This window comes from Opisthocomus hoazin, chromosome 6 (assembly GCF_030867145.1).
Source record: "Opisthocomus hoazin isolate bOpiHoa1 chromosome 6, bOpiHoa1.hap1, whole genome shotgun sequence".
NCBI classification, from domain to species: domain Eukaryota; kingdom Metazoa; phylum Chordata; class Aves; order Opisthocomiformes; family Opisthocomidae; genus Opisthocomus; species Opisthocomus hoazin.
The window spans coordinates 2,521,917-2,747,277 of NC_134419.1; the positions used below are offsets into that span (position 1 = coordinate 2,521,917).

At 47.4% G+C, this 225,361-nt stretch overlaps 5 protein-coding genes across 11 annotated transcripts; 1 reads left to right on the plus strand and 4 right to left on the minus strand.

Moving 5' to 3' along the window:
* Positions 1-16,042: 16,042 nt before the first annotated feature.
* On the minus strand, positions 16,043-22,096 carry LEPROT (leptin receptor overlapping transcript). 2 transcript variants are annotated; one of them, XM_075424287.1, is made up of 5 exons: positions 22,009-22,096; positions 21,698-21,773; positions 20,551-20,737; positions 19,295-19,429; positions 16,043-16,159 (listed from the first exon to the last, which is right to left on the minus strand). In XM_075424287.1, the coding sequence occupies exons 1-4, from the start codon at positions 22,022-22,024 to the stop codon at positions 19,313-19,315; spliced, it is 396 nt and encodes a 131-aa protein (XP_075280402.1). In that variant the 5' UTR covers positions 22,025-22,096; the 3' UTR covers positions 16,043-16,159; positions 19,295-19,312. The 2 variants fall into 2 exon arrangements, with proteins under 2 accessions (XP_075280402.1, XP_075280401.1); XM_075424286.1 differs by having other exon boundaries at positions 16,043-19,429.
* Positions 22,097-23,764: 1,668 nt separating this feature from the next.
* Positions 23,765-77,002, minus strand: DNAJC6 (DnaJ heat shock protein family (Hsp40) member C6). 3 transcript variants are annotated; one of them, XM_075424291.1, is made up of 20 exons: positions 76,780-77,002; positions 63,469-63,598; positions 48,696-48,846; positions 47,760-47,809; positions 47,505-47,653; positions 43,370-43,492; positions 41,093-41,226; positions 40,148-40,342; positions 39,627-39,744; positions 37,924-38,003; positions 37,555-37,748; positions 37,380-37,460; positions 36,077-36,523; positions 33,553-33,705; positions 32,143-32,211; positions 31,255-31,389; positions 29,484-29,744; positions 28,974-29,119; positions 26,849-27,025; positions 23,765-25,980 (listed from the first exon to the last, which is right to left on the minus strand). In XM_075424291.1, exons 2-20 carry the CDS (start codon positions 63,479-63,481, stop codon positions 25,879-25,881), a joined length of 2,778 nt encoding a protein of 925 aa, XP_075280406.1. In that variant the 5' UTR covers positions 63,482-63,598; positions 76,780-77,002; the 3' UTR covers positions 23,765-25,878. The 3 variants fall into 3 exon arrangements, with proteins under 3 accessions (XP_075280406.1, XP_075280404.1, XP_075280403.1); XM_075424289.1 differs by lacking the exon at positions 63,469-63,598; XM_075424288.1 differs by lacking the exon at positions 76,780-77,002 and having other exon boundaries at positions 63,469-63,658.
* A 3,238-nt stretch (positions 77,003-80,240) lies between these two features.
* Positions 80,241-97,817, minus strand: AK4 (adenylate kinase 4). Of its 2 annotated transcripts, none has more exons than XM_075424295.1 (5): positions 97,557-97,817; positions 88,311-88,430; positions 85,259-85,431; positions 84,820-84,938; positions 80,241-82,908 (listed from the first exon to the last, which is right to left on the minus strand). In XM_075424295.1, exons 1-5 carry the CDS (start codon positions 97,687-97,689, stop codon positions 82,794-82,796), a joined length of 660 nt encoding a protein of 219 aa, XP_075280410.1. In that variant the 5' UTR covers positions 97,690-97,817; the 3' UTR covers positions 80,241-82,793. The 2 variants fall into 2 exon arrangements, with proteins under 2 accessions (XP_075280410.1, XP_009930404.2); XM_009932102.2 differs by lacking the exon at positions 97,557-97,817 and adding an exon at positions 96,543-96,806.
* A 16,503-nt stretch (positions 97,818-114,320) lies between these two features.
* Positions 114,321-179,007, plus strand: JAK1 (Janus kinase 1). Of its 3 annotated transcripts, none has more exons than XM_075424297.1 (25): positions 114,321-114,432; positions 147,525-147,604; positions 148,427-148,625; positions 150,890-151,013; positions 156,001-156,154; positions 158,091-158,254; positions 158,807-159,149; positions 160,638-160,811; positions 161,593-161,750; positions 162,475-162,597; positions 164,113-164,303; positions 166,301-166,407; positions 167,600-167,746; positions 168,786-168,873; positions 169,431-169,558; positions 170,057-170,192; positions 170,629-170,780; positions 171,917-172,067; positions 173,035-173,129; positions 173,314-173,506; positions 174,119-174,243; positions 175,540-175,712; positions 176,136-176,253; positions 176,567-176,677; positions 177,319-179,007. In XM_075424297.1, the coding sequence occupies exons 2-25, from the start codon at positions 147,599-147,601 to the stop codon at positions 177,418-177,420; spliced, it is 3,462 nt and encodes a 1,153-aa protein (XP_075280412.1). In that variant the 5' UTR covers positions 114,321-114,432; positions 147,525-147,598; the 3' UTR covers positions 177,421-179,007. The 3 variants fall into 3 exon arrangements, with proteins under 3 accessions (XP_075280412.1, XP_075280414.1, XP_075280415.1); XM_075424299.1 differs by having other exon boundaries at positions 114,322-114,432; positions 162,475-162,598; positions 164,117-164,303; XM_075424300.1 differs by lacking the exons at positions 114,321-114,432; positions 147,525-147,604; positions 148,427-148,625 and adding an exon at positions 150,094-150,211.
* On the minus strand, positions 178,962-216,851 carry RAVER2 (ribonucleoprotein, PTB binding 2). Its single transcript, XM_075424301.1, has 12 exons — positions 216,675-216,851; positions 205,652-205,718; positions 200,544-201,013; positions 196,816-197,007; positions 195,803-195,929; positions 194,771-194,853; positions 191,266-191,370; positions 190,964-191,075; positions 189,570-189,829; positions 187,461-187,572; positions 186,986-187,131; positions 178,962-181,102 (listed from the first exon to the last, which is right to left on the minus strand). Exons 1-12 carry the CDS (start codon positions 216,849-216,851, stop codon positions 180,956-180,958), a joined length of 1,998 nt encoding a protein of 665 aa, XP_075280416.1. The 3' UTR covers positions 178,962-180,955.
* Between the last annotated feature and the right edge of the window lie 8,510 nt (positions 216,852-225,361).

The window sequence follows — 225,361 nt, forward strand, 5'->3', positions numbered from 1 at the left end:
TGTTGCTAAACCTCTGATGGAAACACACAGAAGCAAAGGGAAGAAATCACTGCCAGGCTACTTATTAAGTGTTGTCCTCAGGATATTTATGCTCAGCTGCATATCCTAGATGCTCAGAAATGTGTACATGCAAATACTCCATTCCTAATATATAGAGAAAAAACTGGAGACACACCTGAATATGTGTAGATTGTGATATAAACTACTATTGCCATCTGAAATGGAAGTTTTTGAGGCAAGAAGATAGTTGCAGAGGATGAAGTAATTCAGTGAGTCAGAGATTACACAAAGCTGATAAGTCTCTGAGGATAACAGAGACTGAAAATTATTCATGAGAGAAGTGTAAAAAGTTTGATTCATATGCGACAAATTGCTCACTTTCGCATCATGCTTTTTTCCACACATTAATAATTCAAGTCGATAGACACATCAGGTTCATAGATTTTTATGTTTCCTTGTGCTTTTAAGCTTGTGTCACTTCTGTTAACTATCTTGGAGTTTACCAAAGTCTGTCTGAAGCATCTATACAAACAATGCTAAAAATACTTACAAACAGCAGGCATTCTTGCCAGAAAAACACGTCATCTTCCGGATGCCTCAGTGCCAAACTTGTTCATAAATTGGCAAGTAGAGCACAAATTCATATGGGGAGGTTATCAAGACAACAGAACCAGGCTCTTCAACGTGGTGCACAGTCAGAAGACAAGAGACAACAGGCATAAATTGAATGAGAGGGTTCAAAAATGACAGAAATAAAAACTCTTTCCCTGTGAGGACAGTCAAGCAGTGGAACAGGAAGAGCAGTCTCCATCCTTGGAGGTTTCCAAGACCAGGATGGATAAAAGCCACCTGGCCTCATCTCACAGCTAGCTCTGCCGGAGCGGAAGGTTGTTTTAGAGGGTTCCTGAGGTCCCTTCTAACCTTAAATACCCAGTGATTCCATCATCCTCTGGGAGTTGTATCTCATCATCAAGAGAAATTAATGATAACTTAGTCAATATATGCTTCTAAAAAAATCACCGGGAACAAGATGAAAAACATCTTAAATTTTTAAGATGTTAAGTTCTCCCTGATGAATGCATCCCTGCACGTGTACTCAGGCAGAGATGCATTTGATGTTCTATGTTACGAGGAAAGGTTTTTCCTAAGGCAGCCAAGCTGACAAGGTTGAAGTTGAGTTTGCAGCCATGATCGCTCACTGGCAGGACAGCCTGAGCACAGCCCTAAAGGCTGGCTCTGGCCATGCTAACTGGTCTTGTGAGCGCTGGAGAGCAGGTCACTGCCCTCTGCAAGCTGAGTCTACTGCCTCAAGAGCAGCCCCAGGAGAACAGGTCTGTGGTGGCCCTGGAGCCACGCTGGAAATTTGCATGGTGTCCTGCTGGTCATATGGACTTGTCGGCCAAGGCCTCCACTACTTGCGCCACATTTGTGCAGATTTGTTTAGTCTGATCATGAGTGACTCACTGGAACTGGTCTCAGCCCATCAGATATTCATTATTAATACAGGCAATTCTTCGCTTCTCATCTTGCCTGTTAATCTCCTCAGGGCAAGTGATTTCCCTTGGAAACACTCAACACCCATCACAGCGAGTCCTCATCTCAGCTAATCAGCACTATCAAAGTAGTTTTAACTAACAGCTTGAGAAAGATGACCATTGACAGCAAGCGAGACGTCGGCTGTGTCTGCGTCATAACCCCAGATGCACTGTTGCACAGTAACATTGATTTTTCTGCGGGCTAGGTCAGATTACAGATACTACGCGCAGTCTTTCTCCTTGCCACAGCCAGGATCTAACCAGACAGCACAGTGCACGGTACCTTGCTCTGTGCCTGCGGGGAGAGGCATCTCAGTCTCCCTCCATCTTGTTGCAAGCTGCGTAAGAGCCTTTCCCTCTCTGTCCCGGCCAGATGAGTCGCATCCAGATTCTCCAGTTTTCTGTTTGCTACTGCTCTCTCTCCCCAGGTGACAGTTTTATAACATATTTGAGCCCCCTTCCCTAGCTTCAAGCTAGTTCTTTCATTTACAAACAGGCTTCGCACCCATTTGCTCCTCCCTCTTGGCTCTCAATCCTTCCAGTTCTTTGTTAGGACTTTTCCTTCAGCCTTCCCGGGGGGCTCAGGTCTTGTTGGCAGCCATTCTAAAAGCTTCTCTAGGAGGCTTGTTCCCTTCACATCTCCTCCCCAGATCCCATCCTTCCCAGCAGACAGGAACCCTGCAGGACATACCCCACATGCTTAAAGCCTGAAGGGCACCGAAACCCCTCTGACTACTTCGAGCTGGCAGACACAAGGGTATATCCCAACTTGTTTGCAAGAACCTGCTAAACTTGTGATGTTCCCAAATGCTTCTGAGCATGATCTCTTAGAAAACAAGCTCTGTCAAATACAGCACAAGGTTTGTGGGTTTCCTCCTGGCAATCAACCATCAACGCATCAATGGTCTAGTCACAGAGGCCTCACTGTCCAACAGAAAATGTGGAACACCAACAGGTTAAACAGAACCAGCTTTTAGGCAAATGACTAACGTGCGGTTATGCTAGCAAGCACAGAGAAGTTTTCAAAATGGAAAAGATGAGCACAACAAGCATATAGCCTTGATATTCATAAGACACAATTCTTCATTTATGCAAATCTGTAATTGCTTTCTAATCAAAGCATATGATGCAAACTTGCGAGAGCCAAGCTGACATGTCAGGGGACAGCCAGCTCTGACGGCAGCCCCAGTGGTGGCCAGCATGGGGTCAGGAGGGGCACAGAGCCACACCAGCCCCTTGCACGGAGCGGGACGAAGGAGGAGAGGAAAACACACTTGGCTTCTCAAAGGAGGCTTCTCTCCTGTTCAGGTGAATCAGTGGAATAGGAGGGAGGAATATAGAATATTTCATAACCTATTCTTCATTCTTTTTATAGTTAGCTAGCTCTAGCTGTCAGGAATAAGCTTTCAGGGGAGGCAGAAGGGAAAGCTCTACAGAAAATTCACTAGAAGGAGTCTTCATCCCCTTTTAAGTCTTCACATGACAGCGTGAGAGGTCCCAGGTAATCAGTGCTGCCACCATTAGTGAAGCCTATTTCCTGAGTGCCAAAATGCAATTTGGCAAGAAGGAAATACTGAGTGCATTCAGGGGCGAAATTGCAGCAAAAATATAAGTTTGGCAAAAAAAGTGTTCCTTAACCAGCAGGCTCTGCAGTTTAACTTACATTTTGACACGTTATATGGGTTTGATATGCCTATTTACTGGGCTTTTAAATAAAAACACTAGTTACTATAGTAACATTTACATCATAGGTTGTACTTATGCTGCCTCTGAGAGACAGAAAACCACTCTGCTATGTTAACCTTTGTACTTCGCTTCTCAGTATTTTAGACGACAAACCTGTTTTCTAATAAATTGTCTGTTTCTCTAATTATTTTACTTCTCATACTATAAATTAAAATACATTTGATCTAATTTGCTTTTAAATGACTAAGCCCCGTGCGTGGGAACACGAAACCTGGTTCCAGTGAGATGAAGGAGAATGTATACAGAAAGAAAACTGCAGTATGGGGAAATAAGACAAATCTTGCTTTTCTAATCCTTCTGTAATTTAGTTTCCTCTTGTAGGAATCATGGTAAAATGACAGACCATAATTTCTTTGGAGAAATTGTCTTCTCCTTTGTAGCTTTTATTTTAGCCTGTTAGAACAGCAAAGCACCATGCCCTCTTCTCAGCTCTGCCTCTGCTGTGCTTTCCGCTATCTTTCCAGTCTCTTATCCATTGATTCGTTATCATTTTTAAGTGCTTCTGTATATCTGATGTATTTGCACCTCTGCATACCTATCGGTTTGCTTTATGGAAGTTACAGTGAGTAATGACAAGACACAGAGCACAGACAGCCCTGCTGAGCCAGCGTTGTTCCTGGGGATCCCCTTCACTGGCAGAACACTCCTCAGCTTCCAGCGTCCTGTAGTGCTGGAAGACCTATTCGGCTCTCCGTGAGGTCTACTGCTGCAAGCTGGCATGCTTAAACTCTCTTCTAGCTCTACAGAAGCAATATGTTTAGATAGCAAAGTGTGACCCTCTTTGGCAGATGAGGAAATGAAACGAGGACATACAATGCTAAAGGACAAGTGCCTATAGCTGCACATTTCCATAGTTAGTATCATCACGGGCAAGAATAAAGACTGACAGTACAAAAGCACGATCAAGTTACCATAAAAGCAACTATTGAAGGCTTCCCCTCATGTGTCCCTACAGTTGGGAAAACAGAAACAAGCCCTCCATGTGTTCTTACGCATTGATTTCCCTCCCTGAACTCTTCATCTTGCACCATTTAATATGTTTCCAACTCACAGTAGCAGAATGAGATGCTCCATGATTTCCCCCCTCTGCAAAGATGTGCTTAAACACTTACTAGGGAAATGTGTTTTGGGGAGGGCAGTGGATCAAATAAAGGGAATAAAAAAACCCCTGCAGCTGGACAGAATAAAGGATCATTGGTGCTTTAGCCAGCGTTCTTGATTCCAGTAAAAACACTTCCAGATCACACATTCACAGAATCACAGAATGGTCGGGGTTGGAAGGGACCTCTGTGGGTCACCCAGTCCAACCCCCTGCCAAAGCACCCAGAGCAGGCTGCACCGGACCTTGTCCAGGGGGGTCTTGAACATCTCCAGAGAAGGAGACTCCACAGCCTCCCTGGGCAGCCTGGGCCAGGGCTCCGTCACCCTCAGAGGGAAGAAGTTCTTCCTCGGGTTCAGCTGGAACTTCCCATGCTCCAGTTTGTGCCCATTGCCCCTTGTCCTGTCGCTGGGCACCACTGGAAAGAGTCTGGCCCCAAAAAAATTCACCTAACAGGAACTAGCAGCTAGAAAATACAGAGAGAGGAGGATAACGGAAAGAGTGAAGGTAACTTACGCAGAGCTATCGGACACCTCTCCAACAGGCTGACTTGCTTTTTCCTGCCATTTTTCTTCCTGATGTATATACGCTTACTGCAGACTGTAGTGAAAATGTGCATGAATGGGCCTGTAGCACAGCCAGAACACTGCTGGTCACGTCAAGTTACTCTGTGCTCGTGCTACAACCATGGAAAAAACATGACTTGCTTTTGGTTCAGAACAGGAGCACTGTTTAGCCTATTCTCCCCATAATCCCTGCCAGGATGAGAGCGCTACTCAACCACAGTTCAGTGAAAAGAAAGTAAACACCACTCCTTTTTCCCTAAGGCAGCAGTGGTGGAAATCCATCTCCAGAAGCGCTTCATAAAACCTGGCACCAGTCTGAGTTTCTGAAGTGTGTCATCTAGCACAGCGGATATGAATTCACAGAAAATTACTGGCAAGAGAGATAAACAGTGGAGAAAGTGAAAAGGTATTTTGAAAAACTTCATGAAAAAAATCTAGGCCTTTTAGCAACTTTGACATTTCTAAACCTGGCAGAAGTTTAGCACATTGCCCAGTGTGACATTCGTGCACTCCGTACTACAGAGCAAAAAATACCAGACGGAACAGTGGTCTCATCCAAACTGAGGCCGCTTTTGTGGTTTGGGCTATGGAAACAGGATTTTACTTCAAATGTTTATGTATCAGCGATGAGTTTCATCCAACGGAAAACAAAAACCCCATCTCCTTCACGCCCACAATAAATGAAAATGCCACTGTTTTCTCATGAAAGCAGGGGAAGTTAGAGAACGGGTACAAGGATCCTCACCCACCTCATCCCACCATGCCAAAAGGGGAACACAAATCCTAAATAAGAGAGAACGTCACACATGTCAGATAATTTCCATGGCTCTTTTCAGATGCATTTTGTCTACAAAAGGAAAGGATCGTATGTCCATCCACTATAGCTTAAGAGGCCTTTCTACAGGGAGACAAAAAAGGCGGCCCAGACAAGCAGCAAAACCACCCATGTTCTTTGACAAATGTAATTGGAACCGAGATTCAGGATATGCCACTATCTGAAGAGTACCAGACCTTCAGAAACTGAAACCACCTTCACATCAACGCATGTGAAGACTGAAAGGATCTGACCATCATTGCGTTTTCACATTCTCTTTGTCGTCAGAAGCTCTTTATTAATATTTCCTGCACTTCAAGAGTAGCCAGTGCTTTCATAAACTCCTTATCCGACCTAACCAGACCAACTCCTGATCTATCAAGACATGTTGCTGTCATTCGTCTCACACAACTCCAGCCAGTCCTACCACTCATCTCCTGTCCTTTAAGTGCCTGCAAGGCCACAGGGCCTCTGCCCACGAGGTCAGCCTAATTTTGCCTCTTCTTCCATTCCCTGCACGTTACCTTCTCCCAGGCTGTACCGTGCATAGATCTTCTCCAGCCTGCTAGCTGTGAGCCCCAACTGCTTAGTCAAAGACTGCCTCAAAAGGTATTTTCTCCAAAATCAATTTCTCCCTCTCACATAACACCAGAGTATGAAGGAAGAACACGTCTGTCCAAATTGATATTTAGACAGAAGTATTTCAAAACAAAGAGAGAGGAAGAGATTAAGCAGAATTTTGAGTGTTCGGATGGACTGTTGCAGCGTGGAATCTTTGAAACTAAAATCCTCCAGGTGGAATCCATCCGGTTTACGTGACTTGTGCAATATTGAGTCAACATAAAGTAAAGGCAGTAATTAAACTGTAAACTGCCTGGGGACTCTGTGAATATACCCACATGACTAGAATGCACAATAGCAGGAAAGGATTTCGTTGCTATGCGTTTGGAATAGGTGCATTGCTTCTGAGTGTCAGGGTCAAAAGTAGATGGAGACCATCGCACCATATAAGCTGCCGGCGTACACTGCGTGCATTCCTGACGTATCAGCAACACCTACTTCTGATCATAATCGCCTCTAGAATATGGTTAAAATCCTAGGAATAGCCGCAGAGCATTTTATGATGCCAAGATGAATACGCTGTATTTTCAGGGCAGCCAGAACTCGCCTTCAACGCACCAGCCAGCACGATGTGCTCCGCAGCCCGACATACCATGGTCCTGTTGTTGCATACGACTTTGCACAGGAATTCAGCTCGCTGAAGATACCAGCTATCTTAACAGCACCTTCCCATGGTTGCTGCTCCAGTTTAGCAACAATTGCTATTTTGAGTGGTTTGTCAAGTAACTACTAATTCATTTCACGCGGTTTTTTGGCAGCAGCCCTTTGCTGAGATAGCTCAGCCTTAGAGTCTTCTTCAGTGTATCACGTTTGTACCTGTTTCATAATTGAGTGTCTACTGAGAACATGCTTTTTCTCCTAACTTCTAGAAAATTGTGTAATTTGCCCCAAAGTAGCTGCAACAATGAAAAAAATCTAAAAATCAGATGATTTCACCTAAATATTGAGTGAAATCCTAGCATACTGCACCCAGTTTTCAGCTCCTAGTTTTTCAATGTTGCTCCAAACCACATCTTTTGGCACTAATTTTAGGGGGAATCTGGCATCTACCCTTGAGGACCTGGGCCTCAGTCTCTACAATCTGGCAGTCTTTCATCCATATTAAGATGCACTGTGATCTATTAGAAATCACATCTCACATGCATCTCACTAACAGAGGTTCTGGGTCGCTGAGACATTATGTGCAGCAGTGACGACATTTCTGTTTCAGTAACTTTTCAGAGCCAAATCTGACAATTTCAAAACACCAGGGAATATTCTGACAAAAGGGGCCAACAGTTTTGGAAGGAAATCAGGAAAATGGAGTGGGGAAAAAAAAAAAAAGTGGGGAACATGTGGACCCCTTTCTACGCTGAGATGTTGACATGCTGCATGACTTGTTTTCTAGGCAAATAATAATGGGTGAGAGGAATGCACAGCATGGGAAAACAGCATGAGGACAAAAAACCAACAAGGGTATTGACAGAGTGTGTGGTGGGAAGATGGGGAAAAATAGGCTAGGAAGGGCCAGATACGGGAAGAAGCAAGAACAAGCAGCAGATGGATCCCGCCGGGGTGGAAATGATGTGTACAGATAGCCCTGGCAGAGACGAGGTGTGACCGAAGGGAAGACCATGGGATTCTGATATGGGGGAAAGGGTCAGCAGGAAGACAGGGCCCCAGCAAAAGCAGGGGGTGAAGCCCTTGTGAAGGGGCTCATGCTGCCGGCAGGAACCCTCAACCCAGCAGGAAGGGTGCTACGCCCTCGTACTTAGGGGCTGGTGAGAGCCCTGCTGACTGTGACACTGGATTTTGAGGTTTCTGCAGCACAAACCGGAGCAGCAAGGCACGGGCCCCAAGCCAACAAGCACTGACTGGGACAGCTGTTTCCTATTGTGACCACCCCAGTTCCCAGTGCCCTGTGGACGAGGCTCTGAGCGCGCTGACGCATGAAGGGAGGTGATCTGCATGGCGTGTTTCACTCCCCCATGAACTCCACGTGGGAGACGTTCCCTCAGACAGTATTGCCTCCCATTGCCAAGCGCTCTCGCTTCTGCACGAGGAGGTACAGGCTAAGCCACTGCTGATGCTGGAGAAGACGTGAAGAATGAGCAGGGGTCAGTCCTTTCATGCTGGTTTCTCCTGGCACGGACGTACGCAAACACCAGTGAACCCTGAAATCTGGATCACAAGGCGAGCAGACGTGAATCTCAGTCGTTCCACACGCAGACAACCGTGCTGTGCTGCATGCAGCCCAGAGCTGTGTACACAAGACCAGATCAGAGCAGGAGAGAAGATTCAGGTGCAGAAGATACTCCAGTCTGTCACTTGGATCCCACGCCTTGCATCCTGTTGGAAAGGTCACAGTCCTCCGTTTTGCTTCTTTAGAGGTACTCTGCATCTCCAAAGAGCAAGATTCTCCCTTATTGATTAGCTATTTTAGCCAAAAGGTCCCCACTTGAAGTGTGCCAAACACAGATCTAATTTGATTATTCAGCTCAGAGAGGTTTTCCCTTCAGAAGGGTCACATTTCACGCAGCATTATTCCGCCACGCGCCTGACCGCGGGACAGCTGAATGGCTGCTAACACTGGGGCACCCACAGACAACCCCAGCTAAGTGCCGGTTGCCTTTCCCTCCACCTTGCCGCTTTCCATTTCCACCGCTGACGTTTCTTTGTACGTGGGTTAGAGAGAGAGAAAATTGACTATTGAATATGATTAATAAAACTAACTTCAGAAGGTTTCATTTTGGGTAGGAAGCTTTGATGTTTAAATGGGAACAAAACAGCTAAATCCTGGTCCCACACTCAGTCTCCAGATGAAAATACAGCAAGAAAGAATGGCCTATTACTGCAATTTAAAAGTTTTCAGAAGGCCAGGGAAATGCTATCAAGTTAACGCGATTACTAAAAGCGCTACAGGAAAACACGTATTGACTGATCCTCATAATGAGTTTACCCACAGACTCCCTCGTTACCTGCACATTAGAGAAGAGATTTAGTGCTGAGAATACAATTAGCTTCAGCAACTTCTAATCCCTTACACCATAACTAAGAAGAGTTGTGCACAATAAAAGCAGGCACTTAAATGTTAGACAAACAGAGGGAAGAACGATGGTTTTACCCTTTGATTTACTTAGACAAAGCCTCTTATAAAGAGTCAGAAAGTTCAGGATCTGTTTGTAAATGATCCACAAAAATTGACTTTATGTTTATTTCTGTCTATTGGTGTAATTATTCTTGTCACTAAAAAAAGAGTATGCATAGATATCAGTGCTGTCGTTAACTATGACTTCCATAGCTTGTCAGAAGCGTTCACTGCATAAACAGAAAATGAAGCTAAAATGAAGTTAATTGGGCCATTTTTCTTACCAAATCAAAATGGTAGGGATTTTAAAAATACCTCACAGTCCACAACGTTTGAGAAACCATTTTTAAACAAATTTCTCACAGTGAAACGCAGTAAATCACAAACACTGCCAGAGCGTATACTTTCAAGAATTATAAAGCAGACATTAGGTTTTTATATTTAATAAAAATTCAGGCCTCGCCTGACACCCGGTGATTTCAGCAGGAGGTGATTCAACCTTCGAGAGCAGGATTTGCTTATTAATTCGTGCTGAAATCCTCTCACTCATTAATGATCAATCTACTACCATCGTTTAGTCCAATTCAACCTCCAGACAACTCACTGACTCGCAAGAGAAAAGTTCTTCCATGGTTGGTTTTTTTTTCCTGGTCTTTCAGGTGACTTTCTACAGGAAAATATATATATATTTTTAATGTACACACTATTAATTTTCAGTCAGATATTTTGTTCCCTGTTCAAATCAGAGTTCTGTCCTAGTGAGAGAGTGGACTCTTTCCTCACCCTGCAGTCATTATGCGTAATATTCTATGTTTGAGAAAGTAATTATACCTACAAAAGCCTGCATGGGAGTGTATCAATGCATATATATGAATATAGATATGTACTTATGCATTTAATAGGAATTGTCCCAGAGAGCTACCACTTTTCCGCATTGCCGTGATATGTCCCAGCTGTGTCTGTACAAACACACCTTTACATGCTGCTAGAAAAGCACGAGTCCTGACCCACTGTAGGACTTTGAGTTTGCCCCAGAATATCTGATAACCACTACTCGAACCCCAGAGGTGCAAATGTTGTTGGAAATACGTATGTAAAGCCGTTCCTGCCAGGATCTCGCACGCAATTCACTGAGACCACCAGGAGGCTGTCTGCTGATTTTCAGGGGATTTTGGGGTAAGCTTTTCAGTGAAGCTAAAGGGTGAACAAATAAAATTTTTCTCTACACAGGGGCAAATCAGGGATATTATCCAGATGTTTCTGCTGTGCCAGTTGTACTGGAGTAGGGTTAATGAAATGCAGCCCGGTATAGCGATTACTGGCCTTATCTAGTAATGCTGGATTTACATCATATATTACATCCAGGACAAGGGGCAATGGGCACAAACTGAGGCACAGGAAGTTCCGTCTGAACATGAGGAAGAACTTCTTCCCTCTGACGGTGACGGAGCCCTGGCCCAGGCTGCCCAGGGAGGTTGTGGAGTCTCCTTCTCTGGAGATATTCCAGACCCGCCTGGACAAGGTCCTGTGCAGCCTGCTGTAGGTGACCCTGCTTCGGCAGGAGGGTTGGACTAGATGACCCACAGAGGTCCCTTCCAACCCCTACTATTCTGTGATTCTGTGATTAATACATGATGCTCAAAAAGCACATTCTTTAAAAGCATATGCTAATTTATCTGAAAATAAGGACTCGATCTCAAGGCCACCCTACATCTGTCCTGCTTAGTCTTACCACATCTAAAAAGAAGCTCTGGATAACCCTCATTACATCTCAAGGGACCTTCTGGGGAATGAACTTTGTCCTTCTACCCAAGCCCTCTGGGTCATCAATACCTTCGACAGAAAAGTGACTACCACAGGAGTCAGCATTCAGCACCTCAACACAAACTGTTGTGCAGCTCTCAAATTCCAGGCCAAGCATCCACCTTGGTTTTAAAAGTTAGCCAGTGTTGTGGTTACAAAATGCAAATTCAAATCTTTCCTTAAATGACGATGTGCTAAAAAAAGATAATTGCTTTTTTTATATATACACGTGTTGCTATAGCAAGTTATACAACAAATCCTAGCTTTAATAGCAAAGACACTAAAGGTAAGTGAGGGAAAATGGGGCAAGGACAATCAAGACAATGACACTCAGAGGAACTATAATTGCCCAAGCTGTTGCTCTCCAGTTAAAGAAACTGTCATCTCAAAATGGTTTCTTGATGCATCTGAGAAAGCGAGTCCTTCAGAAGAGCATCGAGTATTTTTAGCCGTTCTCTGTCAAACACAAGTTTTGAGCAATTAGAAGTTGGAAGTCAGAGCCATCAATTCAGATCCAGAACCAATTAGTGTTTTATGACACAGTTCTTTCTAAACTGCCACTGACCTGCCCCTCTTTCCTTCTTGTTAATGCTGTCCACAAATCGGTGTGTGTGAAGTTGTTCTGAACGTGACTTGCTTTCGGCTCAGCTTCTCATGAGTCCCATCAGGGCAGGGAAGCAAGAACTGGTTGCAGTTACTGACTGTAGGAGTTTAAAATTCACTCTGTTATTCCAGAGAACCTGGAACTGCCAGCACCTGGGGGAGGGTTGCTTTGGGCTGGTTTTGCTTGGTTGGCTTTTAAGGGAAGGGTAGCTAAAGGCACATGTGGAGCAGGGAGGGGAACCCCAAGGCCTTAGCATGGGCTAGGGTTAGGTAAGGGATCCGAGGGCCTTCCGAGCAACCCTAGGAGTTGGGATGAGGGCTGGAGTCTGGGTATAGCTGCAGCTCCACACCAATTTGGACCCGGGACCTTCTGTGCAGGGCTGGGCCCTGGGGGAAAAGGACTGACGAAAGATGAAGAACAGACTAATGATGGGGTACAACCACTGTAAAAGAGGAGAGGAACAGAGAGACACCTGCATCAATCTTTACCTGTCTAAAGGGATCTGAATAATCTGAATCCTAACTGAGGATATTGGCTGAATCCTAATTAACTTTGCACATTGCTCACTTATGAGACTACCAGAAAGACTGCACATTTTGAAATTGTTTCTACTGAGTATCTGTCTAGCTATTAAAAGATGCTTGTAAACTAATATATTTTAATTACACAGAAAAACATTTGTTAAGAATGCAATCTTCTTTGAAGAAATTAATAGAAGAGATAGCAAGCTCTGGACTGCCTAAGGTATATTATTTTGTATTATCTGACTCAAAAGGTAACATTTACTTTATGGGTGCATATGAGAAATATTCTGCATTTCTTAATACTTTAAAATTAAACTAAGAGCAGAGTTCTCTTTCAAGACGCATTATATGGGAAATTGTTTTATCATCACAGAGTTGTTTAAAACATCCTAACATCTCATTGCAATTCATCTATTCAGTTATAAAAAACCAGAACACCCAACAAAGATTAGCCATGCAGGGTGACACTGAGCCACACTGCTAGAAACATGGACAAGCTGTTAAATCCTCTCCCGGAGTGAAGTGTCCTCTGTTGAAGTACAGACACACGGATCTTTGCAGCCAACATCAGCCCCGAATCCTGCGTAATGCAGCCAGAAGAAACAGCCCCTTGGACAAGACAGGCAGGCTGTGCATCGGCGGGACTCATGGGCACGCTCACAGATTGCCCTCAGACACAAAGGGTTTCAGCATCTGGCAGGATTAGGCCTCTTTCACCCCTCCTTCCCCACCCCACTGACCCCAACAGCAAATTCCCACCAGCTTCAGAAGTGGAGAACTTCATCAGTTGCCAGTAAGTTACAACTATTGCAGCTTTTGTGTCTGTGATGTGTAAAGGCTTTTTCTTTTTAGGATGGAAGACTGGTAACAAAGGCTCCTATTATATTGTGAAATACCAGTCTTAGGCAGGAATTAAATGAATAACAAAATCACAAGCCCAGATCAAAGTTACCACAACGGGCAAGCAAAACATGTAAAGGTCACAATCAATCCTCTGATTCCAAGCACATGCTTTGTAAAGCATGATAAATACCGGTTAACTTCTCCCCAAATCTTCAAGCAACCAAAACCATCCAAGCAGCATCTGTCATTTATTCACACTGACCAAGAAAATAAAAGAACCTTAGCCAGTATAGCAGCAAATGAAGCTCAAGGCAGATGATAAAACCAAAATTCACAGACATCGATAGCCTCAGCTGACCTCCTGAACCCACCAGGAGACATCAACATCCCTTTTTGCCTCAAGCTCTGTTTGAGCCTCAGCACTCGATTCTCCACTTAAGTGTTTCGAATGAACTATATACAACGCAAGCTTGAAAATCATTTTGGGGGGGTTTGTGTGTGTGTGTGTGTGCTTTGTTTTTTTAAAATCCACAAAAGTGAGCAGTTAATTTCATACGCATTCCCCAGGAAAACATGCAATTAAAAATACAACACAAGACAGGCAACTTCCGCCCCTGAAGGCCAGTTCAGCTGTCAGCAAACAGCCAACAAAGAAAATATCAGGGTTTCAGATCTCAACACCTGGGAGGATCGCTGTAACTACATACTTCAACCTCTTCATTCTAATAGACACCAATGTTACAAGCACGTTTCACAGGAAGAAGTCTTCCCCACATGTAAAGACTCCAAATCAAGACTACATTACATGCAATATTCCATAATTATTTTCATTATACATAAATGACTTTGTTTTCAAAGTGAGAGTAAACCCATGGCTTTGTTTAATAATCTTCCCCTTATCATCTAAGGATTTCCTGGGGGGAAATCGTATGTTTTCATAATCCTTGTGCTCTCCCCAGCAGTATCTGCCTCATAGATGGCCATAAGGACCTCCAAGTGTTGGGGGCCAGCAGGAAGAAAGCCATCTGCACAGGCAGCCTAGGGATGATCACCCTCAGGAGGAAGCAGGGAACAATCAACCAGCCCATTTAAAATGAGCCATCAGAAAGAAGTAGTGTCCAGAAGATTTGTTAAAATCTTAAACTAGTCTATGGCAAGTAGTAGTTCCAAAAAAAACCACCAAACCACAACAAAGTGAAGCACCTCCAGCTGAAGTGGTAGTCACGGGGTATAAACAACTGTAACCAATTTTTGAAAATAATGCAGAGATACAGCTGAAATAAACCTCAACACAAAGAACAAAAGCAAAACAATAAAATGAGATAAATATATGAACAGGCCATTGGAGAAAATGTTTCTAAGAGTGTCCAGCTGATCTTTAAAATATAAATCACAACTCACCAGTCAATGCTGCCTTAAATATTCCATCAAGAGACACCTCCCTGTTAAGCCCTCTAGTACATACTGGTCATGTATTTGCAGGGGCCACTTAAACAAATCAATTAGTCATTAGTACCTGGTGTGCATCCAGCTTAATGAAATAGTCTTTTCATCCGTTATCAGAGATCAGAAACAATCCCTGCAGAGTAAATGATGCAGTATCCCAGAAGTCATGCTGCGTTAACAACAGAGATCAGCGTTATAGAGATAATTTTAGAGCTTTACATAATTTTCAGTTTCAATAAAAATCTACATGTGGCTTACTAGGACAAGTTTGTTTGGTTAACTCCCGGGAATTAATGAGCTTACATTCATTTTATGGGGATTAAAGTCTGTTTAAAGTTTTTAGAAAGTTACCCAAGGTCTTACCTAGTTAGGAAGGTCACCAGCTTTCTTAAAGGACCAATGAGACAACAAAACCAGTGCAAGACTGTGACCCATACCCCCCACTCCTGACCCTGATGCGTATTTTATTTTTTTTTTCCCTCCAGCTAAGCATATGTTGATAGGGAACAGCCCTGTTAACTACAAAAACAAGCATCTACAAGAACAAGGGTGGGAGGGATAGCAAATAAAAGTTATACCATACAGCTAATACTAGCAAATCCAGAACCGGGGTAAATGCGGGAGCTGAGGAACCAAGCCTAGAGCCTGAAGTTACTCTATACGCAAAGCATGAGTTGGGCTAGGCAGCACGGAACAGCAATCCCAAACATTCATTTTGCAAAACGGGGCAAAGCCAGCAGCTAACTGATTCAAAGTGCAAACATCCTTACCTTCTCCGAAGCTTAGTTGCTCAAACCATTGCTGTAAACAGAAGGGATCAGCTATTCAGAACACGGACGCTACAGCCGCCTTCTCCTGATGGTGGGTGCTTCCACAAATTGATTAAAATAACTGAGCAGCTTCATTTTCACAAGCATGGGTGGGATCAAAGTCACACACTTAATATAGTCATCAACTTAACTACAGGAGTATTGACCCAGGAAAGAAAGCGAGCTTTGATGCCCCCTGCATGCCCACCCATCAGTGCTGACAGAGCAGAGGAGTCTTACTCTTGCCTCTTTTGAAGCCAGGAAAGTGGAAGAGGTCAAGTCTGACCTTACACACCATCTTTTTTTGAACGCCTTTAAAAAGATTTACCATGTACATAAGAGGTAAGTGATGATAATTTACCTGCGTACTTGAACGCAGCCTCTCCAATGTGTGCTAATGCATGTCCTAATAGTAATTCCACCTACTGCAATCAGATCACGGCTTCCAAAATTTGTTCATTATACCATTTACACCATTACGAAAGCACCACTGGATATGTTTTCTCTGATCTTTCCTCTCACACAAGAGTGTTGTCACCTCTTGAAATTTAAGACAGACAAATACTTAAGCATCAGATATGTTTATTAGACAATTCAAAAAGTCAGTTTTATTAAACAATTCAAAAAGAAAAGTAGAATATGTCTAAATTTCCATGTTTTAATACTTCATCATCTCAAGAACCTGGCAACCACAGAAAATAAAAATAGTGTTTACAAAAGTTACAAAAGCCGCACTGCATTCCGAATTACAGAAAACATGGTTAGTTGACAAGGAAGCTTTATAAAAATGCAGTAACAGATTTTCAGCTGATTATGAAACACAGTGCTATTGCCACGTATATGCACTCACAAAATCAGCACAGTATTGAAGTTAAGGCACTTTGGATACACAGTATTCACTTCCACATAGGAAAACAATTTCAGAGAAACCACAGTAAATTGCTACTGGTAGATAGTGACAGTATGCCCAGTACTGGCCATCAAAGCACCAGGTTTGTGTGAATGAGCGAAGCTCTTGATAAAAAAAAGCATTGGCTTTTTTTTTTTTTTTTTTTTTACTCTGACAATTTGATATCGAAGACTCATTCAAGCAAATTTACTTTTAAACAGGTCAAGGAAGATTTCCACGATTTAAACACTGTTAAACATAATTTTTAAAGTTAAACATTTTAAAATAAAAGTCCACGGTGAAAACTGCATGAAGTTCACATTAAGGATTAGTGTACGTAGCCGCTTCAAAAGCGGACAAAAAGAGCACTGACTTTCTCCATTCCACATTCACCTGCCACTTCACGAGGTACCCACCAACCACAGTAATGCCAAAGGAAACACAGTACAACAGAACGATGTCCAAGCAGCAGCCTCTCTTCAGGACTGCACTTTCTGGTCCTCCCTTTCATTCTAGATTGTCATGCGTTTACTGCCTTTATCCCTGTCTGCCCCCAGCACACTATTTGCCAGTAGATCTAGAACAGATGCTACAAATACTGATTCTCAAAGTTAAAGAAAAATTAGTCTCAGATGTTTTTCATGCCACTGTTTTGAAAGCAAAATTTCATCAGTAACTGAGTAGGTTTGTAGACTTCTATTGCAGCCTTCGGTACATAACTTCTAAGAAGTAAAATACTCAAAAACATAACCCTGCAAGGACATCAGTACTTTAACAGGAGTTAAATAGAACTGTTAGCAATGACTTTAGGCATCTATGGGATCAGGCACTTAAAATGTGTCTTATTGTTGCTCTTTTACTTCACTGATTTGAACAAAAAATGCCATGGTATAGGAAAAAAAGCTTCTTCAAAAATCAAAGCAGGACTTATACACGGAATGTATGATTACTCTAACCAACCTGGCTCATAATTAGAACAGATAACAACCACAGCAGTGCTTTACAAATCAGTAGGGTGCAACAGATTTCACCTAAAGTCAGGAAGAAGACGCTGTTAGAGAACTTGTTTATGCACAGCATCTTTACAAGTATATTTCTGCTGTGTCTTTGATGAAGCATTAACATCCAGAAGAAAGCTGTCGTTTAATGTTAATTCTTCTTTTACAAGAATGAGATCCTAGACACACTACAGTATAAAATACAGCTACTCAGCGTTCCTCAGCACTGAACTGCTCACCTTATACACATCTGACATTTAGATTTAAAACATGTAAATGACCTTCCAGAAACCTGATATTCCTTTCCTATTTAAGTGATACTACATTACTTGGACCACAGAGTGATTTCTGTACCCTTCTAGGGCACTGAGCATGAACAAAAGACCCAGTATCAGAGCGCTCATGTAACGTTCATTGATTTTTAAACCCTTGCTCTGCACAGCAATCCACAGGACACCCTTTCGCAGTACATGAGTCTTGAGAGAGTCTGGGGAGCAGCATAAGTAGTTCCATGCAACTTAGGGGGCAAAAAGCACCATGCTGGTGACACTGACACACCTTGTAGGGTGGATTCTACTACCTCCTTATAGAATATCCCTCATAGCTACACTGAGTGATGGCAGCCAGCTATGAACTAGCTCACACAATTATAAATACTCATTTGCATTCTGCTAGTCTAAAGAACTTGCAAGAGTAAAAGATGCCCTACGCAGGAATTCTGCTTACTTCACAGAGCAGAAACCTTTTTGTGGCCATTTTTCTACGAAACAAGAAACCGTCTATTCCTTTATCCCTTTGCAGAGTACTGAAATGTCTTCTAGAGTTAGGGCTGTATCAGTATGCACTTTTAGAAAACTACACGCCTCCACAATTTGCAGGATTCGGCAAGTCAAAACAGCAATAAAGTTTACTTCTGCAAGTGCGATTACATGAATGTTTACTAGGATAATGCCATTTAAAAATATAGTGTTTTAATATAACAATCTCTTCTTACAGACAAAAAAATAGTAGTTGAATAAGTATGTTTTAAAAGCAACGAGAACTGAGTAGATACCAAGTCCTACCCAGCAGAACACCCACTTCTTTGCAATTTAGGCATTTCACACACAAGAATATAGAGTTGCAGACTACATTGTGATTTTAAGTGTCCTGAGTGTAGTTCCTTCTTTTGTGAACCTTCGTAAGAGAAGTAATGTCAGCATGAAGCATTAAAGAGACATTAAAGCATATTATTCCCCAAATATATCCACAGTTGTTAAGCTGAATAGGGACAAAGCCTGAGTATTTGGGGGCAGGGGGAGGGAAATTATTTTTTAAATGAACACGGTAAGTGGAAGGAAGGATTTCTAACCACGGTTATTTTCTTCTTCTTTCATTAGGTGGTAAAAGAGTTGGCATAACCTATGTTTGTTTTCATGTTATCAAGAAAAAACATTAAAATTACAGTTACTCAAATGAAAAGCAAGTACTCGTTCATCCCTAGACCAAGCAGAAAGATTGATCAAGTTGAACAATACCAAGTAGGATAATCTCTATATTGGCCTATTTTATTAGCCTACATGGTTAAAAAAAAAAACAACAGGCATGCTGACCAGTATCACAGGTGTTAATGATACTACCGTGACTAAAACAAAAGTTAATGGATACATAGTGAAAAAAATAGTAAACCAGCTTACATTTTGTAAACTTATTTGGGGACAAATTCACAACAGTGATTTCAGCTTTTACTGAATGCAGTAAGACAGCTCTCACAAGGGCCTTCTCCCTTTGGCTGAATGCATTTTTAAAAAGCATGTTATGATCTGATAATGTAAAACCACATGCATATGCACGTACATACACCTCAGCGTGCAGACACACACATATTATAATATGTACACATACGCACACACAGAGTATACATATGGCGACACACGCTGTAAAATATTACCAGCATCAGAGCGACGTCCTACCACTGTTCCCAGCTAAAGTCATCTCCTCTACCAAACACAAGAAAAAAGCCTAAAATAGTAAGGAAAATGACTGCATTCCCAGCCAGCACCAGACCACAGGCTCCCCATTTGATCTGAAATACAAGGAAATGAAACAATCAAAGCAGTTCTTACAAGATAGGTTCAGGCCAGTTATTTGTACAACACTTCAACAGACAGGCTAATAATGCTATGTTCTAGAACAAAATAATTACCTTACCGTACAACTCACTACAACATACCTAAGTCACAGAAAAACTCTGGTTAAACTAGTGCTCTCCTTTAATTGCTATGCAACAAAATAAAAGATTGCCTTTCAAATAAATGCCAGTAACAAGCATGGATAACAGTACGTGGTCTTAAAGGCAAACAGCTTTCTTTAATGACCTGCCCAACTACGTTTACTCAAATAAGCACATTTTCTCTCAAAAGACATCGCTACGAATGAAAGTTCCCCCTCGTGGTCACTTCTGGTTCTGCCTACTGCCAGGTCCACAACTTGAAAACAAAAATGCATCGTCAGGGAAACTGTGCAGTACAAATAAATTAAAACTAAGCACACAAGTTTTAAGCGAAACTGAAAGACGGAATGGGAAAACCAACGCAACACAGAAAAACACCATTGGGTAGTTTGGGAGACAGGACAAAAGAGTTCTTGGCTTTGCAAAGAAATGTGACAAAATCTCACCACTGAAGAGCAGTTCAGAAAGCAAAGAGAAAAGAAGCTAGCAGAATTTCCTCAGACTTTGAGGGAACAAAGCATGAGCTTGGGAAATGCTTTGAAAACCAGAAGAGCAGCTCTGGAAGTTTGGCCTTTTATCTTTTAACTGATAACACACTCCAGTCACCAAGTTTTCAGCATCCTAAATGGAGAAAGCAGACATCCTGAGATAAAAATAAGGAAGGTGGCGCAAGAAGCGGTGCAAAAGTTGATGAAACAGAGAGGCACAAGATCTAGGAAGAGATAATATCTTGTATTGGACCAAAACAAATCTGGAAAAAAAAAAAGAGCTAAAAACTTTTCAGTCATGCAAGTCCTTTGTTTAGGTCAAAAAGCAGCACTGACCAGCAAAATTCCAGCAGAGTGATTATTTTCAGAATGTAGAAACACCACAATAATGAACTTAAAGACGGGATTTACAAGCAGCAACAGCACACTTCAAGGTTATCCTCAGTAACCGGTAACTTACAACAAAAATCAGCAAGCAGAACTTACCGCTTCAACTCGTGCAAGGATTATAGGAAATCCAAAGGCAGAAACAACAATTCCAGTCGTGAAGAAATACGCCAATTCCCTGCAGGCACTGCTGGCTGCATCGCTGTCATCACTTACTCTTTTTGCAATGAAGTGGGGAATGGGGCAGATGAAGTAAAATATTAAGACAAACAGAGGCCAGTACACACTGGGGAGGGGGAAAAAGGAAATGCATAATCAGTTTAGGCGGACGCTTCAATAAAAAGCATCTTCGGTTTAGAAAAAGTCATTGCAACAGCTGTAATCCTACTTGCTGGTTTGCAAAGTGGATTAGGTGATTTAACCACAAGCTGCCACCCAAAGGGGCGAGCCCACCTCGCTTTCCCCGCGTGCTGGCACAAGCGCTCATACGGCCTCGCGTAGGGCAGGACCCACTCTCCCACGACGACCCAGTGTTAATTTATTTTACACTCGCACCGCCTTGCCGATTCAGCTCACACCACCGCCTCACAGCAACAAGTCACCACACAGGGAACAGGAAACTGAATCCCAGCATGGTCGGGGTTGGCAGGGACCTCTGTGGGTCACCCAGCCCAACCCCCTGCCTAAGCAGGGTCACCCAGAGCCGGTTGCACAGCACCGCGTCCAGGCGGGTCTGGAATATCTCCAGAGAAGGAGACTCCACAACCTCGCTGGGCAGCCAAGCAGGATGGGAACCCAGCGCCTTCCCAAATTAGAGGGATCCCGGAGCATAAACAAGCCGAACGCGAAGGCACACCCTTGCACGCTCATCTCTGTGAGCGCTCTCATCGGCTTCATCTGGATTTTTAAGTGTAACAGCCAGCCCAGCTGGAGCCTTGCAGCAGGAGGGTTGTTTAAAACAAGAGGGAAGCAAGGGAAAGGATTGTGCGAGGTTAAAACTGACTGCTTAGCAAGATGGCACCGCTTTTCCTGAGCGTAGGGCTGGTTTCAGTCATTTTTTTTTAAGGGATATTTAAAAACCGCCTGAGGAGGCAGCATTTAATTACAACAAACCCCCGTGGGTTAAGAGCCAGAAAGCAGGCGACTGCTGGAAGATAACCAGAGCCAGACAGCTCAATTAAGTGCGATCAACGCCTCAATTAACAGATATGGAGAAGGGGAAGCTGTGGAAGCGAAGCCCGCTCACCCGTAATACTCCAGGGCGCAGCCCAGCATGAGGAACGTCAGCCCGATGGCTCCGCTGAAGGACAGCGCGACGAGAGCTGCAACGGCACAAGGCAAGGCCCTGAGGCGGGAGCCGCCTCACCCGTTACCGCTTACCCCTCCCCGCGACGCCCGCCCCGCTGAGGTAACGCCTAGGAAAGGGAAGCGCAACCCGGTCGCTCTGCTCTCTCAGAGGGGGGGGAAGACCCCGACCCGCGGGCGGACGGGCTGCTCGGAGCTGCCACGGCAGCTCCGAGCCGCCGATCCGCCCGCGGGCCGGGAAGCCCTCGGTACCTTTGATGCCCGCCATGTTGGCGGCCCTGAACGACGTCGAGCTGAGGCAGCGGCCAGCCACTTCCGCCTACCGCCCTCTAGCCCCGCCCCCTCCTGCATCACGTGAGCGGCCGCCGTGCGAGGCGATTCGCGGGCTGCCCCGCCCTCGCCGGGGGAAGGGGGCGGTGCGCGCTCGTCGCCATGGTTACGGGGCGGCGTTGCGCTGCTTCCAGGCAGGCCTTGGGGCGGGCCTTTAGTGTATACACACACACACATATATATGTAAATTAATCTAAATAGGTGTATATATGCATGCACAGGCACTATTTAAATACATAAACACATATAAACATAAACACCTATAAACATAAAAAGGCCCCCGCCCATCAGTCTCTGCCATTTTCCAGGCTGCTCCTGAAACCCTCTGTTTTCAGCCCAAAAAATGGACCCGGGTGACTGCTCGTTTCATACGGTGCCTTCTCAGGAGCTGGATCCCCCTCCCCACCTCGTCAGGGCCCTGCGCTTCTGCTGATCCCCACCAAGACAGGCCCATCTTCGGGGGTTTTCTTTTTAGAGCAGTATTTATCAAGCCTTAGATTTTTGAGATCCCGTTTTTGAGCCAAGAACAGCCTTTTTGAGGGAGATTTCGCACAGCCCTGAGGATACACCTCCCCAGGGAGATTTTCTTCAGATATCTCCCAGTTCTGCCTATCAGCTCTTCTCCTTTCCTATCTTCTCCAATACAGATTTCCCCCCCCCCAATGTCATTATAAATTTTAATTAATTTGCAGCCAAGAAATCTGCCCAATTAAAACAGAATCAGCTAAATGCCTCAAGTAAAAGTTATGTTAGGTGCTGCGCTTGCTGCCTTGCTTGGCTGTGGGTCTCCGAAGCGTAGTAATCCAAGGATAGCAAGTGCTGAGTTGTTTCCAAAATGTCTTAATTTGGGAAAACCGCCTGGAATGCCACCCTGTGAATTAACACTCAGTGCTAGCGACCACTTTGATGAGGCAACATTGGTCATGGCCGAGGCACATCACCCATACCATGGGAGCAGACGTAGGATTTCAGCATTGTGGTCTGGTCACAGTTTGTGAGCAGCAATTAAATTCAGCATTTCTGGGCTTATTTTGAGACAGAGAATGATGCAGAGACCCTTTCACTGTACCCTCCTCCCCCCCCCAGAAGAGCCTTCAGCTGTCATCAACAAGCAAAAAAGCCCTAGGAGTTTCTAATACCAGCTTATTAGCTGCTGCTAACATAAAGAGGGTTGGACCTACAATAAATATAGTAATACACACCTGACTTCATGTGTCTAAAAAGAAATCAAAACATAGAAGCAAGTTAAGTGACCATCTTGTGTTTCAGCTGGGCTAAAAAGCTTTTCTCTTAAGCAAGAAGGCTGCATTGTTTCCCATTGCAAATTTTCTCTAAATTAACTGTTCTTAAAATCTGCTTGCAGCAATGGGAACGGGCTTCTTCATGTAGCTTGTTTGCTCTTGAGGAAATAAAAGCTCTAGAAAAAAAAATATTGTCTCTAGAACACATAATTTATGGCTACCTTGATGTGTACCACACAGGTCCACCCAGCTCTGTGCCGGAGCAGCAGAGGCATTGGTAAGATGCTGTAGACAAAAGAATTTTCCATTCGCCATACATGGATTCATTGCTGCTTATCCAGCATTTAACAGATCTGAACTGCATTTAAAAACAAGAAAGTAGAGGGTTTTTCTACCCCCCCAAGCACAAAACATACTTGAATATGTTAATTTGAGCTTTTTAATGTATATACAAATCTTTTAGACCAGTCACAATTTCATTGAGTATATACTGTATTTACAAAAATTACAATAATTTAGTCAAACAGTAAACCTGAACATTGATAAGCTCTGTCACTACCAGATATGACAAGAAATCTTTTTATTAGTTAACTATTTTGATATACATATGTCCTAATACTTTCATGCATCCATAAAAACATTAGGGATGAACGTAACCAAAGCTGAAGTAGGGTAGGGTTTCTTTTGGTAGATAAAGATTAATGATGGATTTGTGTTTTGTGAACATATGAGTATCCAGATTTATGTGCCATGACAAACTCAATACAAAGCTAACGTAGTTTTCATCATTAAAAAAGTACATTATAGTAATGAGATCCTTTTTATTATATAGGCATAGGTCACAATATCTACAAATGTGAATGAGAAACAATAAACCAATAAATCACAGGAACATGATTCACATTCCAGTTATCTCTTTAAATAAGACAAGCACATACTGGATCAAAACATTAATAAATAACATCCAGTTTGTTACTATTCTCTTAAGGTCTTTTATATAAAAGGAGACCTATGTGTTGGTTTCACATTTTCAATTAATGGTGGTAAATAATGGCCCAATACAACAAAAGGATGACTTTTATACAGAAAGCAATGTACTTTGACACGCTGGCTTTGCAGTAAAGGTTTTGCCACTTGAAAATGTAGGTGCAACAAGTGGATTGTCTTCAAAAACCACCAGCTTTAAAGACTCGCATCAGATGGCAACCTGTTCCTTAAGCAGTAAATACAAAGGATTTCCTGCCCATCTTCTGAATATACCTACCCTTTCAAAGCTCAAATACAGATACAACACCTTGGGAAATAAACTGCTAGCTTTAGTTATTCTACAAAAGAATGCCAGAATTTGGGGTGAAGAGTGTAACTTGCTGTTTAACCAAGAAAGATGCTTCAGCTTAGGATCAGAGATATTTCCTTGTGATATTATTGCTTTGGTCCAATATAAATTTCTAAAGATAATCAATTTGCACTGTATTTACCCCAAAAATCAGACCCGGTCCACAGATGTCTACATGACAGCTTGCACACCATGATCTGAAAAGTGAAGTCGCAACAGGTTGCGTTCTGCCAAGAGCCTTTTCCAAGTGCTCTGGAGCTGATAAAGGCATAGAGGTGATACACGGGGGCTGGAAAAAGTCTTCTGAATCCTCAGGAGGGGAAGCGTTGCCTACAGACCGGGAAATTTCTAAAACTGTTAGTTGTAGTTTGTTGAGGCTGCTTTTGTCTGATGGTTTCAAGCTATTGGTGAGAACCTCATGGGAAATGCAGTACGTGCCCATTCCTCACTTTTACAACTGTGGATTCACCCTTCCCCCCCAACTCCCTGTTCCCCCAGAACTGCTGTTTAAACATCAATTACTTGCTGTTTTCTTTAAAAGATTCTTGCTCCATAACGCTGAGGAGTTTCTTCGGCACATTTCACGGCTGGACTGGGAGGTGAAGGACAGTATTAACGCCTAAAGCAGCAGTCAGCTGCCACACTGATTCAGCTTTGTCTCTAGTCAGGCACACTACACTAGATTAGCAATTAAGCAGCAAATGGTGGCTGTTAGAAGTGTGCCTAAACCACATCTGCGCACTTAAATTTTGAGAAAGTCTCATCCAAATCTAGGAAGAAAGTATACTGAAGTTTGGGCTTCACCACCAGTTATTGAACTCAGCTGAAGTGTTGCCGTATCACATATCACAAAAAAAGTAGGAAATTCACCAGCAACACGGTGTTGGAGACAACAATTCCACCTTCACCCAGAATGTATTCTCTCGCCCCACTTGAATGAAAGAAAAAAAATAAAAAATAAAAAAATAGAAAAGTTGCAAGAAACTGTAACCCCATGGCTCTCATAGGGCAAGCCAGGTGGCTAGAGTTCCTCCGAGCTCAGGATTATCGATACAAGTCTAAGGAAACCTTTCTCTTGTTCTTCATGGTAAGTATTAGGCTCTTAGTTTTCTGAAACTTCCGAATTTCCAGCCAGAGTTTGGTTGATCTGTGACTTTTGTGACAAGAGACTATATAAGCACTAGCACAGGTCTGCAGTGGAGACTGAGAAAATACCTAATACAAGGGTTTTTGTCCTTGGTTTTCAAATTCTGACCAGGCATCATTTAGCTCCATAAATATCATCTTTGCGTATTGTTCATATGGCTGGCCAGTAGCCTGGAATAAAAACAGAAAGAGGCATATCACATCTACCACAGACTGCAGAAGTCCTACATCTGAGCAGCTGGATTCTCAAGCAGTTATTCACTTTCCACAACTGGTTTTCACCCATTCTTTGACAAGAGTAACCTGCTGTTGAGGGCTGTTTACAGCAGAATTTCTTAGCTCTTCTGCTTCTCAGAGCGGATAACCCCCCAAGCGTGAGAAAGCACCGCACTCCCAAGAGCAAAAAATTTAACACAGGCTTTGCAAGAGGCATTTTACCAGCGCTGAAGGGAAAGAGCTGCCACCTGACAGCTCCTTGATAAAAGCAGTATTCCTGCAAGCCTCTGGGCAACCCGCATCTCCAAGCCTTGCCCACTGCCCTGAAACTCTTAGGGCCTCAGTTTCCTCGGAAGTGGGAGCCTCGTCGTCACCATAGGGTTTCCCCAAACAGCATCGTTGCTCTCTGGTTGGCAAGGGTAAGCAGCAAGACCACAAGCTGGATAATCAGATAGCCTGATTCTTCCACTCTAGAAGTTTGATTTTAAGACCTCTCTCCTTTGATATGCCTTTATCACATTCTCATCTCCTTTAGCAGGCACAATATTCTGGACTGCTGTTCACCACCAGGATGGATTAGAGTCAAAGAGAGGGTGACAAAAGCTGAAGAGCCGAATCTCTGCTGCTTGGAGCAGCACGTACCAAGCACGGTCTTGGGGCTGGGAGTGGTTAGAGTTCTCACCTTTCAGAAACCGGCAAAAATCTTGAACTACTGCTTCCTACAAAGCTGTTTGCACTAATGAATCAAGAAATCACTTTTGACACTTTATAATTAAGAGAACAGTGACAATTTCTGAACAATGTCAAACTAGGAAAACCTTACCTTGTCAGGATGAACGACAAGCACAGCCCGCCGGTAGACCTTCTTCACTTGCTCTGGAGTGACAAGATCTGCCATACTAACAGGTTTCCACTTGGTCTCCCCTGCCCATAAGACTGTATGCATTGTGGACAGCAGGGCTCTTATATTTCTCTCCTTCCCTTCAATCCATTCCAGCACCTGGAAAGAAGAATGAGAGTCTCAGTTTATGCCTTACATTACATATTCCGTTAGGAAAAAGTTTCTTCATTTGAATAGCACTGACTCCAAGGATCACCTTAGATTTCTTTCCAAACTTTAGAAAGCCTTCAGAAGATATTTGTCAGTCTCTACTTTTTCATTAATTTTTAGATCCCTGCTTGGAAGTTAAGACAGACCTTGAACAACATCCCTGCTAAAAATACTGAGTTGGTAATTATTATGAACAGTCATTAGATGGAAGAGCCAAAAGATAAAGCAAATGTTTAACTGTGTGGCTCTTCAGCAAGCTGAGTTGCACACCTGAAGTAAGCTTGACTAGAACTCTGCTGTGGATGTATATCTTCAGTGCATGTTGAGAGTTAAGTCTTGTAAAGACTCATGTTGAGGGCTGGCTTCAATATAGCTCATTTGAAGCCCTAAGCCTCAATTCTTTCCACATGCCTATTTGCTACCTGCAATCCAGCAGCCAAATCAAGCAATAGGTAGTCCACTTTCCCAGATGATGTAGTCCCCCTTAGTGGTTGCCATCTTAGCCTGCAGCTGGGGAAGGGGAGGAGGAAAAGGAAGTAAACGTGAAAGCCAAAGCGTAAGTAGTTTTAACAGTTCCAGGCTGAAGTGACTCAACAAAATAAAATGCAGAGCAAAGGGAATTGAATTGGGAAGGGAGAATCAGCTGGGTGCTTCAGAGATTTGGCAGCTTGCTGGGGGGAAAATGTCACACATATTAAGTAGTGCCATCTGAATCGCGGAGGTTGTGTAGCTTATGGACTGAGAAAACTGCTGCCCACTTGATGGCCCGACAGCTGTCCAGCTTGGTTATGAGTGACTGACGTTGGTGTTCAGCATGGCTGCTGGCACACACTTTCCAAAGGTTAAAACACTTCGACAAGGTTAAAAAAAATTTTAGTTTTTAAAAAATTCCCTCATTCTGTTTTCTAGAAGTTTGCTTAGCTTTTGCTTCAGCTTCTCCTCTCAGTTCTGAATCCTTCTGTAATTATAGTCTATGGTTTCATATTTCAAATGTAGAGCAGGACAGACTCAATTTCCTTCCCCTCCCAACAGATCTGTAGTTTGGCAATTTACTGAGGAGAATTCTAGAGCAGGCAAAATTAATGAGACAGTGGATTATTTCAATGAGCTGTGCCTGCTAATCAGGGCTGGAGTGATGTGGAAGACCAGCAGCCCTGGCAGTAATGCTGAGCAAGCCACTGTCTACCGCAGCCTGGTTTAGGACAGAAATGTAACCTTGGAGCTTTAAATCTCTTCCAAAGGATGTTCACATCTCCAGGGAAGGCAGGAGAATTTATTACATGAACAAACAGCGAGTAGATCTCACTTTCTGCCCTGAGGCAACCTCACCCTAGGGATAACATCCCTCATTTCACCAACACCTGGCTTTGGCAGAAGGACTGGCAGAAATGGTCACGGCTCCTTTGTCTGGTTTATTTGTAGGAAGCTATTTCAGAGTAGACTCCTTACAAACTTACCACTTTTTCTCAGTAGTATCTCTCATTCTGATGAGATGGGGAATATCTGGAAGAATCTTCACCAACACCCACAGTTTATGGCTTTGCCTTTGTGATCGCACAAGCTCACTGCTGTCTGGCACGCGAACGGGGAGCACAGCAGTTTACGGCGCTATCACGTTTAGACCCCTGCTTTATGGAAAGCAAGCATGGGAGACAGCACGCGGTCTTTGGGATCCAGCAATGCTGGAGAGGCTGCACATTAAATTGAGGGCTAGAACGGGAGGGGAGCTGCTGGCCCTACACGATCTGCCCGATTTGCCGAGCTGCCTCTCACACGGGATGGCTGGTGGCTTGCTGCCCGCTCCGCCTTTGAGGGGCAAGGTTTCAAGCAGCCTCCAGCATGATGAGAACCAGAGACACATTGAATGATTGTAAAAGTAAACAAGAATATCACTTACTTTTAATTTTTCAGGGTCCATCTCCTTAGCCATTTCTTCTTTTCTCATCTCAGCTATTGTTTTGGGGCCCTTCTTGTCCTTGTGAGCATTAAAACCTTGACCAGATAATAGATCTTCGAAATCTGCAGACATTTTTGGTTTTGAATCTTGAAAAGCAAAATGAAGTTGTTACCACAAGGCAGGTTTATTTCGCACTGCTTTTCTACCCAAGCCACCCCCCCACTTATCACGATAACCTCCCAGTGCTAATGAGCGTGCGCGTTCTCACAAGACAGGTATAGGCTAATGTTGCTTTTGAATTATTATTATTGAAGCCCATTTGGAAGACAGGATTTCCTAAATGTTAGCATGCTTTAGAGTCTAGGACAGGACAACTGGTGTTGAACTTCACATATCATCAGGTGATCAGCATGACTGGCTTGCTTAGAGCCTAACTTGTTAAGGTGTTTGAGCATTCAAGCAACATTAGAAGGAGTCAACCTTTTGGATGCTGAACTCTGAAAAGCTTACCAACATTAGCTGGTCCTTTCCCACGCTCGTTTTGTGCTCCAGGCATCGCTGAGAAGCTGACGTTGTAGTTGGGCTTGTTCTGGGGAGAGGCGTGCGGCATGCTTGGCTGGGCTTTGGGCTGCGCCTGCTGCCAGCCGTAGCCAGCTCCTTGCTGCCAGCCGCTGCCGCCCATGGGCTGGGGAGAGGGTTTCTGCGGCGAGGGGGGGAACCCTCCGCCCATGCCCGTCGGCGTGGTCGGTTTGCTGGCAAACGAAGGGCCACCTGCAGCATACAGGGAAAGGAACGACGGTGGGCATTAGCAACAGGATACCACCTCGCCTTCCAAAAAGGGAACCTAAACAAAATCCCCCAGGCAGCTGGCTTCTGTTTTCAGCTCTGCCACGAACTTATTTTTGCAACATCAAGCAAAGCCCTTCAACTTCTCAGTCACTTCTCCGTCAGCTGCTTAAAAGGCAAAATCTGCCTTTGAAGATCGCCCAGGAATTGGAGCAGCAGCTCGTTGGGGAAAGGCAGGGAAAGCTACGGGCAGCTACCTGGGAACCAGAGCTACTGTGTGTTATGGCGGCCACACCAAGTTCACCTATCCTGAACTAGTACCTCCTCATGCTGTGCTGATATAACACTACCCAGAGCCGTGTGTTTCAGCACCTTCTTACTTCAGGAGATGCTCCTCTGGCTTAGTCTGTGGTGGGAGGTACGCAGTGTTAACGTTTTGTTGTTTGAGACTGACATCCACACTCAACTTGGAGCTCTGAAACATGTCATGGAAACTGGGGCAAGTGCTTTTGACTGTTACAAACAACAAGAACGTGGTTCAATACCCTGTGGATGCAAAGTCATGTGTTTTTAAACTCCATAGCTTTGCTACAGAATACATGTTTTAAAAGCACCTCAACAGCTCCAGAATGGGTCTTGGCATAGTTTTTATTTTGCTCCTGCAGAGCAGCTAGTGATCCAGCAGAGGGAACTGGGAAACCTAATTCCAGAACCATGCTGGTACTGACGCAAAGCAGAAAACAAACACCAGATAAAACCACAATGGCTTGCAAAGAGCTGAGGGCAGTGACAAAGGGAAGAAAAATCTATTTACCAGAGTCAGAGACGACATGCTGGGCTTTAAGCAAAACTTAAACAATTTGTCCAAACTGCCTTTTTAACACTTGGGTTGAGGGTTTGCCGATTGTTAGGAGAGGTAAAACAAGGAGAAAATGCTTGTCTAAGCAGTCAAGCAAACAGCCCTTTGTAGCCAGGTGCAAATGAAAAGGGGTTCAGCCTCCACATTTAGAGAGTACTGCAAATTAGAGGCAGATTAGTAAGGTTCCACAGGTTTCCTCATAAAGGACAAAAGTGAGTCAGGTCTAGAAGAAAGTAATTCCCCAAAGGACCCCAGAAGCTTTGAAGAGGCAAAGGCTGCTCCCAGGCCCTGCTCCAAGGTCTGTAGCAACAGTTCTCCAGTCGGAGTTAAACACAGAGCATCCTTAGCCAGGGACTGTTCAGCTTTATGAGATAGAGGTTACCCTTTGCAATCCATAGAGCCTACCCAGGTCCCCACAAGTCGTTAGCAGTTTTTCTGATGAAGGATCAGTAAAAGGAAAGATCTGCGAGAGCTTAAGGAGAGTCAGACAAAAGGGAAAGCTTGAAAGCAGCACCGGCATGCAGGTAGGCTGAGAGGACCCACAGAGCTCTGTCACATACCAGGCTGTTCATACTATTTCTCTAAAACAGAGCTGATATTAAAACATAATTTAAAAAAAAATTAAGGGACACAAACCTGCTAAACTTGCTCCAAGAGTCCCCAGATCAGCAAATGGATCCAGTGTTTGGGGTTTAGACTGATGAGTGGGAGTGCTATGGAGGGATCCTGTAGGACTGGTGGCAGCTGACTTGCTTCCCACACCAAGGCCACCTTAAAGGGGAGCAAGAAAAAAAAGAAGAAAAATGAAAAAAGGGAAAAAGAAAAAACTCACTCAGTTTTTATCCCTATTTTACATGAGTGCAACTCTTACCCAGTACATGACGTTAGAAGACTGCTGTTAAAATAAAGTGTACTATTGTCAGGTTCCTGACAGTCTCAACTCAGCGTTGGCCCAGACTAGCTGCACACCCACTCACAATTAGGCTCAGCAACAAAAACGTTCCCTAGACTGTCTGAGCTGACAGAGTAATTATGACAAATGGGTGTATTTTAAGAACTAGAAGCCTTCAGGAGGCAACTTTTGGTAGGACATACATACTCCTCCAAGATTAGAAAGAATCATGTTTAGTGGCATCCCAGGAACGCATAGCACTTCCCAGGTCCTTCTCTTGGCTCTACATGGGAGTGAAACACAGCTATATATTTCCTCACTGAGCGTCTGTCCCAGTGCAGGCCCCAGTTTCTTGTGGAAGGAAATCCGGGTTTTTTAACAGAAAGAGCTTGGTAGTTTTTAGCCAGACCCTCACTTGGATGACTGGGACGCGGGGACAACAGGCAACGTAGCTGCTGCCATTGAGATGAGACTAAATAAAATCCTGATAGAAGTTTCATTGCGTTAGTCAAAGTGCTAAGGAGCAGAAAGAGTTCTCTGCAGTCACTGGCAGCATCTTCCATCTGCCTCTGCTCTCTCAGGGCTCCTCGAGTTTTTTTTTGTTAAGTGTCCTGAATTTTTGTGGTACATACCTGGTTTGTTGGGCCACTCCCAACCACCGGAAACATCTGGTTGTATGGAAACCGTTGGTGTGCTAGAAGCTAAGCAAAACAATTACATGTAAATATCTCAAACTAGTAGAGCAAAACCAACATAGTCCAATATCTAGGAAGAGCAGGGGGCAAGCAGCAGGAGAGACAGTATTATGTCCACCTACCGTTTGCTGATTCGAAGTGAACTTCTTCCCCATTATGGGTATTACAAGTGTAGCATTTGTTTCTGATCTTACACTGTGCAGGGGTAAGTGGGGAAGGATGCAGATTTACAGCATTCATTTCATGGTGGCTTTGGTCAGAGGCTTTTTATACTTATTTATAAAAGCCTTACCACCAGAGTAACACATGGGGCTTAGTGTTTCTGAATACATCTCAACCCAAGGAAATGTTCTACATGCAAAGGGCAAGGATGGAGAAAACAAACACAGCAAAGCAGCCCACACAGATGTAAACTCCACAGAACACACGCAGTCCTTCTTTTAACCCTGTATCAAATAAAGCCTGTACATCTATGCAGCTCAGCCTGCCAGCAGTTCATTATCTGTAGACGCTAGCACAGTAATTTAATACCTCATCATGCTGGGATACCATTTAAATTCCTCTCATTAGCGCAGCCAGCTCCAAGTGTGACCCAACGGTCTTATTCACAGAGTTAATATCCAACACCCAAGTTTGGCAGCACAAGGATGCGAGCAGTGCCAGCAGCACACTAGTTCCCTCCTTAGTCATTTTGGCTTTCCAGCAAGACTGTTGCACCCAAGGGACACGCGTTAGATGATCAGACACAAATGAATTCGTATCTGAATGCACTTTGGAGAAGGTTACAACATTAAATTTTGGTGCAGGGGGAGAAGGGGACGACTAAAGGACATTTCAAACAAAGTAAGAGAAGATAAAAGTCCAATAAGGAAAAAAAAAATTCCTTCTCTTCAAATAAGAGTCAAATTCAACTGTAAGTTTGGCCAGGATTACTATCAGATCTAAAGAAAGCAGAAGCTTGCAACTAAAAATCACCAGAGGACCTGTGTTTTCTCTAGCAGGCTTAATACACCATGCTCTATTTAGCTCAATTAATGGTAGTTTGGTTCAAACCAGACCTCATAACCACAGGAATATGCAGGCAAATGTTCTTCATGGTCTTTTTTTTTCATGCATACAAATAGCTTATTAATTAAGACTTGAGCAAAACAAGTCTCATCCTACCACACTTCAAATTATGAATATGTTTTAAGTCTAGAGACAAAAAGCTCCTTCCTGTTTAGTGGGGCTTCTGTGGTTGAGAGCCTTTTTATGGTAAGCATCAGTTTGTACTTAATAACTTCACTGCTATTTAAAAGGAACATTTTGTGTTTACTTAAATACACTAGAAGAGCCTCACTTTCTTACCCATGTGAAAGGGATCGCTGTGCACAGTTGGTGAAGGACTTCTTGTTGCTTGAAGGAAAGGATCACCAGGGACAGCTGATGAACCAAGAAAGGAACCCAGGAGGTCTGGACCAGTTTGCTTAGGGCTACTTCCAAATGGATCAAAGGCAGTGGCTGTAAAAACATATTTGAGAAAACTAAATCATTAACTTTTACAAAGAATGTGCTGCAGGGAAAAGACACCGGTGTGTGGAGAAGAAAACCTAATACCTGGAGGCACCAAAAAGGAAACAGCATGTGACTGTGGGAGAGTGACTGGAAAATACCAGTTGCCTAGCCAAATTCCAGGGGACCTAGAGAGCCACAGGACTTGGTCACTGCAACACATTTGTTGGTCCCGTCTGTCTTTTCCAAAGAGAGGGGCTGAACTTCGGAGCAGTGGAAGGGAGTATTTAGATACTTAGACACTTTGGATGAAGTTTCAGCTTGCATGTACTGCCAACACATGAATGGATGGTGAGGGACAGCTTGGAGTTAGTGCCCTGGTGCGACTCCTGCTTCCTCTCAAGAGCTGAATGCAGTCCAGGATTATTTTAGGCTGTCAAAGGTCGTACAAGTCAAGGGTAAAAGGACCATCTTTTAGAAATAGCTTTAGAAAATAATTGGTACCTTTCCTGCATAGCATCACTTGTTACAAAAATCCAGCTCATTCTCAAACTCCATTTTTGATCCGTTTAGCTTACTATCTTCCACATAAAAAGCCAAACCCATAAAACACAACACACCAACTACTCCCCCATGAAGTCACTCAAATTCTTATTAGCCAACAAGTTTAAGGTAGAGAGCATCTCGAACAGAAATGCAATGTATACTACTGTAAGAAAGATACAATCCTGAGAAGCTAAACATTGTGTTAGTTATGCTACTCACTACTTATACTACTCATTGTTTAGGATACTTAATAAATTACTAGTCTTCACTTATCTCCCAAGCACTTATTCTTGCTTTCCTGGCTTGGGACAACTTCGCTGTGCAATACCTTTCCCTTTCAAGCACCAGCCTGACCTCTGCAAAGCAGCATCACACAACTCCTGATGTTACACTGCTCGACAACACCACCCAGAAATCTTTTCCTGATGCTGTTGCTGCACCTCTGCCTTGCGAGGTTTGTGTCCGCACAACCTTCCCACCCCTGGGTGAAAGCCCTCAGACTGAGCAGACAACGGCCACAGCAAAATGAACCTTCTCCATACACAAGCGGTCCAGTTTCTTCCACTGAAACTTGTGCTCTTCTCCTCTCTCCTGTGTCCAGTCCTCAGCCTCTTCTTCCCTCCCTTCAAAAGTCTCAGTACGAGGAGATTTTAACTGCTCCAGTCCCTTTCGCTTTGAAATACCCCATAAGCAAACCTTGTCTTTGAGCATATTAATAAGACAAACCTCCCCAAACCTGCAGGTTTTTTTTATTCTAGCTGAGAAAGCAGGACTCAAGAAGAGTCTCCAGAAACTGGCTGCATGGCCATCTTGTGGTGGGTGCTGTCAGCCCCAGCATCGCCCAAGCCTGCGCCTCCTTAACAAAATGAAAAAAAAAAAAAAAGCCATTTCTGTACAAGCAAGTTAGCAGGCATTGCAAATACTTTAAGTTATTAGTTGCTGAGAAAAAGCGAAGTAAGCATGCTGTGCTCTTTGAATCAGGTACACGGTGACAATGTCAGCTCTTCAACTGGAACATAAAGGATTAGTCCAAACCGAACACGGGGAGGCTGCGCAGCTCAGCGCGACGCACAGGACCTGCCGTCAGATCCCACCACTTGCTCGCATTTTGCCTTTGGCAGAGCTGACCATCAGTTCTAGAGGCCCTCAATGAGTCTGATCAGCTTGGGATTGGGCTCTTCACCTGTTCACTGACAAACAGTTTTCACTTGCCCTCCTCCATGCACATCACCCTCCAAAAGATCCCTCTTTCTAATATCTATTCAATCACTCCTGCCACCCTGATCTCAATCTGTCCTTGAAGAAACAAAAGATCTTCTTGTGTTGCCTATCTAGCCTGCAGAAAGACCAGAAACAGCAGAACTGGGTAGCCATCTTTCATAGCCCAGGCTCAGTATCATAGCTCCAAACCCCCTAAAGCTAAAAGAGAAGTTCAATTCAAACTGCTACGGGTCTACTGAAAGCCTAAGATGATTTTTTTTTTTTTTAATTAATAACATATTCTCCTCATATGCATTATTGGACACGTAGTATGAGCAAAACTGATGAGCTCCAGTGGCTGTCAGCACATGGAGCCAGCCAAACACTTGGGTGAGCTCCAGTGGAGACTTTAGGGAACAAAACTGGAAAATCTGGTTTGTGTTCTTGACTGTGAAGATGCACCAACTCCTGTCTCAGAGCAGAGGAGCTGGCTGGCCTCTCGGGATCCCTTGCAGCTCTTAGTTTTCGTGAAATGAGTGTGCCCAAGAGGAATCCAACATCCCAGATCAGATCACCCAGGTGGGATTCTCAAAGCACGTGCCTCAAGTGACGCGCCAGGCACAGCCACTATTACCTTCTCCTACCCTTGGGGACAGGGATGGGGATGCCGAAGCTGCAGAACGCCGAGGAGTTGACTGCACAGATCCAGGTCCCCCCACATGGAAGACCTCCTCAGCAGCGGGCTGTCCACTTTGACTCTGGGAACCTGGCCCACCAACCCCAAACAAATCATTCAGCAAGTCTGAGTTAGAGGGGGCAGCAGTGGGCTGCGAGGGAAAACTCTTGCTCATAGGGCTACCATCCAGGCCCAGCAGGTCCACGTCTTCAGGCGGAGGTGGTGCTGGTGGCTCTTGCTGCTTTTTGCTGTGTTTTGGTGTCCCGTGAGGCTTGTCACCGCTGGCATTACTGTGCTGACTGGAAAGGGACAAGAGTTCGTCATCTGACTGTTCGCTTTCCTCATGCACCAACGCTGCTCGATCCTCTGAGGTGGGGTGAGAGCTACTTTTGTCAGATTTCTGATCTAAACGATGATTAAAAATAAAATTAGACAGCTGTTAGTTTTGTCATCACAAAGGTCCCATAAAAATCATTTTACATGCAGAACAAAATGCTGCTGAGAATATCACAGCAGCGTTTTACTAGATTTTATAATAAGAGTCCTTTGCAAAGATGAACTTCGCTGGTCTTAATTGCAAGGAGCCAGGTTCATTGATCATGAAACAGAGACAGATGTTGGCTGACTCTCCTCAGCCCTGAAGACCCAGCAAGTGTAACGCCCACAGGCACAAACTAAATGAGCTTCTGGGTCAGGACCAAGCATCCAGGATGATCTCCAGCCGTGCCTCAAAATCCAGGCGAAACAAGGCTCATTGGAAAGGAGCATGGACATAAACCACACTCCTCGCTGTGCCCACAAGGATTTCTGAGGCTGGGCTCCTTCCTAGCACGGTGCTGATGCCCAAGGAGGAACACAGCGTTCGGCAGCGCCGTGAGATTCTCAAGATGTTCAGCACCGTTAAATAGTGTCTCAGACAAACACTCTCAGTGCTACGTTCCCAGAGTACTTTATAGAAAGTGCAACATTGGGAAAAAGCAGCTTAAATCTGGTTTTAGCATCGAGGGCAAAGCTTTACAGCAGAATGATGTCAATAATAGTCATATACGGCACAAGCAGGCGATGTTTGAAGAGGATGTGGTAGGAAATTAATTGCCCACTGAGTTGCAACATAAGAGTGTGACCAGCAGTACACCGTGATCTAATGGGAAAGACGTGTTACAATCAGATCCCTCAGCCCAACTCTGTGCTCCAGGGAGGGGGAAAGAAGTCGTTTCTCTTGTTCTAAGCAGATTTTACTTTGAAGACCAAGTCTGCATACCTTGCCAGCTGAGAGATGAGAAGAATGCACTCTGTCCAACGTTCCGTATGTTATCCTGGGGTGAGTCAGTGGGGCCTCTACCTGCAGCCCGGAGCACCCAATAAATAGATAAAACCAAGTGAAACAAAGTTCAACATGCAGGTAAATGAAGTGAGCAAACCTGTGCCGCTCTTACCTGCCAAAGCCAGAGTGTCCTGATGCTCCTGATGAGAGGAGAAGAGAATGGTTGGATTGATGTCTTTCGTCGTGAAGTTCTCCCAAGGGGGAGTTAACTCAGTTTGTCTATCAGTAGACTGTATTTCTATCTCCAGTATAACGTGAAAGAGCTGAGGATATTTGTCTGGAGAGTCACAGGCATCCAGTTCAGGCCTAAATGGGGACAAGAGTTGTACAGTTGGAAAGGATATTCCTGCAAAGCTATATAAAGCCTTCCAACATATGCATGCGCACAGACTGTTCACATCTCATCTGTGAATATTCTCCTTCAGCCTTCATAAGGCTTTTGTGCTTCAGGTTTGATCAACGTTCAGCTTAAAATACTCACTTGGTGAATTTTAGGGTGGTTGTTCCCAGGGCTATGAATCCAGTATGAAATTGAATTTGGAATATTTGTGTGTTGGTCATCTGAAAAAAAAAACCCACAGAGCACCAGACTGAGCAAGTGCTTAAATTAATGAAATTAAAATATTTAAATATTAAAATATCTATGATTTATTTATAGCACATGCACACAGTCTACCTTACTACCACTTACTATATAGACTAATAACTGCTATATAAGCTAATTCATTCTGCTTGTTCTACAGAAAGCAGAGCTATTCCTTCTCAAACCCCAATATTTCCATCTGCCTTAAACCCTGCTGCTGCTGCCTCCACAGCGTTCGGGAACAGGTCTTCGTGCCCTGCTTGCCTTCATTTCTGGGATCTACTTGACATTTTAGCTCTTCAGTGAAACAGGTATCTCTTTCCGCAGAATGTACTGGAGAAACATGTTTGTACCCCAGGAAAAGAGAAGACCACTTCACTTGCAGCAGAGGCTTCAGTAAAGTGTCATCTATACAGCAAACAGCACCAATAACAAATGAAGCTGACAAAAACATTCACCGATCACTCTGCAACTTGAATATTAAATTTTCAAGCATTTCATCGGGAAAATTTTCAAGATCTCCGATTAAACTATCAGGGAACAGAGTGACTGCTTGGGAATGCAGCCAGCACACGTCCAGCTGGTTGTGGGAGCCCAGGAGCTGTGCTGCCCACCCAGCCATGCAGCACCCCTCTGCAAGGACCAAACGAGGTGGCACGCAGAGCGGCTGGGACAAAACTTGGTTCTTCCCTCACTTTTTGTGCTTTAAGTCACTACAATTTAAACAGGCTGTTTCACTGAGGGGCCAATTAACCCTCATCACTACAAAGGTTAATGGAGCAACTTAGTGTATGACAACCACAGATTCAGTTTTTGCAGATCCAAGTTTTCTAGGCTCAGCAGACCTCATTTCCAAATTCCTCTTCCGCAATTACAGGAGCCAGAGAACAGCATTTTGCTGTCAAAGCCCAGAGGAGCATGGACCAACACATATTTTCACTTTCGGCACTGCTACTGTGTTATGGGAAGGAGACATCGGGGCGTGCTCACTCCAGCACCCCTCTGTTCTCTCTCCCCAGTTTCCACTGTCTCCCATTTCTTTGATCTGCTACTATCAACAGGCTTTTTGGCTGTGAAAAGGGTGGCTGTCCAACCAGCCTGTGGCTTAAATGGTCTTTCCCATCCCCATGACTGACCAATCCACACAAATTGCCTTTTTGCTCTAATGACCAAAAAAGGTGAAGGCTCCTCTAGAGCAAGCAAAACCGACACTATGCAGGAGTGATGGCTCAGCAAGTCATTCTAATCTGAACAGAAGAAAGTCTTCTTCCATCGTCTTAAAGTGCATAGGTAGAGGCTCTGGCGATGGTTGGCCCTGAGCTGGTTTCTGATGGGGGGGTTTCTTCTACATCACCTGGAAGGATCCTACACCCCATCAGTAGACACCATCTCCATAAAGAGATACCAGAGGCATCACAGACTTCTCCAAATGCAGTTCTGTGTTTCCACTTCGCACTGCTCAGATTTGTGTTATATCTACAGTCAAATAATGAAACTTTCTATATCGCACGTGCCCTGTGCCTTCTTAGACCCCATATTTAGCCATCTCTTAGTTAGCTACATTGCCTCTACCATGCAAGAGAAGTTAAACACACTCCTACTTTTGCTTGAAGACGTCCCCCAATGGTTGATCTCATGTGGTAGACGGAAACAACAACATCTCCGTGGACAGTGGCTCCCAGTGGGATTAGGACTTTCCCTTCTTGCACACGGTATTCTCTTTGAGGGGAAGAGAAGGAAATCCACAGTTAAGCTCCCTTCCACAATGCCATTACCACCCACCAACAACGTCAACATAAGAGCTATCATCTCCTTCAGGCCAAGCAAATACAAGGTGCATTCAGCGCTCTGCTCAATGTTAGATTTAGTTGAAACACAAACATTTCACAGGAGAAACCAACACAGCCCTGAACTATCTGTGAAGTTATCCCACCGCACAACAACTTCAGACTCACTCCAGCAGTTTATTTCAATGCTAGGCACCAACTGTCAAATAAGTGCACTCCATCAGTGATCAGGCAGTCTGGCAATGACTGCAGCGCAGAGATCACACACGTTACAGCAAAACAAAAGCCTCCTCACGTTTAGCTGCTGGGGATGGTAGGAGATCACAGCAACTCACTTCATTCTTTCGTACTCCTGGGATGTGGTGAGGATTCTGGTTTCTCCGCTGAGGATGTCGCAGAAGGGTCGGCAGCCGTTTCGTTGCTTGTTGAAACAGGGGACTGGACTGAGGGTGACCGACTTGATAGTAAGTGGCTTGCAGTGAGGAATGACAGGCTTGTCTGCTATTAGATCACAAATGTAGCCTATGTATCTGCAGACAGAGACAGCCATTACCAAAATCTCCCTCCCAGGTGACCAATTTTCATTCTGTACTTGAAGCCTACCTTGAAATCCAGTGAAAGTGCGCTTCTATCACACTTCCAGGATGGGAGTTTCCATGTACTCCAGCATCCCTGCTACTGGCACAAAAATCTACACTTCCATTTCTGTTTAATTACAAGAACGAGAGCTCAAGAGGAAGGCAGTCAGCCTTTAGCTCTGAGCTGAAGATCATTTCTCCTCATCTTTTAGAGGAGAAGGTGCTGAGCAATGTTTTTTTCTGGTTTGCCAGTAGGAGTTTGCCTTCTATTTTACATGCACATAGCACCTGAATTACTTTGTTAGTCATGTACTGAAGAACCATTATTATTACATAGATAACACTGTATCTTGGGTTTGCTCTGACAGGCAGTTTTTCCTCTGCTTAATGGAAATGGTAAAAGAGACATTGTTAAAGTATAAAATCCCACAAGGATGAAGCTGACCTAGGGAGAGGAATTCATCCAGGCCCTATTAACTACAGGTTCGTCAGCTTTCCTGAACTAGAGAGCAAAGCTATTGGGATATTTGATTTTGTTCCTCCATTATGGCTGTACCAATGTGGGTAAAATGGCAGTGGCCATAAACATCAGTTAAGACCTGTCACAGCTAAGTGCCATGGTTAATGCATGAGTGCTGCTTGGGCAGTTTATAGTGTGAGTAATAGAGCTCGCTTGCACAGCGCTTAGCCGGTATACTCTACCTCCTGTGAGATGGCCAGAGGACAATCCCAGGTCTCTTTGTGTTCAGCAGCTGCATAGCAGGGCCTGGGTTAGAGAAGAGGTGACAGAAACAGAACATCGCGCTGACCAGAACGGCTGAGGCTGCACGGCCATCCTGTAAAGAAAGAAGCAGGAGGAGAAATATGGCTAAGTATCAGAGACATCCTTTAAATTTCAGCAGAAAGCTCCCCACTCTTCCTTAAACCACATGAAATAATTTCTCCAGAAAGACTAGGATTGAGACCGCAAGATGATGAAGAATTTCCAGTGCTGTGTCATTTGTTTAATACCTAGGACTTCGTTGAGCAGTGCTGGCCTGGATCAAAGCTAAGATAATATCCAGTAAGCAGCCAAAGCTTGGTTTAAACTTGTTTTGAAAGCTTAGAAGTACATATTATCTACAAATGTTGGTGTTTCATGGCTGCTCCCAAGCTGTAATATTATAATTATTTCAAACATAGGCCTGGAACTGACCACAGGATCAGAGTACACCTGCCCCACAGCTACAGGTAGTCCTCTAATAGAAATTTAACCTAGAAGAGAAATTTAACCCAGAAGAGTTCACAAACAAAAAAATGCAGCCCAAGGCTCCCTCACCCAAACATCTCCACACCCTCAACCTACAGATTGCTCCTGAACAAGTGTATGTTTTCTGTAGGGTGATTTTGGAGGAAAGTACGTTTGCTGCGTCAGATTGATAGACCAAAAATACCAAGAGAGCAGGAGAGAATCAAAGCATCCCCAGTGCCCTAGGTCCCTGCTGTACCCAGGAACATGAGGTGATGAGCCGTATGGACCATACCCCAGCTCTGGTCAACCAAACAAAAAGAAAAACCCCTTTCACCAGCTACCAAAGTCCAGATCTGATGCCTGCTTAGTTTTGGATGCATGTTCACAGCACAGTGATGGGTACGAGAACCTGCTCAGTGTTACCAGGGTGCCATGCCACCCGGCTCATCTCCCGCTTGTCGGAGGGGACGGGAGATCCTAGAGGTCAGGACTCATTTACAAGGAAGAAGTGGGAAACCTACTGCCCCGTCAGCCAGGCAGTCACCCTCAAAGTCTGAAACACAAGCTAACAGTTATACAGGCTTTCTGCAATTACTTATTTCAGGCACCTTTTAGGTGCTCCAGCCATTCTGTAGGATTTGCCATACCAGAGCTGACCCAGACCCCAGTAACCTCGATTGCACGCTCAGGCTCAGCAGGTTAACAGGCCATTTGCTTTTTTAAGGTTTATCCCCTGCCAACTGCTTCTGAAAAGATCTCAGATAACTTAAGTGGGCTTCTGCAGACTTCTTAGAAAGCGTTGAAAAGGACTCACTGTCCTTTACAGCATTATCCTGATATTCATTGCTCAAAATTTGATTCTTGAGCTAGATTTTCAGGACTGGAGGCATCAAGTGCATCTTTGTCTGTGTTTGAATGGAATTTATATCCCGTAGGCGCTGGCTGTGCTACGCAAGGCAGAAATGCCAGACTTGTATGTAATGTCTATGCAGTTTAGGATCAGTCATTTCTTCGTTCCTCCCAGTTTATGCTGGTCAGGGCTGACAGCCTCCCAGATTTAGTTTAGGCTCCAGCAGCAAATCAGAACTCTCCTTTTGGGCATTACTGTCAATAGTAAAGGTTGTATGGGGTGGATGACAATTTAGTCATACAGAATCACACTGCATCCCATCTGCACGTTGCCCAGTACTGAATAACCCTTAGCAGGGATTTAGCAACCATGCCAGATGTGTTTCACAGAGAAGCAGAAGGCAACTGGACTTCTTCAGCCCAGCCTGACAAGTAGCGACCACAAGAGACTTTTACAATCTCAGTTTCATAGTTCAACTGCTTTCCCAACTACGGGTTCTCTCCCCAACGTCCATCAGTAACCTTCAGTCTTGAGGCTGTGTTTTGCCCTGCAACTTCTTATGACAAGATGTAAAGCCATAACAGGCTGACAACTCTTACAGTTGGTTCTCGGGTGAAGTTCAAATGCTTTTGCTACTCATCACCTCTAGTAGTTCACTGCTAGAACAATTGTGACCTCTCTTGATTTGCATTCCTGTTTTTATTCAGTCTTAGGTCTTCCAGCTTAGCAATGTAGCCGCACACGGAAGATGACGTCCCTTTCTATGGTGTCCATTTTATTACATTCCTTTTTCTTTTATAAAATGTCACTCTCCTTGCGCACAGACTCTAGACATGCAACGTACAATATGACTTATGACTCTAGGCCTAAAAATCTGGTTACTTTCTGGTGTACTTACCATGCAGTGGATGACACACACGTTTTTGGGGTTCTGCTGTAGCCAGTTGTGCATGTTCTTACAGACGGCGTAGAGGTTGTGCAGACTGGGCGCTTGTCGTACCGGCCAGCTACATTCGGATACCTGCAGGAATCGCACGATGAACAAAAGCCAGCTTCATAAGAGCATTAAGCAAGGTGTGCTTTTACAAATGCTTTCTGCCAAGAAACATACTTCTCTCTCACAACCTCTTAATGTGCTTGAAACCTACTCCATCTCTTCTCATGCATAATTCTGCTCTGCGGCTTGCATGAATTATGAGGAGACAAACAAAAAAGAATTCTCAAGTATATAACATAATATTGATGTATTGTCACTGACTATACATTTTTTTTAAAGTTACATTCCAAGTCAGATTATCTTGAGTGGCCTTTCGTAACAGTCCATTCTTGCAGCAGAGCATTGATTTCTGCTATGTCAAGAGCCTTTGCACAACCTGTCCCTAAAAACCACAGCTCTGATTTTCAAAGGACACTGAGCATCTGTTGCTCTCAGTCATTTTGTGCCGTAGGATTTTCAAGCCCTATTTGACAGATATTAGACTGATGAAAGGAAAATTCCTGTTAAAAAAAATAACCCTATCTGAGTAAGTATAGTTAAGAAGTGGGCCAGAAAAATTAATGACTTCTTGGAGCTGGAAAACCACAAATCCTAAAGTATGTCAGTTACTATTCAGCAACGTACTAGTTCTGAGTCATAACACTTATCTCAGGAGGAGTCTTTGCAGTCTCAAACAGCATATCAAATAGCCATCTACAGACACCTCCGTTTCATCTGGGTTTAATTGAAATACCTGTTTTAAAAGGCATTTCTGGCTATAAGAAATTCAAAGGAGAAATGTCATGAGGCTTGTCCTCAGAAAAAGAATTGGTTCTCTCTCTCGGCTGACGTTTGGAACCTGCTTAATGAGAACCAGGGGCAGGAAGGAGATGGTTTGCCCAGACGTTCTTAAATAGCCATATGATTTCCATACCTGAACAGGTCATCTCTCAGAGGAAGGAAGCACTCCAGGTTTCATAAAACCTGTATTTAAGGCTCTCTCTAACATACACCTGCACAACATCTTATAGCAGAAACGGGAATCCCGACTCAAACCAGAGAGCTGCCCAGCTGTGTTTTGTCTCAAACAGCTCCGGTGACAGAGGACATGGGGACAGAGCAAGCCAGCAGCACTGACTAACCCAGCACATCTGTCCCACTGCCTTGCTGAGCTGGGTCTGGTTAACATCTGGGAGATTTTTGCCTAATCTAATATTTAATTAGATATTTGTCTAATAGCTTTTTAGACTCATGGAAGTTTTTGGTCTCCACGATGTCCTGAAATTCAGCTGTGCCCTTGGTGAGCACGTGCAGGTTTGCATTGCAGAAGCTATCCAACAAGTCAATCTATGCTCAAGCTTTGGAAGGCAGCGAACGACCATTTTCTATTTACCCTGTTATCCTCATCCCTCGTCTTCTCCTGTCTCGAGAGCTGTAGTCTCTCTCATTGCTCCTGTTATATACACTTGATTTTCCTTTGCCTCTACCTTCGCTGTGCATTTTCAGGCAGGGCTGAGAGGGCACAGGACACTGGAAGGTTCACTACGTCGTAACCCCCAGTGCAGGAACAGCCAGCGTCAGCTTTCTGTTCCGCAGACCTGGCATGGTACACATTGCTGCAGTAATGGGATCACTGTAAAATCTCAATTATGGCATGGTCATAAACATTTATTCAATTCTTTAATAGAGCCTGAGTACTGATGCCATAAATGACACATTACCAATTATTTTATACTATCACGCCAATTATTTTAATATTTTATATCAAGCAAAGTCTTCTCCGCCCAACCTCAAATAGTTTTGCACCAGGCTTATGGAGGCACAAGATCCACTTGCAACTGGACCACTAAAACACAATTCAGACTCCAAGTGGCTGTTAAAATTAATATGACCAGTGACCCTTTCCCTGACAAGAACAGATCTTGTGACAATACACTGTCAAGCATCTGGAAAAGCCATTATCAGCTATCAAGTAAATAACATACGTTTCCCAGCAGTCCATAATTATATATTTACTTTGCCTATAATTACACATCAGCCTGCTGGTTCACAATTAGGAAATTAAATACACACTATGCAGCATTTCATTTATTTCAAACATAACCTCACCACCACCACTCATGAAAGACAACCTCATAGAAGAGTAACAGGAATTTTTCCAGAGCGTTGGAAATAAGCAGCCAGCGCTTGTTTTACTTTAGCAATAGGGCGGCAACAGCCAAGAACGTGACCCATCGGGGACTTTGAAGTTGGGTTTTGTTTGACGTTATACTTGAGTTACATGTTTTCAAACTGCTCCCACTTCCTTGAGCAGCCGTGAGCTCTCCTCTCCTGCTGGCACAGCGAGGCAGGGAGGGGAACAGAGCACAGCCAGGTTTGAGGGGCAGGTTTTAGTGTTCGTAGGGCCCTTTTCTCCCCAACCAACTGGGCACTTGGGGCTTCGTGCCCCGCACAGCCACACCAGGGCAAGACAACAGCCCAGCAGGACTAACTGTCACCTTCCTCCTGTGCCACCATGCAGCAAAGTGACCTACTTTGATCTCAGGGGAAAAAAAAAAGTTTTAAAGAAGATAGGAATTCAAAAGCCTTTCACTTCAAAGAAGATGTGTGTGTGTCTACTTCAGCTCATCGGGCATCCTCTTCCAATGCAGAAAATACTCTTAACGTGATTTCACCTCCTCGATAGGCCATTAGTACTTTTTCCAATATGTATGAAGTTCAACCTCATATTATAATTATTTCATGTTTCATCTGATCTCTCCTGTTCTGCACATTTCATTTTCCTGAACAGTACTTGGAGTCTGTATTTCCTAGCCCATAACCTGAAAGTACACTATTTTAATAAAAGGTGCACCATTTTCTTCCTCTGTGTGTCAAGGCAATAGTTTACAAAGCACCTAGTCATGCCTCAAGAGCAACACACACTCATCTGTGAAGCCGCTGGATAAGGTAGGAGATAAAGTACCAGGGATGGAGGAGTTATGGCCAGGTCAAGCAATATACCAACAGATGTTTAATGCTGGGCCTTCAAAAGTAGATCTGTCTTTCTCCTCCCACCAACAGCAACAGCGATGCACCACAACCAAGAGAGACTGAAGATTCAGAGCCCTGGATATCTTTTAATTAGTCTTTCCCGTTCATTTACTCATCTTTGAAGTCATGGCCGGTTACTGATTGCCACAGAGATTTGCTTCACGTGTGAGTGAGTGATTTCTGGTGATCAGAGCCACTGCTGAAGACAGATTCAGCTCTACCTCAAATTAAAATGAAATGAGGCATATGCAGCAGGAGAGTCGCTTACCCTGACTGAGGGTTAAGCCTGGCAACTGCTGTCGCCCTTTTCACCGAAAGCAATGAAAAATAAGAAATTTTAAAAAGAAAAAAGTCATCACTCCCTTGTGGGAGAGGGAAAGACAAGAAGTTTTCTCAAAGATTAGATCTAATCTTGCATTTCAACAGCAGTATTTCATAAACGTTTCCTCTAGAAGCCACTCCTGAAGCAGAGCCTTGCAAAGCTGCTGTATGCTGTTCTGGTTTCAGAGAAGGAAACCAGGGCAGGGAGTGGAGGTGGGTTTTTAAAGCCATACGCTAGTGGCAGAGCCAAAATGCCTCTTAGATCCAGTTTCCAGTCCTGTGCTAAGTCCCTGCTAAGGGCTCCGGCTTGATTAAAGCAAAACTAAAGGACTGTACAACACGAAAATAATCTACATTTTATTGGTAATTTCTTTCAAAGTGCTTTTATTTTACTTCTTATTTCTCTGCAGCAGCTTCCAACAGCTCTGTAGGAGCCAAACGCAGCACAGGCTCAACTTCTTGCAATGCCACTTGCTCTCACAGGTTCCCAACACAAGCGTTAATGCCCTGAACTGCCCAGCTCTCTAACCCCTGGTGCCAGGCATCAGCTAAAACCCAGAAACGACCACAGCAGCTTAGAAACACCTATAATTCCTTTTCCATTTACATTCTGCCACGATCAGGATAGACAGGAATGACCTGGTGCCCCTTTCCCCAAGAAGTTTCCCCCCCAGCTCTTGTTAACCTCTCAGAAGACGCTCACCCGGTTGTGAAACTTGGCACTGCGATAATACTTGGGTGACAAGTTGAAGACCGTGTAGTGGTCAGGATGCTTGGAATCCAAAAAAGTCCGTACATCTTCAATGTGGTTCCTGAATCCCAGTTCAACGCCTTCAGCCGGAAAAGACATCACTAGAAATGTAAGAAGAAGCCAGGCTTAGCGTGGACCAGAATGTGCTTCTGGATTTCTGAACCCTGGGACACAACAAGTTTCGTTTATCTGATAAGCAGTACTTACCTATGATTCTGGAGGTAATGTATGAAATATCTAGCTCCCCCTTGGTGTAACTAAAAGAAGACAAAGTAGAAGACAGACATTATGCACACGCTTACAGAGGACAGCACATTAGAGAAACCAGAAGAGCATTTTCCCCACAAAGATCCGCTTATGACACAATGAAAGAGCGACCTTAAAACTGATTCGTTGTCGTTATGCCTTAAGCAAATAGCTGCCTGCAGACAGAGACCCAGCCTTCCAATCTACATACACAATTAACTGGATGCAGAAGCTTGCAAAAAAGGTCCCTTTTCCCTTTTGTCATTAATTTTCAGTGCCAGTTTTCAGGAGAAATCTCCGGAAGTTTGCCATTTTGCAGATCCCTTAAAAGCCTCTGAGGTATTACACACATTAAGTTTCTTTAATTTGTCATAGCCTCCTGTCCCTCAGAGGCAGGTAGAGTGCCAAGCACAGGGGACAACCCCAGCAGAGGTAACCAAAGCAAAGTCACCTCAGCTCTTTCTTCAACTCCAAAGGTGGCTTTAGTGAATGGAACGGTTATGTCAGCTAGCACAGTCTCCTTGCACAGCAAAGAGAAGGCATGGGCCAATTTTCACTGACAAAAATATTCAAGTGGTGGCTGAGCAGAAGGACCCCACCGGGGCCGGTGAAGGAACCGGAGACCAAGGGCTCTGTTTTCCCTGGGCGATCCCTTTTCCACATTCCAAGATGTTGATGCTCACTTACTACGAAGCTTAGATTTTTTTTACTTTGGTTTTCTGGCTTCCTTGAAGCCAAATACCAATTATGAGACAGAATCAAAAGAAGTCACTTGTGATTTTCACCTCCTTCCTTTGTTAACTAACACAGCACAACTTCCAGCTAAGACGGCAGCTCAGAGTGGCACTTCACCTCTAGTGGTTTTACCTGCATTAGGCAGCTTCAGCTGTACTGTACCTGGCAACAGACTGCATGACCTTTGAAGACGTATCTTTCAGGGTATCCTTCAGGTTATCCTTCAAATTGCTGAAGAGTCTCCCTGCTCCTCCTTTCACCATATCTAGCAAGCCTCCCCCATAGCTGGACTCCATGTCTGGTGATGAGGCACCTTCAAGTACAACAAAACCAAAGCCAATATCACTTATTTGGAGGAAATCCACGGAGCCAACAAACCCACTGCTCTGTTTGGACCAAACATATTCACATGTGCTGCTGCGTGTCAAGCATAGGGCGAAAGTAGTTTTGAAGTCATGATTTCCCAGAGATGAGAGAGCACGTTCTTGCCGGCTGGGCTCAGAAAGCGTCATTGACTCCCGCCATCGTACGTAGGTTGACTGTTCAGTATCAGTACAGTGTAGATAATCACCGTACAAGCTCCCTCACCTCTCACCCCAACCCAAAGCAAGACCAGCCCTTCAGCCTGCAGCTAATTTGCTGGTCATAGTCAAGACCAAATCAACCACCACCTCCCCAGGGATCAGAAAAAGGCACTATTATATACGACAGCTCTTCGGCCTAACTGTCACAGCCATCTAGCCAGTTTGACTGCAGCTAGGTGACCGAAGATTGGCTCTTGACTATCCATTTCTACAGATATAGGAGAAGTCAGAGTGATTAAGCCACTGAAGAGTCCAGTTCGATTTGCTTGAGTGGAAGAAGATAAAAGTTTGGGTTTCGGCGAGAAAAGAAGAAAGTTCAGGAATTAAACTTCCCAGCTGAGAACGAGAACCTTTTTGGATATTTGTACGTTCACAGCCTTAGTACAGGACTTGGCAAATTGCTAAGGCAGAGCAGGGCTGACCTCCTCGGTAAGCTTTTCCTCCACAGCCTGAAAAAGCAAAGCTGCAAAGCCAGTAGGGACTAAGAGCAAGAGCCATTTAAAGTGATATTTTTATGGACAGCAATACAGCCTTACACCAAGTATTTGCATTCAGCAATGAGAATAGAATAGCTATTCCACTGTCTTAACCAAGACCCGACTTGTTGCAGCCTTCCTTATTACATTCATTCTCACACAAGTATAATAAATTGAGTGAATGTGGGTTTGTGCTGTTGCAGAATTGAGTTGTTAGACACAAACCTAGAAAAATGATATTTTAACTGCTTATTAGCTACAGATTAAGGTCTTGACTACTTAAATTGCTTTCTGTTCGCTAGGCCCAAAGTATTTTGATCTTAGCAAACTACTTTTCTGTAATTATATGTTTGTTACCTCGTTATGTCAGGTTAGTCAGAAGACCTAGATCTTCTAGCACAGCAAATTAAGCAGCAAGCAACCTGTGTAAATGCATGTCACACTCTTTGGCAGTCTCTTCATCGAGATGGCATCCACTAAGAGTTGCCTTTCCCAGAGCACCCCGACCATCTGAGAACATTTGTCCTGCTGCAGAGCCACGCGACGCTGCTTTGTAAAACGAACGTGCTGGTCAGTATTAATTACTCCAGCACCCAGAAATGGGGAAGATTTACCATGGTTAAGGCAGGCTGGAGGCATTGCCAGTGCTCATTACATATTTTACAAAGAGATCTTACAGCTATCACTTCCCTGGTTCTATGGCACGTCCATGAGTGGTGTCAGACACACGCTACCAAAATATTGCTCACATAATCAGCATTACCAGAAGAAATATTCTGCAGGCATTCAGACTATTAAGAAACATTAAAAAAACTACATCTAAAAAATCTGCTACTGATTTACTCTGTAGATTACCAGACCCATTTAAATGGCATTCACTCTTTCAAACACGGAGTGAGCTATCAATAAATATAATATATACCTTTAAATGGGAGACTCCGTTGGTAAAATGATGCTATTTATTCCCCTATGTACAGAGGGTGCTTAATGCACTCTGATGTGGTTACGATCCACAGGCACATGATCCATGTGCTAGACCAGTAAATTTAGAGGCCATCTCTTCTCATCTGCACTCTGCCAGCTTCAGAAGAGAGGATGCCTTCTCAAGGCATGGGAATATTTCTTTTGCCAAACCACTTGCAAGTATCTACTTCAAGTATAATTTAAAAAGAAAAAAGAAAAAAAAAATCAAAGTAGCTCATTGGCCTCCAAGTATGGAATCTGTTTGATCTCTCTTCAAAAACTTTGCTTTCATATGACTATGCTAGGGATGGAAGGAGGAGGTCATGTTCAAAAGGTACTTGCAGTTCAGCAGGTCAACTTTCAAAAGAAAGGCAGGCAGAAAGGTGGTACCTTGGAACAGGGGAACGGTCACAAAGGGATCAGAGGACCAACAGTACTGGACAAATTTGTATGGTTGGAAACGCTGTAGAAGAGCAACAGAAAGGCTTGGAGTGTATGGAAAGCCTAGAATCTTTAGAAATCAGCCTTAAGAAACAAAAAAAAAAAGAGGAGGAGAAAGAGAAAATGAGAATTTCACTATATTTGTAAAAAAATCAGCAGCAATTAATTCCAAATTTACTACGTACACTAAAACAGAAACAGAAAGGATGGCTAATGAGGAAATGCAAGCTGGTGCTACTTAAGAAAGAGCACAAAACTAGTATTTAAGATTTAGCATGAGACAAGCATTACTTAGCTATTGTGAAGCTACTGAGGAAGCTTACAACGTAGCAGCACTTGGTACTACACCAGCTGCAGTAATTTGCTGGAGTATCTTTTAGTCACTGGGCGAAAGCAGCATCCTCAGTGCTGACAGTGTCTCTCGGTTACTAGGAATGATACAGGCTTCACAAACTCTTCACAGAAGAACAAAATGAATACATTCAAAGGCTCCTCTGCTAGGCAGCACCTCCTACAAAGCATAAAGGTGTATAAAGGAGCAGAAAGGGTTAATGCATGAGCACACAGACCTGACAATATACACAGAAACCCACAAGAACAGCCAAAAAAACATTTGATTAAAAAAAAAAACAAACATAGCCTCCCTCTGCATTTGTTACCGAATAAAACATTTCTGTGCTAAGTCCCTCTTGTACATGGAGAACTTCAGAGCTACTGGAGACCTTTCCAAAGGACGGCTGTGGTTCCCTGGGCCACGTGCAACAGCTGCTGGAATGGGGCACCGGGATGGGGGGGACTGAGCCCCATGTCCCACGTGTTTCCAGGTGGAAATTAGCCACCTGGCTGGGCATCACCTACCACTGCCATTGCACATCCCTAAGCCATGCTCGGAGACAGCCATCTTCAGACATTCCCTCTCACTGAGCATAGAAGACCCTAGAAAAGAGCTGTTGAGTTTTCCCTCAAGCACTCCAGCCGGTCTGCAGTGGACCATGACCTATACTGTGGTAGAAGGAGGACTAAGGACACTCGCTGAGTCTGACTCTGCCTGGACAAGGTCCTGTGCAGCCTGCTGTAGGTGACCCTGGTTCAGCAGGAGGGTTGGACTAGATGACCCACAGAGGTCCCTTCCAACCCCTACTATTCTGTGATTCTGTGAAGGGATGAGCCCAGCATTGCTCCCTCTCAGATCCCGGCAGGAAGGAGGTTCAGATTTCACTGTACAGAGAAGGCGATCACCAGTAGCTTGGTTAGGATATTGAGTTAGCAGCGAAACAGCATTTCCCACTCAGAAAGATCTTCCTACCAGAGTTGGGTGGTAAACCCAGAAGACAGAAACAGTTCTCTCTCTTAGCGCAAAGGCAAAAGGCACATTTTGTATTAAAATGAAGTGCCCGAGGAACATTACAGCCCCTTCCTCCCTCCATCCCATGAGGAACTGCATCCCACCCGCGCATTTACTTACACTGCAGCCAAAGCCAAAATGAACACTCGCAGACCCCACGCAAGCCCCAGAAGCATCTTCTGGTATGGCAGAAACGGGAGCTCGCAAGCCTGTCTGCATAGAAATGGTTTGCTGCAAGTGAGGAACGCAGGAGCCTGTCATGTGGCTCGGATCCCAGCTTTCGGCATGTCGTGACATAGCAATGTAACGTTGACCACGGGTTGGAGCTTCTGTCTTGAAGTCTCATTATGGAGAATTAGTCTCTGTGTATACGAGATGCCCATTGTTCCTTACGTGGCCAGAACTCTTTATTAACCCAGTTACTGGATATTCCCTGGAAGGCTCAGTGAGCTTCAGAGACACGCTTCTGACCTGTATTTGTAGCACAGGTTTCAGAGGGATCACTTGCTAACGGCAGCCTTTTCATTTCCTAATAAAGGAACTTTTAATGTAGTGGTTTTGCTGCTGTGCATGCGCTGCAGAGCGTGCCCGAGATGCATGGGATGGCTCTTCTTGAATAGCTCTGTTCGGTGACGGCAACGAGGATCTCCTCACTGAAGTGCTTGAAGTCAATGGGGTGGCGTGGAAAAGAGACAACTTCATCCATTCGGTTGACAAGGTGAAGTCTGTGTTTGTTCTGGCTGAAGATACTTGCTCTGAGCTAACGCCTGCTCTGAGACAAGACTGTTCTGCCTGCAGAATAAACCTCCAACAATCACCAAATACAGCAAAAGCCTCCTGCACCTCTTTACAAAACTAAAATATACAGTAACGTTCCTATCCTATGATCATCAGCCAAAGAATGGGATTTCTCTGGACAGATTACAACTGAAGGAGCCTCTGCTGACAGTACCAGCCTTGTGCTGTACAGGATGGGAGCTGGAGAGCATCAAAATCTTAATTAAAGCACTTCAGCTCTCTTCTTGCTCTCTAACTAATTTTACAGAGTATCAGGAGAAGGATGTGCAGCGCAAAAGAACTTCTCTGAAGGCAGAGAGACTCTCGAGACATCGCAGCAAACACTGCATCCCTATAGACACATCCCACCGCAGCAGTGCACAGCTTGGAGGAGAGCACTGGGATGACCAGGGAAGCTCCAAAGGATGCACTCCTGTACAGGAATGGCTGAGCATGGCTGCTCCGTCTGCTGTCCCACCATGACCTGCTCACCAAGAGCACTGGCATTACACCAGAGCGATGTGAAGTGCTTTAGCAGGACAGCTTTGGGGTGCTAGGAGCTTGCAGGGAAACTGGTACTCATCGACTGGTAGTCTCTACAACTACCTGACAGAAGGTGGGTGTTGGTCTCTTCTCCCAGGTAACTAGCGATAGGACCAAAGTAAACTGCCTCAAGTTGCATCAGGGGAGGTTCAGACTGGATATCAAGAAAAATTTCTTCACTGAAAGAGTGGTCAGGCATTGGACCAGGCTGCCCAGGGCAGTGGGGGAGTCCCCATCCCTGGAGGGGTTCAAAAAAACATGTGGATGTTGCACTTGGGGACATGGTTTAGCAGGCATGGTGGGGTTGGGTGGATGGTTGGACTTGATGATCTTAGAGGTCTTTTCCAACCTTAATGATTCTGTCAGAAGAGACCCGCTATCATCTCTCTTCCTTTAGTAGAGCAAACCAAAGCGTATACATTAGCCAAATTAGGACACTCATCTTCTGCATATGGACAGAGAAAGAAGCCGTGCTGTATCCAGGAGGGAAACACCTCCCTCCTCCCGTACCCCAACGAAGGGCCGCTCGCCTCACTTCCTCTTGCTGCAGTCCCACAAGCAGAGTTTGTGCCTAGCACCAAAAGCAAAGACTCCTAAACCAATCCAGCTTTAAGGCTGGATTTTGGGGCCAGAAATGGGTGAATGAAGCAGGTGTGACCCTGCGTGATGGGGGATGATTTGGCACTGGGCACCATCAGCTGCAGCTGGAGGTTTTGCGGGGAACCAGAGGGGAGGGTTCCGCTCCACCACCAGCCGTTGGAGATGCTCACTGGTTGGAACGAGCGAGAAATGCCCTTTTGGAAGCTTTCCCTGCAAGATTTGCACATCATGGGCCTTGTCTGCCCAGAGGGTCCCTGAGCACCAGCCCCCCCCAGGCAACCCACAAACCCTACAAACCACAGCGCATGAATTCCAGCTCTCCAGAGAATCGAGGGGGAAACGAGCTGACATTTAAAAGGCATTTAAGACTGTGTCAGTCTGAATATTTATGCTGATGAAGCAATACTTCGCTTGAGAGCGGGGAGGTGAAAGCAAGACGTCTAGGTATTGAAGATCGGGCAGTGAAGCACTGCGTTTCATAGGTTACTTAGCAAGAGTAAGCAGACCCTTTTTGCCTGTAAAGGGCAGACAAAAAGCAGCCACGAAACCGTAGGAAAGGAAGCGGGTTTACCTCAGTCTGCCCAGACTATATGTAATAGAATATCTTCAATGTCAAACTATTTTATTTCTTTTTTTGCTGAGAGAGCTACTGCCTGTGCTCTCTTTACAGACGAAGCAAGGAAAGAGCTAAACCTTTCTCGTTCCTCAGCACAGTTCTTCTTTAGAACAGCACTAAAGCCTTTATCTCCCACCCTCCCCAAAAGAGAGGGTAGTTTGGGAGTATTAAATACTCCTCTGTATTCTCTTTCTATGGTACTGCAAGAGCCTGACACCACGAGCAGAAAAAACTTGCTGGCTGCTGCACACATGTCCCAAATACCACATTTCTGGAAGTTTTCAGCTGCTCGCCACAGCCTTCTCCCTCCCCACAAAGTATTTCTGGTGTTTGCTTGTCTTTTCCCCCCAGACTATTACCAGGGCACAGCATGAAAGGGAGGCAAGGGACGGGGCAAAGGCTGCCCTGTGCCTTGGCAGAAAGGGCCCTTTTAAAGGTCCCCGAACTGAAAGAAGTCGAGCCGCTGTTGTTGTGGCTTCAGCAACAAAGCCCAAATTGTTTTTACGGAACACTCAGCAAAAAACGATACTATTTGTGCCGCTGCCTCCCCCCAGCAGCCCCGCCAGCTCACGTTCCTCCCACACGCAGCTCTCCCAGCAAAGCCTGTGTGATGCAGGACACGATTTCAGCATGAAGGGGTACAAAGCCAGGCTGCCCTGGTCCCACCATCGTATTTACGGGCTTCACCTCGGCGTCACACCAGAGCCCACGCAGCGTGCGGAGGGGAGGAGGAGCAGCCCCGGTGCAGATACCCCTGCTACAACATTACTAGAGCATCCTCTAGGTACAGATCGTCCATAGGTACGTCATGTATGGCAGGGTATGTGTGTGCAAAGAGCAGACAGCCAGACAAACCGACCCGGAGCAAAGCCCCCGCATCCCTGGGTACCCTCAGCATCCCCAGCTCCTGCCATTCCCCACACCGACTCCATCTTCCACGCTCAGCGCTTCATCTTTCAGGGGACTGCAAATCGATTTGCAGACATTACTGGAAGAATTTAAACTCCTGTTTCTAGGGGGAGGGTGGCAGGTATTTCTAAAGGAAAATCTCCGGGCAGGTGGCTCCTTTGCACCCAGCCATAATCGATAGCGTTTGGATACAAGTCCTTCGTTTGTCAACTACATTTTAAGAGCGCAATCTCAGCACCCTGAAGCCCAATCCTCCCTCAGCATTCCCTCCAGCACATAGCTCTCTCCTGGACATCTGAGCTTTATCACATTTAATCAAAGACTCTAAAACATCTATGCTCTTACATGCACTTACAGCCTTTCTTAGATCAGACATAGTCTGAGGGTCATAATTACATCAACTTTTTAATAGGCACTGAAAGGTGGTTTGCAAAGGTGCTGGGGAGAAATCCACAGCAGCAGAGGCAGATAAAACAGCAATAAAGGGGCATTCGCAGGAAAGGAGAGCACTTCTACCCACAGAAATCACTTACAAAGTTCCTCAGACTCACACGGACCCTGAAGACTGATTTTTTTTTTTTTTTTTTTTTTTTGCTACCAGTCTCATCTGTCCCCTCCTCCACCACTGCCCTAGATTCCTGGCAGAGTTAGATTCCCTACAAGGCTGAGCGCAGATATCTTAAAGCATTATTCTGTACAAATAAACAGCAGAGCACGTGCAGAGTAGAACTGCAGGAGAGCAGGAGAAGAACGGGCTCCTACCATTTGATAACGCCATCACCGAGACCCCCAAACCCAGGTTTCACCTGTCCTGACGCTTTAAAACTCAGAGAGGAGGCTTGCAAGTGGAAGGCTGCTTCAGCAAGCGTAATCCCCAAGAAAAGAGGCTAAAGCCCACGGGGATGACTTCAGCATGGCCAAAGGGAAATTTAAGATCAGGCTATAAAGATGTTTGGACTCTCTATGGGCGCAGCGAAGCAGGAGATGCGCTACGAGCCAAGGAGCCTAACGCAAGACAAGGGCTCCTCAGATCACGTGAGATGACAAACCAGTATTATCCTTCACCCCCAAAACCTGTCCCGTTGGGCTGTTTTGCAGTGAGCTTATCACCGATGAGGCTGCTCAAGACAAAACCCAGCGGTTCGTGAGCAGGAGGGGAAAGCTGGATTCAGCGGAGGCGAGTTGGGGGCTGCCTACCCAGAAAGGAAACCCAACCACAGGGAGCTCCCTCAGAGCCCAGCCAGCTCCCAAACACTGCAGGAAAACCAGAATATTTCTTTCCTAAGCAGGCAATTAGCATAAAACACATAGGCAGTAATCCAAATTTCAACTGCATAAGCAATACCAGGCAAGGCTGGGCTACAGGAGGTAAGCGCAGAGTTTCCAGCTTTCGGGAGGCAAGGACAGGCAGCGTGGGCAGCTGCCGAAGCCACGGCTCCCCAGTCAGTAGCTGCCCCTGCCATCCCAAGGACCAGTTCAGTGCACAGTGGGTTCAGCACAGACCCAGCCTGTGGTGCAGACATCCCGAGCATTAAGACGTCTTCAATAATTTATTCAAGTGAGCAAGTAACTGGAGGGTTTTTTGTTGTTGTTTGGGGGTTTTTGTTTGTTTCTTTGGGGTTTTTTACTGCAGCTTTCCAGCAATTATCTGGCACTGCGCCTACCCAGACCTTTCGCCTGGAAGAGACAGAAACCGCCTCAAGACCTAAAGTTGCAGTACTACCTGCCCAAGAACTTCTTGGCAGCTGTAGCTCTACCAGAGCAGTGACCCCATGTTGTTCCACCCTTCTGACTCCGCAAAGCTATGAGCATCCTTTTCAGATGAAGTTAGGTGGGGAAAATAAAGCCATTATAAGCTTACAAGGGGCTTATACTACAGACCTTGGGAGGAAGGAGAGCAGACAGGAGGAACTGAGAAGCTCCTAAAGCAGGTCCTTTGTCCTCAGTTTTCTGTGGGTGGGCTGGGACAGGGTTCCTGACCTCCCCTGGGAAGCACTCAGAGCCACTGGCAGCACGTAACCCACAGTAGGGTAGAGAATCTCAAGAACTTCTTTTTGTGCTTTTCTCTGATAAAAAGCTAGAGCTAACATTGTATGAGCCCAAGGCTTTTTGTTTGAAGGTTCGTTTGAGACTGCCTAAATGTAAACTTCATGGAAATTTCAAGAATTAAGATATTTCTGCTTTTGCTTGAGAAATAGTAACTAAAGAACGTTGCATGCAGCATCAACTCAGCTATATGGAGGATTTCCACAAAGAGGGGTTTTTGCATCCTTTTTGAGAAAAGTAGTCACGTTGAAGGGGGGGAAAATAATCACCCCCCACTACTCTGCCAAATTTGTTTAATTTGTTCTGTATTTTCCCTTATGAAGCTCGTACCACGGTGAACGAAATGCCTGTGAGGCTGGAATACCAAACTACTAGCACAAACCATGAAATTGGTCTTAAAAGTTGATTGACATTCTCTCTGCTTCTCCTCCCTGTCAGAACAATGAAAAAAAGAAAAGCACTACTGCCAACACCAAAGCATTCAAGTGTCCAAAAAAACACCAACCAAACAAAAGAGTTATTAAACCAAACCTCCCCGTTTGAAAACCCAGCTAGGAGAGAAGACAAGACAACATTGTCAGCGACGCTCTTTGTCCCTGTGCCAGTGACATGGAGACGTCTCTCTTCTGACTCAGTGAAAAGGAATCACCAGAGTACAAGAGATTATGTTCGCAAGCGTAAAGCAGTTCAAGGAATCTCAACTTCAACACTTGCAATCTATTTAAGACGTTTTTCTTTCGCAGTTTCTCTGCCTGAGGAAGCACGCAGCACAAGCAACTCTATCCCTGAGTGTTTAAAAGCTATTTTTTAGATTAGCTAGTTTATAAACACCACAGAAGAGCACAGAAAGAGGTTTTTTTTCCCTTTCATTACATGCATCCTTGCTGTTATTTTTATAACTTATTTCCTAGCACCTCTTCTTCTTTCAATGCTCAGCCAGCTGCTAAGAAAGCGTTATTGAATGCCACAGCAAAAACCTAAATAAATTGCTTCTTCATTGCCTGCTTCTCATCTTGTGAGCACCTTCAGCAACTTAAGAGTAGAATCATAGAATGGTAAGGGTTGGAAGGGACCTTAAAGATCATCTGGTTCCAACCCCCCTGCCATGAGCAGGGACATCTTCCCCCAGCCCAGGGTGCTCAGAGCTCCATCCAACCTGGCCTTGAGCACTGCCAGGGAGGGGGCAGCCACAGCTTCTCTGGGCAGCCTGTGCCAGTGTTTCACCACCCTCACGGTGGAGAATTTCTTCCTCATATCTCATCTAGCTCTGCCCTCTGTTAGTTTGGAGTCATTCCCCCTTGTCCTATCACCACACACCATTGTGAAAAGCCCCTCTCCATCCTTCCTGTAGCCCCTTCAGGTACTGGCAGCTGCTCTAAGGTCACCAAAGTAAAGAGGCAAAAGAAGAACTACAAAGATGCTCCTCTTGGAATTTGTTTTTTGAACTCGCAATGTTCTGTGTCCTGCCAGCTCCAGCTCAAGTCTCCCCTTACCTCCATCCTCAAACTTCCAACCCAAGCCCAGCACACTTTCTACAGGAACTGGCAGTTGGCAGCAATGTATGGGTCCCGTTAGAGTTATGCACTATGATCATGTTATTATACGCATCCAGTGTATTCCATAGGAGCTGTTCAAATCCTTGCATCAGGAGCTGAACATGCTGCAGTTAAGGGCATGTCCTAAAGTTGCACGGAGCTTTAATGCCCACTCGAGGCATTGCAGAACTTTATGCTTAAGCCTGTATGAACAGACCACGCTGAGATTTAAATCTGAAATTTAAACCACACACTGACCAATATTTCTTTCTGACTGGTTTAAGTCCGGCGAACTTTAAAGCAGCTGAAGGCATGGTCACCACAGCAGCATCATCAGACACCAGTAGTAACTGATATGGCAGCCCTACCTGAAATAAAGCTTCTGCTCTTGGCTCCTCTGAGCCAAACCCAAGCCTAACAGGGAGACACTCAACATCGCTGTGGGCAGGAGCTTCCATTTATGCTGCCTGCGAGCACACAGGTACCCCAAGCTATACTCTGAGCAACTTGGATTGTCGCTACTTCAGTTAAACAGCTCGTGTTCATGCTCCTCTGTGTGGCACGGGTGATGGTGGCAGAAAACTTGTTAACAATCTGAACCAAGAAGCATTTACCAGTCCCAGAGACTTTGAGAATCTTATTTTCCCAGGTTCAGCCACTGGACACAGCCTGGTCAGACCCTCCATCCCAGTGCTCCCACCCCCAGCGTGCCAGCATAGAGGCATGGTCAGGTCAAAGAGCCCATCTGCACCAGCTGTGATCAGATCCTGCCTTCCAACAGCAACAACCCACCATGGTCCTCTTGGTTCCTGGCTTTTTTTCCTTTTTTATTTTGACACTAAGCAATACTAATCCAAAAAAATATTAAGCCAATAATCATAAGCACTCGGAAGTTATGGCAAAGCTGTAACCGCCGATTATTTTCATTCCAAGAAGCTGTTTATGAGATCGCAAGCCCACCTTACAAGACGATACTTAAATACTTTGAAATAGTTTCAAAAAAGTTAATAGAAAAACCCAACAAGGGCCCACTTTCTCAACTCGTGAGTCAGTACCATTGCAGCGATAGCACATACAGCCATGCTAGCTAAACCGACGGCAATTTGCCCCAGAATTGCCAGCGCTTTGCCTTCAGCTCAAACCCTCACCTAACTTCTCCCATGGCTTAACATTAATCTGGATGCACATCTTCCAGAGAGCAAAGGCCATTTTCCTGCACTCACAGTGCGCTGCCCAGGTGCAGACAAAACATAATACACGGGAGAGCAGAGGAAGGTTTGGTTCTCCAGCTATTTCACTTCCTCAGAGGTGCTATTTAACTGCGCCCGGAGAGGTCTGGCTGGGGCGCAGCGATAGCCCTGCCAGACAGGCTGACCAGCCTGCTGCAGCCAGTGTCCCCAACTGCCGGGTGACACCGAGCTCTACCTCGGGACTGTATCACTTCTCAACTGCAAACAGCCATTTTGATAACTCAGGCAGCAGCTGCTCCACCACACGTGAAACCATTGTTTAAAACCAGGGGGGAAAAAAAAAAAAACAAACTGAAACACAAGGGAGGTCAGGCACGTGGGAAGCACCTAATGAGCTCCGATTTGGCCAGGGCACCTCAAGGATTTCACCTTCAGGGTCTGCCACCTAATTACACAGGAGAGAGGCTCCCCCATCGCACTAAAACCCAGAAGCGTACCTCCCTTGCACCCTAACATGTCACCAGTTTATCTCCCCCTTCTCCTTCCCGAGGAATCTGAGTCTCTTTCCCAGCTGAAATGTGCTCTACCACTGCCCACTTTGGGAATTTAGACTTTGGCATCATTAGTGGCAGGAGCCTCAAGCATTTATAATATGAATATATTCTCTATTTAAAACAACAGAACACAGAAGGTGAGTGGTGGTTTTTTCCCTGCTCCTATGAAGCCAAAACCCCCACCGCCTTATTCTCCTGCTTTTCTCTCACACTGCTCCCTAATTCCCTCCCATCCATCTTCACACTGCGTTAAGGATAAATCACGTCCCACAATTCATGAGCAGCTTCAATTACCAAATCATTAGAAATCACAAGCTCACCTGAGGGGCGGATGCAGTTCTTTAAGCTTTTATAATTTCATACGTGGCAAAGAAAAATGTCTTTGCAATGAGGGAATAAAAATTAGGCATTTATCAGCATAAACTGTTCAAATGAACAGGGCAGATACAAGTACAGACTTCAGGTTTAGAAAAGAGCATCGCACCCAATAGAGCTTTTTTGAATTGCACGTGAAGATTTAGAAACACCCACCAAAAAGCCCTTATTAAACAGAGAACGTATTAGAAAAAAATAAATCCTATAAACTCAATTCAGGGGCCATATTAAGGCCTGAGGTTTGTTGCTGCTTAAGTGTCAGGTGTGTCACTTGTAGTGCTTGTAAAATTTAGGCAGCAAGAGTATCAAAATGAAGTACAGCCAGCAAACTCTGGTTAACACAGATCTCTCAACCCTTAACTCCAACCCCTCGGTCAAGCCCATGTGTTTCAGGGGAGAACATCCTAGAAACTGATAGAGGCCATTAATCCAATTAATGCTCTGCGATGTCTTCCTAATTAGTAGCTGAATTGTGGAAATGGCTGAATATTGCACAAAACCCGTAAATAAAGGTATTGTCTAGCTACCCATGAATGCATTTTTTATTTGCTCCACAGAGTGTGCAGAAACCAAACAGAACAATTGCAACACTCAAATAATACACTGAGCTGACGCTAGACAAAAGCCATGGCTTGACACGAGCTGCAGCGCGCTCCCACACCTGGCTGGAGGCGAACGCCACCTTCCACAGCGCTAACGCCCTTGGTTCTGAAAGTTCTAGGAAACTCATTCGGATAATTGCTTTAATGATAGATATTAAACTGACCGTGATATCTGACCACCTCAGCAGATGCCGATGTAGGAATCTGAATAACTGTAGCACAGCAGCTTACTGTGAGTAAGAATCTACAGACACAATACTATGGTTACAAGCAACTGTAGCAGAGATATCGTAGCAGCAAATTCAAATACATTTCTAAAGCCCAAGAGTAAAAAAAAGTTAAGAAACAAAGCCAACCCCCGAAAGAACTCTTGAAAGCAAATTCAGCTGGCAAGAGAGAAGAGGAAAATGTGACTCTTACCACATCAGAGAAAATGTGAAGAAAATTCAAGGCAAGACTCTCCCTGCCAGAGTCCAGACATAGGTCATTAGGGGTTTTTCTCCCTACCCAAGTCCAGACATAAGTCATTAGGGGTTTTGTCTTTCCCCCCTTGAGAAGAATTTACCACATTAAAAGAAAGGTAATGTATTTTAAGTACTCGCTGTCTTGGGTCCACCCCTTTCTTTCATGGAACAGCACACTGTCACTGCAAGATCCGCCCGTTACAACGGGCGGACATTGGATTTTGTCCCCCACAACTATACAGGGTATTTCACTGTACGAGTTGGATCTTTAGAAGTTCTCTGCAAAGGCTGTAGATGTTCATTGAGATGGGCACAGCTAACAAACCAGAACCAGTTCGTTTCAAGAGATCGCTTGAAAGCCATCAGCTGAGTACTCTTGATTACTGGTGATCCGGGCAAATTTGAACCTGTGATTCAGAGGTGAAGAGCTCTCTATCCTATTACCGGTCATAAAGACCATCTGGTCCCCCACTCCATGATTGGAAAAAAAAAAAATTAATCCAAGTCTGAGGAGTGCTTTGGGGGGGGGGGGGGGGGGGGGGGGAGGGGCAGGGGAAGTAACAATGATTCTGTGAAATAAGTCAGCTGGGGAAAGACCCCAAAACACTCCATCCATTTTAGCTTCGAAACAACCTTTTCCTCTCCGGGGCTGAAAACAGCAGCCGACCGTGGGGATGTTTCAGCGGCTGCCCCAGCCCGGGCTGGATTCCCTTCACCCCTCCGCCCGCGCTTGGACAAAGGGCCGCTATTGTCCCCGGCTGGAGAGGCTCCCCGTCCCCACGCAGCGACACCAACCCCCCCCATCACTCAGCAGACCCTCCCCGGCAGAGATACCCCCCTCCACATCATATACCCCCCCCAGCAGCCCCACGCGTGCCGCGTGGACCCCCGCGGAGGCGGCGCGCCCGCCCCTACCTGAGCTGTCCATGGTGCTGAAGCCCTCGGCCCGCTGCTGCTGCTGCCGCGCCGGGCTCCGGCCGCTCGCCCCCGCCGCCGCCCCGCCGGCCCCGGGCTTGCCCCCGCCGTCAGCGCCGCTGTCCACCAGCTGTAACGATTCATAGCCGTCACCACCCGGCTTTTTCCGGTAGCTCCCCAGCAGGCTCATGGGCGCGGAACCTCCTCGGAAACCGCGGGGAGGGAGGGAGGGAGGGGGAAGCCGAGAGCTCCGGCCGCCCCGAGGGGAGGGGAAGGGCGGGACGGGACGGGGCCAGCGCCTCGCCCCCCCCCCCCCGGTTTCCCTCCCCCTTTCCCTCCCTCCCCGTTGCCGGTGCCGCCCCCTCCCGCCCCTCCGGGGCCCGGAAGCAATCGCAGAGGCCGCAGCTTCAGCGGCCGGCCCGGCTGGGTGCGGGGTCCCCGGTTGAAGCATCTTCCCGTTAATTAGGTGACGGGGGGCTGGAAATGCGGCCGCAGGCAGAACAAGGCACACACCCCCCCACCCCCACCCCCCGAACGTCAGCTGCTGCAAGCGATTAGTTAGCAAAAAATTGCTGGATCTACCCCATTTTCACCTCCGGGGCTGTTATTCACGCATTTCGGCAAGCGCATCCCTCTCCCAAAAGAACCTCTCCAGCTGGGAGGGTCGGGGTGCGCAGCTGGCGCAAAGAGGTTCTCAAAACAGCCATCCGGCATCAAGGTCTTTTTCTCTCATGCCGGCAAACAGCGCGGTGTGTTCCTTGGGAACGGGCCAAGGTCACCGAGTTAGGGGCTGGCAGAGCCAACTCTGCAGTCTAGAGGAGGAGGGAGGGTTCTGCACCGAGCCTCCGGAAACCGAAAGAGCATCCCTGGTTCGGCGTAACACGGCATCTGTAACCGGAGGGCTCCCGAGCCGCAGCGTCCCCAGCCTGGGCGACCGCCAGCCGAAAAGCGGTGGCACCCAGCTGAAGAAGCCCTACCGCCTCTCGCTAAGCCGTTTCTGCTGTTGGGTCTCGCCAATCTATTTTTAGCTGTTCGCACATAAACAGACTTCAGACCAACACGAAGCGTGTCCTTGGACAACTGATGGGCAGTACCTCGCTCGACACATTGCGCAGCCACAGCTAGTAGATCATAATTTCATTGTACGTGGAGCAGAGGAATGAGGGATGCTCCAGAGGAAATGACCGCTATTAAACCCTTCTAAACAGATTTCTTTTTAAAATAAGGAAAAACAAAGGCAGAAAGATGCCATAGCTTCCAGGCACACGCATGCCTTATATCTCTTACAAAAGGGATGGAAAGTACCCTGCTTAGAAAAATAGTGTGGGTTTGCTTCTACAGCAATAACATCAGCGAGCACTTCCGCAGCGATAACCAGAACTTGAAATATTACCGACACAGGGCTTAAACTTCCCTGCTTAACACTGCAGGGCAGCAGGCATCTGGCACGGCCGTACCTTCTCCTGTGCCACGGTTTATAAACTCCTGCGATTTTATATGACAGGGCAGACAAGGTACATCTGTGACCCAGAATTTTCTCAGAAAAAGCCAAGCAGATTTACAAGCAGCAAACTAAAATGAACTAACCTGATGTAAACAGTTCACAGTTAGCAGCGGTAACAGCTTGAACTCAAGTTCAGAATCGTGTATTTTCTACCCCCTCGTTACCGGGCTCTTCATACATTGGTCCATACGGAGCAACGCGCAGATTGCGATGCTCACCACAGGAATGGGTCCCCCTCCCTCTCAGCCCCAGTATGCAGCAACTTAAAGAGAAAATAGAAGATAAAAGCGTGGGTATTTTTACTAGGGATCACGTCTGTTAGTCTCTCAGCCAGTCTGGGATACAATTCCTGTGCTCTAGGATAAAAATGGGAAATCTGGGGGGGGGGGTGTCAACATGGATTTTCATTTATTTTGCTTGCTCAGCTAACGGCCTGAACACAAAAAAAACCCAGGCTCTTGGGTGAAGGGGGCACATTAAGGCCGTGTAACTTTTCCATGAGTACTCAAGCATGCTCGCACTGGAGGCAAGCGCTGTTAGAGGGAAGGAGCTGGGGAACCTGGCACAACACAACACAACACCAACCTGTGCCCCATCTTTAACTGTCACCTGCCTGCCCTGCTGCCTTTATCCACCAACTCAAGAAGCTCAGCTTAGATAACTCTGTATCCTAAACCCAGAAGTCATCTCTCACCGGTGAGTAGCAAGGGCCTGTCCACGTTAGGCAGCAGAAGGAAAGCCCTACTGAAAAAGTTCTCTTGAGAGACGGGCACGAGCAAAAGCAGAGGTTCTCTCTGGCAGGAATTATAGCTCACCCTCCTCCAAGTACCGGCGCAGGTCCGGAAACTGTACTTCCCCAGCCACAGTCTCACTGCTGCTGCCCAGTGGAGCCTCACAGCATGCCTTGGGCTCAACATTTCGTAGAATCATGGAACCGCTTAGGTTGAAAAGACCTTTAAGATCATCCAGTCCAACCATAAATGTAACACCGGCAAGTCCACCACTAGACCATGTCCTTAAGTGCCACATCTACATCTATTGAAAAGTAAATACCTCCAGGGACAGCGACCCAACCACTTCCCTGGGCAGCCTGTTCAAATGCTTGACAGCCCTCTCGGTGAAGAAATTTTTCCCCAACATCCAAACTAAACCTCCCCTAGCGCAACTTGAGGCCATTTCTTCTTGTCCTACCACTTGTTACCTGGGAAAAGAGACTGAACCCCCTCGCTGCAACCTCCTTTCAGGTAGGTGTAGGGTTCCTATCCAGTGTTGATGCTGCTGTTGTGTCTGCAGCAGACAGACTACCGTCGTACTTGTAAAGAAAAAAAAAATTGCTCTTCTTTGCTGAAAGCATTATTAATTAATTTCTTTCTAAATTTGTCCCAGAGTTTGGGGAGTGATAGCTTGCTTTCCCTCCACGGAGTCCCAAAGGGGAATCGCCACCATAGCCCGAAGCTCCAGCCTGGAGAAAGAGGGTTCTGCAAAGCATCAGGGCAGGCAGGGAGCAGGGACGGCGCAGCCTCCCGGGGGGATTTCAGGGCAGGGGAAGGAGGAGGAAAGAGACTTCAAAATCCCATCCTTGCTTGTAATTACCATTGCTACAAACACAAAGGGATGGGATTAGGGAAGCATGCTGTGTGGGATTCCGCTGAAGCTGCACTTCTCCATGCATTTTCCAGCCTCATGGGAAGTTCAGCTGAAAAGAACATATTAAGCAATATTTGCCTTGCCCCCGATTCTCCCTTTAAGTTGGGCTAATGAAGGGCCACATGATTTCTCTCTTTTGGAGGTCTGCAGTGTAAAGAATGCTATATACAAAACCCAAAATCAAATAACATGTTAAATTGCACATGACTTTCAGAAATTAAAGAAGAAGGATCTAGGGAAACAGCTACTTGGAAACATTCCTCAACATCCTTGCAGATTTATTGAGCAGTGGCTAAGGATACCACAGAACAATATAGATGTTTGTATTCTGTTTGAATGTCGAGGCTGGCAGGTGCCATTAAGGCTCTGGGAGGTGTTAATGACATGCTAACGAGGACTTTATGTTGCTCCAGACTCCAGAGATACAAACTCTTTCCCCATTACTGACCTTGGAAAAGTCGATTGATTTGCCAACCTCGAACTCTCTGTCTGCTTTTCTCTGTCTGGGTTGCAGCCTCTCCTGGGTAAAGTCTCTTTTCGTAGCTGTAATCAAGCACCGACTGTACTGAGGTGCAATTTCATTTTTTCCACCTCCCCTCCAGCTAGATGAACAGTTAAGGTGAAATATTATACTCCCAATTCTTCCTGAACACATTCAAATCAGGCAGTGTTGTGCAAATTACAAATATAGCTTGAAAATTAATTTAATATCTGGAGCAACACCTTTAGAACACTGTGAACAATGAACTCTCCCTGCACGAAGTGTTCCTACAAGAAATCCGAACTCAGGTGTGCGTACGTAGGTAAGTAGATGGGAAGTACCAGCTATGCTGTACGATATGGCCGGCTACCGCTGCCTGGAGAAGATGCATGGGTTATGAAGAAAAATAACACTTGCTCAGTCAGCTTTGATATTCCTCCAGCAGATTTCATATTTCCATTTTCATACTGCTGCACAGGGCAGCTCCTTCTGTCTGCAGACCAAGCTACAATAATTTCTTTCCTCTTGCTGTCTCCTCATGCTTGCATGCACCTTGCTCCTCACAATAGGAGACTGGACCATCAAAACTTCCTCTAGAGAATTAACATTTTTGCCTTTTCCCTCTTCCAAGCACTCAGATCCTAATCAAATAACCTTAATTCACAGACTCCTGAATTTAACCTATCTTCAACATTTCTCTAACAAGTACTTTAGAAAATGGGCTTTCAAAACCACAAACCAGCACAAGCTCTTTAACTCTGCTTACGTTCCTTGAAATCTTGGAGGGAGCACCCATGGCATTCAGCCACGGTTACCCTGTAGAGAACCCTAGAGCAACCCAGTATCCTACCACACCACTCACTGCCTCGCTAACAAGGATTTGAGCTGCACTATGAGCCATCCTGCCAGCAGAAAGAGGCTTGAACATCTACTAAATTGAAGCAGTTTGATAAACCTTTGATGGTCTGCATAAGTAACAACGACCACCTTTTTGTGTTGGTTTTAGTGCCCAGACCTACAGCACAGCCTTTGCTGTACATGTTAGGTAGCAAAGTAGCATGTGACATTTTGGCACTTCATCTAGTCAGTCCTCAGAAATTTGGTGTAGCACAGACATCTTTCCTGCCCTGAAAACTCATTGGGTGTAGAACTGACAGCTGTGCCTATCTCAGTATCACATTTACCCCCAGAAGCCCCATGTCCCAGCAAAAACACAGGCCAAACCTGATCACCAACCCTTGCCGAGCTGAGCCATGGGGTCACAACCCTGCTACCAGCAGCTCAGCCCCACCAGACAGGGAAGAACATCTTCCACAGGGGTCAGCTTTGACCCTAGTGCCTACAGCACCCTTCCAACAGAAAAGCAAGAACATCACCACATTTTTCCTCCTCGACACACGCCATCACAATCTTACTCTGGCAAGTATGCATTCCCTCTGCTCTTAGGGGAAAGGTCTGTCCTACTACCCACCTCTCCAAGGAACACTGACACCAGCACCTCCATCCCCAGGATGCTCCAGGCCCTCACAGCTGCCAGAACTCTAACTAAGAGCCACTTATTTAACCCTGGTTAAGCAAACCTGATTGAATTGATTACGGCCAGCAAATTCCTGGTCTGGGCTAGGACCACCCCAGTTACCGTCAGCGCAGATGAACTGTAAGAAATAACACCACTGCGTTGCGGGTCATTACTTCCACAGATAAAGAATATCTTCCTTCTTCTATTTTATTTTTGGCCTGGTGTGTTCAAACATAATCCAAATGTCTTAAAAAGTTAAGCCATATAGCATCATTTGGGTTAGCTTCAAGAAAGTGTTACCTCCTGATTGCATCTGCTGCTCTCCATTCAACTCACCTGGTTCTTGTCACCTTAGGGTACTGTGTTTCCCTCCTGAGGAAGGCTTAGTGCAGTGAGGAACAAATGCAAAGCCATGGTGAGAGCCACCTCAGAACTGAGTCGTAGGCTTTTTGTTGGTTTGGGGTTTTTTTTTTTAAAAAAAAGGCACCAATTCAGAAATCACAGCAGCTACGTGAGGTCACCGGGAGACTATGTGATATCACCCTTTTTGCTTTACTTCTTGTCCTAAGAAAACCAGAACCAAAATACCTCCTCCTGTCTTCTCCTCCTGTCTTCCCATCAAAATAGCAATTGTCAAATCAGTCTCAACCTTTACAAGAGGCAATGAATAAACTTTTACATATACAACCAAAGCATTTCTCTTAAAACTCATCTCTGAGGCCAGCTTAGAAAAAACAGTGTCTTCAGGTTTAGCAGCCTCACCCGGTTGAAGATCTCCCTGCTTACCGTAGGGGGGGTTTGGCTAGATGGCCTCTAAAGGTCCCTTCCAACCCACACCATTCTGTGACGATTCTGTGATTCTAAACAATCTGCAGTGCTGTGTCCAGTTCTGGGCTCCCCACTTCAAGAAAGATGAGGAGCTACTGGAGAGAGTCCAGCGGAGGGCTACGAGGATGAGGAGGGGACTGGAGCATCTCTCCTATAAGAAGAGGCTGAGGGAACTGGGCTTGTTCAGCCTGGAGAAGAGAAGGCTGAGAGGGGACCTTAGAAATGCCTCTAAATATCTGCAGGGTGGGGGTCAGGAGGACGGGGCCAGACTCTTTCCAGTGGTGCCCAGCAACAGGACAAGGGGCAACGGGCACAAACTGGAGCATGGGAAGTTCCAGCTGAACATGAGGAAGAACTTCTTCCCTCTGAGGGTGACGGAGCCCTGGCCCAGGCTGCCCAGGAAGGCTGTGGAGTCTCCTTCTCTGGAGATATTCCAGACCCGCCTGGACGCGGTGCTGTGCAGCCTGCTCTGGGTGACCCTGCTTGGGCAGGGGGTTGGACTGGGTGACCCACAGAGGTCCCTTCCAACCCCTGACATTCTGTGATTCTGTGAATAATTTTCTCTAAAAATAGCCAGACCCTCAGCCTGAGCCCACCTTGACCTTCGGTGGAGTCCTACCCCAAGTATTAGCCAGACCCTCCCTCCCTCTAGCAGGAGCCTTCCCATCACTCTTGTGTTTTATCTACAGGCACCAGCCTCCCCTCTTGCAGGCTCTGAATGCACTGAGGTGATCGGGAAGGATGTGTGAGGGTTTCTTTCCAGACAGTTCATTGTCGTAGCAGTGGTGATAGCGGACAAAATAAAACTCCAGGAGCCAACCTGTCGTGATTCCTCCTCCCGTAGAAGCAGCTCCTCACATTTTCCTGTTCAGGTGAGACGTGGGTCAAGCACAAATGCCTTCAGGACGTGTGTGAGCTGTACAGCAAGGGTCACACTTCTCGCCCTCCCATCTAGAGGCTCCATTCCTCACTTGGGCAGCGCCATGGGCTGGCCAGGAGCATCGATTCCCGCGCACTGCTCTGGCAGCGGGCACGTGAGAGCAAAACGGGTACAGGCCCTCGGTACAGAGCCAGAAATATGAATTCAAACCAGTATCCGGACTTATGCTGAGGATAAATCAGTGGTGTTTGGCCTGGGGCCAAGGGTGGCCATGTGGTTCCTCTCTCTGTACGTGGGAATGGCCGTGCCAGCGTTCGGTGGAGAAATCAGGAGCGGTTACGCGGGGCGGTGTAGCATAGATTACTGGTGTGGGATGCAGCACGCCACAGGCAAGTAGGGCTGGTTTGGGGGGGGATCCAGGTGGAGGGGTTGGGGTCAAATGACCTAATCCTTTGTTAACCCCCCTCCCCGATATTCAGGGACTTCCAAACTGGCTGTTCCTGCCTTGTTCATCTCTAACGAAAAGCAAACGTGGTCCTGAAAAAGTTCGCATTGTTTCTAAGTGTTAGACTCAGTGAAAGCTTTGCTTTCCTTCACCAGAGGAAGCCTCGAGCTCTGCTGTAGTGAAACTTCACTGCAGTACTCAGTGCCTCGTGGACAGCTGGAACTTCAGCAGCTGAAGCTCCAGTGAATGTGTTCTTCAGTGGGTGGACACTGAAAAACATATTCACGAGCATTTGTCAAGCAACAACTGTAATTTCATTTTAGAGGTTTCATGGTCCTTATGCAAGCATCTGTAGAAGGAAACCCTTGTTGGCGGGGTCACTGATGGCAGAGAAAGCATCGCAACCACTCCCACAAAAGTGTTCCTTCTAGTGATAGTACCAAAACTTGAGTATAATTATCCTGAGAGCATCTGTGGAGTTTGAGTGGGGCTGTTTGACCGTGCGCTGTCAGGAACCTCGGCACGGCTGCGCTGGCCTTGCCCACCTGCCAAATCGATTGGGGCACACCGGTGAGCCTGCACGCCCGCTCATCACTATTTTGTTTTCCGATGACTCAGGATGTGCCTAGTGTTTGATGCTCTTATTATCTTCTCTCCCGTCCTTTCCTCTCCGTGACAGCACACACCATGAAGTGTGTTGCTGTGTCTGCATATTTTTTACTTCTTGCCTTTTAGTCTTGTTGAAGTGCTGTCAGGGATGATACACAGCTTACTCACTTCAGCCCAAGACTTTGTTTCGGAGTATTCAAGGCTTTGACTGGCTCCTCAGCAACACTGAGCCGTCGAGCTGCTTGCCAAAGGCTGCTGTAGATGCTAAAAATGTACATGCTTCACAAAGGGAGTGGAGAAATACAGGCTTGTTCAGCCTGGAGAAGAGAAGGCTGAGAGGGGACCTGATTGCAGCCTTTCAGTAGTTAAAGGGAGCCTATAGGAAAGATGGGGACAATCTTTTTAGCAGAGACAACAGTGACAGGACGAGGGGTAATGGTTTTAAACTAAAACAGGGTAGGTTTAGGCTGGATATAAGGAAGAAATTCTTTACAATGAGGGTGGTGAAACACTGGAACGGGTTGTCCAGAGAGGTAGTGGAGGCCCCATCTCTGGAAACATTCAAGACCAGGTTGGACAGGGCTCTGAGCAACCTGATCTAGTTAGTGGTGTCCCTGCTCGCTGCGGGGGGGTTGGACTAGATGACCTCTAGAGGTCCCTTCCGACCCAAAACTTTCTATGATTCTATGATTCTATGAAATGTGTGGGAAAAAACCCAGTCTATAAGGGGCCGTTAGGCAGGAGCGTATCACTGTTTGCTGAGGAAGTCCCCAGCCTGCAAACTGTTGGAAAATTGGAGGCTGTACAGCCGCTCATACAATTCCTCAGGCCAAAATCAGATATTCAGGTAAAAATCAGATATTTTGCTGCCTAACTACTGTTCATTCATCATTTCCCATTCACTGTGAGGTGAGTGCCTAAATACCAGGAAAAATCTGGGCATAGCCCTCCTAAAGCCTGTCTGCAAGCCTGCAAAATAAATATGTATATGTGTAATCCCTGTTAGAATGTAAGGCACGAGTTCAGAATCCCACAGACATTTCCATTAACAGCAAGCAAAGTTCTACATTCATTAACCAAGGCAGAGGTGGACAACCCATCATTGGTACCTTGGAAGAATCTCAGCTGTATTTTAAACCTGGCTGCTCGCAACTTGCAACGAGTTGCAAAGACGAATTACTCAGCGCTTGCACTTGTAATGCATAGCTGCAGCTTGCGTTAGCACTTGCATTTAGAACAAGATAATGCCCAGATCTTTGCTTTTTCAAACACATAGCAGAAGCCCGAAGGGTAATTTTGAGTTTCTTTTCAGCAGGTTATTGTTTGCATTGGAAAATGGCTGGTGGTAAAAACAAGGGTCAAAAATACCCAAGCAAGTGAGTCATCACGGGGTGGCTTCAGCTGCCGCTGCTGCGCTCAGAGTCGGACTCCAGCAGCAAACAATATCATGAAAATAGTCAGGTCGTTGCTCTCAGGTAGCTCTGACCAAGGACCCCTCAATGCAACGAGTCTTTCCATGAAAACAGAAGGGAAATCACAGCTGGCGCTGCCAGCCCGTGCCGATGGCAGTTGCCCCCCTCGCCCATTCCCATCGCTACTCCATTTTAGGATGTATGGTCGGGAGAATGGGCCAGGGGACAAATACCCTCACTATGAGCTTCAGAGTGGTGGTATCCCTTGGATAGATATGTGAGGTCCAGCTGATGAAGGGTAGGAAGGTACGGGTGAGTCTGAGCACGGAAGGTTTGCCAGAAACCCAACGTATCCCCATTAAAGTGGTTCTACCTTCTTACAGATTTTGGTAGCGTATTTTTTATGTCATACTAATAGGAAAAATGGTATTATTACAGCTTTGTTGTTCTGGCTGCTGTCTAAAACATTAAAAAATGTTATCTGTCTCGGCTCACAGTATCTACCCACTTGGGGATCCTGCATATCGCACCCAACTGACGCCATTTGGGTTCAGAGATTGATGTCTGCTCATCATTTCCAAAGTGATGTTCAAGCAGATTCTACAAGGCTGCATGTGCTCTCACCCAGGGTGCTGTTGTCAGTCCGCAGGGCACTCTGCAGTTTTGGAAGAGTAGCTTGGACGCGATTCCAGGGGAGAGACACCCAATTGCATTGGCGTGGGAATAGCTTGCAGCGGGTCATCATGACTTCAGATGCAGGCTATAAATTCAGTGGTGCAGGAGCCAGAAGCCTGGTCCTCAGCGACATTACAGCCCCTTCAAGGAAGGTGGGGAGCAGGACTGGGTCTGAATGCCCTCAGCCTACTCCTGGTGACCCGTTTACACCACGCAAGGTAACAAACCCCGCTTTGCTATTCCTACAGCGCCGATGGAATCAGCCTCTTGTGGATCCCACAGCTTGGTCGCTTGTCTGGGAATGCGTTGCTGGGATGCCTTCAAGACACATCCCAGGCAACAGAAAAGCTCCTGGAACACCCGGGTGAAGAGTGCTTGACTCAGCAGAAAGGACTCAGAGCAATCTTCCTCTCCCGGCGATGCCTCCTGCGCTGCTGTGAGAGCTCAGTGAGGGCTGCTCGGCGCGGGGGGATGCTCTCCCTGCGGCTGCAAACCTCCCCGAGCGAGGGGAGGTGATGGAGCTGGGGGAAACTCACGGCTCCACCCCGATCCAGCTCGGGTTTTCAGTTCCATTTAGGGCAGGAAAGAATTTATCAGCACATACGTTAACTCAGAAAGTAATATTGCAGGGGCTCGTCTGTACCACGTGGCTTTGAAATAATTACGCCGTGTGGCTCCCAGGCTGGGAGTTTTGCGTGGATGTGTTTCAGCTTAAATACCTTAAAAAAAAAAATCTGTTGGGGTGGAAAATGAATGCCAGGAGTAAATGTGTGCAGAGGCAGAGAGCCTGCCTGCATCCTTCCCTGCGGTGCCTCGACAAGTGCCCCCGCGCCGGGGCAGAGACCCGAGCCCAGACCTCGTACCGAGGAGAAACCACGGCTTGCTGCAAAGCAAATTGCTCTTTCTGTAAAGCTTTCCACGAAAACTATTACTTGCAAAAGGAATTCAAGTGCTTGGGTCATTGTTTATTCCCTTCAAAACATGGTCTGGGGAAGGGAATAAACTTCACAAGTTTCCTGCACGGCAAAAACCCCATTTCAGAGGATTTGGAGAAAATCCTGGCCCTCGCCTCAGTCTCCCTGCATGATTTTGTTCTGCACACCCATTTTCTCCATCCCTCTGCTTCCCAGCTGTGATGCAGGGATGTAAACGGTACCTTTTACCTTCCGTATTATTCCTGATTACTGAAAACATGAACTTATTCAGAAGAAAGATTTCTATATATTGTTTACAGTGCCTATCAAAGCGGGGCCTCATACACTACTGTCATGTAAACTACTGTAGAGGTCATAAAATATTATTTATAATTTAGTATAAATAATACAAAGTAATATTTGCAGAGAGGTTCCCACGGCTGCTTTACCAACCCCCGAAAAAGCACCTGTAATCGAATTTTTGTGGCGGATGGGAATTACAGTATGTGGGTCCGGTACGTCACAGCTGGGATCCCCAGACCATGTTCCCTACAGCCGGAGTTTTCTTCTCCAGACCCGAGCGCTGCGGGACGCCACGCACCCACTAAAGACCAGACCCCGCGTGCAGCTCCGCAGCGGTCTCGGACACCTCCGCGTCTCCGGAGCATCCTGGGAGAGGAGCAGCCCCCCGCTTGGGTCCGGCTGTTCGTTATCGATGCTCGGGTTATATCCTTGGCTGCATCCCTCCCGCCCCGGTGATGCTAATTCCCTTTGCAAGGCGAATTTCAGGCACCCAAGCAGGTAAAACTCAACGCCGTGGTGTCGGCGCCGAGCCCCGATAGCCCAATTTCGATCCCAAATCCCAGACGGCGAATCTGGGTGCCCAACTCTCCACCACTACGGTCCAGCCATTCCCTTTCCCACGCAGCCTGCCACCATATTTTCGCAGCGAGGCGAGCTGGATTTTAGCAAATCCTGCCCCTCCCAAAAAAAAAAATCCAGCTTTGAGGACGGGCAGCAAGCGGCACGGTGGGTGCAGCGGGAGGCCCCGGGATTAATCCGCGAGGCGGATTAGTCGGGTCAGCAATTAAACGTTGGCGCTTACGCTGCCGGCGGCGCGCGCAGGGCAAAACCCGGCGCTCAAGGACGAAGCGCGGTTCCTCCTTAAAGGCTGCGGCCGCTCCGAAATGCTGCATCTATCGGCTGGGAGCCTTTCTGGGACCATAAACAAGGCGGCTGTGTCACGGCCGGCTAAATATAGCGCAGCCCGGGTTGCCTCCATGCTGCCTGTGCCATCTGAATTACTCGGCGCGCTGATTTTATTTTATTTTTCCTTTTTTTTTTTTTTTTTTTCTCAGGGAAGGCTATGACTAAGAGAAATCCACAGTTGAAGGGATATCAGCAGATGGAGGCCCTAGTCCAAATGCAGAAGGAGAATAAAGTCTCGAGTTTGCAGACCTGGGGGCCTGTCCAAAATATTCCTCGCCCTCCTCCTCCTCCTCCTCCTCTTCCCTCTCCTCCTCCGCTTCTCCTTGGCAGTATCCAAAATAAGACTGTGGTAGCGACAGCCAGAAAAACATTAAATATTTCCTGGTTTACAGTCACGGCGATGCTGGGGGGGGGTGAACACCTACCTGAAATGGCCCCCTCGTCCCTGCTGTCCCCTCCCGGAGCTCCCCGGCTTGGGGCTGCCTCTGCCAGACCGAAGCAAAGGCAGCGACGTGTGCATTTAGCTATATATTTTTTCCCCTTTGCTGGCCCGAGGTAGGGTTTTTAAAGGGAACGCAGTGTTCATCTCAGCATAATAAAAACAGGGAGGGGGGGGGGTTGAAGGTCGGCTTCGCAGTGGGTGCGCTGCAGAAGGCTGGATGTCAGCATCTCACAGCAGCGTTTCCGCGGTCGCAGATGCACCCGACCACCCTCCCCGCGGGAAGCACGGCGATGCTCAGATCCCAGCCCCAAACACGACCCAAAGCCTGAAAATCGCTTCACTTCCCTGCACAGAAGGTAACGCGGCTGCCGCAGCCCTAAAATACGCCGGCCGCCCGCGTCGGGGTGCGAGGCGAAGCGCTCGCGCTCCGCGTGGAGGTACCCAGGCAGCCGGCGCGGGAGGCGGCTCGAGGTTGTCCAACGCCGGCTGCCCAGGTTACGCATCGCCGAATTCCAGCGCCTTATCTCGCCCTGGGAGAGCGGGATGTGCTGCCCTGCCAGGAGCAGCAGCTTCCAGCCCTCCAACCGCTTACGTAACGAGGCTTTACAGCAGGATTTTTAGCTTTATCCCGAGCCGCAGGATCCCAGCCGTGCCTTCCCACTGATTACTCAGCATGAATTTGCCATAAAAAACATCCCCGATTTGATCACGCACCATCTCCCGTTGCCCCCCTGAGCTTCCCTTACCTCGCTTTTCAGAGCCGAGCATCCTCCTCTCCCGGCTCCCGCGGCAGCTCGGCGGGGAGCCCGGCAGCGCTCCCGCACGCCGGCGTTCCGCTCGTCATTCCCCGGGGTCACGGGGCGATGGCCATGGGCTGGGGCCCTGACGCCTGGGAACCGCGCGCCGGGCGCCCGACGCGTTATATTTGGGATTACGGAGACTGGGGGAAGGATGAGGACGGAGGCAGAGGGATCACATCTTCTAAGATGTGGCATGGAGTGGGATCTGGAGCCTGCAGGTCTGATCCGTCAAGTGCAAACCGAAGCAATCTTTTTTATTTATTTTTTTTTTTAACCCCCTGCTTTTTTGCTTTTTGGAGAAGGTTAAATCCTTCGGGCTGACTCGGGGGAATGCGGCGTGCTGAAGCTTTGCAGGGCTGGGAACGGGGCTGCTCGCTGGCCGAGGCACAGCTGGGGCACTCCCCGGCTGCCCTGGCAGGCTGGTGCTAGCTGATGCCATAAACACGCTGTTAACTGCCCCCAAACCTCTCATCGAATCATTAAGGTTGGAGAAGACCTCTGAGATCATCAAGTCCAATTGTCAACCCAACACCCCCATGCCTGCTCAACCATGTCCCCAAGTGCCACATCCGCACGTTTTCTGAACCCTTCCAGGGATGGGGACTCCCGCACTGCCCTGGGCAGCCTGGTCCAGTGCCCGACCACTCTTCCAGTGCAGAAACTTTTCCCGATATCCAATCTGGCACAACTCGAGGCCATTATAACGATTATCACAGCACAATTACAGATGCGATGAGGTTACAAGCTACCAGTGCCGTTTCTTCCCAGCAGGCTTCGGGAATTCCAGTTTTCTCCCTCGGGGATCCCCCATCCCTGCTGTATCGGAGCATCCCAGCAGCTTTCCTCTCTCTCGGCACAGGGCCCCGGGGAAGCAGAGTGGTGTAATGGCTGAGGGGGAGATGACAGAGGATCTCAAGGTGCTGGTCCCCAGGGCGGGTACGCAAGAGGACAAGTTAAAATAACTGGGCTGTAAATATGCAGCGTGGGGAGCAGAAAACACATAAAATCACGGAATCACAGAATGGTCAGGGTTGGCAGGGACCTCTGTGGGTCACCCAGCCCAACCCCCTGCCCAAGCAGGGTCACCCAGAGCCGGCTGCACAGCACCGCGTCCAGGCGGGTCTGGAATATCTCCAGAGAAGGAGACTCCACAGCCTCCCTGGGCAGCCTGGGCCAGGGCTCCGTCACCCTCAGAGGGAAGAATTTCTTCCTCGTGTTCCGCTGGAACTTCCCATGCTCCAGTTTGTGCCCGTTGCCCCTTGTCCTGTCGCTGGGCACCACTGGAAGGAGTCTGGCCCCGTCCTCCTGACACCCACCCTGCAGATATTTAGAGGCATTTCTAAGGTCCCCTCTCAGCCTTCTCTTCTCCAGGCTGAACAAGCCCAGCTCCCTCAGCCTCTCCTCATAGGAGAGATGCTCCAGTCCCCTCATCATCCTCGCAGCCCTCCGCTGGACTCTCTCCAGTAGCTCCTCATCTTTCTTGAACTGGGGAGCCCAGAACTGGACACAGCACTGCAGATGGGGCCTCCCCAGGGCAGAGCAGAGGGGGAGGAGAACCTCCCTCGCCCTGCTGCCCACACTCCTCCTCATGCACCCCAGGATCCCATTGGCCTTCTTGGCACCCAGGGCACGCTGCTGGCTCATGGTCACCCTGTCGTCCCCCAGCACTCCCAGTCCCTCTCCACAGAGCTGCTCTCCAGCAGGTCCGCCCCAGCCTGTACTGGTGCCTGGGGTTGTTCCTCCCCAGGTGCAGGACCCTGCCCTTGCTCTGTTGAACCTCATCAGGTTCCTCTCTGCCCAACCTTCCATAAAGAATAATACACTACAAACCTTACACGAAGGGGTTGATATTGCACAATACGTACAAATAGAAGAGAAAGGTGGGAATGTTGATGGTTTCTGTGTTGTTCTGCAACTCAAAGAAATCCTGAGCAGCCCCGTGCTGCGTTGCGGGGGCCGGGGCGGTTTGCTCCCAGCCGTGCCGGGTGTGGGTGCGTGTCCCCAGCAGCTGGGGTGAAGCCCCCGATTCGGGGGGTGCTGTGGCTGTAGGGACGGGGTCACCCACCCCTCTGCCAGCCCAGCTCTGCCAGCCGCCCTCAGGGAAAGCCAGGGCTCCGGTCTCCGCTCGCTTTGGGCACTACTCCCATATTCCTCTGCTTTTCGACCTCCGAACTTTTGTTTTTAGAGCGAGTTCAATTTCTAGCTTACGTAGCTCTTTTTCCTGCTGATATTTACCCGCCCTCGCACCCGCAGCCGGAGTTGCGTGGAGGCGACGCATCCCTCCTCCGCCTCCGGATTGCCACGACCCCGAGCCCCGGCATCGCCCGCATCCCTCCCGCCGGGCTCGGCTCCTTCGCCCACGGCCGCCAAGGCCGACCCTCGGCCGTGCCTCTGCTTTCTCACCTCCCGGGCAGCGGTTTCGCTGCTTATCACCCTTATTTTTGTTTCTCCTAATCGTGTCTGAGTCTCTGCTTACTCCAAACAGGGGACCGAGGCCCTCGAGCTCCTATTCGGGAATTAAGGAAAAAGCAAAAATCGACTGGATCTGCCAGCAGCGGTGATGGGTGGAGGCACTTCAGCTTAGGGGTTTTAATTCCCTCTACCAAAATACACGTGACGGATTACACGGGGCACAGGCAACAGCCAGAGCCTTGCTACACCCAGCGCTCTCCCTTGCTCTTACTGAGGGAAGTTAAATCGGGAAATAAAAACCACTTTATACGCAACAAGGATAGGAGGGCGGGAGCGACCGGCTTCATCCGCGCTGTCAGAAATGGCTTTTTAACCCAAATTTTGGATTATATCAAATAAAGGATTTGGCTGTGAGACAGAATCAGAGAATCCCAGGATGGCAGGGGTTGGCAGGGACCTCTGTGGGTCACCCAGCCCAACCCCCTGCCCAAGCAGGGTCACCCAGAGCAGGCTGCACAGGACCTTGTCCAGGCGGGTCTTGAATATCTCCAGAGAAGGAGACTCCACAGCCCCTCTGGGCAGCCTGGGCCAGGGCTACGTCACCCTCAGAGGGAAGAAGTTCTTCCTCGGGTTCAGCTGGAACTTCCCATGCTTCAGTTTGTGCCCGTTGCCCCTTGTCCTGTCGCTGGGCACCACTGGAAAGAGTCTGGCCCCGTTCTCCTGACACCCAAATAAAGGAGTTGGCTGTGAAACAGGACCCAAACAGCAGTATTGTGCCCAAGCCCAAAACCTGGGGGACCCCCTTTGCTGAGTGATTGTCTCCTCTCTTCAAGTGGGGATGCTCTGACTCCTCTTCTTCCCCCCTCCTCCTCCTCGGCTCCTACGAAGAAACTCCAGGTCAAAAATGACCGGCTACCGGGGCAAGCGCTTGCGCAGAGCGCGGCTTTCAGCGGAGACCGGGTATAACTCACACACAGACGCTGCCAACCCGGGGATAAGCAGGAGAAAAATTTTATTTACACCTTTCGAGCACTAAGAACAGCTGCAGCGATTCACCAGGAAGAAACTCCGGGAAGAAAACTCGGCGCGACGCGCCGGGGGTGGCCCGTGCGGGGTGATCCCCCCCCTCCCTCCACACAGTATCTTGGGTCGGTACAAAATTGCCGCCGCTTTAGAAAATTGCGAGATTCACAGTAAAGTACCCAAGGGGAGCGCGGCGGGGCGGAAAGGCGAGGGACTCGCATCGCTCCGGGACCTCAGCCCTGCCGGTATTTGGTCTGCGAAAACGCACCGTGTGACAACTCTTGTAGAAAAATCTCGACCGAAGGCTCGACGCACGCACGGCCGTGGGATTCCTACACCTGCTACGGGGCCGAAAGCCTTTACAACAAGCGCGCGGGCGGCTCTCCTGGGGCCATCTGCAAGCCCTGTCCTGCCACCGGGCGCTGCACGGGACGAGCCTCTCCACGGGAGGTATTTTGCAGCAGGGAAGGATGAAGACGCAAGAGCTAGGCGAGGAAAAGCAGGGCACAGCCGCTCGCTGTGGCCTGGCTGCTTTGATAGCCTGAAATAAACCACCCCCCCATCATCTCCTCCCGTCCTGCCCAATCCTGGTAGAAAGAAAACAGCAGATACGTTTTGGCCATTTCTAGATTTGCGTTTAAAAAATGGCCCAGACCTTCATCCGAGGGTCGTGAGAAAATCTAAAATCGCTCTTAGCCAGGGTTTCATTGCAGGGTGGAAGAGCTGCATCCTCCCAGCCTGGGAGCTCCGGGGAGGGGACTGGAAAGGCCCCCAGGGACAGCAGGGAAACATGGTGGTCCCTCCGCTCCCGCTCAGGTAATTCCCATCCGGAGCGGGGTGCGGAGCCCACCGCTGCGTTTCACCCCCGGCAGGCAGGCAATGAGCAGGCAGAGATCCCGCTCGGCAGATACCCGACGGCTTCTGGCTCCGTGATCAGGACAGGACCGGGGCAAAGCTGGCCGGAGACGGGCATCTCAGGGGCTCAGCACGAGCACGCAGGTGGCTCAGCGGGGACCAAAGACTCCCCGGGGATGTGGTGAAGTCTCGCACGCGGAGCCCCTGCATCCCTAAAAAAGCCAGTCAGTTCCCCTTCCCCTGCCGCAGGGCCGCTCTCCAAGCAAAAATAAAAACAGTGATAATTCAGCAACAGAAACGTGCCCAGGCTGCTCTAATTAATCAAACGGGTGTCGGGGAGCGACAGCTTTTCCGCCTCCCCGCTGAGCCACCCATGGCAGACTGCGGCACGCTCTGCGAACGCGGGCGGCTTCGCGCAGAGCTCCCGAAAGCCGATGCGAAAATTCAGCACTTTTCTCTGTTGTTGCTTAAACCTTTAAAAATACACATCTTGCTTTTTTTCTTAAATATATATTTCTATAAAATAAGGCAACTCGAGGAGACGAAAAGAACATCCCCATTGCTTAGGTCCTGCATCCCGCCACCGAGGAGGGTTACAGCACTTCCAGTTGAGAACAGCCGCTCCACCCGGCCGCGAGCAGAGGAGCGACACGCTCCGACGCTGCTGTAAAGCTCGGGGAAATGCCGGGGCACGGCCCTCGGCAGCCCCCGCACGCGTCCCGGGGAAGGGAAGGCTCCGGGGTTTGCGGGGAGGGAGCCGCTTCTGCCGGGGATGCTCAGGGGACCTCGGGGGCGAAGGCAGCCCAGGAGATGGAATGATTTGATTTCTCCCCAGATCTGCAGCACGCCTGAAAACAAATCTTGGGGAGGAACCCTTACAACAGGACCATAACTCAGAGCATTAAAAGCTACAAAGAAGGTAAGCACAAAGGAGGGCGACTCATCCCCAGCACAGACCCTGCTCGCCGTCGCAGCAGCTCATGGAAACCAGGCAGCTTTTTGAAACAGGGGTTTCACTTCTCTCTACGGAAGAAGCACAAGCGCGTGTTTCAGCTCCAGCGTTTTCCCTCTTTTGTGTGCATTCACGCTGGAAAGGCGACCTTCACATTTCTCAGCTTCGTAGTGTAAATGTTTTCCATGTGCTCACCAATTCCCACCGGGCTGAGCCTTAGCTTTTTAGAGCCTTCTTTCTCTGAGAAACAAATCTAATAGAAAAACATTTCAATTCGGAAAAAATACAACGTGGAAGAGTCATCTGCTCTGCGGTAAATGGTGCTGGGGAGCAACAGGACGGCACACGGTCGGCGGCTGAAAAAGGGCCTGGGGTTTGTGGCGGGGTGGCAGGGACATCACGGCAAGCGGCGTGAACCTGGTACGATCCTTACCCAGGTCTGCATCACCAGTCTGTGGGGGCACTTGGACCACAGGCAGGAATGCTCGAGAGCCTCAGAAGAGAAAAAAAACCCCTTATTCTAGCAGACTTGACCTTATAAGCAAAGATCTTTTCGCCCCCATACTGGCTATAACCGTGTGTCCACTGCTGTCACCCAGTACACCCGGGGAAGGGACTTTAGATACCGCACGATCGCCTAATCCGAGCACGCTCCCAGCACCGCGCAGAGAAACCAAATCCGTGGTGGCGTGAACTCTTGGTCCTTGGCCCGAGCTGTTTAGTTCTCCTCATCCACAAGAACGGGCGGGATCTTGCTGGAAAGCAGGGTGTAGACGTAGGGCCAGATCTTGTTGGTCTCTGTCCCCGAGAAGGAGTGAAGGATGCCCCGGCTCCTGGAAGAGAGACGGGAGGAGAACTCAGCACCAGGGGTGTCTGCGGTCCCGAGGACAGGGGTATTTGCCGTCAGGTTGGCCACTGGCAGGGGACAGCGATGGCTTTTTGGGTGACAGGAGAGATGCCCTAGTGAGGCCCCATCTGCAGTACTGTGTCCACTTCTGAGCTCCCCAGTTCAAGAAAGATGAGGAGCTACTGGAGAGAGTCCAGCGGAGGGCTACAAAGATGAGGAGGTGACTGGAGCATCTCTCCTACGAGGAGAGGCTGAGGGAGCTGGCCTTGTTCAGCCTGGAGAAGAGAAGGCTGAGAGGGGAACTAATAAATACTTACAAATATCTCAAGGGTGCGTGTCAGGAGAACAGGGACAAACTCTTTCCAATGGTGCCCAGTGACAGGACAAGGGGCAGTGGGCACAAACTGGAGCATGGGAAGTTCCAGCTGAACATGAGGAAGAACTTCTTCCCTCTGAGGGTGACGGAGCCCTGGCCCAGGATGCCCAGGGAGGCTGTGGAGTCTCCTTCTCTGGAGATATTCCAGACCCGCCTGGACGCGGTGCTGTGCAGCCTGCTCTGGGTGACCCTGCTTGGGCAGGGGGTTGGGCTGGGTGACCCACAGAGGGCCCTGCCAACCCTGAACATTCTGTGCTTCTGTGAAAGGGGACGAGCGGTGGCTGCACCCATCCGCAGTGTTCCCTGGGAGCAGCCCAGCTGCACTCACAGATGGATGAGCCAAGCCCAGACAGCCACGAATAATCACATTACCCGGAGAGCAGCTCACCCCCGTCCCCCGAGCGACTACTCGCTCTCTGAAGCACTTTACAGATGTAAACCAGCGGGATTTATTCACGTGCTTAAGCGAGTGGGAAATTCAGGGCCCCAGCTGTGTTCCCTCCCCTGCAAGGGAGCTTTTGGATCGCTTCTGCTTTTAAATACACTGCCGGGTGCTGGCTCCCCTTCAACAGCGGATTGCTGTGGCAATCCATCCATTCCCAGCTCGGCCAGGGGACGACAGCTTGCACAGGCTGGGCAGGGTCCGAGGCCATCTCGGAGCTTCTCCATCTCTGGTGCAGCACGGATGGGCAGCACCTCTGCAGAGCAAGCAGGCTTCCCACCCTGCGCCGCGGAGCCGGAGGGGGGTAGAAGGGATTCGTGAGTGCCTTCTGCCGCAGCCAAAATAATCCTTCCCATCGGCAGGGCCGGCAAAGCCCTTTGTGGAGCCCAACAAGACTCTGGAGAGAGTCCAGCGGAGGGCTACGAGGATGAGGAGGGGACTGGAGCATCTCTCCTGTGAGGAGAGGCTGAGGGAGCTGGGCTTGTTCAGCTTGGAGAAGAGAAGGCTGTGAGGGGACCTTAGAAATGTTTATAAATATCTGCAGGTGGGTGTCAGGAGGATGGGGCCAAACTCTTTCCAGTGGTGCCCAGCGACAGGACAAGGGGCAATGGGCACAAACTGAAGCCTGGGAAGTTCCAGCTGAACCCGAGGAAGAACTTCTTCCCTCTGAGGGTGACGGAGCCCTGGCCCAGGCTGCCCAGGGAGGTTATGGATTCTCCTTCTTTGGAGATATTCCAGACCCGCCTGGACGTGGTGCTGTGCAGCCTGCTCTGGGTGACCCTGCTTGGGCAGGGCGTTGGGCTGGGTGACCCCCAGAGGTCCCTGACAACCCTGAATATTCTGTGACTCTGTGAAACAAGAGCTGTGAATTTCTTTACGTCAGCCTCCTCCCTCCGAACAGGGCCAGGGCTTGGCTGCAGTGAAAAGCTGGGCTTTGTGCCGCTGAGCGCAGCGATCTGCTCCCCAAACGCTGGTGGGGGCCGTGCCGGGCTCCTCGGGGCACAGGACCAGCAAGTGGAAACAGCACTCGCGGTTGTTTTTCCGGGCGCGCCGTGATTTATCCCCGTGGTCCGACTCACTTGTACAACTCCATTACTGGCTTTGCAGCGTCTTTGTATTTCCTGAGCCTGGCAGCGACGGCCTCGGGCTTGTCGTCCTCGCGCTGGACCAGCGGCTCGCCCGTCAGGTCATCGACGCCCTGCGGGAAGGCGAACGCCGTCAAGGGGATGCAGCTCCCGGCCCCACCACCCGCTGCCAACTGCCTCGGCCTGCTCCGCATCGATCGAGCGTCCTCAGATGGAATTTAATAAATAAATCCCATTTTCCTAATTAACATTCAGCACAACTCCTTCGGGCTGGCTCCCGAGGGAAAGCCCTCCGGCGCTTCGTGCCTACTGCCTGGGATTCCTTCCCCAGCGCTTTTTTACGATCTCGGCTCACGCGGAGAAAGGCTTCTCTGATCTTTGCCTTCCGTGAACCGCTCCCAGCCGGCACGAACGCGACGCTCCGGGCTCTGACCTGGACTTGGGGGGGGTTGAAGTCCATGTTGTACACCCTGCCGCTGGCTGGGTGGACCCAGCGGGCGCTCAGGCGATCCTTCAGCGTCTCGAAGGGTATGTTCAAGCTGATCACCAGGTCCAGCTCGCAGATCCTGTCCAGCGCCTCGGCTTGTCCCAGTGTTCGAGGGAAACCTGTGCAGGCACCGCAATGAAAAGAGGCTGTCGTGAGAGGCAGGAAAGCAGCATGCCCTGGTCACCAAGAAGGCCAATGGGATCCTGGGGTGCATCAAGAGGAGTGTGGGCAGCAGGGCGAGGGAGGTTCTCCTCCCCCTCTGCTCTGCCCTGGGGAGGCCCCATCTGCAGTGCTGTGTCCAGTGCTGGGCTCCCCAGTTCAAGAAAGATGAGGAGCTACTGGAGAGAGTCCAGCGGAGGGCTACAAGGATGAGGAGGGGACTGGAGCATCTCTCCTGCGAGGAGAGGCTGAGGGAGCTGGGCTTGTTCAGCCTGGAGAAGAGAAGGCTGAGAGGGGACCTTAGAAATGCCTCTAAATATCTGCAGGGTGGGGGTCAGGAGGATGGGGCCAGACTCTTTCCAGTGGTGCCCAGCGACAGGACAAGGGGCAACGGGCACAAACTGGAGCATGGGAAGTTCCAGCTGAAGATGAGGAAGAACTTCTTCCCTCTGAGGGTGACGGAGCCCTGGCCCAGGCTGCCCAGGGAGGCTGTGGAGTCTCCTTCTCTGGAGATATTCCAGCCCCGCCTGGACGCGGTGCTGTGCAGCCTGCTCTGGGTGACCCTGCTTGGGCAGGGGGTTGGGCTGGGTGACCCACAGAGGTCCCTTCCAACCCCTGCCATGCTGGGATTCTGTGATGGAGTCGAAACCACCCGACCCGCAGCCCCGGAGCTGCAAAACCGCGGCGGCTCCTCGCTAGAGCACAGGCGGTGTGAAAGGCAGGCATCCACCATATGGCTACCATAAATATAGCTCCTGCAGCACCGACTCCCGAAATACAGCACAGGGCTCGCCACGGGCTCATGTCCTCCTGCGAAGCCGTGCCTGGTGCTGGGCTGGCACCCCTGCGCAGGGGCCAGAGGCAGGCAAGAGGGCACAGGCAACAACCGAACGGGGATAAATGCTGGAATTACAAAGCAAAACCTGGAGGAAACAAGACGCTGCGCGCAGGCAGGTGACACGCTGCTGGTTTACATGGAGGGCATCAAGGATATTGTGATAAAATGGTTTGCATGGCCATCACCCCGCGCCCCGAAACCCACGTCCCCCGAAGGTACCGGCCGGTACCTTTTGTCTGGAACGGGCAGCGAGTGGGTGGGAGCGTCACTCCAGCTGCCGGGCCGCAAGAAGGGGGGACTCCGAACAGGTCCCCTCTCTGGTTTTCTCTGCTGACAACACCCTTTTTTCATTTGTTTAACCCTTTTTAACATCTGTAAAATCCTCTGAGATTTTTTTAACGTCCATAAAACCCTCTGAGACTTTTTAAACTTTTTTTAACATCCATGAAACCCTCTGAGACCTCCCAGGCTTTTCCGAAGCGGAGTGTTATTAGCCGAGAGCTTGTCAGGACATCGGCATAGGGAATGAATTGGCTGTTCTGAGAAAAAATACATTTAGTCCGTCCTACCAAGCAAAGTCGGTCTGTTATTTACGTTACCAAACAGACCACTCGAACTACGCTCCTTGTCACCGTGCTGCCGGAGCGGGGCCCCCGCCGCAGCCACCGCTCGCACCCCCAGGCAGACGAATTCCCCCCAAATCAGGAGGAGGAAGGCGACAGCGTCCCCTTCAGCGGGACCCGCGGGTGCAAAGCTGTGACGGAACGGGAGCCGGTCCCCGGGCCGGGCTGCTGGGGGTCGTACCGCGATAAATCAACAGCCCGAGCTGCAAGAACCCAGATCTGAGCGTGCTGATGCAAACCCCCATCAACGTGTTGAAACGGCAGAGTTTTAACACAACGAAATACTTAATTGTTTACGCAGCGCTTGTTGCTGTAGCATTTGTTAATCGCCACCTTCCCTGGTTTATTAAGTGGCATTATAGTCAGAATAATGACATTTTAATAGCGGGGATTCACAGACAGCTTCGAGGCAGCCTGAACCTCCAGGGCTCGAGGTCTCAGACGCCACCGGACCCCCTTGGTGCCTGCCGGGGTTAGAATCACAGAATCACAGAATCACAGAATAGTAGGGGTTGGAAGGGACCTCTGTGGGTCATCTAGTCCAACCCTCCTGCCGAAGCAGGGTCACCTACAGCAGGCTGCACAGGACCTTGTCCAGGCGGGGCTTGAATATCTCCAGAGAAGGAGACTCCACAACCTCCCTGGGCAGCCTGGGCCAGTGCTCCGTCACCCTCAGAGGGAAGAAGTTCTTCCTCATGTTCAGACGGAACTTCCTGTGCCCCAGTTTGTGCCCGTTGCCCCTTGTCCTGTCACTGGGCACCACTGAAAAGAGCTTGGCCCCATCCTCCTGACCCCGACCTTGCAGATATTTGTAAGCATTTATAAGGTCCCCTCACAGCCTTCTCTTCTCCAGGCTGAACAAGCCCAGCTCCCTCAGCCTCTCCTCGCAGGGGAGATGTTCCAGTCCCCTCATCATCCTCGTAGCCCTCCGCTGGACTCTCTCCAGTAGCTCTTCATCTTTCTTGAACTGGGGAGCTCGGCCAGACCCCAAGCCCCAGCACAAGCCACCCCTCCTCTGGGGCTGCCCCAGGGCCAAGTGGCCACCAGCCCTCTGGTCCACGGCACTAGATCACAGACTTGTTTTAGTTATAAACTATTCTGTATTTTCTCTATCCAGAGCCTGAGAGCTCTCCAAAAGCCTGAGTCTATCCTAAGTTGACTGGCTCAGTCTAGAAGCAGTTTCTAGAGCTGCCACCGGCACTTGCCGGCTCCCGGGCCACCGTCAGCGACGCACCACGGCTGATGGCACGCGGCTTCCCCGCCAACGGCTGCAGCAGCTCTGGCGAACCCACTGCTGCTCGTCTCATGAGCAGCAAAATAATGTTTTGAAGGGGGCTGGGATTTTCCCACCCAGAGGGCACGCCGGCAGCGCACTCACCGTCGAGCAGCCAGTGCTGCTCTCGCCGCTTCTCCAGCTCCGTCATCATCACGCGCGTGATGACGTGGTCCGGCACCAGAAGGCCTCGCTCAAGGTACTGCTTTGCCAAGACGCCAACTTCTGTTCAAGAGAAGGGGGGGGAAAAAAATAAAGGCATGACATTTCCGCTTCAAAATTATCACTCCCCCTCAAATTCTGCCTGCCCTCCCAAATGGCTCATCCAGGAGCCTTTCGGCAGTGTCCCTCCGCTCGTAGCTGCTGCTCCCGAGAGCGGGGGGCCACGGGTCCTTTCGGTGCTGTAGAAATGGAAACGCCTGAAATTCCCGAGGGCAGGAACGCAGCCAGCAGCGGCCAGGACCCTGCCAGCCAGCTGACAGCGTGCTCTGCACGGAGCTCCTTCGGTCTCGGAGACGGCACCAGTGTGGCTACAGGTGACACTGGCACGGGTATTAAATGTCACGAAGACACTGGACCAGCTGCAAGGGAGGCAGCCAACCTCTGTGCACCTCCAACGGCGGGACGGTCACCCCATCCCGGACCGCAGATCTGGGCAACATCCCGCTGCCCGGCTCACTGCTTGAATCATAGAATCACAGAATCATTAAGGTTGGAAAAGACCTCCAAGATGACCAAGTCCAACCATCACCCCAACACCACCAAGCCTGATAACCATGTCCCCAAGTGCCACATCTACACATTTTTTGAACCCCTCCAGGGATGGGGACTCCACCACTGCCCTGGGCAGCCTGGTCCAGTGCCTGACCACTCTTTCAGTGAAGAATTTTTTCCTAATAACCAATCTAAACCTCCCCTGACGCATCTTGAGGCCATTGCCTCTCGTCCTGTCGCTGGTTACCTGGGAGCAGAGATCAGCACCTGCCTCACTACACCCTCCTGTCAGGGAGCTGTGGAGAGTGATGAGGTCTCCCCTCAGCCTCCCCTTCTCCAGACTGAGCAGCCCCAGCTCCCTCAGCCGCTCCTCATCAGACTTGTTCTCCAGACCCTAGAGCACTGCTTCAAAGCAATGTCAGGATGCTGACAGCACGTATTCCTACACGCTGAGAGCCACAGCCACAGATTCTGGTGCCTCAGAGGAGGTTTTCAATCAAGCCATGAGGACAAATGCTGCAATTGAGCAATGCCTGCAGATCTGGCAGCGTTTGGCTCACAGGCACAAAGCTTCCATGTACAACCATCATCAGAAGAAGGCTGGCGTCATCATTTATTAACCACCTGAAGAGGTGCAAATTCACCGTTTCACTTGTGAAATGCAGCAGTACACGGGCATCACCAGCGAGCTCATGTGAAACCCAAACCTCAAAGCATGTGATAAATTGCAGAAGACAGCTTCCCATCCAAAGGGCCTGAAGACTTCAGAGTCTCAACTTAAGATATGCTCAGATAAGAAAATTATTTCCAAGATCAAACCCTTGGGAACACAACTGCGGTGTAACCTCACTGGGCTCCCGCCAGCTCTCCCCCACATCCCTCAGCTGGAGCCAACAGCGCTGGAGGAGAAGCCAGCGGTGGTTTCTGCGCAGGTAACTCCGGTCTGGATCCACCCTCGACGCAGCTCGGCGTCACCCGGGCAGCTGGTGTGACAAGGGCTCACTCTGCTTGCGTCTTCGTTGCCGCTGGGGTACAGCAGATGTTACTTCAAGGAGAGACGCAATAAATTCAGTTGCTTATTAATTGCTCAAATTACAGTTTGCCTGCAATGTTCTTTCAGCCACTCAGAGACATGAAGAAACCGTTTGGAAAATGCAAATACTCTTTGCCGTTGAGTCTGATGAGCCCCGAGCCTGCCACCAGAAGAGGTCTGGCCGGTTCCTCTTGGACCAGGACCCGCTCGACACCTCTTCTGCTCTCTTCCCACAGCAGCTGAAATAGCGTTTGTCAACAAAAAAACCCACTTTTGCAATCAATTTTTGCAAGATTTCCACGGAGGACAGCCCATTTCAGCCCTTCCCAAGTATGGGACCTCTCTAAAAAGAGACACAGGGTCCCACATCTGGAGGCAGGCTCTGGTCTTCCGGAGCGCAGCAAGGTGTCCAAGCGGGCAGGAACATGGAGCTGGGACGGGGCTTGACCCCTGAGCTGTAGGAGGGGTTTTCTGCAAGACATATGGTTCCTGGAGAGATGTGATCTGATCTAATGGGGGGAACCTGACTCAGCCTGCACAGATCCCCCCGGGAGCGCGGGGCCGGGGCCGCAAACCTCGCAGGCTCCCGAAACGATCCGCAGAGGATGCCGGGGCAGGAAAGCGCTGGTCGGGGCTGCCAGCCGAGCCACGCTCCCTGGTTGGAAACCTGCCTCTGAAACAGGGCAGCAGCAGGCGCTGAGTCAGCGTGGGGACAGGGGACGGGGACCGCGTCCCCCTCCCTCCGCTCCATCCAGGCGTTTCAGCTCGCCCCGCTGAGCCGCTCTTTGCCCGGAGCCACGGCGCAGTAAGCAGAAAACACCTTTTGGCAACAGAGAAATTTGTTGCCGCTGCCCACAGGTCGCCGGCGCTGCTGGCAGCTCTCCTGCTTGGGGAGGCAAAGGACGCAGGGATGGAAATAATACACGATGTCTTATGCAACCAGCACGGAGACCTGCTAGGGCACAGATATTATTGCATCCGCCTACATTTTTCTGAATATTTATTCACATGGTCTGCACATTGCCACGGGCTTGCAGGGAATGTGCTCGCTGGCAGGGCAGAGCCGCTCCCAGGGCAGAGCCCAGTGGCCACAGAGCCTGGAGCTGCAGCAGAAGGTCCCACAGAATCACAGAATAGTAGGGGTTGAAAGGGACCTCTGTGGGTCATCTAGTCCAACCCTCCTGCTGAAGCAGGGTCACCTAGAGCAGGCTGCACAGGACCTTGTCCAGTCGGGTCTTGAATATCTCCAGAGAAGGAGACTCCACAACCTCCCTGGGCAGCCTGTTCCAGTGCAGTCCCGTTGATGCCCCAAGGAGGGCTGGCCATCCAAGGGACCGGCTGCGGCTCGGCGGGGCCACTGGAGCTGGGCCTGGTGCTGCAAAACCAAACACACACCCAGGCGCAGCTGTGAGGTCTGGAAACACAGCAGAGGCCCACGGCTCTGCATCACGGAGGCTGGAGTCTTCCCACGCCCCCGACATGGGTGGATGGATCTCCACTGCTCTGCGATGGATGACTCCTGATGCTGGGGATGCTGCTCCTCCATGCGTGCCAGGGGGATACACCAGCACGGGGGGGATACACCAGCACGGGGGGTCAGGCACTGGCACGGGGAGGAATGCACTACCATGGGGGTCCACGCACCAGCACGGGGTGCTGCCTGCTTCCAGACAGCTCCTGGAGCCCCTCCAGCCTCTCCCTCCCGGCTCAGCCTCCTGCAGAGCACACACGGCATCGCCACGCATGGCATCGCCACCGCTCCTCTCGCCGAGGAGGAATGGGCACATATTTTGCGTGAAGGACCTGCAGAGCTGCCCAGTTCCAGGACCCCCCAACACCCGGGATGTGCCAGAGCGCATCATCCTTGCGGCACAGCCCTGATCCCGCACGCTTTCTTCAAGGCAGCCTTTACATCCAATTTTTACCCCTTCCCAAGCCTCACCAGCCATCAGTCCAACCTGCTCCACGCAAGCCCCCCCAGCTGCAAGCCAAAGAGGAGCTGGGTTTGTGCAGCCCTTCCCGAGCAGGGTGGAAGACGCCGATCCCTGCCCAGCAGCTCCCAGCAGCTCCCAGTCCCCTCGTGTGAGGAGCTGGGACTCTCCCCTATTCCCCTGCACAGTACCCAAGTCCCCATTGCTATGGCCGGGTGCGGAGAGGGGTTGCAAGCATTGCTCTGCAGTTACTCCAGGTAGCAAGGGGCTCCTTAGCTGCTACTGAGCTGCCTGAGCTGGTCCGGCCGGTGCTCCTGGCAGTGCCAAGCCAGGTGCAAAACAGCCTCTTGACTCACAGGCTTAATCCCATTAATCTAATGACCGTGAGTTTAATCCACCCTTTAACACACTGGATTTCAGGCTCTCTGTGGCTTCCCTGATCTGCAGCGTCCCTCCTTATCAAAGCAGCCCTGAGGGACATCATCTCCTGTCCCAAGGCTTCGAGCAGCAAAACAGCCACCGAGGACAAGGCAGAGGCTGTTCCCAAACACGGCGCTTGGCAGCCTCCAGACCCTCCCCGCGTGATAACCCCAGGCCTTCTGCCCCGCGGCGCAACCTTCTATGTGATTTTTCTATTTAGGCTGCAGCAACACAATCTGGAGTTGGCAGAGAGAAGCCCTGGGTGGTCAACAGGGCACCGACCGCAGCCAAGCTGCAACAACCCCGGCCGGCCGGGGCCAGACGTCACCCGGGTTTTGGGACCCCGAGACGTCTTTCCCGACGCGGACGCCGCATCCAGGGCCCTTCGCTCCCACCCCGTGCCCACCGGCAGGATGTCACTTTGGGGAGCTGGAGCGTGGCGTGGCCTCAAATTCGGGCCATGAGCCGCTTGTTGGACGGAGAGCGGGGTCCGTCTGCGGGGCGGCAGCCAGCGCCGGGGGAAATCACCACGGCTGCTCCCACGTGTAAAGACACAGCACTGACCCCACGGAGACCCAGAGGGCTGGCAGGCTGCACCTCCAGGGCTCACCTTCGACTGGCAAGACCATCACCCGTGGGAAAGGTGGAGAGAAGGACTGTGGGGCTCGGCCGTGCACACCCCCTTGGCTTTATTTTTTATTTTTCCTCATTTTGGTCGACGCTAACAAGTGAAATTTGTCACGACGAGGGGACAGGAGCCACTTCTGCCTCCAACGAAGCACATTAAAGGGAGCGGTGGGACAGACGACCCACATGTCTCTTGGGGGATGCAGACCCTCAGCCAAAGCCACTCGGAAAAGAAATTAAGTGGTACTGCTAATTAACTGCTGAGTCCTGCGAAGACCCCGGGATGATGGGGCATGACCACCTGGGTACCGGGGCAAGCAATGGCCAAGGAAAGCGCCCGCCGCGAAGACCCCCGGGATGCTGCCAACACCAGAGACGACCACCTGGGTACCGGGGCAAGCACTGGCCGAGGAAAGCGCCCACCGCCCACCAGCACCCCTGCCTAGCACCAAAACCAGTTCCTAAGTAGTCCCAGATCCCAAAAAGGCCCTTTCCTACAGCAGAACAGCCACTCGCTAAGCAAAACACTAAATAACAGCCACACGTGCGGTAGCGGATGTACTCGTAGGGTCGCTGTCACAAAACTTCAAGTAATTCAGCCACTTCACTCGGCTGCAAAGCCAAGCCCTGGGTCCCCGAGGCTGCTGACACCGACGGCGAGCTGGGCACGGTCTCCACGCCGGGCAGCTCGGGCTTTCTCCAGCAGCTGGAGCCTGAACCCTACATCCACGGCTACTTCACGCCTTGCAAGGGCAAGCAGGAAAATCCGCCGTGCATCGACGCCTGCCTGCCGTCCTCGGACCGAGATTAGTCTATAAACACCGGACCGACGGGTCCCTTCGGGACGACGATGCTGTAACGCGTGCCGGGTCCCCTAAAACGCAAAGCCAGCGGCGCAGACGATCGACTCCGGAGGAGAGTCTGCTTCCACCCAGCCTCCCCCGGAGCTGCCTCACCGCAGCGCCGTCGTGTAACAGCTCGTCCAAAGCAAACAGCGAAAGAAAAATAGCAAATAGCTGCAGCTTACCGAGAGCTGTACCGAGAGGCTGAGCCAAAGGTGGGACGCGAACGTCACGCCAGCTGCGCCGAACCAAGGCTCCTTTACTTCTGAGTAATCTTTCCCACATTTCTCAGTGTTGTTTCCTTTGGGAAACTGAATTTGCCCGACGCGCTTTGGGAAACACCTCCGGCTAACTCAGTCCACAGCCCCTTCTTCCTTCCCCAGCGACCCCAGAGCAGCTCTACAGCAGGAGTATGAGCGGAAACGCAAAATCCAGGAAAGCCACTCGCTCAGACCTTGGTCGTGCACGTTCCCAGGTTGGCTGCGCCTCTGCTTGCTTCTCGCCCAGGTCTTTTGTCCCTCCGCCAAAGCAGTCATCGGGATCTTCCTCATTTTGAGCCTCCCTCCAAAGGAAATATTATTATCCTTTTTATTTATGAAAGGAAATCTGGGTATTTTTAAATGAGCGGCTGGGGCAGGGCTGTGTGCAACGCCCCTGCCAGAGAGCGCAGCAGCTCTCCAAAACTTTCCCCTCTCTTCCTTTTTTCCCCTCTCTTTGCGACCCTTCTGAAAAGGGAAATCACTTCTGGGTTCTCTCAGCTTGTTTTGTACCAACGCCGTTTTACCGTTCCTCTGCCTGGTGAGTCAGCTTCCCCTCTGGGTTGGTCTTTCACACATCAGCAGAGGAGAGAAGGAGCTGCTGGAAAAAGAAATACGCTGGGATTGCCTAATGGCAGCTGCAGAGGAACCTGATGCAAGTCGGGGTGCAGCACGGCCGCTCCCGAGCCCGGCCGGGGCTGGGGAGCATCTCAGCACCCAACAGCACTGCCCGGGGCGCGAACACGGCCAAGACCGGCAGTTCCCTCTCCTGAGGGCTTCAGGCCTGGATGTCAAACCCCGTGGGGTTCCCAGGCCATCCCTCCCACCGTGGGTGTCCCACCGGCACCGCGTTTCAGCCATCCGCCGCCCACCATCGGCAGTTTTTACCCTGTTCCTGTACAGCTACCTGAGACAGGATTAAATTATTAATAACACGCGACCGGCATCCCCAGACACCGCCGTTAACCTTCAGGGCACGAGCAGGCGGGTTGTTCACACCGGCTTCTCCAGAGCTGAACCCACTCGGTGCAGACATGAAGCCATACCATGCTCACACCGGTTTCTCCAGAGCTGAACCCACCACCCACTTGGCACAGGGATGAAGCTATTCCGTGGTCACACTGGTTTCTCCGGAGCTGAACTCACCCGGCACAGGGATGAAGCTATTCCATGGTCACACCAGCTTCTCTTGAGCCATACCCACCACCCACCTGGTGCAGGGATAAGGCTATTCTATGGCCAAACTGGCTTCTCCAGAGCCATACCCACAACCCACCCGGTGCAGGGATGAAGCTATTCCATGGTCACACTGGCTTCTCCAGAGCCATACCCACCACCCACCCAGCACAGGGATGAAGATACTCCATGGTCACACTGGCTTCTCCAGAGCCAAACCCACCCAGTACAGGGATGACACTGTTCTGTGGTCACAACAGCCTCTCCAGAGCCATACGCACAACCCACCCAATGCACATATGAAGCTATTCCATGGTCACACCGGTTTCTCCGGAGCTGAACCTACCTGGCACAGGGATAAGGCTATTCCATGGTCACACCGGCTTCTCCAGAGGCGAACCCACCACCCACCCAGCACAGGCATGAAGCTATTCCATGGTCATACCGGTTTCTCCAGAGCTGAACCCACCACCGACCCAGCACAGGCATGAAGCTATTCCACGGTCATACCAGACTCTCCGGAGCAAAACCCACCACTGACCCAGCACAGCGATGAAGCTATTCCATGGTCACACCAGCTTCTCTGGAGCTGTACCCACCACCGACCCAGCACAGCGATGAAGCTATTCCATGGTCACACCGGCTTCGCTGGAGCTGAACCCACCACCCACCCAGTGCATGTATGAAGCTATTCCATGGTCACACTGGTTTCTCCGAGCCAAACCCACCCGGTGTAGGGATGAAGCTGTTCCCTGGTCACACTGGCCTCTCCGAAGCCGAACCCACCACCCACCCAGCACAGGGATGAAACTACTCCATGGTCACACTGGCTTCTCCAGAGCCAAACCCACCCAGCGCACGGATGAAGCTATTCCATGGTCACACCAGTTTCTCCGGAGCTGAACCCACCACCCACCCAGCGCAGGGATGAAGCTGTTCCACGATCACACCGGTTTCTCCGGAGCTGAACCGACCTGGCGCAGGGATGAAGCTATTCCATGGTCACACCGGTTTCTCCGGAGCCGAACCCACCCGGTGTAGGGATGAAGCTATTCCACGGTCACACCGAAGCCACCCGGTGTAGAGATGAAGCTATTCCACGGTCACACCGGCCTCTCCAAAGCCGAACCCACCACCCACCCAGCGCAGGGACGAAGCCATTCCATACCCAGGGCTCCCCACGGTATCAGACCCCGCTCTTACCGGGCAACTCCGTGAGCTCAGGCTGGAGGGCGAAGGCGATCAACGAGTCGCGCCAACCCCACGCAAAGAAAACGACCCGTGGCGTATCCACGGGGTGGGGGGTCCGTATCCCATCCCCATCCCATCCCACTCACCGCCACCCCCGCCGAGGCTCTCCCGCAGGAATTGGCCGCTGGAGAGGTGCTGGAGCCCGAAGCTGCGGGCGATCCTCTCGCAAACCGTCCCCTTCCCGGAGCCGGGGGGACCCAGCACCACCGCCCGCAACACCTTGGAAGCCATCACCGCCTGCCGGAGCCCCGGGCCGGCTCCGTGCGGGGCAGGACAACACGTCAACCCGCCGCTCCCCCCGCATCCAGCCCCCGTACACATCACCATGAGGGGGGGGGGGGAGGAGGGAGCGCACGGCGCGCCACGCCACGCGCGCTCGCCCCGCCCCCGGAAGCGGGCGGTCACGTGGCCGCGCGGCGCTGCCATAAACACACCAAGATGGCGGCCCTCACGCCGCCGAGCTCCGTGCTGCGTCATGTCGGCCCCGCCGGGCACCGCGGGCCGCGTCGCTCCGGCTTCGGCGGGCGAACGGCCCGGTCCCGCGTCGCCCGCTTTTGCGGGCGACGCGGGACCGGGCCGTTCGCCCGCCGAAGCCGGAGCGCTCCCCCGTTGCGCACTATTATTTTCCGGGCGGCGGTGTTTACGCGGGCGGGGCCTGCCGCCGCTGAGGGGGTGCGGCCGCCCGCCCGGCCCCGCCGAGGCCTCCGAGTCTTCCTCCAGGGCTCCGGACGGACGGAGAACGGCGAGTGGGGCGGGGGGGGGGGGCGGGGGGGGGCGGCGGCCTGGGTCGGGGAGGGATCCGTGAGGGCGGGTTGGCGGCGGCGGCTTCCCTCATCCCAGTCCCCCCTCATCCCGGTCCCCTCATCATCCCGGGTTCCTCCCCCCCCCCCCCCGTCATCCCGGGTTCGTCGTGTCCCCCCCATCCCGGGTCCCCTCCCCCCCCCCCTCCATCCCGGGTCCCCCCCCCCCCATCCCGGGTCCCCTCCCCCTCCCCCCTCCATCCCGGGTCCCCCCCCCCCCCCCATCCCGGGTCCGCCCCCTTCATCCCATCCCCTTCATCCCATCCCACGGTTGCGTTGCCAAGGCTGCTGCTTCCCCACCTCCCCAGTACCGAAGCCATCTTGAAGGAAAATTGGGAGTTTTCTCCTTCTCGGCAGCCTTCCTCTTCTTCCTCAGCCTCCATCCCTGGCGCTGTCCCTTCTTGCAGCCTTCTTCACCCTCTTTCCCCATCATGGAAGCTCGTCAGCCCGTTACATCCTCCTAACGTGCCGTTTGTTTGCTTTCCTCCTCAGGCTCCCACTGATTTTTTTCATCCGTCCGCGGCGCGCTGATCGAGATGGAAATCCAGGTTTGGTGCCTGTGCCCCTCGCGAGCCTCGGCGGGGGCAGGGTGAGAGCGGCTTGCGCTCGAAAATCCTTGACCTGTGCGGAGGGAGCGGGGAGTTGCTGTGGGTTGTCGGTAATTCCGCTGCTGCCACGCCAAAGGAATCCTAGTTCATGCGAAACAGGTGAAAAATACGTAGAATCGCCAGCCCCAAAGGGGCAGGGGGTGGAACCGGAGCCTGAAAAACACCCAGGCCAACGTTGCGAGGCTTTCAAAAGCGAGAACTGGTAGCAAACGCTGGAAACTTAGAGGTTTTTGTAAAAGCGTATGGAAATGTGCAATGCCTGAGCTATAACAAGAACGAAAATGCGTGCTAGACTCCAAAACTAATGTGGGTTTAGCTGAAAACCAGCGTTTTTCAGGTGATAGCGGGGAACCTACGTAGGCTTTTCGCATCAAGCCTGTGTATCTGTAGTCTGATCGAAGCAAGGCACAAATCAGCGTGTGTGTGTGTTAGCTGCGAGGAAACGAACCGTGTTTGTGTCGGGGCAAGAGCTGGATCCTCTCTAGAGAAAGCAGCATCGGCCCTCAGAAGGTGAAGCTCGAGCGGCCGTTGTGCCAGCGGGTGCTGGGCAGGGGTTGTTCACCTTTGCAGTCACGCGTCTTCTCCCTTTAAGTAGCGTCATAGTCGCTGCTGGGGCGCGGAATAAAATCTTGGAAGGGAGGTCAAGGCGTGCTTGAACTATAAAATAGCGACTCCTCTCTCGTCGCTTGTGAAATGTGGGATTTCCCCATCCTACGTTTCTGCTGAAATCAGTGGAATTTTTCTACTGGAGTAGTAGCGGTGGTGTAAAAACGCCTCGAAGTGAGAGCAAATGGTTCATTAGTTATGCAGCCTCTCCTTTTCAGAAGTCAGCGTTGTTTGTACAAAACTCATTAATTTTTGTTACCAAGTTTTTTAATTGTTTTTTTTCTAGCAACAGCGGATTACTTAACGATTAACCTACAAATGGTGGTAAATCAGTGAGTTTTAGGATATAGGTTGAAGTCGTCTGCGTTGTCTGACGTCAGTATTGCATAATCTGTTGACTGTCCCCTTTTTATGTAATGTATGTTTGTAGTTTGTTTCAAAATGTACAAATATTTTTTTCCACTGCGTGCTTCTCCTCAGATATTCCATCTTTGTCTCTCCATTGCCCTCTTGAGTTAAAAACTTGTAAGGCACCATTTTGACAGCCGGAGCCAGCGGACCGTTACGTATTTGTCTTGTAAAAGCAGTCTCCGTCGCATCCCAGGATGTGGTCTTTTCCAGGTAAGTTTAGTTTTGCACTGCTTTTGGAGTTTCTGCTTCCTCCTGGTAGAAACATGAGAGCAGCTTGGACTGGTGGACTCCATCAACATCATCAATTAACTTTTTAGAAAAACTTAGTAACATATTAACTTCTAGTATGTAAAACCATTGCGTTTCTTAAACTCATTTCAGAATTTGATTCCCTTAACCAAAGGGGAGGGTGCTGTAGGAATAGTTCTATGATCTTCTCAGCAATGCCTGTTTTTAGGGAAGCAAAAAAGGCAGGGGTTGTGTAAAATATAGGTAAGCTTTTAATTTAACGAGTTTGCAGTGGAATTGTTTCTTTCACAATTTTGTATTTGGATCCCGTGACCTAAAAACGCCGGCTGCATACCTGAAGCACCTCAAGCCTTGAGGCCCCTCCTGTGGTTCCTCCAGCTGCTGTCCCCTGTGAGCACAGCTGGCTGCCCGGCGTTGGGCGCTGCCCCCGTCGACGCCGTCAGCAGGCACGGGAACGGGCGTCTGCGATGCCGGCTCTGGAATCACATGTGACAAACTCCGCCGGGGTCCAGCTGAATGAGTTTGTGGTGCTGTAAAATTCCACAGCTCCGCTGGCGAAAGCCTGGCGGGCTCGGCGCGGTGTGCAGCGTGGTCGCGGCGCTGCCCTCGTACTCGTGCTGTTGGTGATCCCGCTCCTCGGGTGTCGCAAGCGGTGTAGCTCCATGAACTTGCCTGGCTCTCTGCCACCGCGCCCACTGTCTGGTTCATGGCGTTCAGCGCTTAAGAAGCGTAAACCAAATGCTTCTCCCTAGCTCTGGTGAATGTAAGGGGGGAGAGAGGGGTGCCCCCAGTCTCTGGAGTGATACTGGTCGAGCGGTCACCCTTTCTGCATGAAATCCAGCATGGCTGGATTTGGCCAGAAGAAGCTGCTACTTAAAAACACTTTGAGCTGCATTACAGAAGCCACCGTGGTCATTAAGATGGCACTGATTATCTGGATCATTTCTGGAAACCTCAGCTGCAAAACGGCTTCTGGTAGATGCTCCTGAGCCTTTCCCCTGGCAGCTGGGTATCTCTTGGCGTGATGCGGGGTGCTGGAGGAGACGGAGGCCGGGCCCGCTGGGCTCGGCAGCGTGGCGGAGGGGCCGCAATGACTGACAGGCTGCCCTGGCTCAGTTATCACAGTGCTGATGCTGTCTCTTGTAAAGGTACAGTACTGTGATAACTGAAGGATGGCAGCCATCTGAGCTTCACGGGGACCCTCGCTGCGCCCCGGGGACAGGCGGGCTGATGCGTGTGCAGCGCAGCGTCTGCTGAAGTGGAGTGTCCTCGTTTAAATGTACCCCTTTGCAAGAAAACGTTATTTGAATAAAATATACTTTTTGAGAGTTTGCCTGTTAAATGACTGTTTTGCCTTGGAAGATCTTCCAGAAATGCCGTGCTTTGGAAATCTTCAGGAATGGTCCAGAAAGGATCTGGTACAGAATGTTCGGGGTTGGAAGGGACCTCTGTGGGTCATCTAGTCCAACCCTCCTGCCGAAGCAGGGTCACAGAAGAGCAGAGGAGTGGGTCACTGAGTAATGCTGGGTACCAGAACAAACAGGAATGACTGTAGCAATGCTGAAAACAAAGCCCTTTTTGGGTACTTTTAATACTTCTTCTTACAGATGCCACAGGCTTGGCTAACTATTCTCCGGACTCGTTCTCTGTACATCTCAGTACACGGGAATTGGTGGTGGGACACCGGTTGCGCCACAGTCCGGCCAGCACGGTAGGGTGATGCAGTGGGTTGTTAGTGGTGCGGCTGGCACAGCCCCTGGCAGGGTTTGCTTGGGGCTCCTCCACCCCGCTGCGTGGGAGACGGCGAATTTCCCGGGTAGTTTCTGTACCAGCTTCATCAAAATACCTAGAAAGGCGGAGGTTTTTCAGGGAGCCCGCTCTCGGCTGGAGCCGCTGCCTGATTTTTGTGCCATGTGAATGAAGTCGTGCTGGGGGCTGGGGGTTTCTCTGTCCCTGCTTGGGGGGCTCCGGAGGGTGCAGGGGTGCGGGGCTGGGCTGCAGTGCTGGGAGGCAACGGCAGAGGGGCCCCGCGGGCCGGGCTGTGCTGGGGAGCGTGAAATCCGAGGGATTTTTTGCATAAAATGAGCAGAGACACACGCAGGCACGTTATTTCGGTGCCTGTTCCCCAGATTCCCCCCCCTTGGAAGAACTGCACGGCCCTCAGGCTGTGGAGGCTGATGCAGCAGTTTCCAGAGGTCATGATTTATTCTTGATGCCGATGTTAAGCGTTGGTCATTAACCCAGCGGTGTTTAGAAAACTCTTCCTTCTGGTCTGGGTGATTCATGACTGTCCAGGGCTTTGCCCCGTGCTTCCCTGCACGGCCCCAGCGGCTGCTCGCTGCTCCGGGGAGAGGACGGGGATTAACTCAACCAGCAGTCTGCTCCAAGATGGCAATTAGATGGTTTGCTATTTCTCTAATCTTCTTTACTGGAAGGCGTTTGTGCCAGAGCGTGCTGCTGGCTGTGTCTGTGGGCCCAGACGAGGTCAGTGCTGTACAGCCGTGATGGAACATTTTGCCAGTGTGCGTCATTTAAACGGGGGAAATTATTACTGGTGTTATGATAGCAGCTTGAGTCTGTCTCTGGAGGAGGACTCTATTGTCTAGAAACTCAGCAAATGATAAAAAAGATACCCTGCTACCAAGAGTTTAAGTTCTAGATAGATTAAAATCTGAGCAGAGTCAACTCTCGGCTTCCTTTCCACCTCCTTCCGAAGCCGGCAGGGACCCCTTGACCTGGGTAGGAATACGGTCATCCCGAAAAGGAGAGGTGGCCATCTCCCGCGGTGCAGCGGCTGTAGCCGGCCCCGGCTGCACGACAGCAAAACGCCTGCGCTCCTCTTTCACGTGCCGTGCCACGCTCCCACTCCAGCTACAGGATGAACTGGAGAAGAGGGGCTGTGGGATCCCGGGGGAGGGCGCGTTCGTAGGCATGGGGTGGCCGGGGCTGGGTTTTTTCTTTTTTTGGCTATTTCGCCTGTCGTCTCAGGAGCCAGCGGGTGCTCGGGGAACGTGCGTCCCCTTTCCTGGGAGAAAGGCGGGTGGCTGGAGCTGGGAGTAGCGTGGTGTTCAGCCAGGTTCTCCGGTGCTGCCCCGAGGACAGCTCTGGGTGTTCACTGATGACCACAGTCGGGGCGCTGACTCATGCTGGAAACCAAAAAGTTCTTGTCCTTCCCACGGGAAGCAAGATAACTGCTCAGAGGCAGACCCAAGGTTTGCTGTGGACCAGGTCCAAGGAATAGGGTTCCTCACCTACCGAGCCTTGGGTCAGATTTGAGGGTTAATGACTAACCCGGCTCGTTTCGTGGGACGTGCAGCAAAGCCGCTCGCTGCGTTCTGCAGCACACGTTGAGTGCTGGTGAAAGACAGTGAAGAGCCTGCTCGCATGCCATGTGCCTCTGGCTTCGGATTGTGACTCTCGTTTCCTGTTATAACAAGCGCAGCTTCGAGCTCTGGCATGGGACAGGAACTGAAACGCTGTCTCTGCCTGAAAACAACACCTCTCCGATCAGATTTGCTGGGAGCCTTTATCTCCCTCTCTCGCTCAGCGGACGTAGAGTCCACCTCTTTTTCCTGTAGCTTCCTACTGATACCGTAACGGGACAGACTTTTTATAAATACCGGTGGGTTTGCTACGTCTAAATATTGCTACACACCAACAATGCCACTATCAAGTCTTTTTTGGCAGTGGAGCACTTCCTCCCACGAACCGTGTTGAAGCAAGATGTAAACAACGTGCATGCAGCGATACATCACATCACTCTCTGCTCAGAAAAGGAGGTGTCTGAGGACCATCCGCTTTCTGATAAAACCGTCTGTAATTTATGGGTTTGATCCCAAGGCAAGGCAGTTTACTTGTGACACGTCTCGGCTGTCATTCCAGATGGATTTGTGCTAACCCGGTGGCTCTCAGGCTCTTTCTTCAGGAAAGTCCCTTTTCCCATCTGGAGGTCGTCGCCTTCCCACCCACGTTTCGCATGAGAAGAACAGCAGTTCTGCTCCTGCGACGTCTCCTTGAGGCTGCAGACAGCAACGGCTGTTCCCTTCCTGGCTCTCATCCACAAGTCATCCTTTTAAGGGTCGAAGTTTCTGCTCCGAGCAAGCCGGCCAGCTGCTATCGGCTTCTGACAACAGCGGGATGAAAGACTGTCATTGTCTGCTAGCGCTCAGCCTTGACACCAGGTGAAGATGTTGCCTTTCCCCAGAATGCTTTTTTTGAAAAATGTGACTTCTGTTACTGTTCGGTGTGAGGCATCGGTACCAAAGAGCCTTGGTTTACTTGTACTAAAGTAAAAAGGATCCTTCCTAACAGAGCTGCAAGCAGGCAGTCGTCATTTCAAAGTCCAGCAGTGCCCCGTATGAATCAGACTGCATTTTAATTACTGTTCCTTCAAATCGTCTCCGGCTAGCGCAGAGCACTTGAACTCTACTCCAGGCCTTCTTGATTAAACATCTTTACAAATCAAGTAGATTAATTGTCCCGATATGTTCAAATATTAGATGTAGCAGAGTGTAACTTGGGTTTAGGTCAGGTTAAGCAGTTTCTGAATGTGAGCCTGGAGGTGTTGGACAAAGTGGAACGAAACAACCAAGTTGCTGAAGACTCTGGTGAAGTCTGTTTCTGTGGTCAGATACATCACCAGCTCAGCCCTGCGACGTTACTTTTCTTCAGGTGCAGAGGCATCTTCTTGGCATGCCAGCTCCAAAACCTGCTCAGTTAGAGCACCCCGCCTGCAAAATTTCATGAGCTTAATGAGAATTCAGCATTATTCATTCACTAGAAATACGCTCAGCTCAACTGTGGCAGCAATTTCCCTCTCTTTGTGTAAAATCTGATGGATGTGTTGGTGCTGCATTCCTGCTCTCGCTGTGCTCAGTGGAGTGCTGTGATTGCGTTCTCGCTCCTGTTTCCAGGTGAGGGGCTCCTTTGTCCTTTTCCACTCGGTGCAAACGCTGTGCAGTAACGTGGCAGTTACACGTGCCTGTTAATGGGAGAAGTAGTCCCTAGGAGTACTGGGTGAACAGAGAATGACATAATCGTTTCTCTTTTCTGCATAAAATATTTCTGCCTGTGTCTCATGTTTTGGAGGTAGCTACTTGCTGAGTTGTTGGATAATGTGTAAACCCCGCGTTTTCTGTCAGTAGCTTGATTCACTAAGGGAAACTGTGACTTTGATTGATGTCTGATTGGGGACAAAAATACTCATCAGGAACTGAGTGTTTCAGTGTGGGACGGTATCAAAGTTACTACTATCATTTCTGTATTCAGGCAGATGATAAAGTCAAGATTGTGCAACTTGGTATGTTAATTTGCTCTTCATAACATTTCACAGGAGCAGGAGAGGGGCATGGATCTATCTGTGGATTAATATACTCTTGCACCAGATCACACGTGTCTGTTGGGCTAATGTTACAAGCTTTCTGGGACCAAACACTGCTGGAGCCAGAGGAGAGACCGCTGTTCACTCCAAAGAGCTGTGGCTCAGACCCGTACTGCAGATCACAGGTGAAGTTCTGGTCCTAATCTCAATTTCCCCACCGACTTCAAGAGGACAAGAGCTGTGCTTAGCCTGGGTTTTCTGATACACAGGGATGCTCGTCTGACACTGGAAAAAGCCTCCTTCAACTGCAGCAGGAAACAGGAAAAACAAGAGTGTGAGGACTGGAGCATCTCTCCTGCGAGGAAAGGCTGAGGGAGCTGGGCTTGTTCAGCCTGGAGAAGAGAAGGCTGAGAGGGGACCTTAGAAATGCCTCTAAATATCTGCAGGGTGGGGGTCAGGAGGATGGGGCCAGACTCTTTCCAGTGGTGCCCAGCGACAGGACAAGGGGCAACGGGCACAAACTGGAGCATGGGAAGTTCCAGCTGAACCCGAGGAAGAACTTCCTCCCTCTGAGGGTGACAGAGCCCTGGCCCAGGCTGCCCAGAGGGGCTGTGGAGTCTCCTTCTCTGGAGATACTCAAGACCTGCCTGGACGCGGTGCTGTGCAGCCTGCTCTGGGTGACCCTGCTTGGGCAGGGGGTTGGGCTGGGTGACCCACAGAGGGCCCTTCCAACCCCGAACATTCTGTGATTCTGTGAGGGAAACAGCTCTTTGGCTGGTTCCCTGGATCCTCTGAAATCAGGCACTGCAGCCTCAACCATAGCTCAAGACGTGTCAGTCCCCAGTGCTGTGCACGCACCGGTCTCCTTAAATTCAGGCAAACTCATTAAGGTTTGGTGCTGGGGCGCTGCTGGTCGGTGCTGCCTGGGGAGCACAGCAGCTACGGCGTGGCAGCTTGTGGGGTTGGAGGGGTGGAGAGGGCAGGTGGTTGTCAGTGCTCCCGCTGCCACAGTCTGCTGCCTCCTCCCCACAGTGAATGGGAGAGCTTGCTGTCGGCTGCCCTCCATTTCAATTAACTCCAGAAGCAGGCAAGGTACACTGAATAATTCAGGAGAGATGTGTTTAAACATTTGCACGTGTTTCATATTCCTCCTGCCTAAAAATAAGTCTGTGAGAGAGCAAATGATTCCTGTTTGAGGTGTTGGTGGATGGACAACAGAGCCGTGGACCCCATCCCGACACCGTTGTGTTGCTCCACCCGAGAAGACACCATCCGTGGGTCCCATCCTTGCCGCTTGCCTCGGGCTGGCAGTGGTCAAAAGTTGAAGGAAAGGAGTCGAGGGCTGCGAGCACAAGAGCAGCACCAGCACCGGCAGTTTTGGTCGGGCAGTAGCCAAGAGCTCGTAGCCAAGGGCCCTGGACAAAGGGCTGGTGAGGAGTAGGCAAGGTCAGTAACAGGTCTGAACATCAGCAGTTTTAGTTGTTACTCTCAAGTTCCAGGGGTAACTGTTTTTCGGAACTGGGAGTCTCACCTCTTGTGGTTATTGAGGAGAGAGAGCATGACTTTAACAAAAACACACAAGCAAAAATGTGAACACACAGATGCCCTTTAGGATCAGCATTTTGGAGCGCCAGAGCAGAAGTGATTCTTCCAGAGGGAAGTCGAGGAGGAGGACTCGGTACCTTTCCCGTGGAAGCACACTGGAAAAGGCCGTGCCGGTTCAGGTGGGCACAGATCAGCAGAGACGACGTGAGAGGCTCCATGACGATGTTTCTGATGTGTGCCTAGGATTACCTGCTGATTTGGTGTATTTCATAGACAGGTGATTTCCTTCAGTGTGTTGGCTTCACGTTCCCAGAGTGATAAAAAGTCACGTGTGTGTAAAACTTCCACCCGGTGCAGAACAGCAACATCTCAAGGCAGCATGTGATGCCACCCCTCCAGCACCCAAAGCCTTGCTGCATTCTGATTTGAAATGCAGTGCTCCAGGGGACTCTGGAAATTAAAATTTCCAGAGGCTTATTGCTAATGAAGCCTAATTAATTTTGGACGTAAATGTGATATGCTGCTGCAGTTGCATTTGCATCCCCATTAAAGGAAGACTCCTTTTAACCAGAGTTCACGGTGGGTGTTTTATCTGAAAATTATTAGAGGAACACAGTATCTATTTAGTTCCTTCTTAGGTTAAGGATTTTTCAGTTTTTCACCCCTTTAACTCAGCCAAGTTAAAGAAAATGCACCACAGCCTTTTAAAGCAATTGCATGAAATACAGCATGTTTCACTTGAGGGGAAATGTGGAAAAACAGAGTTGCGTAAAATGGGAGAAAAATCCTACACTGCTTTTCACCTCCATAGGCTTCATGGAGTGAAAGGGCAACATCAGCTGTTTTCACCAGATTTTGTGTGGTGACCTGAATGCTCTCGGGACATTGGAACCCCATAGCCAACGACATCCAAATGCACCGTGACAAGCGTCCTCTCACTGCAAACCATGCCATTGAAACGCAACCCAGGGTGACCGGGACCAGCCTGAACCTCACCTTCCTCTGTCTCTGAGATCGCTGGCGTCCTTTTTTCTCTTTCCCTACACCTTCACAGCAGCCACGCGGTCCTGCCAAACCCACGGTGTACAGGGGTCAGCAGCACAGCAGGATAAAGGCGAAGCCTGGGGCGCTGAGCTCCTGATGCTGATATTGCTCATCTTTAATGGACTTTAAAAGTCCCCATTTCTCCAGATTTGGAGTTTTTTTGCCATCCTGCTAGTATTGCTGAACCCTCTGTGCCACTACGAGCAACACCCTTCCTGGAAACATGACCTTAGCGATCTCTCTATGACAGAGGGAGGGAGAATATGGCAAACACCACATAAAAAGGCTGCTTTATAACACAGACCAAGGAAATGTAGTTTCCAAAAGTGTTCATGAGAAAAACAGCAGCAACAGAATGTGCCTTGGAAGTTGTCCAAGCGGGGCTGTGTATCCCAGCTGCTTGCAATTTGTTAAAGATTTTAGAAATGCTGCGTGCCCCGGGTTATGCGTGTTCTGAGAGAGACAGGGGCACCCGGCCTCAGAGGCTGGACACTGACCTGAGGAATGCCCCCAGCCGTGTAAACAAGCTCCGTGATCTGCGGGCCACGAGCAACGTGAATCAGTGTTCCGTATCGTTATGGAAAGGCGAACGGTTTGGTGACAAACGTGGCATTCCCAATCCTAAACCATTTAATTATTGCTCTGGTTGCAGTCACTGCTCTGCTTCGTCCTTCCCCATCAGCACACCCACCTCCAGGTCCAGTTAGCGCTAGACTTGCCCTTGTAAAAGCCAACTGTTGCCCATACAGCTTTTTCTGGGTTTTTTATATATATATATATATATGTATATACATATACACATATAGATACACGGAGCTTGTAGATAGGCAAATACATCTAGCTCTAGTGGTGTGGCTGGCAGGCAGCCAGGCAGCAAGTGGGTACCTCTGCGCCGTGCCAGCACCAAACTCATCCTTCTGGAGAGAGCCACGCTGGAAAGCAGATGAGCTGAAGAAAATGCACTTGACGTTCTGGGCAATATTGATTTGTCTTTGCCTATTTTGTCAGTCTGCTTGAAGCACAATAAAAATGCTCACCGAATGAGTCTGACCTCAGCGGAGGGGGAATCAGAAGTGGGATTTGGAGCCGGCCACCACCATCACCACCACCACCACGATCACCACCACCACCACGATCACCACCACCACCGCACTGCTCCATTACGTCTCAGAGCAGCGATGGCTGAGACAAGAAAGCAGATTCAAGCTGCGCTGGTTGCAGTGTGCCCCGGCTACAGGCACTGGTGTAACTCCAACCTTTGCAGCTGCTCTGCAGCTCTTTACACAAACCCAGCTTCTGCTTCACAACAAGCGAACATATGGTATGTTTTTCAGCAGAGAAATCTGGAAAAAAAAATGCAAATAATACTGATGGCTCAGTTTGTTAAGCAGGCAACGAAGAACCAGAAAGCTGGCGATGGGAAAAACCAGACGATGAAGGCAAGCAGCAACACGAACACGCCTGACGCAGGACTGAGATGCGGTGGCAGCATCTCCGCGTTCCCAGGCTTGGAGCAAAGCGGGCGAACTCCAGCCCCCCGGGCAGGGAAGTCGGGAAATGGAGCTACGTGTTACATCTCCTACACGCCGCTCTGCCAGCTCGCTTCAGCCCAGCGCAGGAAATCCCCCCGCAGCTTGGCTTTCAGCAGCCGCTGCCACGGCACCCTCAGAACAAGGGCTGCTTTGGAGTGACAAAATTCAGTCCCTTTTTTGCAAAGTAAATTCAGACTAACGACGTGAAGTACCTCTCCTTCCCTAAACTGAGATTATTGGAAACCTCACTTGGCTGAAAAAAAAGGGGTCGAACACCATAGTTAGAAGCAGTTAATTATGAAGAAGCAATTCACGCATTCCAGATGTCTCAAAATAAATCCTCTCAGTTGCTTTTCCAAGCAGAGACGAGCCCTCTGAAAACAGTGTCACAAACACGTTTTCACGCATGTTCTGTGAGCACAGGAAGTCGAAGATAAATTCAGCAACAGATCAGATGAAAGAACTTGTGCACTTGCGTATCTATTTATACAGCTCCCGTGGCAAGTCCCACCCCAGCGCTGCCGTATCCGGGGGCCTCGCAGTCTCTAAGATGCCGCGTGGTGATGGGGTGCAGTGCTGGCCACTTCGGCCGTGGGGAGACCCGAGGGTGCAGGGTCGCAACGCCCAGCTGATGGGCACCCGACGCGTGGTTTGGAGCATCTAAGGGTGCTGCTGCGTGATGCCCTTCGCCTGGCCCGGCCATGCTGCTTGATAGCCTGCTGCTCCTGCTCCTCCCGGCCCAGCGGCCCGGCTGCTCCCCGTGCTCTGGTCGCAGGGTGGACCAAACCCGGCATGGGTCCAGCTGAGAACGGCTTCTGCTCTCTGTGTTAGAAAAAACAGCTCTGAATGGCAGAACTCAGAGGGTTGTCATCAGCGGCGCTGAGTCTAGTTGGAGGCTGGTGACAAGTGGTGTCCCTCAGGGGTCAGTACTGGGCCCAGTCTTGTTTAACTTCTTCATCAACGACCTGGATGAAGAGTTAGAATGTACCCTCAGCAAGTTTGCTGATGACACCAAACTGGGAGGTGTGGTAGATACACCAGAAGGCTGTGCTGCCATTCAGCGTGACCTGGATAGGCTGGAAAGCTGGGCAGAGAGGAACCTGATGAGGTTCAACAAGGGCAAGTGCAGGGTCCTGCACCTGGGGAGGAACAACCTCATGCACCAGTACAGGCTTGGGGTGGACCTGCTGGAGAGCAGCTCTGCGGAGAGGGACCTGGGTGTCCTGGTGGACGACAGGTTAACCATGAGCCAGCAGTGTGCCCTGGCTGCCAAGAAAGCCAATGGGATCCTGGGGTGCATCAAGAAGAGTGTGGCCAGCAGGACGAGGGAGGTTCTCCTTCCCCTCTACACTGCCCTGGTGAGGCCTCATCTGGAGTACTGTGTCCAGTTCTGGGCTCCCCAGTTCAAGAAGGATGAAGAGCTACTGGAGAGAGTCCAGCGGAGGGCTACAAGGATGGTGAGGGGACTGGAGCATCTTCACTACGAGGAGAGGTTGAGGGAACTGGGCTTGTTCAGCCTGAAGAAGAGAAGGCTGCGAGGGGACCTTAGAAATGCCTACAAATATCTGAAGGGTTGGGTGTCAGGAGGATGGGGCCAAGCTCTTTTCAGTGGTGCCCAGTGACAGGACAAGGGGCAATGGGCACAAACTGAGGCACAGGAAGTTCTGTCTGAACATGAGGAGGAACTTCTTCCCTCTGAGGGTGACGGAGCCCTGGCCCAGGCTGCCCAGGGAGGTTGTGGAGTCTCCTTCTCTGGAGATATTCAAGACCCGCCTGGACAAGATCCTGTGCAGCCTGCTGTAGGTGACCCTGCTTCGGCAGGGGGGTTGGACTAGATGACCCACAGAGGTCCCTTCCAACCCCTACTATTCTGTGATTCTGTGATTCTGTGATTCTGTGATTCTGTGAGTGAAAAGATGAGTTTTGTCAATCTTGAGGAAAAACGCTTGACTCGCTCTCCTTTGTAACCGGCACTTTTTTTCCTGAGATAAAATGTTTTTCTTCTGGGGGAAAAATAAATAATTTAAAAGATAAATTCTAATTTGAGCAGCGCTGAACATAGCCTGACACTCTGGTGAAGCATACAAAAGCACAGAGAATTTTTCTCAGAATATTTTCTAATACTATGACAGCTTCAGGAACTGCTGACGTTGAAAGTCAGCGGCCCCTTTTACTCATTGCACGGCGCCTCTGACTTTGTTACCTCTTCCTGATTTTTGCCAGCACGCATGAGAAGAACTAGGCTCCAGAAGCACTGCCAGGAACAAATCAATGACAAACTGAAACCACTTAGATAGTGTTAAATCATATTTATGTAAAGGTCCTGTCAGTCCCAAGCTGGTGGCATCAGCGATTTAAAGCACTCTGCTGTATGCAGGGCCCCTCACTGTACCTTGAAATGCCATGAAAATAAAGCTTTCTAAACATTTATACTGTTTAAAGTAGCGTGAAAGTGTCACCGTTTCAGAGGCAAAGGTGAAGTTTGGCTTCTGGAAGCTTAAAAATCAAACTTCAGAGCAGGTAAGTGAGGGATAATTTGCGCATCCATCCCTATCCCTTATTTCGAGAAGGCTGCAAGAGAGAATTTGGTTGAATTTAGTCTGATTTTTAATTCACCAATATCAAGACAGTAAACTCTAGCCATCTGCATTTTGCCTTTTTTTTTTGGTGGATGATATCGGTGCATCCTAGAAGTTGCAAACGAAAGAAGTACGTAAGATACAAAATAATTCTTCTGACCTGTCACTGCACCCCAGTACAGTACTTAGAGTGGAAAGAAACACTTCTTTTGTATCACAGGGCTCTTCTGCAGCTCTTCGCAAGCCCAGTCTCTTAATAAGCCAGAGAATGTATTTGGCTACAAATACAGGGGATTCATTCCATAGAGAAAACTACTTTAAAGGTTTTAATACAAAATTACATCCTTTCCATAGGATGGTATGTTGTGGTAAAGGCAGATCGTTTGGGGGATAGGTTGGAAATCCTCCACTGTTATTAACATAGTTCTTGGAGTAATTTTTAGAAGCACATTGACTTCATCCCAGTTACGTATCGCAGAACAACTGGTAGAAAGCAGCAGACACCAGTGTCCCGGAGCTGAGGAGAAAAAGCTCACGTTGCAGGCAGGGCTAGGAGACTGAACACGCGATTTCTGTAAGTGCCATACGAGCTCAGCCCCATGCTTTAAAGCGAGGTGTGTGAGCATGTCAGAGTTTAATTCTCACTGAAGGACGTGGCCTTTGGGAGCCGGGGTCATTCCTAGACATGGGTTTGGGCTCTGGGCACCGATTTAGATGGAGGCAGAGGCGAAGCTGGTCTCCCCTGAGCTGCTGCAGCCACGAGCAGCCCCAGGCTAAGCCCCTTATGCAATCCTTCCGTCACAGCCACCTCCTCGGCTCTGCTTTGATTTGCTCTGAGCTTTGGGGTTTAAGGACGTTCGCAGCACCAGTTGCTGTGCTGGGAAGCGAGCCCTGCCTGTAAAGCATAAATAATAAAGATTTGGTACGTTACTGGGCATGAAAGCCCACCAAGAAAAAATGGTTTTATCACTATAAAGGCAAAGCCATGGTAAGGGCTAGCAAGAATGGGAGCTCGGCAATGGAAGCACAGCCTCGGCAAGCAGATCACGGGGGACAGGGAACACAAAAGCAAGAAAAGGTCAGGCTCGAGAGCCGTGGCACGGCCACGTGCGTCTGTAGGGTTTGAGCTCTCTGCTTCGGACCTCAGGCTCTTTTCTAACCCGAGTGAAGATTGCCAGAGCACTGGAAATGGGGTGAGACCTCAGTGCTTTCCCGCACGCTCACAGGGCGCAGTTAATCCAGACCCAACGATGCCACGTGGCTGGGGAAAAAGGTTAACAGGGTGCAAAAACGCCCGAAATACGCTCCGCTGGTTCCCTGGCTGCTATGGAAACAGGTGGGGAAGGGCCGGCTCGTTTCCTCTTGGGCAAGGGGGAAAAAAAAAATCAATGACTGTCTATCTTTCATTTGTAAACTACAAGCGCCCGGAGATGAACACACGTGTGCTCAAATGCTGTCAGCCTCCCGTTTGGGTTGTTTCACAGAATCACAGAATCACAGCATGGCAGGGGTTGGAAGGGACCTCTGTGGATCATCTAGTCCAGCCCCCTGCCGAAGCAGAGTCACCCAGAGCAGGCTGCACAGGACCTCGTCCAGGAGGGTCTTGAATATCTCCAGAAAAAGGAAGATCCACCAGCGAGACCTGGACAGGCTGGAGAGTTGGCCCAGAGGAACCTGATGAAGTCCAACCAGGGCAAGTGCAGGGTCCTGCGCCTGGGGAGGACCAACCCCACGCACCAGTACAGGCTGGGGCTGATCTGCTGGAGAGCAGCTCTGCGGAGAGGGACCTGGGTGTCCTGGTGGACAACAGGCTGACCATGAGCCAGCAGCGTGCCCTGGCTGCCAAGAAGGCCAATGGCATCCTGGGGTGCATCAAGAGGAGTGTGGGCAGCAGGTCGAGGGAGGTTCTCCTCCCCCTCTGCTCTGCCCTGGTGAGGCCCCATCTGCAGTGCTGTGTCCAGTGCTGGGCTCCCCAGTTCAAGAAAGATGAGGAGCTGCTGGAGAGAGTCCAGTGGAGGGCTACGAGGATGAGGAGGGGCCTGGAGCATCTCTCCTACGAGGAGAGGCTGAGGGAGCTGGGCTTGTTCAGCCTGGAGAAGAGAAGGCTGAGAGGGGACCTTAGAAATGCTTATGAATATCTTAAGGGTGGTTTCCTAGAGAATAGGTTCAAAACCGGGCCTGGCTAAGGCGCGAAGGAGGTGAGGCGGGAGCTGTGCCGGCAGGGAGCTGGCAGCCGCTGTGTAACGGCACCGGGGCTCGCGCGCCCGCGTGCTGCCGTGCGTGAGAAGCCCTCGACAGAAAGATGTTATCGCTGTGCTCCGATTAGCCTGAATTACGTGAAATTACCATTGCGTCGAAAGGGGGCACGTTTACTAGGGCTTTTTTTAAAAATTTTTACTTTTAATGAGCAATTCGGCTGCGAGGACAAATCCCCCAGCAGGCAGCAGCAGATTGTCTCTTCTCTCAGCAGAAAATGCCAAATACGTGTGCGTGTGTGGGACGGGATGGGGGGGGGGAGATCGTTTTATTGAAGTGAATCATTTTCTTACTGGTATTACTTCCACTTGTGCCGTTTCCTGTGACTTTTTGACAAAAGTCTGAAACCGCAACGAAGAAACCGGTTTCTTTTCTGCGCGGACGGGAGAAGCGCGCGCGTCTCCTCGTTTCGCTGTCAACACCGAGCTGTCGACGCCGCCTCATGCGCCTCTGCCTGAGGCCGGAGAGAGGGTTTTAGGAGGTTTTCTTTCAAGCCGATCCTCAGCCCGCACCAGGCCGGGACGAGAGCTATGGGCTCTGGGGTGGCGAAGGCAACCCCGCGGCTCCAGCGGTGCCACAAGATGTCGGCTGAGGCGTTTTTAGGCGCCCGCTGTCCGAGCTGAGGGTGCGGACCCCAGCGCTGGCAGCCCGCTGAAGGCTTCCCCTCACACACGCCAGGAGAAAGATCCATTTTAGCCGCCCCCCCGCTCCCTGCTTTCTCCCTGACCGGGCTCCGGGCACCCTAAGGGCCCGACCCGCCCCTTCCCCTCAGCGCCTCCCGCCGCCATCACGCCCTCAGCCCCTGAAGCGGCCGCGGCGAGGCGCCACCCCCGGGCGGGCCCGGCCCCGCGCATGCGCAGTGCGCGGCCGCCGCCGCCGTACCGGGACCGCCGCCCTGCCGCCACCGAGCGCCCCGCGGGCTTCGCTCTCGCACGCACCGGGCTGGGTCGGGCCGAGCCCCGCCGGGCCGCGGCTGAGCGGCACGGCCCACCCCCCCCCCCGCACCCCCACCCAGCGACGGAAGCGGTGAGTGGGGCCGGAGCGGGGGTCCCATGCTCTCCTCCCCGCCCCGGTCGGGGCCCGGGGCTGAGGGGAGCCGGGGAAGGCGGTGCGGGTGGCGGGCGCTTCCCCCTGAGGGAGGCTCCCGAGATGGCCGGCGGCCCGGGGCTTCCTCCGGCGGCGGCAGCGTCGGCCGCTTCCCGGGCTGAGTGCGGCGGCCAGGCCCGGGGCGTTGCGGTGTCGCCGGGTTTGGGGCCGGGGCAGGGCGGGCAGCGCCGGGCCGGGGTTTTCGGGGCCGCGTTGCAGCCGGCGGCGGGCGCTGAGGCGGGGGAGGCCGCGCTCTGGTGACAGGAGAAAGCGGAATGGAAGAACTCCGGTTCTGCCCGCCGGTGGGAACGGGCGAAGTTAGAAACTACCGGGGCTCGGCCCCCGCCGTGAGGCCTCGGCGGGCTCTGCGGGTGGGGTCGCTTGGGGGTCCTGCTGCCTTGGCGCTTGTCTGTGGATAAAGGGCTTGGAAAAATTAATTGGGTCCGGCTGTTGGTCCAGCGTCTCTTCCTCCGTTGGGGACGGTTTTTGGCCGCCCTTCAGCCCCACGCTGTCGGTGCTCCTTCCCCTGGGGCCGGTGGCGGGTGTCGTGCGGGCAGCTCACCCCTGGGTCGGGTACCGATCACCCCAGCCGACGACGGAGCAGGTAACCCGGCTGCTGGCGAGCTGTGCCTGCTGACCGCCTTCTCCAGGCACCTAGAAATATGATTCTGCTGTGCATCTGTGTGTGTGGAAACCATCGCTGTGTCGCTTGGATAATCGTGTGGAGTTGGGGTTTTCAAAATCCATACAGAAAGCTCATCCGTGAGGAGAACTGGGACATGGAAGCCTGAAGCGCGTCAACGCTGCTGCTAACCGCGTAGGTTGATGGCAGAAGGACGACATGGCAGGCGCTCGGCGTGGCGGGAGAGGCTGGACCCGGCTCTGTTTAAACAACCATGGGGTCTGTGCTGCGAAGGCGGGTGGGGTGGTGCTGGGGAAGCGAGCGGCTACCGGGGTGGCCGCGCTGCCGGGTTAGAGATGGGGTATACAGGGTGTGTGTTCAGGCACAGAGACCCGGAGCGTGGATAGGTGCAGTGCAAGAAAGTGGTGGTTTTGGTTTTTTTTTTTTTGTTGGTAGTTGTTCTTTTGGGGGGAGATGGAAATAATTCAAAGCTGCGTTGGTGTTTAAACTTAATTCCGGCTAGCCCAATTTAACTCTCGCTCATAGAAGATTCTCTGCAATTTCCTTCTTGATCGGAGTGTAGTACGTTGGTGCCGTTTTATTCACGGCTGCTGAAGCTCAGTGTTGGGTTCAGTTTTGGCCATATATGGGGAGCGGTAGGCATTTCCTCCTGGCACTTGTTTTTAAAATGCGCAGGAAGTTGCACCTTGATCGGAGTTTGGGCTAGGTGACACGGACACAGGTGCTTTGAAATCCAGAGCCAGTGAAGGACATGCTGCTCGCGTCCGAGCAAACACCAGATCGCATCACGCTCTTGCTGTGGTGGTAAAAGTCAGTGAGCGCAGGTGGATTTTTACAGGCATTTTTGTCGGTACGTTTTTAGTGATTCATTATTTCTTAAATATCTTTCTTGTCTCAGTATCTGCCAGCTGTCTGCCCCAAAGCCCAGCGGAACAGGGCATAGACTATGCTCGTACAGAGCAAAACTGCAAACATTTGACCTTTGGGAAAGGTTAGGTGAAAAATTTGTAAAAATCCGGGACGAGTGGATTTAGATTTGCACAAGAATATAAGCACAGAACTGGAACAATTTTAAGTCTGTGAACTCCTGGAAGTCTCTGCACTACAAAAATATTTCAGAATTAAGCTCAGCTTGGCCTTTTTTGAGATGTAGATTCTGTAAATCTTGGACTGTTTGGGAATATACTGTTTCCATGTGTCCAAACTGACTTTACCTGTTTAATGAGTTTATTCAAAAAACAAACGGGAAGGAAGATCTGGAGAGAATGTCTAGTCCAAAAGCTTTGGAAAGCAAACCTGTATCAACTGCAAAGCAGAAAGCTGAGGTGTACCTGAGCAGTCTCTGGACAGACTCAGTGGGTACAATCAACATACCTTTTCAACTAATTTTTTTTGTAGTCAGAGTCTGCAATTTAAACTTTAGTTCTTTTACCTTACCTCTTGGGGGGTGGAAGTAATCCAGGGTTTTTGGTTGGAAGAATAAATGACACTAATTCAGTAAGTTGAGACGAACACTGCTGTCGTAGTTCAGTCTTGCAAATAAAAGACTGAATTCACAGAAACCAGCTTCCCTTTTTTGTGTAGAGGGGAAAAATCTTTCCGTTTTCGTAGCATCCTGACAGTGATGCCCACTGTTGCGGGCAGGAAGATGTCACCTCGTTCCTACCACGTACCTCCCCATCCTCCCTCGATTTGGAGGTGAAATGCCTTTTTCCCCTGCAGAACTGGCCTCGTGTTTCTTGGCACCTCGCTGCTGCCCGACTCGGTATGAGGAAGAGAGGTTCAAAATACAGCACAAACCCAAATGGAGAACCCTTGAATCTGTATGCGGTCGGGGCATGAATTGCACAAGAGCGAGCTGCTCTGTGTTTACGTAAAGAGGAAGGTGTTTGAATTGTTTTGAGAGGTTACGGCTTTTACAGATAAAACCAAACCCTAAAGACTGGCTTGTGTTTAGAGGTGAAAAGCATGGTTGTGAGAACCCATGAACCAGAAAGCATGCGGAGAAGCCGCGTTACGGAGAGGAGATTGAGTTGGGTCTTGGTTGCTGACTCGTCTCATGTCCAACAGTGGTTAAAAATGACAAAATGTTTTCTCCTGGTCGATAAACTGGCAATATTCCAGTTGTTCTTTTGTAGGCTGTCCAACAGTTTGCAATTTCTTAAAGATCGGGCATTCTTGCTGTAAATGCACTCAGAGTTGCTGTAGATCTCCAAAGCACTTAAAATGCAATTAGATTTCAGGTACTGGTAATGTCAAGCACTTGCCAAATTGATAGAAAATGGCTTTTACAGCTCAGCACATGGTTCAGTTAATACTCAGAGCCTGCTTTTTGCAAAGAAAGCTTTTTCGTGGGCTAATACTGCTCTCTTTTGCTGGTAGGGTGAGACAGATGTGCTTGAACCTTGTCAAGAAGGAAAGGGGATTCTCAAAAGAACAGCAGTTTGGGGTGTTTGGCAGCTAAATTGTTACTTCCATCTGTTGCTACAGTTTCTATACAATACATGAAGTGACACATTAGGGGGATTTGTCCTGCTCGCTGGCATGATGTCCTTAGCAGTGCTGTAGGTACCCTGTCCGGTACTTGTTTTCCCCATTCATCTGATCCTTCCAAAAAACTGAAACAATGCTAAAAAGTACTAGGTTACTGGAAAAAGAAGTTGGTGATGGTTCTCGTGGGCAAACTGGTTGCAATTTCTCTTGGTTCAAATTGGGGGGGGACGACACGGGATGGGACACACAAGTAAGGAAGTGTGATTTAGTGGTTTTAATTTCCTGGCCCGTTGAGAACAGGTGGATTTTTAAGGAACAGGTCCTGACATTTTCTTCATGCTGAAGTGCTTATAAAACTTCAGACAGTTTTTCTGGCTAGAATAATTCTCTTTTTCCCCTGAACTGGTTATATAAATGTAGAATAAGTTGCATAACTGACAGAAAAACTGGAAAAGCAGCTTCTACTTGGAAAAGTACAGTCTGTACCTCTCATATTGCATATCATTACCTTTTACCATCCCCTGACACTGTATGAGTTGTTTGATAAGTGACATGGATGCAGTTCTCTGCATGTTATCTGATTATGATTATATTTAAAACAGCTGGCACATAAAAATGATCTGTTAGATTCCCACCCCACCCCACCCCGCAGGGTGTGAAACATAAAATAGGAAACAAAGAATTGGAAGTCGATGGAAAAGTGGAGTATGTCTACATCATCCCGAACTAAGGAGTGAGGTAGTGGTGAAAGCCTGGGAAAAGTGAAATTGGGGTTTTGTTTGAGGAGGAACCTACCTGCAGAGTTAAGATTCTGAGCGAGTACAGTTACAGCTGCCAAAGAATAGGAAAATTGTTTGTGTTAGAGTAAGTGGCTTGGTGTTGCTATTGATTCTGCTTTGTCAGCAGTTCTGATAGTAAACAAACTGTCTTCCAGAAATACCAAGTCAGTGCTCTGCTGCAGCTATGGAGCTCCCAAAGTGGCAGCGAGAGCTTGCTAGTAAGGAACAAGGTTTTACAAGGCGACTGGCTTTAACAGACTCACCCGTTATAAAAGCACGTATCTGGTAGCTTTGCTTTATGGAGCGTTTTGAACTTCTACTCCTTTGAAGCTGGTCTGCTACATAAAGGAGGGTCTGCCGATAAACTGAATAAATGCAGTATTTAATGCTATATTCTCGTGACTTTTGAAGCATGCTCTTCTGGAAATGCTGCATTCCCTCCCCAGTCTCCAAAGGCTTAATTCCCTTTGAACACAAAATCGAAGTGACGACTGTTATTTGTACTTCCAGGAGAAAACTCCTAAAGGACAATTTACACACTCCTTGAACTGTGATATGGAAGCTCCCTTGTTTGCAGAGTGGAGATGAGAGAGGCCCTGGCTGTGGAGGCACCTGGATGTGAATATTGTGCAAGTTTTTAGCAGCTTTGGACAGCAGGTGCCCCTTCAAACTGTTTTTGAAGCGTTTTGTTCCCTGTCATTTCCAGCTGTACGAAGACTGAGCGGAGTCTGGGCTGCACCTCAGGTGGCCCAGCTGGAATTTAGCAGGGTATTGAAATGTATATTAGTGGTACTCTTAATAATTGCCCTTCAATCTGGCTCATATTCTGTCAAAATAACTTTGTTGGTCTTCCACTTCAAATCTTTTTAACTACTTAATTTTACTGGCTGGAAGTTGAGATTGAGGTAATACTGACTCATGCTGCTTTGAGCAGGTAAAAATTCCTGTTCCACCTAGGAGGTTGTACCTAGACCTGCTGCGAGCGCTGCGGTGCCTAAGGTTGTGCTGGAGACAGCAGTTCTGGGGAAAAAAAAAGAATCCTTAGCCTGTCATGTCAGGAGGAAGGACAGATCTAAGCCTTCTGCTTTTGTAGCTGGAGGAAAATGAAGCCAACTGTGCTAGATCTGTGACTTGCACCGGGGAGTGAGGGAGGAGAGGGAACACTTGCAAGAGATTTGTTTGTATGTGGACTCAGTTTTTCAGGAAATTAATTTGGCAGAAGGAACTTTTATACTTGTTCTGAGACACTAGCAGCACAAAGAGATACATTAAACATAACAAACTGTAAAAGCCTTGGCACTTGTACAGTCTAAATAGCTTCCTGTTGCTTGCCACTCATAAATACCTGTCTCTGCACTCCTGGGTTTTACCAGAGTATAATAACAAATTCAAAGCATTTTTTTTGTGGCTTTTTAAATGTTTGTTTTTGATAAAGCTGTATGAGTTTATCGGGCATTAGATGTTTAGGGGAAATGAAAAAAGTAGTCTAGTGGATTGGCTTTTTTGTCCCTAGGATGTCAAGCTCTGGCGTCTTAACTCAAGCTGGTGGCCTCCTGCATAGAAAGAAAGTGTGGCCACTCTCAGTGCTGAGGTTTTTGGTCAAGAACAACTATAAGCTGGCATTTGCAGTTATCTGTATATGGTTTTCTTGTACACTCAGTGTCTTTCGTGTTTACTGAAGATGCACAAGAAATAACCTTTCACTTCCTGAGCACTTCTGTATTTCACTTTTCCTCAAAGTATGGCAAAACAGAAGCTAATAATTTTGAAATTGCCAGAGCCCATCTATTTAGAGAGTTTAAAAGTTCAAAAGGTAACAGACAGTTAAATTGTCGAGCCTGACCTTTATGTTTCAGCCTCGGTTGTCACCGTTTACCGCTCCGTAACCTGTGCTGGAGCACTCTGCTCTGCAGGAGTTACCCTCTCCTCTGAAAACGGAAGGTTACAAGTTCACTCTTTACCTTTTTGCTTTTTTCCTGCTGTTGACTTGTGTTGCATTTGTATTAAACTATTTTTTTCCTTATTTGAATCTTCTACCCTCTCGTTCTTAAGCTGAAGGAAGAGAAAGGTGCGTTTGACTTCGTTATTGAAGTAGCAGATGCAATTCCAGAACTTAGCACTTGCTGCCTTCCGCTGTTTCTAATAGTGAAGTCCATTGGAGTGGTCTACAGGCTGTAATGGACACCGTGTTCCTCTGAAATGGTGTTCTAACCTCGTGAGTTTTCCAACTGTTTTTCTATTAGAAACATCGATGCCTGGCTCAGGCAGAGGATGGCTGAAATAGGTTTTATTTGACTGTTATGTATTGATTTTTAGAAAGTCTCTTAACTCTGTCCTCTAAAGACAGGGAATAGTCAAGGGTTCATCCAGATTCTAGAAAGTGCTTGTATGGTCAGAGAAAAGGAACCTGTCTGATCCCCATTTTTTTGTAGGTCATAACTGTTCATTGCCAAGAAAACTTCTACTTGTGTTTGTGCTGCTGCATCCCTGCCCTCAGGAAGGGAACGTGGAAGTTGTGATTGCTGATGGTACAGAACAAGCCCCCATAACCCGGTGAACGTGTTGTATCTGGATGTAAGTCACTAGTGCGAGCACTGCCAGCCAGGATTCGCAGGTGGAAGCCTTTGTCTTACTGCCAGCATCACCTAGAAAAAATTAGCTTGTGTTGTTTTATACCAGCACTTATTTTAGTAGTAATTCACAGAATCACAGAATGTTCGGGGTTGGCAGAGACCTCTGTGGGTCACCCAGTCCAACCCCCTGCTGAAGCAGGGTCACCCAGAGCAGGCTGCACAGCACCACATCCAGGAGGGGCTTGAATATCTCCAGAGAAGGAGACTCCACAGCCCCTCTGGGCAGCCTGGGCCAGTGCTTTGTCACCGTCAGAGTGAAGAAGTTCTTCCTCGGGTTCAGCTGGAACTTCCTGTGCTCCAGTTTGTGCCCATTGCTCCTTGTCCTGTCGCTGGGCACCACTGGAAAGAGTCTGGCTCCGTCCTCCTGACCCCCACCCTGCAGATATTTGTAGGCATTTCTAAGGTCCCCTCGCAGCCTTCTCTTCTCCAGGCTGAACAAGCCCAGCTCCCTCAGCCTTTCCTCGTAGGAGAGATGCTCCAGTCCCCTCCTCATCCTCATAGCCCTCCACTGGACTCTCTCCAGTAGCTCCTCATCTTTCTTGAAATGGGGAGCCCAGCACTGGACACAGCACTGCAGATGAGGCCTCCCCAGGGCAGAGCAGAGGGGGAGGAGAACCTCCCTCGCCCTGCTGCCCACACTCCTCCTCATGCACCCCAGGATCCCATTGGCCTTGTTGGCAGCCAGGGCACGCTGCTGGCTCATGGTCAACCTGTCGTCCACCAGGACACCCAGGTCCCTCTCCGCAGAGCTGCCCTCTAGCAGGTCCGCCCCAAGCCTGCACTAGTTCATGGTCATGAACACCTTTTTGTATGTGTGGAATAGGTTAATACAGGAGAGCATGGGTTTGATTTTGCTGTCCAAGCCACAGGTGGTAAGTGAAAGGACATATAGGCATAGCTGACTTAGAGCTTCATTTTTACAAAAGAACAGCTATCTTCTGTCAAGTTAAAAAAAAAAAAAGTCCTGCGGGTTTTACAGTCCTTTCAGCTTCCTGTACATGTGACTTACAACACGGCCAAGTTATGTCTGTATAAGCGAGATACATCGGCAAACAGAGGGCTCACTTTGCTTAAAAAAGGCACCTTTTAAATCCTGAGTACTCTGTATATGCCAGCACAGTCTTGAACAGCTAAAACATAAGATGCAGGTCGTGTTAGCTTGGCTGCCTGCAGATTAACTCTGCCCTTTAACTCTGCCCTTTGTTGGCGCTGACTGAAAGTTTACCTTGCAATGAAGGTATGTGGTATCTCCAGGTTTAATCACGCTCTGTTCTTACAAGTTTGCTGTCAAATTTAGGGAGGAGGTGAGCGGTGCTGCTGGGGTACCGGCCGTAGCAGATATCGGCAGCGCTGACTGCGGGCACTCCTGTTGTGGCATGTCACCCCTTCGGCTGAGCAGCCGGCGTGCGCTGATGGGTACCTGTTCCAGCTCGGAAGGCTTCTTCATCAGCTCCCTCCCCTGCTTTCCGCAGGGATGTGCAAACATGGACACTGTGCTGTGAAAGTCCTGCCTAAGAAACACCACTGTGCTTCTAAGTGGGAGCAGTTGAATTTCTTCATATAGCCCAACGTATACAGAATAGTTTTCCCTGGGGCTGACTTGCACCACAGCATATACCTATTGACGTGCTTTGTGCGTCATGAAGCATGCAGAGGAGCAGTTGTATAGAACCACCCTCTCGCTGTGTCTGCTTGGAGAATTAATTTTACGTGACGAGGGCAGGACCTGCCAACCTGTAAATCTATGGCAGGACTCAGCCTCCACAGGGAGAGAAACCTGCATCGTGCGTTACCTTCACCTCTGCTGTGCTGGCACAGCCTCGCTGCGTGCCTTGAGCTTGTTTCACGCTTTCTCTGATAAACAAATTCCTTGGGACTTTTTCAATGCATTGTATCTTTGTTACTTAACTGCTTGATAAAGTTTAATTAACAGTTACTGTAAACCACTGTGCTTGTTTGTGTACATATACACTGCTAACTCCCATTTGGCTTCAGAGTTCCGCACAAGCTCAGTTTCGTACAGACAAACTGGTGCGTATCAGCGAAGCTGAGTAATTACATAATGAACTTGATTTGTCCCAAGCTTTGTGGCAAGTTCAGCCTTGAAAACACAGCTGAGATGCAAACCGCTGTCTCTTCCTGATAATTTTGCTGAAGCTGGCAAAGACTTTTGTTAGAACTGCAACTTTTTTGCGCTGCTGGAAATAAGGTTTACCACACATTTCAGCTCACGTTTTTAAAGCAGTTTAATCAGTACCAGTTCTGCATTCAAGGCCGAGAAGGCGGCTTGCGCACAGGCACGCTGCCACTTGAGATGTGCCCTCCGCCGGGTGTTTGCTGCTCCCTTGCCAGCTGAACAGTGTGCACTTCCTTTTTTTTGCCAGCCAAGACTGGTAACCAGTAAAACCCGAACATCTTCACCAGGCTCTGCTGCCTGTACGAAGCATGTACGTCTGCTCACAGCCAAAGTCATTTTAGAAATGTTTTAGGGTACGTCCTGATGACTTAACTGTACTTTAAAAGGAAATCCTCTCTCTTAGATATGGTTTAGAAGTTTTTAAAAACTACTGGAGAGAGTCCAGGGGAGGGCTACGAGGATGATAAGGGCACTGGAGCCTCTCTCCTGTGAGGAAAGGCTGAGGGAGCTGGGCTTGTTCAGCCTGGAGAAGAGAAGGCTGAGAGGGGACCTTAGAAATGCCTCTAAATATCTGCAGGGTGGGGGTGAGGAGGACGGGGCCAGACTCTTTCCAGTGGTGCCCAGCGACAGGACAAGGGGCAACGGGCACAAACTGGAGCATGGGAAGTTCCAGCTGAACATGAGGAAGAACTTCTTCCCTCTGAGGGTGACGGAGCCCTGGCCCAGGCTGCCCAGGGAGGCTGTGGAGTCTCCTTCTCTGGAGATATTCCAGACCCACCTGGACGCGGTGCTGTGCAGCCTGCTCTGGGTGACCCTACTTGGGCAGGGGGTTGGGCTGGGGTATCCCCAGAGGTCCCTGCCAACCCGTGCTACCCTGGGATTCTGTGAAAATCGGTGGAGATCAGCATCTTTCCCAGACCATTTGGTTTTCAAAACCTATTGTTACTCAGTTTTAGAGAGAGGGAAAGTTGAGAGTAGTTTAATTAGCAGGCAAGACTGACATAATGATCCTGCTCTTGTGAACGAATACACACTCACGGTCCTACAAAGCTATTCTACTGATTTTAGTGGGGCATCTCATGGTGTGTACTCATAGAGAGGGCGCAGCATTCAAACACTAACGTATAATTTGCTGAGCCCCAACCAAAGGCTGAAGAAGCTTAATAATGTTATATCTCTGTGTTAACAGAGATTAATTTTTCGGGACCTAATTTAGAATCAAACTCTTCTTAAGGATGGGTAGTATGGCATGGTCCTGTAGAGCAGCTAGCAGTCTATCCCATGAACATCCTGTTACAAAATGTGCTGAAATGAGCCAATTCCCTTTGCCTCATCTGTGTTAGTCTCATCCATAATTAGGAGTGAGCTACAAAATGTCTTTTGAAGGGATAGGAGGAGAAGGTACCTTATTGGGGATTTGACCTGAGAACTCAAGGGCTGTGGAGATGCCTGGCGTGGTGGGTGCTCTTCAGTAGCAAGCATTCTGCAATAAACTGATGACTTAGAAACGCTGTTATAGAGTTCTGTCTTGATTTTGCATGTGAAGTCCTGCATCAAGTTTTCATAGTTTACAGCTGAGGTTTTATCTTCCTGGTTTGATTTGCATTTGGTCTTGGTCATTTTGAGAAGCTGGAACCTTAGAAAATTACCTGTTTTTTCATGCGTGAGCTTGAGTAATGGAGGGGGCTCAGTCCAATTAATTTTCCAATAATTCTGTGTTCTTTTCTCTTTCGTATTGTGATTTTATAGCTGTGATCTTGTTCTAAGTTGAAGGCGCTGGATTTAGGCAAAGAAAAATCCTAATTTGATCCCGATTTGTTTTTTGTAAGGCAAAATGTCATCTTGCTTAAGAGAACCAGTAACCCGTAATTTGTACACCAAACAGTTCTTTCTCGATGAAGGGGCTGCAGCCTCTTTCGTGTGACACGTTAGTGCAGTGAGGGCGGTCAGACGCTGGCCCGGGCTGCCCAGACGTGTTGTGGAGTCTCTGCGGAGAGATCAACCCAGCTGGGGACATCCCAGCAGCCTCCTCCAGCTGCCCCTGCCTGAGCAGGCCTTGGAGCAGGTGATCCAGGAGGTTCCTGCCCACCTCAGCCGTTCCGTGACACGGAAGTTGCTGTTTAATAAAATTAACTCCTCGATATGTCCATTTTGAGTTGAATTCTGTCGTTGGATTTATTGCCAGATTCACTTGTGGCTGCCCCCTCCCTGACAGGGTTCAAGGACAGGTTGGACGGGGCTTGGAGCACCCTGGTCTGGTGGAAGGGGTCCCTGCCCATGGCAGGGGGGTTGGAACGAGGTGGGCTTTAAGGTCCCTTGCAACCTGAACCATTCTGTGATTAAATCTGTGTGTTTCAATCCTCAATAAAAACAAAAATGATGCTAACGAGTAAGGAATGGCTTGTTGTTGGAATATCTGGTATGCTTATTCAGTTTCCCTTGCCACATCTGTTTGCTCTCTTGTTACAGTAAACAGAAAAGAATCTACAGGATTTGAAGATGGTGGTTTTGGCTTCTGTAATTCTCAATTAAGCTTTCATCATTCCTAGCTAAAATGGCAGGGTGGCTCTTTCAGAGTTTTTGTCAAAAGTATTTTTCAGGAATCTAGGCTAAGTATGTGATGGTAGCTAGCAGAAAATAAAGTGTAAAGCAGCCTAAATGAAGTCCTTTGCCCCAGTTTCAGTGACTTCTGGTCACAATCCATTAGCGCTCAGAATTTCTTGAGACAAAAAAAAAGCGGTGTGGTATTTCTGATGTGTTTAACACTTAACATATCAGGTCTTCTGTTATCACCAAAGGGAAGAAAATAACAGCAGTTTTTCTGAATCTCTCTTGAATCTCCAAGTGTACTTTTGCCTCCTTGCTATGATTGATAAGGAAATAGAGGCACGCAGATTCCTCTCTTTACAGGTGTTAGGAATTGAATTCTGCGCATGGTGATTTTGTGGAAAAGTCTTGTAGCCTTTTTGCTTAAATTCAGGTGAATTTGCTCGTGAGAGTGTTTTTTGCATGTCGTGTTCCACTAGACTTTCAGATTTTCAAAAGAGATTAAGAGATTAATTGTACACTGAACACTGGAGAGGGGGGAAAAAAAGGCTATGGGTTCTTGTTGGAAGCCAGTGGATACTGAGAGCCAGCATTCTGGTGGCTTGGTAAGAAAACAGAAAGTGAGAAATCTGTTGTTTTCATAAGCATAGGTGTCGTGGATTTAAAAAAAAATAAAATTGTGCATGAGCCCTTTTGACAAGGATTATCAAGAACCTCTTTTTCTGCTCGAGAGCTGTAGTTTGAGAGGGGTGGCGTGGAACGGGCACGGTGTGAATGTCCTTGTTCCATGTAGGTGCAGATCCTACCAGAGCAGAAACTATTAAATATATCTCCAAAGATGGTTTCGCATCCTGAGTGCTGGCATGAGACATATTCTGGCGTGGAAAGGAGAAATTGCGGGGAGCACTGAAATCCCCTCTTCCTCCCCGCTTCATGCCTCGGAAGCCTGCGAGGATGGAGTACTGCTGTCAGATCGGCGGCTGCGTTTGAATGTGATCTGTGAAATCCTCGGGACGCTCGAGGAGTGGTGCCAGGAGCCTCCAGCACAGCATGCGGGGAGGCGGAAAGGTGATGTTCGCTGGGTGGGTGGTTGTGTGTTGTGGTGTGAGTCATCGTGAAGCACAGACGTCAGAGTGACAAGTTCTGCACTGCTGGCTTGTGGAGTCTCTATAGACTGACAGCACACTGGGGATTTTTGAGTTTATTTTCCCTAAAGAATGAGAGAATTATTTTTTTTTTCTATTTGCATAGAAAGACTTGGTCTAGAATGGCATAAAGAAGTGCGGTTGACTGTTTTTAACTGCAAATAACCTTGCATATTAAAGATTACCACTGCATATGCACAGAAGTCACATACATAAAAGTTGGCTTTGTAATTTCTGGTTAAGTACAATTTATGTGCGTTTAACCATTTGAGAAAATGAACTGATTTTTACTCCGTGGCATAAACACGAAGGCAGAAATGAAGCTTACTTACAGCGAAATTTCTAGGTTGGAAGACACAGGGCAAGAGTTTTGGTTAGTTGTTTGAAAAATGGGCTGTTTCCTCTTTGTGTAGTTCGTATGGTGATTCTCAGATTGCTTAAGAAAACTGCTGGAGGGGTGATACATCCGAGTTACTACAGGAATTACAGATAATGTTTTCTAAAAAAAAAAAGGTTTGTAGAGATCACTTGTAACCAGTTTCTGTGAGTTTTCTCTGAAGTCTCTAATCAACCTTTCAATACAGTGATCTGCTAAATGTAACTAATACTTGTTTCATGTTGACTAAAATGCTTTCAGTGTGTTAGGTTACAAATCAGTAGTTTTTTTGACTGCTGTTTAAATTCTGACACTGGTCAAGCGTTGTGAGTCTTTTAATATGTTTACGCATTTTGAGTTCGAGTCGGTTTTCCATGGGATAACAGCCTTTTGGCAATTTCTGGCAGTGGTTTGGCGTGAAGCTTGTAGTCTCCCCAAAATCCACGGGGCTTGGGTAGACGAGGAGGAATGCCCGATGTGGTGTCGCTAGTTTTTGTCAGGGCTGAACAGTTGAAGACTGGGGCTATTTGTGTTAGGATAAACCAACAACACGCTGACATCTGCAAGAGGTTTGGTTGGTGAGATTCCTGCGTGTTAACTTGCAATGAATTTTCAAAGTTGCTGCTAAGGACAGAAGGAAGGAAGTACTTTTATGGTTCGGAGTGCTTAGAGCCAAGGCTTCGGTAGCCATCTTGGACCGCGGAGCTGGCAGGCGGTGTGCTCGACAGTTGGTGTACGCACGGTGCACTCTCTGCTTTTATTAGTCATTATTTTCTACAGAAGTGCATATGCTTTAACAGACTGATTTGCTCCCTGAAGCTTTTTTCCCTCTAAATATTATTTGTAGGACCTGTTGCCCCCTACAGTTAAATATTTATCGCCTACAATAGCTGCACAGTGGTGTTTGCAAATTTTCTGGCCGCAGACCTGGAGTGAAGTATGAAATGTGCGGCTGGTTTTTAAAAGTTCCTTTTCTCCATAATTTTTAGTTTTGAAATCCAGGCTTTGGAATTGCTGTAAAATATCTAATTTCATCACAGTGTATAAAAACAGGGGAGAGGTGTGATTTAAAGTTCCTCAGACTCGCCTCTCTCCTTCTCTTCTTTTTTTTCTTCCTCAGTCTTTCCTAATTTGCTGGTGTTGGGGTTTCGGGGGAGGACCTCTGGTAGCCCTCCCGTTGCAGCTGTGTGTGCTCTCCTGCGTTTTCTCATTCGTAGAACTGTGACAAGGAGCACACGTTGTGTGAAGCTACTTTCTCTGTTTAGTTGAAGTTAGAACTGAGTCCTTGAGGCAAATAATTGAAGTTTACCCCCCTCCCCCCCCAAATTCGGAAGATTCTGTGTGTCATGGTCTCTTAGACGCAAAATATAGTGTTAGTTCAGAAGGGGAAATACGAAACCCCAGTTCTAGAGCACAGTTCCTGTTTTTCTGACTCGACAGTTTGAGCTCGGACTTGATTACTGCTGGTTTTCGTTAATTTTGGAAGCAGGCAAATGCTGTTTGATGGTTAAGCAAATGGGTCAGTCTGGGCGTAACTTTTATCTGTCTTCTCTTTCTTCTGAGTTATGCTGAAAGCATCTCCCAAACAAGTCATGTTATGCCTTTCCTGGCAAAGAAAAGCAGAAAGGGATAATTTTTAAGGCTAGTGCACCATGATGTAGGGAGAAAGTTACTATAATTCATGCATAAGGCACCTAATAAAGTAGCGCAAATAGAGGACTCAACAGCTCGGGACTCCCCTAAAATCTCAAGTATTTTTCTTAAAGGTTTCAGGTTAGTGATTCTCCTCCTCCTGCATTTTTTTTCACTTTGTGTTCAGAAAAGCCACTCAACCCCAAAAGAAACTGAACAGTTATTTTCCCAGTGAGAAGTGAAGATGTAATAAAAACTTGACGTAACTTGTGATGGATATATATGCTGATTAACTATATGATGTTGCTTTTCTGCCACTGGCCAGTCGCTCTTCTTCCCTTTGTCATTTTCTTTATGATCTCTTTAAAGGCAGGAATCAAAATTAAGTTATTTGGGCCGGGGATAATGTTGCAAATCTGGCAAAGACTTTGGTATACATGATTTTTAAGCACATAAATAGTTTTGGAGGAGTACTTACAATAAAATGTCCAGGATCACGTATTGCCACCTACAGTGTATATTTAGTATTAAACAGATGGTAATTGATATCTGATTAGCCTTGATAAAACTGTACATCTGTTATGAAGGGTTTATAATGGCTTTTCTGTTCTCCTCTGGTTTGATTCTAAATGTACATTCGAAGTATAAAAGTTACGAATTTAACTATGTGGAAATTCCCTATATGTGACCACTAGTTCCTGTAAGCTCCAGTAAATGAGACGAAGACTTGCTTTAGAAGGGTTTTTCTCTGAGTTTTTGGGTGGTTTGAACAAAGAACAGCAGAGGTGCTGCATTCAGAACGACTGTCTACACAACATGCGAATTTCTAGGAGGCTGATCGTGTTGGAGGGCGGCTCAGCAACCCAGCGTGGCTGCAGCTAGGAGCCAGAGGGGTAAGAAAGTCTGTTTTCTGAAGCGAGATGCTTTGTAACTTCCTAGCAAACTTCTTGAGAGTGATTTAAGCACGACAACGCCTTAATTTCTAGTCCTTTTTAATGTTGGCTTTCAATCCTTTTGTAGCGTAATCCTGTGAATCATTTACTTAAAAATGACCATTGAAGTTTGAAAGGAAGTGTGGAAAATTCTGATGACACTTGAGTGGTGAGTATTAACACACACAACCTGTCCGTCCTGGAGGTCTCGAGATGGGCAGAGGTGGTGTCCAGTATGTAAAGTAAGAGATGTCACAGCCAGCGCTGGGAAAGTATATATGGCAGGAGGTTCTCGGGGTGAGTCATACACATCTGAGTCAGTGCTAAAAGCGATTGAACAAGAGTGTCCCTGCTTAGCTATTTTTAATATTTGCTTACTCACATTTACTGTATTAAGCTCTTTACAGGAAAGGTAGTTAAAAGCTATAGTAAGGTCTGAAAGCCACTTTTCTTGGCAACAGCTTGTTTTATTGATTTGAAATGATGTCTTCAGTCTTGCCTTTTCCAAGATTTTTAGGTCTTAGCATAATTCTTGTTCTGCTTGATGCTTCCAGAAGTGCTGCAGTTCCATATTCACATCTAGACCCACACGGATCAATTGGTGTCAAGGCTGGACCTTACAGCCAGCTCAGCAGTGGCACAGCTGAATCCGTGCGGAGGGGTGGTGAGGAGTAGCTTGGAAATACTTACAGGTGCTTTTCTACCCAACCAGCTAGGAGTCTGTTTCATAAGGGATGTCCCTTATGAAGGGATTTAATATATTAAAAAAAAATCCTGGGTTTTAGCCACAATGGAGAATACAAGTCACAGCTTTTCTGTTGTAAAAACCTGCTTGCGGTTTACATAATCCTTAGGGCGCTGCCCTTCCAGGGACAGCAGCGTGTTCTGCTCGTGGAGCTCTGATGACCGGCAAGGTGCAGCCCTGAATCCTTCTTTACAGATACGGATATTCTCTTCTTTACAGACGTTGAAAGACGTTTAGGAGGTGGTTTGGGTTGTGCATATGTGTCATGGAGTTCAGTGGTGGCTTCCTGTTTACTGCTGCTGAGTGAGGATTTGGGCTCGGGCCAGAGAAGGTGCAAGAGGGTGGCTTGTGGATTCGCTGTTACGCAGGCCTGCCCCTGCCTCTCCCCATCGCTCGGCAAGGTGTTGCAGAAACGACTGTAGCCATGGGTTGGGGTGTTTGCGGCGGAGCAGCAATGGAGTCATGTGCTTTTCTTGCTGCTGAAGAAGTTTCCTGGTGTGCAGTTCCTTGAGCTTCTGCGTTGGCACTGCAGCTGGGGAGGAGGGTTGGGGTCACGGTTCTCCAGATCGGAGACTCTTTGGTTGAGTGTGGATAAACTGTGCCCGCCCGAGCTGTTGAACCCGAGCTAACTTCTGTTACCAGTCTCTTGGGAAGGAAGGCTGACCTATGACAGGTACAGCTAATGTCTTGGGACTCATCGGTGGAGGGGGGCAAAGCAAGGCACGATGGGCTGTTGGGGTTGTGCCATAGCAGCAGTGGAGTGGTCCTGCATCCAGCGCTGCCGTGGTGAGAGAGGCATCGGAAGAGAGCGAGGGAGAGCTGCAGCTGAGCAGTGTTTGCTGCTGTGTGCTTCTAGAGAACTGCAATAAAATTATACCTGGACTGCAAAGTGAATTGGCTGTAAACTTTTATGGAACTGCTCTTGGCCAGAACTGGAAATTGAGAAACAGCGAGCTACTGTACATTTTCATAATATAAAGACAGTACTGGGAATGCAGATAGACTCCTGAAAACGTGAAAGTTTATATTCCTCTCATAGTTTTTGGCTTTGGACAGACCTTATAGTTGTGCTTTGAAGAGTGCTGGTGAGTATTCTGAAATACGGAATATATGTTGCTCAGACTTCTTCCCCCCCTCCCGCCCCTCTCAAGCTTTTGCACATTGTGTAAGACTCACAGGAGGAGGATTTTGTTGTTAAAGGGAAGACCACCAAGTTACCAGGCAGCAACTGCAGAAACAGGACAAGCAGGCGTTTTCTAAGAAGAGATGTCAGTGAACTGTAAATAAGCAAGAGATGATTCAGCCCTGCCAGAATTTTGTAGAAGAGTTAATTTGGATTGGTGAACTGGAAGAGGCGTTAAGACTTTCTGGGCAGAGAAGTACTTTTGACAGGTTGAAGCTGTTGTACGGAGTGAGATCCTGCGCATTGCCACACCTCTGTGTCAAATGCTAACCATAGTAGGGTCTGTCTGGGTATGGACGAGAGTAGGGACCAGCTTTAGTCATTCTGAGACCAGACCATCAGCGACAGGAGAGTTGTGCAATCTGCAGTACGAACTCTCGAATCGGTAACCCAAACAGGACTCTCTAAGAAAAGAAAAACAAAGTCTGGCTGCTCACCGTCGTACGCTAAAGGCACTGACGTGTCTTATCACCTTTGAACTACGGCTGGCACAATTCTTGGAGGCAAACATGTAAAATTTACTCCTGTTTAGCTGGTGAGTTAAAAATAGCATGTGTATTTGTCCAAGAGATTGAATGAATTGAGTGTAAATATTTAGTTTGCTTGACAGGGCGATACTGGGATACAGCTCCTAGCTGACAAAAGACTCACGCTAGCATTTCTCTTAATTGTGTCAAGTACACCATGTCAAACCACGTTTTCAATTAAATTGGATAGTGGTAATTCAGTAGAGACAGCAGAGAACTTGCTGAATTGTTAGAACTTTGGTTAGTTGAAAAAAATCCATCATTACAGATACGGTGTCTTGAAACACTGTGCTGCTTTGCTCAGCTTGTCAGTTCGGGTATGTGCAAGCTGGGGAAATGCTTACGTCCGTGCTAATAGGTGATGGTGGAGGAGTGGACTGGATTTACAGGTTCCTTCTCAGCCCTTGTTCCTGCAGAACAAGATGCTTGTGGCAAAATCTGCCTCTGCTTAAGGCTAAACTGTTAAGTTACTTTAGTTGTTTCAGGAGAGAAAACTGAGACTAGAAGAATATCAAGGTGTTCCTCTATCTCGAGCAGAAAACAATTGTTAGAGCAGACTCTGAGTGCGGCAGTTGGCAGCCTGGCCTTCGTAACACCGCAGCTATCCCACGTTCTGAAGCCCTGTAGGAGAATCCCTGTGAATGCATGGAGGATGGGTGCTGTCTTAGTCTCCAGAGAGCAGCTGAGGTGTGACTGACACCACGTTTGCTTTGGAAGGAGCAGCTGATGACTCCACGCGTCTGTGTGTGCAAGTGAAAAAGCAGCAAGCACCATCTGCAGGGTTGGACACAGAAGGCCGAAGCAGTTAGGGTTGGGCTCTCCTCCTCAGCTGTAACTGGACAGCCACTGCCGTTCAGATTCGGCTTTTCGGTCACCAAAGGGAGGCACAAAGATCGTCGTTATCTGGCAGAGCTCAAGCTGTGAGGCAACTTTCTAAATAGCTTCATTTGGCTTTCGCTGGTTGGCTTCCTTTGCTTCGAGTGGTTTCTGCCAATTTACTTATATTTGATGATTTTTAGGAAGAGAAGAGCCTGCAGCTGTGAAAAATGTTTTTTCCAGTTTCAGCTCTTTGTCGCAGTTGGGATCAGAGAAGGATTTAGGGTGAGATATGTGGCATGACATTTCTTTATCACCTTCACAGGTGATATTTAGGGCTTATCACCCTTACAGGTGATATTCAGGGCTTACCTCCCCTTTTTTAAAGTAAGGTGGGCAATATAAGGAGCCATTAAAACCTGAGAATATGAAAATAATTGCAATCAAACAGTGTGTCCTGGAGGAGAGTCCACTCATCCAGCTTTTGAATCTCCAGTCTAAAGAGATGAGCTTAGTTACAGGTGTCCAAGATCCCTTTTCAGTCAAAGGAAGGAGCTGGAACCCTCATCCAACTTCAGATTTCTGTTTCGGGGTAAGATAAAACACATCTTGGACGGCATCGTCTGGACTGCCGGTGAGAGGAGCACGCGGTGTCTAGCTCAAAGGTCTGCATTGAGCCACATATACAGGAAGCAGGGCAACGTGCAGGTATTGCCAGGTCCCCTCTTAGCTCTCTTTGGGAAACCTGTTTGGTACACAGCTTCTTTCTTACCAAACCGTTCACCTGAGGCTGAGGTGAGTAAAGGTCAGTGCAAACTCATTTTTCAGCTGTTACCCACACCACTCGTTTATGGGAGAAGAGGCGTAACTGCGCTCGGCTTTTCGAAGAGAAAAGATGAGTGCCTACCCCATTGCTTTTCAGGCAGAGACTGAAAATAAACCGTTTTCAAGTTTTGTCACTGTGATTCTTTTTCTCTGAAGGTCAGTTTAGACACCATTCTCTGTACTCTGCTGTTTTCCACGTGCTTGCAGCCATCACCGGCTGGCCTTTGGGGTGCGTGAAACGAAGCACGAGCAGTGCTCGGTGGTAAGGCTGCAGCATGTAGCACCGAGTCCTTGCAGGAACCGTGCGGATGAGCTGACCTGCTGCCTGCCCCAAGAACCTCTGGCCTTGGTGAAGTGGGGGGGAGAGCAGAAAATAAGTCCAGAAAATAGACGGAATGGACTTAGAAGAGGGACTTTAGTATTGTCTCATTTTGCTTCAGACAAACCAATTAACTAGTCACAGTTCCTTCCTCTGACTAATAGGGATAAATTTGTTTACAGCTAGCTATTAATACAGGTGTACTCTGGTGATTAGTCAATAATAAAAAGTAATTGCTGTGGGTGTTTATCCCAACAGATGGGCAATAAAGAACTTTATTTCCCACTCGTAATAAAAATGATGTCTCAATAGTAGTAAATCTGTCTCCACTGCAGTCATACACATACTTTGAAAACTATGCATGGGTGTGAGCATGCCAGCAGATACATACTGCGCTGCTGAAAAGTAGTTGCTTAAATTAAAAGTTAAAAAACACAATTAGCCTCAAATAGCGATGTCAGAACTTGACTTTGGTTTTCCTTTCTGGGGACTGATCTTCCTTCTGGTCTCCATCGTGCTGGTGGGGAGCCGGTAAGAAATGTCATTTAAATGTATTCCCTGGAGCGGGTCGGTGTGCGAAAGCAGCCGTCGGGACATCGGCACGACGCTGCCTTGGCCCCCGCTGCCATCTCCTGAACGCCCCTCCCTGGGCAACCCCTGGAGCGTGGTGCAGCGAGGTTTCACTTGAGCCAAACAAAAAACCACTGAAGGGTGGGTGACTGAGCCAAATGTGCCTCGTTAGCTTGTTCCCACATGCAGGGGTAACAAAATACCGTGTCTGGAAAATGACGTTGGGGCTTGTTAGCTAAAATGAGAGTGAATTCCTATTTTGAAGCCCACCTGCTCATACGTACGCTGACCCCTCCATCCAGCCTTTGCCTTTCAGAAGAGGTCTAAGTGCAAATGCAACCTTTGAGCCGCTTTGTGGCCGTTGTAGTTGGGTGAGCGGATCCGATGTGAGCATGCCGCCCTCGTCCCAGCACACAGGTCCCGTCCCCAGGTGTCACGCGTGGGGCAGAGCTGGGGCTGTCGGAGGTCTCTGCCTGGCATTGGCTGTTTAACATGAAGTGCTAAGCTAGTCGCTCTCCTCCAGCTTTTCAAAACTTGGAACATTTTTTTCTATACACAGTGAAGCAGGGTAGTCCAGTAACTTTCCTTGGTAACTTTTTGTGTTGGAAAACTCCCTGTTGTTCACTTTTCATTGAACATGCCTCTTGTGCACATATGTGGCTAAATATAGATTTTTTTTTTTTCTTTTTGCCTTGCTGTTTATTGCAGCTTTACCTGGATGCTTTCAGTTTTTTAAGTAATAGCTCCTCCTTGCTACATCTACCACCATTGGAAGATTTACCTTCCATTTATCAACTGCTTCAACACCAGTGAGCACGGTAGTACACCTCTTATTTCCAAACATGGTGACTGCCATTTGCTGTAGTGAGAGGAATGAAGACCGGTGTCTTCAGAAAGCAAAAGCTTCTTCAAAACACAGTAGTTAATAGGTATAGGAAGACAAGGTTGAAAAGTTACCTTGATGAACTCTCCTTCATTAGTTTCCCAGCAAACAGTTTTTAGTTGCAGGTCAGTGTATTTGATTTTCAAAGCTCTGGGTGACATTGGCATAGCTACTCATAGTAGAGCTCATTTCTTTCTGTAAATTGGTCTCAGATGGCTGCGGCTTTCCATGGCAACACTTGCTAAGTCTTTTGCAAGAGAACGTCTGTGTATAAATTATTTGACAAGCAACAAAAAATGAGCTGTTGTTACGAAGGAGCAGTTTCCCCGTGGACTGGGGTATTGGTAGCTCACTGGCCGGGATGCGCTGGTGGCCTGCGTGGTGTGTGACAGTGTGTGGTGGCATGGCGTGGCCAGTGGGATGGGCAGGAAAAACTGGGGCCACTTTGCTGCCAGTCACAGGGAGGAGAGCTACAGTCTGTGCTCAGATGTAGGTGGTGGTTTGCACGATGTGGCAGAAATCGTAACGCAGCTCGTGTCTGGCAGAGGAAGAGGTAATGCTGCTTTTTTGGACTAGGGCTTGTAACTTGCTAGACCTGGAAGCACAGTCAGGAGTTGAGGTTTTTTTTTTTTATGGTAGCAGGGCTTTACACTGGAAAAAGACCAGCTGGAGTCCTCCTGAGTCCTTCTCAGTGAAGAAACGCTGTGTGAGTGCTAGCAGTTGGTATAGCCATATTCTTCCCTTACACCGATGCTGGGAGAAAGGAGGGGGAGAGAAAAACTGAAGCAAAGCTCCGTTTCTTCCCATTGCTGAGTTTCACTCTGCCAGGTTTTCCAGGAATTAGGTTCTGCCTAAAGGATGGAGGTGCCACCTAGAAGTTCTTCGTTGTTGATGATGTTTTTGTTTCTTGGTTTCAGCAGTCGCGCTGGTCGCAGCATAGCCGCGCGCTGGTCTGTACGGTTAGCTGGAGTTGACTGAGAGAGGGGCATGCTGCTGGAGGAGCTTGGTGAGGACAGGAGGAGAAAGACACTGGTGACTTTTGTTCAGTAGCTGTATGTAAGGCTGTACCTCGACGTTTTCTACTGAATTGGATTAAGCTGGAGCCCTGTTGGTAAGAGCAGAAGCGATCTGTGCTCAGATCTGGAATCCTGTTGAAATTTTGCTTATTGCTCCGTTCCTGTTCTGTTTGACTGTGTATGAGGCCTTCACAGCTGTTTTTGCACTGTGACTTACAGGACCTCAGAACTACAATTAGCACCTCCTCCGCTACCGGAGCACCTGCTGCTTGACAGAGATTTCTGCACTTCAAACCTCAGCTTTTTACTTCATTGCATTGGAACTATATATATAGTGCCCAACAGAAAGGGCTTTAGCTGGGACGCTGCCTTTAACCCTGAGACTGCTTTTGTACCATCTGGCCATACCTTCTCCAAGCAGAACTGCATGCAGCGTTCCAGTATTGGGGCTACCAGCATTACAGCAGGGTGATTTTAACTTAAGAAGAGATGAGCAGAGACCACAGAGAGGGGTAAGAGACTTTGAAGATCAAATTGCTCTTGCTGTCGATAGCAAATCCCAAGTTTGCTGTGAAATGGTAAGGTTTTGCAACGGTATTATAGAAATAATATTTGTTGGTTTGGGATGTCTTTGTTGGTGGTTTGCTCTGAACAGAAAGGCAATGATAACTGGGAAAGTTTGGTTTGCGTTTGTTTATGACTTGTTTTAAATGGCGAGCCCTGGAGAGTGAACTTGAACAATATCTTCTCACCACATTAAAAAAAAAAAAGAAAAGAAAAAGGCAAACCATCAAAAAACACTTACCAAAGTGCAAAGCCACCACAGGAAGCAAGCGACTACCAGAAATCTTCGTGAATAAAGCAGTCAAGGGGACTCAAGTGTCTTGCCATATGCAGAGTAGATGTTGACCACATCGATAAAAGTCTTAAAGGCCTTTATAAGTGATTTAAGTGCTTATGGCAACAAGTCAGTGACATTTTTTTTTAAACCAAGCAGAATGCAAAAACGTGCTAATATTTCTCTTCGTTCTTCTGTGGGCTGTTGTGGTCAGCTTGAGGTTGCTCTTTGCCATGGGCGATTCCTGCTCCTTGGGAAGCGCTGGGGTGCAAAAACTGCTTCTGGGCAGCTCAGCCCCGTTGCAGGATGATGCTGGGCAAGTTCCTCCTCCGGGCTAACGAAGTTTTGCTGTAGCAAAACCTCCTCTCTCACCGTTCCTTCTCTGAGGCCAGGTGACCTCGGTGCATGTGATGGCTGATGGTGGGGGACAGCGGAGAGGATGAGGAGGGAGTGGGGGGCTTGCTTGCAGTCCCTCTTTGCTGGCACCAGCGTAATGTGCAGCCCGTGCCATTGGTGCTGCCCTACTCCGGGGGGGAGGAACCAGGAGGTTGGAGAGGACTTGGACAGGAGTCTCCATTTTGTGATACAATTTGAAAATGAAAAAGATTAAGAACATCTGTAGCTGCTCTCAAGGAAGTGGCTAGAGGGCTGAGCACGAGGGAAATGACCGTGTGTGGTTACTGTGCTGGGAGCTTTGCTTCAGTGGCCTGTGAACAGCCGGTGAGTCTCTGAGGAGGGGAGCTTTGCAGTGGCTCTGTGGTCACCAGAAGTCCCGGCCCCTTCGCACGTTTTACATGCTCTCGAACTAGAAAGCTGTAGCGTGTGTGAAGTCCTCCTACTCAGGTCGTTGGTATTTGGAGGAACTATTGCTTCTAATTCTACCTCTGGTGTCAGAGGCTGCAGGGTGGGACGTGGGAGACCCAGGCTAGTTACCAATGCTGGCGCCGGTTTCGTGGGTAAGTGGGCAAGTCGTTTAGTTTCTCCTTCTCTGCTCATTTGCAGAAGAGACATGCAGATAATGTTCCTTGTGGCATCTCACCAGCTTTGACTTTGCTACACTTCAGCTGTGTGCTTGTTTTGGTTTGTTTCTTACTAAAGATCTAAGATATGATTGGAAGTCCAGGTGCTGTCATAATAAATCTAAGCTTTCTTTTTCCTTAAAAGCGAGTAAAATGTAGGATTCCCTTGTTGATGAGCACCAGTGGATCACGGAGATGGTCATTGTCCCTGGAGGGATGTGTCATCTTGGTGTTATGCCAAAGGTGGTGTAGGGGTTTTGCAGCTGGGGGTACAAACAGCCCTCTCGCAGGTACCCTCTCAGTCTAAGTAATTAGCCAGCAGCAGTGTGTTGAGTGTGGACCAGTGCGATGCCAAGGTGGCACATCTTGGACCTGGGGTTCATCTCTTCTCCACATGCACAGACTGCTGAGCAGAAGAAATCAGTTAAGTGAGTAAGGTGGAGAGGAGATGGGTCGTGGCTTATAAAACTCTTAGCTTGCAAAGAGGACTTGGAGGAGAACCTGCAGGTGCATAGCGAGTCCCCAGACATCAGGTTTCTTTGTCAAACATTTCAGCGTGGTGGCATCTCTGAGATTTTAAGGCTTGGGAGAGCAGGGTGAAGCGAGCTTTCTTGCTCCAGTCTGGTTAAAGAGAGGAGCTGTTCTGCAGTTACAGACCTTCATCTGGAAGCAGTGGACAATGGAGGTGCTTCATCTCCCTCCTGGTCGCTTTTCCTGCTTAGGAAAACTGCTGGTAGTGCCTAAATAGCCAGGGAGCAAAGGGAGCTTGAATTACTGGGCTGTTTTGTGGAGGAGGAAGGTAGGTGTTGAAGCTTTGTGGAAGTCTTGGCCTGTTGTTGGACACTGAATCTCCTCTGTGCTCCTAAATCGCAGCACCATCCCGGCCAGATGGCTGCTCTTGCTGCATGCATCCACGGCATAGTGAGCTGCCTGACGACATTAGCCCTGCGTAGTCATCCAGTCAGTAGAGAGAGAATGTCAGACGCGTTGGTAGTGGCTTTTCTTCCATGCTTTCTGTGTTCATTTCCACCCCTGCCGTTCTGATGGATCCGCGCAATGACTACGGCGTGTTTTCCTCTGTTGGAAAAGGTAGAGCTGCTCCTCGGGCTTCAGCACCTCCTCATAGACCCAGGTGGTGTGCCGACCTCTGGCTTGGGTGTTTGACCGAAGACTCTCGAGTTGAAAGAGTTACCGTGCATTAGCGGAGCTGCCGTACGTGATCCCGTGTTCACCCCGTCTGCCCCAGTTGTGAGGCACATTGTGTTAGCTTGCACTGAAGTTTTAGCTTGTGACTGGGGCACGAAGAGCGCATGCGTGGTCTTGCCATGTCCACTTCTAGTGACCTGACAAGGATCACTTGCCAGGTGAGCCCAGAAGGACCAAGCTTTGCATACCCTTAACACTTTCTCTTCCAAGGAGACGTGGATGTGGAGGTCTTTGCCACACCAACCGATTTTCCTGAAAGTTTTTCCACACGTCTGAACTGCACTTCAGGAAACCCTTTAAATCAGTGCAGTGCCACCAGGAAGAGGCCGCGTTTCCTGAAGATCTGCTTCATTGCTGGGAAGATGACGTGGCTCTTTGCCAGCGAACTTCCGTCCCGTCGGAAAGGTGCAAGCTGCTAGCAGCGTGCAGGCGCAGGCACGGAGAGGGGACGTAGGTGAGCGGCATGGAGGAGGACATCAGGGAAGGAAAAGGATCGTTAATGCTGTGTCCCAGGCGGGAATGAAAACAGATTGTCCTTGTAAATCTCCAAGTGTGGAATCTCCCTTCATTCCCGCGAGCATCAGTCTTAGTGGTAACGCTCTTTTTAGGTGGTTGGCTTGCAGGGGGAAAAAAAGTAAACGAACTTTCCTCTAGTTTGCATGTAATAGGTTTTAGAGTACTGGCTACATGGTAATTACATGAAAATCGTGTCATTTTTTGGTAGGTTTCCGTGATGGCTTGAAGCTTGAGCTGTGAATATATTTGCCTCCAAGGAAATCGATACTACATTAGCAGAAAAGTGGTTGGTATTGACTGTGCAAGGCTATAGTAACAGATTGTGAGCTTGTCAAGAAGTGTATAATTTAAAGTTGTTGTTATGCCAGAAATTGTGAAGGAGAAAGGATTAAGTACCCATTTATAGTTTAGAAGCAAGCTATAAAAATTGTCGGTCACTATTCCTATCGCAGAAGGCCCAGTCTGTATCCAAAGGAACATCGAGCTGGAGAGATCAAGGAATACAGAGGAAAATGTGACTTTCTGTTTCTGTGCATGCTCAAGCGTCTGGAACAGCCATTGCAGGCGGGACAATGAAGGTGGTAAATTAACACACAGCTTCCTGAGCGAGCTGAAAAACTTCTTCCCACATAGGTGGCACGTCACGAAATTCAGAGAAGCGGCTGAAATTGCGTTGGAAAAGCACAGGAAACGAGAGCGGTTGGTTCTCGCAGCGCGACGGTGAAGTGAGTGGGTTCGTGGAGCGCTGGGTCTGGTCCGAAGCAGTCAGTACGTGAACGCGACAGGAGTCTGCCTCCTCTGCTTTTCAGAGTTTGATTGCTAAAAATGGAAATGCATAACATCTGTTCATATAAGCGTGCAAATAATGAAGGCTGGCTGACATACCCGATGATATGCACCCTGTTTCTCAGTTCTGAAGAACTTTGCTGCACGTTAACTAGTTTTTGCTGAAAATTTCCGTTATATGCGCTCTCAGCCTGGTTTTTAAAACAAAGTTTTACAACATAGATCAGTCATATCACAGAATGAATACTGTAGAAAAAACCCAAGGGGGATTGGTAATTCTGGTTTTGGGGCAAGAGGTAAATAGTGTGCGGTGAGATCACTCTGAATAAATGAGTAAAATAAAATAAATACTGAATTGCACATTTAGTGAAAGAGTCCTGTGGAAAAAAAATAGCACGTGATCACATACATAAAGACCATGAAATATTGCATATACACAGAACGGACCCAAACAGAATTAAAAAGGCAACTTCATTCTGCCCTGTAGCATTTGGGTTGTTGAATTTCCAGAAGTAATACTCTAAAAGCTTTTTTCCTTCAGTATGGCTGGAAAGTAACATCCTCAGAAAAGAGCACCGATAGTGGTTATTGTGGTTAATCTTAAATTATTCGTTATTAGGGAAGGGGAATGTGGAGAGCTGAGTTAGCAGAGTGAGCAGATCCAGAGATCAGAAGAAGACATGGGCACCGTAGGCAGCAGGGAGGGAAACGCTGAACCTTCTGCTGTCCTCACACTTACCTGGACAAGAGTTTTAGACGTGAAGGAGCTCTGTGTATGGTCATGTTCTACCTTAATGTGAAGTTTTTACCTTTTTCTTCCCAGTGATCTTTAGGCTGGTCCAACCTTTGCCTGCCGCGGTGGTGGTGCTGCCTTCTCCGGGCTGCTGTAGGAGGGTGGTGGGACAGCGGCGCGATGGCCCCTTCAGCGATTTGGGATTTTAATGTCACTGTTCGCTGTCGTATCGTTACTGTCATTTGCTCTTATTAATATTTCTGAAGTTAAGTAGAACACCTGGTTTTATTTTATTGGAGTCTCTAATAGGTTATGCTAGATTAGGTGCATGCCCCATGCTGTACGGGCTGGGACAAGTTTCTTAACTAGGGTGTTGAAAAAGTAATAAGAAAGAGAACTTTCGGGCTGACATAAACTATGAATACTACAAAAATACTACTACTAAAAATGGCGTGCCCTGCATGCTTAAGGAAGGCCTGTCTGTTACTTTCTTAGCATAAGCAATCATAAACATCCCCTGGCTCTTGTCCCTGTCGTGAAACCAGAAACGGAATTGGCTGAGAGGGAAAAAAAGAGGAAGAGCTTGCAAATGGTGCTGCAGGCCGAGTTCTGGTTTGGTCAGATTTTATCTGGGATTTTCCTCTCCTGACATTTTAGGGACTTTTGCCCCCGAAACAGACCTTCTTTGCATGGTGTCTCCATGGTCTGTGTTTATGGTGTGGACAGTGCAGGGGCGGTGGTGCAGCAGGGCTGGCGTGGGGGGGTCCGCACTGGCGGCCGAGTCTCCCTTTCCTGTCAGAACGCCCCAAAACGAGCTGGAAATAAAACATGAGTTTTAAATCCAAGCAGGTCTCAGTGCACAGGTTTGCCCCGGGTTAAGCGTGGATGTGTGCTGAGGGAGTTTCTGCTCAAAACCTGTGTGGGTTGTGTGTTTTCCCTTTGCCCGTTAAAATGTTTTCTGAATGGAAAACCAAGGGGGCCGGGTCCATGGGGTCCCGCCGGGACGGGCAGCACTAACGCGATGGGGCATCGAGAGCCTGTCTGAACGCAGGGGAGAAGTTCTCTTCAAAATGCCCATTGGAGCTTGTAGCCAGTTTCTGTTGGCATCTGACATCTTGAAGCGTCTCCCAGCGGGCAGTTTTCTCCTCCGTTTCCTTTTCAAGCAAAGCTCTCTTTGTGTTTCGGGGTATTTTAGTCGAGGGGGGACTCTTGGCCGGGCCAGGTGCAGAGGTCCCAGCTTCACAGGAGGCTTCGGAGCCAGGCTGGCTTTCCTGGCCTCCTCCTTCCACAACAGCGGATTAACTTCTGCCTGCTGGTTCAAGGAAGGTTTGCACATGGTTTCTAAAGTATTCAGTTTATGCCTCTGCCTTTTCTTTCCTTGTTTTTTGAGGCATACAAAGGTTTAAAACAGTTATTCAATAAAAGGTGTTATACATTTGGGTTTTTTTCTTAGAAATTCTAGGACTGTTGGGCTTGGGCCTATCTGCTGTTACTAAGGAGATCTTGGCCGTGGCAAGTCATAGGCAGGAATTTGACTTCTTAGATTATTCTATTCCAACTATTTAATTACGTCTTCATAGTTTAATAGCCAAATCAGAACCAAACTAATTTGAACAACCCGCCTTTAGAATTGTCTCTCCCTATTTTTTAACTTTTCATCTCTCCGATACCAGAATTTTGCGAGGGCTTCATCTACATATGAGAAAAAAAAACCCCAGAAATTTCTGTGAGCTTCAGATCGTTCATTGACCTCGTCTAAAGGAATTAGATGGGAGTTTTGGCAACCTTGAGTGCTGTAGATGACCCTGCTTCGGCAGGAGGGTTGGACGAGATGACCCACAGAGGTCCCTTCCAACCCAATTCTGTGATTCTGTGTTTGTGCCCGCGTGCACCCAAAATCACCAATTTTGTGGTTGTAACGCTTGCGTGAAGGATGAACCGTCGTCCCCCTCTGCTGGTGATGCCCCGGGCAGGGGACGTGCTCGCGCTGCCAGCCGGCCAAGTCACTCTGCGGCTGAAGGACAGGCTTGTGAGAAGGTGTCCGGTTTGTGTGTGCGCATGGGTCAGGATGTTCAGTGACCTTTGCAGTGGGGAGTGCTCAGAAGGCTGTAACGCGTCAGCTTTTGAGGTGTGGAGGTACCAAGCGGGGTCTCGAGAAGAGCTGTCCTACCTCCTCCTAAATGTTTTGCGGCGTGCGTCACGAAAGACTGTTCCCACCATGAGAACCAGAAATCGGGTGAAGAAAAATATACGCTCTCAGAAAAGCAAATGCTGTCCTGTCAGTCAGAGACTGTTGTCCTGTGTCGTGTCCCCTGGAGCGGGGCTGCTGGGGGAGGTTGGGGATGAGTGTTGGGAAGTGCCGCGAGGATGCGGAGCTTGTCGTGCAGGAAGAGACCGGCGGAGCATGGCCCAAGCCAAGCGAAACGTGGTCTGAGGAAGGGGACAGCCAGTATCTGCGAGTTCATCAGGGAAACGCGAGGGAGGGAGATTCGACTGCGGAAGGTACACAGGTGGTCCGCTGAGGCTCTGAAACCCTTTAAGCGGCGAAGGATAAAAATCCCCTTCGAATTTCGAAGATGGAGCGCGAGGGCTGCGTAATGCTTGGGGTGGACCTGCTGGAGAGCAGCTCTGCGTAGAGGGACCTGGGTGTCCTGGTGGACGACAGGTTAACCATGAGCCAGCAGTGTGCCCTGGCTGCCAAGAAAGCCAATGGGATCCTGGGGTGCATCAAGAAGAGTGTGGCTAGCAGGAGGAGGGAGGTTCTCCTTCCCCTCTACACTGCCCTGGTGAGGCCTCATCTGGAGTACTGTGTCCAGTTCTGGGCTCCCCAGTTCAAGAAAGATGAAGAGCTACTGGAGAGAGTCCAGCGGAGGGCTACAAGGATGGTGAGGGGACTGGAGCATCTCCCCTACAAGGAGAGGTTGAGGGAACTGGGCTTGTTCAGCCTGAAGAAGAGAAGGCTGCGAGGGGACCTTATAAATGCTTACAAATATCTGCAGGGTGGGTGTCAGGAGGATGGGGCCAAGCTCTTTTCAGTGGTGCCCAGTGACAGGACAAGGGGCAATGGGTACAAACTGAGGCACAGGAAGTTCCGTCTGAACATGAGGAAGAACTTCTTCCCTCTGAGGGTGACGGAGCACTGGAACAGGCTGCCCAGGGAGGTTGTGGAGTCTCCTTCTCTGGAGATATTCAAGACCCGCCTGGACGGGGTCCTGTGCGGCCTGCTGTAGGTGACCCTGCTTCGGCAGGGGGGTTGGACTAGATGACCCACAGAGGTCCCTTCCAACCCCTACTATTCTGTGATTCTGTGATTCTGTAATGCGATGCCGAAGATTGCGAGAGACGGCGCGCAGTGGCTGTGGGGAGCTCTGAGTCACGCACGCGGGACCGGGGCTGAGTCTACACCAGGCCAGCGGCACGGCTGCCCGCACGTCGGTGGGCGGCGGGGCTGGAGGAGCCGGGGGCTGCCGGAACGCTGTCCTGGCCGTCGCCGCGTGCCGTCACCTGCGCGTACCGTAGCATTACCGCGCTGGACTGGCGCGGCGTGCCGCTGCTGAGGCAGAGCGGGAGTTTGTCTTGTTCAGGGGTCGCTTTGTTGAAGACTAAGTGCATTTTATGAAAGTGAATTCCTGACATTAAGCATGGGAATATCTGGAAAACTCGTTAGTAAGTTAGAGATTGGACGTTGGTTTGGTTGGTTCATCCCCTGAAGAGTATTGTAAATGAAGCGGCGCTTAAGGTTTTTTTGTATTCTGGGAATTGCTGCTGTGATTAGAAACCAGAGCGCAAGCTATTAAGTAAAACCAAAGAACACTGTTGAAAAGCAACAGTTTTGATTTATGAATCTGCAAGAAGGCAGTGGTTTTATGTTCCCCTTTTAAAATGTCTGGACAGTCTTTTTAATATTATGCCCACACAGGCATTAAAATATATTGATTTTCAGTTATAAGATGTCATTTAAAAGGGCGTGTTTTCAATTAGATCAAAGCTAATATCTTTAACCTTTTGCATTGAAGTTTTCTAGTGCTGTGCAGAAATAATTACTGGCCCGTCCGCGTGTTCCAGTAATCATGCTCTCAATTACTTCTTCTGCATATTATTGCCAAGGGAATGTGTCTGGAGACTCAAATTTAGCATGAAAGTGGCATGGATGGAAGAAACATGCGATCTAGTTGGAAGAAGTGCTGTGCTGTTAAATGTTATTGTTTTCGATGGTAGTATCACGTTTGCTGGGCGCTTCCCAAGTGCAAGGGGAGCTTGTGTGGCAGTGTCAGACTTTCTCCAGACTAAGCCTAAGGCTTATAACGCAATATTTATTGCAGTCTGCTGTGTCACATTAAGGCCTAATGCGGTTGCAGCAAAACAGATACACATTTAGGTCAAGTTTGGCAGAGGTGGAGGAGAAGAGAAAAAGGGAGGGATGGGCAATACAAGTGGAGGAGTCTTTCAGCCTTGGGTGGGTGATGGGGACATTTACCAAACCAGCAGTACTGTCGTGTTAAGTTTAGACACATTTTTAGTTTACTGTCACACTTAATTAGTGACTACCCCAGGAGCAGCAAGTGGGATGGTTTCCCCTTGAGAGCGTGGAGCCGTGGCTGATGGACAGTGCCGCGGGACCAGTGCCAGAGCACGGGGCTCTCTCTGGAGACACAGAACAGAGTCCCACCTCCCCCTTCTCTTCAAGAAGCCCACACTGCTTTCTCATCTGGTTTATTCCCATGCCAGTGGGAGAGGAGCAGCCTTGTCTGCGTTTGGAAAGAAACACGCACCCGTGCCTTTCAAGCATGCCAGGTCCGCACTCTACCATCAGGACTGGGACTAGGGAGATGTCTTACCAATGCCCACTCTTTCCCCACCTGCTTCTTAAGTATTTCTGTAGTGTCTTGTTGATATTACAGCCCTGGTATCAGACAATGCTTTAAACAGAGCCACCGTCACGCCTACCACTAAAAAAGAGGGTTCCTGGTTTGCTTCAGGTGATAAGGATAAGCTGGAACTTTGGGCAGGAGTAGTTTTGCAAACCAGCCCCAGAACACTGAGGTGGTTTGTGGTGTTAGATAAGGCTTAAAAAAACCCTGTAGGCTCTTGGGTGGTGGCCCTAGTGCTTGAAGGCACTGAAGTCACGGGCTGCGCTCCTTGTGAAGAAGGTTTCTCTGAGAGGAATACGACCCTTGCAATGAGTAGCTTCCTTATTCCTTGCCACACCCCCCCCAAGGCTCTGCACCTTTCAGAGACCAAAGGAGACTAAAACAAAGAAAAAAAACCTGGTAATCTGTAAGGCAAAGAAACAGTAGACTAGGGGAGAATTAGAATTAGTAATATGCAGTTAAAAATGTGAAGAATGAAGTGACTTCAAAAGCCATGAAGGAGGTAAAGCAGAGAGAAGAATGCTCCCTCGGTGTCACAGCCAAGGGTTGCAATGAATACAACACCAAACTGATGTTTGATGCTCTGAAAATGTGAAAACAATGAATAACCAAAGCTTTTCCCCTGGTTTTTGTTTGCATCTCAACCAGCGCACCCAAAGAGTTAAAAGAAGTCAGTAGACTTAAATAGACTCCTAGATGCTTGTTGTGACTGGTTTTGGTCGAGACTAGATCTGGATCTCAGTTATACGAATGGAAAGATTCCCTGAGATTGCAAGTGGCAGTTTATCAGCCTGACTGAGTATTTTGTGCCTCAAACTGTACAAAGCCCTTCTTGACAATTTTTATTCTTTTTTTTCCTCAGCTGGACTCAAGTTGCTCTTGGAGAGCGTGAAGATAATCCATTTCGGTTGTGTAGAGGATCAGACAGTCACATAAATGCAGGTGTGTTGGCTTTTGAGGTTTGGTTTTGTTTGTTTGTTTTTCGGTGGGAGGATGAAGTTTGTAAACTATAGAATTGGTGGTTTGGGCTTTTGTTATTAATTGAGCTAAAGCTTAGTAAAACATGGAACCAGACCCCATAATACCCGAAGTGTGTGTTCATCTCATTCCTTTCTGCTCTTTCTATGTAAGCACTGGGCATAAAATGCAACATGCATTTTCTTTCGAGCCAGAGCTGTCTTGTATACATTCCTGGCAGTCTAAAAGACACTGCATTAAACCTACTTAGTGCTACTCTTTCCTGCTGGAGACATCAAGAAGTAACAATAAAAAAACTCTCTCCAATAAAGCTCATTTCATCATGACATATTAAGTATCAGGAGTTTAAACAACAAAGGGTGAGAGGAGAGAGAACTATCAGAAATATTTTTTTTTAAAGGAAATCTAAATTGTACTGTTCATATTACCCAGCCTCAAGTATTGTTTTCCAGCCAGTTAGGTGCTTAAGGATGTGAAAGTTACTCCTTTACAGTAAGAAGAGAAATCTTCTACAATAGTTGTGGAACCACCAGAACGGAGGGGAGTTACTGGGAACAGAGTTACCAGAAACTGAATAATCATTGATATTTATTTTTTTCATTTTTCCCCTCATTTGTGAGAAGTACTGATTCTGAATGATCAGATTCCCACTGTGAAGACTTTTGACAAATGCTGTATCTAGCCCATCATAGTATGCAGTAGCCTCATTAAGCGACGAGTTTGCGTTCTGACAAGTGTTCAAACTCTTCTTCACATTTTCCTTAACTATTTTTCCTCCACTTTCAGTATCTAAACGTAAAAGAAGACTGCAAAGCCATGGCTTTCTGTGCAAAAATGAGGAGCACGAAGAAGAGCGAAGTAAACGTGGAAGCTCAGCATCAGGGTTTAGAAATACTCTTGTACCTGCAAGATAAAGCTCCCATTTGTTACACCAGTGGCGAGTTTACCTCGGAGGAGCTGTGCATTGAAGCTGCCCAGAAGTGCTGTGAGTATATGGATTTTATGGAAGGTCTCGGTGGCAAGGCCTGACGGTATCGAAAGTGATGGATCGTTTTCTGCGTGTGAGTCGACGCTTGTAGAAGAAATACGCAGGTTAGGTAGTCTGGGGTGGAAACTTTTGCCCGGGGTGTGTCTGGGCAGTTCTTAAACTGCTTGGGGTGGAAGAAGTGGTGGGAGAGACTGTCCCGAGATTCATATGAAGTGATGATCTCTCACCCTGGTTTCTGGCAGATACAGGTACTGATTTTTTAATTCGGGTGGGATGCTCAGGTGTCTTTTAAGAGAAGAGGAGACACCATGTGCAAATCAGTTAACACAAAGCTGGCTTTATGTCGTGTGCTGGTTGGTAAGCCTGTCAGGATCTGTCCTGTGATACAAAACATTTTGGAGAGGGCTAATGAAAAAAAAAAAAAAACCAAACAAAATCCATTTGTTGCTTTTCCAGTTTTAGTTTTCTGTTACTTGACACTTCTTTGCAGAGAGTTATGGTGTCTGTAGTACTTATAATCCACCAGGTAACCTGAACTGCTTATAATTGCTGTAATAAGTGTATAATGCAGATTTCCTGCTCTGTCACTGTGGTCCTTGACTGAGCAAAATATTTGACCATTTGTGTCATTCCATTGAAATTAATGGGTTTAACCTATGTTTGAGCCTCATGAAGCAGTGTACTTTTAGATTTACAATTTTAAAGTTCTTTCCTCCCCTGATCCCAATTTTGTGTTCCCCAGGTTTCATGGAATGCTAAATATTATTCAGCTGATACCAGGGTGGTGAATCTGGCTGTGTGAACAGGCAAACGAGGGAAAAATTTTCCTGCTGCTTTACATTTTTTTCGTTTCACATGTCATCTTGGTTCTTGTAACATTGAGTACCCTTCAGTTCTTTTGCCTAATTGCTTCTCTTCCATTGGAAAGGCAGGAATGATGGGAATCTAAAGGACAGACCTCATGAAATAAGTACTCATGTTGGTTTTGGATAGTTTTAATGAAAATGAGGAGCACTTAAAACCCACCTGTTTATGTCAGCACGTAAGAGCTCTGAACTGCTGCTGTTTGTATGGATGTGACCCCGCATACTGTGCAACTGCTCCCAGTAATTTCTGCTGGAAGTTTAAAACCTTTGCAGAAATGATTTACAGTGAGCTTTCCTTTAGGGCACTTCTTTCTGCCTTCTCTCACTTTTCCCTAAATCCACATCAGATGGTAGTGAAGTGCAAAAGTCTTACCTGCTTCAGCAAGCCTGGGATGCTGGTCTCTGCTGTAAATCACAGCTTGAACAGTTAAACCACTGCTGGCATCTGCGTCCTGCTCGTGGGCCGCAGAAGGCGGTGGCTGCCCAACTCCCCGTGCTGTGGATTTTGCAATGAGGCTGTTCAGTTCCGATTTCCTTGGCTCCTCTTCTTCCCTTCTGCTCTCTCTCCCCAATTCACAACAGAAATGGTTTCACTGAATTCTGCGGGACCCCAACAAAGCGCTCTGCAGTTGGCCCAGTTTCAGAAAGACGCTTACGCCCGTGCTACGGTGCTCTCTGCAACAGAGCTGCTTGCCTGAGCAGGGCTTTTGCAAAAAGGTACGGGCTCCTGTTGAGCCAGGAGACTGAGGCAAGGAATTTAAACAACAGTAGGCCTGTCAGCATAGCGCAGCCTGGTTTTCGCTGAGATGATGTAAATATAAAGGTTAAAGCAGGTCAGCCTAGACATACAAGTCAAAGTCTGTTCTTTGTTGGAAAACCCTCTGTTGAGTTAGCGAAGAATGTAAAAATGACGCGTTACACTTTGTGCTTGTTTGCGAATGAGAAGGGGATTTTCATCGTTTCACTAAAAAATTCTTTCAACCATGGGAGTAAAATTTATTAATATAATAAAGAACAAAGTTGTGGTATTGCTGAGTGGTATTGTTAAAACGCCCATTTCAGTGATCTGGAAAAAGTGCAGATTTTTAAGTCATTTCCTCTTAAGTTCAGACCTTTGGCAAAGCCAGGATTTCAGAAGAAGTTTAATGTTAGAAGCAGCTGAGATGATATGCTGTGTGATACACCATAAAACCAGTGGATTGAACCAATGCACAGTTTGCAGTTTGACTTTAACCGTCACTTTCGTAATGTTTGTTTTAAGCTAATCCTAGTATCAGTTTCTTTTTATGCTCAATTTTGCGAGAATCAGAGATTTCCTTTATGCATTTGTGTTGTTGAGGTGTGTGTATGTGGTGTAGCCTTGTGATTCAGACACGTGTTTACTTTTCTCGACAGCTATATCCCCTCTGTGCCATAATCTCTTTGCTCTGTATGACGAGAACAAAAGACTCTGGTATGCACCAAACCAGGTCTTTAAGATAGATGAAAAAACGTCACACCGGCTCCATTATCGCATGAGGTAAGCGCAAAACATCTGAAAAGTGATTCCTTGGCTGTATGTAGATGCTCTGACTCTTACTACTGAACACTCTGAAGAAGCAGGAAAGCAAAACCAAAAGAAGCCGCTTGCTTTTCACAGCATAGATAAGAGATTAACAGGAAAAGCTTAAAAAGTCTCCTGATTTTTTTTTTCGTCTTGCTATATAACCTTGAAAAAAGCCCCAGGAGCTGAAAAACCGCAAGAACCTGTATCCACAAATACACAGTCACTGTATCAGGTGACTGAACTAGCTAAAAGCTAAATTGAAAAAAATGGCTCAAAAATGTTGTTTGGTTATGTCAGTATTTTGCATATTTCAATTTCCATTTGAAGTGTTCGAAGTGAACTGTACTCCTGCTGAAGTCAATGGGAATTTTACTGTTAACTTGACGGGAAAAGCAACATGCTAGTGCTTTTGGAGTTCTCCTCTAGGACCGTAGGGGAATCCGTGTGACCTCGCTGTGGGTGGCATGCACTAGACTGGAGAAAGCCTCAGAAAATAAAAACCATCGTTCCCAGGATCTTCATCTGACGTGCACCAGCCCTCTTCCACTGGAGAATGAAAGCAGTGATGGTGACAGCTGCTGAGCGTTCTCATGTGCTCGAGCTAAAGGAAGGCTGTCCTCCTTTTAGGATCTGTTAGAAATCTAATCCTACACATGATACTGCTGCTTTTTTTGGGTTTTATTCTGACTTTTCTTCTTGCATCAATATGACCTTTAAGTGTGTGATATAGGAGAAAAATACACAGAGTAAGATTTGCTGCCAGGGATAATTAGTCTAGAAACTTTACCCATCTTCCTAAAGCAAGCGCACAGATCGTTTTTGTTGATTCTTCAGGGTACAACTGTAAGGAAATAAGCTTCTACGTAGTATTCCCTCTTTGCCTTCAAATGGAATACTCACCTACATGGCCAGTCTGGGCTGTAGAGAAGAAACTTCCAGTGGCGATACAGCTGTATGCATTTCAACATCTTTTTCCTGATAACCTCTAGTTAGACAACATGACGATCGCTTGTACATGCTAATGAGAGATTTGGCATGTGTAAAGCTCAGGTAGTGCATCCAAACCGTTTTCTAGGCTGGGTGGAGAATAACAAGCGCTTTGCTTATGCAGATACAAAGAGAGAGCTTTGAAAATGGGATCTTCGAACTGTAAGGTATTTAAATTCTGATTATGTTTGTGCCAGGCTGGAATTGTTATTGTTGTTGGATGAACTGTCACGAGAAAAAAAATACTGATAGTCAACAAAAAGATCATTGCTTTTCAAATAATTATAATACTGATATCTATTTTTAGAAGAGGAAGAGAACATTGTAGTCTTTTCTTTTTTCTTGAACGCAGTCTGTTAGCCATATTAATGACTTAATCTTGACTAATCTCAGATTTAAACAGCTGTGATTAATTTTGGCAGATGAACACCGTACAATAATGGAATGGAGTGACTCTAAAAGAAGCTCTGAGGACTCTAATGGCCTCTTACAGAGCATTAAGTGCCCTTTCTTGCTTTAAGAGATCGGTCAGATGAACCATATGCTGGATAATAAAATAAAATTCTTGGTATAATGTGAATCTGGAGCGTTTTCCCCTGGTACTGAAATTTTTTGATGTGGTCTGCTTTTCTCGGTAAAAGAAGGTGGTATTTTAAAAATGTAGTTGTGGGAATTTAATCCTCCGATTAGAAGTATGATGCTGTTTTTAACTTAGTTCTTAAAAAATGGGTTCTGCGGTGTGTCATGTTGATGTGTTTCTGCTCTGGGTGAAGGAGGAGAGCTCTCTCCTGGTGCTCTTTGATTCCTGCTGCATCCTACCCGCGTGGCGGGAGCACCAGCGGCTTTAAATCTGCTTCAGCAACCCCCACTTACACATCTCCTTGGCTGTTCGTAACTGTCAAATTTGAGGTGTATGGGCAAAATGACTCTACGTTGAACTTTATTTGCTGGAAATTTTTCTCTCCTACCTTTTTATGGAATGAAGCTGGAAAACGCTCTGCTTTTTGTAGTTGAAGTTCTGGTGGTTTATTTTCTTAAGCTGTGGAGTTGGGATTTGGAGTTTGGCAGGAGTGTCTCTTTTGTCAGAGGTACTTCATGCATGAAAATTGGCAAACTTTGGGCCAATAACATGTGCTTAAAATAATTTCATATGCATTTAAGAAAAGACTGTATGAGTTAAGCGCTAAAATCTAAAGATTCCTATCTCGATAGGAATCCTGTGGTGTGTTGGTGAGGTGATATTTTCCTTTCTTTCATTTCTGATCTATTGTGTGTCTTGGCTTGGGCATCTGAACCGAGAGCAGGGCTGGGGACTGAAAAATTATGAGCAATACAGGATTGTGAAACTGTTCTCTAAATGAATATTGTTTATTCTGAGCTCTGCAAGAGGCAGAATTCCGCTTGAAAAAGGAAGATGGTCTGGGCGTATTTAATAGTGCAGTGTATTAGACTATGTCATCATTTAGAGACCAAGTCATTTTTATGTGAACAACCTGATTTCTGAAATTTCATTACATTGATAGGTTTGATTTGGTCAAGTCCTATTAAAATTATATATATAAAATGAAGGTATGTGACTGAGCAGTTTCAAATGCTTTTTGGTGTTTGATATTTCTCCCACTGCTGAAAGCTGGAGATTTGGTTTCTGGCTGTGTTGACTTCCCGTCCTCCTCCTCCTCCACATCAGATCTGTGCCAGCTAGTGTACTTTTGGTAATATTTTAAAAGGACTTGCTTTTCACTAGAAACTTTGTAACTAGCCCTGTATTTCTTTTACTTGCCTCAAGTTAAAAAAAAAAGTCTACAACGTAAGAAACCACAGTCTTTTGTAATATCCTGGACTAATTAGCACACTAGCTGATGGAGGAGGAGTTTAAGGTTCCATTGCTGGGCTGTAGTGGTGTTCCTCGGCGTGGACTGCGAGACGCAGGTTTCTGGAGACTCGGGAGAGAAGGACTGTCCGAGCTGCTGTGGGTGGAAGAGAACAGCAGGTCCCCCTCAGCGTTTCCGTTTTATTGTGACTTAGAAGTGTTGTCTTAATCAGTGCAGTTTAATAGGGAAACGAGCAAATTCTCCTCTCAATTACAAACAATACACAATAACTTGCCCATAATTATTTTCAGGAAATACCAAAATAATTGGAGTTATTAATTATCACTCAGAGGAGCATACGGAAACAAAGTCATTTCCTGGAGGCAGAAGGATTGGCTTTGCTCGGCTTTTTATTCTTCAAGCAAAGGAGTTCTGCAGTATCTTACAGTACTTGTCAGGAGTTTTTGGTGTAGTTGTGTCTCCTCCTGTCTTCGTACTCATGCTATAGATGCATGCTCTTGGGAGACTTAAAAAGCCTTGCCAAAACGAAAGGATGGACAGAAACACAGTACAGAAAGTCTCACCTCTTAAAGAGTAATTTGATACATAATTCTTCATATGAATGGTTGACTTAGCATGCAGATAACACGTGTGATAAAAACATGTGGCGCTGAACTAAAAGTACTAATTTTGTTTTGCTTTTTAAGATCTTGACTCCGCACTGAGGCTGATGCGCACCAGCCTTGACCACTGCAGAATTGGGGCTTAAACCATGAACTCAAAGTCAAAGACAAATCAGGAAGATAGAGTCACATATTTTAAAACATGCATGTTTGCATGCGGGTTGTCCTGCACCATAGTGTTCTTAAGCATTGATATCACACCTCCCTTTGTATTAATGCAGTAATATATATATTTATATATGTACACACACAATGCAGTAATTCTGCATGGGTAGCTCTGGCTAGTGCTGAGTGCTCCTCTGGAATTAGATTGACGTATTCTTACAGAAATCGTTCCTACTTAGCAGCTGGGTAAATCTGCTCTGCTGTAACCTTTTCGTTGTAAGCAGTTCATCATCATGTGCAAGGCATGAACCTTTGCAAAAGGCACATTGATTCAAACCAGGTTTAACTAAACTTCACATGATTTAAAATGTAACTAGAACCCAGATAAAATCAAGTTTCTGGAATAAATTAGGCAAAGATTTCTGAAAAGGTGCCAACAGAGGCTTGAACTCCAAAATTTCATGTATTTTCAGCAGCTGCCAACTCCTTTAGCAGGTTTTCAACTAAATAGCCTTGTGTACAGATATGAGTAAAAGGCTTATTTGCAATATATACGGAAGATTGTGCCCCTTTAAAACCAGATTATTTGAATTAGTGCCTTTTCCACCAGCTCCGTGCAAAGCCATTGGGAAGCAGAAGGGAGCGAGGCGCTGCGGTGCTTCCCGCTCCAGCCGTGAGGGAGGTCCTCATAGCAGTCCTGCCCTGCGCGTTGCTTCTGTGCCTGTAGAGGAGAGGAGGCCTGAAGTCTTGCTGGTCCTTTAGCTGAGCCATTTTATCCTATCACTCTGAGGGTGACGGAGCCCTGGCCCAGGCTGCCCAGGGAGGCTGTGGAGTCTCCTTCTCTGGAGATATTCCAGACCCGCCTGGACGCGGTGCTGTGCAGCCTGCTCTGGGTGACCCTGCTTGGGCAGGGGGTTGGGCTGGGTGACCACAGAGGTCCCTTCTAACCCCTAACATTCTGTGATTCTGCGAATGCAGATGCCAACCGTTGCACGGCAGAAGCGTTGCACTCTCTTACGCTGCTCAAGCGCTGTCAGAGCTGGTGGAAATGTAATTGTCATCTGAGTGGCAGCTTCTTGTTCGGTGGGCTGTGCAGGGACGTGACAGGCAGCCAGGCGTGGTATTGTGTCTTAAGAGTGAGATGCTGTTGAGTGGGAGCGCTGAAGACCTTTGACTAACACACCATTTTTCCCCAGTTCCGCAGGCCAGGCAGGCGGTTTTAGCAGCGGACCACTGAAGTTGGAACATCAGGGCAGAAGACTGACAGATTTTTGACTTTTAACTGGTTTTCTTCCAAAAGCTTAAAATGCATATCTAATGTAAATGGAGGATTTCCCCAAAAGTTTTAAAAGTTTATTCCTCTTTTCTTGCAAGATACTACTTTACAAACTGGCACGGGACTAGTGAAAACGAACCCTCGGTGTGGAGGCATTCCCCAAGGAGGGCAAAGAACGCTTACGAGAAGCAGCTGGCACCAGAAGGAACCCCGATACTTGATGCAAACTCCTTAGAATACATCTTTGCACAGGTAAGAGGTTGCTTGCAAGCATCTCGCCCATTGTAGTCTCACCCAAACGATTTGATCCAGTGGAAGCTGCTTTAAAGACCTATTTTCAGACTTCTAAAGTACGTGTAGCCATACCTGTTAGTATTGGTAAGTGTTTTCTTCATCCTTCTGCATGGTGGAGAAAAGAGAATTTGCTACGTGAAGAATAATCTACCCATATGCAGAATGTGTAGAGAAACTATCGCACAGTCCAAAAAGGGCTTTATTTTTATAGCATACTTTCTTTTAACATTCACCATTTTTAGATATAAAAACCTTTTCTTTTGCAAAACATTTGCAGATAATAACTTTGACATCTGTAGTCCTACAGAGGAGCAGGAGCAGTATTGAAACTGACAGTAGGGTGTCCTTTTAGCAAGTCTTTTTTACTGCGTGGTGTTTAAGCGCTGACTGGTAATACTGCTGTCACACAGCCTGCTTACACGCAGTTTTTCTGCCCTTCTCTTGTGCCTCCCACTTGCTGGCGGTACGTGCAGCGCGCTGGACGTGGCGAGTAAGCAGGGTCCCTATTTCGGAAAGCTGCCGCTCTTGGACAGTAGAGTTGGTATGCAGACAAATGATTTTGCAAACCAGAAGCTGTCTGGGTTCACCAGAGAAATGGGAAGATTGAAGTTGATGAAGGCTTGTGAAATGAGCAAATTAAATGCAGTGGAGAAAAACATGTTTGCTGTTCATTCTGAGTATAATTACTGTGGAATGTTCAGACTTTGAAATATGGTTGTGTCCCTCAGAAAAAGTAATAGCATGAGGCTGCTCAAGTGAATTCGGGTGTTCTGTTGTGAAACCACAATAGAAGGAAATACCAAGTTAGCTACAGCTACGTGTGTGTTTTAATGGTACCACTTGCATTCGAAAGTAGTAAAAGAAGCAAATATTTTTTTTCCTGTGTAATCAAACTAACTTACACCTTGTTTTGTATGGACATTCCTGTGTGCATGTGTGCAGCTTTGCAAAAGCACTGTTGGAAAACATGCTGCAAAACTGTTTTTTTGTATTTTTTCTTTTTTTCCTTTTCTTGAGTGCCAGCAAAAAGAATGGAAACACCCTTTTAAGTTGTGGAAGGAGTAGCGACCCTAATGGATATTGTCAGACAGTACTGCGTTAAGCAGAATGTCACTTTTGGGTAATAACATTCTAAAAGAGAGGCCAAACAGAAAAACGCTAATGCTGGTAGGATAAGGCAACAGAAATGTCTTTGCTCTTTGGTAACCAGCTGTTTTTCAGACTGTCCCAGAGCAAGGCGGCTGCCACAGAGTTTGCAATCTTGGCTTTGATCCGGGGCGTGGAGACTGAGTGCGTGAGGTTCAGAGAGACACCAGGTGATGAAGGGCAGAGATGCAGCAGGGGCGCAGAGTGTTTATTGTGCACCAGAAAACAAAATCGTGATGGTGCTAGAAGGGGACAGGGGTGATGCTTTCTTTAGTTAATTCCAAAAAAAAGTGAATTTTTGGTGGGCTAATGTATAAACGAATGGGACAGGGGTTTTGGAAGCGTCTGAGCAGCACAGGGGTTCTACCTGGGTGTCTACACACGTTCTTGGTGAAAGCCCCAGCATGGTGGGCGGTATGTGGGATGGCTGTGCTGTGGTGATTCCACCTGTTCCACAAACTGCCATTTTAAAAGACTTGTGTCAGGCACAAATGCCGGTGTTTCTTCTCAAATAGGCAGGGTTTGTGGGGTGGCTGGTGCTTGCCTGTGTTTCTGTTCCACTGGTCGAAGAGAAGACTGCAGCTCTGCTGCACAGCTCTTCCCTTCTTGTACCCATTGCTGTCCTGGCTTTCAGTTTTGGGTGACTCTTCTTGCTCGAGGAGAGCCTGTGATCTTGCGACATATTGCGTAGAGATAAACTATGACAAATACCAATTCTGGTAGCTTTCTTTTTTTGCTTCCTATTAAGGGTCAGTATGACTTAGTGAAAGGCCTGGCGCCGATCCGTGATCCGAAAAACGATCAAGAGGTTCATGAAATTGAGAATGAATGTCTGGGGATGGCTGTCCTTGCAATCTCTCACTATGCCATCAATAAAAACGTGAAGCTTCCGGAGCTTCCCAAAGATATCAGGTGAGCTAGGATAACTTCTTTGTTGAGTCTGCTGCGCTTTTCTTCCAGTAGGGATTTTAAGAATTTTACCTTCCTGACTGCACAGGAGTTACAAACTCCAACACTACTATTCCAAAGTGCGTCTTCCTAATCTTGTGAATAGGGATATATATTAGAAAACCTGAATTTTTGATATTTGGAATGGATGCAGCTAGCGCAGCCGGCATACTGATGTGTTGGGTACCAACGGACTTGCTGTAAATTCAGGATTCTGGGTTAGTAGGTTCAGAAATGGCAATGTTGTTAAGCAGCAAACTAAGGAAAAAACTGTTAGAACAAGTTGTGTTATTGATTGGAGTGGGCTGTATCCATCTGACTAAAAAGCTTTCAGGTCAGGTGATTATTTGAATTCCTGTTGGCTGTTAATGCTGTAAATCACTGCTAAAGTACCAGCTGCACAGTGGTTTACTGCATCTGGTTCTCTGACTTTCAAAGTAAGGCAGTTGCACATTTCAGGGAGTTAGTAGTTTAGGAGACAACAGTATTAACTCATAGCATTGTTTTTCCTTCCAGTTATAAGCATTATATTCCTGAAACTTTGAACAAGACTATCAGACAGAGGAATTTCTTAACGAGGATCCGGATAAATAATGTTTTCAAGCATTTCCTTAAAGAGTTTAATAACAAAACCATTGGTGACAATAGTGTGTCTCCGCGTGATCTGAAAGTGAAATACTTGTCAACGATGGAGACCTTGACGAAACATTACGGAGCAGAAATTTTTGAGACTTCATTTTTGCTGATTTCATCTGAGAATGAAATAAATAGATGTAATTGTGGAGAAAACGAGATCCTCCCACTCTATGAAGTCATCGTAACAGGGAACAACGGAATTCAGTGGAGGCTCAAGCCAAATGTAAGTATCCCGTGATAAATGGAAATTAGAGGCTTGCTTTTGGGGCATAGCTGTTAAAAATGGTGATGATCTTCAGACACTGCAGATCAGCTTTTTATTGAAAAGACTTCTTTCATAGGATTAAAGGATTATGCAGGTTGGACAGGACCCCAGGAGGTGTCTGATCCAACCCCCGGCTCTGGGTTAGCTTTGAAATCACACCAGGTTGTTCAGGGCTTTATCCATTCTGGTCTTGAAAACTACCAAGGATGGACACTGCACAACCTCCGTGGGCAACGTGTCCACCAGAAAAGTGAAAGACTCTACTACATCTGCCAGACCAGACACAAGTCTTGAAAGACTTGAAAGCATGGTTCGGTGCTCTGTCCTGGTATCCAGGTCTGTTAATGCTTTTCTGTGTATGGCACCCCAGGTGCTGTGTTTGCTCGTACTCATAGACTTCTCATGAATAAATTAAAATACAGTGACATTAAAGCTAAACTTTCTCGTGCCGGTGGTGTTTTGTATGTTGCTCCTTGTTTCAGTGCTGGTAGTTGAGGTCACTTTGCTTAACCTCTTCTGTACTGTGTGTACATAAATATTAAATATGCTCTAGGTTTGAAGGGGTTATGGCATATTCTGAGGTTTTTCTCTACATATAATACTTGGAAGAAATAGACCTCTTTTTGCTTGCCTCAGTTCCCCCCAGTGGTGAGAACCCTACTGATAGTTATCTTTTTTAACATACGAAGTATTGTGCTTCCCTCCGTTTAGCTGTAACCTATCTCTGATGGAGAATTTATGTTTTAAACGATAATGTTAATGGGGGGGAGGGAAGGAAGAACTGACATTTGAGCAGAAAAGCTTGCAAGAAGTGCACCCAGTTTCTTGTAAGGCTCCTGTTTCTGCTGATTTATAGATTATGTTTATTTAAATGCCTAAACCAAAGACTTTCATTTCAGTGAGAACTTTCCTGTGACTAGCAGGAAGCTTTGCACAGCCTGAGCATTCATCTTTTTTTTTAAACAAGTAGTTACTGATAATTTTCAATATTTTTTGACCTGTAAGATGCTGAGCTTCGTTGTGGTCTGCATGCAGATTTTTGTCTGCTGTCGACAATTCAGGCACGCGGTGCAAGGAGAGTGTGGCTCCTGCTTTTTGGGCTCAGCTCCGGGAGAGTATTTCAAGTACATAATCTAGAAATTTCAGTAGAACCCTTTCAGCTCTGGACTGCTACTAAAATTATTCCTAGCATACCAAGAGGGAGGTGAGTTGCCTAGCCAATGACTGCTTGCTTTCACCCTCATGGAGACTGTCTCATGGACAATTCTTGATAGAATTATATCCTTGCAATACGAAGACTCTGAACATGTAAATGAATTGATAATTCAGGGCAGAAAGCATTCAAGAATTAAATAGCTGTGGAAGATTAATTTGGCATGAGTGAAAGCACTGTGCTAAGGAAAAATGTTTTTATTTGTATACTTTTTATCGAAAATATATTTACAGTCTGTACAGACAGAGAAAGAGAAGAAGAAAAAATGTGATGGCAAAACCAAAAAAGATGAAGAAAAACACAAAATTCGAGACGTATGGAACAATTTTTCCTATTTTCCTGAAATCACCCACATTGTCATCAAGGAGTCAACAGTTAGCATTAACAAGCAGGATAACAAAAGGATGGTAAGAACCAAACCTCGGACAGGTTTCCCTCCCATGGGAAGCTGTAGGGACGCAGTGTTGTTGGGCAGCAGGTCACAACCTCCTTGAGGACCATTTTCTGATGGGACTCTTAAATTAAAACAGTTAAATATGCCATCCTCAACGCTGTACAAGTGCTAAAGTGCTAGTTAGAAGAGCAGCGAGGTGGTGAGCACCGCCGTGTCTCTGCGCTTGTTACTGCGTACCACCCGTGCCTGGTGTCCTCCTGCTGCGCTTCTCAGCCCACGGCCTTCCTCTGCACAGCGCGGGCAGCCGACAGCAGCATCGGGAGGAGCTCAGCAAGGATGGCAGAGAGGAGACAAATGCGGAGAAGGCCTGGGGGGGAAGGAGAGAAGGGGTGGTTTACAGATACCCAATTTTGGTGTCCTAAGTGATTCTTCTTGCTGTGGGCTGCCAGCTGTTAGAATTTGGAAAGGAGCTGCCAGAGTTCTGTTGGATTCAAGTCCAACGTGGCTGCCTCAGTCCTGAACTTGGGGTTGGCCTGAACAAAGGCTGGCACGAGAGTTTGCCTTACAGATCTCGTGTAGGATTACAGCAGAACGTGTCACGCTGGGGAGTGGAAGTGTCTAGCCGGTAATGAGTGGGGAGGACAGAGAATGGTCAGTGTTGGCTCCCTAAGTGTGTATGGTCTTCTGTCATAAGTTTCTGGACACTCTATGCAAAAATGGCTAGATATTAAAACACTCCTGAAATGTTTTAACAGAACGGTAAGAATCTTTACTAAAATATGTTTTTGTTGTAGGAGTTAAAACTGTCCTCGCATGATGAGGCCCTGTCGTTTGCATCGTTGATAGACGGGTACTTCAGACTTACAGCAGATGCCCACCATTACCTCTGCACGGATGTGGCTCCCCCGCTGATCGAGCACAACATAAAAAATGGATGCCATGGACCCATTTGGTGAGTAAAATGTTTGATTTTTATTTTTCCACTTGAATACTTAGTCGTATAGTACTGCTGCACAGTGAATCCATGGAGGAAATCTGATATTTGGAAGGCCATTTGTTGCCAAAAGGTTGTAGCACAACTTGGTTTTGCTAAGGATTATATGGAAAAAACATCATTGTTTCTCTCCACACCAACTTACTCATCTATAAAACCAACATTTCCTCACTGTGGGAGAATTTTGAGGCTTACTTCACTGACAGCTATGAAGATCGTTGTCAGCTGAACAGATGGGAATATTTTAGGTAAACAGGGTTGAACTGTTACACTGCCCCTGGGAGTCCTGGGTGGATGAACAAAGCCTTTGGTTTTATAAATAGCTAAAGCAGTTATTTTCCCATCTGCCCCCCTTTTCGGCTTTGCCTTTTATATCTGAAGATGCAATATATAAAAAACTGAGAGCTTATGTACACACTGTGTTGGATGCAAAATTTCCCCATTAAGCATCCAAAGAGCTTAATGAATCTTTTTTTCCCTTGCTCTGTGCAGCTAAATGCGAGCGTGTGTAATGCACACAATTAAATCGCGTTTTAATAATCATATAAATATTTCTACGTTGCTGTTATCCATTTTTGTTCCAAATATAGGACTACTCACTCTCTTGTGTATGTACTAATAGTAGATTTTGGATGCAACGCTCCTTTGTTGGTTTTCCTCATATGTACCTTGACTCTTTCAGCACGGACTACGCCATCAACAAACTGCGACAGGAAGGGAACGAAGCAGGAATGTATGTGTTGAGATGGAGCTGCACGAACTTCAACCACATTCTCATGACAGTCACTTGTTTTGAAGGCTCAGAGGTACGTCAGGTGTGGCGTTCCCAGCAGTAATCTGATAACGAGCTAAAGACTAGCAGCTCCCTGTAATCCATGTTGACGTATTTATGTTCTCTGGGGCAGGCACTCTTATCTTTGTTTGATAGCTGATGCAGCAGCGGGTAGATAATTGTACTCATAGCTTCATTTTCCCCAGGCCCATGTGCTACCTCTACAAATACGCTCTGTCTACAAATATGATTCATCACATCCAGAACATTTCCATTCATAGCAATAAAACTGTGCATGAACAGGATTGAAATTAAGCTTTTGAAACTCATACGGTGTGAGAATGGCATACAGAATTTGTCACTACAACTTACCTAGTGTTTCTTCAACGTGGATTTAATTACATGAATGCATTTCTGCTGACACACTGTGAAAGACGAGTGCGTGAAGACAGTTGCCTTTACGTGCAGAGCACCGCAGGAGATATATATGCAGTTAGCTGGTGGAACTTATTTCTTGAAAGATGAGTGATAAGCAAAAGTTCATGAGGTGGGATAGGTGAGGGAACCTGATGGTAATGAGTAGAAGTAGAAAAGAAGAATACTTCAACTACACGGAAGTTTGAATTTTACTGACCTCAGCTGGAAGTCTGCAGTTTTGGGAAAGTTTTTTTGACTTGCTAGTTTTGGGAAAGTCTTTAAAGTATTGACACAAGAATAACAACAGCATAAACGCATATGAACTGCTTTTCTTCCCTTAGAAAAAAAAAATGTTACTAGATACAATGAGGAGGTCAAGAACGGGATATTTGATAGTGGGTTGATCTTCTGTAGACATTTGCAAAGAAGCTGGATGATCAGCACTGTCTTCTGACAGGGCAACTGAGGCGTTGAAAGAAGAAACGAATTTTGTCCTGGAAAACACACAGCCTCCTTGCGAGGCTTAGAGAGGAAAGGGAGCGGTGACACGAAGCTGCAGGACGGTGGAGGCGAGGAAGCAGGCGTAGAGGGTAGACCTTGAAAGGCTGGAAGGGGATAAACACAGAAGTGCAGCTATTCTTCCCCAATATCTTTGAATGAAACTGGAAGGTCTGACCAACAGCCTGAAATCTTGTTTCACTTATTGAACAATCTGGGTTGTGAAAGGGAGTTTTGCTATTTTTAAGTTGAGATTTTGAAACGATGGTCCGGATTCTGCAATTCTTCACCAAGGGAAGAGAAAATTCCTGCTGAAGAGTCAGGGCTTCCGCATACTCTCAGGCTCTGCAAAACATAGAAGCAGTAATTTGGACTTCTTAGATGATTTCATCTTTATGTTGCTTTTCTTCCGCTCTGTTGTTGTGAGCCTTCCTGAGGCTGAAGCTTATAGGAATTTTATGGCCTTTTTCTACTTTGTTGGAGTTTGATTAGAGGACCCTGGCTTAGGAGCAAGCGATTAACTGGTCCTATATGTAATTTCTAAGGCTTTTGGGGAACTTTTATGGCTTTAAAACGTTCTTTCGCTTCAGTGATTATATTTTGCTTTGTTTTTTTCCCATCTCCCCCCTAATGGCAGATGATAAATAATTCAATCCAGTACAAGAACTTCCAGATTGAGGTGAAGAAAGGCGGGTACTTCCTACATGGTTCGAACAAGCCCTTCTCATCCTTGAAAGAGCTGATGGATCACCTCAAAGGACAAATACTTCGGACAGACAACATAAGCTTTACACTGAAGAGGTGCTGCCAGCCAAAACCAAGAGGTAGTCTGTCCTTTAAGAGAGGCAACGAACTTTGTTGTTGAAAGGAAGCAAACTCCAGAAATAGGAGACATTCTTAGTGTCTTTGGTTTGTCCTGTGTTCTTGTGTGAAGCTCTTTTGTCACTTAAGAAATTACATATAAAGTTTCTTCCTTCTCTTTGGAGGAGGAGTCTTGCCAAAAAGCAAAACCAAGCACTGTGAACAAGGTTTGAGGGGTTTCCTTTCAGTGTTACAAGCTCAGCACGGGATGCTCAGGGGCTGGTGCTTCTCATCAGCCATGTTTGTGTGAACTTTTCAAATGACAGTGAGAAAAGTTCTGGTTTCCCTTCTTGCACCTAAACAGCTGGCCCTGCAGTATCGATGGCAGAGGTGGAACTCCGGATTTGCTTAAAAAGAAAGTGTCACAGCTGACTCAGAGTCATGGGCTGAAATGCTGCGGCGAAGCGGGGACCATATAAGGTTCTTCCTTTGCTCCACCGAGTCACGGCAGTGCTACCGTGCATCACGTTGCGTTCCTCTAGCAAGGGAGGGTTGCAACCTGCAGTGACTGTGTGGCAACCTCTGGTATGAAGCTTACTCGCTCTCCTTACAAGCTGTTGTTCACTCAATTATCTTCATGAAGCAACAGGGAAGGCTTGGTCCGCAGCTGTCAGCAGCCACAACAGCCTTGTGGTCAGTAGATCCTTCTGCGAGGTCGGGGTTTGTGCCTTTGTTAAACTCTTAATGCCAACACTTAGGAAAATTGTTCGCTATAAACGACGAGGGTCTTGCAGCTGAATATTGTGTGAGATTGGAAACACAGTGGCGTGATTGTGTTGATCAGATAATGGTTTCCTGTCAGAACAGGGGAATAACTGAGCTACGTTAATTACCTGCTTGTTCTGATGGCTTTAGGGGAGAGTACTCTGTGGATAGACGTTGAGCTTATCAGCGCTTTGGAAGAACGCTGGCAATTGTCTGGAGCATGGAGAGATTAAGCATTTTGACATTTTGATGACATTTTGACATTTTTATGACATTTTGACAGCTGTATTTGGAATAAAATAAAGCAGGTCAAGAAGTTGACTGCCCACTTCAGCTTTTCCTGAGCATTGGTTCCAGTGGGATCTGTGCTGTTCCCTGTTCTGCCTCTTCCTTGGTTATTTTTTTTCCCCTCCTTTTTGAATCTCTCTATTTAATTGGTTAGTCAGAAAGAAGTTGAGGGGATGCAGAGATGAAGCAGTTTTCCTAGCGCCTGGTTCATCGCTGATTGGTGGCAGAGCGCTGGATCAGGGTTTAGCCCCGGCGCGCGTGTTCTGCTCACAGTAACGGGAAGGCCAGACGCAGGCAGACGTCTAAACCCGTCGTATCGTAGTAAATGCCGCCTACTGTCAAACACAGGAAGGCAGAATCCACGTGCAGGACTTTTGGAGCTGACCATGCCTCTCCCTGACCAGAAGCAGCTGGGGAGGAAGCACCAGGCTTTTGAGTCTTTTTCCTTCTGTTCATTTCCCATTCCCCAATTTAATTCCAGTCCTCTGGAAACAGACTGTTGGTGTTTCCCAGAGTGCAAGACATTTTCAAGGAGGTAAAGAGAGGGAATGGGACTCCAGCTACCCCTTACCTGTCTGCAGACTGGAAAGGAGATGTACCTTGTGGCAGGAAGACTGTGTGTTTTTTGACTTAACGTATGGCAGAGGTATTGCCTCTTTCAGTCCTGGGTATTTCTCTGTGCAGTAAACACTATTCACTTTCTTAATATCATCCCCAGTGTGGCTAATATTAACGTTGTGTATATGATGTAAAATACATAGCTCTACTTTGGTGAATTCGCTGTTGAATGGCAGAATAGAAGTTACCTGAGCAGAAGTTAAGTCAAAGTTCCTTTTCTCCCTCCTCCTCCTCCTCATTCGAGGATTTACCTTGCAGTGAGCATACACCGTGGTGTTGCTGACTGAGGAGGGTGAACGCAGTTATCTTTGAGAAGTCTTAAAGAATATTTTCTCTCCTTGCCTTCCAGAAATCTCCAACTTGCTAGTTGCAACCAAGAAGGCGCAGGAATGGCAGCCTGTTAATCACCTAGGGCAGCTGAGTTTCCATCGAATCCTCAAGGAAGAAATCATACAGGTAGGCAGCTGCTGAGCCGGGTTTCTCGCTTGTAGTGAAAGAAGCGTGGCAGCCCGCTGTGCCCACTCAGAGAATACAAAATCACCCCGTTCTGGCTGGTTCCTCCACTCCCATTTCCCCTCAGCAAAACTTAATTTGAATCTTTATTTGTATAAAAGCCTCTTACTGCAAAATCTAAATGTTTAGATGTCCTTGTGTGGAAAAAGAGGAGAGGCTTGGAAGTAATGCCTTCGCTAGAAAGCAAATTGATATTCGATGTGAAAGTCTTAAGAGCTGCTTTTTGTAGACGCTTTGCTGCTAAATGTGGCTGTGTCTTTTAAAGCCTGACATGTCAGAGGAATGGGCAACTCGAGGGTTAAGATAATATCCTACAGTAAAAAAAAGGGTGAAATATTCAAAAGCTCTGAAGAGGCTTAGCATTCAAAATTTTGTGTTCCAAACTGATCTACCACACAAATTTTCTGACAGTTGTTTGCAGTTAGTGGTGCAGCTGAGCTGAATAAACTTCAGGAAACACACAGTGGCTTGAACGCACAAATCACATTTAGTGTTTCTAGAAGACCTGAGCTCTTAAATCGTGCAGTTAGCTGCTTCAGTGAAATAAAAAGGTTTGGGTTTGGGGTTTTTTTTCAAATCGCATCAGTGACCGGGGAGGACAGATATAGGTTACATTAATTGTTTTTTTGATTGGTATTTTTATAGTCAGTGTGCAGGCTTCCTGCAAAAGTATCCCAAGGCGGAATCCTCTGCTATTTGGGAGGAAATTGCTTTCCCAAACAAAGTGTTCCATTGAAATATTACTTCCTCTTAAGTTTTGGAAACACATTAAAGATTGCCTCAATAGCAGCTTATTGCAGATAAGAGGCCGGTTGTTTATTAATTTGGTGTTTAGTCTAATAATGCTAAAGCACACCGATGTTTGATGTTAATGGAAATGTGGTAGCCCTTTAATAGCAAATGAGTTCACAGTGGTGAGTATGCTCAGGGAGACTACTAAAGCAACGAATAACCCGCTGTGGTTGGTTTCTTGCTGTAATAATTGGAAGTCTATAGGTAGCTAGATCAGGTGGAGGGCTAAATCCACGCTTTACTTGGAGAGGCACAATAGAGTGCAGATTCAAGTATCTGTGTGAATCTACGCTGGTTTGCTTCACGTCCTGGCTTGAAAAATAGGTGGTGTGTTATGTCTTAGGGGGAACATCTTGGAAGAGGGACGAGAACGCAGATTTACTCCGGGATTCTCAACTACAAAGATGATGAGAATGAAGGATATCAAAATGAAAAAGAGATTAAAGTCCTCCTCAAAGTCTTGGACCCCAGCCACAGAGACATTTCTTTGGCAAGTTTTTTCCTTTTTGTCTGTTGTACTACCAATACTGGGCCTCATTATATTGTACATGGTTAACTATGAAAAGCCTTTAAAAAAAACAGGTTGTGTGTGTAGTAAGGGAATGGGGAAAATGCTGAACGTATATCTTAACATTTTAGGCAGTCAAATCCATCACTGACCAGCATTTTTGAGATTTTTGACACACTCAGTAAGCTGATCTCGTTGATGAAGGTCTCGCTGACCTTGCTGTGATATAAGATGCATCGTCATACCCATACCCAGGGTCTCCCAGGTGTGTCAGCTGAGAGCTGTGGAGTTCAGGGAGGGTCCTGCTGCCTACCAGAAATCACCTCCGCCTTGTGCGTGGGGCTGCGAGTCTGTCACCAGTTCTGCCATCGACATGGCCGCAGGCAAGTTAATTGGCCTGCATTTTCCTTAATCATCTGGTAAGAGAGGCTAGTGCAGCACCCAGGGGATGCTGAGCCCTAGCACGTCTGCGGGAGTGCAGGGAAGAGCGCTGGTTGCTTACGTGACCTACTGAACACCACCACTCTGCCAGCGCTCCGCTGCCTCATCACGACAGTGGGATGGCTGAGCCCTGGAGAGGGGCTTTTCACAAGGGGGTGTAGTGATAGGACAAGGGGGAATGGCTCCAAACTAACAGAGGGCAGATTTAGATGAGATATTAGGAAGAAATTCTTCCCCATGAGGGTGGTGAGGCCCTGGCCCAGGCTGCCCAGAGAAGCTGTGGCTGCCCCCTCCCTGGCAGGGCTCAAGGCCAGGCTGGATGGAGCTCTGAGCACCCTGGGCTGGTGGAAGATGTCCCTGCTCATGGCAGGGGGGTTGGAACCAGATGATCTTCAAGGTCCCTTCCAACCCAAACCATTCTAGGATTCTATCCCTACGTTGCTGACCCTTTATGTTACTGGAAAACACGGTGATCTGTTGCAAATGTTTTTATTAAGCGATGCTCTGTACTTGTTAGACGCTTGGATGCCTGCTGCCATGACCAGCAGTTTAATGGCTCACCTCGTTCGCTTTCTGACAGGCGTTCTTTGAAACGGCAAGCATGATGAGGCAGGTGTCCCACAAGCACATCGTCCTTCTCCACGGAGTCTGCGTCCGTGACGTCGAAAGTGAGTTCAGCGAGCATCTCTCCAGGCAGCACGCTTAAGCAGCGGCCTGGCCGGGACAGGGCGCCCGTTCAGTTCAGTGCCAGCACGGGGGGAGACGGGGTTAGCGGCTGCTGCCTTGTGGTTTTTCAGTGCAGACGGAAGTGGAATTGGAGCAGCAAGGCAGCTGCAAAGTGCTCTCTGCTAACAAGTTTCCTTTTCCAATGCTGTCTTTGAGGAAAGTGCCATACAGGGTGATTCCTTGAGGTCGCAATGCCAGAGTGACAGTGGTGGCATCAGTGCCAACCAGCCCTCTGGCAGAAGTTATTTTCCTGGGAAGGCTCTGCCCTGTGGTCTTTGAAATGCTTTGCTCCAGGTTTACTGGTCATTTACTACATAAAGCCACTCTTCTCAGCCTTTTAATTCGGACTCTGAGCACTGAAATAAACTGAGGAAGGTGAAATAAAGACAGAATTGTAACCACCTGGCCTCGGAGTGTTGGGGGAAGATGGTAGCAGGCCTAGGAGGTTACTGCAGACACTGGTTGTTGCGATACTGACTTTATGCACTTGACTTTGTAGATATCATGGTCGAAGAGTTTGTTGAATTTGGGCCTCTGGATCTGTTTATGCATCGGAAAAGTGAAGTTCTGACAACTCTTTGGAAATTCAAAGTTGCCAAGCAACTTGCAAGTGCCCTAAGCTACTTGGTAAGGAGGCACCCTGACAACAGCATTGCCTGTCGCGGCTGCAGCCTGACGCTGCAGAGGTTTCACCTGCATTAGTAACTAAGGAGTTACCTTTCTCAGATACAACGCGTGGGCTATTCTTTCTGTATTCATTACGTTGCTTTAAATAAGGAGGAAGACTCTCAGAGAAGGTGGTGAGCCCCTTTTTTACCAGCAGGCCAAGCAGGCTCCGTGCTTGCGTTTGCCGCCAGTTTCTGTGCGTGCCTGCAATTACGCGCTTTGCGAGAAGGAAGATAAAGTTGATCTGTTTTCCCAAGTGCATCAGCTCTACAAACACAAATGCTTAAACGCAAACAGTGTGTTTCCCTACTCCTCCTTTCCCTGTTTTTCTCTAGGATAAGTTCTTCCAAGCTGTATTTTTGGATTTCAGCTTGGAGTGTTTCACAGTGGACCCCTATGCTATATGTCAGAGCAATGCTGGCTTGCTGCACTCACTATGCTTTTCCTCCCTGACTGTAGGAGGATAAGGATTTGGTACATGGAAACGTGTGTACTAAAAACATCCTGCTGGCAAGAGAGGGCATTGACACGGAATATGGTCCTTTCATAAAGCTGAGCGACCCGGGCATACCCATAACTGTGCTGTCCAGACAAGGTACGGTACAGGAATCCCATTTCTCTCTTCAGGGTGGTGGGGAAGGGGAGAGGAAGAAGTATCATTGATACCAGCTAGAACTGGCTCTAGAATAGAAGTAATCGGCTTCCGTGAATCTGAAAACTGCACGGCAGTAAAGGAGTGTTGCTGGCGGGGGGTGCTCGTTGTATTCATTTCTCTTAAAAAGTCAGGTTACGTCTAGTGAGATAATGTAGAGGGAATCTCAGTTTCTGGGTGGCTCAAGGAACAAGCTTGTGAAAGCCACAGAAACATTCTGAGATCTGAGAATCAGGATTTCCCTGAAACTGGACACACACTGCAGCTTTAGTTTAGTTTATTTAAGCCGCTGTTAGACAAGAATAATTCAGATAGAAGGCTGGTTTGTTAGTCCTTCGATATTAACTCCAGAATGCATTGGTTCTCTGTTTTATCTAAGAATGCGTCGAGCGAATCCCCTGGATCGCCCCCGAATGTGTTGAAGACTCCAAAAATTTGAGCGTTGCAGCAGATAAGTGGAGTTTTGGTACAACACTGTGGGAAATCTGCTATAACGGAGAAATACCGCTCAAAGACAAGACGTTAGCAGAGGTAAAACCCTCGTACATAAACTCTGCCTTGGCCTCTCAGATGCGTCCACCTTGGCACTTCAGTTTCCATACCCAGCTTGAGTTGCTTTCTGCTTGCAGGAGAACTGGCTCAGCTGGACTTCAAGGGCCTGATCCATCTAAATTGCCACGGGTTGCAGTGGGAATTCTCATCCTGCTTATAAAAATTGCTAATTATTGCTCCAGCCTGACCTCGCTGGGCATTTTCAGAGCTCAGCATAGTAACAACTGAACAGAACTTCTGACACTCTGACACCTCTCCTTTTCTAACCCCGGTGTCCAGTTATAAACTGGTTGAGGTTCTGTATAAAAGCAGCTAGGTTCTTCTGCTCTTGCTTGGTTCTTTCAGACATCGGTTCAGAACAGGTCTCCTGTGGGACACCATTGTTGTTCACCCTGAAATCTAAAACCAGTTTAAATGAATGTTGTTCTGCCTCACTGCTGGCAGTCTCGGTTCGTCACTGCCGGAGTCCCTCGGCATGTCCTGAACGGGCTGCTTCTCTCTTGAAGGTTTGCTGTGTTGGGAAGGCGATGGAGCAAGGCAGCCGCTGTTCGTCTGAAGGAAATGACTGAGTGCTTGAGTCATTGCCTGAGTTGTGTTAACAGGAGGTAGCTGAAAGGAACTTGCTGCCCTGGCTGCAGTCCGCTTCCTGCACGTGGCAGGCAGCCGGGGCAGTCCTGCAGAGCTTAAAAAACGTGCGAGCCCACCCTCGTCCCATCTGCCCCGGAGCTTGCGGGGGGTTGTGGAGAGCAGCCGGTGCTGCGTTGTTTCGTCGGCAAGCGTTGCCACTCCACCGTTCGTCCCGGTGCGTACGTAACGTGGTGAGCCTGGCACCTGGCAGGCAAACAGCTTCTGAAAGGTGAAATCTGTAGCACATTTTAGAAACTTCATGTGTCACGAGTGGTTGCTCCAAACTACATCAGATTCTGCACAGTAATAACTCTCTCCTGGTAGGAGACGGTTTAGAGTTACTGCTGGAAAGGAGGATTTGCTTGGCAAGGTTAAGAAAAAGTTCACAATGAGTTAAGGACCTAGTGGTCCCACCTTGTGATGGAGAACGTGGGTTTATTGTGTTAAAAGCTAAAATTCACGCAGGCGTTTCCATTTGTGCCTTGCAGAAGGAGCGGTTCTACGAGGGGCATTTTGTGTTGGCGACACCGTCGTGCAAGGAGCTGGCCGACCTGATGAAACAGTGCATGAACTACGACCCCCACCAGAGACCCTTCTTCCGAGCCATCATGAGGGACATCAACAAGCTGGAGGAACAAAGTAAGGCCTGGTTTGGCTGAGGGAGGCTGGTTTGTTTGGCGAAGCTGGGCACCTCACAGCGGCGTTCTTGTGGGTGGACGGGTGTGTGGACAGGAGCGTGTTGTGTCCCTGCGGCCATGGAAATAGCCCTTTCTGTAGGGCACTTGGGGACACGGTTTAGCAGGCATGGTGGTGCTGGGGTGATGGTTGGACCTGATGATCTTAGAGGTCTTTTCCAACCTTAATGATTCTGTGAGCGCAAATAGGATCTGAGTATTCAGTCCTTACTGAATGTGGGCCTACGCTGTGTTGGCGTTACTGCTGTTTCATTCGATCGTCCGTACTTTGTGCAACAGCTGAAGTTAGTTTCAAGACAGTCTTTGAGCTCCATGAGATTTCCGTAGGACTCTCTTGACTGAATCAGAGCGTTAACACAGATAACTCTGGCTCCTGCTTCATCTTATGCTGAAGTTACTACAGAACAACTAACAGACGATCAGTTAAGGGCAAAACTTGATGTCCCGTACATCCCTGGCAGTGTTCAAGGCCAGGCTGGATGGAGCTCTGAGCACCCTGGGCTGGTGGGAGATGTCCCTGCTCATGGCAGGGGGGTTGGAACCAGATGATCTTCAAGGTCCCTTCCAACCCAAACCATTCTATGATACGTAGTATAAATGAGCATAGAAGCTGAATAACTACTCAGGTGGGAAGTACACCAAGAGAAAACTGAATCGGAGTCTGGAAGAAGACCCAGTGAGCAACCCACAAAGCGAGGGAGGAGGATCAGCCAGCGCTAGACCGGCGTGTGCGAATGGAAGGAATTCCCTGTCCAGAAGCAGGCAGGATTTACCTCGGGAAAGTTGTGGCAGTAGGGGTAGCAACGCCCTAGCAGCGGCAGACTGGAAGTGAGCAAGGGTGCCCTGACGTGTCAGGACCAAGGTGTCCTGGCAGGAATCTGTCTGACCGGGACTTTTCTCCCCACTCCCAGATCCCGATATCGTCTCGGAGAAGAAACCCTTCACAGAGGTCGACCCCACGCTCTTTGAAAAACGATTCTTGAAAAGAATCCGCGACTTGGGCGAGGTAAGAGCAGCGTCAGGTGCAGAACGCAGCTCAGGGCTCGTGTGCGTGTGTACGCAGCTGTCTGCGGGCGCTTTCTGCGTCACAGCGGGAAGATGCGAATCGTCAGCGCCCGAAACAGCGCGTCCGTGACCCTACCGTTAGCCAGTGTTGTGCTAAATAACGCTGTCTTGTCTTTTACGACTAGGGCCACTTTGGCAAGGTTGAACTCTGCAGATACGACCCCGAAGGCGACAACACAGGGGAGCAAGTGGCCGTTAAATCTCTAAAGCCAGAGAGTGGAGGGAATCACATCGCTGATCTCAAGAAGGAGATAGAAATCTTGAGGAATCTTTACCATGAGAACATTGTCAAATACAAGGGAATCTGCACAGAAGATGGTAACGTATACACTAAAAGCGTAAGGGTTTTCTTTCAAAACCGAAGCATTTTAAAAAGCAGAACAGTCTCAGTTCACTCTTACGGGTTTAGATCTCTTTCTTCACGGAAAAAGCAGGATTTTATCTCTGAATTCCCTCCTCCTGCCCATTTTTGTGCTTTGCTGACTTGAATGTGAGCAGCGTGGCTGCTGTTCCCCCCGCATCCGTTAAGCAGAAGGAGCGCCTGGGCAGGCTGGCGCGTCCGCCTTCCAGGAGCGAGCTGATCCGTGCTCAGAACCCTGTAAACCCAGAGGTGGTGATCAGAGGCATACATTATTATTCACAGAAAAAAGCTCTATTGCCTTATATTTTTCACATTTGCAATAGTGATTGTTTTAAGCCGATATTTAAAAACTTGAAGAACTTTGCCTTCAGCAACTGTCCAGCCTGGAATAGATTCCCTGGGTTGGGTCAGTGACTGGTAGGGGGAGTTTGCTCCCAGTCTGGCCACGGCCACGCGATACCCTTACAGGGCAAACGCTGCCAGAGCTGCGGGCTCGGACGCAAGTTACTGGGGTCACTGACATGAGAAGGGTCACGTGTCCGCAAATCAAACACACGCTGTGCTTGCAGGAGGAAGTGGGATTAAACTCATCATGGAATTCCTTCCCTCTGGGAGCCTAAAGGAGTATCTTCCCCGGAACAAGAACAAAATCAATCTCAAACAGCTGCTCAGATACGCCGTTCAGATCTGCAAGGTGAGCCTGCTGCCAGAGCCTGCCTGCAACTCTGCTGTCTGATTAGTTCAGTAATTAATTTAATAGATTGGGGGGGGAGGGGAGGAGAGGCTTGCTTTAGGAACACAACCATTCTCCTTGCTTTGTCCCCACGGACCCGAATCCTAAAGCAGTCTCTCCTGTGCTCAGGGTGCTGCTGGCACAAAGATCAGCAAGGGAATCATTACCAAGTTCCCTTCTGTGAGAGTTTGCTGTAAGAAGTTGTTCCTCCTGTGGAATCTGAAGGACTAGGAGGGAGGAGAGCATTTAGAAAGGGTGGGCTGGCAAGGGGGAAGGAGCACCCTGCAAGTCTAAAGCGAGGAAGAGACGTGAGTGCGGTCGGGCCAGCGGGAAGCAGCGTGTGTGCCGCGAGCAGCTCTGGCTCGGTGGTGGTGCTGGAGCTGGCGGTTGTAGCAGCGCAGAGGCAGACGGATCGGTTTTAGCAGCCCCAGAGGAACAGCCGCTGTGGAGAAGGGGCTGGAAGTGGAGGCTGCTCAGCTGAAGATTAAAAAGCACAAAGCGGAATCACAGAATCACAGAACATTTGGGGTTGGAAGGGACCTCTGTGGGTCACCCAGTCCAACCCCCTGCCCAAGCAGGGTCACCTACAGCAGGCTGCACAGGACCTTGTCCAGGTGGGTCTTGAATATCTCCAGAGAAGGAGACTCCACAGCCCCTCTGGGCAAGCCTGGGCCAGGGCTCCGTCACCCTCAGAGGGAAGAAGTTCTTCCTCATGTTCAGCTGGAACTTCCCATGCTCCAGTTTGTGCCCGTTGCCCCTTGTCCTGTCGCTGGGCACCACTGGAAAGAGTTTGGCCCCATCCTCCTGACACCCACCCTTGAGATATCTGTAAGCATATATTAGGTCCCCTCGCAGCCTTCTCTTCTCCAGGCTGAACAAGCCCAGCTCCCTCAGCCTCTCCTCGTAGGAGAGATACTCCAGTCCCCTCACCATCCTCGTAGCCCTCTGCTGGACTCTCTCCAGCAGCTCCTCATCTTTTTTGAACTGGGGAGCCCAGCACTGGACACAGCACTGCAGATGGGGCCTCACCAGGGCAGAGCAGAAGCAGCAGTCTTAGCTGGTGAGGGACCCAGAGGCTGAGACTAGTGGGGGGTTGTCAGAAAAGGACCCTGGCAAGTGCCAGCAGATGGAGAACCTGCCATGGGAAACTGGACAGAGCATTGCCGCGTGAACAGGGGAGCACTCGAAGGGGAAGTTGAAGAAAACCAGGTTTTAAGTATTGGAGAAACTGGCATAAAAGGCTTTCTTATCTCACAGGGAATGGACTATCTGGGCTCCCGTCAGTACGTGCACCGCGACTTAGCAGCGAGAAACGTCCTTGTTGAAAGCGAGAACAGAGTGAAGATCGGCGACTTTGGGCTCACCAAGGCAATCGAGACCGATAAGGAGTACTACACGGTCAAAGATGACCTCGACAGCCCTGTTTTTTGGTAGGAACTCATAACTCCTTTTCTTTTGTGCAGCCGAGTAACTTGCCTGTTCCTGCAGGCTTAGGCTTTAGGCGTCCCGACGATTTTTCCTGTTTCGATAAGAGGCCTAAAGAAAGATGCATCAGAGCAAGGAAAAAGCACCAGTACACCACACTTACCTGCTCTTGTCCTGTTTATTTCTTTTTGCACTTAATGATCCGTTTCCCCGTGATTTTGGTCTCACAGTGACTTGCTGTGTAACAGTTGTACCTTATTTGCTACTTCTGTGGCACCCCAAGCCCTGTGGGCATGTGAATTTATATACAAGGACTCTACAAACGCAGGTGTTGGTTCCCTCACTTTAAATACACGTGGGCTGTGCGTGTGTGAGTGGGTCTGTGCCCCTCTGAAGAAGGTTTTAACGCCGCCGTGTTGTGTCCACAGGTATGCTCCGGAATGCCTGCTTCAGAGCAAATTCTATATCGCCTCGGACGTCTGGTCGTTCGGGGTGACGCTGTACGAACTGCTGACCTACTGCGACTCCGAGTCCAGCCCCATGGCAGTAAGTGGCTGGGAAAGAAACCGCTGCTCAAATCACTTTTTTTTTGTTGTTGTTTTTAAATTTATTTCTCTTAGGAAACCAACCTTTGTGGTTGTCTTTCACCAAAGACCCTGTACAGAGTAAGTTGTGGTGACTGCGTTCCCCGGTGAGGAATCTGTCTTTATAAATATTACTACCTGTTTTCTGTAGTATGTGGTGTGCGGTATCTGCGTGATAAGCATCTGCCGCTAGTTTCCGTTCTGAGGTTGGAATGGCGTTCTAATGTCCGTCGGAAAGGGCCTGGCTTCGCCACTGACTCCTGCTCCCTTCACAGGAGTTCCTGAAAATGATCGGCCCCACGCAGGGACAGATGACGGTCGCCCGCCTGGTGCGCGTCTTGCAGGAGGAGAAGCGTTTGCCACGTCCACCCGGCTGCCCGGAGGAGGTAAGGAGCGCAGCGGCGCGCTGGTAATGCTGCCCTGATAAACGCTGCGGGCACTGTGTTAGCAGCAGAACACCGCACGCTCACGGCTGAAGGGCCTGGCTGCTCTCGGTGGGAAACCCTTCAGTTTGCCGTCGGAAAGGCATTTCCAAGCTTTCTAAGCTTTATTTAAAAGTGTTTTTTTGACACTGATGTTCCCAAGTTTGCGACGTCGAAAGGATTCAGAACTTCGCTTTGGTATCTGGATCCGTGTAAAATTCACGCAGAACCCTCCCGGTTCTTGGACCGCGGAGTTGCTGCATGGGAAGCGCCTCAGCAGCGTGGCTCGGCGCGGGGCAGGGCAGGCAGTAGCCATTTTGATAAAACGCCCATTCCTGAAGCTGGGGTGAAGCTGTGGCGTCGTTCGCAGCTGTCTGCAGCGCTGCTGCGTCGACTGTGGGCGCTGTCGGGCAAACGTGTGCCTTCGCCTGAACGAAAAACCCCGCGGGTGACAGGGAGCTGCTAATTCTGATCAAAACCTGAGGCGGGTTTCTGTCACTGCGCCTCGTGCCACAGCAGGGAGAATCTGCTCCGTGGCATCTACTGGGGAAAACACGAGAAATGTTTCGCACCTGCCTTAAAACCATCTCTCGTTTTGCTGGTAGGTGGACCAGCTGATGAGGAAGTGCTGGATATTCAAGCACGACGAACGGACAACCTTCCGCAATCTGATTCAAGGATTTGAAACAATTATGAGTAAAATGTAATTAACTTTTTTTATACTGGCAGTACTGTAAACGTGTGTCAAAATATAAATGCCCAAGACCTTTCATTTTTTTTTTTTTAACTACTGTAATTTGTACTCTGACTGTGCTGATGTGCTTAAAGGAGTCTTTTTCCAACAGTTTTCCTTTTTAATTTTAGTCGACAGTTGGATCAAATTAATTACAAGGTATGGCAGAAACAATAGCTTCACCTCCTCTTGCCGCTGGTGCTGCAAGGCAGCGCTCCCCGTACCCGAGCGCGGTCTCGCCCCGCTCTGAGCCAGCCCGACGAGCGCAAACTGAACGAGCGCTGCCAGAAAGCGCTGCCGTTCGCATTTACGCCAAGCCCGCTGCCCACGCTCCTCCAATAACTGAACCCGTGGACAGAAAAGGACTTGAAACAGTAATTATATCATTTTTATGGGGTTTTTGAGGAGGTTTGGAAAAATGTTTGGCTGACAGATGTGCTTTGTGTGCATTTAAATTGTAGTGAGAATAAACCACCTCTGGCATAAAGATCCAGAGGAGACAAAATAATCCGCTCGTCTTAGCCAGTCTGCAGTTCCGAGCTCTTATGTTTAGTTAAAACTATACTTTTATGTATAGTTAAAAAAAAAAAATGGCCTGTCGTGTTCAGAACAAAGAAAGAGAAGCGTGGAGCACCGAGAAAGCCACGGATAAATGGATTTCTGGATGAACAGCTTTGCTTTTCCTAACCCGGCCCCCCCTGCCCGCGCGCCCCGTTCCCGCCCGCTGCAGCTCCCACCGGTGACGCAGCTATCGCACGCGCGAGCGCGGTGCTTTGCAGCGTGTTCCGCAAGCGACCCACAGCGCGGGGAAACCTCTGCGGGGAATTCTGGACACACTTTGGGGATGATAGGAAAGGGGTGAAGGGCGTAGAATGGGGGGGGAGCCCTTCCCTCCTGCGGGAGAACGGACGCAGAGGACTGACCCCGCGGGGCAGCGTCCCTCGGCGAGGAGAGGAAGGCCTCGTGCCCACGGAGCCGGCTCTTTGTCACCGCTCACGGTGTTGGTCAGCGGCTCCCCGGGCCGGCGCGTTAATTCACGTTAGCAGTTTGTCTGTGAAGCTGCTCGTTGGGCCCAAGGTGACGATTCTTGAGCAATGTCGGCCTCCACGTAGCGCAACTGACAGACGCAAGCCACGCGCCTGTGCGGGATGCGGTCAAGCGAAGGGGAAGCCAGACTGGGACCACGTCTGCCTTGCTGTCGGGAGCCGATCCGGGCTCCGAAGCGTCAGCGGGGCGGCTGTCCCCCGCAGGCTGCGCTGAGCTGGGTGCCGGTCGCTGACCCCTGCCCTAGGGCTTGGGCCAGGATCTGGTCCCACCGCAGCTGGATTTCTGAAAATGCTTTGAGGAGATCCTCAGTTCTGGCAATAACAGAAAGAAATCTTTAAATATATAGCTATATATATATATAATTGTAATTATGAGCCACAATGAGGTTAGATTTATTTTTACAGTATTACCTGTTTTTTTCTGTATGTTACTTATGAACCTGATTTAAATCTGTAAGCACTTTGTTACTCTTTATACAAACAAATCTAATAAAGATTTTTTTTTTTTTTCTCCACGTGCATATCTTTTTTTAACCATAAATTTAACAGAGAAAGATTTTTAAACTGAGACTTCCCAGAGGAACGGTGATCCGCTCGCGGCGTCTTCAAAGCCACCTTTCCCTGCACGACGCCCTGACTTCCCAGGCAGGCCAGAGATGTTTTCCTCCCACACAAACCCACTTGAAAAGGCGCACCAACAATTTCTTTTCATTGAAAAGCGTAAGAAGTTGAGCAAGTTGCAGATACAAACAGTCTGAAACAAAATCTTACAAGTGAGTTTATCAAACGCGTACACGCAGCGGCCCAGAAATGCTCCCGGGGTCTGCGCTGCTGTTCGGGTGCCGTAAGCAGGCGCTGCCTGGCTGCAGGAGGAGGGACCAGGATTGGGGTTTCTTGGGGGGGGTTTCGGAGGTGTTATTTTTTAAGCTTTGAGAATATGAATCCTCGTCATATCACAAAGCTTGAAAGGCAGAGTTTAAGACCTTTTTTTTTAAAAAAAAATGGCTTCAGTATTATCCAGAAAGATAAAGACAGAGGGCCGGGGGCTCCGGCCTCGGTGCTGAGCGACGGCAGTCCAGCTGCCCCTGGAACAGGCGCCCAAGGCAGCCAAGCCCCGCTGCCCGTCGCAGAAGGTGGCCTTCTAACGGGCACCCACTGCTGAGGGAAGGATTTCTAAGTCTGCAGCTACAAGGATGAACAGCAGAAAAGAAAGCCTCGAGCCAGGCTGCTGAACAAAGCAGCTGAAAACACAAAGTCTCTACAGAGAAGAAAACAGGAATACAATGAAGCTGGGAAGCGGTGTCTGTGTTTTCCCACAGCACGTGGGCTGCCGCTGGCCACAGCCTATGGGTGTGAGCCCCTGCCCTACACCTGGGCTACGTGAGCGAGTAAATAGTGAGCTTCTCCTGCTAATGAGAACCAATTCATGCAGAAGGTCCTGTGGAAGGAGGGGTGAGGACTGGAGCCAGGGTGCTCTGCTCCAGCAGGCTCTGGAGTGCAGCAAAGCTTGAAAGTTATGGTGCTCAGAAGAAAAAGAACAATATGGCGAAGAGCAGGACTAACGCCATCACCCCACGAGCGTGGCCATACGGCTTCTGCTCTGACTGAATTGTCCAGGCTTGGAGAAGGCAGAAGAAGGGCAACAGGCCGCTGCTGTCCTCCGCTCGGTTACCTGTACCAGTGCTCCGTCACTGGAAGCACTGCCCGCAGCCCTGCCGTGAGGAGGACGCCGCTTCGCCACGCACCCCCTTCTACACAGCTGCATTCACAAACCATAAATTACTTACTCCAAGGAAAAGCTGTGGATTCTTGGCCTAAAAGCAGATAAAGGTTACTTCGTTGTCCATGTCTCGCCTCGCCAAATTGAATTTGACATTGCAAGGCAGCACACAGCACGGCAGCGTCTCGCTTGTAACAAACATTTATTGAAAAACATCAGAGAGGCTCTGGCAATACATTTGGTATATCTCCGTTCCAGGATTAAGAGGAAATACTAAAAATATAAAGGCTGTAAATGCAGAACTCTTAATCCTGGAAAAAGTAAGATTGAAAAAAAAAAACAAACCCCCACATTCTGAGGTAAAAAAATAAGAAACAATTCCTATCAAGATTTCAGCTTCCTCGGTCTGAGGACTCGAGAAAGGCTCAGCACTCCCTCCTCGGGGTTTTTTATTGCTTCAGCTGGTCAGAACTCACCGAGTTACTCTGCTTTGTCCGTGGCAGCCGACACAGGGAACACCGTCCCCTCCTTCCGGAAGGCAAGGCAGACTGCTGAAAAATGGCTAACCTCGCAGCAATGAGTACCGGTTCCTCGGCCAGCCTGCCCGTTGCAGAGGCTGCTCCTCCTGGGGTATTTATAACCCACACGGAAAGAATTATTTGTCTGAAGTTAAGGCAGCAATAAATAGCGGAGGTACGAAAAGCCTGCCTTCGCACCCTGAGGCAGGAGCGGCGATTTAGGTCTCAATAAACGCGCTTTTTTTTCAGCGAGGATTCTGCGTAACGCACGGCGGAGCCCTGAGTCTGCTGGCCAACGTACTCCACGGGGCCGGGCTCCGGGGAGGGAATGAGGTACGACGAGCCTCGCTTCTCGCTTCTCGCTGGAGCCGCCTAAGGACGAGAAGAAAACAAGCGACACATGATCCAGCGCAAACGGTGTCAATAAATAAAGCCTGGGAATTACCAAGGAGCAGGAGCCAGTAACCGACTCCAGAGGCCCGCCGCCTTCAGCTCCCAGGTCTGGCTATACACAGCTCATGAGTCAGCATTTGTGCCCTTTCCCTAAAAAATATGACTGTAAAAGCATCGGTGCCCATCGTCGGTGCGTTTTTGTGAGGGCAAAGGGCTGGCTGGGCCGGGCGGCCCCGCTCCACCGTGCACGCTTTTAAAAAGCAGCAGCATCATGGCCATGCTGTTACCCCGCGGCGTCACGGCAGCTCCAGCCATCTTCACCATTTGAAGCAAGGCAGCAGCGGGTCGCCTTCTGTGCCGCTCTCTTTTCTCTTGAAGAGCTGAATGGGTTAAACTGTCCTGGCAGAATCACAGAATGGCAGGGGTTGGCAGGGACCTCTGTGGGTCATCTAGTCCAACCCTCCTGCCGAAGCAGGGTCACCTAGAGCAGGCTGCAGAGGACCTTGTCCAGGCAGGTCTGGAATATCTCCAGAGAAGGAGACTCCACAACCTCCCTGGGCAGCCTGTTCCAGGGCTCCATCACCCTCAGAGGGAAGAAGTTCTTCCTCACGTTCAGACGGAACTTCTTGTGCTTCAGTTTGTGCCCAACACGTCAGATGTTGAAGGACTTGGTTTCCAGCCATGCCGAAGCGGGTTCGTGTTGCGGAATACAGCAGGCGTGAGTTTACATGTGGTACCGAAGCAAAGGAGAGAGCAGTAACCACTCTTTTAATTGAAACTTCAGTTTGACTACCATGCCTCACTCTGATACACCGAAAGTCCCACAGTTCCCCGAGCAGAGTTCCTGGTGAGGGCACCCGAGGCTGCTCCAGCACCAAGGGCCCCTCAGGGTACGCCAGGCTCAGCGGCGGCTCCTCTCGGGGATCCATCAGGGCAGGACGTTGCAATATCCACAGCCCTACGGACTGAGAAGCCCACCGCCCTCACCAGCGAGTCTCCACCACGCTCGCTCGCCCCCCCCCACCTACCACTGATTCCCACTACCAGATAGCGTGAGGAGCCACCTCATTCTAAGGGACTGAAGATCTCCCCTGTAACAACCACCCGGCGCGGGTCTCGCCACGTCCTGCTCAACCACACCGCGTCTCCTGGGTTAAGTCTGGCTCCTAGATCAGAAGATTTGAGGTTTGGGTTCCTGTTGGAGTGAATATTTTAGAAACCTTAACAAGCTGGGACACTAATTCCTCGCCTCAGAAGAACAGCTGTGCTGACCAGACATCCCTGAGCCCAGCACTTCCCAGCAGCTCTCAGAAGCACCCCTTGCTAATTCACAATGCAAATTACTCTCTGCTAAGTCTAATTTAATTTTAGTGTGCACTTAGCAGCATCACAAATAGGAATTTGCTTGAGGAAAGCCTTTCAGCTGCCCACCTCCTCTCTCCTGCGTTTCTAACAGCTGTTGGGATGCCACACGTGTCTGGCAACCCCCTGCCATGTCCTGGCTCGTGCGGCAGAGCACAGCATCGCGCCTGCGAGCTCCGTACGAACCTCCGCACCGCACGGCGGGAGAAAAACAGAGTGCAGGGTTACAGCGAGCGCACACACACGGGCACGCACTCTCAACCGAGAGAGAGCCTCCTGGGGACACGCCTGTGTGCCCTCTGCACAGAGATTTATCTTCTGATTCCAGGAACGAGAAAAGCACCTCGCCGCAGAGGCAAACGACTTCTCGTTAGCCTACGCCAAGGGACCGACCGCTCTCCTTCTGCCTTTTATGGCCACTGGCATTCAGACAAACTCTCAAGCAAGCTGCCCGACATCACCTCCGCAAACAAGCTTTCCTCTTTAGACTGGAAATAAACTGGAAGGTATTCATTAGCTCAAACTCCACTCCATCTCCTTCTCTCGTCACAAATTCACTTGTTTTCAGTCCTGTTGGAACTGTTAGGAGCCCAAAAGCGCTTTCGCTGCACAGAGCTGGAGATCTCACAGCCCACGGCAACGTGTTCAGGCCTTGGCCATCTTCACCCCAAGACACAGCAAAGCCAGCTCCAGCCAGGCCTTGTCTCCTGTCCAGGAGTCGGGAATTGCTACAGCTGTGTGTTCCTTCTCAATCTCCTCTTAAAAACGGGCACCTCATGCCACAGCCGAGATGTGACTTTCTGAACGGCGGAACATCGTGTGCGGAACCCAGCTCCGAACCTCCACACAGCGAAGGGGTTCAACGCGGCCGTGAAGGGGACCGCAGGCTTCCCTGCAGCCGCTCCAGCGCAGAGGACAATCTGGCTTTTAAGATCTCTCCCATCAGTAAAAACAGGAGAAACGTGATTTACCTACGGCACGAGAGTCTGAATTCCTCAGGACACCTAAGGCACTTGGGAAACGAGAAGAGCTACGTTCAGACTGAACAAACCCTCCATCCCCACGGTCTCGGCCTGGGTTAAACTGGCCTCGTGCGAGTCCAGACTCCAGCCTCCTGTCAGCTGGTCCTCATGGCTTCTGTCGCCTTCCCTATCCCTCCTGCATCCTTTACTGACGAAACGAAGTGTCTGCTGGGTCCGTCAGGCAAAGGAAGCTTTGCTCCATGAGGCTGGCTGAAGCAGGCTGCATCTGCCATCTGTTAGATATCTCACATTAAAGCCGTTTTAAAAGGTTTTTCCTCCCACAATCCAGGCAACAGTACTACGAAGTGGCACCTGCAGGTGACCCAGACGCTGCCATGACTTGCTAACTCCGCTTCAGAGGTTTTAGCGCAGTGGCACTCGCTGCGAAACATCTGAAAGTCAGGCAAAAAACCCCACCTACACCCAGCACGAACTGCCTCCTCCTCCTCTGTTCACTTCCCACTTCATCTGCCTACGGCAGGGCATTTGTGTGCCTTCACCCTCACAGGTACCATCTTTCCAAGAAGTTTGTTCACAAACAGCCGGCCTTTCTCTGCCCGTGGGTTTTGGAGGTGCGTGGGCAGTGAGGAGCGCTCATCTCCAGGGTGCTGCAGGGCTCGGAGGGGTCTGGCACCGGCACACCCTGCCTGACCACTGCTTTTATGCATCCCATCCACCGCGCGTGACCCTGAGCAGCTCGCAGGCCCGAGGAGCACGGGTGCAGTGGAAAAGCTCTGCCTCAGCTTGCTGTGGGTCCAAAGTCCACTCGGTGGCAGCATGGGACAAGTGAGAAGCGCTTCCCCCAGCATCTGCAACCACTCTGCTCCGTCTCACCTTCTTCACTGGGTTTTGCGGAGGAAGGTGCAAGCTGCCTGGCTGGCAGGATCCCTGGGCTCCACTGTAAAGGGTAGGCACGACCTGCAAGCAGGTCCTGTAGTCTGGGTAAGATCCACCTGCAGATTCCTAAATGCAGAACGGGATCCACGATCAACCAGAAGTTGAAAGAAAGCAGGTTTAATAATTCGTTTTTACTTGATATAGTAACGAGCGCTCAGCGGATGTGAAAATAACTGAGTCACACTCAATGGCTAAAAGGAGTGTACAATCCACGGCAGCTCAGGCATGCAGCAGTTTCTTGAGCAAAGTGTAGGATTTGCGTGATGGTTTACACAATTCCTTAAAAAAAAGTGCTTCTCGCCGGTCACAGAAACCTCGGGCTATCTGATGGCCTGGGGCAAGAGACAATCCTTCAGCAGACTCACGGGGAAATAACGTTGCAGTGTGCTGTGTCTTGGCAGGAGTGTTTTAATACACTCCTGAACTTGACAGGTAACTTGGGATTGTGGGGTTTCAGAGAGAGGAGTGTTTATGCCAGGCACAATCCAAAGCGTGCGTACGAACCCGGGAGTGTAACCGTGCAGGGAAGCCCTGCAGAAGGTGACCATGCAGTGCCACTCGTCCCATGCTCTCCAGCCCCTCATTCCTGCGGTACCGACGGCAGCAGCCACTACCAGCACGCAAAGCCGGTGTCCGGAGTCCAAAAGCAGCCTTACAGCTGATGGGAGAAACGGCCAGTGGAGACGGGAAGAAAACAAAATTATTTCTCACCTCAGAGGCTTCATTTTCAAATTCATCGACTCTTGCCGGGGTAGAGTTATATGCCTGAGCATAATGCTGATACCACTGCTGAACAGCCTCCTATAAAGGAGGAAAAAACCTCGTCCCATCAGCTGTCTCCTGAGATCACTTGAAATGAAAATCCTCGAGGGACATGAGAACGAACAAAAGGCAAAGCTCTCCGAGAAGCATCAAAACACGTTTAGCACCAGTGATAAAGTTCAAAGCAGACGTTTAAAACACGTTAAGTGCTTAAGACATGGACAAGGCACCACTGCCTTGGCAGTGGATGAAAGCACAATGTAATTTTTGTTACGTGGAAGGAACAGACGGTACAAATAGAGCTGAGTGATGACGTGGGAATCTCTGCACCCAAGTGACATCATCCGAGTCCTTCACGTTACTGAAGATAATACCAATAACACTAATGCTACAATACTACTCATGTTTTTTGACAGTATTCTAAGGATTTGGGGTTAGGAACTACCTCCATCAGACATCAAAATGCCTTTACAGCCAATAATCAGATTCCAACAAAATATTCAAGACTGCGTTAGTGCTCACACGAATCAGACAGCACAGCAGCCCACAGCACATCCCTCTCGCTTCTCTAACCCTGGTCTGGTCACCTGGTCACCAGGTCTGGTCCAACTGGGAGACGGGTCTGGCAAAGCTGCTGCTGCAGCGAACGCCGGGCAGCGACCCTGGCCCATCCACCCCTCCCGGCCAGGCCGAGACCCACCTAACACCACCCAGCCCCGTGGCCACTCGCTCTCTGGCCCCCAGACCCAACCGACTCCTGCAGCAGCCCTGCTCGACCCCAGGAGTTTTGGAGCAACGCGGATTTCCTTGCCAGCAGCCCAGGAGAAGAGCAGACAGCTTGGTTCCGTCTCCCTGCTGCAGGATGAGAGATCGGGCGACTCTGGGGAGGAGGAGGCGACGGGGACAGGGCGGGAGAGAGGGAGACCCACGGCAGAGCCAGGGTGGGTGTCCCAGCACAGACCCAACATGTTTGTACAGATTACCTGACAGCACTACAATCCAGTTCTCGTATTTGATTTGGACACAATTATATTTCTACACAGACTAGCGATGGCTACTGAAAATATGAAAATATTGTTTCACAGAACGTCCCAATGTCTGAAACTCAGTACGACACCAAAACACTGTCCAGACGAAGGGCAGCCCTCCACCTTAACGGCCATGCTCTGATCACCAAATGGGCACGTGGGGAAGAAATCCCAGGCAGCGAAAACAGCCGGCAGAGACTGCAGCAGTTCCCCAACTACATGGGAGCTTTGGGCAGACAGAACACGTCTCCTCTGGGATCTAGCCAAGGTTCAAGAAAACTTTAAAACTTTTTGGGAAGGAAAAGAGAAAAACTTCATGAAGACAGACAAAAGCCAAGAAGTTACAAGAAGTGATTTTTCAGCTGACTGCACTGAATTGAGGTTCTCAAGAAGCAATCTTTCAACGGTTACGATACTGCAGCGGGGAATATACTGAGGCTTTTTTTTGACAGGCATCAGGTGTACCTTGTGCTAAATCTATTCGGTACACTGAAAGAGATAAACTGGCAGCAAAGAGGACCTGCAAGGTTCAGTGTGAAGAAGAGGGTGGGCTTTAGTTGCAGGAAAGCCTAGGAACCGCTGAAGATGTTCGTGACGTTGGGCAATGCTGTTCGACCGCATGCAGGGCTGTCAGACCACATGTACCAAGAAGTGGATTAAGAGTACACAAACTAAAACAACGAGCATCTCGGGGAGGGGGGATGTCCGAGGAGATCTTTGCCAAAACCCCTGCTACCAGAGCTCCGAGTGACAGACCAGGCTTCCGAAGAAAGCGCTGCAAAACAACGTACCTGTGGGTATTCCCCGGGCTGCTGAGAGTAATTAAAATAATTTTCCATCGCAGGTTGTGATGCAGTTCCCTGAGACACAGCAGCATCCACGACGTTGCTCGAAAGTCCGGCCTGCTGTGCTGGACTAGAGGCTTTGCTGGCAATTGCTGTTCGTAACACAAAGAAAGCACAGCGTGTATAAACTGCACAAATTAGCTTGCAGTCTTGTTTAGCACTATGCTGGCATTAAAATGGAAATTTGCTACTTCAGATTAGGCTGTGCTCAAAATTAATCAGTGCTACTACTAATCGAAAGGCTTTCTACAAGTTTGTCTACATCAGTAAGCCCATCAACTCTGAAAATTTACCCTTCCCAAACAAAATATTTAACTATGAGGATAGACTACGTTGCAATTTTAAGACAGACTACAAGATTTCCTGAAAGATCACTCTGGGCAAGGAAACCTGCAACTCAGACTTCTAAATGCTCGCTTACCTGGAAGACATAAACCAGGCAACACGCTTGCCAAATTCAGGTAGGGGTTAGTACTAAGGCGTATTTCTTTCGGTGGTTCTCCTAGCAGCGAAGTCTGTTTTTTCAAGGGAGTCTGTGAAACAATTGGACAGGTCCAGTTTGCATAATATTCATACAGTATTTGTCAGAAATCAGGTAAGTGTCCCAGCAGGAGTCTGAAAAAAAATAGCTTAGCCCTACGAAATGTAACAGGAAAACTTTTAAAATAAATAGTGGGGGCAACTATCTGGACACACTGCCTGTACTTTTTTCTTGCCAAATAATTTTGTAGGAATGTTTCTCTTCAGACTGTAAGTTACTAAAGGCTATTAAAAAACAAAGAAAGAAAACTTTTTACATTTAAGTAAAGGAATAATAACCACCGTGACGACTCCAGATGCAGGGAGTCAGCATTAAGTACACGGCCAAGACGAAATCAACTCTTTTCACCCAGAGCCACCAGCAAATGAAGGAGAAACGAACCCTGCCCTGGAGAGACCACGCTGCCTGCAGTCTGCCACTACAACACATCTTACTGATCCCTCCATTTATAAGCCTGTACTTAAAAGGGGAAAATGTTTGAGTGGAAGTGGCGAGACCGACTCACTCCTCCAAACCACCCGAAGGCTCTCCGGTGAGGGACGAGCAAGCGTTCACTACCAGCTCGTTTCCCTTTAGCTTATGTTGGCACAAATGCAAATCAGGATGAAGTAGCTACAGCAAGTCTGAAATGCATAGCTCAAAGACATTTGTTTATACAGTATTCTACTCTATATCTATTCTGTCCATTTCTTCAAAGCCCATTAAGGAAAAAATCCATTATTTTAATGGATTAATACTATTTTCAGTAAATTAGTATTAATCAACAACTTCTCAAAAACAGCGCAACCAGTTTTTAAAGACAAAAAGCCTCAAAAGACTGCTGAAATTCTTCATCTGGACGCAAAAGCCGGCATTTAAGACACCATGACCGTTCAGTATCAGCATACAGCCTGTGGCTCTCTTGTCAAGGAAGGGATTTTTGCAAACTGGGCCTTCTGTCTACTGATGCAGAATAGGAAACAACTAAAACACCTACCAGGATTTCAAAAGAGAACTTTTCCTGATAAATAATATTCATAGAAATAAATTAATTATCTAGACTTCTAATGATTTAATTACATTTCCTTTTAACTAGATGCAATGCTGAAATAAACCACTCATTTTATATATGTATACACATACAACCTATGTATTTTATCCATGTGTATCTATACGTAGGTAAAATTCCACTTCATTACAGTAAAAAATGATTTTAAAAATGCAAAGTGTACTTTCTGAAGTAGGACCGAATCTGTCAAAGCTGTCTAGCCAAGGCAGACACCAATACTGCATACAATCTAATCACGTCAGATGCTTCAGGAAGTGTGTCGGGAAAACACAGCTCTGATCTGAACTAAGAACATGTTTCCCCATAAATGTCAAAGTATTTATGTACATTATTAAAAATAAAGTAAATTCCGTTAATGACAGGAAAAAGCTTCTGAACAAAACAGACCATTCTGGTTCAACTTAAATCCCATCCCATCAGCTTCCTAGCCCCCGCCTTCAAGGGAATAAATATTAAAACTGATGTAGACTAAGAATATGACCGCTATGGCTAAGAGGGTACAGATTGAAAGTGGAAAATTTACATACACACATAAATATACACAACTCCTGGAAACCCAAAGGCCCTGCATACCACCAGAACTGCTCCTGCTTAGTCATGAAATTCAACTGCAAGTTCAATTTTCAGTCTTTAAAAGGGACACTGCCCTTCAGATAATTTCATCATCAAATACTATGAGGCATACACATGGGAAAAAAACCCTCCAGCATTGTGAAAGGATTCCTTTGTTAATTCATTTGGACCACCAAAGAGCGTTATTGTTCTCTCCCTATTATTCATAGCTGAAATGACCTTAAAACATCTCATGAATGATCCTGTGATCTAGCAAATTTTCTAGCGAAGAACTACAGTAAGCAGTTGCAGTTAACTCTTAAGCATGTTAAAATAAAAGAGAAAATCTACACACAAGAAAAAGGAAAATATTGTCCAACGTTCCTTACCCCTACACTTGTATCAGCACTTTTTAGCTGATTTTGTTGTTTGGCATGTCCAGCCCGCAAAGCTCCCGCGGGAAGATTCGTTAAGGTCTGATGATAAGGCTGTGATCCCGAGACAACCGCTTCGGTAGTCGATTGTTTATCTGGAGCGTTATTTTGCCCTGGTATAGTTTGTCCAACAATGTGCTGATGCGGAAAGAATGGCAGCATGCCCACCCCTGCTGCTGCTGCTGCTGCTGTTTGAATTGGAGTCAGATTAGATGCTGCAGTCAACCATAAATGGAGAAACTTTTCTGTTAGACAAGATTTATCAGTACGTTTTGTTTGTGGTTTTTACTAAGTGATGAGAAAAACATTTAGACATCTATTTTACAGCTGTCCCGGAAGACTGGATTCTGACAGTAGTTTTTATTCTTTTACCATCTCAGGAGCAAACAACTCTATTTAAAGCTAATACAATAGAAGAAAACTCTGACTCTTCTCAACGTTCACCAAGATAATAAGTTACTTTGCATTTCCTTTCTCCTTCAAAAGAAAAAAACCTGTGAACATGATCCTAGAGGATCCTGTATTGGAATAGAGGGCGGAAAAAACCCCCACCACAACTGGCATTAGTAAAATTCTTTTTACAAAAGAGCTAAAAAGCATTCTTCAAAATTAAACTCTAGCCATTCAGAATTAAGTGTCTTCCATTTCTCGCCCCCTGCAAGCTTTTCCTTGCTCCAGGTTACTGTCATCACCCAGACTGTGTCTAGAACAGCAGAATACATGGCTCTCAGTGGAGGAAACAAAAAATATGCACTAAGCAGTATCACAAATTATCTTTCCTCATAAAAATTGAGGACATCACCGGTGCAAAAATTTGCATTCAAAATTGACATCCGTCAGAGACTGGATGTTAAAAGTCTATTGCTTAATGAAATGAATGCAAAAAAACCTACTTGCAGCGTCTCTTTCAGCTACTCAGATTTATCTGCTTTGAAACAACAAACCCCCACATTTTGGTCCTGAATAAAAACATATTCCGAGTGCACTAAAAACGGTGGTAACTGAGCAAGCAGAATATTTAACAGCCTGCAAATATTCAACCAATGTCACAGTGTGCTCTTCCTTCCCTGACAAACAGACGAGCGAAGCCAGGCAACAAGGCAGGATACTTCCAGTTTGCTTCCTGCTTAAACCAGCAGGTTGTGGCTGGTTATACAGATACATAACCTGTTACCCTGCTTAACTATACAGCTATATAACGTGCATCATTGTCCAGCCCTCTGCCTACCTTACTGTGCAGTGGTAAGGTTCAAACGTGTTACTGCTTTTGCTACAGTGGGAGAAAGTAAGGTGCGGAATTTCAAGCTGAGCATTTCTACTGATTTGGTACGAAATAAAATGTAATTTACACTTAAGAGCTTCTCCGCGGGTTCCCATGCCTGAACTCACTGATGGCATTACCCCTATTCCCAGTACTGTCTGAAGTAGCATTGTTGGAGGTTCTCCCAGCAAACCCGGTTTCTATAAGGAAGAATAGAAAACTGTGTAAATGATTAAAATAATCTGTCTGTAGCTAGTTCTTATAACTTTCACATTCAGTTAATCTTTTTAGATACATAAAACTGTTAAATTATACCAGATGAAGAAAAACATTTGTTTTCGCAGTTATAAGAATGTCCAGAGACAGTCGAAGTTGAAGTGACAGCCTTACACTGTTAGCCTGGATGTTTTCAATCTTCATCAGCTGCTGCTGTGGCAACGGTAGGTGAGCAGGGCTCTGCAGCACCAAGTTAGATGCGCTCCCCAGAAGGGAACTCTGTGAAATTAATAAAAGAAGTGTTAGTTGACAGTCACGGAAAACAGTACCTTCTTGAAACATTTTTCAGGTGATACTGCTAAAAAAAAAATTAATTTGTGAGTTAATGCAGCAAAGGCAAATAACTATTTCGTCCACAGAACTAAGATTTTGCTTCATTCACAGAAAGTTATTTCAAGTTCTTTTAACCTCTCTTCCTCCTAGCCCTTTTTTTCCAACTCACAACCACAAGTATGCTTTCTGATGGCTTTTAAAGGATCAAGAGTATGCTCCAAATACAATCCAGACTTCACTGCAGCCCCTGTGTCTAAGGCAGCAGGGAAAGCCAAATGTGTCCGAAGTCTCTGCAGACAGACTAGACGGGGGATTTACCTACAGTGCCAATAAGAAAGACGAGACACCAGGACTTTGGGGGATCACAAGCTGTACGAATAAGGACTTCATTGTTTGTTAACATTTGCATTGTGCCTTGCATTGCAATTCTACTACATAATCCCTGCCAAATATCTGGTGGGACTGTCACCCCTTGCTTTACAGCTGCTAAACAGTATCTTTACTTCCAAAGAGCAATATCCAGATATGTTCCCTGCCCACCCACCCCCACCTTTAGTGGCAGCTATCTCCATGAAATTCTATTCCAGAACCGTTAAAAAGCTGACAATCTGTAGGCACTGCCGTTTGCAAAGTCTATAAAATATTAACATTTTTCATTTGAAAATCCTGGATCAGTTTCCCACCAGAATTAAGCCACTCAATCAACAACTTTGGGGCACGACATTCAGACTCTGCTACTGGTATATTCAGCAGTTTGTGCTCTGGCTAGCACAGTGGCTTAAAAGAAACCTTATGCTCACTCAGGATCACAAAACCACATCATGATTCATGCTGGCTGAACGCAGGCTTGAAACTGTCATTCTGGTAGCAGCTCCTGAGCATGATTTGCCAGGCAAAATATAGGCTGCTCGACAAATCCTGTTGTACTGCGCTGCAGGAATAGATATATGGGACACTGACAGTGTCAAATCACGACAAGTATACCCTTCCTCATTTTTCTGGCATCTCCTACATAGGAAAGATCACCAAAACCAGGTAATGAAGATGGAACCCCAAAAGAAGGCAGCTCTCCTGATGCATGGCTTTGCAGATTTCGCACCCTCCTGTAAAACATCTCACAAATATTTTCAAGCCTAGGTTGTATCTGTGAGTCGTAGGGTCAAACTCCCTAGGAAAAAGCCTCTGTGCCCACAATATGTTCTTCTGGACTCAGAAATGTGTCATATAAAAGAAAAAAGGGCCATGTCTAGATTAGTTATGCATCTGCTTATTTAATTGTCTTAGTGATTTCCAGTAGAAGTTATCCAGGGCTGTTTACTGTCACCAATACCAGCGGCTGTTCCTTCTAAACTTGGTTAAGTCAAAGGAAACGTGTTAGTTCAATTGCAAAACTTTCAGAAATACAAGAGTGGGAAATCAGGATAGTTAGAACCCTCAAAAGAAAGCTGCTGGGTTAATAAAGATTTACTAAACTGCTGGATGACTCAGGAAAGCACACCACTGAGAAAGCTTAAAGCACGTTATTTTGGCACATGATAACTGTAACTAAGAGAAATGAAAAGAAAGAATCTGAAAGTCATGCTACCTCCACAGTTGAAAGATTACTGGATGAATAACCCATTTGTTCACATTCCCCTCTGCTGACTCTTTTATTATCAATTATTTTATAATGTTGTGGCATAATCATCCTAAAAATACTGTTTATTCGCATTATATTACTTTTCAAAGCCTTGAATATAAAACAGCAAAACCAAGATCCACAGGAAGATGAATCCATGTGTGCCTGGGGAGGTGGGGAGAGAGTCGAGCCAAGACACTGTCTGTTCCTCTGTCTTGTGACAATACTGAATTTCAAGACAATAAGAACAGTGGCCTCGTTCTCTGGCTTTAGAGAATACTCTGAAATAAGTCACTGAATAACAGAAAAATGTGCCTAATAGAAGGAATTGGGATAATCAAATCACTGTCAATAAAATTCAGGCTATTAGACCAGGTTTGGAGCTAATTAAATGACAGGAAGCTCCCTGGAAGAGAGTTAGACTTGCGAGTCTCTCTAAATAGAAAACACTAAGTTGTGTGACTGCAGCCCTCTTCAGCCAAAAACCATTGGATCCCCATCAATCACCCTGTTAACTGTGTAAAACACGCCTGTCTCCAGCTGCGATGAGACAACAGTCGCATTGCCTTCCAAGGAAGCGCAGACTCTCCCAGGCTGAAGAGAGAGCAGCAGTGACTAAACACACCAACTGAAAATGTCATTTAAATAAAAGCAGTGCAAGCAAAGAATGATGTCTTTTTTCATTGTACAGGACAAAAGCAACTCATTTCATGGGGCAAAATTAAGCAGTATTTATTCAAAATGGATATATTCACCTACCAGTTTTTAGCAGAAAAAAACCCCAAGAAAAGCTAAATATACTTAACATCAAGAGTATCTCTGCATTTTAATTGGGTCTTTTTTAAGATCTCTAAGTCTGTGTTTGCCAGAAGAACAGCAGAAATAACAACTAATACTTCAAGGGATTTTATTTTTTAAATGGGAATTTCCAAAACATCAGAAGTAAGTCGAAGTGACTGACTCCAGTGCCTCATAGGTACTTGTGAAAATCCCTGCCATGAATACTGAAGGCAAATTTTGGCTCCTGGCAGAGCTGGAGAAATCTCAGGCAGAGCCTCAGTGCAAGGCGGAGGCCGGGCAGGCTGCTGGCCATGCACACTGCTGCAGGGAGGAGTTCCGACAGCAGGAGCTACCCCAGCATATTCTCATCTCCAATTTCGAGGGCAAACGCAGCCCAAATATTTTTTGTAGTATCTTTCAGAAATTCTGGTGCCCATCTGGAATTACAGATACTCTGAGAATACTTTAAACAGCTTTTAACCTTGGAGTTTTTTTGGCTGAGAAGTAACATCTGCAAATCACTATTTTTTACGGTATGTACAGCACATTTTGGTTCCTGCAAGCTTTAAAATGAAGATAATAATGCTAAGCTTGTTGGCTTGAATAAGATAAAAGAAGTCTCTACAGGAAGTGTGTATGAGCAGCTCCAAGAGAAACGGATGTGGAGTGGGGAAGAGGATTTATTTTTGCCAGTAATGGCACGTTGTCTCTGCATCAGCAGGTGTTAGCAAATCAAAAGCTCAGTAAAGATAAAATAACTCAGTTCTGGAGAGTAAGCACAGTCTGCTCTTACACCTCCACAGGCATCTCATAATAAAGTGCTTTTCTTAAAGATACCTTTAACGAGAACACTTGTTTTTAGTTGTAATTTCTTGAAACTTTGAGAATATTTTTCATGTTAAGATATCCATAAAGATGTATTTTGACAAAAGTTCTGTTGTCACATACCTGATGAATTTTGTTCAGCTGTAAAAAAGACGGGCCAACTGCTGAATTTACAAGGTGAGGTAAACCTGCAGATGCTCCAAGAACTGTTTTAGAAACACAAGACAAAATTGCAGTGTTATATAAGTTAGGCAAGTGAAGACCTCTGCAAGAGTTATTCTATATTTTTCAGAGTTGGTTTCCACAAAATTTTGCAGTATACAAAAGGTCACTATAAAGAACCCTTTCAATACACCCAGCTTTGCTCTGCAATTAACAGCGTATGAGAGATCAAATGTCCTTTCATGGAGCTCCTCGAAAGCTGAGTTTTGCTCAAAGATGCAGAAATGCCTGCAGCTGACTGCAGGGCCACAGCATTATCTAAAGTGCTTTGAAACTTCCGCATTAGCTGAAGTGTTTCTGCACTGAAGTGGTCACTTCACACATGATTTCTGTGTATCTTCTCTCAGGAGACTGTGTCACAAACTCTTAGCTGTCCCCCCCCGACTCTTCAAATTATCTGTTCCCGTTCCTGGTCCTAATACTTTCACCATTCAAAATGTGACAATATTGTTTTTAATATGTTTATCCACATCCATCCTACTGAGAAGGCAGAGAAAAGCTTTGGCTAATGCCGTTATGAAATGCTGCGTATGACTACGGTAGCATCCAACTGAGTAAAGATTTACATTGGAAACAGCAGGACAAAGACTCAGGCTGCAAAATTCAGATCTAGAATCAGACTGAAACTTGCAATTTTAACGATGTCTGCAAAAGACATTTCATTTTAAACCCATTTCTAACATAAACATTCCGAGACCACTGAGTTAATGTGAGGACATTTTTAGGTAATATGGAGTTTTACCCAGACACAGCACTGAAGCAAACCATTTCTGGCTTTCGCTTTCATAGAATGTGAGTCTAGACAGACACACTGAAACCGTGCCTGTACAGATTATAAAATAGTATGGCTATGCTCCTGTCCTTCACAGAAAGCCTCATATCACCAGGAACAGCATTTGGTTTTTTTTTAAACTCAGTTTTAAAACAACTTACCAGGTTTAACAGCATGTCCACGCAACTGGGGCTGCAGCAGCATTTGCAACATTGCTGGATTATTAAAACTTTTCATAATCTGCACTGGATTTGGCTCTGGAAGCAAGCCTTTCCTATTGTTCCTCATCTCCAGTTAAGAGAGAGACAAAAATGTTAGAATCGGGAGAAGACAAAGAATATATTTAAATTCTTCAAACTTATGTGACTGCAAGGTACATATTTCATTTTACACAGAAAATAATCCCAACATGTCTTTCCCTGTTTCCTGCTCCTTTCCATGCTCCTTCTCCCTCAGATGAAATACCTAACTAACTATTCCCCCAAAACTTCAAGCCTATTATTTTTTCTGAGACACAGTGCTTTTTTTCCCCTTAAACCAAGTCAGAGTTACCAATAAAGGAGAACATGAAAGGCACTGTTAACATGAACACCACACACTATCTTCTAACCACACCACTCATCTCTCTTACAAAGATGAGGGCTAAAGCCAGCTGAAGTAATGAGACTGTTCTGCTTCTACTCGTAAGACAGCTTCACGTAACACTGATCACCTCCAATTTTCTCGGAAATAATTTGATCAGACATGTGGGTGTAGAAAGCTTTCTTCTATATCAAGCATGAAATTCTCCTACCTTGAAATTTATCTTAAAATTGGCAAATTCTTGCCTCTCTGTTTTAAACCAAGTTTTAGCTTGTCAGATGACTCCATTTACTTTTGTTTTGAAGTGGAACAACGTATCATAAAGAAAATTAAATTTACCAAAATCTCAGAGCTACCCAAGTATAACTTTCTGATATCTTATGGCCGTATTTTACCCTTCCTCCTTGCAGAATATGGCCACGCCTTTCTTAGGAAGGAGACTGAACTGGGCTGACTAGATTAAAAAATAGTCGAATGCTTCCAAGAGCTTGGCTCGTTTTCCTAACGCAAAGCAGCTGAAGCCCTCCAACCCAATTCAGGCCACTCCAGGTGTACCAAACTCCTTCTGAAAACAGATTTGCAAACATCTTACCATCCTTTGCGCTGCTATAAGTGCTGCTAACGTGCTTCTGCCTGGCGCTCCCGGAGCACAGTAGGACACCTGGACTCTCTTCCCTTTGACAGTCATGCCATCGGTGACCTCTTGCACTTCCTCAGCCTGCTCTGCAGTCTCGTACTCAACCACCGCAAAGTCACCGATACAGCTGTCTTCATCCTGAGCAAACTGAAACAACATTTCACAACACGCTGAACAAAATGGAGAATTTCAGGGATTGTCTCGCAGTATTTTCACCTATCCCTTGCAAAGTACTTGGCAAACAGCTGACACCCTACGTTAATGCCTACGCAAACCAGTGTGTTTCTTTCTCAAACACACTAGATACAAGTTGAATATCATATCTTCGTATGGTATTTGACATGCATAGTCTATTTACTTGAATTAGCACCTTCACTTCAATCTAATCTCCTGGAGAACCTGAGCTATGGGATGTATTTAACACATACTTTCAGAACGAAGCAGGAAGGAGAAGGAAATTGTAAATACAGCTGTATGCCACAATAATTATTTGGCAGGGTAAGATTTTTGAACTCATTATTGTTCAGTTGTTAAGCCTACAATAATAAAAGTGTCATTCATCAGACGGCATGATAGCTGTTGAAACACACAACAATGCAAACTCCATTGATATATGCTGCCTTTTAGGAGAAGACAAAGTCAGTTGTTGTATTTAATGCCAAGAGAAGATGCCGGACTGATCAATCAAGCAGACTGGAAACAGGCTTGTGTGTCAAACAACGCTCTGCCCTTTGTTTGCAGAGTTTTATAGCAGAATGAGCAGATCTAAATCAAACAAAAAAAGGGGGTGAGAAGGGAGGGAAAGAAGCTTAGGCAAAAATCTCCAGTCCCAAAATGAACAGAAATGATATACTAGCTCTGATGTGGAAGAGGGGAAATCTCCTCTAGATTTTACTGGATAAAAACAACCTATTCCCAACTATAAGGTCCCACAAACTTGCACTAACAGATGAAATATAAATGTCAAAGATTTTTAAGAAAAAGAGAGTGGTCAGTTCTTTAATGCCACTGTTAAAGACTGGCCTCTGGGAACAGCTCTGGAGAGCACACAGCACACATTTTGATATATACATACACACATAGATATGTATATATCTATGTTATGCATGTGTCTGCGTGCGTGTGTGTGAAGAAGCATTATATTTTATTTTAACATCTGTTTAGCTGCACTGGTAAAGACCTGGAGTACTTGTGAAAAGAACAGTTTGCAGCTATGGAACGTACTGAAGTTTCACACAAGTTAAAAACTCCCGTAACATGTGGAAGTGCAGCTATCGGTATTCTTGCAAACAGGAATTTTTAAACTTCCCAAGTAAGCAGGTACTGAGGGAGAGGCCCTCTGTCTCTGTCTAGCTAACAGTGGAGACCTCTTAGTGACAATTTAAAGCTGACATGAGAAAGGACCGAGGTTTTCTGGTCCATTTTGTTGAAGCAAAGGACAAAACATGTTCCTGTGAGTCTGAGGAAATGCCATTTTTCTAAGACCCATGTGTAAGTATCTGGCTTCAGCTTTTCCTGACGGAACATTTCTATTGTTAATAGAGAAGAAACAAAATTTATTTCAAAAAATGCTAACTTTGGAATAATACGAAATAAACTAGAGCTTATTTCATTAGTTCAGCTAAGAATTTGAGGTAGAAGATCATATTTACATGATGAAATACTGCATCTGAGTTACGAGCAGAACTAAGACATGAAAGCAGCATCAGACAGCTATGTTAAAGAAGCCATACCAGGAGGTGGGCGACATGGTCAAAGTGACCCTACCGGAGGGACAATCTGCATGCACGAGTGGTGTGAAGGCTGGACTGGCCAAGACTCGGAAGGAAGAACGACTGGAGCCATAAAGACGTAAAATAACAAGAGCGTGAATGAACATTTTAATTGTTTCTCTGAAACGTATTCATTCTTCCAGGAGTTTTCCAGCCAAGGCGCTCCTCCTAGTCATTCTCTATTGAAATTCCCTCCCCACCCAGGTTTCTGCTACCCTGTTCTCTCTGAGTTTTCCTCTTCTGTCTCTATCTACCCTGTCACCCCACACTTTTTCCGCAGCTCCTTGTGTCTTCCTCCCTCTCCTTTCTTTGTACTTATTTTTTAGGTCATCTCACTCATAAACCCATCATTAATTAGCACTAGTGTGATGAGAATTCATCCACCATCTTCCCTTTGGCACCCATCAAATTTGAACTATTTGTTTACCTACCTCCACCCTCCTGCTGCTTCCCCCGACAGCCCCCGGGGCTCGCCTCCAGCACTCACCCACCCACCACGTCCACAAACCAGCACCTCTGCTGCCTCCCCCCGCCAGCCCTCGAGGCAGAGCCTCCCTCACCAGTCAGTACCAGTTGGATGCCTGGTGGGAACAGGAGGCATGACTGAGAATAAATCACACGTTTATTCTCTGAGAATCACTGAGAATAAATCATAAGTTATCATATGTAAACCTATTTTTCTTCCATTATCATACTTCTACCATCTACCTATTAGTCTATTACACAGTGTGTTTACACAAGTGATAGGCAATATGAGAACATGCCAAGAACGTTTTCTCAGATATATTTTTGACTGGGTGCCTAATTCCTAATTCAACAGCACACTGTTTAATTCCTGTATTTTACAGAAACATGTATTTAGTGCCATTTACTGATATAACACATACACAAACATACTCTCCCCACCTACACCAGGTGTGACCCACGTATCATTACGATTTAAGAAGTCAGAAGTCAAATTTTAAGCGCCTCTAACTGCACAGTAGAATACTGTTAGTGAAATCCATCTGTATGAAAGCAGCCTGTTATTCTTGGAACTTTAGAATTTTTAAAGGATATTGAAAAAACGTTGGGGGAGCTGGTAACAGCCTCCAGATTATCTGACAGCTGGAAAATAGCCCTGAAGTAAAAGACTTTAAAAAAAAAAATCAATCTGTTTATCTAATTAAACAAAAGATTGAGCAAGTGACTTGATTACAGCATTTAATACCTTCTACAGGAAGAAAATGGTGTGGAGCAAAGGCTCCTCAACCTAGTCATCAGTGAGGCGAAGCTGAAGCCAGATACATTGAACGGAGAAAACAGACACAAGTGCAAAATAACAAGGGACAGGCAGTTTCTGGAAAGAGTCACTTTCAATTTGTGCATCTCCTGGCGTATTTGGATCAAGCAAGTAGAAGGATGTGCTTTAGCCAACTACAAATTACTGGGGCTCGAAAAGAGCGCTAGGGAAAATGTGATGGCCTGCAGGTGGTCAGACCAGACAGCCTGATGGACCTTCTGGTCTTAGATGCTGAGAATCTCTGGTTATTTATCCCTGAAGCTAATCCCAGCGCAGCCTTCAGAGATACTTCAGAAAAAAAAAATCCAAACAGATCAAGTTGTACTCAACCGTGTGACTAGAAAGCAAGCTTTCTTTCTACTGCCTGTTTATGGTACACCGGTCTGCATCACTTCTACGAGCAACTTTTTACTTGTGGTCTCGGATCTCACAAGCCATGACAACAGAAGGAAACCTTTACACTTGGCAAAGGCTAGTAAGGATCCACCTCTTCTGTACCTGCAAGCCTTCCAAAAGATGTATCACTTCTATCACTGGCAAGCCCAGCCGACTGTGAGATCCCAAGCCTACAAGTACAGAGCTACTTAAATCATGACCATGACCTTCCAAAAGATACAAATCCAACATACCTGGCAGAAAACAGGTTTATACTTCAGTGAGAAAGCTTGGATCAGCTCTTTCGAATCAGCGTCGTCTTTTTGCAATTTATCTACACGAAGGCACTTGGAGTGAATAAGATTTACTGTCAGCTGGTTCACATCCATCCACTGTGCAAAGAGAGTGCTCTCATCTAACTGTTTCCCCAGAAGCTCCAGTCTCGCCTTCGCAGCGGAGTCCTTCTTCATATATTCCACAAAGCCATAGCCCTTTGAATGGCCCGTAACTTCGTTATAGACCAAAAAACACCTCTCGACGTTGCCATATGCACGCACAAGTTCTTCAAACTCTTCTAATGTAAATGAAATCGGCAGATTAGTAATGCACAGCAAAGCATCTGTTGGTTGGAGTTGCACGGATATTTCTCTTCCCCGAAGAGAATACTGGTGAAATTTCCGAATCGCGTTTTGAGCCTGCTCTCCATTTAACAGAGTAACGAACGCTGTAAGAGACCAAAACAAATTACATCACCTAGCACAGCTTCTCTCCAGCTACAGAGGTCATTACTATAGCTCTCCCTCCCCCTAAAACCCCTCAGTGTAAGTCACAAGAAAAATAAGAGCTTGGGAGTTACCCTGAAGACGCGACAGAGAGAGATATGCTGTAGTACACATTTTAAAGTCTGGAATTATCAACTGGATGTCATGAGTAATTAACTTAAAGAGTGACTGTAGAAACACAGATACACACAACCTTACTACTTGTAACAACAAAATTTTACATTTGGGAAACTAAAAGCAATTAAATTTTCTCCTGAGGTCATCACATTATTGATTCTACTGAACTTCTCTGAAGACAGCAACTACAAATTCTCACTTTGGGGTTACTGGATCTTTTTTGGGTGTTCAGTCTGCAAAGCATTTCACACAACCTCAGAATCACAGACTGGATGAGGTTAGCGACTCTGGAGGTCACCCTGTGCAACCTCCTCCTCACGCAGGGCCACCCAGAGCTGGCTGTGCAGGACCATGTCCAGATGGGTTCTTAGTATCCCCAACGATGGAGACTCCACAGCCTTCCTGGGCAACCTGTAACAGTGCTTGGTGACCCTCACGGTGAACAAACGTTTCTTGACATTCGGACAGAAAATCCTGTGATTCAGTTGGCAGCTGTTCCCTCATGCCCTGTGCTTTAAAGAGGATGCAACACTCTACAGTGAACCAAGCAGATGAAAGTTAATTCACGTGTTTTCTTCCACAGAAAAACTGAAGGGCACAGCACAGGGCACTCCGGGGTAAAAACTTCAGTTCATTTCAGGGAAAGACAAACACAAATCTCAAGCTTCACGCAGAGATACCCTCAGCATTGACAGCAACTCGTGGACGCAGCGCTGGGCACTGAGACGTGTCTTCAATGCCAAAGGTGTGAAAGATCATCTTCAGAAAATTGAGCTAGCATCTGTCTTCCAGAAGAGCCTTCAAAGCCACAAATCTCAGCAGCAAGGACCACCCCAAGCTTTAAAACAAGGCAGGGGGGACAACCTGCTGCTTTTCATTCTCTTCCAACCTTTGCTGAGCTGCTCTTCTTTACATTGGTCCTACCGCTACTGCATTTCCTTCCCCAGCACTACCAAGTCTTGTTTTCTGTTTCATTTTCTCCTTTATTTAGTTGGGTCTTCTCATCTGACTGCTGGAGAAGCGGTATGCCATGGATGCAGCACCAACTCCAGCCACCGCCCCTGGGGATGTCATGGCCATGTCACAGCCAGCAGACTGCTCGTGGGGGTCCACATCACATAGGAGTCGGTGACACGGATGGCCCCACATAGGTACAAAAAGGGCTGCGCCAGCCCACACTGGCAGACGAGGAGACAGGCGAGCCAAGAGTCAGAGGCTCTGCAACACCCACCATATCTGCACCCCATCACAATCCTACAGACAGCCAGAAGTTGTCCACACTTGTGGGCAAAAGGAGACCTGCACCACCCACCCTATCTGTACCCCATCCAGGTCCCACAGGCAGCTCAAAGGTGCCCACAACCGTGGACAAAGGGAGCATCACAACACCCACCACCTCACTACCATGTCATGGTCCCACAAGCAGGTGGAAGGAACACACAGCCATGGAGATATGGACCTCCAAAACACCCATCGTATCTGTAACCCATCCTCATCCTACAGACAGCCAGAAGTTGTCCACGCTCGTGGGCAAAGGGAGAGCACTGACTGTATCTGTACCCCATCCAGGTCCCACAGGCAGCTCAAAGGTGCCCACAGCCGTGGAGAATGGGAGCACTGCAACACCCACCATATCGGTATCCTTTCATCATCCTACAGACATGGTCCTACAAGAAGCTGGAAGGAACATGCAATTGTGGAGAAGGGGACCTCTGTAACACGACCGGATCTGTACCCCATCACCCTCCTACAGACAGCCAGAAGCTGCCTACAGTCATGGCAAAGGGACAGCCACACCACCCACCCTTTCTATAGTCCGTCCTGGTGCCACAGGCAGCCTGAAAGTGCCCACAGCCTTGGACAAACAGAGTGTTGCAACGCCCACCACCGCTCTACCATGTCATGGTCCCATACGCAGCTGAAGGAACACACAGCTACGGAAAAGGGGACCTCTGCAACACCCACCTTATCTGTACCCTGTCACCATCACAGACAGCCCGCAGCGATGGGCAAAGGGAGAGTCGCACCACCTACCATACCTGTACCCCATCCAGGTCCCACAGGGAACGCGAAGGAAAACACAGACGTGGACAAAGCGAGCGCTTCAACACCCACCGTATCAGCACCCCGTCAGCATCCTACAGCCAGCCAGAGGTGCCTACAGCCGTGGAGAAAGGAACGCTGTACCACCCACTGGATCGACATCACCTCACCGTCCTAGAGCCAGCCACAAAGTGCTAACATTTTTCTTTCATGCGTTAATAAACATGTTACAACAGTCTAAATAAGGTTTTCTAATTAAAACATAAACGTCCACAAAGCATTTTAAAGCAAGTTCTGGTCTGTGACTATCTTGTAGCAGTTTATAAAGCAAACAAAAAGAAGCAAGTGTAATCTTAGTGACATACACGTAATATTTGAGATCTCAGTTCTGCTGTTCTAGTCAAACTGAATGTTGTTATGCATCCTGCAAGCAATTAGTTTGTACTAACATAAAGCAACACCTTTGCAGCAGGTTTACAAGCTGTCATAACCAAAGAGGCATATCAGTGATCAGATAAAGATGAGATGGCATGGAAATCAGCAAGCTCGTTCTCAGATAGATTAAAATGTGCCTGGGTAATCTACATTATTTTGCTCTTCAGTTTCTGACACATCATCACGTGTTTCTCTAACAGGATACTATTTGGTATTCTAGGAATAGTTACACAGAATGTAGGGATAGAACACAACAAAGTTTAAAAACACTGTTAGCTTTTTAAAGATATAAATCTGCTTTTCTTAATGCTTTGAGGTAATTTTGGGCTACTTCCCTGAGTTTATCATTAATCTTAAATTAGTTTGTTTAATCAAGAGACAACATTGTTTTACTCAGAAGAATTTTACAAGATCTAATCAGAAACATCTACAGAGCTCTACAAACTTCCAATTTATGTCCATTAAACTAAAAAGTCATTAAATCTATCTAGCAAAAAAAAAATAAAAACAAACAAACAAAACACCCCAAAACTCCTCAGTACAAATGGAGTTCCTTACACGAAGGCGTCGCAGTACAATATGTATGTCCATCTTTTGGGTGGATGACTGTTCTGTTGTGCCAGTACTTCTTTGGACAAGACAGAATAAACACTCATAAACACCCACAGACCACTAGCAGAACTGCTGCGTGTTGCACAGCAAAACTACTAACGCCAAAAATAATCTGCAATATAAAGAACATGAGTAGGAAGAGCTGAGAGGCTCAAGAACTTCGTTAATTGTACAGTGACTTGTTAAGATTCTGTGACATTAGGGCTTCCGAACACAGTTTTAGAGCCTTCATCGATCCGGAGATAAAGTAATTTAATCTATCCAAATGAGAAGCCCAGAAAAAACAAACAACCTACAGTGTATTCCAGCCATGAAAATTTGCAGAGGCACGTAGCAACACATGCAAAAATTCACTCCAGTAGGCAAAGTACTATACGTATCTACACATACACAGACACACGTATGTATACACTTTAAAAACAACACAGATACATACACAGCAAAAAAATAGTTACATATGAAAGCATCTGGATTAAATGAAAAAATTCATCCTTCTCTTACTCTTTCCAAGTATTTTCATATAGTTCCCACGATGAACACAGACGTTCACTCTGTTGTTAGACAGCAGACTATAGTACCTCACAAACTGGCCTTCTTCAATATTCAGAAATCAAATTTGCAACAAAATGGGACAGCAAAGCACAAATTTTTGCTTCGTAGAGGCAAATATCAAGAAACACCATTATCCTCACAAAACCCTGACAGAAATCTATCACAGCTACCGCATTAAGATTTTGTTCTGAAAATCACGGGTGCCTGAGGAGATAGCCCAGGCTGTGGGACCTACGGTGATGTAGAAAGACAGGAACACGTAGAGAAGTATTTGTCCATTTCTGTACTTCACAAGAGCTAAAACCAGCTAAACCTCCTATTTAGAGAATTAATGTGTAAATGGAAGATCAGACTTAAATAATTCAGGATTTAATCAACATTTCCTTCAAAGACTTCAGTATTCCTTTAATAAATTGCTTCTGGCTTATATTACCTGATGCAAATGCATCTGAAGCGAGGCATGGTTTCCTCTAACATGTCATAGGCACATGTGGTTTGTCCTGTGAGAGGCCTCAGGACTAGTTTCTCAAAGGAATTCAGACAGTTGAGGCTAGCTTTGTCCCAAAGCGACACTCACTAAGGGAATACGCCTGAGAGATACCACAGCGGACAACCTACTTCTGGCTGACATCAGTAGGATTTCCAGCTCTCCACTGGCTTCAGCAGAAGGCGACAAACTATGCAGTCAAAAAAGGCACCGAGGGACAACCGAGCTATGTGATGGCAGAGAAGCTGATGACCTCATACATGGCAGATGATGTTCCTCACTAGTTTCATCACAGAATTAAAACGTATGACACCAGAAGATTTTAAGCTCTTACCTGTTCTTTTATTTCTGTCCACATAACAATACTTGATTTCATAATCTTTAAATAAGTCATGGATTTCCTGTAAGAGAAAAGTACAAGTAAGATGAGATAAATAACTCACCAGACCAAATAAGTGCACAAATTCATCTTCATTAAAAAAAAAAAAAAAAAAAAAAAAAAAATCAAACACCACACAACTAAAACACTTTCCCAATAAACAGAAAATCTCACCATAGAAACAGTATCAAATATTTGTTTTTAAAAGAGCTGGTTATACTACCACAGCAATGTTTTTATCTCATATAAAAAACTGGCTTAATGAATTTGATTAATTTACTTTTCATTATATAAAGTCACATAAGCACAACAGGGTGTCCTGTTGACTGTCTTTTGATAAAGATTAATAACATCACAGTTCATTAAACAGCAAACCCCCCCAATTTCTCCGAAGTACAGCTAGCATAGTTAAAATACCACACAGACAAGAAATACTGGCAACATCATATCATGCAGTTTACTGAGGGCAGGCAACGCTGCCATAAAATGCAGCAGTTGCTTTAGTTTCCTGTAACTGCTCAAGTTCACCTTAACAGATTTTCACTCTTTTAATAATGAATATTCTTTCAACCAGCAGATAACTGTGCCCAGAATACCCCCTGGAAAGTATCCTCTATCAGTTACTGCACAGATGCTCAACAAACAATCAATCCCAAAAGCGTTATGTGCTCCCACTAATTAACAGGGAGAGAGCAGGGGTGTGGGTGAGGTGGGGTAAGAGCAAGTGTAAGAGGTGTGCACCAGTGTGCTATAGCTATATACAGGGCAAGGTGTACGCCCACGCCCCACAAAAAAACACAAGCTACTATCAGTTCAGTGGCGAGAACGCAGAGATGAGCATTAACCATCCCCAAGAAGCAGTAACGTGGATATATGTATTCTTTTACAAGTCCCATACACAATAGCGAAACCCCATTTGAGTAAGCAAAATAATCAACCAACTTTGTCTGAATGTTTAATTGCAGACAATTTCCAGTAGCCCAGTCTACTTGCCAGTTTGCTAATTCAATCTGTATAGCCTAGAGGTTAATTGGCTTCTCCGTGACCGGTATCAGGTGCATACCTTTTAGTCAAGCCAACACCAATCTCTAGTTTCACTACTTAACAGCTGTCAAACACTACATTAATAAAATATAGCAGCGTTTCTCAAGCTACCAGCCGTTCTCTAATCAGATGGGATAAGGACGCGGTTTCTGAAAAGCAAACTACGCCAGGCACAATTCAAAGACTCGAGTCAGGCAGGCAATCTGACTGTGGACATCTCCCTAACGAGAATTCGACGGTAGCTCGTTCTCAGTCATGAGAGACTGAGAAGACACTTTCTGCACAGTTTTGAACAGCTCAGCTGTATCGTGGCACTGAAAACTCTATACCCGTTACTTCTGTCCCACTTAGAAAAAGGCGGACATATTTAACCTTTTTTATTTCATACATCAGTTTACAAGTGTAACATTGAAAGTTTTATATGATGATTAAGCAGCAGCAAATATTATTTCAAACAGTTCTGAACAGTCTTTCGGAAGTCATCTGTGAATCGGCCAATTCCACACGATTTCCCAGTAACTGAAACTTTAATTGAGAGGGAAAATAGCCTGCAGTGAACATATCTTTGTGGGATAATCATGAGGTCTCCTGCAAAAATGATGCGAACATACGGAAGATTTATAATGAAAACCTAATTTAAGCACAGTACTTTTTGTAAAGATTTTAACAGCGATTTCCACAGGTTGTTGCAAACACTGCCAGGTTTGTGCAATAGGCTCTTCCAGGAAGGCGGCTGCTCTTGAGCTCGGCAGGGTCGAGAGCTTTGCCTGCGGAACTGGGTTTATGGAGCATTTCACCAAAAGTTTTTTTTCACATAAAGACCATTTGTGACAATTTACAAAAAATAAACCACACCACGCCAACTCTTAAGCAAATGTATACTCTTTCAAATTCAAGAGATACGTAAATATCCGAGTACATTAGACTAGGATTCTTCATAATATTTTCAGAAGTACTAAGCTAGCTTTTGAACTCTGGCTCTTCTCTGAACTTCACCTTCAGCATCTTTCAGCGCTGAGGTCTGTTAGAAAAGAACGAACACTACCACCACGTTAATGTCATTAGCGGTTTCTATCGCCAACAGCTCAGAGCAGAACCCTCAGGGAAAGCAACAAGAACACTTCACCTGCTGTTCCCAGCCGGGCTGAGCTGTGCGCCGCTGAACACCGCGCACCAACAGCGCTGAACACCTTGGTCCCTCTGGTGTAAACAGTTACTCAGTATTTGGGCCAGGAAGGAGTGTTTACTCCAGGAGGAGAAACGGGTCATCCAAGCCAGGTATATTCTCTGGTGCGACCCTACTAACTTGCAAGGAATGTAAGCAGAGGGCTGTCTCCCGGAGCACAGCAGAAACAAACAGCCGCTGCTCACTCCGAGCTCCCGGCAGCCTGATGGCTCCCGCACCCGGGGAGCCCAGCCGCGGCACCCAGTCCGGCCACGGCAGCCCTCTCCCCAAAGCAGGACCTACGGCCACCCCTGCACACACCCATGGAGAAGCTGTCCACCCTACCCACCTCTGTGGCAGGACAACCTTACGCCCTCCCCGGGGCGGCCTGACCAGGACATTGCCACACAAAGAAGGCAACGCAAGCGCTCACCGCTTGTCACAGGAGGTTGGGCAAAGCGGTAGTAACAAACCCAGTGGTGGCACCTCACGCGAGCGGTGGCTTCCAGCCCCAGCTGCCACCACTTCTGCCCACAATATCCACATACTTGATCTGCTGACCAAGCCTGGCCACTATTAGTATTTTTTCCACGTAACGTTTATAAAAATGTTTCTCCTAAAGGATTTTTCCCTCTTTTGTAAATGAATGATTCTACTAACTTAAAAAAAAGTGACTGATAATTACCACAATAATCATCATTTCACTGCATCATACGAAGTCTAAACAAAATGGCAACATCCACTAACACGCAGAAGGCCTAGCTGCCGCCAGTGTCATGCACTGAATGTCAGGCTAGATTATAATATTTTGACAACAAAAATTGTTCGCAGTTATAAAGCTATCTGGCAGACCTACTCAGTCACAGATCCCGTGACGTTTCCAACACAAACACTGTTTATAGCGGTGAGTATCTTGGCCCTTAACTATCGCACTCCTAGGCTCGACTCGTAGTTGGCTGCTGAACCAGGTGTAAAACTCAGCACCAACTCTGGGGCCCCGAGGCGTGTTTGTACCTGAGCAAAGTCCCTGCCAGGCAGCTCCCTGGGGATGTGTCCCTGGTCAAAGCCAGGATGATGCGTACCGCAGAAAGGGCGAGAAGGAGAGAAAACGGAGCAGAGAGCTTGCTCAGAGTAACAGCGGTTGCATAAACACCATGGCCATGCCAGCCGCTCTAACTAAACAGCTTGGAACAGAAATGTATCCAATAATGCTTAGCTCCTACACAGCCCCTTCAACCTTCAAAGTTCTTAAAAGCAGACTCTGAAGGCTAGTTAATCTTATCACCGGTAAAAATTAAAATCCTAACTAGAAAATAATCAGTTCATACTTTAAAATTAGCAGAAAAAGCAAAACCAAATATATTACATGGAGTTTAAGAGAAACTACTAGTAAATACAGGCTGAACAGACGTAAAAAAAAGGGATTATTTATTACTATAAGAAATGTGGTCTTGAAACACTTCAGTTCTTGGCCTGTCCTGTCTTGTCTCAGGTAGAAAAACTGGCAACATGAGTTTTAGCACATACTATCAATTTGAAATTTGCATCTCTCAAATGGAAAGAATGCTTGCCTTGGAGAGGATCTGTCTTTATGCTTTATTATCTGCATTATTTTAAACGCACACACGAAAGGGAGTCATTAACAGGCCCATTTGCCCTATTTATCAAATTAGTAAAGCTCAATGTATTATTTTTAATAAAATTAGCTTTTCATTCCCAGGATCTCATAGTGCAAGAAAAGACATACGCAAGAAATACTCAGTCATCACCTGGAACAATATACCACTTACATAAACCCTAAACCCAAGTATTCTTCCCTCTCTAGATGTAATACTGAATTGTGTTATTCTGGCAACAAAAATATTTAACCGTTTTAATGGTGCCTGGCCAGATTTGTACAGTAAGCTTTAGTGGCATTTCCAATGTAAACACTGTACAAGCCTGGTCTATAACTTGGCTCTCAGTATGCAGCTAAAGGCCTAAACTTCACATGCATATGCTTGAAACGGGAATCAATTATGTTTTAAGTAGTTGAACTAAATAACATGTCTGGCTAACCAAGAAGTTTTAAATCATCTCATAGCTAAAAAAGACTTTGTTTTCATCTGTGTAGGCAGAGCAGGAAAGAGGACTTCTCAGGAAAAAGCTTTACATTTACAAATGATATAATGGGGTGTTCATTTAATACTTATTTTAGACCAATAAAACTTTTGAGTCCATCATATGGCACATGGATTTCACTGCAGCTATTAAACAAAAAAAGGTCTGCTGTGGGGAAAAAAAAAATATGGTAGTAAACAGAATATCAACACAGTTTAAAATAATAATCTGTTGCTGAGGGAAAATCCCAGAGACTGTTGGAGAGTAAGAAGTGGAGTCCCCAGCACCAACAAGAAGGTCAGACAACAAAGCACAAGGACTGGTGCAAAGTGCAATTTTAAACATCGCCTGTCTACTAATGACCACAGACGTCGGAGGCCCTCACATTTTCACCATCTGAGCATCGAGTGGCAGATAAATCCTCCCTTGTCCCTACCAAGCAGAACGTCAGGCAGAGACTGGGCTCACCACACTGTACAGTACGTTCTCTTCTTTGGCAAATTTTCAAGTTTTTTTTTCCAACGTTGCATTAAAGACAGTTCTTAGATGAGCAATGGCTGTAGGATCAAGTCTAAGATGCGTAGCAGATGTCCACCTGCCCAGGCATCCAGAACAGCGAGCACTGACGCAGACCCAACAGCTTTTGCTCAGCACATTCTGTCTTTGCTTCCACAAACCGTCACAAACCACGAAAGTCAAAATAAAATTGCAGACCATTAACCACCTTTGGGGTGAATCCTTCTGTCTGAGAGTCAACTCTCACTTTGTAAGACCATACCCTCCAAATGTCTTTACTAATGTAAGTAAACGTTGTCATTAAAAGAACAACAGTTTCTCAATAGATTTATGATTGACAGGGAATGAACAACATTTCTCTGGTCTTCCAGAGACATATTAGTGTGTTGGTAAGAGGAACGCCATGGGACTGGAAATTAATTTCATCACCCTGGGTATACTGGACAGTATGCAAGCTAAACAAAAGATGAAAGAGACACAGAAGAGGTAACACGAGAGAGCAAGAGCACAAAGCAAAAGAAAAGCAGTAAAATTAAAAAGCACATACATCCTAAGGCATGAGAGCTACTCACTATCTGGCAAGCCTGCCTTTCATGTTCAGTCAGTGTGACGGAGGACTAACTAAAACACAAAGGCCCCTTCTACTTAAACCTCTGGCCTACAACAGATTGGGAGAGAGTACTTCCTCAAATCATCACAGTTCATTAAAGGCTTTCAATCAAAAAGGAACAAGGAAAAAATGTGGCTGATCCAGGGAGAAAGAAGAAAAAAACCCAACCAATTCCACCAGAAATAGCATCATGCTAAGTAGCGATTTGTCTTTTGATCAGGAACAGACACTGGTGAAAAAAACTGGATGGGTACATCAGGTCCCAAAGCACAAAATAAATCCCTGCCCGGGGTGGACTGCATCACGTTCTTATCAACACCTAAATGTTTCATCTTTCTTTAGACTCTGTCATGCCACAGAAACAGCACAGTGTATAATTAACCAGCCCTACTTTACTTCATGTCCTACATTAAAGTAGAACATCCCTTCTACAAGATTTATTTTCTAGCCTCAGACATTAAAGAAAAGCAGAAATGTGAATGTCATATGGTGGCATTTAAAGATAATTAAGCACAGAAAAAACGGGTTGAAAGCAAGTGCATCTTCCACAGCACTGGCTCCTCAGCTGCAGAGAGGGGACTCAAAAAGAGAACAGCCCTTGCTGGTCAGCTAATCTTAGCAGTGAAGACTGCAGATTTTGCTACAAATCTCGGTAGTGATTAGCAAGAAAGATAACCCAAGGTCTATTCTCCCTAACAGCAGCTCCATGGGATACAAACTGGTATGCCACGGTACCAGACTGCTGATCGTGCCACAGGTATGAGCCACTGCTCCTGTGGAAGTTAATCAGACATAAATAAGGAACCACGAACCGTGGAAAAGCAATGACTTGGGCAAAATCAAAAACAATTCTTCTAATCCATTAGAGTAATTACAAAAACCAAAACAAACAGAAGCTGACTTGCCATACAATACTCCAGCAAAATAAACTTCCCGTTTAGTAAGGCAGAACTTCACCTACGCTCTGGTCATCCTGAAGTTCTTGGCATCTCTTTATCAGTAAAGGAGAGCAGAAGTTACCGTTGCCTGCCTTCCTTCCCCCTGCCCAGAGCAGTCCCCAAACCTCCCAGAGCACTCGGAGCAGTTTCCTGACAGTTCCAAGGACCTTCAGTTTGTGATGGATGCCTTTGAACACGGCACTTTCAACAGCGTATGCGAGTGTGTCCCTTGCCATCGAGATGGATTAGCTGCTTCATCAGAGATGACGGTTCGGGGAGATGCACACACAACAAGGCAATCACAAGTGATGTCCAGCCAAGGGGTTGCTAGTTCACTGCCAAGCACTGACCAGAATAAAATGAACAACCACAATCAAGCTTACCTTTAAGTTTCTTCGCAAAGATTCTTGATGCAAACAGTCTTACCACAACGCTGCACCAGAGGATATCAATGCTAACGAGAACAGACCCACTACCTGACATTTTTCAAACACACCAACACCAATGGGACAATCTTGCCTGTCTTACTGTAAAACATCACTCATCACTGCCCTGCTGGGATTCCTTGGATCCTGCTGATGGCCCTTCATCCTCATGAAGCCAGAAGATGACTACCCCGGTAAGAGCGAACGACACTTCCCCACTCTTGCAAGAAGCCAAGTTAGAGGACTATGCTCCAAAAAGGCTGCAGGAGGAGAGCGGATCGTTGCTCTGGAGAGCGCGTCCTGCACGGGAAGGCTGGTACACAGTGCAACGTTCCTGATGCGAGCAGCGAAGCTCCAGGGAGAGACAGCAAGGCCCGCCGCGACCCTCCACGCAGCCTGGCCCACGCTCCGTGCTGAATCCTCTTTCTAAAACAGCAGTCGTTGCTACCATATGACCCTAAAATCTGAAGTACATTCAGAGTAACACCCAGGGCTCCCATAGTCTCAGCGCACGGTGTCACATCTCTCCCAGAGCTTCGGAAATAGAAGAGCAGATTGAGAGGGAATGCCCTCTAAGCAGAACAAAATACTGAGCGGATTTTGAATACCGTTCGCATATAGCTACAACGATAGAAAAACATCAGATTGAGGGAGGGAAAACACGACTCTGGTGAAGACAGGAGTTGATCCGGTAAGCTGTTCTACTCACAACAGTGACCCAACTAACAGCATCAGCCAGAGCAGTAACAAGTGCATTTCTATCTAATTTTACAGCTTCAGCTATCTAAAAACTAACAAAAATACAGCTGTACAGATATCAACGGTGCTTCATCTCAAGATTTAGAGAGGTCACAGCAACAGCATACATCCATTTTTAGGTCATTATCACACCGCACGTTTGATAACATGCACAGTTCAGGTACTGTGCTGGAGGAATCGGACGAGGATGAACATGGGGAGCTAACTGGCAACTCTGGAAGTCATCACCATGGCAGGTCAGTGCAAAACCGAACTAAACAGTAAATGTAGACTTTGCCTTCAGGAACAGTGAAGGTGCTAATAAAAATGTTTACAAAAACGTCACAGAAGTACCTTTCTCCATGGCTGCAGTGAGAGAACTTCTTGAAGAAATACCAATCCTGCAAGCACGTATTTGGAGGTTGAGCTATAAATTTAGCCCAATGCAGAAAGAATCTTCCTGACATAATTTTGACTTAATTTGTTTCTCCATTGGATCTGTTTCACACTGACACTCAACGAAAACAGCTCCTAAAGGAATGCTGACTGACTTGGTGTGACAGTCTGCAAAGTGCTTTCTTCAGGCTGTCCTTCCTCTCGAAAACAGGCTCTGGATCCCCTTGGGAACACAGATGTTGCCAAACGCATTTAGAAAGAAATCCCACTTGCCAAGATTCAAACGTGGGCAACCTTTGCCCCTTAACAACAGCCACCCAGCACCTAAAGTACTGAATGCTTCCGACCCTTAAAGATCTATTTGTTTGGTTTCTAAGACTACAAACCTGTGGTACTCTGTTTCTTGTTCACAAACTTCATGGCTAAGGTGCAGTTCTTCTGTGGCCATAAGAGGTTTTTGTTTTTTTTTTTTTAATTCAGTTTAATGCAGGTGGAACTCCAAAGGTAACAGAAGATTACAAGTACAATAATAAATAAAAAAAAGTTAATATGTAGCTACAACTGGCAGAGGAAAATGTTTGCTACCTAGTTTCACCAGGAAAAAAAAAGGAGTTTTGTTCTCATTTTGAAGATGATGAATCTTCTGACAAAACTGACCATCTCCACCAATCTGTACCAGCAGAAGAACCATTTCTCACTTGAAAACTATTTTGGTAAATCTTGGCCCCACTCTTCACATAACAAAACGAATGACAGCAAACCAAACATTCCCATTATTAGAGATGAATAATTCTATTTATTAAAACCTATTCTGGAAGACTTTGCTGCATTTTAATGATGTTCATCTCTTTCTTGATGGTGAATAAACGGGCCAAGTGCGCAAAAGTTCAGGTGAATAAATAGGCCAAGTTCACAAGAGTTCACCTGATTTTACTTGGTTAACCAATCATTTCAAGAAGAAAACAGCAGACAAAACACCTCTGCACAGTGTTTACCAAGGGTGTTAACTGGAAATAAGCAATGTTAAGTTTCATGGTAATTTCTGGAAATGCACGACACCCAAATCACAGAGGTACTTAACATGCCTGACCACAAACATACTTCTCCTTCCCAAAACCGCTCCAGGACAGAAACTTCCTTGCCATAACACAACTGTTCTGCCTTTACATGCCAACACCAATAGCTCAATGATGTTAAAATTTAAAATCACATATTTTGAAACTGTGTTTTAGGGTCTGTACATGGTGGTACTGTTCTAACCTAGTAACAGGTGAACATGAGAACCTCACATACAGAGTAAAAGGCATCTAAGCGCCAATTTTAAGACATCAGAACAAAATGGCAAACTTCCAAAACACCGTGTGGCTGCCAAACTCGACGTTCATGCTAGTATTTCCCTGTAGCACTCTTTGTCAGACTATGCAATGCTAAACTTGATGGCTTCCATAAAGGTGAGATGTGCTTTTAACCAGCCCATGTGTGAACGCACGAAGTACCCGCTGCGTGCAACAGGAGCAAGTCCCACAACTGCTGGAGCGTCAGACAAAGCGACCCTGTTCCGGCTATCCGCAGCGAGCGCCTTGTGACGTGCCAGTAAGCCCTCTCTGTCAACACGGTCACGCGTGATGGCTTCTTGAAGAGATGATGAAGATTAGCAGGGCTTTCCAAGTTGTGAGCTCGCTATCGATTAGGTCATCAGGTTGCTATAAGCAGCGGTGAGGCTTTGTGTGTAAATCATCATGCAAGACTACAGCAAACCTGTCATGTCTACAACTACCTACAACCACACCACAGCCCGGCCAAACAGACCGAAAGGCACTGTGTATGTGAGAACAGAACACCGGGGACCTTATAAACGCTATAAATATCTGCAGGGTGGGGGTCAGGAGGACGGGGCCAGACTCTTTTCAGTGGTGCCCAGCGACAGGACAAGGGGCAACGGGCACAAACTGGAGCATGGGAAGTTCCAGCTGAACATGAGGAAGAACTTCTTCCCTCTGAGGGTGACGGGGCCCTGGCCCAGGCTGCCCAGGGAGGTTGTGGAGTCTCCTTCTCTGGAGATATTCCAGACCCGCCTGGACGCGGTGCTGTGCAGCCGGCTCTGGGTGACCCTGCTTGGGCAGGGGGTTGGGCTGGGGGATCCCCAGAGATCCCTGCCAACCCCCACCATGCTGTCATTCTGTGATCCAGCAGCGCAGTGGCAGGCAAGCCCGGCACTCTGCATCAAATTACACTGACGGCTGAAAGATTCTCTCTAAAATGAATGGTCCCTTTCTACCGGAGTTATGGAGAAAATGGTAAGTCTCCACGTGCAGGCAGGAAAACTGCCTGTGCTTTGGGAAGAGACACAAGGAGCCGTTTAGAACAAAAGCTGCAATTACATTTTTTTATACTTGTGCGTCAAGTTGAGCATTTGGAGCTGGTAAAGATCTGTTAAGTGACTGTGCAACTAAATCTCCTCAGAATCTGACTCGCAAGCGCCAGGTCTACCAGTTCACCACACTTTCTCCCCCGAACCGCTGTCATTGGAGCGGAATTTTCCTGAACCACCAACACATTGCAGAAAAACCACTTTGACTACGCACCGCTCACCTCAGGCAACAACAACAAAAAAAATCTCCAGGCTCGAAGGCTTTTTAGCTTTGTTCTCAGGCAGCGACCGGGTGCGCGGCGAGGCCGTGCAGCTTGTGCGGAGGCAGGGAGCGGGCAGGTGCTGCCTCAGCGGGTGCCGCTCCTGAGCCGTGAGGAAAAAAAAACCGCTGCCCCTCAGGGCTTCCCCCCCCTCGGCTCTGCCCCGGGGCTGCTCCCTCCCGCCCTGGGGCCCGGAGCCGCCGGGCAGCCGTGTCCCGCCATCGCTCCCCGCCGAGCAGGGCGACGGTTCCCGCCCTGGGGGGCGGACGGGCTGGGGCCGCGCTCCGCAGGCACCGCGGCCGCCGGCGGGAACAAAGCCGCCTGCCCCGGGGAGGCGAAGCCGCAGCCCCGCGGCTCCCCCGCCCCGGGACGGGACCCCGCTGAGTCGGGGAGGGAGGGGAGGCGGCGGCCGTACCTGGCTGCTGCTCTCGGCGGGCAGGTTCCTCAGCAGGATCTTGCGCCTGTTGCTCAGCTCCCGGCGGGTGCTCGCCAGCCGCCTCGCCACCTCCTCGGGGCCCGGAGGCGGCGGCCGCCGAGCCCCCCGCGGCTGTTCCGCGGGCAGCTCCGCGCCGCGCTCGGCCGCTGCCGCCATCTTGCAGAGCGAGCGGGGAGGGAGGGGGACCAGCGCGGCTCGGCTCGGCTCGGCTCGGCTCGGCTCGGCCCGGCCCGGCGGGGCGCGGGGACCCACGCCAGGCCCCGCCGCGCTCCCCGCCCCCGGCCCGGCCCTCCCCGCCGGCTGGCCGCGCCCGCCGCCCGCTCCCCGTCCCTCACGGAGGGGGGGGAGGCTGAAGTCTGCGAGGAGGAGCCCCGTGAGGGGGCAGCGGGCTCGGCTTCCCCGCCAGCCCCCAAAGAGCGGCCCCGAGCCCGGCCCGGCGCGAAGGCGGCAAAAGGGGCGCGGATCCCCTGTGAGGAGAGGAGCGGCCTCAGGCTGAAAACCTCTCCGGGCTGTGTGGGGAGAAACGGGGACCAGGGGGTGAATTTCATCCCCCCCCGGTAACGTTATCTCAGGTCTGATTTACAAGGAGGGACTTGGGCGCTCTCGAGGAGAGTTTTTGGGGGTCGGTTGTGAGGGAAATGGCCCCCAGAGCCATCGCGACGGAGGCGCCTGGAGGAGGCCGAGGCCTGGACGCCATCGCTTGCCCTCACCGGGGCATGGTGTGGCTCGTCCCTCCCAAAAAGTGTCGTTCCCCCAAAGCCCCGCTGTCGATACCTTCCCTAGGCACAAATCCACCCAGAGAGACCGAAACGCAGGACAACAAAACACAGCGGATCCCCAGCGAAGCCAAGTGCCCCGCTGGAGGTGAGCGGGCACGATGGCCCGAGATGCTAAGGCACGATGGCCCGCGATGATCCTGTTCTAATTTTATTCTTCATCAGAAACATGCCAAGCAAATTACAAAGCATCCAAACGGGTAAACCAGAGTCCGGGTGCCGCGCTCACGGCGAAAGTCGCCCGCGTGGGGCAAAAAGCGCTGCGTGATGGCAGATGGGCAAGGAGTGCAGCCCCCCGATAAAAGGAAAGCATTTCTGGGAGTCGCTGTGAAGGACATTTTCCCTTCTATGAAGCCTCCACGTGTAAAAATGTTTCACTCCGTTAGTCAACACTTGCTTTAAAATAGGTTGTTCGCTCGGAAAATTCGTTTCTCCTTAGCACGGTTTCTTGCAATGTCATTGACGATGCAGCAAATTTAGCTCTTAACCTTGCCATCATTGCTATAAATGAAGGAAGAATGATTTAATATTTGCATCCATTTTTAGACACGAGGCTGACCACAAAGAGCAGGCAAAAGAGAATCGGAACCTAAAAAACAGTGGCCTGAATAAGGAAATTGGAAACACACTTTCAGTTAAATTGGGTATATGTGAACAAGTTTTTATCAAGAAAATCTAATTCTGGATCATAGTTCTTGACTAGGTTTAAAGTGCTATTTTCGAGACAGGGTTACCAGTTGCAGAAAAAAGCCACCCAACAACAATAGCATTTTCAGAAATTGCTTTGGTCCAAACCAAATCTAGCGAGTTAAGACTACAAAGAATCCCGGACCTTTATTACTTCTAAAATTAATTTTAAAACTACTGAGCAAACAATAATCAAAGTACTTTTTGCTCTTTTTGGTGTATTATTAAAAAATTTGTCAGGGCTGATAAGCTTCTCTTCCAGGACTTCCTTTTCCCTGATTTTTTTAAACAGGAAATATTCCTCCTCCTTCAATATTTGCATTATGTTCAATGAATTTTTGGAAATCAGACGTGGGAAGGACACGTGTAAATAGTTCATGTACTTGTCACGGGAGAATTTGAGAACTGCCAGATTCAGCCTGTCCTGAACAATATTAGCTTAGCCTTCGTACTTAAATCAAGAAACAGGCACAAGTATTACAACAAATTATTAGTATGAGATCTGATCTAAAGAAAATTTCATATTCGTAGAAAAACAAGATTTTCACAGGTTACCATTCTTTGAGAAACGTAACAGAAAAAATAAGTATATACCTGCTGTTTTTTTCAAATTTCAGATGAAGATTTGCATTTTAAAGCTATGAAATATCTCTTCCAGCACAAGCTGTGAGGTATGGGCTTCTTATGCCTGAGGATTTACAAATTATTAATCAAGCTACCTATAAAATAATCCATGGAAAAGATACAAAAAAATCGGGGTGAAAAGTATGCTAGTGAGTATTTACAAACTGATTTTCAGGTCACACTATGAAATTGAAGTAGGGATACTAAATACTGTCTCCTCAAAAGCTGCCTGAATCATATAATAGCTTATGTGATGTAAATTATGCTGGGACCGTGAAAAAGATTGTTCTGCTAGGAATACTGAGACACGTAACGATCTCCTCAGAAATTATTGCCAGATTAAGCTATTACAGCAGAAATTATGGATCTGCTAAAACATTATACAGTTAAGTGAAGCTGATGAAGTAGCGAATGTAGAGTAATTAATTATACCATTAATTTTTCCAGTTTGAAGGTGGACAATCTGGTTCACCTGTATCTTATTGATAATCAGTCCTACCTGTAGCAATTGCCTTCTCAACAGCTGCCTGCCTTTGTTTCTCCTTTGGTAGGCTGCAGGTGTGTCTGAATGAGAGACATTCAACGTTAAAAAGCACATTGCTGGGAGAAATAGTTCAGAAAGGAATAGTCTGATATTAATGGCCAAGATAAAACTACTGCAGTATTAGTTCTAAATAGCTCCAGAGAAATGTAAGCATATTTCTCACTTAGAGATATGTATTTAAAAGATTGTATTTTGTGGGTAAAAGTATTCATCTCCCCCCCTTCCACGTTCACATTTCATTCTGTGTACAGGTAGTTGACATTGCATGGGTAGATAGGGAATTGCCTGCACTAAAAGGCAAGTACAGAGTGTTGGGGAAGAGAGCAGGAAAGGTGAAAGCCATCGCCATTGTCCGTGGAGATGGTCCAAGACAAGGGGCAAGGAGACAGGCCATGCATCACCTCGCATGACAACCAAAACCAAAGCAGCATCAGCAGCAACAACCAATCTGCCCCGAGAAAGGATTTCCTCTTGAACTCAGACATCATCCCTGTTTTGAACTACAGCACAGCCTCAGGCAGGTACTTGTAGAATTAAAATATAATTTGAAATAACAGAACAATCAAAATTAGGCACCGAAGAGGTGAAACGCCGGAGTCCTTTACAGCCCCCCCCAAAGCATCCTATTAACACGGCGTAGAGGTGCTGCCAGCCAACCGTCCAGCCTCCTTTGAGCCTCCACACATACATCAGTGCGTTAGCTATGCGCTTCTCTCATCTGACAAGTTAATCAGGAATCCTTCAGGAATTCTCCCATGTTACCGCACGGCTTCTGCCAGAGGCACCAGCACCCTGGGCTGGTAGCACAAGTAGTCCTCCGTGCTGGTTCTGGCCAGTGCTCCTTCTGGTCAGCCCCTACTGCGCTCAGCTGTGTTCTTTGTAACTGCCGACTGCTTTGTGAGGGGGAAAATAAACTCTGTAAGCCTCGACAGCCCTGGCTAACCCATGCCGTGGAACTGACGCGGGACAGGGAACCCGCTCGCAAGCCTCTGTGCTGCTGCATCTGCAGGAGCGGGAAACGTCTTCAGGGCAACGCTGAGATGGTGCAACCCGGGATGAACTGAGAGGGGTAACAGCCTCACCCAGCTGCACGCAGGAGAGGAAGAGGACAGTGCGTCAATGCATGTATGTATTTTCCTTAAAGGATTTAATCTCGTTGATTACAGAGCATCCTTCTGTGTGCAGACATTGTATGAGTACGTTTGTATGAGTATACTGTTCCTCACTTTACGTTGCCTGCAAAACAAAGCCCTGCACACTTATGTTTTGCACACTAAACAGTCTTCAGTTCTCTAAAGCACTTTTATTATGTTTCAAAATTGCTGCAAAAGCAAAAAGCACTATTTAAAAAATAGTGGAAAAGGGTAACTTTGGTTGCAGTGCGGACTTGATGCTATTATACAGATAAGCCACTTTGTGGTAATTTAATTTAGTTCACTAAATTCCTTGTTAATTAAGTGATGTACCCATCCACAGCAGCTGCTTTTGTAGCTCTTCTAAGCTAAAGATTAATTCACCCGTGCCTCTGCAGCTTTGAAGTAATACAAGCCATATACATTTTTTCATTTTTATGGGTTGAGAGTGTTAAAAGAGAATCGTGTTGCAAACATTCTTTCTGAATTAAAGATGCACTCAGGCATACATGTCCATGCTCAAAAGTACAAGCAAGTTCTGATCTGTGCAGATACAATAAAAGCCAAGTTTTAGAACATCTGCTGGATCTCAAAGAGCCATCTGATGTTCCCAGGTATACAAGATACTGGGAATGTATCTGTGAGAGTTTTAGATAATCCATTTCTTACATGAAAGAGAAATCTAAACAAGTTTCTAAAACCTGAAACCATGTGACAGGTACGTTTCCTGCAATGAGGGTGTGGAATCGTCAGTTGCTGCAAATTCGAAGCTTCCATAAGCATCCCTGATTGCTAGCACCACCTCATGCGGACAAAGTGCGAACAGTACTGTGCTCTCTACATGATGCCCACTGTTCCAACCTCTAGCTGCTCCTTTTGTTTCATTGGGAAACTGAAGTTCTGAAACCAAAAGATGTAGATTCAGCTGCTCCTTTTGTTTCATTAGGAAACTGAAGTTCTGAAACCAAAAGATGTAGATTCAGTTGTCAACACCAGTAATGAGTTCAGTGATGTGATGATCATCTAGATGCTCAATCGTTTATCTCACAAATGCATGTTGCCTCCAAAACATACCAGAGGTGTCAAAAGAAGTTCCTTTCACCATTTTTCTAACAAATAGAAATATGTCTGGCATTCTTAGTGTAACATTCTGTAATGCAGTAACAGTGGGGCTCATTAAGGACCAAATAGAATTTGATATCAAATTACCAGCCTAGAACAGCACAGTGGACAACTGGTACCTTTGGGATTCTGATGAAGCAAAAGCTTTGTAACCTCTCTCTGCAGCTACCGCATAGTCTCCGTCTTCGCTGGTTCTGCAGGGTTATAATTCACTAATGGACCATTAGAACGACTCAGCACGTCTAGACTGCGATTTTGTTGAGACAGGTATTGTGACATGGTGAGTCCTCCCAACTAACCACTAAGCTCATTTTAACACCAGAGATTGATTAATGTTTTGTCCTTCAAGCACTTAGGAATTGCAGTAATATAGGATCAGGCTTCAGGTCCATCAAATCACATCCCAGCAGCGCCCATCTTGTCAAAGAGATGCCAGATGGGCAACAGATTGCTTCAGAGACCACAGCAGCCGCGCGCTTCATTCAGAGTTGCATTGCCAATAATTAGTTATTTTTGCTCGCACTCCTTTGTGGGAGCCGTGTGTGTACTGTACATAGCTCCCGTTCACTGGAACATGTCAGCTACTGCTGTGTGGGACCAAAAACGGGATGTTTATGCCTGAAACGTTCTTCCATGCAGACACAAAACCACTTCAAGTGACTTTGCCCACAGCTGAACATTTTAAGTGGAACCTGATGGCTGTTAAACTTGGTGTAACACTGCTCCTAAGTGTGTTAGGAGTGATGGATTATCTCAGTATCAGACTGGTTAGCAACTTCTCCTCAGTTTCTATGCTGCAACACAGCGGTCTGCAAATAAAGAGTAGAAAGAGAAGAGGTAAGAGCCATAGCTTATAAAGTGAGTAACCGTTCAGAGGAAGTCATTACAGTGAAATGTAATGTAATGCTCTATTTTGGGAATCGTGGTCTTTGCAGTAGAATTTATAACCTTTGTTAGCAAATCTGTGTGAAGGCTGTATTAAAAGACAGCAAAAAAAGAGCAAATCTCAAAACAAACCACCACAAAACAACTCCAGCTTCTTGAATGATCACCGAGAACAAAAGAAAATAAGATCGAACAACTATTATAAGTACAGTCCTCTTCCATAAATGGTCCTAAAGGCCAATATATTCACGGGGAACCTCAGCAATACCTTCTCCTAAAACAATGCCCTCCCTGCTTTAAATCACCATGCTTCCCTGCATAGGCTTTATTTTTCCTCATTCAGAGTCAACTTCGAATTTAGTAACAACTTACTGGCAGAAAGTACATGTTGGCAATTTTAGTATTAAAAAAAAATACATTCCTTGGTTTTCTAGCAAAAGCAGGTACCACCCTGCATTCTTACACAGAGTATTTTTATTGGCTGACCTGTTAATGTGCTGCAAATTGTAGTTTCAAAGCATTCTGCCTCGGAGTGTCTATAAGGGCCCTATTTTCTGGGAACTGGAAGCTGATATTGATAGTTCAGAGGAAATTGTGAAATAATTTCACACCAAAAAATAGTGAAATCATAATACTGGATTAAAGCATTCACTAGGGTAAATCGGTGCATCTCCATCACTCTCTCATTTACAGCCCCAATAGATCTGGCTAATTATAAACTTCTAAACTAACTGAATAGCTCATACGTACTGGGAGTGAACAGGCATCTTACCAGCCATTTGTTCTGCTATCATAAACCAGTCCATGATTTATCCCTGCCAGCAGAGGCTGGAATTTGAAACACCCCCAAAATATTTTGTCTTTAAAAACACTGTGAGCTGTTAAATATGGAAAACTGGCATAAAGGGTATCGTGCTAGCTAAACTTTCCCAATGCGTTCTTAAAAAATTTACGAGACTTTAAAATGTTCTGTCCTTCAGTTATGAAAAGGTTTCCATAGAAACTGCCATGCAACATGACTTTTTGCTGTAAACACCCTTACTGTGCTGTCTAATGTCTGTCTACATGTTCATTCTGTTTTCATGGGGAGCAGAAACCCCCCTCCCCTCCCTGCTATCCAGGTTCTCCGGCTGAGGTTACAGCAGTAACACTTCTTGACTTGTTTACAGAGATTCCCTTGGTTATGCTGCAATGGAAATAAACACACTTGAAGAGGTTATCATTATTTTGCAGGAATTAGATCATGCAGTTTAATTGCTCAACCTTTAATCCCTCCCAATTGCATGTGATTTGCATACATTACGCTAAGAGAATTGATACAGGGAGCAAATTAATTGTTGAAGCAGCAGAAAGCTGGAAAACTGGCAAACTATTTGACCAAGTTCCCAGTTTCCTGCAGATCTCAGTGCCAACCTATTGCAGAGTGTCTGTCTGATTTAATTACCTCTAGGTGCAGTGGAAGAGTCTTAAAATTAGAAAAACTCGTCAACGTTGACCAAACTGGAAATATTTGGCATTCTGATCCAAGGCTGGCCCGTTGCCCAGCTGGTGCGATAGTGCCTGCGTTTGAAGAGGGGAGACTGCCAGCTGCGTAAGGACTTTGGTGTGGCACAGCACCACCTCTTTCTGCGCCTTTTTCATGGGGACACGCTGCTTGTAAAAAGTGCTGACTTGGCAGCCTGGAGGTTGGGGTCGTTCCCTTCGTCCTTGGAGCAGCTCTTGCCCACGCGTTTCCCTGCCAGGTGGAGGGTGTGGTGGATGTGTTCCTGCACTGTGCCTTTTGGCCAAGACTTTACCTGCCTTGCTATCACTATTTTTGTTCGATTCGTGGCAGTAACAGCGGAGGGCACTTGTTCAGGCAGTGCTCCAAGAAGCTGGTGGTTTTGCCAGCATCTCCTATAGAAACGTAAAATAAAATAGAACAAAACATAGTTGCTACTGCTGGCTCCCACCTGCTGAGAGCAGTACCATCTACCACTAACGAAGCCAGCCCAGGGATAGCAGCAGCAAATTTTTTCTGCAGAATTTAGATAAGGCCGCTACAATTCACCTGTGAGCTGAAGGTGAAACTTCCAGAGCTAACAAACTTTACGCCTTTGCCATCAAATTTGTGCTTCGCTTCTGCTCAGGCCGTCGCTATTGCTAACTGGTGTCGACTGCCGCTTCCTGATGGGCACAGAATCGCGTAGCATTGCAACCACAGCCTTGGTTAAACAGAGCAGAGCTTGTTATTGGAAGGAAACTCTTTTTACTTTGGACATTTATTTTTTCTTAATATATTATTAGATGAACTGTTTACTGAAAATCTCACTGCAAGTTTGCAGAAGTGAGGTAGAAGCACTTCAGCCTTTGCCTGGAACGCAGCAGGCAGCCAGGAAGCGCACATTCTAGCGCAGGCTGCCACGCAAAGCCAGTAACTCACTTTGGAAACTCCTGTTCACACACAGTCCTGGATACATTCTGAATTTCTGCCTGTCCAGACTCCTTTGGGTTCCCAGGCAGAGGATCTGCATACCCCCCCCCCAAAAAGCATGATCCAAAGCAGGCGATGCGAGCGGTGCGGAGGGAGGGAAGCATCGGGCTCTTCCACGGAGACAGAACTGGCAGCGCTTCCGCGCGTGCGCTGGCAACCCCGCCGGTTACGCTTGGCACTCCACTAACGAGGCAGGGCTCACACGAGGACTGCACTCCAGAGTCTAAATTCCACTGTAGCCTTGGCTTCAGCGACACAAGCCCTTCTGGGCCAAGGTCCTTCCGTGACTCAGTTAAGAGCACATAAAGTGGAGAAAATAATTACCTCTCATCACGCAGAAGTGCTGCGAATAAGTAATAGGAAATACTCTATGGCACTTGAATTACTTTCTCACAGTTAGGGACCCTGGAAAAGGGGGGACT

What these genes read in the sequence shown, in the direction of transcription:
- LEPROT (XM_075424287.1), bottom strand. An exon ending in TGCGCCCTGGAGTATTACGG is followed by an intron (nt 20,738 to 21,697) that starts GTGAGCGGGCTT and finishes CCCCCTCCCCAG; the next exon opens with TGTGTACTGGCCTCTGTTTG. An exon ending in TCCTTGCACGAGTTGAAGCG is followed by an intron (nt 19,430 to 20,550) that starts GTAAGTTCTGCT and finishes CTTGTATTTCAG; the next exon opens with ATCAAATGGGGAGCCTGTGG.
- DNAJC6 (XM_075424288.1), bottom strand. Translation starts at nt 63,658, where the DNA reads ATGAGCCTGCTGGGGAGCTACCGGAAAAAGCCGGGTGGTGACGGCTAT. An exon ending in CAGGAGTACGAAAGAATGAA is followed by an intron (nt 39,745 to 40,147) that starts GTGAGTTGCTGT and finishes TTCCCCTCAAAG; the next exon opens with AGAATACCGTGTGCAAGAAG. An exon ending in TTGTCGTTCATCCTGACAAG is followed by an intron (nt 25,981 to 26,848) that starts GTAAGGTTTTCC and finishes TTTTTATTCCAG; the next exon opens with GCTACTGGCCAGCCATATGA.
- AK4 (XM_009932102.2), bottom strand. Translation starts at nt 96,783, where the DNA reads ATGGTGATGTGTACGGGGGCTGGATGCGGGGGGAGCGGCGGGTTGACG. An exon ending in TCAACCCCCCCCAAGTCCAG is followed by an intron (nt 84,939 to 85,258) that starts GTCAGAGCCCGG and finishes GCCTTCCCGCAG; the next exon opens with GGCGTCGATGACCTGACGGG. An exon ending in CCAGTAATGGAGTTGTACAA is followed by an intron (nt 82,909 to 84,819) that starts GTGAGTCGGACC and finishes TCTCTCTTCCAG; the next exon opens with GAGCCGGGGCATCCTTCACT.
- JAK1 (XM_075424297.1), top strand. An exon ending in GAGCTTCCCAAAGATATCAG is followed by an intron (nt 158,255 to 158,806) that starts GTGAGCTAGGAT and finishes TTTTCCTTCCAG; the next exon opens with TTATAAGCATTATATTCCTG. An exon ending in ACTTGTTTTGAAGGCTCAGA is followed by an intron (nt 162,598 to 164,112) that starts GGTACGTCAGGT and finishes TCCCCCCTAATG; the next exon opens with GCAGATGATAAATAATTCAA.
- RAVER2 (XM_075424301.1), bottom strand. Translation starts at nt 216,851, where the DNA reads ATGGCGGCAGCGGCCGAGCGCGGCGCGGAGCTGCCCGCGGAACAGCCG. An exon ending in CCGCGGAGAAGCTCTTAAGT is followed by an intron (nt 189,830 to 190,963) that starts GTAAATTACATT and finishes GGTTGACTGCAG; the next exon opens with CATCTAATCTGACTCCAATT. An exon ending in GCCTGGTTTATGTCTTCCAG is followed by an intron (nt 187,132 to 187,460) that starts GTAAGCGAGCAT and finishes TGTTACGAACAG; the next exon opens with CAATTGCCAGCAAAGCCTCT.